Source organism: Zalophus californianus, chromosome 9 (assembly GCF_009762305.2).
Source record: "Zalophus californianus isolate mZalCal1 chromosome 9, mZalCal1.pri.v2, whole genome shotgun sequence".
NCBI lineage: Eukaryota > Metazoa > Chordata > Mammalia > Carnivora > Otariidae > Zalophus > Zalophus californianus.
Window position 1 is genome coordinate 16013650 of NC_045603.1, and position 288358 is coordinate 16302007.

The 288358-nt window shown below is 44.0% G+C and overlaps 4 protein-coding genes and 2 long non-coding RNA genes across 10 annotated transcripts in view; 3 read left to right on the top strand and 3 right to left on the bottom strand.

Annotated features, from left to right (window-relative positions):
* Positions 1 to 4608: 4608 nt before the first annotated feature.
* Positions 4609 to 115722, bottom strand: POLR3B (RNA polymerase III subunit B). Of its 2 annotated transcripts, none has more exons than XM_027594631.2 (28): positions 115314 to 115722; positions 111771 to 111803; positions 108855 to 108911; positions 108601 to 108665; positions 105807 to 105882; positions 103065 to 103165; positions 94409 to 94500; positions 92825 to 92942; positions 91058 to 91166; positions 83292 to 83414; positions 77599 to 77718; positions 75781 to 75915; positions 66166 to 66327; positions 62852 to 63052; positions 60808 to 60970; positions 59461 to 59614; positions 56569 to 56643; positions 55725 to 55823; positions 51424 to 51551; positions 42901 to 43110; positions 40418 to 40576; positions 38176 to 38293; positions 36393 to 36535; positions 17678 to 17781; positions 16904 to 17070; positions 12767 to 12880; positions 10704 to 10877; positions 4609 to 5319 (listed from the first exon to the last, which is right to left on the bottom strand). In XM_027594631.2, exons 1-28 carry the CDS (start codon positions 115383 to 115385, stop codon positions 5190 to 5192), a joined length of 3402 nt encoding a protein of 1133 aa, XP_027450432.1. In that variant the 5' UTR covers positions 115386 to 115722; the 3' UTR covers positions 4609 to 5189. The 2 variants fall into 2 exon arrangements, with proteins under 2 accessions (XP_027450432.1, XP_027450433.1); XM_027594632.2 differs by lacking the exon at positions 115314 to 115722 and adding an exon at positions 114587 to 115278 and having other exon boundaries at positions 4881 to 5319.
* LOC113922583 lies at positions 113261 to 121366 on the top strand. Its single transcript, XR_003519995.1, has 3 exons — positions 113261 to 113286; positions 118319 to 118374; positions 120796 to 121366. It is a non-coding gene; the product is annotated as an uncharacterized LOC113922583 (long non-coding RNA).
* Positions 121367 to 122661: 1295 nt separating this feature from the next.
* Positions 122662 to 168638, bottom strand: TCP11L2 (t-complex 11 like 2). Of its 4 annotated transcripts, none has more exons than XM_027594487.2 (11): positions 168458 to 168638; positions 160841 to 160975; positions 160124 to 160315; positions 157625 to 157760; positions 153676 to 153796; positions 145339 to 145559; positions 144391 to 144527; positions 133540 to 133727; positions 133143 to 133324; positions 130562 to 130734; positions 122662 to 125097 (listed from the first exon to the last, which is right to left on the bottom strand). In XM_027594487.2, exons 3-11 carry the CDS (start codon positions 160278 to 160280, stop codon positions 124856 to 124858), a joined length of 1557 nt encoding a protein of 518 aa, XP_027450288.1. In that variant the 5' UTR covers positions 160281 to 160315; positions 160841 to 160975; positions 168458 to 168638; the 3' UTR covers positions 122662 to 124855. The 4 variants fall into 4 exon arrangements, with proteins under 4 accessions (XP_027450288.1, XP_027450289.1, XP_027450287.1 ...); XM_027594488.2 differs by having other exon boundaries at positions 168565 to 168579; XM_027594486.2 differs by lacking the exon at positions 160841 to 160975 and having other exon boundaries at positions 168458 to 168637.
* Positions 168639 to 197713: 29075 nt separating this feature from the next.
* Positions 197714 to 202011, bottom strand: LOC113922692. Its single transcript, XR_003520039.2, has 3 exons — positions 201880 to 202011; positions 201041 to 201252; positions 197714 to 198125 (listed from the first exon to the last, which is right to left on the bottom strand). It is a non-coding gene; the product is annotated as an uncharacterized LOC113922692 (long non-coding RNA).
* Positions 202012 to 202138: 127 nt separating this feature from the next.
* On the top strand, positions 202139 to 211289 carry CKAP4 (cytoskeleton associated protein 4). The gene is made up of 2 exons (XM_027595336.2): positions 202139 to 202733; positions 208811 to 211289. The coding sequence occupies exons 1-2, from the start codon at positions 202281 to 202283 to the stop codon at positions 210131 to 210133; spliced, it is 1776 nt and encodes a 591-aa protein (XP_027451137.2). The 5' UTR covers positions 202139 to 202280; the 3' UTR covers positions 210134 to 211289.
* Positions 211290 to 282551: 71262 nt separating this feature from the next.
* NUAK1 (NUAK family kinase 1) overlaps positions 282552 to 288358 on the top strand; it is a 72357-nt gene continuing 66550 nt past the window's right edge. The window contains exon 1 of the mRNA XM_027593060.2: positions 282552 to 282865. Coding sequence (XP_027448861.1) covers positions 282587 to 282865 — 279 coding nt within the window. The 5' untranslated portion in view covers positions 282552 to 282586. The remainder of the gene's footprint in view (positions 282866 to 288358) is intronic.

Here is a 288358-nt window from a genome sequence, read left to right on the forward strand (position 1 = left end):
TAACTTTTAGGCTGCGTTGGACTTGTTAAAAGAGATGGCTGGGTTGCACCTGAATTTCTGAGAAGTTCCCAGGTGATGCTGATGCTGCCGGAACACGGACCACACTCTTTGAGAGCCACTGGCCTAGAATGCCCCTGTTGCCAGGCTACCTGGCCCTCCAAGATCTGTCATCATTCCTTAAACTGCAAAGGACATTCTTATTCCAGTTTCTTCAAAGACCGTGTTCATGGACGTCCCTGTTTCAAGTACGGCAAACACACCAAGCCTTCACTCTGGTTCTATTAAGAATGTGAATGTAAATTTCACCCCCACATCCAATACAAAAGATTTCGGATCCATCACCTGTTTTAATTTATTCAAACTGTTCCTTGCCTCCATTAACGTGAATGATTGGGAGTTAACCAGACTTAAAATTTATTGCGCATGGAATGAGAACTCTTACCTGGACTTGAAAAATACTTTAACTCCTCTGACCATGGTCTGAGATTTCAGACTCGTCAGTGAAAATGGGACTCTGGGTTGTTCTGAAACCTTCTGCCATGACATCCTGATCACAGTGAATCTGATTTGCTGAAGCAAATCTCTTCTTCACTCCTGGGGCCTACGTCTGAGATCCAAATTGGTAGCTTGATTTTGGCAACAAACAGTATATACTTCCGGATTGCCACCATTTTTTTTTTTCTCCCCCCATTTAAAAAAAAACTGCCTTAACTTAAAGCTTGACTCTACTTTCCCATCAGCCTTGGCCCTGTGGGGCTGATGAGTAAAAATCCAACTTCTGCTCAGCAAATGAAATAAACTGTTTTCAAGACACATATGGAGTAAATATGGATGGTAAAGAGGTGCTACCTTTACGGTCACTTTTCCGACCATCCGTTTCACAAATTATTTACAGGTCTCTCAGAAACTGGCTTCACTGTTACTCCGCGGCCGAGGGGCAGACGGGCCCAGCCACCAGTCCTAATGTGCTCATTCCCATGTGACTCATTACTGCAGACAAAGGTGTTGGCCCAAAATGCTCCGAAGCAGCTGAAAACTATCCCATTATGTAGCACCCAATCAAGGCCTTTTTCTTCTCTTTTCTTTCTTTAAGTCCTTTTCTTGACTCTCACCACATGGAAGCGTTTTGAGAACCAGTTCTGAGGGCTCCAGGAAGCTATTTCGGGACTCCCATGCCGACAACAGGCCTCACTTTGATGTCCGTAGTAAACGGCTGTTCTGGGGAAGTGCGTTCTCCAATCCTCCCACCCTCCTGCCTTCCTATCACTGCCGAACAAGGAAGCTTTCTCGGATAATAGCTTGTGCCAAACCCTACAGTTTCTACACTTGGTCCTAGTTTCCAAACTCCCTTCTTCCAAAGCAAGCTTAGCGTCTGCCTGTCCTCTTTCCCAATGAAGCGGCGCAGGGTAAGGCCCATCCCGGCAGCGCTGGTAAGAGAATATTATCAATGAAAACATGACAAACGTTTGTGATCACCTGTTGGGTGCCAGGCACTGTGCTGAGCCCTTTAGATGTATCATCTCACTAAATCGTAGAAACGGCCTAGATGTGGGTACTGTTATCATTCCCATTTCGATGATGAGAGAAATACAAGAACAATGTTCTATCTGGGTTGACAAAGCTACTCAGTGAAGAGAGAAACACAGGTTTAGAACCTGTGTCCTTTTTTTAAAACCTAAAGTATAACATACTCAGAAAAATGAAAAATCCTGAGTGTATATAGCTCAGGCAATTTTCATGAAATAAACACACCCTTGTAACCAACTCAAGCCCCACCCCCCAAAATACTAGCCACACCCTAGCAACCCCCTTCCTGCACCAGTCATTAGCCACCCACTCTGCACAGGGAACGGTTATCATGACTTCTTAGATTAGCTTTGCCTATTTTTCAACTTAAATGGAACCAATACAGTATGTGTTTTGTGTTTCACTTTTTTTACCCAATATTACAGTTGGGAGGTGGATTTATGATACTGTAAGTTTTTTCATTGCTGTCTAGTGTTCCATGGTGTGAACATAGCAAAATTTATCATACTGTTAATGGGTGGGGGTTATTTATAAACTGGGGCCATCACAAATAATGCTCTGAGAACCATTTTGGTACATGCCTACCAGTGACGTGTATGCATACACTTCTGCTGGGCATACGTACACCTAGGAGTGGAACTGCTGGGTACGGTCAGCTTGAACAGAAACAAAGCGTTTCAACCTGTGCATTATGAGTTGTCAAATGCCTTGAGGGGTATTACAATCCGAACTGTGTCCCCCCCCAAAACTCATACGTTGAAGCCCCAACTTCCAATGTGACTCTGTTTGGAGATGGGGCCTTTAAGGAGGTAATTACTATTAAATGAGGTCACGAGGAGCCCTAACTGGACAGGACAGGCATTCTTTCAGGGAGTGGAAGAGACACCAGCACTCGCTCGCTCGCTCTCCTCGCGCACACCAAGGCAAGGCTGTGTGAGGACACGCGGTGGGAAGGTGACCGTCTGCGGCCGGGAAGGAACAGAGTCCTCACCAGAAACCAAACCTGTCAGCACCTGGATCTTGGATGTCAAGCCTCCAGAACTGTGAGAAAATAAACTTCTGTTGTGTAAGCCACCCAGTCTGTGGTATTCTGTTTTGACAGCCTGAGAAGATGAATCAAGGGCAAAGGTGGAGAAGCTGGGCTCACCTCAATGAGCTTTCTTTCTCTTTGGGATCTTGGCCTTTCTCCTTCTGGTGTCTTGGCGACTCTGAGCTCACAGTTTTGTCTCTGCGGCTCTCTGACTCTGCCAAAGCTCAGGTCAGGGCTGTGGCCTCACACTGGCTTTGGTGTGGCTTTTCTGCCTCTCATCCTTGGGCCACTTCCAACATGGCAAATCCTTGAGGGAAAGACGGGCTTTGAGAGTGGCCTGAAAAAGTTTACTCTGTCATTAATGAAAATAGAAATGTAATTGGTAGTTGTTAAAACAAGGAACTTACAAATAACTTGAAAAAATAAAACTGTAGGACTAACTCGGCAATTCTGGCCACTTTCTATTACAGTATTTCGCAAACACCTCTTCAAATATAGTATCTGCTAGTTTTTGAAATATCGACCTGGCACAATTTCTTCCTCTCAGGATGTCGCAATTTGGAACCCACGCTTTCTAGATTAGATCTTTGTTAACTTAGAGAACTGAGAATTTCCTAGAAGGATAGACAACTCTCCTCAACAGGATCAGAATTGCCTGGAATGGTTTTTGAAAAAAAAGATGTTTAAGAAGCACAATCATTCAGGGGCACATGAGTTAAAAAAAAACAACTCACATTTGGCGAATGAAAAATAGAATCATGGATGAGCCCCAAACAAAGCACTCAGAATCGGGAAGCCTGATGTTGAGGCCCATGCTGTTCCCTCATTGGTGGTGTGGCACTGGGGGAGCCGGCCACACAGTGCCTCCGTTTCCTCAGCCGGAGAAAGGGGATATTCACATTTATGAAGTGTTTCCAAATCTCCAAAGTGCAGGTGACCATTCTGCCTCGGGAGCTCCCTCAGCACCTCTGGGGTGAATACCTAGCACTGACTGTGGGCCTCCTTCACTGGGTTCTGAGCTCCGGGTGCGGGCCTGTCCGGCTCTTTCTAGCCTCAGTACAGGGCAGATACAGAAAGACCAACGATGCATGGCTGTGCCCAGCACACACGCAGCTTCTTCCCACACTGGCCCTCCCAAGTGTGTACCGAAATGCTGTGAAACACGCTGCAGGCCGATGGTATCCCTGGCAAAGCTGGTCGGTGGAGTTGTCCTGTGATGGGAAATAGCCACAATCACCCTAGAAAACCCCTCTAATGACCCATGTCCCAAGGCACCAAGTTTAAAAACTAGAAAGGAAGTAAAAACTGGCATAACCAAAGATCCAGCATTCAAACCCCTCTGCCTCTGTAATACCTACCGAGCCCCTGACATGAATGGAGACAAGTGGTGCTGGCTGAGGAAGGCCTGTTCACCTACAGTATGTCTCTCATTCATTCTGCTTTTCCTGTTAAGTCTCTAGGACTTTCACTTCTGAACTAGAGTTTTTACTGTGAAGTAAATGCAGTGATGTTGAGGTTGGGTCCTCAAGTCAATGACTAGCCTGGCTCCTGGATCATCCCTCTTTTGGAGAGTCCCAGTATTGGAGCTTGGTAAATAAAGGCTTTGAAAAAGTTCCTGGTACGTTTAACTTGGTCACACCCAGTTTCTAAACCTTATTTGAAACTGGAACTTGCTTCTTGTTGGTGTATAATATCTACTAATATTCTGGGAAACACGCTCAATGTGACATGCTGGAAATGTAGCCTTAGACCATTATTCAAAGCTTTTCTGACTTATAGACAATCTTAATACAAATAGTCTCTGCCTTCAGCGTAGAGCAATTAAGAACAAATTAGAAATAAAAGTGAGGAAGGTTGTCAGAATAAAAAGAAAATGCACAGCTAACATCCTGGCAGGAATGGAAGGGACCAAAAAAAAAAAAAAAATTATAAAGCACCCATGGAATTATTTTCAGATATTCAACAAATATTATTGCATGGTCTGATTGTGGAGGTTCAAAAGAGCAGCAATCAAGTCTGTAAGAAAAGGGGACATCATTGGTAAACTTGCTTAAGATGGTAGGAATTTATTTATTGTATTTCACAGTACCAGGTAGGAAAGCCGTCCCTTTATCCGCTGCTCTCGGCTTCCCACAGATCTCTCCCTTCACACACTGTCCTCTCAGCCACCTCGACAAAGGCCACGCCAACCATTCAAAGAGACTCTTCCTACCCTTCAGGTGTCTTAAGAGTCTTTGTGTTTTGTTAGTCAGGAAGGTATCATGGGGAATTTAGCCCCAAATATTCTTTTAAAGGAGGAAGGTCTTTCTCATGAGTAGATTTCAAGATACCAGAACATAAATAAAAGTTTATTTATCTTTTAGGTCACAACCATTTGTGAATTGCATTCAGTCCAGGAACAGGGAGACTGCATCATGGTCCATGTGGGGGGGCATGTCCCCCATGGCCCGAGGCTCACTGATCAAGGCTGCATTGTCCATCCGCAGGGCAAGAAAGCCTCTCCATCCTCCTTTCTTGAAGGGGGACATTCAAGGGAATTATTCCCAGAAGCAGACACGGTCCTCGATCCCCTCTGCTTTCCATTGCGTTGGACTTATCGGTGGTTCTCTTTAAATAATGACCTTTTCCGTCCTTACTCATTGTATTTGGACAGTTTTAAGCGGGGAATGATGTTCATCGACTGCAGCTCCTGGAAGAGCAGTTTGCAGGCGTACGGGATGCGGAGGGAGGACACGTGGCATGACGACTTGCAGTAATGGCACCTGAAACGCAAGTCGGCACGTGTTAGAGGGATGGTCAGAAACCAAGGCCTGCGTGTGGACCCTGCTACCATCCTATCCGTTCCATTCTATTTGTCAGGGTTCAGTTCCACTATCAAATATGTACAGTCGTGCCCCCCCTCACCCCACCCCACAAAAAACAGTGTCCATGAAGGCAAAAGAAAAAACAAAACAACTATCACTCCTGCAAGTTTAAAAGCATGCAATTTTAATCAGTTACTACCATTTTCTAGACTTTTCTTTGTAAAATGCAAAACATCTTCCTGTTTACTTGCCTTGAGTGAGGCCCAGAAATCTGAGCCATCTTGAAGTTACTCAGATTTAGATTTTTTCATTGTTGAAAACTTTTAAAATCGATTCAATCTCCATGTATTTGATAGAATCTATTATACTCTTCAATGTAAGATGCTCAACAATTACGATATGGTCTGTCGCTGAGCCACCTGAAGTGTTGATGGGGAACACAGGACTTTCATAGAGAATGTGGTGGCCAACCAAATGCTATTTATTTTTCCAGTGCTCTTCAAGCTTGGCGATTTCTACTTGTGGGAGAAGCTACTGTACTTGACGTGCTCTCCCTGTGTGCATATATTCTCATTTAATCCCTACAACAGCCCATGCTCCTAACCAACACGCCTGCTATTCCAATTAGGATCTTCTTTTCTCTTTCTTCAGGAAGAGCCAGCTACCAAACCTAGGTCTTTTTTTTTTTTTTTTTAAGGATTTTATTTATTTGACAGAGAGAGAGAGAGAGAGTACAAGCAGGGACAGTGGCAGGCAGAGGGAGAAGCAGGCTCCCCGCTGAGCAGGGAGCCGGATGCGGGACTCGATCCCAGGACCCTGGGATCATGACCTGAGCTGAAGGCAGACACTTAACAACTGAGCCACCCAGGTGCCCCCAAACCTAGGTCTTAATCAATGGCTACAACTGATGAAGAGTCTCCCGGGAGAAAGCGAACTATCCTCTCAGGTTTCAAACCCAAATAGGACCCCACCCTACACCTTAAGAGTCTGGGGCAGCTGAGACTTGGGTGGAAAACCAGGTCCTCCCAGTCAAGAGCAGGGGTAAATGAGTGCAAGAGGAACAACGACCAAGGCTCAGAAGGTTCCGTGCTGACTGGGAACCGGAGGGGAAGGCTGCTGTGGAGAGCAGTGAGGCATTATGTGTAACAACGTAAATGTGCATATTATCTGATCAATCACAGAAGTGGCAAAGATGAGTGTATGAGAATGTTCACACTGTTTATAACAGCAGAAAGCAGGAGACTGCTCAGAAATCCAGGAGGGAACTGGCTCTGTGATTATACAGCATTTATACAGAAGAATGCTGTGCAGCCATTAAACGTGATGATGTACACCCATATTTATTGAAATAAGGTGTCTGGGACACTGCGGAGTGAAAAAAGTTTTCTTAACAGCCTGGTTTCAAGAAGGTCCTCAGATGGGTTTCAGTAAAATATATGAAGCCCCCAAAGTCATATCTAACAAGACTTTTTTTTGGTGAGTATGTATTTGCATTTTGCTATTATCAGAATCTCAAAGGGTTCATTATTTAAAAAAAAAAAAAACAACAACCCTGGGGGGTTGGGGGAGTATGTTACATAACTATTGGCAGAGAGGTCTCAAAAAGAGTCACTAAAATGTGAACAGTGGTCACCTCTGGGTGATGGGACAATTTATATTTCTTTTTTTTGTATAACTGAATACTTTATTAAGTGCAGGGATCATTTTTGAAATCAGCAAAATCAGGCTTTTATGATTTTATAAAAGAAAAGCACGAAGAATTTGAGCGTGGTGGTGAATGACGCTGTAGGTGTGAACTTCCTGAGAAGGGAATGGGGAAAGAGATGAGCCAGCACAGCCGTGTGTGAGCAGCGTGGTCCCCGTGAGGGGCTGCCTGCAGGGGCTGAGGACACACGGGGAGTGCTTGGTCCCATCAACAGTCATATCCACATGGTAAAGGACTTCCTCCAAAAAGACCGTCCCTAAAGACCTCTCTAATGCGTTATCATTTAAGAACTATGTTTTTAATGTGCTTGGCTGACCTAATTTATTCAGGAATCATGTTCATGCTTTAATTAAATTGGAGAAATGGGGGGCACCTGGGTGGCTCAGTCATTAAGCATGTGCCTTCGGCTCAGGTCATGATCCCAGAGTCCTAGGATCGAGCCCCGCATCGGGCTCTCTGCTCAGCGGGAAGCCTGCTTCTCCCTCTCCCGCTCCCCCTGCTTGTGTTCCCTCTCTCGCTGTGTCTCTCTCTGTCAATAAATAAATAAAATCTTAAAAAAATACATAAATTGGGGAAATGGTTTTAACGGAAGCAACTTCTTGCTGATTCTATGTTACTCTGTGACTTCAATCCAAGTTTATTTAAGATTTCCATATGTGCTGGTTCATAATCCAGAGAGCCCATTAACCTTCTCTATTATTAAACATTTCTCCATCATTTAAAATGTCCCACTGCATTATTATACATACATGCACACATATAAACATATATACGTATACACACATATATAAATTATAAGCTATTAAGTTACCTTACCCTATGTCTGAACAATTTCAAAAGGAAGAAACTTGACCCAACAACAATAAAATAAACTGACTTTTTAGGGCAAAGGCAGCAAAAGAAGGAGGCTGTGGCTTCACATGAGAAATGACTGTCCAGTAAGATGTCCTCTATGAGCTAATTATCTTAACAGGGATCTTCTTTTCTCTGCAGTTTTCCTTCCGGACCTCTTTTGTGACTTATGCCCTTCATGTCTTCGGCAGAGCAACAGTCTTGCTGTAAACATCCCCATAGCAATGCCTTACTAATGTGCAAATCACTGACAAAAGGCCAGTTTCAAGGTTCTGAACTGCTCTAATTACTCAGCCTCCATTGTGCCGTTCATTAAAGAGCGACTTCCTCCCACACACGCCCGTGCTCCCTCCCACAAGGCCCAGCACACACGCCCAGGTAATGATGGAAAACCACAGCATCATTATGCTCCTCTGCCAAAGAGCCGCACACGAGGAGGAGGCTGCTAGACTACCAGACTGGATTAGGATTTTTTTCTGTTGGCAACAAGGGTACAACAGGCCACTCAAAATCAGACACACAGTATATCCAGGTCTGTTTAATTACAGTAAAGACCCTTAAACCGTGTAACCTGATTTAGCCTTCTTTCAAAGGATTTCAAATACAATACACACGGAACACATGAGCTTCAAAATCAGGCACTGCCATCACAGGATCTCTAAATGAGACAGAAATGAAGCAGGGCAGAAGGTAAGAATTTAACAGAGTAATACTGAGATCGAATACTGCTTTCATTAGTTTCCCTGAATATTCAGCAAAACAGAGGGGAACGTTTCCAAAGTATGTGAGTGAATCTGGTCTACTGCTCTCGCTCTCTCTCTCTCTGGGGTGGGGGGGGGGGGGGGAGCACAGGAGAAAATGCAGGGAGGATGGACAAGAGAAGGAAATCCATTTTGAAGTTTCATGATCCCTACTTACAATAAAATGACTTTTCTGTACCATCTTTTCCAAGTGAATGACTTAAAAATCCTTGTGCCAAATTTGAAGATGTAAGCACAGTGGAACTGGTCCCAGGCACCTTCCCGTTACACTTGGTGGCTGTTGTGACACAGCCAGGACAATAAAAGGCAAACAGACATCTCAGAGTTGAAACCCCCTACCCAGGTCACCGATCTAAGAAAGAGCCAGGCTTACGCTTACAATCACATCACCCATCTCTGCAACCTTATGAAAGGAAGGAGCTGCAAATGGCCACCTCTTGTGTTCGTTTTTAAATGAAATGATTTCTTCACAGACAAGTCTCATCAAGTCTTCTACACTAAAACCCATAAAGTAATTGGCTCAAAGGTTTTGTCATTTACCAAGCAAGGTATACGCTCTATTCTAAGATGCCCACTCCCTCTGACTCTTGATTTGCCTTATTCAACCAAAGAACTGGAGGCTTAGGATGGCCGGAAGCCGGGACTCTCTCTGGAAAGAGGCTTTGAGGGGAGACTCAGTGGGGAAAGGGGGGCCCAGGTATCCCTCAAACTCTGGCAAAGATGGCTCATCTGGGCCTAATTCTATTCTCCAGGGGATGGTGCCTCCCTAGGGGAAGGGGCTCTGGGAGTGCAGGTGAAGGGTGACCAGGGAGTTCAGGTTGTTTCCTGTTCCTGCAGCACCCCATTCAGACCTGGCTAGACCTCGTCTCTGAGAGAAAATAAGTGGAGACTGGCCAGCTACAGGCCCTCCTGCCTCCAAGGTAAGTCGGGGCCCCGGGATGTGACTAACCCTAAGCAGAGGAGCCGTTCCTTGGTGGTAGAGTGGAACGCTTCCAGGGAAAAAAGGTGCTCCACCTACCCAAACAAAACCCACAAACATGTAGCTTCACCCTTTAAGCTGGCCTTTGTGTCATGAACTCTGCACAGAAACTGTAAACTTTATGATTTCCATAATTTACCTACTGGCAATCCTCCATACACAGGGTCAGTGTCGTCTAGCCATTGTTTTTTACTAACCATCTACCAGGTCCCAGGCTGGAGAAGCAGGGGGTAAACAAGACAGAATGTAGTTAGAATGGACTAGAAGAGAAGATCCCTGTGAACAGCCATTCATCTGTCTTGTTCACCATTGTATTCTGGAGCCTAAAACAGTGTCTGGCACTCAGCAGATTCTCACGAATTGTTTGTTGAGTGAATGACTGAGACAGACCTTGTCTCTGCCATGACGGAATTCACAGTCCCAAGTGTAAAGCAGCTTGCTATGCAGACAGAGTACAGACAAGGGGTCAGGGTACCAGGTCCTGGTCCTGGCTCTGTCACCAACTTGGTATATGACCTGGAGCAGCATATTAGGCTCTTTGGGTTCAAGGCTAAATAAGGGCATTCAACACAATGTTCTCTAAAAAGTTTCTAGTTACTAATGATGTACTATATGTTGGCTAATTGAACATAATAAAAAAAAATAAAATCAGACCTCTCTGTCAAAAAAAATAAATAAATTTGTATTTCTCTGATTATTATTGAGATTGAAAAAAATAAAGTCTCTAAGTTACAAAATGCTATACTTCTCATACTTAACAACGAAAAGGCTAGGAATTTTTTTACAGGTGAATAGTGATATAAAAGGTATTCGAGATAATATTAAAAAGAAGACAAAGTCCATGCTCCTTGGGTATTTAAACTCTAGTGGTATAGAAAGCAAAACATCAGGTAGACAAACGAAACAGGTACATATACTATCTCTAATTCTAGGAATGCACGGATGGGGAAGGTTGGAGAATATGTGGGTATGCTCCAGGGTCACTTCTTGAGCTGTGATTTAAGAGGCAAGGCATGTGTCTGAGAGACATATGGTATCCACTTACCAGCCAGAATACCCCAGAAGTCCACACTGCCCACAGACATCAACCTCAAAGGCATCACTCGAAATCATTAGTCTCTCCAGTAAAAGCATACTGGCTCCATAACCGATTAAACAGTCACGTTCCATTTCTCCAAGACGCAAACCGCCGTCACGAGATCGACCTTCAGTGGGCTGCCTTTGAAACAAATCATACCAATGTGTCATTATTAGATTAGACCAACAAAGGGGCGGCATCATGTGCTGGCTAAGAGCACAGGGCTGTGGGATAGGGCTCACCTGGATTCAAATCACTTACTGGACAGGGACCTGGAGTGGGCTGCCCAGCCTGCCCCTTGGCTGCACTTGCAAAATGTAAAATTTAAGGCTCCCAAAGAGCCTTAAATGAAAGGAGATGGAATACTAGTGGTTGCTCCTATTATTAAGTGATAATAATGAATGACTAAATAATATTATCTGATAAAATAATAAATCCTTCCCCTAAAACCTAACCCAAGTAGGGTCTCACTGTTAGGCTCACCGGTGCCTTGAGAATCTCAACTTCCCTTCCCCCTTCTGCAGTTTGGAGCACACGTATGTCTATCATTTCAATAGGCACCTGCATTTGCTCAGTTTTAAGTGGTCACTGGACTGAGTCATCTACACCTCTCCCTTGGTTTAAAAAAGTAAACTCAGATGCTGGCTGCTTCATCCCCTACCCTTCCCCTGTACTGGAACATCCAAACCGGGATCAGGGGAAGCAGGTAGGGAATGGATATTTCTGGAGCATCCCCCAGGGATCGGCACTATATATGTGCTATATCCAAACATCAGACATTCCCCAGCATGCTGTTAAGTGGCCATTGCTGTTGCCACTTCATGTCTGAGAAAGACCGAAGCTGCGAGAAGCTAAGTGATCTGTCCAAGGCCCACAGTAAAGCTATGAGGTGGGGGTGAGTTCACATCCCTGTCTATCTGGCTTCAAGGCCTGTGCTCCCTCTTCTGGCCCGTGGCTCCTCAACTGCAGCACCTCAACTGCAGCACGAAGCCCCTACAGAGCTGGGTAATTCTCTGGGGGGTGGGGGTGGGGCTGCCCAGTGCCCTGCAGGGTCTTTAGCAGCATTCCTGGGCTCCACCCACCAGATGCCAGTAGCCTCCCCCCACACCCCCAGCTGTGACATCCCAAGATGTCTTAGGACATTGTCAAATGTCCCCTGGGAGGCAAAACTGCTCGTGGTTGAGAACCACTGCCCTGAACTATGCTTCTCCAACTGGAAAATGTAGTACTAAGAACACGTGAAACTTAGCAGTTGTCATTTCCTTTCCAACAATTATACCCACCCATTCATCGACACGCAGACACTGTGCTTAGAGCTGAGAATACGCTGAAGACTGGGCCCGAGTGGACCTCTCAGAGCTTATTCAGATGAGCGTGCAAGTACAGGTGCCTTCTGCTCCAATAACAGAAGTTTTAGAAAATGACAGCTGTGGCTTGGGCTCGCAGATAACGTAAGTATGTGTTTTCTGTGTACACATGGGAGCACGCAGGTGTATCCACCCGTGTGTATGTAAGTGTGTCTACATTCTTACATATGAACCTTTTTTTTTTTAAAGATTTTATTTATTTATTCATGAGACACAGAGAGACAGAGAGAGAGAGAAAGAGAGAGAGAGAGAGGCAGGCTCCCCACAGAGCAGGGAGCCCGACGTGGGACTCAATCCCAGGACCCCGGGATCATGACCTGAGCCGAAGGCAGATGCCTAACTGACTGAGCCACCCAGGCACCCCATATGAACCTTTTTGAATAAGACCGCATTTGCACACAGGTACACAGTCAGGAACCATGTTAGGCGACTACTGGCAAGACCTGGGATGGGCTCACCCCTGTGCCTCTGGAATTATTTTTAATTGGCTGCTACTGTTTCATGCTAACCAGACACACAGGATTTCTGCAGATGCCTAACACTCCAAATTTTGACATCTCAGGGAAACAAAAACTTCGCTGAGTCTGCTTATTGCTGTATCCGGGGAATGCAAGGTAGACTCGACTGCATTAGGAATTCTTTCGGTAAATGCTTTTCTCTTACCTGGTAAGAACAGCTCGTGGTCCCCGGGCCCGGGCGTGCATCTTATCCAGTACCATGTGCTTCAGTTTCTGATAGTACACCGGGCCAAAATAGATGTATGCTTCCAAGGGTTCACTGAAAGAAAGGTCAGAATTTTGGGCTAAGAAAGCAGGTTTGGGCTAACAAGAGCCAGCCTTCTCCAAGACCCCTCACTGGCAGGGCCTTCTTTATTTCAGAACAGGCTTACGAATGAGTGAGAGAGGAGGATTTTCAGTCTGCACTGAATGAAAAGGCTAGATTTGAAAAAAGAAAAACACCACGGATACATCAGAAGACACGCCGTTTACTTAAGATATACAAACTTAAACAGGTGGTGAGAACATATGTACAGGACGGTCCCTCCTTCACTGCTCCCACCCTAGTTGGGCCACCACTCTTTCTTGCCTGGACCCCTGCAGACGCTCGTGTGGCGGCTCTCCCTGCTTCTGCTCCCAACCCTCAACAGTCTGTCACAGGACAAACCAGAGCAATTCCTTCTAAAATGTAAATCACAGCCCGTTATTCTTCTGCTCGGAATTCCCAATGGTTTCCTACCACACTCAGAATCTGACATCCAAATTTTGTATCATAGCCATAAGGTCTCACAGAATCTCGTTCTAGCCCGCCTCCAACTCACTCCTGTTCCCTTTCCCCATTGCTCATTCTACTCTAGTAACACCAGCCTCTTCATTGCTCCTCAAATGTAGCAAGTCTGTCTGCCTCAGGGCCTTTGCACTTCCTGGTTCTAAAACATTCTTCCACCAGGTATTCACACGGCTGTCAAACATTTCACCTCCTCAGAGGCCTCCCTCTCCCTCATGACCTTATCGCCTCCTCAGGGGCCTCCCTCTCCCTCATGACCTTATCGCCTCCTCAGGGGCCTCCCTCTCCCTCATGACCTTATCGCCTCCTCAGGGGCCTCCCTCTTCCTCGTTACCTTATCTGGAGGAGTCCTCCTCTCACCCCACCATCACCAAGCCCCCACACTGTCTCAATTCTTACCTGGGCTTTATTTTCTTCAGAGCACTTGCCACCACTTGATATTATCATACACATTTATTACTTCCCTGACTGTTGCCCATCTTCCCCACTTCCCCGAGACTCCTTGGGGTAAGCACTGTGATTCCTCTGTCACTGCGGCTCCAGCACCAGTGACCCTGCCTGGCACAGGACTGGCACTCCGTAAATGTCTGTTAAAACAGAGCTGACTCAACGAACCCTTAGAACGACTGCAGTAAGAGCGGTGGAAGGCAGTGAGTACTCCAGTGCTCTGACAGAAGAAACCCTTCTCCTTTAGTTCGGGGCAAGAGCAGGCAGGGGCTGACGCCTCTAAAAAATTTTACCTGCCCCAGAACTTCCTCAAAAGTAAGGAGGAACCCACCATGTGCCATTTAATCCATATGCCATCCAGGGAGGAGACACTGTCCTGCCTATTTTTTTAAGAGGTAGGAATAGGCACAGCGGGGCTGAGAGGCTAATCGGAGCGGGCAAGCCGTGCACGGGTCCAGCGCCCTCCCTGCCGTGCCGGTCTGGCTCACACGCACTGCGTTCGGGCCCTGGCACAGGCACACGGAAGCGCTCAGCCCCTGCTTGCCTGCCATCTCTTCTACCATGCTCAGCACCACCCGCACAGGCGTCTGTGGCCCTCGAGCCACCGAGCCGGCTTATGGAAGACACAGAGCGGAGTGCGAGGCACAACGGGCAGGACGTTGGGAGCCACGGCTCCTGCCCCAGCTCTGTCACACGGTCATGACATGATCTCTTTAACCCAGTTTTCCCAGTTGTACAACAAGGGGGTCAGGCCAACGTTCTTTCCAGCTCTGATCACCGAGGATTCCAATCCCTCTCAGTATGGCTGCTCAGGGTACAGTCTAGGAAGTCTGCCACCTAATGCCATCCCATCGTCCACTGAAGAGAGCCGTGTGCAATTTGCCCTCCTAGTTATGCTTGAGAATTTGGCAAGGGGTGAAGCTAGTGGGTGAACGTGTTGGCAAGCCCTTTGGGGAACTTTCGGCTGACAAGCTAAACTCGTGTTTCTCAAACTCTGCTACTGAGATAACTGGCAAAGACATGAAAACACTAGCTGGGGCATAGAGGAAGGTGGCGTAGACAGAACCTAAAACTATCTATGGGAAGCAGAGCATACTCCATTCAAATCTTTCAGTGAAATTATGCTCAGAAGGCCAACCAAATTCATTCACTGGTTCTGCACATTTTCTGGTCAACTTCTGTATTATTTCCGGATGAGGAGCGAAGACCGAGACCATCAGTTTCGCCACAACTGCAGTTTTTGAAGTGAACCTCAGCTACTTCAGTGAATCGCTTTTGAAATGGACCATTACTCTCTTCCTGTAATGTGATTTTCTAGAACATCTCAGGTATGATATACCTAAGGAAATCTATGTTACCATAGTTTAGATAGATCATTTTAGAAAGCACTCAATATTTTTAACAGATACCAATTCTGATCATTTTAATCCCATCAGGATAGTCTACGTGCAGCACCAAATCAAGCCCTGGGTCCTTACACACACGTTCACGCCTAGTACTACCTCAGAAAAACAGAAACACCATGTCCCAGAGTTTTATCTGGCACAAAATACAATGTGTGTCTTAACTTAAGCAACTGATTTGATCCTTTAAAACCGTGTGTGAGTCAAGTTTCAAAAGCCTGTCATTTACGAGAATTTCAGGCATCTCTGGTTCTCCCAGGTTAACGTTCTCTCTGCCTGCGAGAACGTTCTTTCCTTCTGCAGCCGCACCTCAGGTGAACTGAGGCCTGTCCGTGGGAAGGCGTCAAACCCAGCCCTGCCTCGGCATCAGTCTTCAAATGGCCTACTCTTCTCACCCTTCCCATCCCCGCGGAAACAGCCGCCACCTCACTAAGGTGTCCTAACCCGTTCTTTGCCTTCGTTTCAGTGAGAGCTGTTCGTACTGATTTGTTCTCATTTCCTTTATTGAATAAATATTTATGGAGCGCCTGCTGTGTGCAGACATTGGAAATAAAACAGTCAACAAAACAGACAAGTCAGGCTCTCACGGAGGAGACAGGTAACACTATTAGTATTATTACACAGGGTATTTGATAAGGATGAATGCTACTCAGAAAATGAGCGCTGTGAATTGTGCAAGACTGTTGAATCACAGATCTGTACTTCTGAAACAAATAACGCAACATATTTTAAGAAAAAAGAAAAAGAAGAAGATAACAGGAGAGGAAGAAAAGGGGAGTATGTCAGAGGGGAAGACGAACCATGAGAGATGATGGACTCTGAGAAACAAACTGAGGGTTCTAGAGGGGAGGGGGGTAGGGGGATGGGTTAGCCTGGTGATGGGTATTGAGGAGGGCACGTTCTGCATGGAGCACTGGGTGTTATGAACAAACAATGAATCATGGAACACTGCACCAAAAACTAATGATGTAATATATGGTGATTAACATAACAATAAAAAAATTAAAAAAAAAAAGAAAAATTAGGTAGGAAATGGGCAATATGGAGTTGTAGTTTCCAAATTAAGGAGTCAGGGTAAGCCCTGCTGAGAAGTTACTTTTTGTCTCATTTTTTTAATAAGTCTAGTAACAAATCTCATTGGTCAGCTGCACAGCTCAGGGACCCTGTCTGTTTTGTTTGCCGTTATATACTTAGTGAACGAATACACAAACGTCCGGCCTCAGGCTGTCAGAGCATGAATTATCTGACATCCATCCTCTTAACACGGAGAAAGTTCAATGGTTACGGAATTTTGCATTATATACAATTAAAGTTGTATAGGAATCCTATTTTGGTAAATTACCTTTTTTCCTTTTTTAAATGATAGCCTCATTGGTAAAACACCACTCCTTGATTTATCAGTTCTGTGAATTTGGATTTCCTTTCCCTCCCAGTTTTACTGAGATATAACTGGGCAAGTTTAAAGTGTGTGATGTGTTGATTTGACACACTTATGTATTCCAACATGATTACCGCCGTGACATCAGCTAGTACCTCCAAAGTTAGATTTTGTTTTGTCCGATTTCTTACAAGAGAAAAGCTCATCTTAAGGTATGCCTTAAGGACTCTTTCCTCTTACTCTAATAAAATCATACTTTTTCTTTAAAATGTCTACCAATGTACTTACCCTGTGATGCCAGATGTAACATAGTCTTTCCCCAAGTAGTTATAACCATGGCGAACGAGGTCTTCACACACATCCTTCACTTTGCTGCCTCCAAATGCAGTGCCATAGTGGAACCTGCCGTCCAACACGCCGGCCTTGCCGGCCAGCAGCTCAATCAGCTTCCCCACCTGTGGGATGGAACAACCCAAGTGAGCACCTTCTCGTGGTCCAGGAAGTCTGTTTCGTTAGCTATGGCCTACTCCCCCCAAAGACTGAGATGACTACTATTAATAAGAGTGATAAACTAATAGCAGCAAATATTTATCGCTCTCTTAATGTGGGGCCTTGGAAAAGCCTGCCATGTGGGATCCAAGTTCATGCCCCCAAAGCCCCACGGGATAGGCACTATTATTCCCCTCACTGCACACGAGGGAACTCAGGCACACACAGGTTAAGCAGCTTTCCCAAGTCGCAAGGCTGCTAAGTGGTGGGGCCAGGATGCCAAACAATAACCACGGGAAGGGAGGTACATGGGCGTCAATACAAGGGGTTCTTTTTGCTGAGGGGTACGTTCCTCCCTCAGAAGACTGCTCTCGAAGGGAAGCGCAGACCTCTGCACTCCCTCTGTATAGAAAAGTAACCTAGCACTGTTGGGGGCTGGGAACCTATTCGTGCGGCAAGAGGGTCAAAGGGCCCTTCCTAAAAATAAGTTTCAGGGTATCACAGCCAACGCTGCCTACAGACCCACTGCCCACTTTCTTCCTTACAAGCAGCACCTCTGAAAAACAGACTGACCGTCATTCGCGATGGGAAGCCGTGTGGGTTCATTATGATGTCCGGACAGATGCCAGAATCACAAAATGGCATGTCTTCCTGAGGGACAATCAGGCCACAAACACCTGGGGGAGAGAAACCTCACACCATGTTGAGCACGTCGGCAGAAAAGAAGACTACAAGACTCAATCGGGATCTGGCCCCTGCCCCCACCCCCTTCTGCATAGTCTACGAAGAGTAACAAAAGCAGCTTCCAACAATCCTGCCAGAGAAACCATTTGAAAACGGCGGTCCTTCCCGAGAGGACCGCAGCCTGTGGACTGGCCTGCTGGCATGCCTCACAACAGTGCTGTCAGGCCGCTCGCCCAACTTCTCCTGCCACAGAGACTGAAGAGCCGCGCCTTAGCTGGGCCCCGGCCCCGCCACCGTCCCCGAAGCTTCCAGTCCGCGCAGTTTTGCTCCTCACCAGGTCCCCTGTGATCTGCTACCTACGGTACCCAAGTCAGAGGGCTCTGACTCCTCTACCAGTCAAACACAGAACTACCTGGATGACAGGTGTGTTTCCACTGTAGTTTGAAACAACTGTGACAAGTCTTCGTGTGTGGCTGGGGTGCTAACCGGGTGACCAGAGTGCAGCCGGCTGCCTAGCTTTGGCCAGGGCTTCCCTGGCCGAGCCTAAACTGCCCTAAGGAATTCTAATTCCTATAGCTGACAACACATTAGAAAGGTGATCTTCGATGGAAGTTGTAGAGTTGAACAAGAAAATTCAATGCCAAATTATTTTTGGAAGAAAAGACTAGAATTAGAAGAATTCTAAGAATGGAAACTGAACAAAACAAAAACCTACCAGCTCTATGTACACTGCTGTCTCTTAAATTGACTATATTTCCTAACTCCCTTCGTATTGCTCCAATCTCCAGGGGATTTTGTTGCTTCAATTGTTTTAATTCCTCTGATTTTTCTTGGTAGGAGGGATAAGGGGTATAATTTAGACTGTTAACCCCAATCTACGTAATTTAAAATGGGGAAACCAATGTACAGCGGCACTGGACAAAGAAATAAGATCCTTTTATATCTACTAAGATAAAACTCTTTTTGCCTTGTATATAAAGTTATCAATCATCTGTACTGAGAAGAAACTGCTCTCCCAGAAAGTTTTCATTCCTCAGTTTGACTTCTACATAATCAAACTATTTTAAAATAAAATTTTTGTGATGTGTTATAATTGCCAAGAGCTAAAGTCTAAAGAAAAAGAAAGCCATTTGCTTATTTCAGTACTGGTTATTAATATTCTGATTTCTAGTGGCTGCCAATGAAATGGTAATTAGATTTGTGGTGTTGAATTCTAGAGCACATGGGTACTTTAATTGGCTTTTTGGTTGAGATTGTACTGTTTATTATAAAGAACGTATGCTTTCCTCCACGAGGCATAGAAACAATCACTCAGTTCAGTTTATTTCAAATTCAACTACAATTCTTAGAATTTAAATCAAGCCGAGTGTGTGACCCTTTCTTTCTTCCCTCCCAAAATCCATCTTGTCCGTACTGAAATTATCTGACAAACACTCGGGCTACTGGGAAATCTTCTCTGAAAGAGATCAAATTGTAAATCTAGGTGCACCGACAACAACATTGTATAGCAGTGAACAAAATGTTAAAAATGGCAATTCCTGCAGAGGCTGGTCCTGGAACATGCTCTGGACAGAATGTCACTTTGGCTGGTGAGGAGGTGGAGGGTTTGGCTAGATCCCTTAAAAACAAAACCAAAGGAAGACCTCGGCACCCTTCAGCAGTGGTTCACAGGGGAAAGCTGGCGTCCGCCCCTCAACTAGACAGGGTGGGAGTGAGGAGCAGGAGGTACAGAAGCTGGGGGTGGGGGGGAGCAGGGAATACTTCCATGGGGGGAGGGTAAGGAGAGAGGGGATTTGCATCTTGTATTTTTAGTTTTCGTTGACACATTTAATCAGGCCAATTTAACTTTGTTATTAAAATGAAAGCAATGTTCCTTCCCCTGAAATCTGAATCTCTAATAACTTTGCTTGAAATCTGATTAAAATGTAGTACCGGTTTCCTTTTTTGGGAAGTAATTCTATCAGTCCCCTTTTTGACACTGCATTTAAAAATACACACAAGTAACTTTGGGAATTTTTCATTCCATTATAGGAAATGCTTTGGCCACATCCGAATCAAGGGCACCTGTAAGCCAAAAATTAAATCTTAGCTAACTTAAAATTACTTTAGGCTCTGAAAACCCTTTTATATGCCAAGATGGTTCCCATAGCAGACAGCCCTGTGTTGTTTGTTTTGTGTGAAAGTGAATGATAAAAGATCCATGAAATCGACACAGAAAGCCAGAACAGCAGAAAGAACTGAGGGCTCTCCATCACTGGGGCTTCTACCCTCTGCTGACTCTCGGAACAATGGAAGCTACACATCCAACTGCAGATCTAACACAGCTGTGCATTTCATTAGATGAAGAGCACTAGTGACACAAGTAAATAATTAACTTATTCTGGTCCGCTGGCTGTGCTTATGAGACCAGTCATAGCTGACAGATTTTAATACAAGTTAACACAAAGAAGCCATAATGAGCTTAGAAGTTAAAACAAAATATTTAGACAGAATTTGATGATCTTGAATCTCAAATGAGACAGATGATTTTTAAAAAGTTTGTATTTTCCGGAATTCATTAGGGGGGAGAAGAGAGCTCTTGGTCTTCGATCCAGACTTTTCTTTTTTTAAAAAAGGTATCTCTCGGTTTCAGACATCCAGATCCTTCATCAAAGGAAGGTTTCTTATTTTCACATGAAAAATTAAAACTCTTTTCTCTAAGGAGGGAGGCGTAAAATCTCTCCCAAGATTTAGAACTCTTAAAAGTTATGGTCACTTTCCCTTAATGCTGGTTTAAAAATGTAAATGGTATGCAGTCCGCTCCAGTGTGTTAAACACTCCCCTGGACCCTTGAAAAGAGGATGGACTACAAATAAACCATATCTAATGGAAGCTGTTATTGAAACAATTACCGATTCATACCTTAAATGCTTACACAGCATTTCAGATTTTAAAATAAAATTTCATCCCCTGGCTCATGCTGGTGTCTCCACCCCATTGTTTATAGCACAACCTCCTGGCAGCAAAATGCAAATACCCCAGTTGAAGGGGCCCCAGAACATGTCAAGGACTCACAGGGGCTGACCGGGAAATCAGACCACAGGCTACACTACAGACCTTTTAAGAAATGAAAATAGGTAATAAGGAGACACCAGAACACAGAACGAGTTTGGATATCTGGTTCCAGATATCCAAATAGATAATATATTATTCCATTAACATCCACAACATTTCAGATTGTAAAAGGCGAAGAATTTAGGGAGTCTAAAGCCACAAGTCTGACAGCCAAGCCACGCAGGAAAGGCACATCTGGGGACCCACTGTCACAGTTCTCTCTGTGTCATGCTCTAGACACTGGAGGATCTTACGCCAATTTGTTATTTCTATTTCCATGGCCCCGCAGAACATATAAATCATTTTAAGAATAGGTTTGCCCAGTGAAAGTTCGGTTAATGTAATGAATCATTCTTAGAAAGTATTTCTTATTATAAACAGCAAATGACTTGTTCACAAGTCATTTTTGGCTTTTTTTTCCCCTTAACTAGCTTTAGTGTAATGGACCTATCTTAATTCAAACAGAAAAAATTAAAAGGAGGTTAAAAAAAAGAAGGAAAAACGAATGCATTCTAGTACCAAGTCAAGACAGGAAAAGGAGTAGTAACTGGCAGAAGAAAACTGTAATGAAATCTTTAATTCAAGAGCTATTTTTGATGTGACTTCAGTGTGCTGAGCACTGACCAGCGAAGGGTTTTCTATTTTCTCGATAGCCAGTCTCATCTGAATATCACACTCTGCTTCACTTTTTAATCGTTGTAATTTTTATTTAGCAAGTCTATCCTCTCTGTATAACTGCTTTTGGATTAAGTGCATTGCTCTGAGGCTGATCTGTGCTAGGCCTCCTCCTTTTCTGAGGGAGAAGAGAGTCCTTTCCCTCAGTTACCAAGCACCCACTGTGGGACAAGGATTGCCCTGGAGGTGGGGCAGGGAGTGGCTTGGGACCCAACTCCACTTGAGAGGTGTCCTGTGCAGATTAAAATGACTGAATATTGAAAACAAAAACACTGATACAATTCAGCGTGCCCCCTTCGAATGCTCTAAATGACGCAGAGCAGATTGGGCAGTGGGTTCTGCTGAAATAATACTAATCCGGGGGCTAAGTGATCTACTTTTACCTTCTGCAGGTACTTACCTCTGAGACAAGGCTTTTTATTCTGCACGGCAGAACAGTCTCTGCACTTAAGGAAGGGTGAAATACTGCTGGCAGTTTTCTCTATCAGTCACGGTAGAAGAAAAGTGTTGGTGTTTAATGAAGGAGTGACCACTTGGCCAGGCCCGGTGTTAATGAGGTTCATGGATGGGGGGGTCCCCATCTGCAAAGAGCTCATCATCCCCCTGGACTCTCAGATCTGAGTAAGGCAATCAGGTGACCTTAATTTGACTTTCTGCTGTTGAAGTGATATTGTGCTACTCTGGGTGGGGGAAAGCACCACTTTCTGGTGAGCCTTAGTCGTTTCGTCTTTGTAATGGGAATAATTAGCACCTATCTCATGAGGCAATTGTGTTAGAAGAACAGATGAGCTAAGGTCTGAGAGGTACTTTAAGGTCCTTAGAGAAAGGCAGCATCTAAATACAAGGAATTGTTATTATATAAGAAACCTAATTACTCTCAGCAGGAAGCAAACTAGCAGAGGAGACCAGCCTAATGAACAGAAGCAGCAGCACCAAGTGGATGAAGAGGCTGAAAAGAAGCTCACTCGGAGCCAGGCTGTTCAGATCATCTCACATTAGTGCGACGGTGTCCGAAACTTTACAACTCACAGGGCCTGGGCTGCAGACTTCTAGGGCAAAAGAGTTGACTAAGTGATGAAAGCCTGGATGAGTGGTGGAGGTAAGCAGTGCGAATGCTTTCCAGTTTGGCTGTCTCAAGGAAGAAATGTTTTTGCTGTGAATGAACTCATCTCGATAAGCCTTTCTATATTCAGAAATGTACATCTCTAAATCAAAACATGAAGGCTAACACAGGTGGCTCCTCCTTTCTTCCCCTCCCTCCTTCCCAGTTATTGAATTAACCTTCTTTTATTTTTCACACCAGCACCTTAAATAATCCCCAGGGGGAGGGGAGGAGACAAAAACTGTTGAATCATATGAGCTTTGTTTTGCCGTTGAATCACTTCCAGATCTATCACATCTCTTGCCATATCCCAGTTGACATAATTTTAATTCGGCTCTTCCTTACATGTTAACAGATAAATAATGCATAAGAAAACTTGATTAGCTTTCTTATTAAAACATCACTCTAAATGAGAGGAGGCGCTAGAAGACAATACAGTTTTTACACGGCTTTCCCATGAGCAGTTGAATGGTTTGATGTGATAAATTTGCATAGTCTGAAGCACACAAAGGGCTGATTAATTGAAACCCTTACAATGCTTCTGGAAGCAGCTATTGTAAAACAATAACCATAGGAACTTTACAAAATACACACGGCTGAATGTGTCAAGAGCTTAATAAAATGTGTTGAGGCTACACTATTTGGAAACAGAATTGGAGATTTTTATTCTGGGCCATAAAACACTAAACACCCTAATTTCAAAGCTTTAGTTGGGTATTTACTGAAAGGTCAGAGGGTTACTAGCTAGCTACCGAAGACCAAAATTTGTTCTTAAAAAAGTAAATAAAAATCTTCTTACGATTAAGGGGTCCATGTGGACAAAATAATCCTGATTTCTCACATTAAAGAGTTCCCAGAATTTGTTTTTGGACCAAAATTCTGAAGGGTCACTTGGCATCCTACCCCTCATCCCGGGGCTCCCACTGTTATAGCTCCATTGGCCCCCTTCCCCCTCCCACTTAGAATCTTTCATTCAAGCAGGATCAAGCAAAGTAGGGAGCCAAAGACACGCACACTTTGAAGCTTCAGGCTAGCAGAGCGGATTGCAGGCGCCTCAAGTACCACATGTGCACAAGGTGCTATTAAGGTATGATTATTATTTTTCAATCAGAGCCTTTTCATTCTCTCAATTTTAGAAAGCAGAATCCAGAAAAAGGAAGTACATGAACACCTGGAAAAAGCAGTTTTTAAAAAGCTGGTTGAACGAACAAACTTTCCTCTCAGCTTTTCTGCCACACAAGAATTGGCATTTTCTGATTTCCCACAGCCTCTTTATACCAACTGTGTAAGGATTCGGTAATGTGCTGGGAAGTCAGGGCCGGTTTCCTTTCCTTCTAATAAACACTCAATCAAAATCTTAATACATTAATTCAGCAACTTGTTTTGCTGACTAACTTAATACATTGATTCAGCAACTTGTTTTGCTTTGGAATAACTTTTATTAATGCAAAATAGAAGCAAGCCACCTTCTAACAAACTGCTGTTGACAGGACAGGGTCAAAGAAGAATCTTCCAAACCATTTTATCCGTAAATACGTGATCCTTATGAACCACAGATACTCAGAGCCGGTCCACGAAAACACGGTACTTTGACAAGACTATATTTCTATTCTAAAACGAAAGTCAGCTTCGCTCTGTTTAAACTGGCTGTCTGAGGATTTACGGGGAGACTCCGAGGAGCGTAGGCCTTTATCTCAGATTTGCAGTTATTAAAAAGCTTCTGTTTGCCAGGACAAACACTCTTGCTCAAATACAGTTTTTCCTCTCCTTAGGAGTACTATTTGGTATTGCTGCCCGATTCTGTGATCTACAGGACCTTTGTTGGAGGTGCTAATCCTTTTTCACATGAGAGACTGAGAAATGTTCTTTCAGGGAAGTGATATATTGCTTTTTTTCCCCCCACATCAAAGGAGTCCACTTTTTCCTCCCTCGTTGTGAATCGCAGCAAAAGTAGGAGGAAATCTGGAAATATAATAATTTGGTTTGTCTGCACACTGAAAGGAAACTTAACTTGGCCGGCAGATAATTTCTGTTAAAATTTTTTTTAAAAAAAGCAGGAAATCTGCTCACCCTTCTCATAAATGAAATAACCATCAGAAAAAACAAGGCTCAAGATAAAAATGTTTGCCTTTGATGAGTTCCCTTCATATAGTACTTACACCAAAGCTCAAGAGGCTTAAATATCTAATTTTGACTTCAATAAGAAGTCTTGTTTCAAACACGACTCCCATCACGTTATATGTGGATGTCTTTTTCTATCTTCAACTCTGTGTACAAAGTGATGAAGAAGAGGAAGATAAAACAAAGAATATTCCAGACCCACCTTCTGCTCTATTTTCCCCCATGCAGTGTCACTGTGCTATCACAGAAGTCCTTCTAAAGTACCTAGAGGTCTAGAACACTTGGAAAAGAGAACAAGACTTCAGGGTTATAATACTTCTTCCCAGCTGAGATTAAAACACACTAAACAAAAATTTTCTTCCTTTGTAAGCAAACACAACAAATCCACAACTTCGGTGTATGGAACTATTTTGTGTTCTACCAAAGGATGAACTGCTCTAGAGATTCTTGATTAAAGGCCCAGCTCTTCTGGGGGGGAGTGGATTCAGTGGCATTTAGGGATGAGATACATAACAGGCCCCACAAAGGCCCAAAGGGAGGGCTGTACTTCATTAAAATTCTTTGAATTTCTCATTAGAAGACGACTGGAATGCCCTTATCTAAAGAGTGTCCTGCATCCCGCTCAGGCTGGAGTCGGATTTGCGTTGTGATGCCCTCCTCTTCACGCAACAGCTCCTCCGTCCTCCACACCTGGCTCGCCGCTTCCCGCTCCTCCACTCCTGTGGCCACAGAAGGCGATGCTGCTTACAAGGCCATCACGTTTTACACAGCTCCTGCTCAAACACTTTGATTCTTCAGCGGTCCTTCTCTGATCCGTTAGCTCACTGCCTGCCTGTCGCCCAGCACGGATGTGGGCTCCCAACGACTTGGCGCTGAGGCTCCTCCTCCAGTTCCCACTCCCCCACTCTGTCCTCCTCCATCCGCCGCCTGAGCTGCCACGACCCCCAGCACACAGCCCGGCCGGGTAGCCTCTGCGGCACGTTTGTTCCCCTCAGCTACTCATGACCCTGCCACCTTTGAACTGATCAGGCTTGAGCAGGACAGACACTCATGGTCTGTGAAAGTAGATTTTGAAGTCTCCTCTAACCGCTGGACAGGATACTGTAAGAAGCTGTAGGGGCAGAAATGCAATCTACACACCCCATGCGTACCAAAAGAACCCTTGCTCACCACAGCTTCGTCACAGTAAACTATTAACAAAGGACGACAATCAGGTAATCTGCAGGGCTACACTGCGTTCTGAACACCGAAGATAACAAATACAATGCTCTCAGTGCAAGAGGAAAAAAGAGATGGGCATAAAGATACATTAATCAAAATGATCTTTGTATTTTCTCATAGAGCCTGCATATATGTCCACTTGCAGGTGACGCTATGAAGGACAAAATACTATTTCCACACGATCCTGCCTTCCGAGTGCAAACTGAAGTCCAGCTAACACTGCTCTTCCTCTGGCACATGTCTGGGCCAAAAGAGAACCAAATCACTGCAGGAATCATGGTGTGACCCATATACCCTGAAGACTCCCAGCACTAGGGAACTTTGTCAGCTCATTTCATGGCAACCACGGAGAGCATGGCTGAGGCTGGGGACTGCTTCTCCAACCCCTTCACGGCCCACTTGCCAACGTCCAGCTCTTCTAGGCCTGAAGCAGTTCCTCTTCGGGCCCCGCACCCAGGAGGCTGCATTGTATGGTTCCCTGCAGATGCCACCAGCTGTGCCTGCCAGACGCGAATGTTCTGTACCAGCTCACTGTCCTCACTGTCCCTCAGGGCCCTAACTATCCCAGCTAGCCAGAGGGATCAGGAGAATGGTCAAAGCTGAGGGCTCAATTTACTTCCTTTCAATATCTGCTCAAGTTCTTGACAGAATTTTAACCAAGGCACGAAAGCCTGGCCGGAGGACTGATTAAAGAAGGGAACGGGGACCGTGTTTTACAATGAGTTGATTCTAGAAGGGAAGGGATTCCTGACAAACACAGCTTTATATTAGGAGTATGTCTTAATATGGGGGTCTCGCAGGTATTTCTGGAACAAAACATGCAGGGATTAGTATTCACTCCAGACTGGTGGCAGAGGAGAGCCATGTAAACCTGCTTATCCAAGAGTGGGAATTTTGAGAAAATGACCACCTTAAGGAGGAGATACAGAAAAGACACAAGAAATATTAGGTTTTGGTATCCCCAAGGGGGGATTCCCAGGGAATATGCCCATCTGGGGGCAGAGTGACAATGGGATATAAGAGACAAGAGTCACCTTTAACCAGATTTAACAGAATGGGAAATGTACTCAGATCAGAGACCTGGATTCGCATCCTGGCTCTGCTAGCACTGAGCTGTATCAGGCAAGCTACTCATCACCTCTCTGAACCTCAACATTCAGGTTCTATAGAATAGGAGTAACAATACCAATTAGACTGTAAAGGTTAAGGATGGAATGAAATTGCTTTTAACTTACTAATAATGCAGAAGGTAAAAAATGCTATAAATTTACATGCACATGACGTCCACATTTTACCTGCAGCCTTAACCTCTCCCTGGAGTTCCAGACTCTATGTCCATGTGCCCACTGAACATCTTCACTTGGAGTCTCCGGGGGGGTTCTCAGACCTGAGGCCCCAGTCCTCAACCCCTGCCCCTGCCTAACTCCCAACACCTCCTCCCCAGTCCTCCACTGCTTGGTAAACAGCAGCAGCACTGCTCAGGCCTCATCCTCACCTTCAGTTCCTGCCCCTCCTTCCCCAAACCTCAGCCACCAGCAAGTCCTGCTGGCTGGGCCTCCTGAGCACACGCCACGTGCATCACTTCCCCCCATTCCTGCTGGGCTCCTTCTGAGCACATGCCGCCAGCCTCTCTGCCTGGACTGCAAGACAGTCACCCTGCTCCCCTCCTTGCTCCCCTCCAATCTGCTCTCCACTGGACTCCAGGGTGATCTCTCACACTGGAAGTTAGATCTCCACATGCTGGTCTTAGACTCATCACCCAACAGCCCTACGGGCTCCCAGCATATTAGGAACAAGTTCCTGTGGGATGTGCCCCTCCAACTTCTCTCACACCGAGCGCTCCTCCGCATGCTGCACCGGCCAGAATGGCCTTTATTCTGTCCCTTGAATATATCAAGCTCACTCATGCCTCAGGGCTCTTGGACATAATTGTTCCAGACTTCTGCTTGGCTGGCTCCTTCTCATCCTTCAAATGTCATTTCCTCCATGAGGCCGTTCTTGATCATCAATTTAAAGCGCATTCCCCTCACCCCCAAACCAGTCACTCTTCCACATCGTCTTCCATTCACAGCACTTAACACTACCTTAAATGATCATGTTCATATTTTCATTTACTTTCCTTCTGTTTCCTCCCCCAGGAGAACACCAATTCCAGGAGAGCAGAGACCCTGTCAGTCCTGTTTACCACTGTGTTTCCACTATCTAGAACGGGGCCTGCCTGGGACACAGTGAAGCTCGATAAACGAACGAGTCAATGACATCAGCGCTCGAGATGATCCTCTATCACCTCAAGTTCAGTGAGACAAAGCTGCTTTGCGACTGGTGCCATCACTTACCAAGCTTAACACCAGGCCTGGGGCCTCCTTCCTCTTTGTTCCTGTGGGTCAACAAGTCGTGCTGACTCACCCGCCCGTTTCACAGGACCCACCTGCAGCCAACTCACCCAGTCTCCGAGCCTTCCTTTCCTGCCTGGTCTGCAAGGGACCTGGGACGGACCTAACAGCGGCAGCTCACCTTTACTGGCTGCTGGCTGTGCACCAGACACTGGCTTCACTGCTTTGCACACATCAATTCCTTTAATCCCAGTGACAACTCCTAGGAAACTGTCCCCATTTCAAAGATGAGGAGACCAAGGCATACAGATAAAACAGCTCACTCTGTTAGGGCTCAAGACCTCTACCTTTTTGCCCTACTTTTTCCCAACTGGAAGGCCTTCTTTAAATGCTGAACAGAGAGGGCTGCTGTGAAGAAAAGGGGTAGGTGTCCATCCAGGACCCACACAGGACAGGGCAGGACAACGGGTGTACGCTTCGGAGGAGCGCACTCAGGCTCCACAGAACCATTGGAATGGCGCCACCACAGGCCAGGCTGCCTTGGAAAGCAGGAGGGACTTCCCTTCATAGGCCACACACAAAGTGGAAAACGACCTGCCAAAGATAAGCTAAAAGAATTCTTATTCCAGGAAGATGGACCTAGACTAGAATCTAAAAGGTCTTTCCAAACTCAAAGATTTTATTCTTACCCACAAATAACTCCCAACTGCTCTCTCACTACTGGCCTTTCTCATGTCCTTTAGCCTGTGACCATATGTAATCCTTTGTATTCACTTTTTGCTTCGGATACAGAGTCAACTCTTCATGGGCATTAGCAGAGGGGGGATGTCCTTCTAGCTCCTATGAGCCCAACAGAGTTTTGAGCCCACAGTAGTGACTTAAATATGAGCAAACAGATTTCTCTGGGGCTGTCAAGACACATTCCCATTGGTGCCCGGGGTGGGCATGCGTACTCAGTCACTCAGCTGGAAAAGCTGAAGGGGGCTTGTGATTTCAGTTATGCCTGGGGAGCTAGGAGCCTTGGGTGGTGATGCTCCTGTACCAGTCCAAAGATGACACATCCCATTTCTGATATTTACTAGGAAGAATAAATTGTACTAATTTGGGGAAGATGATTTTGGCTTATTATGTCTGTACATTTAAGAGGCTCTACTTAATAAATTATTCCACAGACACAGTCACGGGAAACCACATTATATGCAAAGTGCTGTGCCAAGTGCTTTGGAGGTGAAATAAATTTAGTAGGATGTGTTTCCTATCCTCAGTGAACCTAAAATGTACTTACCTAAGTTAGCCAACATGGTATTCTGGATATTTAACCACATATACAATTATTTTAACAGAACCATTGCTATTTTTCAAACTCACAATTTCATTTATAATTGAAAAGAACTTCAAAAACTAGACGTCTGCTAGTGCTGTGCCTCGTTTCAGACGGGTAGCATTCAGGGAAAGGAACAAAATGGTAGACCTTAGCTACAAAAATAACCCAGGTGAAAGATAAGCTCTTCTCAGATAATTAAGAATTGACCAGATGTAATACCCTTATGATGACTGTTACATTTAGGTCAAAATTCTCAGTGTGTGAGCTTTAAATATTTTTAAGTTAGTTTTCAATATCAGAAATGATTAAAATAGCCAATAAAACCAAGAAGACTTAGAGGCAAAGCTCTGGTCAGCAGACAAAAATCTGGTGCTCTAAATATTCCTCTCACCTTTTGTTAATTTAGAAATAATAATTTATTATAATTATAATAAATATAATAATTAATATATATAATAAATATATATAATAATATAGTAATATATAATAATATAATAATTTATTAATAAATTATTAAAATCATTTTAACGTCAGCTCTACAAACTGCAGTAAAAAACCCCAAGCACACGAAGCACTCTTGTGTTGAGCACTCTCAAATAGCAAACACAGGGGTTCCCAGTAAACATGACTGCTGAAACACCTATGTTTAGCTCCACTCCTTCTCCAAACCTAACACTAGAGTTGAAAAAACAAACCTATAAGAAAAAGAATAGGCAAGAGATAAAGATACAGCAGGGAAAGCTGAGGAGTAAAGAACAGTCAAGTGGCTTAACGGGAGAAAGGTAAACCCAAGTACCTGCAGAGAAGCATGAAGCCCTCTCCCCCTGCTCCGTGGAAGGCTCAGGAGACAGAGACACAAAGTATGATAAAAAGCGGGATGAGGTGTAGAGCTCAGTCACCCCAAGTCATCAGCAATCCCAGTGGGTGCTACCTTTAAAATGTGTCCAGATTGATCCCTTCCCACCATTTCCCCATCATCATGTTTTTCCCACTCATCACCAACTCCTGCCTGGGTTACCGTAAGAGCATCTGGCTGGGACCATGCTTCTCCCTTGCCTCCCCAGTCTGTTTTCATCACTGCAGCCTGAGTAAGTCACATCATCTCCCTTGTCTGCTCGGACTCCTTCAGCAGCTGTCCATCTTACTCAGAGTAAGAGCAAAAGTTCACGGAGAGGCTCTGACGACTCAGTGCTCGCTGGCTCTGCTCTGGCAAGCTTGGCCTCTAGCCCTCCCCGAGGGTCCTCCAGCTCCATCACTCTTGGCTGGGCCTCCGGCCCCCCAGGCCTTCCTTTTGCCTCCAGTGTTCGTTGGCCAGGGAGGGTCTGCTCCCTTACTTCTCTCAACGCCACCTTTTCAAGAAGGTGAAGTTCCTCCACCATTTGACTTGAAATTTCAACTACTGACCACATGCCTTTCCCCCACATGCTTCCTATTCTCCCCTTTTATCTCAAAACGTATCATTATCTCTCTTGCCCACAGGAATGTAAGCCTCACATGGACTGGAATTTTGTCTGTTTTGCTCACTGCTTATTACCAGGGCTTGGAAGAGTATCAGACACTTAGAAGGTACTTAATAAATACCTGTAGAAGTAAATGTTTGCATAAGAAATCACCGACCCCTGACTCTCTATTCCCTACCCCATACAGCCAGGAAACTACACTTGTCCCCCAACACTTTAGCCGAGAAACGGAACCACAGTGACCCGACCCTCAAGGGTAGCAAGCACAGCAGATGGTGGTACGAGGAACCAGCCTGGTAGAGAGGAATTAAATGAAAGCCTGTGCACTAAACACTGGGCCCCAGCCCCCTGCCCCTACCTGGGTCCCTGAAGGTCACCTTGTCTTCAAACTGTCCCTTAAATACTCCAAACTTCCAGTAAAAGTAAGAAAGATCCTACTGTGTAGAAACTGACTGGCAGCCTGATCCCCTACAGTCATGTCCGCCAGGGCCATAAAGCTTCCAGTTGCTTCTTAGGGTTCACAGGTATACCAGGTATTAGAGGAAAGCTCCCAACAATGACAATCAGACCCTAAAATACACAGAAGGGGAAGAAACTGCTCCAGGAATGTAGAAAATTAAGAACAGAAGAAAGCTGAAAGGAAAAAAAACCCAAGAAACTAAAAATGAAAATAATGCTAAAAATATACACTCATGTCTATAAAAAAGAAGACTCTAAATATAAAATTTTAACTAGAAATTAAAATATAATAGGTTAAAAAATCTGGAAAATAAAAATCAAATCTCCTACAAAGAAAATCAAGATAAGGAAATGGACAATGAGGGTACAAGGAACATGATGGAGACTGACAACAAAATAATATAAGAGAATGTCCGAAAATGGAAGGACCTTGAACTTCCAGAAGAGAAGGTACCTGATTTCCTAGGACGAGGGAAGAAAATTTCAGAATTCCAAGAACAGACGAAGGATAGTAAAAGCTTTGCAGGGAGGGGGAGGCAAGTGAGGAGGGAGGAAGGAAAGGAAAGAGAGTGAAACAGGTGCATGTGTGTACATACACACAGATCGAGAATAATGTAACACGGAATCTAGATGATAATGCAGCAATGTCATCAGAATCCTTAGAGAAAAGAATTTTTCAATCTAGAATTCTATAACCAACCAGAGTATAAATCAAGTATGAGGATAGAACATGTTCAGATATACACAATCTCACAAAATTTACTTCTCGTGCATCCTTTCTCAGCAATTGAATGAACAGACTATTCCACTGTGGCGGGGGGTAGGGAGTGGGGATGACATGGGACGAGCCAAGAAACAGGGGCTCAAATGGGAATTTCATAAATGACTCCCACTGAGCAGATCTAGAGTGTCTTATGGAATGTGTCCCCCACCCCAGATTCCTACGTTGAAGTCCTAACCCCCAGGAGACCTCAGAATGTGACCCTATTTGGAGGCAGGGTCTTTAAAGAGGATATTAAGGCTAAATGAGGTCATGGGGTGGGCCCTAATCCAATATGGCTGGTGTCCTTGTAAGAGGAGAGCCGTCAGGGTGCAGGAGCACAGAGAAAAGACTGTGTGAGGGCACAGGGACCACATGGCCACCTGCAAGCCACGGAAAGAGATCTGAGGAGAAGTCAAACCTGCCACGATCTTGACCTTGGACTTCAGCCTCCAGAACTGTGAGAAAATAAATTTCTGTTGTTTAAGCCCTCAGTCTGTGGTACTTGGTTAGAGCAAACTAACGCAGAGTACTTTCTAAACTTTCTGAAAACATTTCTGGGGCCCACAGGATGAGGCCGCTCGGGCCCCCACTGAGCCAGGCTCTGCCCAGTGCCCCTGTGGCCTATGGGGTTCCATTCTGAACACACTGGGCGGGAAGCGGGGCCTCAGAGGAAAACCACTGCAGTGAGAAGAACGGGGCCTGTAGAGGAGGCCTTTCGGGGGGGTGGGGGGAATGGTCCCAGGAGACCACTGATCACGTGGGGAATTGTGTGGAGAGGCTGCTGATGGTGTAGACGAATGGTAACAGGAATAAGAAAATTAAGCAAATTTTAAAAACGAGATAGTTAACTTCTGAAAAAAGTACAGTTATACAATAGAGAAAACGCACTCAACCACTTGGTTTGGGGGTGAACAATATTTATGTGGTCATAAATAATGCAATTTAAATAATTAAGTAACCCCAAATGATGATAAATCTGTGCCAGGAATGGAGGTGGGGAGTAAGAAAGGGAAGCAGCGAAGTGCTAGCTTCTCCTGTCTGTTGTAACAGAAAATCAGTAGGTAGGGCGCCTGGGTGGCTCAGATGGTTGAGCGTCTGCCTTCGGCTCGGGTCATGATCCCAGGGTCCTGGGATCGAGTCCCGCATCGGGCTCCCTGCTCCTTGGGAGCCTGCTTCTCCCTCTGCCTCTCTCTCTCTCTCTCTTTCTCTCTCGCTCTGTCTCTCATGAATAAATAAATAAAATCTTAAAAAAAAAAAAAAAGAAAATCAGTAGGTAATCTCTAAAATGGATGAGTGAATATAAAGCTGCTTAAAAATATTATTTTGAAATACAAAGGTAAAAACGAGAAGAAATTACTTTTGGGAAGCAGAACTGGAGAAAAGGCAGGGATTGATGTTTTTCAGTTCAAACCCCCCTTTTGTACTATTTGACCTTTTAAGCCATGTGCTTTTATTATTTGATTAAAAAAACAAAAAAAAAATTATGTTTAGGTACGGGTCCTACATCATTCCTTCCATCACTCTCTTAAGGCTTACACTACCTCTTTTTTGTTTGCCCATTTTCCCCCAATCTTTTCAATAAATCTGATGAAGCTGTAAGAGAAGGAGGTATCAAGGGAAATTGAGGCTAATCAGAAGGTTTTCATCCTTGGATCAAAAGCCGTCTGGAAAAGAGGACTAGTGAGATAAACTCCTCACCACAAGCGAGAGGTCACCTCACCCCAGGGGGGCTTCTTCCCGTTCCGCAGGGATGCACAAGTCAAGTCCCATTTAAGGTTGAACCGACCTCCAAAATCTGCAGTTTCTAGAAACCACTTTTGTCAATGAACATTGTCCCTATCATATTAATAGTCTGAAAAAATGTTAGAGCACAAAGACCACTGACATTCTACCTGTACCTGTAGAGTCTACGTTTACAGCAGCTTACTAACAAGTGTGTTTCTCATTTTCAAAAGTACTGTTTTGTCTAGACTATACACATACACACTCACATATTATGTATAGATGAAAACCTGAGTAAAATCAATCCATCAAGAGTACTGAATCTGTCCCCTTTCATTTCCCTACCTTCAATTTATTTATATATTCAACCATTATCAACTACCTATTAGGTATCCTCCATGAGAAAGGCTCTATCAGGCTTCATGAAAATGTGAGGTCATGACCCCTGTCTTCAAGTTCAGTGGAGTTAGAACGCAGTGGATCATCACTGAAACGTCTGCCTGCCTTCCACTCTGCACAATACTCCGGAGGAATGAGGATTTGGGATATTTGAAGTTTATAAATGGATTCAGAATGAAGACCTTCTCTTATAGTGTGCATTCTTGTAAAGCATCCAGTGCCAACATTTTATAAGAAGAGTATCAAGCTTTGCCCTTATCCAGGGAACAGGTCAAGTAAAATAGAGGCTGTGAACAAGATTATGGGGTTACCCCAGAATGACTTAGGAGTACACCTCAGAAACTGTCTAGACCAAGAGAAAGGGAGAAATAGTTTCAACACAGAGAATTTGTTTTTCACTGGTAAGTAGCAGAAAACACTAGAATCTCAAAAGATGTTTACGAACACTGAAAAGGTATTAAGAGTTAGCATCTTAGGGAATTGTATGAAGTAGAAGTGTCAAATTCACATGAATAAAATCAATTTTTTTTAAATAAGATACTGGCAGGCTAAAATAATCTTTTGTCTGTCAACTGAACTAAAAATGTTTTTGATGAAACAGTTATCTTAGTCTGGAACAGTTTCATTGATGGAAGGAATGACAACTAAGGCTGGATTCATTTGAGTAAACAAACTGTTGTATTTTATACACTTGCTTAGCAAATAAAAGTTGAAATCAGCAAGAACAGAAAATGCAATTATCTTCAGACCAATGAATTAAAAACAAGAAGACATCGCACTAGGAATTTATGAGTAAAGAGGAGACACAAAGTTGGAGAGCAGAAAGGCAGGAGAACCAACGTGAGCGATCCAGCGATCTCGGCTCTCTCTTCAGGAGCACCTACCATGTGCAGGCACAGCACTAACTGCTTGCCACTCAGGACGGCACCGCTGTCAGGCACGAGCGTGGGCTCTGGAGCCAGACTGCTGGGGTTCAAAAACCAGATCTACGACCCACGGCGGACACTGGGCAAGCTACTCATGTCACTGTGCCTCTGTTTCTTCATCTGTACGATGCCGATGAAAACAGTACCGACCTCCCAGGACCATGTGAGAAGCCAGTGAGTCAGTATATGGAACGTGCGGAGAACACTGCCAGGCACGCAGTCAGTGCCACGAAAGTTGTCAGCTGCTCTTGTGATTCTTAAACTAGTCACGTGGCAGTTCAAACCCCAGGGCCAACGTTCTACTCGGAAACGTGACGGATATACACTAAAAGGGACCCTCCTGAAAATGAGTTAATCAGTGACACAGTGCTGTTTCTTGAGGATGAAAAAACAAGACAAGACAAAGCCACGAATGCATGAGAACTCATCGGCAACCACCAGGGAGGAGTGGGGCTCGCCGGTGGGATCAGGTGGAGAAACCCAAACCCATCCAGGCGAGGGACCACTGGGCAGTGGGCAGGGCACTGCGAGGGTGACACGAGACCCAGGCTGCGACACAGCTCCAGCCGGTGCCTCAGCCTGGCTGCCTGACCCCTGGGGTCCGCACTTCCTCACGGCCCTGTACAGGGCCCGGACGCGCCTTCTCCTGCTGACATCCCACGATATTCCGGCCCAACAGACAGTACTGCAAATAGGCACCTTCCATAAAAAACAGGTGTTGCTATTAATTTTTTCAAACAGCTACCTGTACTTTAGTAGATACATCATCTAGAATGGACTCATAATTATAATCTGAGGGGGGAGCAGTTGCAAAAGAATGAAATAAATGGCAAAGAGAAGCAATCCTGTGGTACATTTTTTCAATGCCATTAAAATATAAACAGGTTAACCTAAGAGATAAAACAAGCATAATTTTAATACCAATATAATATTACATTTCTCATGTACGTGGTTATTAAATACTATTTTCAGTTTCAGAAACAAGTTGAGGAATGACACAATTTACCTTTTTGCCCATGACGGCTGCTGAATTTGTCTCCAATCTCTGGACGCCTGGTCTGTCTCAGCAGCATTTTGATCAGAAAAGCATCTTCAGCATTTGAAGAGATCATCACTTTTTCAATATATGAATCCGTTGCCCCTTTGTAGCTAATATTAAGAGGAAGTCAAAAAGTTTTCAAACTGCCCTTTGTGAACCTATCGCTCACAGGCCGTATTTTATTTAATATCAACCACAGAATGTTTTGACACTGCCATTCTGGACTCTGAAACGTGCCTTTCGTTTTTCAACATTAAATTCAAAGGTTACAATTTCCCTTTTACAGTCCTAGTCTGAAATGGCTAACATTAACTGAACACTTATTACGAGGCAGGCATAAGGCAATGTAAACCACACCACACGTATTATTCACACACGGCTACTCCCTTATTGCAAACAAGGAAATGGGATGCTTGGAGAGCGAGAGTGGCAGCTTGGAAGGATCACAGAGCCCCAAGGAAGGTTTCATTTTCTTTTAAGGATAAGAAATATGTGAGCACACTTTCTAACCTTGTTTTGTAGGATTGGGTGCAAGGGTCCTGACCCCTCCCCTAAGTGGAGGGCCTACTTTCTCCCCTGTGCTCCCACTCCATAGACAAATCCATGGCACCCAGTCAGTTCAAAGCCTGACTGCCACTTGTAGCTGTGTGACCTTGGTAAATTACTTAACCTCTCTGTTTCTGTGTCTTTCAAACAAGGCCATTAAGATAGCCTGGCTCGGGGTGGGGAGGGGGGTGACGGTAAGAACAAATGAGCTAACATGTCACATGTAAAATGCCCAGAACAGTAACTGGTACAGTGAATGTTCTCAACTAAGCCACGATGATCATGATATGCCCTGTACTTATTTCTTTGTGTAGGCCTTTGGTAACTAGATGCGGCTCCTTGCCGGCAAGGCTCGTGGTTTCTTTCAGCTCCCTGCGTCCAGTACAAGCGGCACCGTGGCTGGCCCAGAGCAGACCTCAGCTGGGTGCCGAATGGATCTGCTGGACTGCCTTCTGCTGTCCCGGAATCCACCTCTCCTAGGTCACGTCCTGGCCCACCTCATGAACTGAATTAACTCATATTCCTGGGCTAGATTAAGTATCTTGTTACTTCTTTCAGTTTTGTTTTTATGGTCACAGTGTGGCTGTTATCATTGGCCCATGGTTCATCTCACGAAGTCTTGTATTTCACTCCATTTGAGAGCCCAGAGGGCATCTGGAGATTAATAAGCACAACTCTTTCATTGCTCAGACGAAAAAACTGAGCCAGAGAGTTTGCATGCTTCATCCATGTGAGGTAACCCACAACACAACCAGTACTAAAACCCAGCTGTCATCCACTATCGTGTTGATGCCGCACTGTGGCCAGTACAGTTTTATTAATTTATTTATGTAACACAAATCTGATCACTATCACCCTCTACCGAATGAATTCCTGAGTAGTGCACAACCTTGTCCCAGCAGGGTACACTGGTCCTCCAGACCCAGGTGCTCTTCTGCTCATGGGGCCTTCACCTCACTGTTCCCTCTGCCTGGAACCCCTGCCTATCTGGCCCCCAACTCAAACCCAGGTGGGAAGGCCTACACGATTCCACAGCTGAGTTTTTTCTTCCATTCCCTGCTGTCTTCACACGGCAACTGTTAATACCCCAAACTGTAATTTCCACTCTCTAACCCTCCAAGAGGTAATCTCTAATTTCCCCTAGCCCTTCTCTCTCTCTTTTTTGAATCTTCCTATGTATTTCCGAGGTCCAACCAATACATACGTGATGGGCACATCCTTGTACTGTGGTTGCTGCGGCACATTACTTCCTTCCAGAGGAATCTGAGTTACTGTAGGCATGGACTTATTTACCAGCACTTGTTTGTTTTCTACCTTCTCACCTAAGAAAAAGAGAAGGGAATTATAGCCCAATCGTTATCATCTCTGCGGAATACAAGCATTACTGGGGCATACAATTATGTGATTAGATTGGTCCATGAAATGCACACAAGGAAAAAGCCGATGCAGTGTGAGCTATAGTTCAATAGGACTCGTCTATAATTGTGCCAGCCCATCTGAAAAATCAGATTAGCACACAGAGTATAAAAAAATCAAGAAACTGATTTAGGGGACTGTACTAACAATAGAAACTTCAGGTCAGTAAGTGGCAACTTATTTTTTAAAGACTTTATTCATTTATTTTAGAGGGAGAGCGCACATGCACATGTAAGTACGGGGAAGGGCAGAGAGAGGAAGACAGAGGATCTCAAGCAGACTCCGCGCTGAGCACAGAGCCCGACGTGGGCTCGATCTCACGACCCTGAGGTCATGACCTGAGCCGAAACCAAGAGTCAGACGCTCAACCGACTGAGCCGCCCAGGCGCCCCAGTGTGGTCCTTTTTGACGAATTTCCCTTCCAGTCTGTGCTTCTGTACATATATTTCTACATAGTAGTAATCCATCCTAGTTGTACTTTTCTACTTAAAATTTTGAATCGCAGAAGAGCCGCTTTAAGGAATTGTTTAGAATAAGGCCATGTCCCTACATTTACACTGGCATGTCATCGTTTGTGCGTTTAGCTCAGACTGACTTTATTAGAATCTTCTTCCCCTAAAAAGTGTGACTCCATTATAATTACAACCTTGTAATGAATTTTGCTGACGCAGCCCACAACAACTGCCCGTCTGAGCCTTAGAGGCCAGTGGAGGAGACTAACACTGACCAAAGGATCACAGGTGAACCTACGTCCAATCACAACCAGGTTGAGGAATCCTATAAAGAGCTATGAGGACGTCTGATAGCAAGAGGATCTGACCTTGGCAGGAAGCTTGGGGTAGCCTTCCCTCAGGAAGTGAGCTGAGATCTGGAGGATGAGTGGAGTTACCTAGTGAACAGGGGAGGGGAGTGTGTTCTGAGCAGTGGGGAAGGCTTGTGTAACTATTAAGCTGCAGGACTTGATAGTCAGAACTTCCTAAAGGAGGCCAGTGGGAGTGTGGCTCATGGGGAGAGTACAGGGGAGGGTGCTAAACGTGAATCTAGAGAGAGAAAGAGAGGAAGGGACAGGTCCCAGACACAAGGCCTTGCAGCCATGCTACTATTTTCATTACGATCAGATATCCATTTTGAAATGATCATTCTGATCACAGTGTGGAGAAGAGTAGAAAGGGGCCAAAGCAGGGGAGACCGTCGGAGAGTTCTGGCAGCAGAGCAGGTGATGGGAGCCACAGGGAGGTGGAGAGAGGGGCTGTGTCGGGGAGGATGCTGGGAGGGGAGATCCACGTGACTTGTCAGGATGGTGCACGGATGGTGAGCGCTGCATCTGCTGAGGTGCCCACAGCCCACGTGGTGCACAGCTTCTTCTCTGCCTTGCTGCGTTTGTTTCTTGCAGAATTTCTCTCACTCTTAACCTGGGTTATGTGGCTGGGAAGATAGTGCTGTGACAGTCCTGGAGTAGTTGGCCTTGAGCTTACCAGGAAAAGACGCAAAGACAGGTGAGAATAGCAAGAAAATCAAAGAAATGTTTTGACTTCCTCGTTGTCCAAGTTAAGTTGGCAGTGACTTAATATTGGTTGAAATAACTATTAATAAAAGTAAGTGGTCCAGACTCGTTCTAATACTCCATAAGAGATCCATAAAACTGTCACTTACTGGGGCACCTGGTGGCTCAGTCGGTTGAGTGTCTGACTCTTGGTTTCAGCTCAGGTCATGATCTCAGGGTCGCGAGATCAAGCCCGCGTCAGGCTCTGTGCTCGAGCCTGTGTCGGGCTCCATGCTCAGTGGGGAGTCTGCCTGAGATGCTTTCCCTCTCCCTCTGCTCCTCCCCCTGCTTGTGTGCTATCTCTCTAAAATTTAAAACAAACAAACAAACAAAAAAACACCTTAAAAAAATGACTACACTGAGTTAGGAAAGTGGTTTTGTAAGGTATCCTTTTTCTTCTGTTTACCAAATATTGAGAAATACTGCTGAGTAACTTTTATATTTCAAAAAGTATACATATAAATGGCTTTTTTAAAAAGGCCCTTACCTGGGGAACAAATACCATCCGCATCTAAAATTTCATGTCGCCAGATGGGTTTCCTCGTGGCAGCATCCAACATCGGCCCCATCACTTTATCAAAGGTTTGATTGGTATAGCGTTTCAACGTACATTTAGCATTTTTATATACAAGACAACGCCCAAAGCCTAAAATGAAACCCAAATGGGGATCAGAACCACCAATAGGACTATGAGAAAACACAGATTTGTGTCAGTCAACACGTGCACCCCCAAACATGTTCTACATTTGGATAATCGGGGATGGGCCGAATAAGGATCTGATAATCTGAAGAACTGGCTCAGAGCTCCCCCCGCCACCACTGTCCATAAAAACGCTGGCGTCTCTACAACGATGTGTCAGCATGGAATATACCGCCATGCTGAAGGAAGGCGAGAGAAATCAGAGTGTCACTGTGATTCTTTCGGAGAACAGAGCCACAGAATGCAGGAACTGGAAAGGGCCCCAGGGACTACCTGGCTTACCCCCTCTATCTACAGGTGCTATGAATGCTACAAAATGAGGTCCAGGGAAGTGATGTGGCCAAGGTCATCCAGCAAGTTGGTGGCACAGTTGAAACATGCCAAGTCCACCGATCAGCCACGATTTTCCTACACATTCTTCTGGTGCATCACTTCTGCTAACCTGCTCTGAAAAGTTTTCCTGTTTCTAATTTTGGCATATAGAGGAAGTCCCAAACAAGGAAACAAAAGATTATTTTTTCTCCACAGAGGAGACAGAATGAAAAGCAGCTGCAAACAAATGATTTTAAGGGGAGAAATCGTTTGCCTGTGCCCTAAAGATCAGAGTTTATTCTGATTATATTTTTAGATCACATTTGTCTAGTGGATGGGGGAAAAGTCCTGAGACCAACTAACAAGCTAAATAAACATTATGAAAGATCAGCAAAATGAACAGAATGAAAACTTTAGACGGAGCAAAAACTTCCAGCACTGAATCCCACAAGAAGATTCATCAGTTACAGAGTTGCCCAGAAGAGCTGTCAATGTTTCAGCACTAAATACCATTTCCCAAGATTCTTTGACCGCATGTCTTTCTTTTTTCCTTTTTCTCCCTTTGGCCAAGCCGTTATTCTAAGCTGGACTCTCTCTAATCTCCCCAGGATATACTGAGCCATGTCAGAGTTCGCTGCAATAGGAAAATGTCTCGGGATTAAACCCCAGCTATTACTGATGAGATAAATGCATGGTTGGAAAATCCTTCACTTACGGTTCTCCACCAAAGGCAGAACTCGTACAAGAAATCTAAGAATGTGAGTTTAGAAAATCAGGAAAAAGATTTCTAAATAAAATCCTGGTGCTCTAATGTAATTTTTAAAACACGAAGGTGACCGTAAGACGAAATAACCAATTTCTACAACTAGGTGTGGCTCCTAGTCAATTGCATATGACCATAATAAAGTCCGAGCCCAGAGCCAGCTGCTTTGGAAACGTTACATGATCTTGAAATTCTGTACAATGGCCATTAACTGCAGTGTGCTGGAGCGCAGGGAGAAACCAGACTGCCTGAAATCAAGAAGTGTTTTCCCCTAAGTGTAAATGGACATTGTATTTACAGGTGATAGTTGAAAAGCTGGAGGACGGTAAACTCAGATCATTAAACTGTGTTGTGCAGTTTCTGACAGATATCACAAAGTCTTCAGATTTCCACGTAAACGTTACCAGTTAATCAGAAAGGAAAACATCTAGTTTTAAGGCATGGCTGTTGTCATTTGGAGGAAAAAAAGAGGCATAAATTAAGTGCAGCCAACATTAATGCCAAAGACACATGTCTAGGAGTACTATTATGGCTGCCTAGCAACTACAAAGAGTGAAGGGGAAGGCAGAGTGGGCATGCCAGGGAGGAAAAAGAGAAACAGATTATGAAGAGAGGAGTCAGGCTTCAGGTCAGGTGACGGGTCCAAACCATGAAGTGGTGACTTGCAAAAGTAAACTGTCAAAAAACAGACAAAGGGTTGTGTAAAAACTCTAGGTGTTTGTGTGAGTTTTTAACTTTCAGCATTCTGCTAACAAAAAGGTATGAACGTTACGGGGCTGAGACATACAATTTTTAAAAATCCCCTTTAACACAGAAATACTGCTACTGCCTTCTCAGTTTGTTGCTGAATATATAACTAGCCAGATTCAAAGACCATATTTCATTTATTAGAATTCCTGCTAGGAGATAAATTCTTGCATGTTTTCTGTTGAGGAACTGTCTCACGTCACAAATAAAGTAAAATAACAAAGAAAAAAAAACCATTTAGTAATTCATTTAATAAATTACCTCTATGTAACATTCATAAAAAACGTCAACGCCAAAACCTAACCACCTCCTGTTTGTATGTTATAAAATTCAAATCACTTGAAACCAACGTTAACATTTTGACACCAGGTGATTTTTAGCTGATTGTCCTTGTACCTAATTCTGCACAGAGCGCCTTATGGTGTCAGAGGTCTGGAAACCCACTTACCCCTGTCCAAGGAGGCCTTGTTTAAAACCAGGGCATCTTCAATATCATAGCCGCTGTAACTCATCACGGCAACTGTTGCATTCTGTCCAGCCGGCAGTTTCTCAAATTCTATCAACTCGATGGTCTTTGTTTTAACCATGGGTTTTTGTGGGTATGCTAGCAGATACATGAGAGTATCGATTCTGTTCCGCTGGTTGTATCCAATGGTACCTTCGTTGATATTGGAGAAAGCAAAATGCAATATTCTATTATGTCAAATAATTAGGTAGCCACGACTACAGAGATGGGAAAAAAAAAACCCACATTATTTTCACTAATTAACATAAAGTAACCTTCAGGTTAAACATTTCAAAAGCAATACTCTCACAGTGCCTACCGACATTTAAAAGCATTTTTTTCTCGGTAACATTAAAAGTTCTATAAAGAAGAAAAATCACACCCAAGATATTCTAACCTAAGTTAACTTCAACCTACTGGATTTATACAATTGACCCCATTTCAGGAATTACCAGTCTCCCCTGGTTAACTTCACAGGTAAGCCAACAATTCTGTACTCCGTTCTACTATGTTGCGGACCCATTTCCAGCTGTTACAGGAAGGTAATCAGAAACCACACCCAGTGCTGACAGGCAAGAGCTTATACAGGACAGATACATTCCATAAAAAGAAATCAACCATTACAAAAGTTCTAAATAAAAAAGAAAGCAGGAGAAAAGGAAGGATAAGAAAGGAAGGAAGGAAAAGGAGGAAAGTGAAAGCAGAGAAGAGTGGATTTACTCATCTGCTTAACTTTTCATTTACGAAGTAGTGAATAAACACCTACTCTGTGCCCAACACCAGAGATAAAATGGGGAAGGGCATGGTCCTTTCCCGTAAGGAATCCAGGGTCCTGTTCAATCAGGTATAGGTTTTTAGGTCCTTAGCAATCAGGCTTTCCACCTCTTTGCACCTTGGAAGGCTGTTACCATCAACTGGAAGTGAAATCAGAATGTTATCCTTTCTCCCTTTTCCCCAAAGGGATTCACTAGGGTTCACAGACTTGCACCAAAAAAAGAGTTTCACTCTCCTGGTCCCGTGAAGACAATACACTCTCCTACTCAGAGACCTTAGAATGGGGACTCATGTTTGCCCTACTACTAAACTTACGTGTGGGCCACTGAACCTCTTTAACTTCTCCAGGGTATCTCTTCTTTTCCCTTCAGTGGCTAAGAAGGTAGCCTTTAGTCTCTTTTTCTCTTGCACATGCTTCCATAGTGATACACCCTCAATACCCACACACCCCAAGATGCCTTAGTGTTGTTTAATGGAGTTAAGCTCTAAGATGAGCAGATACCAAAACTCAATATTTATTTCCTTCATCTCTCATATTCATGTCATAATTTCAATTCAGGGATGAAAATAACCTATTCAGGCAGCAAAAATGATATGGTACTCCTTGACAATTACTACTCAAAGAAAAAATGAAATCTGTAGGGTATGAACACCTAGTACAGTGGGGGGCCCACTACAGATGCTCAGTAAATGTCAGTAAATGAAACTGAACTGCATTATACTTTTTATGACAGTATATGTTTGTACTTAAATCTCAGCAAATTTATCATGAACTTTTTCTTGAGTTTACACTATAATATACTGCCAATTAATTTATGTTATTTTGGTGCCAACTAATAAACTGGGCAGGACCACCTGGTAACAGATCACTTACTGTTTTAGAAAGAAAATCACTGTTGCCTGGATCGTGGTAAAGTTCACTGACAATAAGTTTGTCCTTCTATATGAAGTCATTTAAAATTTATGTCAAGATTTCAGTTCCAATTGTATACTTCACCCAGCTTGAGACAAGGGTTCAGGCAATGTCCCACCAGGCTGCCAAACACGGCTTCTGAAACCTGAGACAAGCATTATTATGCAGCAGGGAAGCATTCATGGCTGCACCTCTGAACAATGGTGAAAGAGACTGGATCCCGCTATAAATTGTGCTACCAGGCCCAGAACGCAATTCTCGGGCATCACAACTGAACTGACCACTGTATGGATGAACAGCAAAATGGCTCAGCAAATGTTTGGTGCTTATGATCTCATTAGAAATTTTCTTCAAAGACTTTTTAAAGAACTCGTAGGAGTACCTGTGGATATAGGTTTTTAGCAGTCTTGACAGGTGTGTTGGTGAAAACATGATTTATAAGCTATGACTTCTCTATTACAAAACTTCAAAATGCTATCACACCCCATAGTTTTTATAAAAATCCTGAATGACTATTTTGCCAATAAGCAAGCTTTTTTTGAGAAAATGTCATGAGTGACATTCACCTAGTCTGGGTGAAGCGCGTGCTCAAACTAGGATGCTTCTTACTATTTTCAGCTTCCTTAAAAAGGGCATTGCACATACGTAATAACTAATGTGATGAGAGTATCTGTAAGCAGGGCTCTCCCTCCACTGTCCAATTTTGCTCTAACTGCAGTCTTCAGTGTTGTAACTACTGACTCATTTCCTTACTACCCAGGACATGATCTTTCTTACAAAATCATATTTTCTTGATCATAACTTTCTTAAAAAGCCACAGGATGGCACAGCAAGGTATGTCCATGTAGGTTAAAAGAGTGAGGAAGTTTTTTATTTTAAGGTGGGATGAAAAAAGGTTAGTAAGCATACATACAGCTTAGGAATAGCTTAGGAAATATATACTGAAAAAAGAAGACGAAGTTCTATGCATTTAACTATTTTTTCTGTCTTCCTTTGCCCAATTTTTTAAAATTTAATAACATTATTAAATACAATAAACTTCACCCATTTAAAGTGTACGTATTGATGAGTTCTGACAGATTTATTCCTTCATAAAACCACCACCACAATCAAGATCCAGAACATTTCTGACACTCCCAAAAGATCCCTCCCTCTGTTCCTGACCCGAGGCAACCACAGCTCTGTTTATCATTACAGTTTGCATTTTCTAGCATTTTATATAAATGGAATCCTGCAGTATGGACTATCGTGCCACTTTTTTCATTCGGCATAATGCTTCTGAGATCCATCCAGGTGGTTGTATCGTAGTTCATTCTTTGCTGTTGCTGAGAACTATTGCACCACATGTTTATACGGTTTGTTTACCCATTCACCTGCTGATGGATATTTGAATTGTTTCGTTTGGGGCACTTGTGAATAAAGCTGCTATGAACGTTCACTCAGAAGACTTTGTGTGTTCACTTCTCTTGGGTAAATACACAGGATTGGAATTTCTGGGTGGTTTGGTAATGGTACGGTTGACCTAAAAAACTGCTTAAGAATTTTCCAAAGTAGTAGACCTTTTACGTTTGTGCCAGGAGTGAACACGCTTTTTACCTGCTCCATCTCCTCACTGACAGTTAGTATGTCTACCTTTTCCATTTCAGTTGTTCTGTCGAGCAGGTGGTGGTATCTCAGTTTTAATTTACATTTACCTGACAACTAATAACATTGAACAGAGTTTCTTGAGCTTACGGGTCATTCTTATTACTCTTTGTGAAGTGTCTGGTTTTGATTGCTGCTGTCTTTAAACGGAGTAGTCTTATCATGGAAGAGTTCTTTATATGTACCAGACTCAAATCCTTTATCAGATGTATATATTGCAAATACTTGCTCCCATTCTGTGGATTAAGGTCTTTCATATTCTTAATAGTGTCTTTTGAAGGATAAAAGTTTAATTTTGAGGAAGTCTATATTATTAATTTTTTTTTCCTTTTTCATAGCCTGTGCTTTTTGAGTTCTAAGACATCTTACTTAGGTCACTCAAGCTCATGAAGACTTTTGCCTATGTTTCTTTCTACACATTTTATGGGTTTAGCACTTACATTCTGAGTATGATTCATTTTGTGTTAGTTTTTCGTATGGTTATGACGTAGGAGTTGATGCTCATTTCTATACAGATACACATACATACATTTTATTTTGTTGAAGAGATTTTCCTTTCCCCTGGAAATGTCCTGACACACTCATTGAAAATATAATGCCCACAGAAATGTGGGTCTACTTCTGGATTCCTGATTCTGTTCCACTGATCTACGTATCTACCCTTATGTCAGTATCTTACTGTCTTCGTTACAGTCTTTATAGTAAATCTTAAAATCAAGTTGTATTATGATAGCAGCCGAGGAAGAATGAAGGGGAGTAAGTCAGAGGGGGAGACGAACCAGGAGAGATGATGGACTCTGAAAAACAAACTGAGGGTTCTAGAGGGGAGGAGGGTAGGGGGATGGGTTAGCCTGGTGATGGGTATTAAAGAGGGCACATTCTGCATGGAGCACTGGGTGTTATGAACAGACAATGAATCATGGAACACTACACCAAAACAAATGATGTAATATATGGTGATTAACATAACAATAAAAAATTTAAAAAAAAATCAAGTTGTATTAAGCTTTCCAACTTAGTTCTTTTCAAAGATTCTTTTCAAAAATATGCACCTGATTTCTTAACAACTTTAATGTGCCCAGAGATTGATTAATTTGTTGTTGAAACATTAAGTACTTTACTGAACCTACTGAGCTAACACTCTGCTAGGCACCAAGGACACAGTAATAAATAACACAGACCTAGCCCTGTCCTCAAAGTGCTTATATTCTACAGTCTAGCAGGGAAGGCACATGATTTTTAGCTGCTCCACATCCTCACTGACACTTAGTAGGTCTTGATCCACAGTGAGGGAGAAAAAGTGAGGAAAAAAGTTAGTTTCCATTGAGAAGAATTTTATAAGTTTTATAGATAGTCACATTATGCCTTGCCCAGAAGACAGAATGTAACCTTTTTTAAGTTACTCAACCAAAGTGGGATTCCGTCTCCTTGTCAGAAACAAAAAAGGTACGTATTCTATGACAGGGTTATTGTGATGATTAAAAGAAATGTGTATAAATCATTTGAGTAGTCAGTAAGTGGCAACATTAACAATACTATTAACGACACTAGTAGTAACAAACATACACCCCTTGGCCCTGCACTATAACCCATTCTGCCTCCAATTCAAACCCTATATACTGAACTACAGTGTAATTTTATCTCCATAAATATTCATTATTAACTTTCTAGACTCAGGAAATGTCATATCATCTTACATCTGAAATAGCTACAATGATTTTAATTTTTTTTTTTTTAACCAACAGTGAAATTCTAAAATATAATTGCCAGGGATAATTTGGCCAACACTTCTTTTCAATTTGTATCTACCAAAAGGATAAAGAATAAATCTTCTAAAAAAAAAATTCAAACAGAAAGTTGAATGAAATGGAAGATGTAGAGTGAAACAAAATTTTATGAGGATCTTTGTATATTATGTTTTTAAGATCTCAAAATCTTCTAGGCTATTTCTAGAACATCCCATCCTATTATAAAGTAGGGAGTATAAGAGAAGGAACTACCTGCTTTGACCAGAATCTATTGAAAACAAAAACAGAAACAGAAGCTGTATTACTTCCTGAGCTTAGAAAAAAAAAGTCCCAGCAATTTGGAGGTGAAGGCGGGTTGGGAAGAGGCCGTGGCTAGGAGAGGTATGTGATACATATTCATTAACTGAGCTGATAGTGACTGAAAGATCCTTTTAACCAGGAGAAAGTGTTCCACTAGAGGATTGCCAACTAATAAAATGGACAGGATATGAAAGCATGACTCATGCGGACTTGGCGTCTGGTGCCAGGGAGCACATACAATGCAGCTCCAATACACAGCTTTTACTTGCAGTACTGAGTGACCTGGAGACCCAGCCACTTCCATCCACGTCTACCTGGCTTCTTCCTCTGGACCTTGTCACAACAGAGCTGTATCCATCGAAGGTCAGGTGCTTCTCAGTAGCGCAGTAAGACAGAACGCAGAAACCTGCACTTTATTAATCAGATTTAAGAAACACCTCTGCTGGTGTTTTATGTTTACTAAAGTGCGCTCTCTCTTATGAAAGGTGAGGCTTATCAGTCTCTGCGCTTTCAGCTCATCTTGGTCTCCTTTGTAGGGATAGAAAAATGACTTGCTCTCATTTCGTCACTCTTGACTGGGGGTGGACGGTTGGTCGTGAAAAGTAGAGAGCAAATCTTCCAGGCTGGCAAGAATGTGTAGTGCTTTAACTCCACTTTCCACATGGACTAATGGATGAACAGCAACTAAAATATTACTTCAGGCCATTCATACAGAATCTCTGAGAGGTAGTCTTCAGCAATGGCTCATACTTAAAATGGGATAGCGTGCCTTTTAGTTACCAGCTGCCAAGACTGCAAGGAATTAAAATGACTCAGAGAAGTCCAACTCAAAGTGCTAGGTCTGCTTTACAGACCTGGGTTTCTGCTGTGGGTTTTCTCCCTCTGCCGGCCTTGTTCCTTTTGTGATTTTTCATATAGACCTTGCTTGGTACTTCTGCAGCTATTTGAGTGTCCAAAGAGAAACGTGGTCATGTAATGTGCCAACTTTGAATGTACTTTTATCTCGATGCTTTTCTTTCCAGTCAGGTGTTTTATAATAACAAACAGTAACAAAGCCTTTTTTTTATTACTTAAGATATTCAGTGGCTTTTGTCTTCCTAGCGTCAGCAGTAACGTCAGAGGATTGTATCCAAGGAGCTAAATGTGCAGGACCCAGGGTCAGAGCAGCTGAATACACCAACCTCAGAAAACACAGACAATGAATTGCAAATGACACTCAAAACAAAACGAGAAAAAAAACCTTCACACAGAAAACTACAAAAGAACTCTACAGACACTGAATTGGCTTTCTGTACACACTGATCCTGCTTAACTGTGTGTGGTAACTAACCAAACGTTTCAGATACTCATAGTCACAAAATAAAGGCTTTTTTTTTTTTTTTTTTTGGTAGGGAGAGGAATTACAAAAATAAAAATATGATTTCTTTCCTTCAAGTCACTTCTTTATTTAAAAAAAAAAAAGAAGAAGATTCACCAAGTGGAGATAGATTCGTAGCCCTTTCTGTTTTAATCTTCAAACACAACCAAAGAGTGGCGTTAGCGATGAAGTGATTAGTCTTCCGTTAATTCTGCTGGAGGTTCTACACAAAAGGTGTATTGTTTCAGCCAGGATTCACATCATGAAACAAAATGGTTTGGTAAACCCAATAGAAGTGATAGTCCTTTCATGACACACAGGATTCAGTACTGTATATTTCAACTTGTTAGCAAGTCACAAGCACATGCGGGAAATCAGCCTACACTGCTGCTGAGGATGAATGGGAAAGGCGAAATTGATGAGCCACTGTTTGGATTTTCCCACTGGGAATTATTCTGAACTGTCCAGGCATTACATCATTCAGGTAAATGGTTGCAGGACATGTTTTGCCAACCAAAAGGGCAATATAAAAACTCGAAAAGAAATTGTCAAGCTATGGTCAATTACACCTGATCGCTGGTAACGGAGAAGCTAAATGCATTCTGGACGTTACCCAAACGCAACTCAAAAACCTTTTGGTTTCTTCATGAAGCTCCCTGTAGCATACTTTAAACCAGAAATGACAAGTCATACTGATATCATAGACATATATGAAAATAAATTAAACTTACTAGGACTTAAATGATTTTTAACATTTCAAAAAAAGTTTATAAGCAAAACTTTTTTGGGGGGGGCTGGTATCCTCTCTGTATCACCTTCCAGATAAAACCCAAATTCCTTAATCTACGGCACCTCTCCAGTACACACTATTCCTATATTATGTTAAACAGCCAGACCAAAGCACCAAGATCCCCATGCAATCCTCGCTTCTATTTCTACGCCTGTGAAAAATACTCAGGGTCTTTCAAGAAGTCGTTCAGTTCTATTCTTCAGAAACAACCTACTCTCTAATCTCAAGTGACCTCTCTGCTCTCCTTCCCTAAGATTCTAGCTGTCGGTCCACGACAGCATTTATCAAACACATTCAGTTACGGTTGTACTTGTTGGGCTCTCCCACTAGACTGTGAACTCCTTGAGGACAGGGCTCTTTCTCTCCCCTCCATTTTCAGGGGCCAGCCCACCGTCTGGTCTATCTGTGATGCTCCGCAAGTGCTAGGGATGGATAAAAGCTAAAAGAGAAGGAAGGAAGGAAAAGGAATTCGGAAACTGGCTGACATGTTTCAGAAGCTACAGGAGCAACTGCAAGGATGTGATGTGTTCAATGACTGTCACCCAGACCGTCACGATCACGTTCTAATACACACTGTGCATCTGCAGCTCTATTCCTTTTTCCACTCTTCCCTCAAACTTGTGTTTTTCCGTGCTTTCTTCCATTTCTCCTGGTTCACAACTTATACTTTATAGAGCTTTTCTCCATTTACCCCCTCATCATTCTGTGACATTTATTATATATCCCCTTGTTTGGTCAAAGAAATAAGTTCAGAGAGGTTTTCTCTATTTTTGTTGACACCGTAGACATGGCAGGGGCACCCGCAAGCCCTCTGAGGTTAGTAACACTCAGGTACCAGCAATGCCTGACTTAGCCAAACATTCAATACTAGTGAAGTAAGAATAAAGATTGAAGTCTTTTATCCAAGAATTGAGAACCAAGTTCAAGAAGGAAATCTTACCCATGGCTTGTTTCCCCATGGCACACTGATATGTGTTTCTTGGGGACTGGTTATGATGAGGGTATGGGATGAGGCCAGCACAAACACCAAGAAGAGTGAAGGGCTCAATCTCCAAGTGGGTGGTATCTCTGTCAATTAAGAACAGACATCTTAGACACCAAGGACTAGAATAAATCCCTCTTAAAGGTAGTAAAAAAATATCATCACAAAGGTCCCCAAAGGACGTAAATAAAATATATAATTTTATATAAAAATTTATATATAAAATATAATTCATACAAAACCTCAAGAATAAAATTTGATGCTAGTAAAACTGATTAAAAAAACCTACTTAAATAAAATATAGTAAAACAAATTGTTTCCTTCAGTAATAGAAACTTATTACTTATAGAAATACAAGAGAAGGGAGATGGTATAGAATGCCCAGGTAAAAAAATAAAACATTATTACATACTAACAACAATAACTAATAATTGTAAAGAAATTACTGGGCTATATCCAAATGCAGTACCAGTGGATGAGTGGGCTTTTTCCTCACTTCTCCAAATTGTATCAATGACAAAGTTGCATTACCATTTTAGAGAAGAATACACCCCATTTAAGAATAGTTACCATAGACCTAAGGGGACCAATACCATAGCCACCAGCTAAATGTGGCTGTTCAGCACTTTCCACTTAGATTAGCATGCCTGAGGAACTGAATTTTTAATTTTACTTAATTATATTTTAAAACTCAAATAACTCAGTTCAGTTATTCAAAACCTTTATGTTTGTAACAACTTATACTTGTGAATCTACTTTTTCAACTGTAAATGTTACGATCAGATCAGGTATTTCCAGTAAACATTTAGCCTTCAAACTGAGATGTGCTTTGAAGCCGTATAGGAAAAAAAAAAAAAATCTCAGTATTTTTATATTGATTGCATAATGACATGACAATATTTTAGATAGAGTGGGTTAAATAAAATTATTAAGATTAACTTCATCTGGTTCTTTTTTCTTTTTTCAGTTGGCTACTGGGAAACTTAGATATATGGGTTTGCATGGTATTTTTCTTGGACAGCTCAGCTGTAGGAACCGGATATAAAGTAAGACTTTATCTAGTAGGTGTTAGAATCTTGGCTGCTTTTGTAATATATTTTTGTAAAAATCCCTGTTTTGGCTAACTGATACAGCAACTCAGGTATTTTAAAGGGAAAGAGAAGCCAGACTGTTTCTGGATCTTGCTGGAAGGAAGACATTACATGCAGGGTCTGTGGACTCTGCTGACCCTCTATTCCGTCCTCAAGTAGTTGTGAGGCATAGATTCAGTAATTTCAATGGTTTACAGTACTGTGAAGACAAGTGATTTCCAAGATAACCCAAACCACCGAGGAAAATTAGTTGCAATACACATGGCAAAAGATCTCCCACTAATCCATCGGACTTTTTTTTTTTTCCTTCAATACACACGTGAATTATGTCCCTAGTTTGGTTAAAAAGGATGCTTTCCATGCAGCTCTTGGTTTGAAGAACATAGTTTTGACCTCATAACCTAGCAGAACCCCAACTCTCTCAGACATGTTAAGTCTTTGTCAGCAGAGAGGGAACGGGAACGGGCCCTAGGTTTTTTTATTTTTTTTTAAAGAGAAACAGCTTATAGTGACATTTTATGTCCTAGAGTAAAACAGATTTTTAAAATGTACTGTTTTGTTCAAATATTGGCCAATTTGATAATATGGGCCAATTTCCCCATGTAAATAAAAACTACTTTTTCAGATATACAGGTTGAAGCAAGCTGAAAAATGAAGGTACAGACCTAAGTTTCTTCTTTTTTTGTAACAAAAATATACAGAAGATCATGTGTTATCTAATAATTATTCAAAGTCTAAATGCTCTGGATTTTGATTTTTATGAAACAAAAAGGAATACTATTATTCAAAATTATAACCACCATAATCTTTTGTCCTGCAGGAAATAGAAGACTTTCTATTCAACGTGTATAGGGGTGTTAAATTTAGCTCAAATTAAGACTCAGTAACCTGTTGTTTGCAACAGTGGAAAAACTGGAAAACACCCTAAATATTCATCAACAGGTTAAATCAACTATGTGTAGTCAATGTAATATAAAGAAATTAAAGTAATATATTTATATAAACATACAAGCATACACTAATATAGAAAAGTGCCTAGAATGATAAAATTGATAATGATGCTAAGTTTCAAAATGAAGATAATTTAAATATGTTGCCTTGAGACCACGTATGTATGCTTGTATTCACTTAGAAAAAAATCTAAAAGAGTATACATTAAACCACTGGCAATGACTATATCTGGAGGCTGGTTTGGTGGGATGGGGAAAGAAGGGGATTGAGTCTTTTTACTTCATACATGTCTACGCTGAAAAAAAAATGTCACAAGTATGAATTACAGAATACCAAATTTTTCCTATTTTTAAAATAAGCCAAAACGATATATGGGTCAGCTTGGTGACTGGGTGCTACTGATACTAATGGTTGCATTCCTATATTACAGTGAACAAGACAGAGAAAAATCCCTGCTTTTGTGAAGCTTCTAGTGGAGAAATAATACAGATAAATCAATAAGAGACATTTTATAGATTTTATTGTAAGGTAGAAAAATAAAGCAGTGAAGAGGAGTGAGTGCCCAGAGGAGGGCTATCTATTTTTTTTTTTTAAGATTTTATTTATTTATTTGACAGAGAGACACAGTGAGAGAGGGAACACAAGCAGGGGGAGTGGGAGAGGGAGAAGCAGGCTTCCCGCCGAGCAGGGAGGCCGATGCGGGGCTTGATCCCAGGACCCTGGGATCATGACCTGAGCCGAAGGCAGACGCTTAACGACTGAGCCACCCAGGCGCCCCAAGAGGAGGGGTATCTATTCTAAATGGGGTCATCAGGAAGAGGCACTGAGAAGGTGACAACTAAGGAAGACCTGGAGGAGGTGAAGGAGTGCGTGATGACGGAGCTGAGTGTCCCAGGCGAGCAAACAGCCAGGGCAAAGGAGGTGAGTGTCCCAGGCGAGCAAAAAGTCAGGGCAAAGGTGCTGAGGCGGAAGCAGGCTTGAGGTGTGAGGAAGAGGCCAGTGTGCTTAAGGAGAGTGAGGGAGGAGAGGAGGATGATGCTGCAGGCACCAGGAGGGGTGGGCGGATTGTGCAGGACCTTCAGGCCTCTGTAAGGACTTCCAGGGGAGAGGGAAAGCCCTGGGGGTTTGAGAAGAGAAGGGAAAAGACCACTTTCACCTATGAAGAAAACACTGTACAGGAACAAGGGCAAAAGAGTCAGGAGCCTTTTGCAAGTCCCCAGGCAAGCTATGGAAGCAGCCTAGACTAGGGCGGTAGGTGGAGGCAGGGAAAGAGATCAGACCCCAGGTATACCCTGAGGGTCTACATGATAGGCTAAGGGACCAGCTGTGGGCGAACAGGAGGAGAGGCGTCAAGTCTGAGACTGGTTTCTGGCTAAGAAACAAGCAGGACAGATTGCTATTCACAGGGTTACTACCTAAGCGGTCTCCTTTGTATTCACTCAATCTTCAAATCAGGAGTATAAAAATAGCACTTTGAGAGAGTCCCACCTTTAAGGAATAAAGATTTTGACTGAAAAGCATTGTTTACTAAATTATAATAAGACAACAATGAAGCAGTACATTTCATCTGGTAGCAGGAAACAGAAAAGTGCTTTCTTGATTCAAGACCTAAATAGTTATCAGATGGTAGTATTAAGCTCCTTAATTATTTCACGATAAAAGTACAAAAATTCCAGTTTCAGGTAAGCAGTACCACCAGCCACACGCATCAGACAGAAAGTTATATAAATGTCTTCTAATGTATTCCAAATAGAACAGATGCTTCTAAAAATATTACTATTCTTGAAACACTGTGAGCATATTACCATTTCTTATTTATATTGCACATAAGTTTAGAGACATCCTTGTAACACAGAATATATGGAATTCCTATATCAACAAGAATTCAGATGTCCTCCTCTCCAGAAGAGAGAAATACATCTTTACATAGTCTGATCCGTTAGTTCAATTTTGACAGTAATCAAATATGAGAACCAGAGAAGCAATTCCTTTCAAAAAATATACACTAAGTGTAACATGAATAGAAAAGATAATTAAGTCTACATATTATTAGTTTTGTGATAATCCTACACTGGGATAAATGATGGGTTATGCTTTATTATAGGACAGTAAACTTCTAACAGCTCCTACTAAGAGGCAACACAACAGAAGAGATGAAATGAAAAGGTGATTTAATCAGAACAGGTTTTAATCATGGTTGTTATGGATCCTACTTACTTATTAATGGTATGTTCATAGAGTGCGATGTTACAGTCATTTTCTTCATTTACATCTAAATATTCAACCAGACTCTCATGTAAGAAATCTTCAAAATTCCTGGGAAAATATTGGTGAAATGTACATTACTAATAAGCATTTTTACTGCAATGTTTTACATGGGATAATGGAGGATACTGGCTTTCATTTGCACCCAAAGAACCTTTCTCCCCACAAAGTATCAAAACACTGGGATGCTTGAAACATGTTACTCTTGGATCACAGAGTAATCGCAAATCATTGAAATAAAAACATCTGTGATACTCGTCAATCTGGCCCCCCCCCTCTCCTTGGAGAGAGAGAGAGAGAGAAAGTGTTAGCCGGGGCGGGGTGGGGAGGGGCAGAGGGAGAGAGAGAATCTTAGGCAGGCTCCATGCCCAGCACAGAGCCCAATGCAGGGCTTGATCTCATAACCCTGAGATCATGACCCAAGCAGAAATCAAGACCAGATGCTTAACTGGCGCCCTAGTCTGGTCCCCACTTCTGAAAATATCTTCTATGACTTTTAAGAGCCCCTATGATGAGAGGCCCAGCATCCACATCAACATAGCCCTTTGTTACTTCACAGTGCGCTCATTTACACCAACACTCTGTGATCCGCATGATACAAACCGGTAAGTATTTTACAAAGTCTGGGCAAGTTCACATAGAGAGGAGAGGCTGATACACTGGGTAGGGAGGAATTAAGAGACTAAAAATGAAAATATACTTTTCTTAAAAGCTCAGATCAAATAATGTCATTGCTGATTAAATCCTATATATGACTCTTAAAGGAGACTGAGAAGTTTTGCTTTTGGCCAACTACCTGTATCCTTGAGCCAGTTCTTCCATATGCTTATTTGTGACCGCAGGCTTCTGTTTCTTAACAATTATGTAGGGTCTGAAAAAAAAAAACAAACAAATTCACAGTAGCTCAAAAGAAGTCAGCAAGTAAGTTTACTGTAGTGAAATGAGGGAAACTGGGATGTGATCAAACCGATTCCTGGACTGCCTGAGGACCCCAGGTATTCTCTGCATGTGTGAGCGTGGAGGGTCCTATCTGCTCTCTCTCACACACACATTCACAGGCGTGCGCACACCAGCGCACGCGTGTATGTGCGCACATGCACATGGATGCACACACATATATCCAAGTATCTTAGGAAATACCTGGTTTTAAATGGAAAGGCCACACAAAAATGATACTCGGTAAGATCTAGAAACAAAATCTTTACTGTCCTATTTCTTAAAACAGATGTTGTAAATGCATAATACCAAAGACATTTCGTAGGATTTCACATAGGAATACGTGGTCTATGACCCAGGAAGCCAGCAGGCAGAGAACGGTTCCTGAGGAGGACAACGGCGTCCTGCAGTGAAGGTCTGATGGACATCTGCTGTTTAGAGTGGCTTCTTTTTGGACAGACATCACTAGGCTACGCTGGCAGGTTACCTAAAGCTACACATTTTCAGAGAATAAAACTTTTTTACATTGTGATTTTGAGTGAGCTAATGGGTGTGAGGTAGAGAGAGCTTTTGGTCTCCCCACTCTGGTAGATTAACCTGTAACTGTCAGCGGTGATCCGCCGCTGAAGGCCTCGCCACCACGAGGAAACACCGACACAAAGGATGGCATGCGGCCCCGAAACGTCAAGGGCTGTTGCTATTTGGATAAGCAGCTCTTAGAGAGAGGAGCGAGCAACCACCAGACACTTGTGCACTCTACCCTCAAGTCCAAATAACTATTTGAGGACTAATGAGCACTTTTAAACAGTTAAGAAGAAGAGCTGCACAATTACAAAAGGGGAACACAAGTTGCTGAAAAATGAACTGAGTGAACTTTTCATGGAAATCCACATTACCTCGAAATCCTGGCTTCTTCTGGGGAGGGAGGCAGAGAGCACTGCTCCCTCGTTCATGGGCCAAGAGACCCATAAGCGGGGACAAAGACGGACGCAGGAGAGGGGGCAGTCCCACTCAGCTACCTCACTCCCCTCTACTCACTCAGTAAACTACCTGTTCGTCCTGCTGGATCTATGTCAGGCCATTACAAAACGACTTCTAAAAAAGAATTCATTTCTTTTAGACTATTCCGTAATACTGAATGTAATGAAAGAGAAAAATCCCCAGAAAGAGTAACCTAAGAAAATGCTACTGTTTCCCCCCCCCAACTGATTATGTTAACAGCTATAAATAAGCACCTAATAGGTGCCTGGCACCTACAAGGCACTTTCCACACCTTCTACCAGTTAGTTCTCAGGACAACCCCACGGAGGTATTGCTGTCATTTACATTTTTTCAGCCATGGAAAGTAATAAAGTCAGAGCCACACAAGTCAGTACGTGGCAAGGCAGGGATCAAACAGAGGTACGTCATCACCCAGGGTCCTTTGGTTGTAAAGAACAGAAACCAATTCTGGCTAATTTAAGCAAAAATGGAATTTACTAATAAAAAATTAAAAAAACATTTTTTTAAGGAATTTACTGAAAGCATAAGAATTTACTAGAAGGATAAGAATCCAAAAACAACAACAACAACAAAGGTAAAATGCCCAGCCTCACAAAGAAAAGGATCCCAAGGATCCAGAAGGGGAGGAATAACGGGCAGTCTCCTGCATGTGTTGCTGTCAGGATGAATCAGCTCCAACCACTTCTTCCTTGAGTTATTCTATTTGGGATTCAAATTCTCTGAGGAGAGACTGTGACTGGCCTAGCTAGGGTCATGGCTCTGACCTTTGGCTGAGCAGGAGAGGGCACCTGACTGTCCCAAGAAGACTGCCAATGGGGAGGCGCAGTTCCCAAAGGAAAGTGAGGAGGCTAACTGGAAGGAGACGCTGAATGCCGGACAGACAAGGGCAGTCCGCTCTCAGCTCTGACAGACTTCCAAGCCCCAGCTCTGCCCACCACTCCAACCACTGCTAGCTCACCAACTTGGGCCCTAGCCCTACCTGAGGTCCACAAGGAACGGCCACAGTAAAACCACAGAAGCTTATGAAACAAGCTGATATCCCTGGATGTCCCCCAAAGACGAGGTACCCTGTCATATTCATCTCTGTGCCCCACCTGTCGGCCAGTACCTGCGAATAAGACCTTAAGATGTGCTGAATGACAAGAAGGCGCCCATCCACTGGGTCTAACATGACTGGCTCATGCCTCCGTGTTTTTTATTCTTGCCACCCCAGCCTCTTTCCTTTCCTCCTTCATCCAGGTAACACGATCCCACTCATCCTTTAAAGTTCAGCTCACAGCAACAGAATACAGTGGGTAAGATCATGATTGTTGGAGTCAAATGAACTGTAAGGACTGTCAAGTAAAGAACAGACCCCACCACTATCTAGCTTTCGGTAAGTTATTCACGCCTGGTTCCTCATTTGTTAAACAAAAATAGTAATCCTCCCTTACACAGCTGAATGTAGTTAAAGCCTTACACATGGTATATCTACTGAAATAATAAATAACGGCTAGCAAGCATTATTACGAGCATGGTTGGCTGTTATTAGTAATTATCTCTGCCTTTGCCCATGGACTGAGCTCTCTGAGGGCAGAGACTGATTCCCATTCATCTTTGAATCCTCAGCACCCAGATGCATATCCATGAGGTGTCTGCTAACTGAATTAAACTTCTCTCGACAACGAAAGAGGTGGAAGTGGATTCAAAGACAAAAACAAGCATATTTCTTTCAGAAGTAAACCTAAGAACTCTCTTCAGCAACTTGTACCTGCACAGCCTTCCTCCATCAGAGGAAATATAGACACATCGATCTGTGAGATTTGTTGAGATGGAAACGAACTCATTGATATATCCTGCTCTTCGCATCAGGCGAAACGTATTCACCAGCTTCCTGTGGTCTCGAATGACACCCAGGATGTTACCTGAGCAGAGAGAAGAACATGATAAGAGCAACAAAGAATGGATTGCTTCGACTGAAAATATCCACGCAATAAAGCTGAGCAGCAGCCCCGAGTCGTCCTCTGAAAGCTCTGTTACTCGGCGGGGCAGCCAGGCCACGGGCTGCAGGAAAGAAACACAGGAGAGTGGCCATGGCACCCGACGACCTGAGTCTACGGGCAGTCCTACCACATGCTGGGTGGAGTCACAAAAACTAGCCTCACGTTCCTCACCGGTCAGCACAAGGCTGGGGGCAGAAACTCGAGGTCCAGATCCCCCAGGTTCGAACACTGGTTCAATCACTTCCACAGGGCTGATGGGAGGATGAAATGAGTTGACCCTCCGCAGCACCCAGTAATGGCTACTCTTCAACTGCTCTTCGTGTCATCGTCATCTGAGAAATGAGGAAGACGGACTTTGGCCCCCAGGGTCAGCGTGAGGACTCAGAGGGGTCCCGGGTGACAGTGCAGAGTAAGGGCTCTGTCAGCGCTAGCTGCTGGGATATACTGAAGGAGGTGGCCAGGGAACAGCCCTATTTGCTGGTCAGCGGCCTGTGCAGGGAAGGACTTGGGCCCCCAGAGCGGGAGGAAAGGGAAGAAGAGCATGGGAGCTGAGTGGTCAGGACGAGCTCCTGGAGGACATGCAAAGGCACAGGCACCCAGACCACCAAATCCCAAGTACAAAGGATGAGGCACACTCGCTGCCGAGGCTCCGGAGGACTCTGAAGGGGGTGAAAGAAGCAACTGAAGCATGAGCTGAAAGAGAGGGACCTCTTGCTACAGCCTGTTGACAATCCCTCACTGAGTGGCTGAATATAAGTCAACTCGCTGTCAGGGCTGATCTGACTGTTTTTGCAGAATGTCTCACATATTTAGCTTGAACTTAACGATAACGCATTGAGCCTTTTCTGCTGTGGATCAGCTGGAGCTGTGAAAGGGCAGAAGGCAGCCAGTCTCTGCAATGCGATCTTGGGCTCTGACAGTGGGATCCTCTCAGACCCTGAGGACCTGGTCAGTGGGATAACGGTTTCTGTCACCATTTTTCTACCTTTAACTTAAGGCCCTCTGGGCCCAGAATTGAAGTTTATTTGTCCGTAAACACCTGGATGATAACGGCTTCCCTCTACCTTCCCACCCAAAGACTGATCAGGCTCCACAGGTCTCCATAACACACTCACCATTGAGGAAGACGAGAAACACATTTGGATAAGAGAGCTCTTCCCCACATAATAAATTCACATCTTCTACCCCCAGGTTACTGGCTAATTTAACAATGGGTCCATCTTCCATGTCAGTTGTGATGTGTGTCATAAGGGCCAAGTTTTTCACCAAACCACAAGCCTAAAAGACAAAAGATACTCATTTCTAAGAACGGCCATTAGTAATACAAAGTACGGGGTTTGTATCTGAAAAAAGCTCACCGCTTTGCTGGTGGCAATGAAAAACAGTACAGCCTTGTAGGGGACACTCTGGAGATTCATACCAGAGACTTAAAAACGTATACACAGAAGAATTTATCCTAAGGTAATAAACAAGGATATAAACATAGATTTCGCCATAGAAATGCTCAGCAAAGTGCTATTTGAAATGGCAAATAAGAACGGCATCATGAACGCTCCCTCAAAAAAAGAAATTGATTACATAAGCTGCTACTCCCCGACAACGGAACGCCATGGTCATTAAGATGACACTGTATAGAAACAGTAAAGGAAAACACTGATAGATCTGGGTACCTAAAAATATACAACTGGCCAGAAATGAGTCAACAATTAGTCAATGCCCAGTACTCTATAAAGCTTCTTGGTCAGAAAAGGCAAAGAAAAGACCGAAGAACTGCTCCAATTCAGAGACTAAGGAGATGTGGCAACTGGAAACAATGTGTAATCCTGGGCCAGAAAAGAGACACTGGTGGGGTAACTGGCAAGATTTGAGTAAGGTATAGATTCTATAATCTATAGATTATAACCCTGTTATCAATGTGAATTTCATAAGGTTGATAACTGAGTGACGGTCGTGTAAGATGTTCATATTTGGGGAATCTAGATGAGGGACTATGGAAATTCTTTTTACTATTTTTGCAACTTTTGTGTACATCTGAAATTACTTCAAAGTGAAAAAGAAAATATTTTTAAATTTTTATACAACCAAAGAACAATCTAAGACAAAACATGAACAAGGATTTAACACAGCAAGTAGAAAACAAAACAGTTGAGACACGTAACGTGTAGGATTTTATCTTTGATTCTTTGAAACCATCTGCTGTGGTGATGCACAAAATAGGTACTTCAAGGAGGTTAGCTGAAACAAACTCTGGGAAATTCAGTGTTCCAAAGCCCAAGGGGTGTAAGTTATGCAAATCTGACAAGCTGCATACTTCTAGTGTGAACTTCCATATGGTTTAAGATAAATTAGGAGAAGAATGATAATTTTCTAAAAATCTTAACTCTGTATGGACTTCTATTTTCACCTCCCCCGAGTCATAACAAATTCCCACACTCTGGAACTTACATCTTTCACATGTCATAACAAACGTACTGCTTCATTCAGCAGAGATCTGTGGGGCCTCTACTGTGAACAAGGCTCTGTGCTAGGAGCTCGCGACAGAATGGGAACCTAACAAGGTTCCTTCCTCCGGAAGTTTACAGCTGACAACGAACACCAACAACGGTCAGCATGAAGGAGAAAGGGCCGTGATGCAGAACCTCTGTCAGCTGCCTGGTTTTGTGCTCCCTGTTGGCTGCCACTACAACTCTGGTGCCCTCTAAGTACACCCAAGGAAAATAAGGAGTCGCTTAAAAGGAAATCCCAGTGAACACCATACAGTTGCTGCAGCAGTAATCTGCATATAGCACCACTTTTAGAAATATAGCCAGCATTTTGTGGGGAAAAAAAAAAGAGAGAGATCCCCATGAACAAAGGTGAGGAGTCTATCAATGTTCCCTCACATGCTTACGGTTGTATGGTTTGATTCTTGGGGACAGGCTAAACAAGCAAGAACACGGGGACCATATTTCTATTTAGGTGCGATACTAAATCGAAGGCCTCTGTCGGTACTGGTTTTCGAATGACACGGATGTTGTCCTGACAGGCTGCATCAATTATTTCTCTGCCAGAGAAGTGGCTGACCCAAATACGGATATGGCCTGGAGGAATGGGGGCAGAAGGAGAACATCAGCAATAGGCATCACCTCTGACATAGCTGAGGCTCTGCGGCTACCTTACCTCTCCTTCAGGAGTGTCCGAAGGACAGAGCATTCCCCACTGAGACGGCTGCAGGGAACGAGGACCACTCACTTTCCTTGTTTTTTCAAACTGAGAAGAGATTCTTGTCATCATGCCCAGTGCGGATATATAAGACAAGCGAGAGAGAACTTGAGTCACACCCTGGCGGTCCATTTTAAATCTCTTTAGAGACCAATTTCCCTGTAGAATGGGGAAAAAAAAAGACATAAGACCACCCCTGATCTGCTCATATATTGCCTGATACTTTGCAGTCACTCTGAGAGGTTCATCACAGGAACTATTTCTTTGTGAAATTAAAGCCGTGATGTATATTCAGAAATCAAAATATCACAATTAAAATGAAAATTGAGCCAGGTCACTCACTGGGGTTTTCTAGCACTTTCATGAATATCACCTGTGTCTAGCAACCAGGTCAGAACGTTTTGATGTATCAACATTATCACATCACACTGTTTACTTTCTGAAGAACTAATTATATCCTGAACAAGCCAGTTCAACCAGAGATTTCCACTGGAAGCAGTAAGCTAATTAATAGAACACTAGCAATTTCTACACACATTTTAAGGTAAAAGTAGCTCGAAGCTCAAAGAGATAATTTCATAATATGCTATTATTTGGATGTCTTCCAAAATCTGTCTTTATTAGAGGAAAATATAATAGAAAATGACCCCAAAAATGATTCCAATAGCAGGTATCAGGGATAATGAATAAACTGTGTGCTTTTTTTTTTTTAAAGATTTTATTTATTTGATAGAGAGAGACACAGCGAGAGGGGGAACACAAGCAGAGGGAGGGGGAGAGGGAGTAGCAGGCTTCCTGCCAAGCAGGGAGCCCGATGCGGGGCTCAATCCCAGGACCCTGGGATCATGACCTGAGCCGAAGGCAGACGCTTAACGACTGAGCCACCCAGGCGCCCCTAAACTGTAGGCTTCTTAATCAAGGTTAAAAATTGTATATATATTATATGAAGAAATACTATATATTCTCTGTGGCTATCATGTCAATCTTAAAATAGATTCATAGGAAATAAATCTTGAACATTTATTTTATCGCCTATGCACCGAGTATACTGTTTTAAATATACACATTAAATACTCTGAAAGATAATTTAAAGATGAATGTTAGGAATGGTTAAATTTTCAATTCATGGCAACATGAACAGTAGAAAACAGTATGCATATAAAAGTGAAGTAGAAAATGTCCAAAAAAATTACTGATTCAATAATCTCTCTGATTCAAAAGAAAAAATTACATCTTCTAAATGGTGGGTCTTCATTTTTCTTTTGAGACTCTGATGAAAGCTATGTCTGTTCTCTTGGGAAAAATGCACGTAGGCCCTTGAACACAAGATTTTACATCCCACTTCCAGGGAGGACTCACGGATCCCAGGCTAAAAACTGTAATAGGAGAAAAATTGCTTGAGTTTCAGAAGGAGATAAGGTGATCTGCTTGAATTAAAATATGGGACTCTGGGGGAGTTCCCTCACAAACTAAAGTTTAATCATTATTATTTAATATCTATCACTGCAGAAACTTGAGGTTTCCGATAACATGGAAGAGAGTCAAATCTAGGAAGAAACTGTCTATTACACAGCAAAGAAACAGAGCGAACGCATTTATTTCACGAGTTAACATCTTCTGTTGCTTTTTCAGTTAACTCCTTTTCTGCTCTGAAAGGGAGTAAGCTTGGTAAACCGACTGGTGCCCAGAGAGTAGGCGCGAGGAAGGTAAATAAATATTCTGCACAGAGCTAAAATAAGGCTGCAGCTGCTGGCAAATAGGAAGTAGGTGGGGAGTAAAGCCAAGATGTCCAACAAGAGGATCTGTTCTTGTATTCTGCGCGAGTCTTACAAAAGGGAGAGAAGAGGAACAGACAAGGAGTCTAAAACTGCTCTTCCAAGAAAACGTTATTTGTTGAAAATATGCTACTAATGGTAACACAGAATTTTAGAAGCTGATCCTCTCCCGGATGCCGACGCACTGGGGTCCACCAGCAACAAGGTCTACTGCAGACTTTTTGAGAAAGCAGTTTTCTCCAGGAGGTAAAGCAGTGTCACTAAGGGGCAAAAGAACTACTCTAAAAAGCTATCATGACCTGAAAACCATGGGTCGGGAAGCAAGGAAAAGTCATTTTACCAGACGTGTGTTCAAGCGCCCTTTGGAGGCTTCTCTCAAATATCCGGGGATCTACTTTCACACACGTTTGGGTCACAAGAGTTGAATGTGCCTAGAACGGGCACAAAGGCCCCAGGTCAGTTCCAGTTAGAGGGGGCTGTCACTGCAGGGGCTGTCCGCACAGACCCACCGGCTAGTTTCTAAAGACTCTCACTGCAGCAAGTCTGCCATTAATTCTTTCATTGTTATATTCCATACCATTTTGTGGGGGTGAAATCCCATCTGTAAAATCAATTTTATGTCTGGCATACAAAACACGACTAGACTTCATCAGATAGACCTATAGTCGTGATGCTTTAAGAAAGGGAGCCAAAACCCATCTGATAACCCTTTATGAACAGCCAGGGGCCCTGCACAGACAGCAGCTGCCCAGGCCTGAATTCATCACTCACGTGAGGAACAGCTGATAGCCCTTTGAGGAAAATAAACCTACAATGAAATGAAACACTTTGTATTGTTTTGGACAAAAGTTATTAATAAACCTACTTGCACCATGTCAGTTTTATTACAGAAAAAAATGGGAAGTATCCATTAAAAGAATGGTTTAACTATTACTAGTTAAACAAAAAGATCTTTCCTCTATGTAAGAGGATCTGTTTTCTTTTTTTTTCTTTTTTAAAAGATTTTATTTGTCTATTTGACAGAGAGAGAGACAGCGAGAGAGGGGACACAAGTAGGGGGAGTGGGAGAGGGAGAAGCAGGCTTCCCGCGGAGCAGGGAGCCCGATGTAGGGCTCGATCCCAGAACGCTGGGATCATGACCTTGAGCCAAAGGCAGACGCTTAACAACTGAGCCACCCAGGCGCCCCGAGGATCTGTTTTCTTATCGCCTTATAGAACAAGGACTATAATTTGGCAATAAAGCTACATAGCAGCAAAATTCGTAGTGATTAACATTTAAACTGTATTAAACATTAAACATTAAATTGTATTACATTAAACATGTAAACATTAACATTTAAACATTTAAACTGTCTTTCAAAGTAGAAAATTTATGATTTGTAAACAATCTTTAAATATATATTTCCATCTAGAGTCCCCAAGTCCTTTAAACTTCCATTCCACAGAATAGATATATAACTAAGTCACAAAACCCTAAACAAATGACTGAAGACTTACTGTAGAAATGGCATTCACCATGCCGTTGGTAATCTGGTCCTGACGCATGTGCTTCACAACATCAAACTGAGCTGCTCTTTGCTTAGGAATCACCTGGTCTGCAATCTTCTTCATTTCAGAATTAAATTTTTTGAATAAATCTTCAAAAAGTAGTGATAAAAGCTATAAAAAAAATATGGTGAACTTTCAGAATGCATTACTAGTCTATTTAATAAACTTTAGGTGTTTACTAAACTGTTTTTAAAAAAAGATGGGGAAACTGCTTAATAATGAAGAAATATTTTAAAATTCAATTTGATAAGTATGTACTTTTCTTTGTGCTTATCACCATACTAGGCATTGGGAATAAGAGCAAAAAAAATGATGACACAATTTCTGCACTCAAAGACATTTAATTTAGACCAGTCACTTCCAGACTTTTAGATTTCACTGACCAGTGACCTAAGTTTTAATCTTACAAATAAAAATAACTAAAACCCCAAAAAGGGGGTGGGGGAGAATTACCACTAAAAGAAAGTCTGACAACACGGAAGATGTGGTGCCATTTGGACCTCTCCTACATCCCTGGTAAAAATGTAAATTGGCACAACTACTTGGAGGACAGTTCGCCATTAATCTAGTCTTCCCTAAGCCCCCTCATTTCCTCCCCTAGGTACATCCCCACAGCAGAGCTCCTCAAACTTCAGCATGCATGTTAATCACGATCAAGGATTGTTAAAACCAAATTGCTGGCCCCACCCCTACAGTTTCTAATTCAATAGGTCCAAGAATTTGCATTTCTAACAAGTTCCCAGGAGATGCCAGAGCTGCTGGTGGGGGAAGGGCACCTTGAGAATCACTGCCCTCCAGAAATGTGCATCTGTATACAGATACAAGATGTTCACAGCAGCATTATTTGTATGAGCTAAAAACTGAAAGCCATACAAATAATATTTAGTTAGACAAATTGTGGCATACTCTGAAATGATGGAACACTATAAAGCAATGAAAATGAACAAAAATAAAATGAAATGAACAAGATCATGGCTGGATCTTTAAAAGCATAATATTGAGTGAAAGAAGCCACACACAAAAGCATATGTATGGTATGATTCCATTTACATAAGGCTCAAAACCAGCAAAACTGAACTTGAATTCTATGGCAACACTCTAGTGAAAAGCAAGGACATGAATACCATAAAAATCAGGCTGGGGGAGGATTTTGATCAGTCTGGAGCGTGTTGTGGGGGGGGACTTCTACTAAAGTGTTCAAATGATTTCATTTTTCGATCTGAGGGCTATTTACAAAGGTATTTGTTTTGTAACAACTTGGTAAGCTGAAATTTATGTTTCAGGCACTTTTCTGTGTGTAATATTTCCTTATAAAAAGGAAATATTAATACAAGGTTATAATACGATACCCACCAATTACTCTGACATCATATCTCATTTTTCAAAAGGACATTTTAACACCAAAAAATGGCAGAGCAAATAATCTCAGAAGAAAACCACAAAAAAGTAAATACAATTTGCTTGATAAAACTCATACCAGCCATCCTTGCTCATTCTTCTCCAGACCAGTGAAAACTGGACCACGGACTCACACCAATCCTCAGACCAGTGGTCTGGGCACAAGTCTACATAAGCAGAGAACGATGTAAGGGCAACAGAGACCAAAGTAAAGTTTGAAACAAGACAGTTCAGCCTACGCTAGAAAAAAAATAAAGTATTTAAGCCCTCACGCTAAGATTATTGGATGACAGTATTAATGGCTGATTTCATGAAACAGATGAACAGCAGAGGTGGAAAGAAGGCTAGGATCTGAAGGGAGTGGCGGGCTTAAGAAAGATTTGCAAATTCCACATCCAGTAGGAAGCAGAAAGCCAGAAAACAATATCCCTTCCACTCTAATAATAAAAAAAGATAAATCAACTACGAAAATCATACATTTCTGGAGTCCAGCTGAGAGGTAAGATTGAAAGGCACCCAGGGGAACTGAATACAAGGGGTGACAGTCCGTCTAGGGAGAGAGAGGACACATGACAGAGATGACGTCTGCCGCAGAAGAAGAAATAGGACAAAATTTTAAGGACTTCTCAAATGCCAAATGTGAGCTACCATGGAAGCTTAGAACCCTTCAGAACCTCACACACAAGAGGATCTGCACTCACAAGCTCTTTTCCGTGGAGTGCTCCCAAAAGACTGGAGTCAAACAAAAGACCGAAAAAGGTTCTTTCATTGGAACAAGCAAAAAAACCTATTTCCCTGGACTTTTGCTCAGATGAACCGTCAGGAAACCCTCCTGCCGACATAGTTCCAGGGAAAGGGGACATGCACTGAGAGAGGGATAGAAGCCTTCTGTCCCTGAGGCTGGAAAGCCCCCCTGCTCCCACCATAAGCCTTGCATCCAGTAATAAGCAACGGCAAACCTACCGCTGGAGGAAGGCCAGCAAACCCTTTGGCCACCAATTCCAGGAAAAAGTACAAGGCCAGATGGAGGAGGAAGAGAAGCCAAACTGCATCTTTCCCTGGGAGAGGAGCAGGAAACACTCTTGGGTCAAGGATCCTGCACTGGTACATAGCAGGGACCGGAAACCAGAGGGAAGGGCAGGAAACTGAAAGCTTTGCTTTATAAAATTGGGGAACAGGACAGAATGCCCATTCTTACCACTTCTATTCAACATGGTATTGGGGGTACCATTCAGCGAACTATGGCAAGAAAAAGAAAATATATAAATGTTGGAAAGGAAGAAGTAAAAGTGTCATTACTCGCAGATAAACTGTATGTCCATATAAGAAAACCCAAAGAGTCTTAAAAAAAAAAAATTACTAGAACCAGTGAGTTTATTAGCAAGCCTGCAAGATACAAGGTTAGTATACAAAAAGAAATTGTATTTAAATTTTTTATAAAGATTTATTTGAGAGAGAGAGAGAGGGGGCGCGACAGAGGGAGATGGAGAAAGAAGAGAATCTCAAGCAGACTCAATGAGGAGCACGGGGCCCAATGCAGGGCTCTATCTCGTGACCCTGAGATCATGACCTGAGCCAAAACCAAGAGTTAGGCGCTTAACTGACTGAGCCACCCAGGTGCCCCCCAAAATAAATTATATTTAAAACATTACTGAGAGACATTAAAGAGAATCTCAACAGCAGAGATATACTATGTTCACGGATTAGAAGACTCAGTATTATTTAGATGTCAATTCTAACCCAAATTATTCTACAAATTTAATCAAAATCTCAATAAAAACACTAGCAGGCTTTTTTTCTTTAATGGAGATGCTTATTCTAACATTTAAATAAAAACGTTAAAACTCCTCAGCTTATGTTGATAGAAAGGAAAAAAAAAACCCTTCATCTGTGGAAGAAACGAGCGAGCTAAATCAGTATTCCGTAACCTGGTTTAAAAAAAAAAAAAAATCTAACAAGCATTTACCCTTCCTTTCCCATATAAATTATGTCTCAGAGTAACCAAAGAGATGATAATGAAAAATATTCTTTATTGAAAATTCTAGCTAAAAAGAGCAGAAAGTAAATTAAAGTATCACTATTTTGCATGCCCTAATCAAACAATGGATAATGGAATAATCATCGTCAGCTGTTAAAACCATCAGAAGAACAGCTGATGGGGAACTTTACAATAGATGAATCAGGGCCCCAAACACCTAAACCCAGTGATCAATTCCAATGACACAAAGTGTAGATACAACCAGTCATATTCCTCCATCTAGGATAGAACAGCCAACTGTACAATGCAACCCATGAAGCGGTCTAGCCAAAAAAAACAGATCTTGAATATGATCTAGCCTCTGAATTTAATTCCTGGTTTACAAGAAATTCAGAGAGAGAAATATAGAATATATATATATATATACACACACACACATAAAGACACCATGAGGATACCATCAGCAAAACCCAGAATTAAAAAAAAACAAACTTTAAATCAATAAGAAAAATGCAAATCAATACCGCAAGGAGATGCCACTTTACACCCACTAGGCAAAAGTGTTCAAAGTTTGATACTAAGGCATAGGATGGAGATCACGGGGAACTCTTATATAGTACAACATACAAATATTTGGGGGGGCGGAGCAAGATGGCAGAGGAGTAGGAGACCTAGATTTTGTCTGGTCTCAGGAATTCGGCTGAATAGGGATCAAACCATTCTGAACACCTATGAACTCAACAGGAGATCGAACAGGAGAGTAGCAACAACTCTCTGAACAGAGAAGCGACCACTTACTGGAAGAAAAAAGAAAAAGAAGAAGATAACAGGAGAGGAAGAAAAGGGGAGTATGTCAGAGGGGGAGACGAACCGTGAGAGATGATGGACTCTGAAAAACAAACTGAGGGTTCTAGAGGGGAGGGGGGTGGGGGGATGGGTTAGCCTGGTGATGGGTATTGAGGAGGGCACGTTCTGCATGGAGCACTGGGTGTTATGAACAAACAATGAATCATGGAACACTGCACCAAAAACTAATGATGTAATATATGGTGATTAACATAACAATAAAAAAATTAAAAAAAAATAAATTAAAACATACAAATATTTGGGAAACTAGTTTGACATTCTCCAGTTAAACTGAAGATTTAACTTGACTCCAGGACTAGGCATTCCTATTTGTAGAAATTCTTGCATGTGGGCACCAGAAAATATAAATAAGAATGTTAATATTTTTTTAAAAGGGAAATCATACAAAGGGATGATCAGTAGAATAATCTTTATTTATCATAAATATATCTTTATATATTTATTAAATATTTATATTATAAATATATTTATCATAAATATATTATAAATATTTTATTTATAAATATAAAAAGATTTATCATAAATGTTACTCATCATAAAAACATTTATGTTGTTTATCATAAATTATAAATATATTTGTTTTTATCATAAATATATCTATATCTTCTATATCACATCATATTCCATATATACAACAGAATATAAAACTGGAAGTACAGTGACATGCAACAATATAGATATTAAAAACAATGCTGAGCGAAGAAAAATGTTACAGAAAAATGTGTATGGTATGAATCTATTTTTACAAGACTCAAAAATAAGCAAAACTTATATTGCAATAAAATATTTAAATATTTTAAATTTTTTTAATTAAAAATTTAATGATGTAATAAAAAAAGTGCAAAAATTCAGGATGGGGGAAAAAAGAGGAACAGAGTAAGGAAGAAATACACTGGTAAATGGAATGGTATTAATAACGGTTGATTATTAAGAATTACTTGACAGCGGCTCTGAGGGTGATTTTGTTCATACCCTTTGTAACTGACATATGTAACATTTTAATTTTTATTTTCACATTAAAATTACATAATAAAAATTAAATGATAGTAAACCATGGTGACTGAAACAGTGTAAGCACAGAAGCCAAATCAACGAAATGGAATAGGAAGTCTTAAAAACAGACGAGGATGGTTCTTTTTCCAGAACTGGTAGAGTAGCTCCTATCAGATGGACTCACCTGCTGATAATAGTTATGAACTCCGGACAAACTATTAAAACTACCTGAAGTCACCAGAGACTGTCCAAAAGCAGGCAGAAACTGGAGTAAAGCCAACGTTTCTCAGAAGTGACTGGCACTGGGTGCATTTCCTGTTTTTAAGGCTTTTCAATTAAGGGGAGGCCACATTGGCAAGAAGGGTCCAAGCTACGTTGAGAAGCTAAACCTCGGAGAGAGACCTGCCATCTTACTGGATTGAAGACCCAGAAGAGAAAGATCTGAGCTACGGGAGAAAACCCCCAAATTATGTGTGTCAACTTAGCCCAAATCTCTGACTGACCCCTGAGGTGTGGCCCAAGTCTGGGTGGAGGTTGTAACTGCTTCTTCCAATACAGTAGAAATAAAGCTGATAAATAATTAGGTCATTAAGGCCACATGGGTTCTGTCTCATTCATGGGAAGCATTCGTGCGGAGCCCGGAGCCACCCCGACAGCACAGCACTGGACAGATCAGGTCCTAGCCAAGAGCCTTCCAGCCCTCCCCACAGCCGTTAGTGGAACACTACCAACTGACCTCCATCAACACCATCTGAAACAGAAGAATCAAACAGCCAAATCCTGCCTGAATTCCTGACCCACAAAACTGTGAGATAGCATGCAACGTAGCAACAGATAACCAAAACACGATTTATAAAAAGTTCTTGAAACTAAAGAGGTGGCTCACTACTAATAAATAGCAGGTACGCTTCTTCAAATATAATGGATATTACAAGTATTTAAGTTCCTCTGTAAAACTGATTCTTTTTTTTTTTTCCTTTGTAGGCATTTTTTTTCCCTTTAAAAGAGGAAGAAAAAAGCTTGACATATCTGTAATGTAAGTTACCTAACAAAGCCTTAAAGTAACATCACGGGGGTGTGACACATACACTGTTTACAGGAATTCCGAAACTCAGTGAAACCATGTAAGCTAAAGATTTCCAAGTTCCATACTGACTATATTCTTGAATGTTTATAACCCGTACGTAGTTTTTGGCCTCACAAGGAAGAAGATACTGAAAGCAAATGAGTCTTCTCCTCGAGCACCTTACTACCGAAGTAAGAATTTCCAAAGTGGAATGTGATTTTAAGTTAGGCACGTCCTTCCACTTTTCTACTAAAGTCAGCTTTGCAGAGAGGAAAGCCAGGATCCTCGACTTGCACGTACCATGTCAGAAGTGTTCTAAAAAAGAAAACTTCCTCCTCGGAGAGCTTAATCCTTTCTCCCACTCAGACCCAGCAGCTTCACTCATGGGAAGGAAGGATATGGGAATGGAAGCAGGGGCGGAGGGGTGAGTGGGATGGAGATGCCCCCACTGCAGCAACTTCCTGTGCAAACTGGCAGAAGGGGACTTGAGTAAGCGTCCTGGATAGAAGCAAGTGCCCTTCACCTAAACCACAGAAGCTCGGCTCCATTTCAATTAGCCCCTTACACTTAGACTTTTGTTGTCTCAAAGTATGACAGAGATTTTTGGACTCCAGCTGAATTCATTGTGGCCCCCTGCTTCAAACACGAGGAAACACACCTCATCCTAAATTAAGTAAAACACAAGGGCACGCTCCACAGAACGACTGCCTCATTAGATTTCTTTCTCCACCTCTAGATTTTTGGTTCAAGAGAAATTCCGTTCTCCAGTTCACAGGGCAGTGGGAGACTACAGGGCCACGCTGCACCATAAGCCACATTATTTAGGTCAAGAGTAAAATGATTAAAAGAGATGAAGCGCTGGTGGTAATATTCAACACCTTTCCTTGCCGGTACGAGGCCTTCCAGCCTGTTTCCGACAGGAACACTGAAGAGCAAATTATATTTAAAGGGAAAAAAAAAATGCTGACAGCTCATCAATTGATTTGCAATGAAAATGCTAAAAAAAATTAATAAAGAAGTTAAGCTGCTGAAATACAGTTTCACCAATTAGCTTAATGTCAGAGAATTCTAATTAGGCGCCTTGAGATTGCTATTTAGTGTTAAGCCTTCAGAGTGCCAAATTCTCCTTTTCACACAAACTGGTTGCAAAATTAAAGACATTAGGCAGCCTTAATTACATTATCAGAACAGCTGGGATTAGGCAATCTCTGAAGTCAAGACGGCAGTCTTTTGTCACAGGGTGAAAATCCCTGGCTTTCCTGGGTGCCGGATTTTTGGTGCCGTTCCATATCTCACCCATACAAAGCAAGCTGCATTAGAAACAAAAAATTCGCAGACAAAGAATAGAGTAATGCTCAGCAAATAATGAACACATTACCGAAAAAGAAAAGGTAGGTGAAAAGATTAAGCCTGAAATCGGTAGGTTTTGCTCACACCTCTACTGGCGGCCGGCCTGCCAGCCCTCTGGTGGCAGAAAGACTGAGGGAAAGCTCTGTGAACCCACTTGGCCAGTGGAGACAGCGCTGTTATCTAAAGCTGAAGCACATTTATCCTTCCTCGTCCCATGGGGTGTGAAATTAGCAGCTATTGTTTTTACACATTTTTGCCAACACAATGCCTTTTATGTCTTTACATTGTTTATAAAGCAATGTTTTCTTGCACATGGGAACCCTCTTTTTAATTCTAATTTTTTAAGCAACAGGATAGTCTCTCCTCTCCTGACTCCATTCCTTATTCCTCTAAACAATCAGTATTTTTTTTTAATGGCCTCATTTAACAGCATGGTTTTTTCCAATTAAGAAACTGTAAATATTGGGATTGATGGTGGTGGGGATACCATAATACCCTGAACAGAAGTCAATCTGAAGGTGGTGGAAAAACCCACCTGCTAGCACCGACCATTAACCACACAGAACTTCTCCAGTAGTCCAGACAGTAACCCTTTTCTAAAACCTAAAATTGCTATCATTTTTTAATCCTAGTTTTTAAATTTTAGTTGTATTATCTGTTACCCTAGCCATCATCATCTGCCATCTGGAATACTGCCACAGCCTTCTAACTGGGTCACTTCCTGGCCTGTTCGTCTCCAAATCTGATCTTCCTAAACTGAAAATCAGATCCTCTCACCTCCCTGGTTAAAACTCTTGAATGGTTTTCCACTGCATGGAAAACTCAATCCAAACCCCCCTTCCATGGCCCACGGGCTAGTTCTCCAATGTCCTCCTCACCCCCACACCTCATGCAGTCCAGCCAGGTGATCCTCTCCCAGCTCCCCAGGCCGGAACTGTGCGGGGATGGACACACTCGCAAGGGTCTCTTGCTGGAATGCAGTTCCCAAGGTTGTGTGAGACGAGCATCTTCTCATCCAAGTCTAGGCAGGAATGTCTGAGGGCTCAGCTTAAAATATATCACTTTTTTCAAAGAGATCTTTCCTGATCATCCTGATGAAGTAACATCCCTTTCCCCCACCAACACCCCAGCTCTCAACATTAGCCTGTTTGGGGTTTTCTTTAAACACATAAGACTGTTTCCTATTATCTCATTTCTTTCCTGTTCACTTGTTCACTGTCTCTCTCTCCTACCAAAATGCACGTTTGAAAGCAGGTGCCTCACAGAGTGTCGCTCACTGACACATCCTCTGGTGCCTAGTAGCTTTACATGGGGATTCGAGAGATGAATATCAATGATTCCTGTCCTCGATGAGCTTACTGTCTAAGAGGGGGAAGAAGCTTGCAGGTGAAGAATCATGTATACTTGAGCATGTAAATAAAGACCTGAACCAAGTGCCACTGGCATTTGGAAGACAGAGCAACTAACTTCTCCTGGGGTTCACAGAAGTTTTCAGAGAGGGTGACTCCAAGAATGAAGAATGGGCGGGAGCTCCTCACTAGGGGGAGGGAAGAGGGAGATGAGGCAGGGACCACTGAGACAGAAGGCCTGACTCGAAGGCAGGGAGGATAAAAGAGCATCCTGGTGTGCTTGGGAAGGTCGAAGTGGCCTGCCTGGGCAGAAGCAAGGCTGGGAAGGTGCACTGATGCAAGATTACCAGGGATCCTGGGAGCCCTATTCAAGAGGCTACACTCGGTTCTGTAGAGCCGTCAAACTTCCGTAATTCCACAGAGGAGCTGCAGGGGAAGGAAAAGTAGTCAGGGAGGCTCCCCTTTGATTTAATACTGGGATTCTGAGGAAGCGTGCATGCTTTGAAAAACCTTGAACCCCACGCCCGAAGCTCAGGCGGGCTGACATAAAGTAATTGAATCACCTGTCCTGCCAACTCCAATCGTTTGTTACCATAGTAGTCTCGGTCATCCACTTTATTATCTCCTTGGGCCAGAATTACTCTTCGCACCATCACAGCAGTGTAGATACACTTCGCTCGGAAATTGAATTCTTTAACCTGTAATTCAGGAGTAGAAAAAATTTCAGAGACAATGCGTGTTAGCTACTATCAACTCCTTCCTTCCCTGTACATTTCATGTCACTCCTTCAAAGAGGTGGTGCCCACCAACTCTCCTTGGGCTGGTCTGCGAACTTGTACTTGCCACTTCCTTTCTCTGGGTCCCAAGGCACCAGGGCAGAAGGCCAGGACACTCTGCTGGGGACAGAGAGGCTGCTTGGAAAGGCACTGGGGAGCCAGAGACACTCACTGTTGCTATTTGACTTTTAAATGGTCTTTCCAGTCATCCAGAGGAGTTTAAAATTCTGTTGAGTCCCAGATTTCATATTAAGAATTTTCTAATTCTTTGAATTAGCTCAAAACACCTATAATTGGCAGCCAAAGGGCAGAATCAGAGATCTGTATGCTTTTTAGCCAGCAAGATGTTTTAAAATAAGAAATTCCTGTGTGTAGGTGGTCACTGTCCACTTCCACAGCCCTTGACATTCCTTTATGATCAGCTCCTGAAGGCAGAGTATGTAACTCCCGAATTAGATCATTCATGAAAAACACACACGTGGTAACTCATTATAAACCAGACTATGTGGTTAGCAAGATTGGCTAACAAATAATTCTATCACTTAGAAAGAGTAACATTATATTAGAGAGGAATGATTACTCTCGCCCACACCCCACATGCCAACATGACCAACCTCTATTTAATGATAAATGAATAAGAACTAAATACAATTGACCTTTGAACAACACAGGTTAGGGGCACTGACCCCTCACACATTCAAAAATCTGTGTATAACTTTTAACTCCGCCAAAACTTAATTACTACTAGCCTACTGTTGACCAGAAGCCTTACTGAGAACATAAACAGTAAATTAACACATACTTTGATTGTTATATACTATTTTCTTATAATAAAGTAACGTACAAAAAAGAAAATTTTATTAAGAAAATCATAAAATACATTTACAGTGCTGTACTATACTTACTGTAAGAAAAAAACAACACATTTCTAAGTGGACCCATGGAATTCAAACCCTTGTTATTCGAGGGTCAACTATATCAAGGGTCAGAAGATGGATTCTAGCTCTCTCTCTGACCAGTAACCAGCTGGGGGACAAGACAAACCATCCAGCTTGTCTGGACCCGAGCATCTTCACTGTAAGTAAAGGAGGCTGGACAGTGTGACCTCTAAAATTCAAAGTCTAAGAAATGAACCATCCAGGATTTTAAAAAGTATCTATGGTGGTAATGGTAGCACAATAGTGAGAATGTACTCGAGGCCATAGAACCGTACACTTAAAGATGGTAAATTTTATGTTATGTATTTTACAATAAAAGAGAGTATATGAGCAAGGCACTGTAAGCTTGTTTCATTTAAAAACATCTAACACCATCTCTGTCCTTCAAAACCATGAAATCAAGTAGCAGCACTCATATATGTCTGAATATAGGAAACCAATTTTAGATTGAAACAAGAGAAAATAAACATGATGCTAATGACAGCATACGGCTAACATTCCCTAAGTTCAAATAAACTACTGATAATGGAAGGTGATTTCCAGGGGGCAGCCCAGCTTTAGAGTCTCTCTCTTTTCTTATGGAACTAAATAATGTAAACCTGCACTCAAAGTTCTTTAGCAGACGGGCCCGAGGACCACAGTTCTGAACTGCACAGGTGCTACTCACCGGCACGTGTGTCAGGATGGTAGAAGCCAGGAGCTCTCTTGCCTCTTCTATCTTTGTCTTCTTTGGTCCACCTCCCCACATCCTTTGCCTCCTTACTTTGTTCCCTATATATTTTAATGCCTATAAAAACAGAATATCATGATGTTTGAATGACACCCATTGGAGGGAATTTATTAAACACCTACACACAAAACACTATAAACAAAAAGATGAGGATCCTAGCTACCGAGAATGCTGCATGAGGCTGAGTCAAAAATCAACATTCCTCTTGAATTAATAACAAAGTAGCATTATATGCTATACCCTTAAACTAGTTCCCTTTTTATAATTTGTTTTCTTACTACAAAACTGATACATGATCACTGTAGGAAAGTTAGAATATACAAATGAAAAGATGTGAATATACACACACACATATATACACATTATGTATACAAAGCCACCAACCCTCCACCCAGAGAGAACCACAGTCCACAGTTAATATTCTGGAGCTGTACTTTTTTCCCCTCAAAAAGGAATCACACCATGTGAAGACCTCTATCCTGAAAGCTGCAGAGCACTGCTGAGGGAAAATAAAACCTAAGTAAATCAAGGGTTATGCTGTTTTCATGGACTGGAAGCTTTAATAGTATTAAATGGCTTACTGTTAAAATTCTCTCCAAACTCACCAACAGACACATCGTAATTGTTCCTGGAAATTAATACTCCTGGCAGGTTTTTTAAAAAACAAAAATAAGGGATGCCTGGGTGGCTCAGTCAGTTAAGCGTCTGCCTTCAGCTCAGGTCAAGATCCCAGGGTCCTGGGATCGAGTCCCACATTGGGCTCCCTACTCCACAGGGAGCCTGCTTCTCCCTCTGCCTGCCGTTCCCCCTGCTTGTGCACGCTCTCTCTTTCTCTCTGACAAATAAATAAAATCTTTAAAAAAGAGAGATTAAACAAAAAACAAAAATCGATTGATTCTAAAATTGACATGCAGATGCAAAAGACCTAGAAGAGCTGAAACACTCCTGAAAAAGTAAAGTTGAAGGATTTATATTACATGCTTTCGATTAGAAAGCTATGGTAATCAAGACAGTGTGAGAATGGCATAAGGGCAGACAAATAGATCAATGGAACAAAATATGTCCAGAAATAAACCCATGCTTTTATGGTCCGAGGATTTTTGTCAAAGGTGCTAAAGCAATTAAACAGGCAGGGGAAAATCTTTTCAACAAATGTTGAAATATCTACATCTAAATATCCACAAAGTAAAAAATTAACTTTGACCCCTACCTCACACCAAATAAAAAAAATTAGTTTAAGTGGATTTTAGACATAAGTATAAAACTAAAACTATAAAGCTTCTAGAAAAAAAACCAGAATATATTCTTGCCCTTAGGGTAGGTGAAATTTCTTTACACAGGACAAAGAAATTGATAACCATAAGATAAACAACAAAAACCTCTTGATAATTAGATTTAATCAAAATTAAAACTACTCATCAAAAGACACAGTTACAATAATGAACAGGGAAGCAACGGACAAAGAGAAAATAGTTACAATAATAAATCTGACAAGGGACTTATATCCAGGACACTTTTTTTAAAGTATCAGAAATTCAGTACTAAACAGACAACTCAGGGCGCCTGGGTGGCTCAGTCGGTTAGACGTCTGCCTTTGGCTCAGGTCATGATCCCAGGGTCCTGGGATCGAGCCCCGCATCAGGCTCCCTGCTCTGTGGGGAAGCCTACTTCTCCCTCTCCCAGTCCCCCTGCTTGTGTTCCCTTTCTCGCTGTGTCTCTCTCTGTCAAATAAATAAATAAAATCTTTAAAAAAAAAATAAAAACTCAGTTAGGAAAACAAGCAAAAGATTTGGATACTTCATGAACAAAGTCAGTAGTAAGTCCATGAAAAGTGTCCAACATCATTAGCCATCAGGGAAATACGTATTAAAACCATAGCGGTATAGACACCACCCAATACCTAGTAGAATGGCTAAAGTTGAAAAGACAGACAAGACCAAATGCCGGTGAGGACATGACGCAATCAGAACTCTCACACATTGCGGGGTGGGGGGGGCGGTGAGGGGAGAACGGACTGCAAAATGATACAATTACTTTGGGAAAAGGTTTAGCAGTTACAAAAATTACATACGTAACCGCTCTTTGATCCAGCAATCCTATTTGTAGGTATTTATCCAAGAGACATTCTGACCTGTTCAGGCAAAGACTTGTACAGGAATGTTTACAGTAACTTTAGTCATAAGACCCAGACCCATCAACAGGAAACGATAAACTGTGGGTCAGTCGTACGATGGAATACTACTCAGCAACAACGGACAAATGACGTAAAATATCAGACAGGACACTCAGCAGAAGAAGCTGGATGCAAAAGAGCATATTCTTCATAATTCCAAATACATAAAGTTCTAAAACGGGCACCATTAACCTGTGGTGAAAAACCAGAACAGTGGGGAAGAAAATCAGAGGATGGAGGTGAAAAGGACTAAGAAGGGACATGAGGGAACTTCCCGAGGTCATGGAAAAATATTCTACATCTTATGCAAAATTGTGTACATTTGCACATTTCAGCACACATAAATTCTACCTAAAAAATGAAGTATTAAAAACTAATCAAAGAGTGGGTGTGAGGAGTAGGTGGAGATTTAGATGAAACAAAAATGGCAGAGTGTTGGTAATTATTGACGCTGGGTAATGCGCACAGGAGGGTTCATGATGCTCTTGTGTATATTTTGTGTATGTTGAAGTTCTTCCACGATAAAAAGTTTTTAAAGAAGAGGACAATTGTCTAACAACAATGAATGCATTTTTTTTTTTTTTTAAACTGGCTTTCAGTTAGTCAGAAGAAAGGTCTGGGATTCCTGATTCTTTATCTTGGAATTCCTGTCCACAATTATGTACCTGGGAAATTTCTGTGCTTCAAAACCTAGCTCAGGTATCATTTCCTCACCCCACTCCTTTTTCTCTGCTTTGTGAATTCCCTATGTAGAGAGAACTAAGTGCTTTCATTCCGCTTCAGACCACACTATATTTTAACTATTTACAGGTATGTCACTCCTACTAGATGTTGTGTCATCTTTCTCTTTGATTCCTGATGACTAGCTCAGGGCCGGGAAAGGAATGGAACTCCTCTGTAGTAAGATCGGGACATCAGACCTAGGGTCCTCTCCATTTAGCGTCCTTTAGAGCGTAAGATAAACTCAGACGTGCCAACCCTTGCTGCGGCGACCTAGCAGTAAGTAGGGACCAGTACCGGATAAAGCAAGCCCACAGTCAGTGGGAATTGCCAAGAGACAGGCAGTTCGGTCTTCCCTCAACTGAGCTGTCCTCATGAAATTTTGGTCTTCCAGTTCCCTTGGGAAAAGAGCCTAAAGATTCTTCACTTTGAGCAAAGAAATAGGGGAACACAGGAGCCTAGTACCCCTTCTGAGTTAGCAGGAAGTCAGCTTTTTCCTGGAGTGACTAATAATGTTGCCAGGGTTTCACAGTGTGAGGGTTGGGGTGAGAGCCCAATCTGGGCATGAACAAGTCAACATGACACCCCTCGTCCATCCTATCCTCCAAAAAGGTAATAAATAATTTCTTCTCTCTATGCCACAGCCCTTGATGAGGATGATAGAAAATGTCTATGAGCAAGACCCAGCAAAACGTTTTGTAGGCAGAAGGAATGGAGGAGAGATAACAAGGGAAGCATTAAACACAAACGACGCAGGTATTAAGAAATCCACTAAGTGCCATGTTGCCAGAAGTTCTATTATGTAAGACACCGTGCACCTGCTACTCGCTCACTTAGAAAAACATACAATATCCACATTGCCCTAACTCATATGTTCCACTTATCAGTCATTTTGGATTACGCATGCCTAGAAAGCCTCTTCTTAGTTGCAAATTATTAATCTGTGCTCTAATCCAGCATACAGTACGAGCCATGTCAATCTTACACCCCCGTCTGCATATTCCCATCTCTGAACTGAACTTCTCTCATTCAGTTAGCTAACATTTTCTGTCAGCACCTATTTAGGAGAAATAAGTGATTTGTAACCCAGTATTTAGCCCTGCTCACCCAGCTTTACAATGCTAGGGTTATAGGGCTATCTGAGCAACAATGATGCTGTTTGTTTTAAAAGGAAAAACGGATCTCACTGAATCCACTGAGGGATCATGAAGGTAAACTGCTCTTCCCGAGCATTACATGGCTTTAAAGGAGAGAGTGTATCTCCCCAAATTGAGCCAACTCCTGGGTATTTCTTTACATTTCCTCTTCAGGTTCTTGGAACCCTTGGACAATATAATTCTAGTTCATAACAAAGACTCATGCTCACTAAATATTTCATCTTCAATAAAGACCAAAAATAGAAGCTCCTAAATCCCAACAACTCCTGATGTTGCCCTGCCCAAGAACTTGAGTTGACTCTTACTCAACTGCATCAAAACAAGGCGGCAGGGATAAGAATAATCCCTACTGCTTTGTGCTTTGGAATTATACACACTTACATGTGATGATTAACTTTAAATGTTTGTCTGGCTCAGTCCATGAAAATATCAATAGTGGTGTGATTTTCAGAACACACACTAACAGATGTAAGTGGGAAAATGCTAATTCTACAAGCATCCCGAGTAACAAGAAAAAAGCAGCCTGGAATTTATACCTCGTTGTACGTAACCCACAGACTAGACAATGTATATATGGGTAAGTAAGAACTGTCTATTGGGCTTCTATAGCAGGACTCCCTACCTCCCAGGATGGCTATGAGGCGTGCCGCCACTGATTGATACTTAGCAAAGTACTTTACAAATGTGGGACTAAGCATCCGAAGTGTGGCTGTGAGAGCTCCCTGTCACAAGGGCAGGGAAGTACAATTATTACTATTATTATTATTTATTTTTATTATGTTTAGCATATATATGACAGTGGGGAACTAATCTTGTCCTAAAATGCCCAAATTCCAGCTAGGAGTTCTTTAGCAGGTCGATGAAAGCTCTGTTCTGGTAAAGGGTTTCTGAGCCTGGCTTTTCTTGCTGATGACACTGGGAATTCAGAAAAAGGGGCTGAGACCACATACAACTGGACGCTGAAAGCAACTGGAAGTAGGGAATAAAAAGAGAAATTGAGGAAAAATGCAGGAAAAGAAATCTACACTAGACTTGCTGTTGTTCAAAAGCATATATTGGGGCAACTGGGTGGTACAGGAGGTTAAGTGTCTGTTGGTTTCAGCTCAGGTCATGATCTCAGGGTCGTGAGAGGGAGCCCCACATCAGGCTCTGCACTCAGTGCTGAGTCTGCTTGGGATTCTCTCTCTCCCCTCTGCCCTTCCTGCTGTGTGCTTGCGGGGCGCGTACTCGCTCTCTCTAATAAATAAATAAATCTTAAAAAAAAAAACCCAAAAAACAAAAACATATATCACTCAGGCGAATAAGTGAAAAAAGAGTACTTGCTATTATATCAGAACAAAAGCCTCTTGGACACATATCCCCCTTCAAAGTTAGACACCATAGGCCGATAATTTATCAAGACAAACTCCTTCCTCCAATTCCTAAAACACAAGTCAAAGAAGCTTCTCTACTGTTCCTCCCAACTCCCCAACTCCTCCCACACCTACACCCCAAGAAGTCACTGCATCGATGCTTTATGCATGAGCAGCACTAAATCTCCAATTCCCTTTCACAGCAAAGGACGACATGAAAAGACACACCTGCATCTGTGTGAAAATCTGAGCTTTCTGGCACTCTTCCAAACTGGGTCCAAATGCAGCCATCACGTGCTCCTCTGTTCCAATCATCTGTACAATTTCCTGGTCACTCTCAACACCCATGGCCTAGGAAGGAAAGAAAAGATAGAAAGAGTGTTGGCTTTGTGTTAACGCACTGACATTTGCTTATGCTAATTTGGCATTGTTTGTGGGTATTACTTCTAAGCAAAAGCTAGCTCTTTTCTCAGAAACGGTGCCATCTGGCATTGGCAGCCCCAGCCCAAGCTGCAGAAGAACCTGAAACAGAAATTTTGATTGGGAAGAGGAAAACAAACATTCTGAAGCACTTTTTTGCATGTGTGCAATCTTCTAAAATGTTTAAATATCCTGTGAGTGTCGTCGTGAAAAAGGAGGTAGGAAGGTATAGCGGAGACACTGGTCACAACTACAAAAGCAAACTGAAGAATTAAAACAAAACAGCCAAAGAGTAGTAAATCAGAAAATAGGCATTGCTGAAAATAAACAGAACTCCAATTAGTTTTGTCACAAGACTAATTTTTCTGAGAACTGTCAACTCATTCTCATTTAGGCTAGAAGAGTTTTTCCTAAAGGATGTTTTACCTCACCATTCCAGAGATATCAAGCTACTTTATGCAGTTTTTAAGAAGAAATTTAAAAAAAAAAACTAAAAACACACTTAGGAGGTTTAGGAAACCCACTTATCTTAAGTGTTTCAAGGTGGCAGCCGGCAACGCAGGTCTTTGTAGATTCCATATGGCACTATGGCTCACTACTTCACACATTTGCCTGGAATTCTGCCATATCAAGAAATAGAGCACAATCTCACTAAACCTTTCTTGGCAGAGAAAGAATCTGTTTCTTAGAAGTTACGGGAAAAGTTATGTTTGCATTAAAATTCTTCCTTCAGCTATGCAGAGAAAATGGAACCCGGGGATAACTGTCTAGTTACGCTTCGAGGCTCTGGTGCCCACTTCTCCACACACGAGGGAGAGGGAGGAAAACTGCATCTCAAGTTCCAGGGAGGAACATCGAGAACATAAGCCAGAGTACAGTGGAAAGGGCACCTCTCAAAGTCAAGGGATCTGAGGTGTCTGTCCTAAAACAAGGTCAGCGACAGGCTTCACAACCACTACTGTCAAACAACCTTGTCCACCTGTTTCTTCATTTCTGGGAACAAGAGGAAAATTCTACAATTCTACATTTGAATTTGAGTAATCTGTGATCCAGAAATTCAATTTGAATACTTCAGGATCAGACGTAAACTGAAAGTTTTGAAACTTTTGAGGCGGGGGGAAGGTAAATATCTGCTATGTCCCCTTTAGGCCAACTGTGGTGGTTTAAAAAACATTCAACAATTCTTTGACACCCTCTTCAAAAGGTAAAGACTAATTCTCCTCCTCTAGAGTGTAGGCTAAACTTAATGACTCACTTCCATAGAAAAAAGGTGCAAGCCACAGAATACAACTGTGGAGCCCTGATTATGAATAGCTCCAGCTTTCTGCTTGCTCTTTCTCTTACAGTACAGAGCTCCTCTGCAGGAAGCTAGCAGCCATGTCCTGAAGACACTCACGCAGCCTATGGAAAGGTCCGATGGTGAGGAGCCAAATGCCACTGTGGGGGGGAGCCACGATGGAAGCAGACCCCGCCGTGCTCCAGTCCAGCCTTCAGGTGACTTCGGCGCTGGCTGACATCTTGACTCATCAAAGACCCTGAGACAGAACCACCCAGCCAAGCAACTTCCACATCTCTGACCAACAGAAACTGTGCTATAATATGTTACACAGCACGGATAACTAACAGACCAACTTTTGAAATTAAATTTGCTATTTGAACTTAACAAAAAATTCATAAATGTAGAACTTTTGTTCAAAACTGTATTTAGTAAACAAATAAAGATGTTCTCACAACACAAATCTCTTTTCTATACTGTAATTTTCATCTTTTTTCTCTAATTTGATATGATGCATTTGTTCAAATGGACACTAGACAAACTCCACTATTCAAAAATATTAAAAATATAATTAAAAATTTAAAGTTCACTAAAATACTTAGCATTTCACGGATTAAGAGAGAGCAATCCTAAAAAAATTATCAGTTCTAATTTTTAAACAAGTGAAGAAAAAAGCCCTAGATTATCCCTTGACAGTAGTGCATCTACTCTGACAGTGATGGCATGTATGTAGGCCCGTCTACATTTTCTCCTTGGCCTGCAAGCCAGCGAGAAGAGAGTATTTCTCTGTGAAAAGCTAATCAGAATATAAATTAACTTTTGCCTGTCAATCCCCCAAAAGAGTGTTATATGGGTTTCAACGGAATCAAAATATACGAAAAACAACACCAAGGCAGGTAATTTGCAGTAGAATATAGTCACCCTTCTCTCAAACCATTGATGATAAAACTTTGTAAGCAATGTGCTTCCCTCCTTAGGGGGAAAGTACAAACACTAAAGGAGATCTACATGGGGCAGATGCCAATCCGAGCATGCAAAACGGTAAAGCAGGAGAAGGTCTTGCTGCAACAGAAAGGAAATACTAGAGCTGGATGGGCAGTAGCTTTCCGGATCAGCCCCCTTTCTTGAGGCAGATCAACCTCTAAATCTGAACCAAAGCCACTTGGAATATTTTAATAATTAATTTTTAGTTCAGCAATTTCCAAGTGAAAAAGACTATGTATATTTGGTGTTTAATAGCAGTGAAAAAGTCCTTCCTCATTTGACATATGGATTGCTGCTTCAAGTTGTCTCGAAGCTGGATCTGAGCAGTAATTTTATAACTGCATAAAATTTTCAAGTGTTCTAACATGGATCTAAACAGACTGCTTAGGCCTTCCAAATATTTCTAAGCCATGAAGCAAAGATATGCCAAGTACATGGTAAATGACACCATATGTGCAGAAAGAATGATCAGTGGCAAAGCTCTGCTCTACAAGGACTAAACTCCTCCTATATCGGGTCACTGAACTACAGGGTGATAACTCAGGTTATCATCAAAAGCACTCTAGCTCCAAAGACCAAACTGATTTTATGACTATTTAGCCTTGGGAAGTCACAGCTACAAATAAATGACATATTGCTATGGAAACGACAGCAAAATGCCCAACCATTTTGCTTTACAGACATAATTTAGACATCTGAAAACTAGCTTTATATGGAACTCTTTGTCCTCCAGATATCTGAAATCATTTCCCCTAACTAATAAGTCAGAAACAAATGCTATAGAATAACCTTATGAAAAAACAGCAGAGATAATACCTTTCAGAAGGTCACCCAGTCTGGCCATCAGCACTAAGAACAAAAATAAGGGCGTACGCTCTTTAAGAAGCAGCACGAAGTCTTCTCTTCCAATACCCACTAAGTGTGACTACAAGTGTGACTTTTAAAGGCAGAATACTAATGAGAGAAGAGAAGAGAAGAACATGCCCACTGGCGGTGATATGCTGAAATATACTATGTGAAGGGGGGAAAAGGAGTAAGTTCTTAAAATACCTAATATTTAGAAATCTCTTATCTTTCTTCAGACAGGAATCAATCTATTATGACTAAAAGTAGTCTTAGCAGATAATAAAAGAACTGTGATGACCCTCTTTAACTCTGCAATTTTTTCTCTTTAAAGATCAAAAATTTCAATGTATGTTCATTTCTGAGGAACAATGCCCAGCTCCCTTGAAATCTGATCTTCTTTTCTGTAAAAACTTTCAGACTACAGAGGCCATCACAGAGCATCTGCTGAATACTTGGGAATACAAAATGTAAAGTGGGTAAGATTCATGGGCAAGAGAACCTTTGTAGTGATTCAAGTCCATAAATAAGGCTGATCTAGGTCTTAAAAAGCTTTAGCCATCATATTCAGACCCAGCATGGAACCTGGAAACCCTGCTGCTTCTGTCACTTTTAGCCAATTGTTGGTTACAATCGACAACCATCAAGTCCTAATGACTGTCAAGGTCTGTGTTAGGGCCACACAACACAAAAAGAGAAATGATGTGACTTTCCTGATTCCCCCAGTTTATTTTCCCCAGCTCCTGACACCGAATGTGGAGGCAGAGCAAAGGCGAAAGAAACAGAATCTTCCTTCTAGGCCGTCCACTTTTCAAAAAATACACTATCCCTTCCTTTGCTCTTCAGGACAACCCTCTCAGGTGAAAATTTTCACTTTACAGGGGAGTTATCCGAGATGGAGGGAGACTGGGAAATCTGCCTGAGGTCACACAGCTAACAAGTGGAGAAACTGGAATTTGGCCTAGATTTGCCTGATGCTAATAAGAGCTCCCATATTCTGTGCTGCTCCCCAGATGGAAAAGTCTTCATAGAAGTTATCAGACAAGGTTCCATCAGGCTAGAAAAACATCCCTCTAGCGGGAGACTGCAAAACGGGACTATCTCTGACCAATGCACTTTGTTTATTTAAACTGAAAAAATTCAAATAGTTGTTTTCATTCTTATACACTGCTGACCAGCATGCAATGGTTAGGTTTCATGAGGAAATTTAGAATTTAGGCAACATGCCCAAGTTTTTTAAAAAAACGTCTAATTCCACTCCCAGGAATTAAGTCTCACAAAATACTCAGCAATATGCACAAATATGTATGTAGAAGATGATCCAGGGTTGTGTATCAGAGTGAAAACTTGGGGGAAAAAGGACACCTAAATGTCCCCCTACAAGAAATTGGTTAACCAGATTACACCACCCACGGGTAATTCCTGTACGACACCTGCTAAAAATAGTGATGAAGATCTGTATTTATAGATATGGAAAGCTATTCACAATTCACTGTTCAGTGGGGAAAAAAAAATATCGATGTGCATATTACCAAAGCAAAAAGGGTCTGGAAAAAACAGGCCCAAAAATCTAGTTCTACTTCTCAGTGGCTTTCTAAATTTGTACAATTCAAGGACTGTTTTATAACCAGAAAAGGAAAAATCTGAAATCTCAACTACAGGTTATATAAAAGTGCATATTGTTAATCGATAACCCCATTCTAAAAAGGATTTAAGCTGGCTATAAACACATGTGTACATATGCAACATAATATTAAATTTGACAGAAAAAACTGTTATCAAAATTTTGTTACCTAGCCAAAAAAGTATTTGAGAGAGGTTTTCTGATCTTAATGTGTCCATGTGTCTAGTGATGTATTTTCCATGTTAAGTGATGTAAGACTATGTGCATTATAATTAATTTATAATTTCTGGTCTAAGGAAAGCAGTCCTAAGCTTCTTTAAGCCTCTAAAACATCCATGGAAGTCTTTTGGATGCATGGGAACCCACTGCCCTCTACTGGAGATGTAATTTTACACAGTTAGATGAAATTCTCTTTATCTGCAAAACAACACTAAAGGTACTGCATTGGGGTCTGTGGGATCCCAACAAGAAAAGCAAAAATTACTTCTGTGATTTAAAAATATAAACCCTGAAGGGAGGTAATAAAAAGTACATTTAAGAATTCTCTCCAGCTTCCCATCCCCCAGCTGATATAAATGGTACTGCTATTATGCTCATCTTCATCATCCTAAAAAGAAAATGACAACATCTCATTTAGAGAACTTAAAAGTATATTAATTTGCACTAAACATGAAAAAAATCTGCTACAGGGATGCTTGCATGGCTCAGTTAAGCGTCTGACTTTGGCTCACGTCATGATCCCAGGGTCCTGGTATCAAGGCCGCATCCCCTGTATTGTGCTCTCTCTCAAATAAATAAATAATCTTAAAAAAAAAAAATCTCCTACAACCTTCTTTGTGTAATTGCATTCAGAATGCAGTTGATTCCTGAGTTAAAGAACTACCTATGAACAACCCACAACCCCCTTCCTGGGCCCAACACTAGCCTGACACGAAGAGGCCTGTCTCCCCCACTCCTGTCCTGTCGCCAGGTCACAACTCCTACAGGACAAGTTCAAGTCCTTCTCTCTTACTCCTCTGACGCGTATACCAAATGTCTTTACTTTCTAACCACCTTAGTTACCTCCACCCCAGATGCTTCAACGATCCTAACAACCGCTGAGCAGGAATATTTAACTCTGAAGTGAAACTAAATGAGAAAAGAGTGTTAACCTCTAACATTGTCCCAAGTCCCCACTCTCTTCAGTATTGACCCAAATAAACTGAGCTCTTTGTTTCAATCAGTCTCATCGGCAAGATTGACTCCTGACCCATACACAGTCAGGTGTGGGCATCCTCAGTTGTGTTTTCCAGAGCTGCCACAAACTGGGAGAACATGGAAGTGTTGCTCACAGGAAATACAGTTATGTCCTGTGGGCCTCTGGTTACATTTCCTTCAACCCATCCATACAGAACCTTGTTTGACGTGTGTTTCTGCTTACAGACACCTTAGGTGATAAACTCATGGACAACAGCCGTGTAACTCATGCCTGAACGGAGCTTATCTGACACATGTATTTTCTCCAAAAGGCACATCACTGTCTTCCTGCACTTAGAAACACTAGCCAGCACTTCAGCCTCGGCGTGGGGGCCATTTTACACAGCAAAATCCTGCCAAAAAAGCACAAAAATGTGAAAGAACATGGCCCTACGCAGATCGCAGAAAGGGCACCTGTTAACAGCATGAGGGCAGAAACATGAAGGTAGAGTGTGGCCTTCTTCGACCTTAGCTGGGAACGCAGAGTTTGGGGACTCAAATTTTTCCCTGCTCTGAGCCTACGCGGGTCCGTGAATAACAGCAAAACCACCACAGGTGATGATCTCAGGGTCACAAATAAATTTTAGCAAGTAGGAGAACTGGCAAATACAGAATTCACAAATACTGAGGATCCACTGTATCATATAATGCTATTTTAAAATTTTGCTCAATGACTAATACTACAACTCAAGTGCTCCTAAAACATGTGTAACCTTTAAGTCTCAGAGCAGAATAGGTGAGCCACTATGCAATTATCTAAGAAGACTGAACCATTTAAACATAATTTCTAAGGGAAAATGTCTTTTGGGTTCTAAGTCACCAGTTTACAAACAAGCTGAAAAAAAAAAATCAGTTTTAAAGATTCATGTTTGTGTAGAAATACACCAGACTCCCGAAGTCCACAAAAAATAACAAACTTGGTTCATATTCTTTGACCTGGAAAATTCTACTCCTAGGAATTTAATTTGCCTACAGATACCCTTGCCCCTGTGTAACGTGATAGATATTACTTATAGCAGTTCTGTAACAGCAAGAGACGTGTCTCTATCCCCAGTGGAGGAACGATTAAGTAAACTATAGTACACCCATAATAGGACAGTTTGTCAAAAAGACTGTGGTAGCTCTGTATGAACTAACAATATAACACGATCTCCAAGATGAAAGTTACAAAAAAGAAAACAAGCCGAGTGCAAAATGGTGTGCAATGTATGTAAGTAAAACACAAAACAGAATAAAACCTGCTACAGACTCATGTGCTTGTACAGGCGCAGACTATCTTTAGGAAGATGCACCAGGAACCAGGAGCAGTGGGGTCCTTGGGTAGGATAACTATGTGGTCAGGTCCTGGTGAGTGGAAGGCTTATTTCTCACTATATATCCTTTTGTACCTTAGGATTTTTTATTGCATAGCTGTTAAAAACAGTATTTTTGAAAACATGTGAACCCTGATCTTAGTAGCTTTCAATTTAAAATATATTACGTACCTGACAACCTATGTATGCCACAAATCTTTCTATTCCTAGAGATCTTTATCCTCCAAATTTCTAATGACATATGAAAATAAAGCAGACAAGACTTCTTATAATTTTCAGTAGGTACCTGCAGCCTTACCTTAAATATGATGACAATGGGAATATCTTCTGACAAAGTGTTATGCCTCAAATAAAACCGTCCCTGTTTCACAGCCATATTGGTTCTGCTTTTTTTCTCATGGGTGGAGCTACAAGGAAACATAAGTTGGTTAAACTTCGTCCCCGCTTGGTTTCAAGCCAGTAGCATGCAACAGCAATGATCATCGATCAATAAGGTTCAGCAACTGATAATGATCAGTAAGGTCCTTCCTAACAGATGCCTTTTAAAGGTGCCCAACTCCTTTCCTAGCTTCCCTGCCACTTCCATGAGTATTTAAAAACACGACACATGTTTCTTTAGCTTTGAGAATACGGTGGAAATTTTGTGGGTGAATGAGTGACACTCACCAATTTATTTTGACCTACTTCACTTTGATTCCACCTGAATTGCTTTGATTCGGTGTGAGGTATATTCATGATCAATTTTATGCACTTCAAAAGAAAAACCTCACAATGAGTCTACACCATAATGAAAAAATGATGAAGAAATGAATTTATATACTGTTTAAATTAATAACCCAATAAAACACATCATCATTCTTACTATACAGTGAAGCCAAAAGAAACTACGGAATCTCCTTTTATTGGTACCTTATCAGCTATGAAGTTCCTAATAGATTTAAAAACATTTCCAGGCATAGCCAGCCTCAACAGGAACACACACTGATCACCTCTAGACACCACGTGCACTCTGCTACATGATCTTATACTGGCTCTGATCGTCTACACACTAACGCTTACTCGAAGCAGGGTCTCCAGATCACACAGGAGGAAACCAGTGCTTAGAGAAGGTAACTGCCCATCCAAGTGCCTCGTAACTACCGAACAACTACTCTGGGATTCAAAGCCCAATTCCCTGGCTCTGAAAGTTGTGTACAGTAGGAAGACAGGAGTCACAGAATTATTAGCTCTGGGTCCAAATGCTGGCCACCTCTTCTGATCAGTAGGACCCTGAGCCCACGGCCTGTTACTCAGCAGTGAAACAGAGATAACACCACTTATCTTGGAGGGCTGAGGTGCCAAATAATGCAGAGCACCTGATATACTGCCTGGCTCCTAGTAACTGCTCAATAAATGGCCATTATTGTTAGCCACCTACCCCCCCCATCAGAAAGAAAAATTTAAGAAGTCTGAGTTGTACAATTTATTAGAGGTCAGAAGACAAACTCTACTGCATATTGACATCTTCATTATTCTACGATTGTCTTATTGCCAGAACTTATTAATTTATAAATTTCAAATTATGTATGATAATAAATCAGAGAAAAGAAATTACAGGAGACAAGAGATGCTGTTGGAGAAAAATGAGTGTACTGTGAAAGAGACTGGTCAAGAAAACTAACAATTAGACGTTAAGGCCATGAGAGAATTCATTAAATATTGAGTAAAAAATAATCTCTGATCATATCAATGTAGGAATACATGGTTAAAATGGTCAAAGCCTAAAAACAAACACAAAAAAGTAAGGAGTGGTCTCATTTTTTTTTTCAACATTCCTTTAATGCAACAAAATTCAACTTGAATAAAACAGCTAGTGGCCTTGCAACCAATGTCTCACACTTTCATTGCTAAATATTGTAGATCAATACTCTATGCTTCCAGTGTTACACAATAAACTGAATCGTTAAACAGATCAATATTTTGCTGCCTGTTATCAGAAATAACTCGCTACCTCTGTATTGAAAGACAGTCATCTGATATTAATAGAATTATCAATGTTTCTTAACACCATCTCTGCTTTCCGTACCTGGTAACCGAAGCACCAACCGCCCCTTTCCTGTCAGCCTCCACGATGATCCTGTTCTTAGACAGCTGCTCTTGGATAAGAATAACTTTTTCTACTCCTTTGACAATGAAGTAGCCACCTGCCCAAAGGAAGCAAGAAAAGGTTCACCGCCTGTTCTTCTGACAGTGTGACTTAGTAATGACAGTGACCTCCTGATTTAGAGACCTCTCTTCCATTGCTCCACGGTGCTGACCAACACTCAATTAGAAGGGGTTTGCTGATACTGTTTCATGAATTGATGACAGTCAGCACATGATTTTATACAAATGAGCCACAAGAAACTAAACTTCCAGGGAACAGATCTTACTGGTGTACATATGACCAGCACCTGACATACACAAGAGGCAAATGAAAAAAATATATTAACTAAATTAGTCTTCAAATTTCTTAAGCATAGAAATAACCAACAATCTTCAATATAAACTCAAAATTGCCCTAAGTTTTCTAACAAATCAGGGACGATGGTAGACTAAGATTAGGTTTCGTAAGTATGCCATACTGAACAAAACCCTTAAATATTATCATATAATCTTTTTTTGCACACAATTCAGAGTGAGATAAAGTGAGACTTCATTTTACTTTTACAATATAAACAAGAACAAGCAATATATTTGACTTATGGAACATTTTGTTACAGTCTAACAAAGTCATGTCCTTTGTGAACCTCTTTCCAAAACCTTCTGTGATTCTCTATCAATGCAACTTTAGAGGAATAGATGAAAACAACTACAAATTAACTGAATCTTTACAAAATAAACTGCCTAGAACTAGGTACAAACATATAATTTTTAAAAATTTAAATGAAAGACTTTTGGTTTTTGCCCCTTTACTGCATTTAAAACAGCCTGAAGTGAGCTACTTGAATTTCTTCTGACCAGCTAACCAAGTAGCTTTGTAAGATATTCTTGAGCTTCTAAGCATAGCAAAAGAAACCACTGAGCAAAGAGACAGAGAGAAGTCTGACAAAACATAACAATAAATCACATCTTGGAGTGTTAAAGTTTTAAACCCTAAATAAGAGAGGGAACAATACATCTTTTAGAAATAGAGACTAAAAGAATAAAGTTGGAGCCAAATTTCTGGATGTTCTGTGAACTTTTTTTTTTTTCTTAGAGAGTGCACAGGTGTGAGCCAGCTGGGCAGGGGCAGAAGGGGAGTAGAGAGGGAGAGGGAAAGGGGCGGGGGGGAGGGGGAGGGGGAGAGGGAGAAAGGGAGGGAGAGAGAGAGAGAGAGAGAGAGAGAGAGAGAGAGAGAGAGAGAGAGAGAGAGAATCTTAAGCAGAGTCTTCGCTGAGGGTGGAGCCCAACGCAGGACTTAATCTCATGACCCGGAGATCACGAACTGAGCTGAAGCTGAAATCAAGAATCAGAGGCATAACTGACTGTACCATCCACGAGCCCCATGTTCTGTGAACAGTTTTATCCAAGTTCATTATAAAGCAGAAAGGCTGGTATTGTTTTTGAGAATTAAAGCAACAGCAACAGCAAAAGAAAGGCCCAAAAAGGGCAAGAGGTGGGGGGCGAAAATCTTAGGAATCACACATACCTGGATCTAAAGGACATTCGTTCAGTTTGGCAAATTCTGCTGGCGTCTTCCCCGTAAGAACACAGTTTGAACTACGCAGCATTATGGGCATTCTGTTGAAAAAAAAAAAAAAAAAAAGAAAAGAATTACATAAAGATGGTCACTGAGCAAAAGAGGTGAAAAGAGGAGGAAATGTGCCCTGTACACATTACCAAGGAGTCTGCATTCCTCTTGGACATTTTATTTTTATTTATTTTTTAAAGATTTTATTTATTTGACAGAAAGAGACACAGTGAGAGAGGGAACACAAGCAGGGGGAGTGGGAGAGAGAGAAGCAGCCTTCCCGTGAAGCAGGGAGCCCGAAGCGGGGCTCGATCCCAGGACCCTGGGACTATGACCTGAGCCGTAGGCAGACGCTTAACGACTGAGCCACGCAGGCGCCCCCCTCAGGCAGACAAGTGGCAGTTACGTTGAGAGCCAAGTGAAATGAAGCACTTCCTTAGGTACGTGGCTCTTCTAGTTCAGAGAATAAAAACTCAAATGTTTCCTTAAACTTTGGAGACAGACTTTGGCAATAATCAGAAATTGCAGGGAAGGGGCGGAGCAAGATGGCAGAGGAGTAGGAGACCTGGATTTCGTCTGGTCTCTGGAATTCAGCTGAATAGGGATCAAGCCATTCTGAACACCTACGAACTCAACAGGAGATCAAAGAGGAGAGTAGCAACAACTCTCTGAACAGAGAAGCGACCACTTACTGGAAGGTCTTTTCTGATTTGTATAGAGTATATTTGCTGGGGACGTTGTTAACCTGTTAGCATTCTGTTCTCTCATTCATCTGTTCTCCTCTGCACAAAATGACAAGACGAAAAAAATCACCTCAGCAAAAAGAACAAGAGATAGTACCGTCAGCCAGGGACCTACTCAATACAGACATTAGTACGATGTCGGACCTAGGGTTCGGAATCATGACTTTAAAGATACTAGCTGGGCTTGAAAAAAGCGTGGAAGTTATTAGAGAAACACTTTCTGGAGAAATAAAAGAACTAACATCTAACCAAGTCGAAATCAAAAAGGCTATTAATGAGGTGCAATCAAAAATGGGGGCACTAACTGCTAGGATAAATGAGGCAGAAGAGAGAATCAGTGATATAGAAGACCAAATGATGGAAAATAAAGAGGCTGAGAAAAAGAGAGAGAAACAACTACAGGATCACAAGGGCAGATTTCGAGAGATAAGCGACATGATAAGACGAAACAACATTAGAATAATTGGGATCCCAGAAGAAGAAGAAAGAGAGAGAGGAGCAGAAGGTATATTGGAGCAAATAATAGCAGGGAACTTCCCTAATGTGAGGAAGGAAACAGGCATCAAAATCCAGGAGGCACAGAGAACCCCTCTCAAAATCAATAAAAATAGGTCAACACCCTTACATCTAAGAGTAAAACTTACGAGTCTCAGAGACAAAGAGAAAATCCTGAAAGCAGCTCGGGAGAAGAGATATGTAACCTACAATGGTAGAAATATTAGATTGGCAACAGACCTATCCACAGAGACCTGGCAGGCCAGAAAGGACTGGCATGATATCTTCAGAGCACTAAACGAGAAAAATATGCAGCCAAGAATATTATATCCAGCTAGGCTCTCACTGAAAATTGAAGGAGAGATAAAAAGCTTCCAGGACCAACAAAAACTAAAGGAATTTGCAAACACGAAACCAGCCCTCCAAGAAATATTGCAAGGGGTCCTCTAAGCAAAGAGAGAGACAAAAAGCAGCACAGATCAGAAAGGAACAGAGACAATATATAGTAACAGTCACCTTACAGGCAATACAATGGCACTAAATTCATACCTTTCAATAGTTACCCTGAATGTAAATGGGCTAAATGCCCCAATCAAAAGACACAGGGTATCAGACTGGATTAAAAAACAAGACCCATCAATATGCTGTCTGCAAGAGACTCATTTTAGACCCAAAGACACCCCCACATTGAAAGTGAGGGGGTGGAAAACCATTTACCATACTAATGGACACCAAGAGAAAGCTGGGGTGGCAATCCTTATATCAGACAAATTAGATTTTAAACCAAAGACTGTAATAAGAGATGAGGAAGGACACTATATCCTACTTAAAGGGTCTATCCAACAAGAAGATCTAACAATTGTAAATATCTATGCCCCGAACATGGGAGCAGCCAATTATATAAGGCAAATAATAACAAAAGCAAAGAAACACATTGACAGCAATACAATAATAGTGGGGGACTTTAACACCCCCCTGACTGAAATGGACAGATCGTCTAAGCAAAAGATCAACAAGGAAATAAAGATTTTAAATGACACACTGGACCAAATGGACTTCACAGCCATATTCAGAACATTCCATCCCAAAGCAACGGAATACACATTCTTCTCTAGTGCCCATGGAACATTCTCCAGAATCGATCACATCCTAGGTCACAAATCAGGTCTCAACCGGTACCAAAAGATTGGGATTATTCCCTGCATATTTTCAGACCACAATGCTTTGAAACTAGAACTCAATCACAGGAGGAAAGTTGGAAAGAACTCAAATACACAGAGGCTAAAGAGCATCCTACTAAAGAATGAATGGGTCAACCAGGAAGTTAAAGAAGAATTAAAAAAATTCATGGAAACCAATGAAAATGAAAACACAACTGTCCAAAATCTTTGGGATGCAGCAAAGGCAGTCCTAAGAGGAAAATATATAGCAATACAAGCCTTTCTCAAGAAACAAGAAAGGTCTCAAATACACAACCTAACCCTACACCTAAAGGAGCTGGAGAGAGAACAGCAAATAAAGCATAAACCCAGCAGGAGAAGAGAAATAATAAAGATCAGAGCAGAAATCAATGAACTAGAAACCAAAACAACAGTAGAACAGATCAACGAAACTAAGAGCTGGTTCTTTGAAAGAATTAACAAGATTGATAAACCCCTGGCCAGCCTTATCAAAAAGAAAAGAGAAATGACCCAAATCAACAAAATCATGAATGAAAGAGGAGAGATCACAACTAACACCAAAGAAATACAAACAATTATAAGAACATATTATGAACAACTCTATGCCAGCAAATTAGATAACCTGGAAGAAATGGGTGCATTCCTAGAGATGTCTCAACTACCAAAATTGAATCAGGAAGAAATAGAAAACCTGAACAGACCTATAACCACTAAGGAAATTGAAGCAGTCATCAAAAATCTCCCAACAAACAAAAGCCCAGGGCCAGATGGCTTCCCAGGGGAATTGTATCAGACATTTAAAGAAGAATTAATACCTATTCTCCTGAAACTGTTCCAAAAAATAGAAATGGAAGGAAAACTTCCAAACTCGTTTTATGAGGCTACCATTACCTTGATCCCAAAACCAGACAAAGACCCCATCAAAAAGGAGAACTACAGACCAATATCCTTGATGAACATGGATACAAAAATTCTCACCAAAATACTAGCCAATAGGGTCCAACAGTACATATAAAAGGATTATTCACCACGACCAACTGGGATTTATCCCTGGGCTGCAAGGCTGGTTCAACATCCGCAAATCAATCAACGTGATACAATACATTAACAAAAGAAAGAACAAGAATGATATGATCCTCTCAATAGATGCAGAAAAAGCATTTGACAAAGTACAGCATCCTTTCTTGATCAAAACTCTTCAGAGTATAGGGATAGAGAGTACATACCTCAATATCATAAAAGCCATCTATGAAAAACCTACAGCCAATATCATTCTCAATGGGGAAAAGCTGAGAGATTTTCCCCTAAGGTCAGGAACGCGGCAGGGATGTCCACTCCCACCACTGCTATTCAACATAGTATTAGAAGTCCTGGCCACAGCGGGGCGCCTGGGTGGCTCAGTTGGTTAAGCGACCGCCTTCGGCTCAGGTCATGATCCTGGAGTCCCGGGATCGGGTCCCACATCGGGCTCCCTGCTCGGCAGGGAGTCTGCTTCTCTCTCTGACCCTCCCCCCTCTCATGTGCTCTCTCTCTCTTTCTCGTTCTCTCAAATAAATAAATAAATAAATAAATAAATCTTAAAAAAAAAAAAAAGTTTGAGAAGTCCTGGCCACAGCAATCAGACAACAAAAAGAAATCAAAGGCATCCAAATCGGCAAAGAGGAAGTCAAACTCTCACTCTTTGCAGATGATATGATACTGTATGTGGAAAACCCAAAAGACTCCACCCCAAAACTGCTAGAACTCATACAGGAATTCAGTAAAGTAGCAGGATATAAAATCAATGCACAGAAATCAGTGGCATTCCTATACACCAACAACAAGACAGAAGAGAGACAAATCAAGGAGTCGATCCCATTCACAATTGCACCCAAAACCATAAGATACCTAGGAATAAATTTAACCAAAGAGGCAAAGGATCTGTACTCAGAAAACTATAAAATACTCATGAAAGAAACTGAAGAAGACACAAAGAAATGGAAAAACATTCCATGCTCATGGATTGGAAGAACAAACATTGTGAAGATGTCAATGCTACCTAGAGCAATCTATGCATTCAATGCAATCCCCATCAAAATACCATCCGCTTTTTTCAAAGAAATGGAACAAATAATCCTAAAATTTGTATGGAACCAGAAGAGAGCCCGAATAGCCAGAGGAATGTTGAAAAAGAAAAGCAAAGCTGGTGGCATCACAATTCCAGACTTCCAGCTCTATTACAAAGCTGTCATCATCAAGACAGTATGGTAGTGGCACAAAAACAGACACAAAGATCAATGGAACAGAACAGAGAGCCCAGAAATGGACCCTCAACTCTATGGTCAACTCATCTTTCACAAAGCAGGAACGTATGTCCAATGGAAAAAAGACAGTCTCTTCAACAAATGGTGTTGGGAAAACTGGACAGCCACATGCAGAAGAATGAAACTGGACCATTTCCTTACACCACACACAAAAATAGACTCAAAATGGTTGAAAGACCTAAACATGAGACAGGAGTCCATCAAAATCCTAAAGGAGAACACAGGTAGCAACCTCTTCGACCTCAGCCACAGCAACTTCTTCCTAGAAACATCGCCAAAGGCAAGGGAAGCAAGGGCAAAAATGAACTATTGGACTTCATCAAGATAAAAAGCTTTTGCACAGCAAAAGAAACAGTCCACAAAACCAAAAGACAACCGACAGAATGGGAGAAAATATTTGCAAATGACACATCAGATAAAGGGCTAGTATCCAAAATCTACAAAGAACTTATCAAACTCAACACCCAAAGAATAATCCAATCAAGAAATGGGCAGAAGACATGAACAGACATTTTTCCAAAGAAGACACCCAAATGGCCAACAGACACATGAAAAAGTGCTCAACATCGCTCGGCATCAGGGAAATCCAAATCAAAACCTCAATGAGATACCACCTCACACCAGTCAGAATGGCTAAAATGAACAAGTCAGGAAACGACAGATGTCGGCGCGGATGTGGAGAAAGGGGAACCCTCCTACACTGTTGGTGGGAATGCAAGCTGGTGCAGCCACTCTGGAAAACAGTATGGAGGTTCCTCAAACAGTTGAAAATAGAGCTACCATACGATCCAGCAATTGCACTACTGGGTATTTACCACAAAGATACAAATGTAGGGATCCGAAGGGGTACGTGCACCCCGATGTTTATAGCAGCAATGTCCACAATAGCCAAACTCTGGAAAGAGCCAAGATGTCCATCGACAGATCAATGGATAAAGAAGATGTGGTATATATACACAATGGAATATTATGCAGCCATCAAAAGGAATGAGATCTTGCCATTTGCAACGACGTGGATGGAACCGGAGGGTGTTATGCTGAGTGAAATAAGTCAATCAGAGAAAGACATGTATCATATGACCTCACTGATAATGAGGAATTCTTAATCTCAGGAAACAAACTGAGGGTTGCTGGAGTGGTGGGGGGTGGGAGGGATGGGGTGGTTGGGTGATAGACATTGGGTAGGGTATGTGCTATGGTGAGCGCTGTGAATTGTGCAAGACTGTTGAATCACAGATCTGTACTTCTGAAACAAATAATGCAATATACGTTGAGAAAAAAGAAAAAGAAGAAGATAGCAGGAGGGGAAGAATGAAGGGGAGTAAGTCGGAGGGGGAGATGAACCATGAGAGACGATGGACTCTGAAAAACAAACTGAGGGTTCTAGAGGGGAGGGGGGTGGGGGGATGGGTTAGCCTGGTGATGGGTATTAAGGAGGGCACGTTCTGCGTGGAGCACTGGGTGTTATGCACAAACAAAGAATCATGGAACACTACATCAAGAACTAATGATGTAATGTATGGTGAGTAACATAACAATAAAAAAGTTAAAAAAAAAAAGAAATTGCAGCAATTCTGCACCCACGGTAAGCAAAGGGACTGCCATTCGGTATGTAGAAATACCACGATGAACAAAGTGTGAGGAACAGAGACTGTCAAGACTTACCAGGCAATTTTAAGAACTATGCAAAACTACATGTGAAAATAATTTAAAAATCTATGAATAGGCTGAATAATAGATTTGCCCCTGGGTGCAGACGGAATTATTGAGCTGTAAAGGAAAGCGGAAAAAACTGTTGAGACTGTATGTCAGAAAGACAAAGAGAAGGAAATATATGACAAAGTTTAAGAGACATGGAAAAGACAGAGTGAAAAGGTCTCATATTCATCTAATCAGATTCTAGATGGAAAAAAATACAAGCGGCAAGGAGTCCTATTCAAAAAGATGGTGGCCGTGGATTTCCAAAAATGTAGGAAAGCCATTAACCCACACATATCTAATCCACGCATATCCAATCATATCTACACAGAATAAATAAAAAGAAAGCCACTTCAAAATACACCATAGTCCAGATACAATCATCGAAGACAAAGAGAAGATTTAAAACCCAGAGAGAAGAGCAGGCCGCTTACCAAACAGGGAAGGATGACTGGACAGACAGGGGCCCACCTGCAATGAAGGAGGGATGGCGGGGGGGGAGGGCAGTGCAAATTGCGGAGAGAGAACTGGCACCTAAATGGTGCATTCTGTTAGGGCATCATGCAGAATGAGGTCCACATGGGGAGATTTTCAGACAAAACCAGAAATTCAGAGTTTTTAATAAATAGTGTCTAAAGTTGATATACCAAGAAATAGAGGTATATACATAGCACTTTAAAGTCACAGATGCAATAACCACCAGAGTAAGAGACATGGTCACAAGATCCCAACGGGACTGGGGTGAGGAGCAGGGGAGGCTGTTGCTTTGTATCTCAAGTGCTCTCATGTACTATTTGATTTGTTACCAAGCAGGAATATTACCTGGACTAAACTGAAATCTTTCTCGCTCAAAAAACAAAAACAAAAACAAAAAAAACCCACAACCCACAACCTTTACATGAGGTCATGTATAATGTGGCTAGTGCGTGGTACGTGCAAGCACTCTGATCCACAAAGGTCACCTGCATGAGTGCAGTGAATGCAATCACCTCTCCCAGAGTCCGGCACACAGCGGGTATTCCCCAGTTACTGGTTACGTGCACGCCCTTCCTGCCTCCTCTGAACCAGGATGTAAACCCTAAATTGTACTGTGATGCTTTGTGCCTGTCTTTCCAGTCTGCCCTTCACAAAATTCAATGTGGGAAATTATTAACGATCCAAGATTTAACTGGACACGACTATGGTCCATATGTGAGAAAGAAAGATCTGAACACTGATAAAACAGTCCTGCTAAAACAAAGATTAATATTCTAATATCTATCCCAACTTACTTTCCTGACTGAAGAGTGAGGACAGGAGCGATACACAGAGCCCCCTCCTTCGGGAGACTGTAGGGAAGGATCTGTTAACCCCGTGTGTTTCCACGTCACTCTGGACCTCTCCATCACAGCACTTACCAAGTGGTACCATAGTTACTTAAGCCTGCCTTCCCTGGCAGCTGGGGATGAACACAGCCAACTTAGTTGTGTCTAAATATCTTCTGGGGACCCGAGTACCCAGCATAGTGCAGGACAAGTGACAGGCAACTGGTGCATATTTGCTGAACCAATGGGTATTTGTTAAGCTCTTAGCACTTTTGAAGGGAGGGTAAAAACACTTGGGCAGGAACTGTTCGCACTAAGTTTAAAGTCCAACACCATTAGCAGATTCACAATATTGTGGGTTTTGTCCATTTTGACAGGCAAGTCAGTATATTTTCCTAACTAGGAAAAGCAGACTGCAACAATGCGCGCTGATGCGATCTATCATTTCCAAACCTGTTCCAGGCAAATAAGTAACTTCTCCCTTACATATCGCTACACTGGAAACAGTTCAACTTCCAAGAAAAGTCAAACTTAAAATACACAGGAATCCACCAAGAAGACTAGCCCAGGAGAGTTCACTGAAATGCTATCTTACCTAATGTTTCCCTAACAGCTGGGATTTCGGGAAGAAACGGCAGCATTTTCCTTAGCTTTACAGAAAAGATTTCACAAGGAAAAAGCAGCACCACCGCCGCGGTGTGCTGGCCACTGCTCTGAGCGCTTCCTGGGCCAACTCACGGGGTCCCCAGAAAGACTCCCATGAAGTAGGCACCGTTTCCCACATTTTTTGGGTGAGGAAATGGGGCAAAGGGGACTGTAGTGCTTGCTCAAGTCACCCCACAAGACTAGGATGCAGGCAGTGTGGCTCCAGCTCGGACATCATTTCCCACCTGCCAATGGGTAAGGCGTTCCGGATGATCCTCTGGCTGCCTCGGGTATATTCAATATCCACTGTGATGGGGGCAGAGTACGTCATGTCCCGCAAACGGCACTGAAAGACAACCAGACAGTCACTGCTCCTCCTGCCTGGGAAAGAAAGGGTCCTGAAGCCTCCAAGAGCTCCATTCCTGGTAGAAGTATAGTCCACACTGAACTGAGCTGTTCCAGCTGCTGCTGTAAGGGCCCCGGGAGTGACAAGCCTGCCTTCTCCATGTGGGGAATGCCAGCCACTGACCCAGACACCCCCAGGCCATCTCTGCCCCGGCCAGTCCAGAAACGACACAGTAACTCTGGTACTGACTATCTTCTCGCTACCTGATGCCATCCCCGGTCTGCTCCCATCTTCGAAGCAATTAGATTGTTCCTTGAAAACTGGGTCCATGGAAAGTAATCAATGTGGTTACCTTATTGGAAAAGCTAACAGCCAGTATAATACCTAAAGTATACACATACACAAACTAAAAAATTTAAACTATACTTCCTTTTATTCTCCAAATAAACTAACTCTATCACAAAGTTCCCTCACAAGCGGTATCCTATAGCACAAATCATTCAACACATCCTATTAACAATTTATGCATCAGTTGGGGAACTTTAGAAACTACTGGTGTGTGCTTTAGTGAGGCGATGACTCGCTAAGGGATGCCCTTACTTGAGTCATGATCAAACACGGCAAACCCCACCAAAATCTTGATGACCTCCTGTTTTATTGATGGTCATCAGGTGGCTTGCATTCTCAAAAAGAGAATTTCTCTGAACATTGACCATGCAATTCATGGGACGGAATCCTCTGCCTTCAACTGAACCAAAGACAGATTTAAACTTTTTCTTTCTTTCCCAGTGCCTGGGATCTTAAAATATTAGATATCTCTATTAATGATGAATGAAAATTGCTTATTTTATACTTAATTAGATTGAGCCTCCACCTTCTGGCCACACCAAAGGTGACGTGGCATGGAGGTTCAGAGCGTGCACCCTGCCGCCTGGGCTCAAATCCTGGCTCTACCGCTTAAGTTTTGAATAACTCTTCTGCACCTTGGTCTCATCGTATGTAAAGAGGGAATGAGAATAATTTTAATTCCTAAGAGTATAAATATGTATTTTTAGAATAGTGCCTGGTACAGAGTATTTATCTCATTTTTATTAAAAAAAACTAATGTAATGCCCATGATGGGCAAATATTTGTGTGTTTCAACAAACTCCTCTCCTTCAAATGGAAATGAAATTTGACAGAGGTGGTAAAAGTGGGGACCCTTTTCATAGGCCCCAAACTACCCCATAAGGGCCCCTGGTCCCCCTCCGCCTCTCTGTCATCACAGGAGTGGGGCTGTGCTGGGGGATCTGCAGGGCCAGCACCTGCCACTCCTACCATGGGTCCCCTGACTGCCCACCCACCTGCTCTCCCACTCTCCCTGTCTCTCCAAGGATCAAAATCCCTCCAAGAAATCTTCGTGCCCTCTCTCCCTAACTGAAATAATGCCCATGTATTTTCTCCAACATCAGGAAGAATGATTATGACAACTGTGGCCTCAGGCTTCTCGAACTACCTCAAAATACTTTGTCTTCTCTCTACTCTACACTTGGTAAGATAATTCAGAAGATGACTTGGAAATTGCTAATTGGTGCCTAGTTCTTAAAAAATTGGAAAACTCCAGCAAAACGGACTGGGGAAGTGGCAAAAGTGAAAGTGGTGCATACACTTTCCAACATTCCAAACCTCGCCACTTCCTACTCAACACAACTTCCCTTCCCGGGCCTACCTCACCCTTCCAGGCATTTCAGCGAGCAACCCCTGGTGTCTGTTTCATGTGCTCTGTTATTTTACTCTCACCACAGAGTATGAACTCCTTGAGGAAGGAAAGGGTCTCATTTGTCTCTCTCAATGCTGAGGCACAAAATACATGTTCAACTGACACTCGATGCTCCGTGATTAAGTAACACCAACATTTAGCTGAGTGAAATGTTTGGTTCCATGATCATGCTTCCCATCTAACATCGCTCAGACAACAACCCTAACATTCTAACAACTTATTGTTTAGTAAAGAAAGGTTCCTCTGCCATTTTCCCTAACTGCTTAACATTTCAGCTTTACGTTAACACAAACTACATAAATCTACAAAAATCATTTTTTTCCTAAATCAATTCCAAATTATGGACACTAAGTGGAAGAATTTTCAGAGGAATCTAGAATGTGTTAAAAGCCAATAAACAAGCCTGTTCTATAACCCTTTGTCTGCAGCTCTGCTAAAATCCTGGTATTCAAATTTTCTTCCCATCCATCTCTTCTAACAGACTCTGAGCCCTGCCCTTGGTCTCCTCTGCCTAAAACAATGCCTGCTGACCCTCAAAAAATGTGCTCAGTAACCTCTGCAAAAGCACAGCACACGGTCCTAGGCACAAGTGGCTGGCTGGGGCAAGGGTGAGGGGAGGGCTGCTCGAAAGCTCAGAAGCAAGGACGCAGACAGGACACAGTTATGTAACAGCACACATTAACTAGGATTCAATGACAAACTAAATCGTGCTGAACTGTTTCTCTATACAGTTATTATATAAATGCTAATTTATTTTGGTTATCTTTGCCTCATAGGAGATATTCTTCCCCTGTTTTTAAATCATTCTAAGAGCATATATTAAGGGCAAAGACTCTTTGAGTTAAGGCAAACAAATTCAATTATGGTAAGGCAGATAATTACCTCATGAGGCGATACTGGTCTAGTTACATTGAAGCTTTCTTCAACATCAGGAAGCCCCACATAGATATTAAGATACCTGAAAAACAAATTATTCCATGACCAATTATACCATTTCAAAGAACATATAAACAAACAAGCTATTTTCCTCCCAAATACAAGGATTATACTTTGACAAATACTTACCTTGCTAAGAATGACAAACAAGTTAAAAATTGTAATTTGAGATCTTCTTGACGTGATAGTACACAGAGCTCTGCCAAGGAGGAAAAATACTATCAAAGTCTTTTTTAAGAAATTACTATAAATCTCTTTTTAAAAATACTGGAAAGATAGCTCTCTAAAGGTAATATTTAATGAAAAGAGCTATTATTCGTGTAAGAAAGAAGAGGTTGTAAGGGGGAAAAAATACAGCTCTTCCTTGACTTACAGCGGGGCTACAGCCCAGTAAACCCATTGTCAGTTGAAAAGACTATTAAGTCAAAAATTCATTTAATATACCTAACCTACCAACCATCAGAGCTTAGCCCGGCCTACTGTAAATGTGCTCAGAATAATTACATTAGCTTATAGTTGGGGAAAATCATTTAACACAGAGCCTACTTGAAAATACAGTATTAACTACCTCATGCAATTCATTGAATACTGTACAGAAAGTGGAAAACAGAATGATTAGGTGTCAGCTGTTGACCCTCGTGACCGCGGGGCGGGCGGGAGCTGTGGCCACACTGCCCAGGATCACAAGAGGATTGTGCTGCATATTGCTAGCCTGGGAAAAATTCAAAATTCAAAATTCAAAGTACAGCTTCTACCGAATTGGGTCTAGTTTTCACACCATCGTAAAGTTGAAAACTTGTTAAGTTGAACCACTGTAAATCAGGGACCATCTCTATGTGCTCATTATGGCAAAAGAAACAGGAAGAAAGCAGAAACTAATGAGACTGGTGACCTACTGGGAGTGTCTGGCAACAGGGTGGAAAGACTCCGGAGGGGAGTGACAACTTCCTGAAAATACTTTTTTCTATAGGTCTAACTCTTACAATCACGTTTCACACACTCAAAAAGCAAATGCATAACTAAAATCGACCAGGACGCAGAAGGGGACCCAAAATGGAATACAAACACCACAGCCTTACAAATGAGTAATGTGACTGCACTCAGAAGGTGGGAAAGGAAACGAGTCTGAGTAACTGTGGAAACGGTATTTTGCTCGGATGCTGTAGAGATAAAGACAAAAAAAGCAATATACAGATATTGTACCCTATTTAGTAAATTTTATTCTCACAGAGGTTATCAATTAGCAATTCTGAAACTATGTATACTCTAGGACTGAATAAATAGGTACAAATAGTATGGATAATGAGAGCCAGGTTTCTCATTTTAGGGATAGAACTTACAAATAAGGAAAGAGGTCAGTTAGAATGAGTCCTGTGGAGCTGGCCTGAAATAGGAGGTATCAGTATGCTGGTTTTTTATATAAAAATGGATAGCATATGGAAATCCCGATGTATGCATGCATGTTAGTATATAGAAACACATGTTTCCTTGCTCCATCTACCAAGGCTTTAGTATCCCTATCTTGGTTTTTAAACACTATTGTCCAGAAAAGGGGACTAGGGCTCCCTGGGAAATGGCTGATTCCAGGCTGACGCAGGGAAAAAAAACAGATCAACCACATCCCATGACACCAGAAAGTAGTGCTTGAAAATTAACTGGGGTGTGCTGAAAGGACACAGCAGTCAACTCGAAGACTCTCCAATGGCCAAAGCAAGGACAATTTGACCAGTTAAATGACACTATTGGATTATGACCCATAGATTAAAATATACAAGTTTACAATATAAATAAAATCAAAGAGATAAAGGGAAGAAAAAGTTCTTCCTTCCAATAGAATTCCAGTACTAACGTATAAGGAATGATGGCAAGAAAGCCTCACCAAGTGGTAAACACACAGCAGTAATTGTTATAAGAACCATCCTTGATGCTAAAATTAGTGGGTAAGCTATGTGCATAGTATCAAAGGATCTCCCCGGAAGACACTTATTACAAGAAGAAAAATAGTAAATTACACTGGACAAAACCTGCATATACCACCTTAATCAAGTGAACAAAGGTAAAACCACCAAGAGTAGAATATACTGACACCTGTAACCCCCGACACAATGCAGGGAAAATGGCACAAAACATTCTGTGCCAAAAATGCGTAAGCCAACTGAATCATGAGCAAACCTCATACAAACCCAAATCAAAGGACGTCCTACAAAACAATGGATCAGAATTCTTCAAAAGTGTCAAGGTGATAAAAGACGAAGAAAGTATGAGGAACTGTCACAGGCTGGGGGAAGCTAAAGAGACATGAGAACTAATCATCATGTCGGGCTCTGGATTGAATCCTGGGCCAGAAAAAAAGACGTGAGTGGGAAAGCTTGAAACGAGACATGCTGAGTAGTTGACAGTATTGTATCAGTGCTAACTGCCTGGGTCTGCTAATTGTAGTTTGGTTATGTAAGATGTTAATATTAGCACAGGCTGGGTGAAGGATAATATGGAACTCTCCATACTATTTTGGTAATTTTTCTCTAAGTTTAAAATTGTTCTAAAAAATGTTTTAACCTAATAGTTTCAGTACTTCTCACGCATAGCTCGTTATAATTAGTTTACCAATTAAAAAGTGAATAATTTTCTTATGAACCAGATAAAGACAGTTATTTTGATAGAGTTTTGGTAACAACCACATTCACTTTAAAAAACGTTAGACGTAATCAAAGCAGCAAATCAATAGTAGCTGATTCCTTACTTCAGGTACCACATGGGGTCGGCATCGCTTGTGACCTTTTCGTTGGCTTTCATTATCTTCTTTATCTGCAGGGGAAAGAGGACCATTAGGAACATCTCTGGCTTCCATCAGTTCTCGTCTCTCTACTTTTTTATTTTTTAAGTAGGCTCCACACTCAACGTGGGGCTCAAACTCACGACCCCAAGATCAAATCACCTGCTCTACTCACTGAGCCCGCCAGGCGCCCCTCTCTGCTTCCAAGCCCTGCTGCTTACCTCCACGTTAATGAAATAGTTGAATGAATCTATATGCTGTTTCACAAGGCCTTTCACCTAAACAGACAAAAAATAGAAAGTAGGTTAGCAACAACACAGCATACTATGTCATAGACTCTAACCACAGGGAACCTTCATATTTTTCTCAAAACCAAAGTGAGAAAAAAAAAATCCACAATATCACTTAGTAGAACTTTACATTTATGTGTCCTCATTCCACTTCTACTCCATCCTAATACACCCTCAAATTTTCCTCCTTGAGAATCAATCCGACCCTTGGAATTCAAGATAGGGGTATTTGAACATACCTAATGACTCCCCATAAGCTAACAAATGAGGCAAGATTTTCTCTGCATACTTTCAATTTACAAAAATCCAAGAAACAAAATACAGCAATTAAGCATTGTTTCTTCAACCCTCAAAAACGCCTGTTTTCTTTTCTGTCTTTCCCTATCCGGGCAATTTCGAAACTCAGATCACTTATAGAAGACCAAGGGGGGAAAAATGAGGATCTTTATTAAGAAAATTGAAAATCACTGCATTTGAAATTGAAAGGCAGGTGAAACTCATGGAACCTAAGAGCAGATACCAGCCAGCAGAGACTTCCCTTTCATCTCAGAAGTCAAAGACAACCGTGCACATAGTGTGCTGTGCTATGGAAAACACTGAAACAGTAACACAGACTCCAAAGTGTTAGAATTTAGGAGGGCTGTATGTGTTCTTTTTTTAAATATTAATTTTCAAGCACAATGGGTTCAGCACTACTAGAACATTCCTAACACATAATCAGAGCCTTTGCTTTAATTACACTTCCTTATTTGGATCTCACTGGCTTACAAAACAACCATCCATTTAGAAGCAGTCCTAATTACAGGGGAAAAAAAAATTCAACCTTATATACTGATCTGATGTCTACCTTCCTCCAGTTTCCACCTCTTGGACTTAACTGTCCTTCTGGAGAGAAAGGCCTGCTCTTAGTCCGTTTATTTATAACTCTCCTTCATGTTGTCACATTCAGGATGACCTATTCAACTATGTCTCACATGCATGCCTTCCAGACCCTTCCTTCAGCAGCAGATGGCCTGCTCCTGGGCGTGCTTCAGTTGGCCAATGTTCCTCCTATTACGGGCACCCTGAACTCACTGCCAAGGTTCTCGACAGTCTGACCAGCATACAATGGGGCTACTGCCTCCCTCATTCTGGATACCACACCACCACCATTTATTAAAAAAAAAAAAAAAAAAATCAAGGCCATGTTACTGACTTATCAACTAAAACTCAAAAGGTCATGCTTATCTTCACAAAACAATGCTATTAAGTCAAACACAGCCAATTTGGTATTTGTACAAAAGCAAGTACAGGGATTTACATTTGTCCCTCTTCACTGTTGTCATCCCAGCCTAAGAACTGAGTCTTGAGTCTGTTGGCCAACAGCGGTGGCAGCCTCATAAGCTTTACGTTTCCGTCTTCAGTTATGTATTAAAATCTTTATACGTTTATTCTTAGGCAAATATATTTCAAGGTGGTCTGAGTAAAGGAGAATCCCAACTTTGAGTGAATGAACGAATGAATGAATGAATGAAATGACCAAAGTCTTAGGTCTCTACTGAATTCTCACTCTCTTCTTGGACCATGTGCCATCATTTGTCTCCTCTTTCTTGAATCATAAATACCACCCTTTCTCCTCTGCTTTTATACACTTCCTTAAAAAACAAAACAAAACAAAACCCTTCCCTTCCCTTGACCTTATTACCATTTTATTTCTTTCTTGGTCACTCTTCTTAAAACCTCTTTAACAGCTTCCTATTGCTGTTAGAAGAAAAGCCAACATCCTTAACATGGCTTTCAAATCTGGCCAGCAATCTGGCCCAGCCTCCCCAGAACCACACCCAGCATTCTCCCTTCTGCCTACAACACAAAACTAAGTCAGATAAGCCTCTACTGATTTTTCAAAGTCTCCATGCTTTCACTTAGCATGCTTTCAACATCCATACACATTGTAGTATGCATCAGCACTTGATTTCTTCTTATTGCCAAATAATAATCCACTGCAGAACCACTGTATGGATATCCCAGATTTTATTCATCCATCTGCCAGTTGATGGCCATTTGGGTTGTTTTTACTTTTTGGCTATTATGAACATGTGTGTACAAGTTTTGTGGGACATGTGTTTTCATTTCTCTTGAGTAAGTAGGAGCAGAATTGCTGGATTATATGGTAACTCTGTTTAGCCATCTGAGGAACTGCCAGGCTGCTATCCAAAGCAGTTGCAGTATTTTACATTCCCACCAGTAGGGTTCTAGTTTCCCCACATCCTCATCAACATTTGTTTATTACCTTTCTCTTTGATTACTGCCATCCTAATGGGTGTCAAGTGATCGATCACTGTGGTTCCCCCTACGTCTCAGCTTATGCTCTTTAAAAGTGAACTGAAGCCCTCTACTAATCTTATATTCAGCAGTTCCTGTGACGATCCACTCATCCATTCCAGCCAGACTGGTCACCGTTCTTACAGATGCTGTGGAGGCTCCCCTTAAGTGCTTCTATCATGGCGAGCTCTCTGCATTAGACCTTTCAGCCTACTTAAATCCTGTCCTCCCAAGATGGGGTTTACATCTCACCTCGTCTGGGAGACCTTCTCTGACCACCTGTGGCATCACTCTTTTGCCAACCCCACTTCGTTACTGCGTATACTACATCCTATCTCTAAAATTAGATGACCACTCTCCCAACCAGCACTTTACATGTGGTCAGGGAAACTGCCTTATAATTCCTTCTATTTCTAAAATATAGCAAATTACAGAGTTGTGCAAAGTCAAAAATTATTAGTTGGTGATAAACACTTAATCTTTAAGAAAGATGAATTTAACTTTTTTCATTTGAAAAATAACTATTATTAAATGTTAAACAATTACCTTTAAAAATGCTGGAAGCAGCCTCCATTTTTCCTGCGAACCAAAGCAACAGGAGTATCAGCACTCTGTGCCAGCAACCACAATATTTTTATAAGAAGTTATTTTAATTTACCAAAAATGACTTACTTTATCACAGAAAGCAAAAGAAAATAAATCAAAATGAAAAGAACAATTTTAAAATTGTAACCACTTTTATGGAAATCCTAGATGTGTGTGTATGCATTCAAATTTATATATACACACATATACCACCTATTTCTTAAACAGAATATACTTTAATCTTTTGATGAGTTAAGGTTCCAAGCACTTTTCATACATTATTTTATTGTCATGACACCTCCTGAGCAAGCTGGGTTTGCCAGTTTGAGACAGGGAGAGTTAGTTTCAGAGTCCTGGGAAGCTGGATCTCTTGGCCCAAAAAGAGTTCTTTCTCCTTCCCATTCTTTCCCAGCTAGTGTCTGGTCGAAGCTCATCTCATCAAAGGATCTGCTTTGATGAGGACTGCATACATGATGTTCATCTCCTACCTTAAATACCTGCAAACTCACATACTGCTCGAGTTCTTAGGTATGGCATCTACTCTGCTAATGAGAAATCTAACAAGTGGTTAGAAACAAGTCTAAAGTAAGGATACACAGTTTCTGAATAAGGGCCTAAGGACCACACAGGACCCCGCAGCCGCTATAAAAACCCTTGACTTTCACTCTGAGTGACATAAGAAGCATCAGAAGGTTCTGAGCAGAAGAGTGATGGGATGTTGACTCATCTTAACTGGATCACTCTAGCTGCTGGGTTCAGAACAGACAAGGTTAGAAGCAGAGAAATGACTCAGGAGTTTATGGAAATACTCCAGGCCAATGGTTAACAGTACAGATAGTGAGAAACTGTAGTTAGGAGACACAATCAAAGCCAATAGGACTTGATCAAAGATTAGATACTGTGAAAAAGAGGAGTCAGGACCAACCCCCCAGAGTTGCCATTTATGGAGAGAATGCAGGGATACTGCTGAGCAGCAGGGTTAGGTGTGGACGGGCTATCAGGAATTTGGCTGGGAGCATGTTAAGTTTGATATATCCATTAGACAGTCAGGGGGAGATGGCAAAGAGACAACAAACAGGGGTCTGGTGCTTGGGAAGAGAGTGGCCTAAAGATACAAATTAGGGAGAGGTCCGCGGATGGAGGACAATTAAAGCCACATAATGGATGAGATCACCTAAGGAGTGTGGACGGGGAAGAGTTCCGTGCAGTGAGATCACAAACACTCCAATATATAGAGGGGAGCAGCAGAAGGCAGATCCAGCAAGAGGAGTGACAGGAGGGGTCAGGGAGGGAAGCGAAAACCTGGAGAAAGGAAAACACATTTTTCAAGAAGGAAGAGAGGTGGGGTACACATACATCTGTATCTTCCTCTCAATGTTGCTGTGGCCCTGAAACTGCTCTAAAAAAGTCAGTCTGCCAAAAAAAAAAAAAAAAAGGAGGGAGTCAGGCAAAACTAATCTATGATGATAGAAATCAAGTAAGTTCAAAAGGGTTCATAAGGGAACTTTCTGGGGTGATGGAAATGTTCTAGATCTTGTACCGAGTGGCAGTTGTTTGGGTATACGTAACTGTCGAAACGAATGTAACTGAACACTTCAGATCTGTGCATTTTATTATATGTAAATCTACAAAGAGGAATGAGAGAAAAATCCAGAAGGAACTGTGTGAATAGAGAAGATCTCAGAGCAGAACGGGGAAGGAGGTGGGAATGGTGGGAAAAGACTGAAGAAGTAAACAGTGGCCAGACCGAGGAGAACCTTATAAATGTGGTTACGATGTTAGATTTTGCTCTAAGAGCACAGGGCAGCGGTTGAAGAATTTTACTCATGGGAGCAACACGATCATAGTTGTGTACTTAAACTGATGGTAAAGTAAAATGAAACTGACGGCTCTGGCTACAGAGCGGAGAACAGGTGGGAGTGAGACGAGTCAGCAGCCTAGGAAGTAAGAGAACAGCGGTTCCAACTTGGAGAATCGCGGGAAGTCTCAGATCTGAGCGTACTTAGTAGGCAGGATCCTAAGATGTGATGGTGGATGGGACACGAGAGGGCCAGGAAGAGGAATTGTTATTCCTGATTCAGAAGCCTGGGACTGTGGTTCTGGTTCCTTTACAACTGTGCAAATTCAAGCAAGATATATATAAATCCTTCAGGCTTATCTCTCAGGTCTTCGGAGAAGCAGTCAGTCTGTAGTTAAGAACGAAAACTAAAATCCGACAGCCAAAGTCCAAAATCCAGATCAGCCACTTAACAGCTTTCTGGCACTGGATTAATTAAATAACCTCTCTGCGCCTCAAAAATCTTCATTGGCAAAATGCCGTGAAAATAGTACTTATTTCAGAGAATTAAATAATGCAATGCACTTTAGGCTTAGACAGAGCCTGTCACATAGCAAGTGCTCGGTAAATGCTGGCTCTTAACTCTTCGAAGAGTTAAAAAAAAAAAATCCAGTATTGCCCGATGATCACCAGTGTACTGCAAAGCACTCATGGATTAAATCTTTTGGACTAATCATAATGGACCTCACTAATCTGCCAAATAATTATAAAGAAATTCTTATAATCCAATAGATTCACAGATCATGTCACTCTCCTGCTTAAACCCTTCAATAGCATCTCATCACTCCTTTGGAGGTCTTCGGACGTCTATGGGAGATCAAAACCGTCCCTAGGACTAGGACCCTCAACTACCCCTTTCTCACCTCTGTTCCTCCGCTTTTCCTCACTCTAGTACTACCGGACTGCAATTCCTGAAAAACAGAGGGTCTGACAATCTTACCTACAGCGGTGCTCAAGTGTCTTGTTCCTCTACTTCAAAGTTCTCCCTGGACAATTTCTCCACTTCCCCCGTTCCATGCCAATAAAGACTGAGGCCCAGAGGGGTTATGTGTGCCTTTCCAGAAAGTAAAATTATGTCCACAGCTGAACATTATTCATTAGGGAGCTCACGGGAGGGCACACTTCTGATTACCTGATGAAAGGTATGGGGCTACTCCCCAAAATACAGATTTTTTTTTTTCCTAAAAACTCAAAAGATATTGAGTAAATGTTCAGGGCGTTTAAAATACTCCTGCAGCCCAAACTTGGATGGTTAAAAGGATTACTGGCCCGGGATTCGGAGGATGTGGTTTCACCGCCACGGGCAAATGTGGGGCATGACGAAAGCGTCCTCTCTAAACCCGCGGGGATGCACTACGTGCCCCCAGGTGGGTGCGAGGACCAATCGTGCCCCGACACACACGAGCACCGAAGGAGCCCCCAGCCCCGAGCAGCGAGCGCGCGGGACTGCCCCGCCCGCCCACCGCCGGCTGAGCGTTCCTCCGAGCTCGACCCCTCCACGTGCACCCGGCAGCCCGCTCCGGAAGAGACCCGCTCCGGAAGAGACCCGCTCCGGCGCCGTGAGCATGCGCAGAGCTGCCCCCCCCCCCCCTCGCCACGAGAGCTCTCGGGGCAACGCCTCCTGCGGACGCTCCTGGCCCTTTCCGCTCCCCGCCGGCTGTCCTCACCTCTACAGTGGGGATGGGCGCTGCCAGTTGCTCCGGGCTCAGGTTCCCAAACTCTTCCGCAAGCACGTCCATGCTGCGCTGCTCACGACGAAGGTAGAAACAAGGAGAATCCGCCCCCCCCGCCCGCTTGCGCTGCCCCCAAGTAAACTGCAGCACCCGCGAGGAGCGGTGCGCGGAGGCCTAAACCGTCCCCGCCGCGCAGGTTAATTGGTGGTGGGACAGAAACGTTCTGCCTGCTCCCGGCCCCAACCTGCGGTGGAACCCGGATGTGGCTGAGGCGAAGCTGGGAAACTGCGCCCCCTGCTGTCGCTTGGAGGTGTCTGCCGGCTAATCTTAACCAGCGGACAGGTTTAGTGCCAATTACAACATAATTGAGACCAGTAAAGCGTATTGGTTGTAATTTTTTAAATAATTCAAAGAAAAGGGTAAACGGATAATTTGCGCAACTTGAGCCACCGAGGCAGATGATTCGTTCAATCCAGTCCAAAACTACACAGTGTAGAGTATGGAAAAATAGGAAACTTAAATGCTTAGTAGTAGGGAATTGGTTAAAAAAAATTATGGTACCTATGTGTGATGGAATATTATGCAGTCATCAAAATGACCTAAAGTGAGGAGGGATTAACTCCCTAGAGAGTAGAGCAAACAGGACATTAATAAGATAATGTTATATTCTCAAAGGACTGGAGAAAAGATCCGGGAATAAATACCAGGATGTAGAGAAATTTAATATGAAAATCTGATGATATTTTAAATCAGGCAAAGACGGGTTATGCAGGGCGCCTGGGTGGCTCAGTCGTTAAGCGTCTGCCTTCGGCTCAGGTCATGATCCCAGGGTCCTGGGATCGAGTCCCACATCGGGCTCCCTGCTCAGCGGGAAGCCTGCTTCTCCCTCTCCCACTCCCCCTGTGTTCCTGCTCTCACTGTCTCTCTCTGTCAAATAAAAATCTTAAAAAAAAATAAAAGACGGGTTATCCAATAAATGATACTGGAACAGCTGATTAGCCATTTAGAAAAAAGTCTAAGTAAATCCTTTATGGCTTATGTATTTAAATGTTAAAACTTAAAAAAAATATATGTTGAGTATGTTCGTAAGATTGAGATTGTGAAAGTCTTCAAGGACAGCAACACAGAAATCCTAAAGGGAAATATTCATAGATTTGGTAATATAATTGTAATCATAGTTTTATGATTCCATGAAAATGTAAAATTTTCTGAACAGGTTTTTTAAAAGATTTTATTTACTTGAGAGAGCGAGCACAAGCAGGGGAGAGGCAGAGGGAGAAGCAGACTCCCCATTTAGCAAGGACCCCGACATTGGGGCTTGATCCCAGGACCCCAGGATCTTGACCTGAGCCAAAGGCAGACACTTAACCAACTGAGCCTCGTGCAGGCTCCCTTTCTGAACAGATTTTTTAAATTCACTGTGAATAGAGTTCTTTAAAAACACAAGTTGTTAGAAAACAAAGTATTGGATTGGTAGCCCTAATTTAAAATGAACTACAGATCAATAGGAAAAACTCCCACTGGAAGAAAACAGGGCAAAAGATACCAGCGATTGTTTAACTGGTACACAGTTTCCGTTTGGGAAGATGCAAAAATTGTGGAATTGGCAGTGGTGAGGATTGCACAACAGTGTGAATGTACTTAAGGCCACTGAACTGCATGCTCCAAAATGGTTATAATGGTAAATTTTCTGTATATTTTGCCATAGTAAGTTCTGAAAATTTGTAAATATACATTTACCATTTTCTCATCATGAACATATAACCCTTGCCTGCTGTTTAATTTCTGCATTAGCAATTCTTAGGAGATACAGGCACTGAAATTTACTTGAAGTAGCTAATTAAAAGAAGAATCTTAACCCTGTGCTTGAAGATCTTACAGTTTACTTAAAGAGACACATATACTTTTGTATCATCCTTGTGAATTACCGGAGAGCAGCCTATTTAGAATCTAGCATGGAAGGGACTGTGAGGTGATTTTTAGATGGCAGAGGTCTCAAGTTTGGCCCAGATGTGTTGGCTTACTGCTCCAGAGTCCTCTTGGCTTTCCACGCTCAAAGTGCTTCTCCAATTTTAGCATCTGAATCACCTGGAGAACTTAAAACAACCTCAATTTTCGTATTAGACAGGTTTGAGCTGGGGCCTATAGATTTGTAGTTCCAGGAAGTTCCCAAGTGTTGCTGATGCTGCTGGCCCAGGGATCACACTTTGGGAATCACTGTCCAACATAAGACATATCGCTGGATACCGTATCCTCAGTTTATGCATCTAGCTCTTCTTCAGACCCAGAGCTCCTGGAACAGGAACTCTCTCGTTTGTCTTTGCATTCCCAGGTTCTAACCCATGTTTGCTCCTGCATAAATTTTTGTTGAATAAGTAATTTGAAAGAAAATAATGCAGTGAGTATTAATAAATTTGATATTTCATGTTTAAAAATACTTATTTTTTGTTTTGTTTTGTTTTTTTAGTTTCTCTTGAAAAGAGATGGATCAGGTAGCAGGGGTCCCAGAATCCTGCATGGGAACAATTAGCTGACGCTGAGTGGTGTCGGGGCCCTTAGACCACAGCTGCCACGATCTGTGCAATCCTTCCCTTGCTGCACCTGCCTCCCCCCTCCCGCCCTCTCTGCCAGGTATTGGCATTTGCCCCCAGGTCAACCCATGACTTCTTTCTTATGCCCTAAGGAACTGAATTTTAAAAACCAATAAGCCAGAAGCAGTCTCCTGAGTTCTCTGTTTTCTGCTGTCACATCCTTTTCCTGAGATATTAGTGCAAAAAGACTCATGGTTTGAGTAGAAGGCCGGGCATTTTGGGAAGGGAAATCTTGGAGGGAAAGATGGCTGACATCTTGGAATACAGTGCTATCATTTAAGTATAAAGTGCTGCAATAGTCAGATGAGAAGGTGACCATGGGGAGGTGGGTAGGGGAAATAGGGGCAAAAGAGGAAAAACAGGTGTCCAAGTTGGACTTTCATTTACTGATCATTTACTCTATGCCAGGCATTGGAATAACCACTTTGTGTGCATTCTCTGATGTAATGATCAACTGCTGGGAGGTAAGTATGATTATCTCCACTTGACAGGGGAAAAGACTAAGGTTCACAGGGATTAAGAAATTTGCCAAGCAGAGCTGGAATTTAAATCCATAATTATCTGACCCCAGAGCTCATGTTTTCAACCACTCTATCATAATACCACACTGAATGGATGGGGTGGCAGAAGACATTTCAAGCAGAGAAAAACAGCGTGAGCAATGGCATGAGAGCTTTACACAGTACCACATCCTGACAATTGAGTGTGGCTCTCCATAGGGCTTGTCTATAGGGAAGTGTCTGTCGATGACACTGGAAAGATCTATCGGGGCTGGGCCATTATTGGCCTTTATGCCATGTTAAAGAAATCAGACCTTACTTTGAGAGGCTTCAACATGAAGACACTAGAAACAAAAGAAAAAGGATTGTCCTCTCTTCTTCAAAACCTTGATGCATCCAGACTGGGAGAACACATGCATGATCCTGACTTCTAAACCTGAATAAATTCATAATAGAACTAGCAAAGACTAGAACAATGTTGGGGAAAGAACATGGGCTCTTCAGTCTGGACAGGCAAGGGCAAAGAGGGAGTCCATGAAGCCTATCATTTCACAAACAGCAAGGTGAGGCTGAACATGGACAGAAGCCTCTAATCAGAGAACAACCGGCATTTTGAGCAAGGGGGGATGGTCCAAAAACCTCTTGCTGCTTGACACGCCCACAAACCCCTTTTCTGAAAAGCCTTGCATTGTGTCATGAGATCGGGCCGTCCTGGGAGAACCGATAGGGCCAGGAACCTGTCAAAGACAGCCAGGTAGGGGAGCCGAGGTGGCTTGTCAGGCATGAGACCCCTACCCAATGCAGGATAGTGGGGGAGAGGAGTGACCATACTGACCAATGGCAAGTAGACGCAATCATTTCTCTCTGGGATGTTATTAAGAAGGACCAGAAGGGAGGGCAGCCACAGAAAGAAGCAGAGAAGTAAAACGCCAAGGAAGCTTTTGGAAGCAGTGAAAAATACTTTTGATTGGATGACCTTAGGAAACCTATATAGCAAGTAGTTTAAGAGCACACTTTCCAGGGTAAGACTCTCTGGGTTCACAGACACTCACCAGCTCTGTAACCTTGGACAACTTCCTTGGCCAATCTGGAGTCTCATTTTGCCTATATGGAAATAGTGATAAAGCCTGCCTCCCAGGGTGTTGTGCAGTTATAGGAGATCAGGTGTATGAAGTGCTTAGAGTATTCCTTGCCTGCCAGTGTGGCTGCTGAAGACAGAATCTGGGTTTTCTTCTTTATAAAACCTTGCAATAAATCCCTCGGCCCCTTTCCCTTGAAATCTGAAAGAGGCTGACATAGTAAGCTCAGAAATGAGAAAGAGAAAGCTTCACCCCAAAAACAGAGAACAAGAGGACACAAGTTAGTAATACAAGCATACTTTCTAAAAGATCAAATCAGGGGCGCTGGGTGGCTCAGTCGGTTAAGCGTCTGCCTTCAGCTCAGGTCATGATCCCAGCGTCCTGGAATCAAGCCCCGCATCGGGCTCCCTGCTCCGCAGGGAAGCCTGCTTCTCCTTCTCCCACTCCTCCTGCTCGTGTTCCCTCTCTGGCTGTGTCTCTTTCTGTTAAATAAATAAAATCCTAAAAATAAAAGATCAAATCATAAGTGATTACTAGATACAACTAGAACATGTTGGGTTTGTCACTTTCCTTTGCAGCTGTCACCAAGGACAATTACTGCTGCCTTCTGCATACCCTTGAGCTCTGCCAATGACAATACTGGGCTTAATGAACCATGGTTCTGATGGGATATGACCATTTCTGTTCTGATGTATTTAAGTACTTGACCATCACAGCTCACAGTACTAAAACCTCCTGAAGCTTGAAGGAGATTTAGGACTAATAAATTACAGTTATTTTAATGTATTCTGATGACATTATGCTTTGGAGTTTGCAGACAATTTTGAATACATTATCTCATTTGATTCTCACAGCATCTCTGTGAGGTAGGGTAGGAAACTGGTAAGGAAATTAAGGAAACTGGCTTGAGTTCATATAGCTATTAAGTAGAGGAAGTGAATTCAAACTCAGGTCTTGTGACTCTCAGTCCCATGCTACTTTCACTAAACAATGAGTGGAAAATTTTGGAACTTACCATCCCCAGAGGTGGAACAGGCTGAACTTCAGTTTCAAGAAGGGTTCGAGTTATGGGTGCCTGGGTGGCTCAGTTGGTTAAGCAACTGCCTTCGGCTCGGGTCATGATCCCAGAGTCCTGGGATCGAGTCCCACATCAGGCTCCCGGCTCAGCGGGGAGGCTGCTTCTCCCTCTGACCTTCTCCCCTCTCATGCTGTTTCTCTCTCTCTCTCTCTCTCAAATAAATAAAAATAAAATCTTTAGAAAAAAAAAAAGGGTTCGAGTTAGAAATAAAAATACGTTGCACAACAGGTGGTGCACCCCGCACAGGTGGCATACTACGCCAAGCAGACACAGCGCTCTCTACTGCTTATCCTGGACCTGGCTTCAAAATCCTCTCAACACAGTGCTCTGGAGAACTACTAGTCAAAGATCAGAGCAGGCATGGCTTTAAACCTTTCTTCAGGAAGAGAAGATTCATGGGGCTTATTGAAGGAAGCTAGAAGAACCCAAGGTAGAGACTGCTAATACTGACCAATATATCCAAATCAGCCTCTTCCTCGGCATCTTGTCCTGCCTCCCTTGCAGTTAGATGAGGCCACATGATTGAGTTCTGGCCGATGAACCATCAGTGGAAGTGGGCAATCCTTTTCTTTCCCTATCTTCTGAGTGACTGGAGACTTTGAAGAGCTAGGGGGACATCAGTCACAGGATGGATGGAAGTTGGCCTTCTGAAGGGCTGAATGGAGTAGCACCTCCCCGAGAGCCCACCAACCTACCCCCTGCTTTGAAGTATAATTTGAGAAATGTGGGTCTATGAGGCCACTGAGATGGGGAGCTATTTGTTCAACAGTTCATCTGCACACACCAATAAAGGCTGACTTCGCATGCCTATACCCTTCCTTGAATCATCTTACGGTGTTATTCTCAGAGGCAATGCTATATTGGGTGAGCTCACACATTTCTCACATTCAAATTTTAAAGACCTCACAAATGTACATGATGGTGGGTTTTTTTTTTCTTCTTCTCTTTCTGTTCCTCAACAAAGCTTGTCCATTTGGAAGACATCTCTAGTTGGGTGACTTTGATGGGACCATGGGAGTCTAAGGGTCAGCTACTCCCTCATTCACTCCCCTGCAAATCAGAGCCCGGGCACTTGTTCTAGATTCTTCTGCTTGTTGATATCTGGGACTTTAAATCTTGAGCAAATGAAGCGAAGCAAGGACAGTTGAGAAATCAGTCTCCGAAGCCATAAGACTGAATCCAGCTTGGCCAGAGTCCTGTAGCTTGCATTGCCCTGGTTCCTACCCATTTTCCAAGCCTGATTCCCCAGATTAAGAAGATTCTGTGAGGTACTTAATAGCTAAGCAATAAGCTCCCTTTCTGCTTCAGTTGGTGTGGGTCCATTTCTGTTCCTTAAAACATGTGTTCATGTGTGAGTGCATGTATGTGTACACACTCCATGCAGAGGAATATTCCAGCACCAACAGCAACTGTTCTTTGCCAGGGTAATCTTTCCAAAACACAATTTCCAAATACATAATTTCTAAAACATAACTCTCTCCTGTTTCAAAAGATTCAAATTCTTCATCTATTTCAGGACAAAACCCACAAATTTTAGCATAACATCCCAGAACCTTTTTACCTCTCTCGTTTTGCCTCCCCTCACTTTTACTTTTCTACTGGGTGCTGGCCCTGGGCTTGCCATTTCTCCACACCACTGTACTCACCATGCCCTTGGCCTATTGTGCCTTCCCCTTTCTTAGCCCCTTGGCAATTCCTGCCTATCCTTTCTGTTGTAGCTCAAAAACAATCTCCATGAAATAGAATTTGATGGTATTACCTCTAGCACTATGTGTACTTGTTTTATGGCCCATATTACACTTTGTTGTGATTGTTCACAAGTTTGTCCTTGTTACTAGGCTATAAGCTTCTTGAGGACAGTGTCTTGTCTAGTCACTCTGTATCACAACACGTAGGATACCCCTGGGCGTATAGTATATGCTTAGTAGGTATTTGTTGACTGACCGACTGACTGAGTGACCATGACCTGATCTCTTTAAGGCTCTGACAATCACCAGAAGAATCATTCTAGAACAACTACAATAAAGACTGTACAATATCCAGCCCTGAGCTACCCAAAGGTGGTTTAGAAAACAAAGAGACACTGGCTATCTTGAAATAATTTTTAATGTTTTAAAATTTAACTAGTGCACACAATACATGTTTTAGCAGAAGAATGAAAATGTGTGTATGGTGTTTAATAGAACTGACATTACAAAACAAGACCACGTTAAGAAAACTTCAAAAGTAGAAGTAAACACTTAAGTAAAACAAAACAAAAAAACCACAAAACACAAAACAACATGCTAAGGGATATGCTTTTAAAATCCTAATAAATGTAGTTGCTTAAATCCAGACTTGAGACATTGAGATTTACTTTGGGACTTAAAAAAGGAAAAATAAAGCAGCAGAATGCCCTTCATTTAAAATGCATTTAAAAAAAAATGTCTGCACATTGTTTTCCTGCTGGCAATTGCGATATAATCAAGTATATAAGAATACCAGCTGGATTCCAATCTGATGATAAAAAAAGCACACCACCTGGTCTCCCTGTTAAGTATACAGTTTACCTCAGAAAGCAACAAGAAGTCACACTACCTATTACTTTTCCATGTCAGACCCTCCCTGCCACCCATACTCCAAAGTGAACAGAGTTGAAAACTACTTCAACTTAAGTGAAAATGAAAACAAAAATCTTCAGCACCTTATAGTTTCTAAGCACAGGGCAACACGGGCGGAAGGGAAATACAGGAACAGGGGGCGGAAAACGGGTAAGACCAGTGATGTGCTCTTCAGGAAAAGTTACTTATACACAGCTGCTCAGATGGTTAGAATGGCTGATTTATATATTGGTCATTGTGAGGAAAAAAAAAAAGACTTTCAAAATTTCCTCAAATTTTGTCAGATCCCTCCAAAATGTAAAGTTCGGAGGTAATTTATCCACACAATCATTTCCTAGAACTTTATCAAATAATTAAGTAGCACCATAATGGTGGAAGTCATAGTGAGGAGAAGGAGGTAAGAAAGGAATGCTCCTTTTTACGTCCTACCCACTCTTCCCCACCAGACTATGAAGATTCAATGAGTCCTTAGAGAACAAAATAACCAAAATGTGTTTGATGGGAATAAAGTACTTTCTAGATGGAGTCTGCCCAGACGGGAGTGTTTCCCTTAACATTTCAAAAGAAGTATTCAACTCCAGGACAAGCCGATTTCTCTAAAGTCCCGATGACAGCCAGTGCCGACTTGGCCAAGTTTTGCTTTAATGCTTGAGAATGTCAAATGATAATGAGACTTAGAAGAGCATCTTGGTCACAGCGGGGTAAGAATTTAATCAGCACAAGGGGCATTTGCTAGCAAGTTATATGGTTAAAAAAAATCCAAAGTTTGGACTATTTCTTTTTCAGATGTGAACTTCACTGAGAACAGTGATCTCCCTGGGGATCTGGTTTTATTGTTAACTTCCCTTCTTATTATAAATAAATCAATTCAAACCACTCCTGCCTTATGTAAAAATATGAAAATCTTATATAAACCTTACCTATGGCCTGAGACATGCAAGGACATTCACTAAGATATTTGTGCAAAAGTTGTTTCTCTCAGAGGGCAGGATAAGTTGCAGGCAGAAAAACCAACCTCTAGAATAAAATTTTGGAAGGGATTTTTTTTCTATTTTCACTAAATGAACAAGTTTTATCTAAAATTTGTACACAGCTTTAAAATATTTTTAACAAATTTAAGTTCTAGACAAATACTGACAATTGGTAATATGTGATTTGGTACATTTGTGGAATTTGAAGACTTACTATGTAAGTTTCTGTTACACATTAATAATATTTAATTGTACATTTCAAATACAATTATGCTTACTTCACATCATTTATTCAGAACATCAGTCCCCTTGGTGATTCTCACGTCTTCCAATCCTTTAAGAAGTTGTACCAAAATTAAAAATCATTAGATTTGATAGTGACAAGTGAGGAAATACAACTCCTTAAGGTTGAATGAATAAGCCATATATGAATACTTAAGAAAACATTTACAAGTATTATATAGGTAATATAATTAATTACAAATTGCTTTCTGTCCATTAAAAACATCTCTTTTGAACTTGAAAATGATGCATGAATAGGGTCTATATGATGTGCATGTTTTCTGCAACACTAATATTACCGGATTTCACAAATTCAGGCTAACACTGCACCATGAAAAGGACTGAGAATGTGTCGCATCTGTAATGCCACTGGTGGAAAGAGACTGGGTACCAAAGTGCTGGATTTCCAACCTCACATCCAATGTCAGTTCCTCCTTAGTTAGAAGATGAGGCATCCGCCTTTCCCATGGCTTCCTCACCGAAGAGCAGCTTTCGAAGTATATTTGCATAAAATGGTCCGTACACTTGTTTGTTGAGATTCACAATGTTTGCATATTGAGAGCCTAGCACTTCTAGCTCCTGTTGAATGACAGCAAGGCCTCCTGGCACGGGAGGCATGCATTTTTGAGGACTCGGAAGACAAAGTAGGCTTTTCATGTATAGTTGGATTCGTTTATCTGGGGAAAAAGAAGATATCTTTATCTGTCCCATTATTAAAGAACATGATTTTTAAAAAGAAATGAGAATAGTAATTATGGGGGCGCCTGGGTGGCTCAGTCAGTTAAGCGGCTGCCTTCAGCTCAGGTCATGATCCCAGGGTCCTGAGATCGAGCCCCACGTCGGGCTCCCTGCTCAGCGGGGAGCCTGCTTCTCCCTCTCCCTCTGCCTGCTGCTCTGCCTACTTGTGCTCTCTATCTCTCTGTCAAATAAATAAAATCTTTAAAAAGAATAGTAATTATGGTAGGTGAATTGCAATAATATTCTCAATTCTTTGCCCTCCCTGTATCCACGCTCTTTATGAGGTAGCTTTGCAGCTCTTCAAATCGAAGGCTGGAGACTGTTTCCCCATGTCTTGAACTGGGGCTGGCCTTATGGCTTGTTTTGGCTGATAGAGAATGTGGCAGAAGTGCTGGGATGCTAGTTGCATGCAGAGGCTCCAAGTGCCATGGTTCACATCTGCTTTCTCTACCCACCACTGCACGTGAACAAACCTGGGCTGGATGAGAGACCACATCGTGGGAAGCCCAGCTGTTCCATCTGAGGCCATCCTAGACCAACCTAGAGACAACAAGCTTGCAAACACTTGAGAGAGTCCAGGCAAGATCAGCAGAGCTACCTACCCAAGCCACAGCTGACTGCATAAGCAAGACCAGATGAACTACCCAGGTGCCCCGCAGACCTGTGAACAACACTATATTTGTGGGGTTTTTTTAAGCTCTGGAGTTTGCCTTGTTACACAGCAATGTAGACAAAAAAATGTAGAGCACTTCTGGAGTAGGACAGGGACTCTTCTACAAAAAACTTAATACTTAATGTACATGATTTTAGTCATGTACATGAAAGCTGAGTTTGTAAACTGGCACTGCTAGTTCAGCCCCACACAATGGTTTTTTTTGGGGGGGTGGGGGGCTTAGAAATAGAAACTTTAAAATCAGGGGATTTCACATAGAAATCCAAATTTCTGGTTCCTCTTGAAAAATGTAGAGATGCAAACTTGGGGGCCCAAATTACCACATGACCAGGGTGACCACACATCCAGGTTTTCCCAGGACACTCAGAGTTTACACCTGTTGTGCTGGCATAATTAACAAGAATGCTCTAAAAAGTGTCTTGGTTTGGACAATAAATTATACAGCTGCCCCACCTATGGCCAACCGTCTGGAGGCAAGGAGGGGCTGCCCCAACTGGCACTCCAGTTGTCCATCTTCGCCATCCTCCTACTTCCCTGCTTCAACGCATCTGCATGGGAGGCGACTTTACAAAAGGATGAAATGCATAAGTAAATGAGGCTGCAATAGTATCAGACAAACAGTACCAGACAGACCAGACCCACTACAGGCCACAGTGCCCCAAGGACTTCTTTTGGCTTTGGAAATGGAAACCTCACAAAGGAAAGCTTACTAAAGAGAACACAGTTCATAGGATATGGACCATGATGACATTAATGAAACTCTTGTCTCCAAACACTTCTCCCAAAAGTCACACATTGCAGCTAGGTCTGACCTAGAATTCTAAGTTCCCAATGTCGCATGTCTTGTCTTAGCCAGAACTGTTTTCTCTTACTAGACGACCCTTCCCTGTCATCTCATCTCATCTCTGCCCAAAGTCCAAAACATCCTTCAATGCCAAGCCTAAAGTTACTTCCTTTCTGTGGCTTTCCCTAACACCCGTCAGACAATCATGCCGTATTACAGTTACTTGAGAACGTATGTCTCTCTCTCTCTCTCTCTCTTCTTACACGTAGAGCTGCCTGAGGGTGAGGGCTGTGTCTTTTTTATCTTTATATCACTGGTCTGACACGTGGCAGGCACATCACAGATGCTGACTGAACTGAGAATGGAATGAAAAAGCTCTGTAAAGGTGAATACATCCAACAGAGTCAGCGAGAAATGGGGTGGGCCGTCAAAGAGGACTTGGCATCACTCATAATTCGTCAACAAGAAGAAATCATGTAACTATCACTTATACAACTGAAAATTACTTTTAAAAAACAGAGATAGCTACAAACATGCAAATAATCTACATAGCAGGTAATCTATAAATAATTTTTCCCTAGTTTTCATATGCATCTGAAAAAAGCTGATTTGAAAGAAACCTTTTCTAGTTATCTTTTTAAAAGGCTAAGAACACAGTGGGAGTTGTAATCCCATTCTAAATAAACAGCACATCAAGAACAAAAGAAGGCAGGGGCACCTGGGTGGCTCAGTTGGTTAAGTGTCTGCCTTTGGCTCAGGTCATGATCCTGGGGTCCTGGGATCAAGCCCAGCATCAGGCTCCCTGCTCAGCACAAAGTCTGTTTCTCCCTCTCCCCACCTCCCTACCCCGCTTTGTGCCCTCTCCCTTTCTCTCTCAAATAAACAAAATCTTGGGGAAAAAAAAAAAAAAGAACAAAAGAAGGCAGACTATGGGTACCACAAACAGGGAAGGAAAACCAAGGCTAACTGGTCCTTCTTAAGTCCCCGGGGTTCCTCTGAGTGCTTAACTCCAACCCTTCTGCAAGCAGAAAATTAGTCAATTGTGTACTAAATTTCCCGTTAGACTGGTTGCCTGACTCTCAGGAGACCAGGTCTGTTTTCATCACAGATATGGTCCAAACACCTTCCTGCAAGCTTGTTTAAAGAAAGAAACTCTTTCAGGGGCGCCTGGGTGGCTCAGTTGTAAAGCGTCTGCCTTCGGCTTGGTTCATGATCCCAGAGTCCTGGGATCAAGCCCTACATCGGGCTCCTTGCTCTGTGGAAAGCCTGCTTCTCCCTCTCCCTCTGCCCCTGCTTGTGTTCCCTTTCTCGCTGTGTTTCTCTCTCTGTCAAATAAATAAAAAAATAAAATCTTTAAAAAAAAAAAGAAGGAAAGAAACTCTTTCAAAACTGTTATTATGCTGACAAGAAGTTCTGTCTCCTCCGTGGATGAGTCAGTTTTTAGGCCAAGACTAAAATGACAGAAGTGTTTGTCCAGTTAGGAGCAGCCAAACTGAGACCCTGCCAAAGGCGTGCCCTTGGCTTCCAGAGTCGAAGGAGAGCTGCTCAAATGAGTCATTCGAGTTTCTAGGCAACGATACTTTGAATTAGGTTAAAAATGCATCCAGTTTGCAAAACAGCAGGGAAGTTGGACTGGGGATAGCTGGGTGGAAAAAAAAAAAGATGCTTTACCAAATTTTAAGACGCCACCTTGGGGTGGGGCATCTAGCTAGGGCATCCCAGCTCCCTTCCTTCTGAAATTGCAAGTGCTTCCCTTATCTAAAGCAAGGGCACAGAGGACACCTGGATGCTCCGGCCACCATGCCAACCAACAGCAGGGCTCCAGTTCTGACTAGAGTGCCCACCAGGAGTGGTTAAGAATATGAGCTCTGGAGTCAGACTGGCTCATTGAGAGTCCCTTGTCTGTAGCCAGTTGGTTATGTGAGGTACGTACCCAGTCTAAGTCTCTGATGCACTGCCCCCTTGCTCAAATACAGTTGATCCTTGAACAACATGGCGGTGAGGAGCACTGACCCCTCCCACGCAGTCAAAAACTTGCATATAACTTTTGACTCCCCAAAAGCCTAACTACTAATAGCCTACTGTTGACCAGAAGCCTTACTAATAACATAGTTGATTAATACATATTTTATACATGTATCATATACTTTACTCTTAAAATAAGCTAGAGAATAGAAAATGTTATTAAGAAAATTATAAGGAAGAGAAAATACATTTACAGTACTGTATCAAAGTAAATCTGCATATAAGGGAACCTGTGCAGTACAAACGCGTGTTGTTCAAGGGTCAACTGTACTTATTAAATGTCATCTGTGGGTCCAGCCTGGTACAGGGACACAGAAGACAAGAGACATGCATTCCATGCTCACAAGGCCTGCACACTAGTGGGGGCCAGTGGTATGTGGCAGAGACTGCAGACAGTCTGCCCCTCCTCCTCCCAGGTATGGGCTGTTCTGCTGGAGATGAAGGGCCAGGAGGACACACAGGGGTCAGCAGTGAAGGCATGCACAGAAGGCCTCAGCCCCGAGTCACTGCAGCTATGCTGTGCTTGTCACTGTTGTCCAGAGTGATCTCTTGGTAACCCACAGTGCTGCAACCAGCACTAATCCTTTCTGGGGAGGGGTTAAAGCCTTGAGCTTTTAGTGGCCTAGATCTCCAGCATTCCATGTCCCCAGGGGTAAGGATGAGAGAAACTATGTGAGAGCCTCAAAAATAATAATGACAAGTATTTATACTCTTAGGAAAGTCAGTGTTGTACTTTGAGAACTTGCAGATTAGTCCATAGTTCCAATTCTATGCTCTTTTCCTCCTTCCGGTCTTTATTCCTCACTCTCTATAGCAGACACTTGCTTTGTGCCCCACATCACCTTCTCCCCCTCCTTCTGGCCGTAGCACCCTGATTTGGTCTGGGGCAAATCCTCTCTTCCCTACTCTCAGACCAGGTGTTGCAGGGAAAGTGGACTCACCCTGGCTCCAGGAACTGAACACACATCTCAAGCTCCAGTTCCTTCCTCTCTGGCCACCAAGACTGATTCAAGAATGTGACTTGATCTACAGTCATGCCAACGGGAGCCAATGAGACTCAATTCTGGGGTCATTATTTGGGCTAACAGTGAAGCCAACACCTTGCTTTCCGCTTGACTGCAATACGGAAAGGTACAGGCTGGAGCTGAAGCAGTCTTGCCATGATGGAAAGAGTCAATCCGTGAAGATAGCCAGCCTGAAGGGAGGCAGTGCTGAAGGCAGGAGCTGGGGAGACTAGCACCAGTGACACAGTCTGAGCTCTGACTATGCCGCGTAGGAGCCAGCCCTGCTCTGCTCTGCTCTGGTTGGTTACAGGAGCAAAGGCACTTCCTTTTTGCTTAAGCTAGTTCAGTTCTGTCACAGGTCACAGAGAGTCCCAAATGATGCATTCTCCACTTTTCCAACTCACCAACACAACGTGACACAGAGAGGGTCACTTGCCTTGGAATCAATTACCAGAAAAGCCCACCACCATGCCCCCCAGTTCCACAGCCTCTTTACTCATTGTCTCTTTAAACCTGGCTGAGAAAGAGGCCTCAGCTCACTTAGCCTCGCTCACAGCAGAACTGGCATCTACTTTCTTGAGCATATTGCCAGCTGGTTTGGATTGTCACACTGATCTAGGATTTTAACATACTGGTAGCATTATGGTATTTTCTTCATAAAAATCTCTTGGATGGATAGTAAGACAGAAGGCCCTGGAACATTCCCCCACTCTGTTACATATATACACAGAAGAAGCAGTGAGTCCCAGACCTTTGAAAGTACAATTTCTTTCTTTATGTTTTTAATATTTATTCTCCAAAAGGAACAGGTCATCTATTTAAGACTAAAATGTAACTGACACTTGACATTAGTCAAAACCAGCAAGTTAAAGCAAATTTGAATTGAAGTGGAAACCATTGAAAACACGAGGACCCACCAATCAAGGACCAGATAGGATTGTCCTCCTCTTCGATGCTTGAAAATTGACCTATGAGATTAGCTTGGGCCTCCGCATTTAAAATGGATAAATCTCTCTCCACCAGGGCCTTGTTAACCTCAACACAAGTCTGAACACCGATAGAATTCAGGACTTCCTTCAAGTTAAAGGTCCTAAAAAAAAGGCATAAAACAAAATCGCATCAGGAATAGTTTTCTTGTTCAGCAGTTTTTAAATATTTTTTAATATACCAACTTTTTTCAAATGTCTGTCACTTTTCATTTACACACAGTAAGTACTTCCATTAGCATGAACTTAGACTATAGTAACTCCTCACAAGCACCAAACCTATGTGTAGCAGATTTTTAAATGCTTAAAACCATTCAATTATGTAGGTACTGTTTAGTTAGGAAGGCAGAGTCAGAAGAGTGTGGTCCCTGAAAATAAGTCTGCAACACCATTTTCATGCAGGACCATCAGAAAATACCTATTTACTTCTTAAAATAAACCTTTTTGAGCAGATTCATTCATAGATTTTGTTGTTGTTAAATCTATGCTTATAAAATGAAGAATCGATTCCTTTACCCATGCCTGAACAGTGAATCTATAAAACCAATCAAAAACAAGAAATGAAGGGACGCCTGGGTGCCTCAATCAGTTAAGCAGCCAACTCTTGATTTTGGCTCAGGTCATGATCCCCAGATCCTGGGACCAAGCCTTGTATTGGGCTCTGCACTCAGCCGGAGTCTGCTTGAGGTTCTCTTTCTCGCTCTTGTTCTGCCCCTCCCACTGCTTGGGATCTCTCTCTCTCTCTCTCTCTCTCTCCCCCTAAAATAAACAAATAAATCTTAAAAAAAAAGCCCATAAGAAATGAAGATATTTAGAAGTTTATACCACAATAACAAAGTACCTAAAATTCTTGGCCTATCATGATCAAAGGTAAGAAGCTCCTTCCTATTGTTACTTTCAAGTAACCAATCAAAAATCCCAGAAAACCATAAAAAGTAATTGGCAGTGGGTTACTTAAGAGGTAAGAAAAAAGAGGTAATTAGAAAGGGCATGTGTTGGGTCCACGCTATTGGGGAACGATGATTGAAAATGGTCTCTCACTATCCAGAAATGGTCTTTAAGATAACTTTGTGCAGAATGGAAATCAGAGGATAAGAGAACAGGGGTGGGCGTGGGGGATTAAAACAATGAAGCAATCGGAGAGGCAGAGCATCTATAAAGAGATGATTTAACAACTAACTAGTTATTAAAAGTGAACATTTATCGCGCACCATGTGCCAGACACCTCACTAAGTGCTTCACAATGAATCATCTTAAGTTCCCACATTTGTAAGTAGGCACAATTATCCCTTTTTGCAAGTGAGAAAATGAGGCTCAGAGTGATTCGGGAACTTGTTCAAGGGTACCTAACAAGTCAATAGCACAGCTGGGACTTAAACCGTGGTCTGTCTGACCTGAAGCTTGACTTCTCAGTAACCACTTTGCTATATGCTTTATATGAATACTTAAGCAGCACTGTGGGTTCTCTAAAGGCTTAATAAAAATTTCTGGAAAGTAATAGTTACCCTGTGTAGGGAAATGCTAAGGTAAGACCAGCTGCAAACCTAGAGAAGCTTTCTTTTCATTATAGGTCTTAGGTCCTGGAATGCGAAGTAAATGAGCTTGGCTGATTAGCACAGAAACAGTAGAAAGGCCTTGACACAGTTGGACCAGGCCTTAGGCCTTGATTTGCCTTTTTTCTCGCTATGCAGCCCAAGGCAAATCCTATCCTCTCTCTGACAACTTTGGATGCTATAATCACTCAGGGTACTGTTGGCTCTTAATATGCTAGGATTTTATCAAGTAGTCTTACGTGCTTTTGAGTAATGAGCAGGAGGATGGAGGGATTCCTTCAAAGACAGGAATGAACAATGTAAGGCCTTGAAAGCCCCTGAAAGGGGAACCAGCAGGAGGAGCTGACCCATATAAGACCCATGAAAACTTCTGGTCATTGACTAAGACTAGAAATTTTCTGACTTGGACAGGATTTGCAACAGGACGATCTAAATGAAATCCAAGGTCTGATACTGGGCAATGAATTTAGCAAAAACAAGAGCTTCCCTGGACTTGTGCGACATCTCTGAAGGACACGATGTCACTACTTCTACTGAAGAGTTCATAGCAGGCTGGATCAGTCAAATTGGTAAACATTCCATTGCAGAAAAATGATGGAGTCAGAACAACTGAGTAGGAAAGCCTCCCTGATAGGGCTTTCTAAACCCTCAGCTTGGAATTGTGATTTTTGTTTGTTCCACAGCACCAGCAAAGAAGAGCTCTTGCACATGCCCAACCTAAGCAGAAATAGGACACTCACCCTGGCATTTGTCATGGAAAAGATCTCTCCCTTCTTATGAAAGGACATCTAAACCTCCAGAGATATTAAAAGAAATTCTAGAAAAAGAAGGTGTAAGATAAGCTTCTCTGAAGTACAGTCCTAAATACCACACCCAGACATCCAGGATTATTCACGATCTCTGAAACACATGTAGATCCTTAATATGAAGATGAGCAGATAAAAACACTTGGAACTTACTCTTTGTTCATGCCTTCGAGTAGAACAGCTGAAATCCTTTTTAACCTGTTTGCAAGCTCAGGGAGGCCTTCTGTAAGAGCACCCACCATGTTGTTGGTAATTAGGGACAGGCAGGCAATAATTTTCAATTGATTCAGCTTTTCTGTCAGTTCCTGAAGACGTGCTCCATCTGTCATGAGTGTCTAGCATATTTATTTTAAATGTAAAAATAGAAAGGGAAGCTCAATACCATGAAAATATAAAACAAGCAATGTCACATCCAAACTCCCATTTCTATCTGATTTCAGGAAAGTCATTAAACCACATGCAACACTAGACAGACTAGCTGATGCACAGATCGAACTTGAGAATTAAAATATTGGAGAACTTGAGGGAAGAAAAAAAAAACCCCACTCACCTCTGGTAATTCTTTTTTCTGATAATCCCAATGTAACAGTTTTAAATAACTGTTATTTAGCACCAGTGTAGGGCTCAGGCTTGGCTTAGAGCTGTTTTCAGCCCCAGGAGTTAAAGCAGTCTCAGAAAGAGAAAGTAGTTCTTCATTTACAGATTCTTTTATCCATTCTGTAGTTTGATCAAGAGCACCTGAAAGTGAAAAGGCCACATATTTGTCCTATAGCTATTAGATCCCTTGTGTGCATTCTACATGACAGATGTTAAGTTAGGAGCTGGGCATGAATGCCAAGACTGGCACACCCTTAAAGGAGCTATCGTCCAGATGGGGAGACAGCTGTAAACCAACAATTACAGCAGAATACAATAAATGCAAGAAGGCACAGTGGGAGTGGAGGGAGCAGACATTGTCCAGGACAGAGTCTAAGAAGAAGAGCTCTATAAGTGACACCTAACCATACAAAGCAAACAGAGGACAGGACTGTCACTCCAGGCCAGGCAAATGGCCCATACAAAAACCCAGAACAGTGAGAGAATACGGCACATTCTGGATGCTACAAGCATATCTGTATTGCTGGTCCATAGAAAACAAGGGAGGGCGGTAGCAGATGGCATTGGGTGCGTAGGCAGGAGCCAGCTCACACATGACCTTGAATTTTGTGCAGAGAAGGTATTTAGACTAAAAGCATTGATTATTAAACAATTTTGGATCTGGACCCCCGAGTGTCTGATTAGAGCTATGCCTTTCCCAAAATGCACATTCATGCTAGTGTGCACACCTTATTTTACTTTTGACTCAGTTCTAAGGCTTCCCATTAGAAACAATTTGCTTTTTATACCACATTTCTTACAAAACTGTATTTGGTAGAATTTATAAGGTGGAAATTGCTAAAAAAAAAAAAAATATGCAGACTGAACACAGGTGCAGATTTTTTAAGAAGCACCAGAGAATGAAATAAAGAATAGTGACCCTGAAATTCTTCTTCAGACCCAGCGCTTGAACAGGGGTAATTTGTGAGCAGCAATACACTAGAGCAACACCACCCCAGAATTTCACTTCGCTTCTCCTCAGTTGGCAAATGTTGTTCTTGGTTTTTCTAATTCTGTTCATAAAGATGTAAAAGACTTGTAGTCTTTTGTTTAAAGGACATCCAACAGAGGGAGAGAGTGGAAATCTTGGTGGATATAATTACAATGTGGCATTAATAAACATTTATACTGCAAGTTTAGTCATTTACAGCTGACACCCTTAAAAGCCCATTTAGTTATCTCAAACAAAAGCAACAGTGTACCATAGTGGTTCTCAATCCTGGATGATTTTAGGATTACCTGGGGAGCTTTAAAAAGAAAGATCTTGGGCACAGCTTCTGGAGATTCTGATTTAATCAGTCTGAGATGGGGCTCAGGCATCTGTGTTTAAACACCCCAGGTGATCCTAGCAGGAAGCCAGAATTGAGTATGACCGGTAAAGCAGAAAGAGCACAAGTTCAGAGTGAAACATCAGCTTTCCTCTAAGGGATCTATCTGCTGAGATGTTACTCCCACAAGCTAGTACATTGACTGCTCTATGTGGTTCCAAAGCCAAGGTCAACCCCATGAGACACTTGTACCCTTGATTTTTCACGTAGGCAGTAATTCTCTTCATCCACTCATTTATTCAATGACAACTGAGCACCTAATGTACACTAGGTTCTGTACCAAGTGCTAGGGATTCATAGATGAGTAAACATGTTCCGTGCACTCAAGAAGCTCTTAGTCTACTAGGAGGGAGAAACACAAGAACAGGCAATGGTTTTACAGGTGCATTTACCTAAGATTTCCCAGGAGCTATGGAGGCCCAGGAGCACTGCACCTTAATTCACTCTTCACCCAATACATGCTTCTGGTTTCTTGCCAGGGAGGCTTGGCCTAACCCCCCTGATACTATCTTTGGTTCTCTCTTTACTGACCTCATCTAAATCTCTCTTCCTGTGGGAAGCCTTTCTTGAACGTATGGACCCATCCTTCGCTCACCCTTCTCAGAGCACCCGTCTTTGAATTTTTGATCTGGCTGTCATTTCTCTTAAACAGCTGAACTAAAAAAAACAGCTTCTCTCCTTTTTAAAAAATTGTTATTAAATACTTCATGTGCATTCATCTCAATTTCATCTCATTAATGAGATCACTAAAGAGTCCAATCTATGATCTTTATTTTTTATTTCTCTTTCCCTTGACTTAATTCATACCACAACTTGATAGGTATGTGAAATGTGGCTTTATTTTGGCAGACACATTTGCTTTGGAAAATACTCAGATTATCTTTCCAGTGGTACTTGTCACATCGTGGGTGCTCTAAAAGCCTCTGCTCTCTGTGTCTGGCATTAGAGACCTGGTAGGTTTACAATTTAATTCACCATCTCTGGAAGTAACCATGGGCTTAAAGAATGGCTCAAATAGTCTTGTTCAGACTGACAAACTGATTGGTCCTGCAGCTATCTTTCCCTCCCCACTGTCATCCAGTAAAATGTTTACTAATACACACAGTACATGCAAATCAAGACAAATTGTTTTTTTGTAAACTCTTTCACAAAGCAGAGATGGGAATACTTCTCAATTCATTATTTTATGAGGCCAGCTTTGCCCTGATACTAAACCCAGACAAAGGCATTAGAAGAAAATTACAAAAGTGATCTCTTTCCAAAAATACAGATGCAAAAATCCTTAAGAAAGCATTAGCAAGATAAAGTATTAGCAAGATAAAATAATACACTATGACCAAGGGGGTGGGATAAGCATTTCAGGATTGCAAGGTTGGTTTAATTAGAAAAACATCAGTCACTGTAATTCAGCACATTAACAGAATAAAGGAGAAAAAAGATCTCTTCAGTAGATACAGAAAAAGTATGTGACCAAACTTAACATGTGACTTATTTAGATAAAAACTCTCCACAAACTAGAAATAGAACTTCCTCAACACAGAAAAGGACATCTATGAGAAGCTGCAGCTAACACCATACTTAATGGTCAATGAACATTCTTCCCCTAGGAAGGCAAGGATACCCTCTCTCATGACTACTACTGAACATCTGATTGGATGTCCTAGTCAGTGCAATAAGGCAAGAAAAAGAAATAAAAGGCACACAGATTTAAAAAAAAAAGAAGAGGAAGAACTAAAACTGTCTTTATTTGCAGACAAAATGATTGTATATGTAGAAAAACCTAAGGAATATTCCAAAAACCTATTAGCATTAATAAGTTAATTTAGCAAGTTCTCAGGATGCAAAGTCAATATTCAAAAATCAATTATATTTCTACATACTAGAAAATAAAAATTTTACAAAATACTATTTATAACAGCATCAAAGAACATGAAATAAATGAGATTAAATTGAACAAAATAAGTACAGGACTTGGGGGGGCACCTAGGTGACACAGCTGGCTGAGCATCTGACTCCTGGTTTTGGCTCAGGTCATGATCTCAGGGTTGTGAGATCAAGCTTCACGTCAGGCTCCCAGCTCAGCATAGAGTCTGCTTAAGTTTCTCTCTCCCTCTCCTTTGTCCCCTCCCCCCTCAAATAAATAAATCTTAAAAAAAAAATAAGTATAAGACTTGTACACTAAAACTAAAATATATTGCTGAAATAAATTAGACTTAAGTAGAGATATCCAATTCACAAATTAGTAGACCCATTATTGTGAAGATGTCAATTCAATATAATTCCAATCATCATCCTAGCTGGCTCTTTTGCAGAAACTGATAAACTAATTAAAAGTGCATATGGAAATTCAAAGGACCTAAAATAGGCAAAACAATTTTGAAAAAGAAGAACAAAGATGGAAGACTAACATTACCTGATTTCAAGACTTAGCCTCAATAATCAGGACTGTGTGGTATTTAGTGAAGAGAAGACATAGATCGTAGGATGGAATAGAATCCAATAAAAAAAATTGAAGTAGTGATATGTGCTACAATATGGGTAAATCTTGAAAATATTATACTAAGTGAAAGAAGCCAGACACAAAAAGCCACACATTGTATGATTTGATTTATATGGAACGCCTGTAATTGACAAATCCATAGAGACAGAAAGTAGACCAGGGGTTGTCAAAGGCTAGGGGAAGGGAGGAATGGGGAGATATTGGTAGTGGGTGTGGAGTTTCTTTCTGAGGTGATGAAAATCTTCTGTAATTAAATACTGACAATGGTTGTATAACCTTATGAATATACTAAAAACCACTGAATTATACACTTTTAAAAATTAATGTTATGGCATGTAAATTATACTTCAATTACAAAAAAAATAATCAAGAGGTTAGAAATAGACTCACAAATGTATCGTCAATTGATTTTCAACAAAGATGCCAAAGCAGTTCAATAGAGAAAAGGTAGTCTTTTTCAAGAAATGGTGCTAGAATTGGATATACAGATGGAAAAATGGAGCTTTGAAATATATTACCTTGAAGTGCTTCCTAAGCCTAAAACTATAAAAACTTCTAGAAGAAAACATTCAAAAAAGTCTTCATGACCTTGGGATATGCAAAGATTTTGTAGACACACCACTAAATGCATGAATAAAAGAAAAATTTTATAATTTGGTCTTCATCAAAATTAAAAATTTCTCTTCTTCAAAGGGTAGTGTTAAGAAAATGAAAAATGCAAGCCACAGATGGGAAATTTTCATAACATATAAATCTGACAAAGGATTTATTTCCAGAATATATTGAGAGCTCTTCAATTCAATAATAAGTCAACCCGGTTTAAAAACAGGCAAAAGATTTGAATAGACACTTCACATTAGAAGATAAATGGCTATTTTACATATGAAAAGATGCTCAACATCATTCATCGTCAAGGAAATGTATATTAAAACCCAATGAGATACTACTTTCACACCCTCTATAAAAGGTAAAATTTAAAAGACCAGTAATACGTAGCGTTGGTGAAAATGTAAAGCAGTTGGAACTCCCATACACTAACGGTGAGTATAAAACAGTACAACCACTTTGGAAAATAACTGCTAGTTTCTTATAAAGTTAACCATATATTTAACATAATGACCCAGCCATTCCACTCCTAGGTGTTTATCCAAGGGAAAAGAAAACACATGCCCACATAAATACTGGTACACAAGTGTTCACAGCAGCTTTATCCATAGTAGACTAGAACCAGAAACAACGCAAATGTCCATCAACAGGTAAATGGATAAAGTGTGGTATAATCATATAACAGGATGCTTCTCACTAATACAGACTGTTGATAAATACACAACTTGGTTGAATCTCAAAAACTCTATGTTGAGTAAAAGAAATTGGACAAATAAGCGACACACAGTGTGATTCCATTTAATACGAAGTTCTACAGGAGGCAAAGCTAATCTACAATGATGATAATTATATCAGCATTTACCACGATGGAGGAGGTTGACTGCAAAGGGCAAGAAGGTTCTTTCTGGTGTGACAGAAACGCTTTATTTCTTGTTTGTAGTGGCAGTTACAGGATTCTTTTGTCAAAACTCACAGAACCATACACTTAAAGTGGGCACATTTTATTGCACATATAGCATATTTCAATGAAGGTTAAAAAAAGGTTACAGGTTGGCCAACTAAGTCACTGAATCTAAACCTAGTAAATACAGGTTGAAATCACATAAAGCTTCATCAACACTAAACACACATGCAAATTATTTACATTATGTAAAAGCCTTGATTGTGCTATTTAGTGCTACAAATACCAGACAGGGGAATGTCCTGTAAAATCTGCCAGTTTAGTGTGAATGAGTTTAGTATTTGAGCCTTCTAAGATGGCTGCATCAAGGGTATCCCCATATGGATTCTTCAAGGAACCCAATTACCATCTCTGCTGACTTCTAATAGGGTACCTAAGCATGAAATCTGGTATGTAAGCATGAACTCTGAGTGACCCCTAAAAAGGCAACAACTCCACATCCTGGATCTGGGGGATGGCCTGTATAATTCTAAGCAGAGAGTATTCACATAAACCAAGAGAATGCTGCAGAATTATGTGAATGGAAGACCCTGAGGTTGTGCAAAGCTTTAGATGGCTCCCATTTTTCAATATTCTGGAAAATATTCAGACTAAGTACTTCAATTTCCAGTTAGAAGAATATAGTTCCCTTTATCCATGACACCTGCTCTATTATGCCTAGCAATACCTCACCTCCCTTCCTTCTTTTGATACTGATTTCTTTCTTTTTTTAAAGTAGGCTCTACACCCAACTTGGGGTTTGAACTCATGACACTGAAATCAAGAGTCACATGCTCTACTGACTGAGCCAGTCAGGCACCCCTTGGTACTGCTTTCTTTGAGAAATCATTTTCCCTCCTTCCATGGTTTCTTTATTAATATCAATTAGGAGGCCCCTGACCAGGCAACACCCCTTACCATGGGTTGGCCTAGCTGAATCATATGCCCATCAAACTTTCTTGGGATCTGAATGGTGACTACAGCATTCAAGGATGGACCATTTTAAAGTACACATTAACTGTTCTGATGACGGAGCTAGGAACTTTCCCTTATTTTTCCTGCCCAGATTCCTGATGCTCTCCTGGTTTCTGGCCTTGTTCAGGCTCAGGTATTTTGGCTTTTTTTGTGAACTGCCCCCGTCCTTCCATTCTCTTCCTTTTTTGCTAAATCAGCCAGAGTTGGTTTCTGTTGCTTGCAGTATAACCCAGCTGATATAACACAAAAGTGAAAAATCCAAAGAAAGTAGCCAAAGCAGCAGCTTGGTTTAGTCTTGGCTTGGATGTAGGAGACCTGGCTTCCAGTCCTAGCTTTACTACTTATTAGCTATGTGACTCTCGGTGTTTGGGCAGGCCATTGTTGAGCGTCAGTTTGCTCATCTTCAGAATGTTCCATTAGTAGTTCTTAAATGCCTTGTGTGCCAGGCAAAGAAAATCAAAATGCAGTTTGATGTGTTTTTGAAAAGTGTTTATGTCCCACAGGATTTTTGAAAGAATCACATGAAATGACGTTCCATGAGAACGTTTTATCATATATAAGGATATTACCTAAGTAAATAAAAACCTTCTCTTTCTGAGCATCTTATAAATTACTTTTGCTCTGGTCCCTGAGGGGTAATCGGTTACTCTTTCCACAGGTAATTTAGTTGTTGGACCTGATGTGGTTATCTTGTTGATGATTAGTACATGCATCCAATGACTGCTTAAGCCTTTCTTGGCTGTACTTTAAATCAGGCAATTATATAAAATCTCTCTGTTGGCAAAATAAAGTATTTTCTGGAGTCAATTCAGAAATCTGGAGTGCTTCTCTGTATTAATTTTCCAATAATTATTTTATAAAAAATCATGTACACACAAAAATCCAACCCTTTTGTCCTTCTGCATGTTACTAGGAGGCTCTTATTTTGATATTAGGGCACAGTGACCAACTTTTGGCAGAGCGACTTGAGGATATAATTAACAGCTGACATACACTCTGCTTCCTGGACTCCTGATTTCTCTGGGAACACATTTAGAGCTGGGCAATAATGACCTATATGCACAACTGGATTTATTCTATTCTTAAATCTCTTAAAATATCCAAGTCAATGTGAAAAGTACAAATGAACTGCAGATCACTAAGCCTGAGTTTTAAGGACAGAAACAAATCATTTAAGATGAAAAAAATTGTAATTCAAACCAATATTAAGGAATTTGCTCCAGATGACAAGCTATCTTGACTCAAGAAATGGACACATTTGCACACACATGTATACACATGTACACAGGCGTACAAATGAAACCAACCAATAAAACACTGGAAAGGAAAACACTGCTACAAACATATTACTGTAGTTCAGGTTTCAGATTCAGGTTCTATGTAGGGTTCTATTTCCATTAATCCCTCTCTCCCTTTGGAGCTAAAACAATACAGCCCTGAAGTCACAGAATTTTGGTTGTGGAAGGATCCTTAGAAGTCATTTAATCTTATCTGCCACTTAGGGCTAGCGCTCCCTCTGCCGATGCCCCAAAGAAAGTCAGTAACTCATTTGAAGACAGGTAGTGTTGTGTAGCGGTTCAACATACATGCTTTGGGGCAGAGACATGTCTGGTTTACTCAGGCTTTAGCAGTCACCTAGGGTAAGTACCTTAACCCCAATTTCTTCATGTATATGTTTTTAAAGATTTTTTATTTATTTACTTGAGAGAGAGAGCACAAGCAGGGGGAGTGGCAGAGGGAGCGGGAGAAGCAGGCTCCCTGGAGCCCGACGACGTGGGGCTCGATCCCAGGACCCTGGGATCATGACCTGAGCTGAAGGCAGACGCTTAATGACTGAGCCACCCAGGCACCCCCATTTCTTCATTTATAAATAGTGAGTGATAACAGTGCCAGATTCATAGGGCTTTGTGAGGCCTGAAAGGGCTAATAAAGGTAAAACATCTGGCACATAGTAAGGACTTGGTATATAAAAAGTGTTCAACAAAATGATAGCTGGCTATTACAATAGTAATAGAGAGGCCCATTCCAAGCTTAAAATAGCTCCAGCTGCTAAAAACGTCAAAACTGGCTGCCTGTGATTTCCCTCCATGGATCCTAGTCTGCCCTACGGAGCTTAACTCAAAGTCCCTGAATCAATAACAACAGGAAGGCAGTGCTCCTGGTCCACATGCATCTCCTTGTTACCAAACAGAATGTGCACAGCTTCATGGACTGTTCCTGCTATGACCCTCCACGACCCAGGTCCTCTTCCCTGGACATGCTCCAGACTCTTGGAGCCCCTTTAAAAGCGGCACCTGTTTGGCTTTGTTTACATAAGGCTACCATATTGACTAGCTTGACAGAAAAGCTCAGTCCACGAGGGGTGGGGGTGAAGTGGGTGGATCATCTAACAGCCTTATAGTGTAGTGAATTAAAGCCCAGAAGCTAGTGTTAAGAGTTTGCCCATGAGGGAATCTGATAAGCCAGTCTTTTGCCAGCTGTGCAACATCTGGCATCTCAATTCCCTCGCCTGTGAAATAAAGGGTATGGCAGTACCTACTTAACTAAGTAACTGTGAGGTTTCATTGAGGTACCACGTTCTCTACTCCCAGGCTTTCCTGACCCCTCTTCCAGTCCAGTTTTAATGCCCACTAGTTCACGAACCTGCTTCATCAGGGTTACCAAGGATCCTCATGCAGTCATATCCAGTGGTCAAGCCTTGGCCTCCATTTTTCTTGACCACTTAGCAGACTGATTATGTCTTCATTCTCCAAACACTTTGTTCACTTGTCTTACAGAACATCACCAGCTCCTGGCTTCCCTCACCTCTCTGGCTACTCTTTCACGGTCACCTTTGCTGGATCCTTCTCTGTTTGAGCTCTAGATGCTCTAGAGTCCCAAATCAGCCCTCTTCAGTGTCGACACTCACTCCCCACGTAATTTCATCTAGTGTAATATTGTGGCTAAGAGCATGAACAGTGTAGCCAGACCACCTGGGTGAGTCCCAGTTCCATAGCTTACAAGTTGTGTCATGGATGCAAGAGATCTAACCTTTCTATCCCTCAGTTTCCTCATCCATAAAATGGGAGTAATTTCCTAAAGTTGTTGCAAAGATCAAATTAGTTAATACAGGTAAAGTGCTTAGCATGTGGTAAACACATGCTAGCTATTACTCAGTTTCGTGGCTTTATCTATCATAAATATACTGGTGAGTCCTGAATGTATACCCCCAGTATCCACCATTCCCCTGAACTCTCGTCTCTTATATCCACATGCCTACCTGACGTGTCCATGTTGATGCCAAACAAGATCTCAAAGTTCATATATCTAAAACTGAACCCTGATTCCATACCACCTCCCTCCCTGCCTTCCCCTAGTTGTCCCACCTCACAAATAGCCATCACAATTCACCCTGCTGCTCAGGTGAAAACCTTAGCATCATCTTCAACTCCTCCCTTTTCTCCTTCATCCAACTTTCAGCAAATCATTTTGTTCAACTTTCAAAATACATCCAGAATCCGACTTGTTTGTAATTCTTCCGCCACTGCCACCTGGACCATTAGTTCTCGCTGGAGCAACTGCAATACCACCTACTTGGTGGCCCTGTTTCCCTTCCCTCATTGCTCCGGTATGATCTATTCTCTACCCAGAAGCCAGAGTAGTCTTTAAAAATGAAAATCACATGTTGCCCTCCTACTCAAAACTCTCCAATGACTTCCCATCACACTTGGAATCAACTCTCAACTCTCATTTCCTAGCAAGGCTCTATAGGACCTGCCTTTGTCTACCTCTCGGCCTCGTCTCCTCCCACTCTCTCTCTGCCTACTTTACTCCAGCCACACTGTCTGCTCTTGTCTGTCCAACTTCACGTGCAAGCTTCACACCTTTGCACTTGCAGCTCCCTCTGGCTGGAATGTTCTTCTCTCACATTTTCACATGCCCCTTCCTCTTTCCTTTGCAAACTCTGCTCAAATGTTACTTCTTAGAGAGGTCTTCCCAGTCTACCTTATCTTAAAAAACACCACCTCTCCAACTCCTGCCCCTTGCTCTCTGCCCTTTTTTCCTACCTTTCTTCATAGCACTTAACACATCTGACAATATACGTTATGTGTTTGTTTGCCATGCCTACTAGAATGTCAGCTCCTCGGGGATCACAACATTGTTTTGTTCACTACAGTACTCACAGCAACTAAGCAGTGTCTTGGATACAGCAGGTGCTCAATAAATATATATTTTTTAATGCATGAAGAAATGACTATGCTTGGCACAGTTCTTGGGACATGGGCAGACAGCTATAAATTTGTGATGTCGATTTTAGAAGTTAAAAAAATGTTTAACAGAAAAGCCAAAATTCTTTAGTGATACTCAAGACATCAAAAATATAAACACATCATATTTCCACCCAATTTCAATATATACACATTATATTATACTTACTTGGAGTTTCTTCTAAAATTTCTTGGAACTTGGTTCTCTCATAATCCACCAACTGGCGTTGAAGATGTGGTCTGAGACTCCTAATTGTAAAATTGACCATGTCCATTTTCATGAGGTCCAGGACATGAAATATTTGTCTAAAAATTTTAGAGTTAAAATAATTAGAGAGGTGATTAAGAAATTAAGCTGAAATTCATTAACTGTGATCTATTTTACAGACTGGAAAAGATAAACATCCCCAAATAGTTTTGAAATTCCCATTGCCATTGGCAAGGTCACTTTTCATAGAAGGCATTACACTTGCATTCCAAATGTAATCTTCACAGATCTCAAGAGTATTTGCTTTAGCAAACACAATACTTCCAGCTGATCCATTACACCTGGCCGTAAACTGATAGACACTAAGAAGCATAAACAATGAGTCTTAATAAGACAAAGAACATTCAAGAAGGAATTTTCATTGGAAAGCCCTGAAATTTTAAGGAGTCTGAACGAAGTGTACATGGTTTCTATTCCTACTGGAATTGGGGGCGGTAGAGAGAAAAGAAAAAAAAAAAGGACAGGGCAGGGAGGCACAAAAATACTTAGCTTTGCTTATCTGGTTTTCTTCTAAGATCAAGGATTCCTTTGGGAGACCAGTTATTATTCTGTGTTGCTCAATTCCCACATTCCCTTTTCTTTTGTTTTGTTTTTTTTAATATTTATTTATTTGAGTGAGAGAGAGCACGAGCAGGAGGGGCAGAGGGAGAGAGAATCTCAAGCAGTCACTGCACCGAGGGTGGGGACCAATTCAGGGCTTGATCTCATGACCCTGAGGTCATGACCTGAGCCAAAAACAAGGGTCAAACACTTAACCAACTGCACCATATAGGTACCTGCTGCCCCACACTTCCCTTTTGAATGAACTCAAAGGTACTCTCAGAAAATGCAAGCAGCAAAAGTGCTAACCTCAGCACCTCCACGATGTTGCTGGTAGCCTTGAGCTCTCTGATATCGTCATCTCGCACGGGAGCACACAGCTTTCCCATTGTAGTGATGACATAGTTGGCCAGGCCTTGGATGTCAACAGCACTGTGCTCAGCCTGTTGCCTAATGAGGTCTGTGTCCAAAACTTCACAGATTTGGTTGCGAAGTCGGTTGCCGCCAGGAGTCAAAAAAGAGAGGAGAATCTACATAGGGAAAGGAAAGTTAACAGCATTGTTACATGAATAAGGGTTGTCATTTTTTACTTCAGTGTCTAGATGACTAAGCTCCTTGTCCATATTTTAATGCCCTGGATGCCAAGAAGCTTATACTGACTGGTGGTGAGTCAGAGGAGCACTCTAGTGTCTCAACTCTAAAAAGAAAGCTCTACCTTCTGAATTAAAGTGCCCCCACCCCTGCCTCCAACCCATGGAAGTTATTGAAACTATGAGAATAAGAGCAACTGGCAAGGAAGGAGTATTACTGAAATAACTTCAAAAAGTTTACATTGGGGTAGGAGCCAGATGGCAGGGGAGTAGACCTAAATTTCCACTCCTCCCAGGAATTCAGCTACATAGGGATCAAACCATTCTGAACACCTACGAACTCAACAAGAGATCGAAGAAAAGAATAACAGCAACTCTCTGAACAGAAAAGCAACCACTTTCTGGAAGGTAGGACGCGTGGAGAAGTGAATCCGAGGCAATATTCGGGAGGATAGACAGCGGGGGAGGAGGCCTCCATCAGGTGCTTCTGGCAAGTGATAGAGCAGCGGAGCACAAAATTGGAATTTTTAGAAGTTGGCTCCGCTGAGGGACCTTGCTCCAGTGGCTAAGTGGGGGATGGAACCCTGCTGGGACAGTGTGGTCTCAGGACCCTTGGGGTACAGAAAGACCGGGGGTGCCTGAGTGCGGCAGAGCTCCCAGGTATCGGGGCAGGGAAGCCGGCTGCAGAGACAGAGCCGAGGTGCGGGCTCTCAGCTCGGGGTTGCCATAAACTGTGATCTGCGGCACAGTCAGGCCACTGCTCTTCCAGCAGGGACCCAACAAGCAGCAGAGCTGGGGAGACTCCCCTTCCTCCCCTGGGAGGAGTGGTGCGGGAGCACACTGCAGGGATCTGCTGGGTTTGGAGACTCCAAACGGGGGCGGGTGCCAGAGATAGAAATGTTCGGTCACAGGCCAGGTGAGCACGGTGTGCAGCCGAAGACCGGGGAGACGGGAGTGATTGACTGCTTTTTTCTAGGGGCGCACTGAGGAGTGGGGCCCCTAGTTCTCGGCTCCTCTGGGGCGGAGATTGGGAGGCCGCCATTTTCACTCTGGACCTCCAAAGCTGAATGGAAAGCTTGCAGGGAACGAAAGCTCCCCAAAGCAAACCCGAGCAGATCACTTAGCCCAGACCTCCAAGGGCGGGGCAATTCCGCCTCCAGACATTTGGGAACCACTGCAACAGGCCCCTCCCCCAGAAGATCAGCAAGAACAGCCAGCCAAGACCAAGTTTACAGATCAATGAGAACGGCAAAACTCCAGCGCCAGGGGAATACAGCACAGAGAATTCATGGCTTTTTTCCCATGATTCTTTAGTCTTTCAAAGTTAATTTTTTTAACTTTCTTTTTCTTTTTTTAACTTTCTTTTTCTTTTCTTTTTTTTTTGAATTTTTCTTTTTCTCTTTTTCAACCAACATCTTATCAATCCCTTTTTTAAAAAATCTTTTTTATTTCTCATTTTTAGAGTCATATTCTATCCCTTCATAGTAGTTAACCTTATTTCTCGTATATATATATATATGTTGTTCTCTCCTTAAAATTTTGGGATACAGTTTCTTCTAGCAGGCCAAAATATACCCTAAATCTCTAGTGTATGGCTTTGTTCTAGTCTCCTGCTGGATCACATTCTCTCCCCCCCTTTTTTTTTTAAATCCTCTTCTTTCTTTTTTTCAACCAACTTCTTATCTTATCAATTCCTTTTATAAAATCTTTTATAATTTTCATCTTTACAGTCATATTCCATCCCTTCATAGCATTAACCCTTATTTTTGTACATATATAAGATTTTCCTTCTTTAAAATTTTGCAAGGCACTTTCTTCTAACAGACCAAAATACACCCAAAATCTAGTGTGTGGCACTGATTTATGCACCAGCCTGATCATATTTGATCATATTCTTTGTTGTTGTTTGTTGTTGTTGTTTGTCTGTTTGTTTTTATCTTTTCCTTTTTTCTTTCTTTCCCTTTCTTTTCCCCTGGTTTCAGGTCTCTTCTGATTTGTTTAGTGTATATTTTTCTGGGGACTTTGTTACTCTGTTAGCATTTTGTTCTCTCATTCATCTATTCTCCTCTGGACAAAATGACAAGGTGGAAAAAATCACCTCAACAAAAAGAACAAGAGGCAGTACCGACTGCCAGGGACCTACTCATTACGGACATTAGTATGATGCCGGAACTAGAGTTCAGAATGATGATTTTAAAGATACTAGCTGGGCTTGAAAAAAAGCATGGAAGTTATTAGAGAAACCCTTTCTGGAGAAATAAAAGAACTAACATCTAACCAAGCCGAAATCAAAAAGGCTATTAATGAGGTGCAATAAAAAATGGGGGCGCTAACTGCTAGGATAAATGAGTCAGAAGAGAGAATTAGTGATATAGAAGACCAAATGATGGAAAATAAAGAAGCTGAGAAAAAGAGAGATAAACAACTACTGGATCATGAGGGCGGAATTCAAGAGAGAAGTGATACCATAAGACGAAACAACATTAGAATAATTGGGATCCCAGAAGAAGAAGAAAGAGAGAGAGGGGCAGAAGGTATATTGGAGCAAATTATAGCAGAGAACTTACCTAATTTGGGGAAGGAAACAGGCATCAAAATCCAGGAGGCACAGAAATCAAAATCAATAAAAATAGGTCAATATCCCGACATCTAATAGTAAAACTTACAAGTCTCAGAGACAAAGAAAAAATCCTGAAAGCAGCTCGGGAGAAGAGAAATGTAATCTATAATGGTAGAAACATTGGATTGACAACAGACCTATCCACAGAGACCTGGCAGGCCAGAAAGGACTGGCATGATATATTCAGAGCACAAAATGAGAAAAATATGCAGCCAAGAACACTATATCCAGCTAGGTTGTCGTTGAAAATAGAAGGAGAGATAAAAACCTTCCAGGACAAACAAAAACTAAAGGAATTTGCAAACATGAAACCAGCCCTACAAGAAATATTGAAGGGGGTCCTCTAAGCAAAGAGAGAGCCTAAAAGTAACATAGATCAGAAAGGAACACAGACAATATACAGTAACAGTCACCTTACAGGCAATACAATGGCACTAAATTCATATCTTTCAATAGTTACCCTTTATGTAAATGGGATAAATGCCCCAATCAAAAGACACAGGGTATCAGACTGGATAAAGAAACAAGACCCATCGATATGCTGTTTGCAAGAGACTCATTTTAGACCCAAAGACACCCCCATATTGAAAGTGAGGGGGGTGGAAAACCATTTACCATGCTAATGGACATCAAAAGAAAGCTGGGGTGGCAATCCTTATATCAGAACAATTAGATTTTAAACCAAAGACTGTAATAAGAGATGAGGAAGGACACTACATCATACTTAAAGGGTCTATCCAAAAAGAAAATCTAACAATTGTAAATATCTATGCCCCTAATATGGGAGCAGCCAATTATATAAGCCAATTAATGACAAAAGCAAAGAAACACATCAACAACAATACAGTAATAGTGGGAGACTTTAACACCCCCCTCACAGAAATGGACAGATCATCTAAGCAAAAGATCAACAAGGAAATAAAGACTTTAAATGACACACTGGACCAAATGGACTTCACAGATATATTCAGAACATTCCATCCCAACACAATAGAATACACATTCTTCTCTAGTGCCCATGGAACATTCTCCAGAATAGATCACATCCTAGGTCACAATCAGGTCTCAACTGGTACCAAAAGATTGGGATCATTCCCTGCATATTTTCAGACCACAATGCTTTGAAACTAGAACTCAATCACAAGAGGAAAGTTGGAAAGAACTCAAATATGTGGAGGCTAAAGAGCATCCTACTAAAGAATGAATGGGTCAACCAGGAAATTAAAGAAGAATTAAAAAAATTCATGGAAACCAATGAAAATGAAAACACAACTGTTCAAAATCTTTGGGATGCAGCAAAGGCAGTCCTGAGAGGAAAGTATATAGCAATACAAGCCTTTCTCAAGAAACAAGAAAGGTCTCAAATACACAACCTAACCCTATACCTAAAGGAACTAGAGAAAACAGCAAATAAAGCCTAAACCCAGCAGGAGAAGAGAAATAATAAAGATCAGAGCAGAAATCAATGAAATAGAAACCAAAAGAACAGTAGAACAGATCAACAAAACTAGGAGCTGGTTCTTTGAAAGAATTAACAAGATTGATAAACCCCTGTCCAGACTTAGCAAAAAGAAAAGAGAAAGGACCCAAATAAATAAAATCATGAATGAAAGAGGAGAGATCACAACCAACACCAAAGAAATACAAACAATTATAAAAACATATTATAAGGAACTATATGCCAGCAAATTAGATAATCTGGAAGAAATGGATACATTCCTAGAGATGTATCAACTACCAAAACTGAACCAGGAAGAAATAGAACACCAGAACAGACCTATAACCACTAAGGAAATTGAAACAGTCATCAAAAATCTCCCAACAAACAAAAGCCCAGAGACAGATGGCTTCCCAGGGGAATTCTACCAAACATTTAAAGAAGAATTAATACCTATTCTTCTGAAACTGTTCCAAAAAATGGAAATGGAAGGAAAACTTCCAAACTTGTTTTATGAGGCCAACATTACCTTGATCGCCAAACCAAAGACCCCATCAAAAAAGGAGAATTACAGACCAATATCCTTGATGAACATGGATGCAAAAATTCTCACCAAAATACTAGCCAATAGGATCCAACAGCACATTAAAAGGATTATTCACCACGACCAACTGGGAATTATCCCTGGGATGCAAGGTTGGTTCAACATCCGCAAATCAATGTTGATACAATACATTAATAAAAGAAAGAACAAGAACCATATGATCCTCTTAATAGATGCAGAAAAAACATTTGACAAAGTACAGCGTCCTTTCTTGATCAAAACTCTTCAGAGTATAGGGATAGAGGGTACATACCTTAATATCGTAAAAGCCATCTATGAAAAACCCACAGCAAATAGCATTCTCAATGGGGAAAAATTGAGAGATTTCCCCCTATGGTCAGGAACACAGCAGGGATGTCCACTATCATCACTGCTATTCAACATAGTATTAGAAGTCCTGGCCACAGCAATCAGACAACAAAAAGAAATCAAAGGCATCCAAATCGGCAAAGAAGAAGTCAAACTCTCACTGTTTGCAGATGACATGATACTTTATGTGGAAAACCCAAAAGACTCCACCCCAAAACTACTAGAACTCATACAGGAATTCAGTAAAGTAGCAGGATATAAAATCAATGCGCAGAAATCAGTGACCTTCCTATACACCAACAACAAGAGAGAAGAAAGAGAAATTAAGGAGTTGACCCCATTTACAATTGCACCCAAAACCATAAGATACCTAGGAATAAATCTAACCAAAGAGGCAAAGAATCTGTACTCAGAAAACTATAAAATACTCATGAAAGAAATCGAGGAAGACACAAAGAATTGGAAAAACGTTCCATGCTCATGGATTGGAAGAACAAATATTGTGAAGATGTCAATGCTACCTAGAGCAATCTACACATTCAATGCAATCCTTATGAAAATACCAACAACTTTTTTCAAAGAAATGGAGCAAATAATCCTAAAGTTTGTATGGAACCAGAAAAGACCCCGAGTAGCCAGAAGAATGTTGAAAAAGAAAAGCAAAGCTGGTGGCATCACAATTCCAGACTTCCAGCTCTATTACAAAGCTGTCATCATCAAGACAGTATGGTACTGGCACAAAAACAGACACGTAGATCAGTGGAACAGAATAGAGAGCCCAGAAGTGGACCCTCAACTCTATGGTCAACTAATCTTCGACAAAGCAAGAAAGAATGTCCAATGGAAAAAAGACAGTCTCTTCAACAAATGGTGTTGGGAAAATTGGACAGCCACATGCAGAAGAATAAAACTGGACTATTTCCTTACACCACACACAAAAAAAGACTCCAAATGGTTGAAAGACCTAAATGTGAGACAGAAGTCCATCAAAATCCTATAGTAGAACACAGGCAGCAACCTCTTCGACCTCAGCCGCAGCAACTTCTTCCTAGAAATATCGCCAAAGGCAAGGCAAGCAAGGGCAAAAATGAACTATTGGGACTTCATCAAGATAAAAAGCTTTTGCACAGCAAAAGAAACCGTCAACAAAACCAAAAGACAACCGACAGAATGGGAGAAGATATTTGCAAATGACACATCAGATAAAGGGCTCGTATTGAAAATCTATAAAGAACTTATGAAACTCAACACCCAAAGAACAAATGATCCAATCAAGAAATGGGCAGAAGACATGAACAGACATTTTTCAAAGAAGACATCCAAATGGCCAACAGACCATGAAAAAGTGCTCAACATCACTCGGCATCAGGGAAATCCAAATCAAAACCTCAATGAGATACCACCTCACACGAGTCAGAATGGCTAAAATTAATAAGTCAAGAAATGACAGATGTTGGCGGGGATGTGGAGAAAGGGGAACCCACCTACACTGTTGGTGGGAATGCAAGCTGGTGCAGCCACTCTGGAAAACAGTATGGAGGTTCCCCAAACAGTTGAAAATAGAGCTACCCTACGATCCAGCAATTGCACTACTGGGTATTTACCCCAAAGATACAAATGCAGGGATCCGAAGGGGTACGTGCACCCCGATGTTTATAGCAGCAATGTCCACAATAGCCAAACTCTGGAAAGAGCCAAGATGTCCATCGACAGATGAATGGATAAAGAAGATGTGGTATATATAAAGAATGGAATATTTTGCAGCCATCAAAAGGAATGAAAACTTGCCATTTGCAATGACGTGGATGGAACTGGATGATATTATGCTGAGCAAATTAAGTCAATCAGAGAAAGACATATATCATATGACCTCACTGATATGAGGAATTCTTCATCTCAGGAAACAAACTGAGGGTTGCTGGAGTGGTGGGGGTGGGAGGGATGTGGTGGCTGGGTGATAGACATTGGGGGGGGTATATACTATGGTGAGCGCTGTGAATTGTGTAAGACTGTTGAATCATAGACCTGTACCTCTGAAACAAATAATACATTATATGTTAAAAAAAAAAAAAGAAGAAGAAGATAGCAGGAAGGGAAGAATGAACGGGGGGAAATCAGAGGGGGAGACGAACCATGAGAGACTATGGACTCTGAGAAACAAACTGAGGGTTCTAGAGGGGAAGGGCGATGGGTTAGCCAGGTGATGGGTATTAAAGAGGGCATGTACTGCATGGAGCACTGGGTGTTATATGCAAACAATGAATCATGGAACACTACATCAAGAACTAATGATGTAATGTATGGTGATTAACATAAAAAAAAAGTTTACATTTAAACCATGCAAAGAAAGAACAAGTTGCAGATCATAGCTCCACAAGAACCCTTTAAAGAAGAACAAATGGAAATACCCCATGGGCTCCATTAGTATATTTTACATATAAAATATTTATTATGTATTATACAAGCAACCTATCCTGAGTATTCACCACACAGCAGGCACTGCGCTTACATACACAGCACATGGTTAGAAGTATGGGCTCTAAGCCAGAGCACCTCAGCTCAAGTCCCTTTCTACCCCTCAAAGCTGTGTGACCCTGGGTGAGTAAGGGAACTTGGTTTCTTTTTATTTAGTAAGAATAACAGGAATAACTACTTCATTGTGGTAATAATAAATGAATAATCTAGTGTTTGGCATAGAGCAAATGCTTTGTGAATGTTAGCTAAAACTATAACTGTCATATCATTTAATTCCTACAATTACCCTACAAGTACTCAGGACACTAGGATTCATGGAGGGAAAGCCTTTGCTAAACCCGTCACTAAACCAGGTTGTCTAGCTCCTGAGTCTGTGGTCTTAACTACTGTGTCCACTACTTTGTGTGCTAAGCGTTGCCCTGCGCTCCTTCCACTGCCCTATTTCCCTAGCCTCCACCCCATCCCGGAAAGTGCATTTCAGAAAACACCCTTCCAGTGATTGAACTTACTCAGTTTTCCAAAAAGAATCTCCAATACTCTTCAGAGGACAGGAAAACAGTCTTTAGGGAAAAAAAAACATTACTAATCAATACAGGCAACATCAACTTGCCTCTCTGATTTCTTCAAACAGTTTGATGGCATGTTCATACTCGGGAGGCTCAGCATTCAGTTCTGACTCCAGGACGTCCCAGAAGGCCTGGTGGACAATGTGCTTCACTCGACTGGCTAAGCTACAGAAAGGAAATGAATTGCTTTTAAAAATAAGCATTATTTTTCCTGATTATAAAAGAAATGTGCTCATTGTAGAAATCTTAGAAAATGCAGATTAAAAAAACCCAGAATAAAAATGGCCCATAATCTCATTTTTAATCTTTTGACATATTTCCCTGTTTCAAAGCATTGTTTTAATATAGTTGAGGATAACGAGTAGATATATTATATACTCATTTCATTTAATATTCTGTCCTGTTTCCCCTAGACTTTAAAAATGCTTTCTTGCTATAGCTTTCAATAAGTTCATAAAATTCTGTCTTAAGGAGATGCCATAATTTACCCAGCTACTCTTTAGATCTTTAAACTTGCTCTAGATTTTGGGAGTGAGATGGCAAAGTAGCTTTTTCCTCAACAGCTGAAGTTTCATTGCACAGAATAGAACAGATTAGCCCCAAGGAGACATGCATGTGAACTGCTGCCAACTGCAGTTGAAATGTCCCATTTAAAGTTAGCCGGATCAAACTGCTGAAATAGGAACCTTCCTAGGAAGAGCTCACAATAGAGTGTAGGTGGCCACTTTATTCACTGCTTATGTCAATGCCCTAAAATAGGTGCACATTTAAATACACATCCCTACTGACCTCCTACATTTGACAACAGTTTTAAGAAAAGCACATATTTCCCTGCACTGTACTTATGAGTCTCCATCCCCTAAAGGTCATACATCTCTCCCAGGCAGAGGCCATAACTACTTCTTCTTCTAAGTACCTGCCACTGTACCTAGCACACTACCTGGCATACAGTGAGTATTTGATGAATGCATGGTGAATGAATTAATAATTTGATAGTTAAGCACATCTCCTAATTTTTCTTTTTGGAATATAAATAGCTAAACATACAATAATGCTATGAGAAATTAAAATTAGTTTTCTAAGGGGTGTGAGTTAAAATTGTTTCTATAACTGCAAATGCTATATTCCACTCAGCAACTTTAAATGTTAAAACTTACTCTGGTTGCCTGACTAGTTTCATTCAACATAAATTCTATTTCTAAAGTTGACCCTCCTGAGCAACTACAGAACAATTAGAAAGGCAAACATTGCTGGCATGAACTTTCACTCTGGACTTTACAAGCCTCACATAGTTGGCTTGAATGGACCAACCAAGAAGGAGCTACAACAACTTTAGAGCTCCTGCAGGGATATCAGAGTTTAAATGTAAGTTTTCCTAAAGGCTGAAAGATATTTTTTAGCCTTTCAATCTTCTGGTGGATGGTAGGGAAGGATGAGATCAATCAAATCACTTACAAGCATTCCTACTGGCTATCAGAAATTGGACATATTTTGCCAAGTCTTTTCCCCCCAAAACAAGATTTGGTTAAATATGAGAGTCAGTGACATTTTTAAAAGTAACAACTTGGCCATTTGTGGACAGTCATCTGAAAAATCAACAGGTCATCATATGCCATTTCATTTTTAAATAAAGGTAATTGTCCTAAGTTTGCATTTTGCTTTCCTTGCTCACATTTTCCAGCTATGGCAGAAAATGAAAGAAGGAGGCATTCCTATTTCCCATGGTATCAAAATACTTATTATGTTCAAGGCACTCAGATGCCCATGAGCATGCATTTGAAGTGAGCATTTTAGTCCCCATCATATCCTTGGGGAACATGAGGCTCAGAAATGGTCTCAGCAGAGCCAGGATTCAAACCCAGAGCCTATCTGATCCTAAAGTGCCTTCACTAATGCCTGTATTTGCAACTTTTGAATTTAAAGTATAAATATTTTCAAACTATCTTTTGCTGTACTTCATAAAACACACTAATTTTAACTTCAAACATTCATTTTCATTAGTCAGTCAAAAGTATTTATAAGGCATCCAATATGGCCAGACCCTCTTTTAGGTAGTGTGGTTACTATAGCAAAAAGAAAGTGTTTGCTCTCAAAAAGCTTATTTGTTAACAGGGACAGGAAGACAAAAACAAAACACATTAAAAATAAGTAAGGCAGTTTCAGAAACATAAGGAAGACAGAATAAAACAATGTGGTAGATAGTGATGGAGAGGGTGCTAACTTCACTGGTGGCTGAAGAAAGCTTCTCTAACACACTGCCCTTTGAGTTGAGACTTGAAGGAGGAACAAAAAATCAGCCAGTGAAAATCTAGGGGAACAACACTGAAAAAGCAGAAAGAAGAAGGACAAAGTCCTTGAACAGGATTGAGCTGGTGTATTCCGGGGTCGGCAATGAAGCCAGGGTGGCTGAAGCATAGCAAGCAGGAGGGAAAGGAGTGAGAGACATGGTCTTGGAAGTAGGGCCTTGCTGCCATACTAAAGGGTTTGAGTTCTTAGTCTAAGTGTAATAGAAAAACCACTGAAGGATTTTAGGCAAAGAAATAGGGACCTATTCTGATTAACCCTTTAGAAAGATCACTCTGGCTACCGTGTGGATATGAAGGATGGATTATGGGGAGCTAAGGATGCTGAGACAGGGCAACTAGTTAGGACTTAAAGAGTCGAGGTCAGACATGACGGTGGCCTGGCCTAGGAGTGTAGCAGTAGAGCCGGTATAAAGGATTATGGTGAAATGCAGTTACCATAGACAACCAAACAGATATACCTATTTTGGCCAGTAATCTTAAAAAATATTGATTATTACGAATAATAACCCCAGGAGCAGGAGGATTCTGATCCACATTTCAAAGAAGGAAAATTATTGTTTGCTACTTTCCTGCTTTAAAACAAATAAACATAAAAGCTCTAAATAGAATCAAATATTATATTTTGTCTTACTTGATAAAGGAAATGCCTCTGGATTTATAAATGACACTGTGAGGTTGAAGATTCAATGCCATTATTCGTGAGCTAACTTTGCCTGTAAAGATGAGTTATCTGTAGTTACAGCTTCAAGCCTTTTCTCCCAGGGGATTTACGAGCCACCAAAGTTAGAGAGGCTGAGGTAGGATATAAGGGCATGGCTCTAACTAGAGGTCCTTGGGCTGGGGGTTTGGGGGGTGTGTGAGGTTAACCGGGGTGCCCATGTAGTTGTGATTCCTACCTCCAGATGCTTCTGAATCACCTCTTAGCACTTTGGCAGCTCCACTACATTTATTTATCTTTTACAACCTGAATATCAGTTTTTAAGAAGTCAAGCTGCAGGGGCGCCTGGGTGGCTCAGCCGTTAAGCATCTGCCTTCGGCTCAGGTCATGATCCCACGGTCCTGGGATCGAGCCCCGCATCAGGCTCCCTGCTCGGCGGGCAGCCTACTTCTCCCTTTCCCATTCCCCCTGCTTGTGTTCCCTCTCTGTCTCTCTCTCTCTCTCTCTCTCTCTCTCTCTCTCTCTGTCAAATAAATAAATAAATACAATCTTGAAAAAAAAAAGAAGTCAAGCTGCAAACATTTCTTGAGCATGTACTAAATGTCAGGTATTCTGTTAGGTAATGGGGATACAGCAGCAAACAATATAGACATAGTTCCTCTATTAATGGTGTTTTGGCCACAAAAGGCGAAGACAGACACTGAACATAAAATTATAAGGCTTACTAATAAAAAGGAGGTAGGGGGCAACAGGAGTCTTTAGGAAGGGGATTTAATGTAATCTAGTACTCTCAGGAATGTCAGGAAAAGCTTCCCTCAGGAAGTGACATATAAGCTGAGTTCTAAAGATTATGGGTAACAGGTACCCTTGAGGAATGGTTTTAAAAACAAGTATAAGACCTTGCTAGAGAACTAACCAATGTTTACCCCTGGTGGCTATTATACAAGACTTCTAGGAATCAGTGTGAATGTGTATGTATGTGTGAGACTCTGCAGCTCAGTTTACACATAACAAACACCTCTGGGTTACCTGTTCTCAGGGAGGGCTTCTTGTTTCAATTGAAAGTTCTCATTTACAGCAATTTCGTGAGCAAGTGTCATGTTTGATAAGTTCCTTGCTGCAGCCATCACTTCGTCAAATGTTACAACCCTGGGAGGGCTTGTTGCTGAAACAAAAACAAAACGCAGTTCATGTCATGGAGGAAAAGCTGTCATCCAATGAAGCCTCCTGATGCAGACTGAATTTAAGTTATTCTAACATATATATTCAGGGTTGTACAAGTAAGAAGAATATATACTAAATTAGGTAGATTTCCCTGCTTACTACTTAAGACTTCAAAAATTCAAGAACTCCTTTGGTAGCTTCGGTTACTGTATTGGTAATAAATTCTCAAATGTTTTAGAGACTATCTTATTAGTATAAGCTATTATAAGTTATTTTTCTTTTATTAAATCACCTCATATTTTAGTACCTATTGATATCTGCATTTATTATACATACTATGCAGGAACTTGATAAGATTACTTTTATTCTGTAATTCGTAACTCCTTAATTTAAGCAGACTCAAGATGAAATAATTGATTTTTTAAAACTATAACTTCTAAAAGTATACGCAGTGTAGCATAATGTTTAGGTTTGATTCCAATTTTTTCCAATTGGTAGATATTATTTGACTTCACTAAGGCATAACTTACCTCCTCAGGGCTGTCTTTAGGTGATTAAATAAGATAAGAAGAACAAAGTAAGAATTTCATAAATGTAGATAATTAAAATATAAGCTGGATAATCTACTCAGTAGGAAGTAGTATATAAAGAATTATTCTACTTACTTCTAAAGATTATTCTAAAAAATTATTCTAATAAACCATGTCTTTAAAAAATTACTATTGGAACTCTTAGGTTCAATTAATTAAAAATCATTACCTCAGACAACAGTACTGACTGGCATTATTTTGCTACCTAAAATAATTTCTCAAAGGAGGAGGAAGAGGAAGACCATGTGGAGGAGGAGGGGGAGGAAGAGGAAAAAACGGTGATACACGGAATTAGTAAAACCCCTCTTTAGGATGCCTGCCTACCCTGTTAGAGGAGCCTCATATATAATACAAACAGTGAGAAAAAGCACAGAAAGCCAGGTGGCTGCTAGTAAATTCTTTTCTCAATTCTCTGTCCCATTAAGATTCTTTTAAAAAAAGGCTGTACCCTTGGGTCCAATAATCCAATTATATCCAAAGGAATTCCTGGAAACCTTAATGCACCAAGATGTTCATAAAGCACTATTTGTAACAGCAAAAAAAAAAAAAAAAAAAGAGGAAATTAACTCAATGTCCAATGATAAATCAATGGTTAAATAAATTTATGGTATATTCATTTGATGAAGTAGCTTTAGTGTATTAAAAGTATGTTATATCATCAGTAAATGTTTTAGTTATAATTCTTTTTTTTAAGATCTGTTTATTTATTTGGGAGGGGGAAGGGCAGAGAGAGAGAGAGAATCCAGAAGCAGACTCCCTGCTGAGCATGGAGCCTAATGTGGGGCTCGATCCCAGGATCCTGAGATCATGACCTGCGCTGAAATCAACAGTTGGCCACTTAAATGACTGAGCCACCCAGGCACCCCATGTTTTAGTTATAATTCTAAGTGAAAAGAGTCTACACATATATACACACACATATGTCTATGTGAAGAATGAATATGACAAAGTGCCACCAGCTGTCATCTTTGGGTGATACTATGGGCAAAATTTTCTTTTCTTTATACTTATGTACTTTCCAAATTTTTAAAAATGAGACTGTATAAATTTAAAATAAACACAAATGAACAAACGTGTTTGAAGTGGACATTTGATATTTTAGACATTAGTTGCTTCTTTCTGCATTTGCTTTGTCTGTTTAAGGTGTTATATTTCCTATGCAAAATGTCAATTAAAAAGCTAAAAAAAGACAAACACACTTGCTTTACACACCTCTAGCTTCCACACACAAGGGAAAAGACATCTCCCTCACTGTGGCCACTTTTTTAACTTTCTCACACCCCTAGTGTAGTAATTCTCCTTGTGGGCACTTTTGTGCAGTGATTTGCACAACAGGTTTTGAAATCAGCAGGAAGCCCTTTACATTATTTCACTTCCTGCCCGTCCCTTAAATTGGGGCAAGTTTCCTTCCATGTTAATCGGCAATTATCAGAAAAGACCAATTTGAACTTATCCTTCAATGTTGCCCAAGAAGTGATCTCAAGAGGGAGTGGCTTTCCATTACTCAAGAGAAAAGACAGGTTGGGTTTGGGAACCTGATTTATAATCAAACCAAAACAGATCAGAGACAGTTACGAAAATAAAAATGGGCAGGTTGTATAACTTTAGCAGCTATTTACTCCTGCCTTTGCAATGCTATTACGGTACATCTAGAAAGGAGGGGGAGTCTCTACTCTGCTCTCATTCATTTATGAGTTTTCAAATCTAACACACGTCTAGAACGAACAGCCCCCCACCCCCCCACCCCCCAACACCTGCTCCCCCGTCAGCTTACAAGCAGGAGAGCTGGATTTGCTGGAAGAGTCGCTTGTAAAGCTCTGCCTGGAGCACTCAGAGTCACTGAGTGAAGCCATGCTTTCGGAAAACCGGGAAGAGTCTGAATCGCTTGGCTGGTCCTCGCCCACACACTGCTTCTCACCATTGAAGGGCATCTTGTGTCACTCAAGTGTGGGCAAAGAGATGGTGCCTGCATAGACAAATAGACCTGCATCAATGCTCTGTGGTACTTCCACCAGCATCGCAGATGCTTCTTCCAGTGTAGACAGTTTTGCCCACAGGAGTCACAGTGTTGAAAGGTCCCAGAAGATAACCTCATCTTTCCCATAGCAGCCAGGCTATTACCAGGCCTTCAAGACTGCCTTCCAGAAAAGAGACTCCAGAGCCCTAAGTGTGAACTTGCTCAGGACATACATAGTGTGAATGTGGAACAGCTCTCAGCAATAACAGATCCTTTCAAAATGAGCAGAAGACACAGTCTTTCTCTTCCTGGGTTTCTAAAACATGGAAGGTAAGAGTAAGAGGGTGGGGCCCTGAGGCTGGACTGCCTAGGTTAGAAGCTCATACTGTCTTTGCCATGTGACCTTGGGAAAGTCACTAACCCACCCACCTGGAGTAAAACTGGGCTGAAAGACTAAACTTACAGAGTTGCTTGAAGATTAAATAGGATTAATCTTATTAAAGTGCTTAGCACTCAAATGTTAGTTATTATTACCGTTCTTATGGCTTTGTTTTAAATGAACTATTTTCGAAATCAGCCTCTTCAGTTCCTTGTGAGCCTCTTGGGGAAAGGAGAAGACTAAAATCTCTCGCTGGCAAGTCTTCAGGTTCTTCTCCATTTTCCTGTGAACTGCCATGATATAATGAAATAAAGCCTGACCCTGGGTTTGCACTTGACAGATGACTTGGTACCCACTACTACCCGATGAACAGGCACCAAAGATCCTGATTCATGAGTGAAAGAGACAGACTCTGAGGGACGAGGGGACTTACCATGCCATAAAACCAGTCCCTTGACTCTATCTATGGCCAGTGCTCTATCTGGGACATCAGATTGCCTCCCAGGTAAGAGCAGGGCACTTGGGCCCAGTCACCCCCTTGAAAGGAGATCCTGGGCACATAGGATGCCCCAGCCTGAGCCCAGGAGCATCAGCCAAGGCCCAGGAGGGAGCTGGCTCTGATATGTATGGTGTTAGCTGACACTAAGGGAAACCTGGCCCCGAGGAGGAAGGTGCAAGTCCTGAATAGACAATAATGATAGTAAGGGTTCACTGAATCTCTTTAAACCTGAATGCAGCCGGTTCAATGAGGTATATAGAGCTTTTAAAGCTACAAAAACTTGAAAACACAGCCACGCATAGTATGTCTGGAAATCCTGCACAGTTTTTTCAATGATTCCTTTCATATTTATTGAGTACCTACTATGCAGCAGCACCAGGAAAGGTTAACAGTGAACAAAAGAGACAGGGCCCTACTCTCATGGGTCTCAAGTCTAGTTACCTACAACTGTGTGTGTTGGAGGCTAGAAGATGAGAAAAGGAGAAACAAGGCATTGCTGGGGAAGCACAAGAAAGGAGAGACCAGGTGAGACTATGGGGGAATCTAGCCTTTGTTGAGAGAAATGGTGCCATTTTTTATCCGTTGGTGGTAACAGAGACAAGGATGAACCTCAGAGGAACTTTAATTAAAGGTAAAGGCCTAAGGGCATTTGCCCCTGGCCTCACCTAAACAACCCTCTTCAGTCCTGCCAATTGTGCACCTTCCTGGGCCCACCACTTTCACAAACAGAAAACCAATAACTCAGAGGCTGCCTTTGCAAGGAATCCAGTGAAGCTGCCAGGAAGCTACTATGTAGAGAGGTCTGTCTGCCTTGTCCTAGACTCCCAAGGCCAACCACCACCAACACAGGCTATATATAAAATAGCCCTGAACCCCTGCAACCTCAGCGGGGAAATAACTTCCTTCACCACATGCAAACTAGTTTCTACTTGAGCTTTAACTCCCATCTGCTGGGGGGAAGGGAACAGAGGACAGAAGAAAAGGGTCTGCTTTAACTCTTTCACTTCCACCAAACCCCAGTCCTAAATGGAATACTTACTCTTCCGTCTAGATTTCTCTCTCTCTCTCTTTGCCAACATTTTACGTCTCACTGATGGCATTTCTTGAAAACGCTACCTTCCTCAGGAAGCCTTTACTCCCTGGCCAGAGGGAATGACACTCTTCTTTCTACATCTGCAGCACATGTCCTATATCCCCACCATAGAGCTGAGTCCCTTGTACACTTATTTTCTTCCCATGGCTACTTCTGACTCTCCTTAATAAGGCAGGGACTGTGTCTTGTCCACTGCCAGTGTCAAGTACGTGGCAAGTATTCATTTAGTGTCAGCTGAATCGGAATCACTGAATCCCATTTGGTACAGCTTCAACCAGAACATTCGCAAACTGATATCAGTGCACACTTACAGGCCTGTTACTGCCAAAGTTAATGCTCTGGAGCAGAGAACCTACCACTTAAACCTACTTTATTAGGTTTAAGACTCAATATTCCCTGGTCCTGATCACACTCTTATTTGCATATTTTAAACTTCATTTCCATGTTATTATTTTTTTTCCATCATTCCACCATAACAACTGTGCTCTGTATGCTCTGCTCTTATTTTTTTTTCACTTTGGCTGTTTTTCCAAGTAAAGGTGAATAAAAGCTTTCATCCATTGGAATTTATGAACTAGGTTAATAGTTGTAACTGTCCATTTCATTTTTCTACTCCAGCTGAACAGCACACTTTGTAGGTTCCTTAATTGTGTTTAACAAGGCAGCAAAGTACAAAGATTTAAAAATAAAAAGATGTAGGTTAGGAGTTAGAAGGCTAGAGTCTGAGGCCTGAATCTGTCATTAATTTGCTATGTGACTTTATGCACATCACATCGGCTAGCTTCATCTCATTTTTCTGAGCAGGTTGGGCAAGCTATAAGGTCCCTTTCAGCTAGGAATTGCTAAAATTCTATAAACCCAGAGTTCCATGAGGCTTCACTAGAAGTTGTGAGAAATTAAATGTGCTCATGGCAGACATACTTAATAATGTGCAACTATGCTTCCTTCCAAAAATTCACTGGAAGTAGAGTTTCTGGCACAGGGAATGCAACAGAAAATGTGAAAGCTTCAAAATGTTTAGACACTCTTGTTTGGATGGTAGAAGCCTCCATAGCACAACTGGGCTTTAGTGCATCCAAGGAGAAACTTTCCTTTGAAGCCCAAATGTCCATTATTATTCTATAAGGAAACTGCCTGTTTCCTCCTCTAGGCAAACTAATAATACCCAATGCATAGGGTTGGTGTGGGACTACATTTAGTCAATATGTGTAGAGTACTTGGAACAGTATCTGACAGAAAAAACAGGATATAGATTATTGCTATTATTAGTATTATTTGCATTTTTTCTTGTTATTATCATTTCAGGCATTAAAAACTCTAGAAGGGAGAACTGTTTTATCCCAAGATGATAAAAGCATATTCCCCTACAGATAAACAAGACTGCTAGTTAACCTACAGCAGAGCTCTTGCACTTGTCATAGATACTTGCACAGCTTTAGATGCTAAAGCTGAAAGCAAAAGGCCCATTCCAGTGCAAATGGTCTTCTGCAAGCTCGTTCACATCTGTTCTTACTTTTCTTGGTCTCGGGTTTCCATATAAGTCATCTGGGGACAAAGCTACTTGACTCAAAAGGCATTGAGGGTAATTAGACGGCTTTAAAAACTATTTTGGATTCTCTCTTAGAATAGTGATAATAAAACCAGTCTATTTCTTTAAGAAAGGTAATGCTTCTCATACTGACAAACTTAGACCTACTTAACTTTCACCACTGCCAATCACAAGCAAACCACACAACTTTTAAGAAACACCACATCTCATCCTACCTGGAGGATTTACTACTGGCCAAAGGTAAAGTCAAAGGTGAAAACAGTGGATAACTCCAAGCAAAGCCTCCAGCACTACATTGGGTCACCATCAAGGAGAATAATCACATTCTTACTACATTCTTTCTCATTTAATTAAGTTCAATATTATATAATTTCTTCCAAGACCAATGACTGGGATGCAGCTGACATTTAAACATTTATTGTTGAATGAATGGCAATATGATCATTGACATTTTAGAGAGGAGGAAATGGGTACAGGGATCCCAAAGGGGATAGTTCTGTGACCCATGACAGATAGAAGGGAAATGGGTTTTTTTAATTTGCTAGTTGACTCCTTAGCCTGTGCCCACACTACCAACTTTACTTCTTTATTTCCTTTTCATAGCAAACTCATCTGCAAATGGTCCAGCACAGATTCAGGATTAGAAAGATCCACCAGTGACAATGTACATGTCCAGAAAGCAGTAAGAACACTGGCGCTGGAGTCAAGTGGACTGGGTTCTTGATCCTGACTCTTGATATTTACTGACTAGAGAGAGGGAACTTAGCCATTTGTAAAATGGGGCTAATAATAGTATCTACCTCATAGAATTGTGAAGATTAACTGAAATAGTCTATGTAAAGTACTTAAGCTCCTAGTAAGTGCTTGACAGATTGTCAACTATTATTTTATTCTTACTAAAAGAAATTATGATTTCCAAACATGTCAATGTCATAAAAACAAAGAAAGGCTGAAGACATGTTCCAGATGAAAAGAGACTTGACAACTGAGTGAAACAGATGATCCCTGACTGAATCCCGTACCAGAGGGGAAAAAACGCTATTATTGGATCAATTAACAGCACCGTTACAAACTTTACTGTCTGTATTACAATGTTAAATTTACTAAAGTTGATAAATGTACTGTGACTACATATTAGGAATAAAGGGCCATGATGTATGCAACTTTCTCTCAACTAATTTAATGAGAAAAAGAAAAAACAATAAGGCATATGGAGCAAAATGTTAACAGATGAATATGAGTAAAAGGTAGACAATAAGGAGTTCTTTGTAGTGTTCTTACAACCCTTTCTGTAAGTTTGAAATTATTTCCAAGCGAAAAATTAAAAGAGAAGTACTAAACCAAAACTCCAAGTCTAATTCAGAACAGTCGGGCTCCTGTAATTTTTAGATTTTGATTGTTCCCACTGCTGGGATAGCTTAGATCCTGTTCTATTATAAAAGCTCTTCTAGACAGTCTGGCTTGTCCCAATGTCCTTCTTGAACAGTGTCTAGAGAATAAAACAGGAAATAGGCCAGAGCCCTTCAGAAGAGGCACAATATATCATCCCTTTTAAGAGTTCATCTCCCGGTGGTTTCCCTTTTCTTAAGAAGTTTCCTGGCAATGGTTTATATTCCTCTGTGATTTGGCCTCTGCCTACACCATCCCGTATCACTCTTCCCCTAACCCTTCCTGCTACAGACACAATGGCTTTCTTCAGGTTCCTCAGATATGCCAAACTTCCTACTTTGGAGCACTCGAACCTGCTATTCTCTCCCGTAGCATGTTCTCCTCCCTGATCTCCATGGGATGGGCCCCTTGTTGTCGTTCAGGTTTGAAATTAAACATTACAACTTCAAAGTGACATTCCCTGATAGCCTCACTCCATCTAAATTAGCCATCTAGAGCTGAGAACACTTCCTGGGATAGAGGGGGAGCTGGAGGAGTCTCACTGACAAACAAATTAAGCCACACTCGTATTCATATTACAATTTGGGGTTTCCTTCCCTCCTGCCTCACTCACATTGCTCATATTCCCATTATGCAGTCACTTAAAGTACTATAGTTGCTATTTACATATCTGCCTCCCCACTAAATTTTAAGTTGCTTGCAGGAAGGGCTATGTCTCTCTCCCCTTTCCAATTCCCAGTGCCTGCCTCTACACATTTCCCAGGCACCTAAAATTCAAACTAGCAAAGACTCAGAGTTCAGAGCTTAAAGAAATGTTTACATTGTGTCTTTCCCCTTTCTTAATGCTCACTGATAGTAAGTGATAACAATTAGAGCTAATAGTTACTGTGTGCTTATTATACCCCAGCCCCCATAAGTGCTGTGTTTTATCTCCTTGAATCTTTATCATAACCCTGTTAGCTGAGGTATTGCTATTATCCCCATTTTATAGATGAGAACCTGAGGCTCAGAGAGGTTAAATTACTTGCCCTAGGGTTCACAGCAGTGGCAGAAGCACAGCTGAAATCCAGGCCATGGATCCCTAATAGCCCATGCTTTCTACCACTCTAGGATGGCTGGAGAAAATTTGGTGTGCTGCTCATTCTTTCCACTCTCAGTCTGCCAAATCGATCTACCCAACACCACGTGGATACTTGCATATGTGGTAACAAGCTGACCTTACCCCGGGGTGGCAGCTCAAAGTGCTATACCGTGAAGGGCATCACTGAAAGAGTCTATTGTCCAAAATAATTCTCAACCACCCCACTAGAGTAAATGAAAATCCTCTATCAGGGAGCCATTCTTTAAGTACTGCAAAATCCCTAGTTAAAACGCACATATTATCAAAAGTCTTAACTTCTTACAACTAATATAAAAGACATATTGAGGTGACTTATTCAGATTTTCCAGCAGTGCTCTGGACAAGGAATGGAGCCCAACCAGTTAAGGTTAGGTTGTGGAAATGAGAAATTTCAAGAGCTATCTAGTGGGTGTCATCCTTGAAGACCAGGTCAAGGTCATATACAAAGACAAGCATTCACATACGTGTAGTAAAGGGCAAGGAGTCAGAAGAAAAAAATGGTAGATGGTGTGGAAAATTACCATCTTCTGCAAATGCTGCTTTAGAACCAGTCCCAAACAGCAGTGCTAAAAAGTTATTCATATGCAGCAAGGCATAAACCACAGAGCAGAGAGATAGGTTCCTGCTCCATTCAGCTAGAGAATACTGGTCTTCATCAATTAGAGCCAACAAAGAGCTAGATAAAAGCCAACAAGCCAGGCATTGTCTAAGAAAGCAGATGTTCATGCAACACATAACATTACAGCATCAGGGAGAAGGATTTCTAGGCACTTTTCACACTTGGAAACCCTTCTCCTCCCACCCCTGGCTGGCCAGTCTAATACCTGTATTTCCTCCTCTGGGGGCCTCAACCCCTCACAGAATGGCACCGAAGCTGCTTCCACACAGGACTGGCTATCTCCAGTCCTGGGCCACTTCAAGTGAGGCAACCCGCAGGCTCCCAGAGTGATGTATGAAATCCCTGGAGGCAAGAGGACAAGGCAGGCAGGGAGCCACCTAAAGTGGGAACCACTGCGATAACCTACCTCATTCTGATCGGCAGGTGGCAAAGAGCAGGGTCTCTGGCTGGGCTGGAGGCCATGAGACCACAGGGATCTTGGGGGCGGAGGGGCCCACTGGGGACGAGGACAACTTGCCTGGTTTCTCAAGGTTAAAGTAACAGGACAACCACCTAAGACAATTATTTCCCAAACTTCAGTCATTTGGCTACCACTGTTCACGCCTGTTGCCACATCTCCATCCTCATCTCTACTCTAATTTATCAATCACTTCTATCTTGACTAGATTTTTGCATTTAAATACATTTATTTTAAAAGGAAACTTTATATCATTGTGAAATTGCTTGTTTAATGGTTTTTTCCAATACTAACGAAAACGCAGAACCCTGTTCGTCCTCGTGCCACCTCCAATCTGCGCTGTTACCCCCAGTGGTGCCATCCAGCGGCGCGGCTTTGGGAAGCACTAGCAATCTCCGAGAGGCCAGAGGTTCGAACCCGGGGGCCTGACTGGCATCTCCCGCCTCGTCGCCTGACAGTCGGCTCGAGGGCAGGCACCGCGAGTCTGCACAGCCCCCCTCCGGCCGCCCCTCCCCTCCAGCAGCACGTTTCCTGTCAAAACAAACCCTTGGGGGAGGGGACGGCGGAGGCCGAGCCGAGTGCCAGGGAAACCCCGTAAACAAACCCCCAACACACGCGTCGGGCCGCGCCCGGCACCCACCGTGGCCCCGCTCGCCCACCCGCGCTGGGCTGGGAGTCGCAAGCGAGAGGGGCCCCCACCCGGAGCCCGGGTGGTGGGAAGCCGTTCGCAGCGCTGTCGCTGGCATGGGGCCAGTAGGATGTCAACAGTGGCCAAGCGGCCGCAACCCCGCCGCCTCCGGGGCCCGAAGCCCGCGGCTATGCTGACACCCGCGGCGGCCACTCGGTGCCCGCGCCCCGCTCCCACGCGGGACGCCGGTTCGAGGTCAAACAAGGGAATGGGGGGAGCAAGAAGCGGGGCTTTAACGCCCCTGGCACCGGAGTCCCAGGACAGAGTTCCGAGGTGGGTCGGGGGGAGGTGTCCGGGTCCACTGACCCGGGCCTGTCACTTCAGAGCCGGCGACCCCCTCCCCCGGATGGATACGCACCGGGTCCGGCGCAGACAGGCGGAGGAGTAAGGCGACTGAGTGAGTCTGGGTCAGGGGTCTCTGGGTGTCCCCTCACCGAGCACCGCACAAGCACCTCGAAAACTCACCAGTCCAACAACCCCGAACCTCCCGGTCTCCCTACCTCCTCCCCCCTCCGCCCCACGCGGTATTTAAAGGGCCGGGAGGGACTCTGAGGAGACAGCCACGGCGGAGCAGAGTAACCTGCGGGCGGGGGAAGACGGCCCGCGGGAGAGGAGGAAATCCAGGTAACTTCATGCTCCGATCGCAGAGCTCTGACAGATTTGACCTACTACAGAACAGTTTTCCTCATGTTTGATGAAAGAGGCCGAGAAGCGCTTGGATTGACGTTGTTCTGCATGCGAGAGGAAACTACCCCCCCCGTGGGTTTCGAGTAGTGCGGTCCGGGGACTGCTAGGGGCGGGGAGAAAAGTGTTTACGGAACTGGGGCAGCCGTGCCGCTGGGAGAGCCCGGCGTTGGAGGCGGGGCTGTCAGGCGCTGGGGGGCGGAGCCGAGTAAGGAGCGGGTGTTGGGGGGTCTGGGGCGGAGCGGGGGCGTTGGGGGCGGGGCGAGGCTGCGAGTGGATCGATTTGTGGTGGGGCTGGTGAAGCGCCGGCCTGGCTTGGGCTTCCGAGGCGCTGCACGGTGGATAATGGTACAAGCTCCCAGGCTGCAGGTGGACCTTCTACTACTGGAACACCCCTCATCTAGGCGGGGCGATCCAAATGGGGAGCCCACTATTACGCCGTCCGCACAGACACAACCCAACAGACAACAGACAACGGGGCAGGTGCGTTCCCACGTGCGCCAGCAACCAACCTTGTCACCTACGTTTCTGTCTGCACCTCCACAGAAACATCGGCCCAGATTTGCATATGGCTGGACTGAAAGATTAGCTCCTGGGAGTCACACCCTCCCAGGTTGTCTGAAGACGTCAACTGTAAACTTCGTGTGCATGCAAAAGATAAAACATCTCACTTCCTCTGAAGTTCTGGGCAGCACCTCTCTGCGGGAGAAGTTTCAACATTGGTTAATGTAAATAAGCAGCCCTAGGGTGGGTTCTGTTCAGCTCTTGTGGGTGTGTATCTTGCGGATGTACAGAAACACCATTCCCTAGCCGCACACATAAAAACCACTGTATCTTCTGTAAATTGGCATTGTTTGGGAGAAAATTTCATGCAGGAATGTTAAGTGAATTTTGTATAGGCTGAAGTATTTCTATTTCGTGCTGAAACCATGTCTGAATTGTGGAGGCAAAATTGGTTCTAGAATAAACCAGACAGGCAACATTTTAAAGGTGGATAGAAAGCCAGTCATCCTAGATGGAATAATTCAGACTTGTCTGGGGTTCAACCCTGGCTCTGACATTAACTACCCAGCAGATCTTGGTCAATGGATAACCAATGATAACTATCTCATTGGGTTATGGTGAGGATGGAATGAGATAAAGCATCTGAAGGGCTTACAGCTGTACACAGTAAACACTAGTCAGTGTTAGTTATTGAAACTATCAGGCAAATCACTCTGAACAAACTTGGCTGCTGAGCTCTATAAATTTGTATTTGTGTCTCCTTGTGCCACTCTCTCCTCCCTTCTAATATATACAACTTGATACAAACCAAGAGATTAAGGATAAAATGCTGTTGCCACCCAAAGGTTCTTTCCTGTGAGCCTGCCCTGGTTTCTATTGTTTGTTGGAATCAGCAGTCAGGGTAACAGAAGCCTCCAGTTTCAATTCTTGCCAAATAACAACCACCACTCAACTGTCATCACCACCCTAAAAACTCCACAATAGAAGGATTAACCAAAAATATCCCTCCAACTTTTGGACACTGTGACAATGACACATTGCAGCTTTGCTTCTTTTTGTTAGCTTTATACGCACTTGTTAAGTATTGTTTTTGTGTTATTACATAACTTGGAACAGGTGAGCATGACTCAGGAAAGTTGTCCAGTCTACCTGGGTGACCAGCGGCCTGACCCTAGGCATGGCACTTATTTCAAAGCTCAAATATGTAACTTTCAAAACCACAAGGAAGCAACTTTTTTTTTTTTTCAAAGCAGATGAGTCAAGTTTCAGCATGTGCTGGGGTGAGAACCTTAAGGTGGAGGCACAAGTGGGGTAACATCAGTGACCCATGCTGGGGAGAGAAAATATCCTGGAAACACCATCAACTGTTACTTTGACATTAAATAACTTGCTATCTGGAAACTTTTTGGTCAATTAACTGGCCAACCGCCCTCAGTCTGGCTTGTTTATAAAAAAACAATTTGAAAAATATAGTACCAAAGAAAATTAGGCAGTTCCCCTAAAAAATGAGCCTTGTATCGCATTCTTGCTCAGAGAGCTCAGGCAGTCATAGAATAAAACCTTCCTTGCTCAGACTGTGTTCATGACCTTTTGGGGAAAATGTCTAAAAGGCAAACTCTTTAGTAAGTAAGCTTTTTATTTATTTTCACACCTAATTTTTCTAACTTTCCTTTCTGAACCACTTAGAAAATTCACAGTAATGCAGTTTGCTTACTATAAATTATGCAGTAGTCTAAATTTGTTCTATTGCCTTTGGCACATGCATGACGAAGGGCTGATCAAAATTATTGCCAGGTGAAGAACTAGAAATACTTATTTTCTTTTTACACATCATAAATCTGAGTTTTAAATTATAATGAGCCCTTGAAAAAAATCAGAAGTTCCCCTAAAGTAATTTGCAACCTCTCAACCATTTAACTTATAGAATGGAGCTGCATCTCGTGCTGATTTAGCACAGTATAAATTCGACTATATGGCCTCAGATGGGACAGGGTGCAGGGAGCACAACAGAATAACTTAAATACTGGCAGTGATTTTGCCCCCTGTTCTCTTTATGGGAGTTGTGAGGCTTCTCTTCCTGAGTTGATCTCAGTTTCCAAGCTTCTGATTACATTCCAAGCTTCTTACCAAGGGCTGGCTCCATGGGTTTGCAAACTGAGCAGGTACACAAGGCCCTACCCTTGGAAGAGCCCTATACTCAGTTTAATGCTCTGCTGCTGCCATCTTGAAATTCTTCATAATTTTCAATGAAGAGCCCACATTTTCATTTTTCACTGGACCTTGCAAATTATGTAGCTGGTCTTGATCTCACCACACAGAACATCAGTCTAGAGTTTAAAGGTACTTATTTTCCCTTCACCTGTTCAAATCAATTATTTTATCTAGTGCTCAGTTGAAGAAACATACCTGTTTCAATGCCATAGGCAAAAACAAACAAACAAACAAACAAAACCAAAACATAAGTGGGTATATCCCAGGTCTTATGGCCCATCAAAGAACCTTTCAAAGATAATTTTGACTGCATGTGATTTTGACCTTATGTTCTTCCTTTGGAAATTAACCCCTCACATAAGATATGATTCCATTGTAGTGGAAAAATTGATTGCTTGGAATACCATCTCTTTTTCTCTCCCCTGTCCATCTTAAGGTGCTAGGAAGGGCTAAAAAGCAGCAAGGGTTGGGGGGAAAGGCAATAGAAAGTAGAAGGTAGAAAAAAAATTTGGCTAATATAAACTAGGTAATTGGTAACTAAATGTTCAAAATTTGACCACACCTTCTCATCAGCTTTTGCCATTCCTTTTCTTTTGGTCTTTAAGATAAAGGAGATTTAGATCACTGACCAGTTTTGACCATTTATCAAAATGTTGATGCTTGATCAAATTTCCAAAGCACAAGAAATAGTTTTCCCCTTGACTTCTCTGAACTGAATTAGCATAAAATTGGAGGTTACTTCTCACTTCAGTTGCCTATACCCTCACATCTGAACACAGACCCAGACCCACTCTCCTCACATACGAAAAAGAAAAATGTTTTTAGAACCCACCCATCCCCCTTTACCCTCCATGGGCCCCCTCCACTTACCTGGAAACCACTGTTGTCCCCTGGAAAGCAAAAAGAGTGATGACCAGGAGGGAAGACAAGGCTGGGCAGGAAGTGGGAGGGGCCAAGGAGAGGTGAAGCTCTAAGGAGCACCTATGAGAAACCAGAGACGTGTTGGCACAGAGCCCTGATCAAGACAGTCACTGTCTTTACCCCACCTCTGGGCCAGCAGATGGTCATGTTCTAAATGCCTGCCCAGTCCGTCCAACCACAGATGAATGTTTATGCCCTCACTTTAAAAATCCATTGGAATACCCAGTGGGGTACAGGAAGAACTTCTGAAATAAGAGGCAAAACCCAGAAGACATAAAGGAAAGGTTTAAGAAATGTGACTCCTCAGATAGACTGTTTAACACAAAAACATGAGTTATAGAACAATGATTGTGGGGTGACACCATTTCTGCTTAAGGGAGAGCTTGCATGAGAGAGAGCATATATGTATATTGTATTTATAAAATGCATAGAAATGGACTAAAAAGTGACCCTCCAAACTGTTTCAGAGGTAGATTGGTCGATGTTCCCGATTTATTTTATATACATACCACTGGCTTATTTCTTTTCCAGTGAGAATGTCTTCATTCATATATTACTCTGTAATTCACACTGCCACACAATGGTACTACTCTTATCATTGTATGCCCTCTTAAATATACCTTTGTGTTGGTGGGCTAACACTACACAATAAATGGCTTTCCCATCTTCTTTTTATTCGTATTTTTAAAAGTCATGGTAACAAATGGAACTTTTCATATAAACTATAGAAAGGAATAGATTTGCAAAAGATCCCTCACTACAGTATTTCAAAATTATTTCTGCTGTAAAAGTAAAAATGATCACTTTTTAGATTGTTCCTTTCAAGTCTAACTCTTGGACAACCCAGGTGCATGGAGTTTACTTTCATTTTAAAATACACGTTGTGCCCCAACATGTGACCTCTAAGGGTTTTCTTCATTTGATGATAAACTAGACAGGCATTCTTTCCCAAAGTGGTATGAGTCTTAAATAACTATACTACCTTTTGAGGATGAAAAATTGAGAGCCCTGAACATTCAGATGTCTGCACAGTAGCTTTTACCTGAGTTCCTGTGTGTTCTAGTGGAAGGTATTATATCAGGGCACTGAGGGTTTATGACTGATCAAAGTGATATTCAGTGACTCACTGAATTGGCAGGTCAAGAATAGAAACCAGAACTCATTTCATGACTTACTCTATAAACACACATGCACGTGTACACACACACACACACACATACGCACGTGGTGTCACATGCAATGTATTACCCATTGGTGGCACAATTATCTAATTTCCATAAGAACTTGTCAACATGCATACCAGTGCTATATCAACTAAGTGCTCAAAGTATAAGCACATTCCATTCCATTACTCTATAAGGGGCTCATGTCTTCCAGAAAGCAAGGAAAATGGATTGCTGCCAGCTCCCCTAAAATATGAAGCTGTTTATGTTTCTCTCATATATATAAATATATGAAGCAGTCAGAGAAACTAAAAGAAAAGTAAATTCTGCTGCAAGAAAATCTGGAGTAAAGAACAATTATAATGGGGTGCCTGGGTGGCTCAGTCATTAAGCGTCTGTCTGCCTTGGGCTCGGGTCATGATCCCAGGGTCCCAGGATGGAGCCCTGCACTGGGCTCCCTGCTCTGCCGGAAGCCTGCTTCTCCTTCTCCCTCTCCCCCTGCTTGTGTTCCCTCTCTCGCTGTGTCTCTCTCTGTCAAATAAATAAATTAAATCTTTAAAAAAAAGGAACAATTATAAGGCAGTTCTGGCCAATTCCCTAGAGGCAGTCCCAGCTGTGACATTGTTTATGTTACAAGTTCACCTGCGTGTATCTAATCAGCAAATCCTAAAAAGCTGAGTGCAACATAATTGTGTACACGTGAATACTAATGCTCAAACTGAATTCTTTATTTAAAGGAAGGCCACTGTGGTTCTACTGTAAGTTAAAATTTTTTTAAAAATTACAAGTTTATGTAGATCAAAACTTTCGAAGAGCAGATCAATTAAGGTACCAACTAACCATATATAAAAAGCAAATGTAGTATAGTGGAAAGATGTGCTTCAGATTCAGGTAGACCAGAGGGCTTATAGCCATGTTCTTCCACTCATTATACATATGCCTTTATCGTCACTGGTGTAAAATGGGGATAATGGTGTTGTGGGGGCCATTTGTCATTTTGGTGGCCCAGCTTCCCAAATCATCCCTGTGGCATGGTCTTAGCTATGGGTGACTTCCTTTAGTTCCTTCCCAAGCCTGATTTTTCAGCCTTCCTCTAAATTCCATGAACCCACCCAAGAGCAGTTGGTATGTCTATTCAGAGGAGGTGTCTATTATTTGCCACTAGGCAACTTGACTAGAACAAATACCCCACAGTTTGTTGGAGAATTAAAGATAATATGTATAAGGAGTTGAGTAGAGTGAGTGCTAGGTACATTGTATGGATCAATTAACTATAGCTACTAATATCACACTCTTATTATTTACTGATGTAATATTCATAGTTTCAATTGGTCCTGAGCAAGTTAGAGGTCTGTGACGTGATATTATGCCAAGGAACAAATTTGAATCCACAAAGTTGGTGGTACAGGAGCCATTTACTCAGCTAATGAGTGAGCCTAACAGATCACTCAATATTTACATGTCAGTGTGAATATTGTTATTCTCTCCTCATTAGACCAGTAAGTCAGGATCCATTCAGAAAAACGAGAGTCTGTTCCACTTAGTTCAGTTGAGGGAATTCAATGGGCAGAAGCTATTATACACAGGAAGAGCTCAAATCCTCTTATGGGATGGCAAAATAACCCAGATGATAGAATCAGTGGGTATCGACTTCCATCCCTAGAGCTAAAGGAACAAAGGGAGAAGCCTGGGAGTCAGGACTGTCCAGTGGGAGGTGAGACCACAGAAGGAGGGACTGAGAAGAAGAAGGTAGAACCCTAGGGGAGATAAGCCACCACTGGAGAGGTTTTTTTCAAGGTGTGGTGGTTGGGGGTTGAGGGGAGGAAAAGGAGGGACTGGAGTGGGGGCTTCTCCCCTCTTCCCATCTTCCTATCTCCTTCCAGAGCCCCCCATTAGCCAAACCCAGCCTGAAGCCAGTTAGCAAAGGAAGCTGGGAAATGTAGTATCCTGGGTTTAGTCCTCCCTGAACACACAGCAGAGCAGGGGAAGGGAAGAGAAAGGATCCCTGAGCAAGTGGAGAAAGAGCCAGATGACAAGTATGGTAAATTTCATTAAGGGTAAAAAAGGGTCATCTATATTTTTAAAAGTTAAATCTGATGGCATTTTATTAGGAGAACTATACTCTAGATTGATATTTGCTAATTGGGGCACTCAAGAAATACCCCAGGATTCTATTTCATAAAGCTACATTTAGCGGGGGAGCCATTCTTATAATGCCTAGTGCAAAGTCTTGCATGTGTGAGGCACTCAACAAATGTTTATTTTATAAACAATTCTATAAACGAGTAAAGACTATATTGGTTAAACGCTTCACCCCCACCATTGTTCGGAACATTGTTACCAATGGGAATAAAAGGGGAAAATAAGGACCATAACTGGTATTTTCATTATAAGAGAAGGGTGAGAGAGCTAATAAAAAATGTATTTGAATTGTTATCTGATTCTCCGCTTTTACACGTTCAATTTAATTTTTCAAAATTTATTTGAAAATTGTGGAGGGGGGTGGAGGAGACAGAGCCTCAAGCAGACTCCGTGCTGAGTGCAGAGCCTGACCCAGGGCTCCATCTCACAACCCCAAGATCATGACCTGAGTTGAAACCAAGAGTCGGACGCTTGACTGAGCCACCCGTGTGCCCTGTGTTCAATTAAATTTTAAGAAATATTTCTTGACTGCCTGTTATGTGCTAGACATCAACAGATGCAAGGAAAATATCAATGAGCAAGAAACCATGATCTTCACCCTTTTGGAATTCACAGTCCAGGGAGAAGCCAGGCAAAGAAATGCGCTATTTTACTACTAAATGACAAATGCTCTTGAGTGGCTAAGAGCAGAGATACAGAGTCAAACAGGCAGATCAGGGGTCTAATGCCTGCGCTGTCATGAGTTGAGTGATTTGGGGCAGGTTAATTTGGCTAAGCTTCAGTTTCATCTGTAAAATGGGTGAGAAATGATACCTTCTTCTTAGTATTACACACATGGGAAAACAGCTGGTGCTCAGCAAAGCTTAGCAATTTTTTTATTATTATTATGTACATTATTATTATTTATATATAAACATAGTTAAATAAAACATATTTTTATGTTTTATTATTATGTACATTATTATTATTAGCTCATAATAATACACACTCTCTCTATATATATATAATAGTACACTCTATTATATTAAGAACAATTTCCCCCAAACTTGGGTATCCGCTAAATGTTGTCCAAAAACTTAGAAATAGGCAAAAGGGATTACTGGATGTCTTTTCAGTGTAGTGCTATGTAGTGCCTTATAGCGGCAGACACATTCAAGGATTAGCTGATTCGCTAGGACTCTGTACCCTTGTTGGACTTCCTATTTACTGCTGGTTCAGATATTTTACAATTTTGGAAAGGTAGATGTTCATTTATTGAAAACTGATAAGAACACAGATAATTCTTGTCTAGTACCAATACGAATGAAATGAATTCTATTCCATAGAAAAGATAACCCCAAAGGTTTATTGTTTATCGCCCTGTAAGACATTAGCCAATTTTGTAACTACCCAGTCATCTTATTCTGAGATTTTTTTTTAAATGCCTTCGTGATGGGCTATATAAACCTCTGGTGCTCAAATGTTCCTGAAATTGGCTTTATCATTTTATTGGCTACTCCCCTTTAATTAATAAAATGAATACTTTTTAAAACCTGAGTTTGTGCTATTTTATAGAGTCACATATTTCAGTTTTTGACAATCATCCCTTCATAAATAGAGGTCAATCCAAGCTGCTGAGGAAGAGCATGCAATGCAGACCCGAGGACCTGCTGTGCTACCCAGAGACAGTGTTATCTAAGGAGAGAGAGGGATAAAAAGTTAACTCAGTTGATTAGATGCAAGTTCATAGATATAGTATTTGGGTTAAATTTATTGTAGAAAACTATGGTTAAGTTTAGCCTAATGGACGTGGAAGAAACTTGGCACCGCTTAGCCAAGAATCTGGATTGGTTTGAACTATTTGGTGGTATTTTTACAGTTTTCAAAAATGGCAGGAAATGGCCCACTTTGGTGCCACCTGCAGACTGGGAGGTTCATCATTCTTGCTATATGAGCTGAAAAGGTCACTGCATTTTCTAGATCTAGGCGGACAGCGCTGAGAGATTTCCTCAGGGGCCCAGAACTGAAAAAATAAGCTTGGTGTAGAGGGCATTGCCATGAGTGGGTTTTAGCCACAGATAAATTATGCCAGAATTTGCATGCCACCGACCCTGGGTCTCTTATCTGTGACCTACTCTATTCATTTGCATGATTCACAGGCCCTTTGGGCATTTATGCTACCTCCATGAAGAAAATAAGGGCCTTGAGCAATATTTTCACCCGAGGATTCCCACTAAACATCACTAGATAGAAAAACAGACTTCAGGCAAGCTTTTAAAGCATATATCCATCACACATGCCCTGTAATGATTTGATTCCATAAAAGTCCCTCATTTTAGACTGCGAGTTCCTTGTGTTTAAGGACCATATCCAATTCATCTTCACAACTACGGAGACAAGCAGTCTGAAGGTCCGGGTGCAGAACTAGGATGCTCATCCCACATGGCCTGGCTGAACTGACTGGGATTTGAAGTATTCTTGTCCACCAGCAGGAGAGGTTGGGCCCAAATTCACGAGCACCATAGGTCTAGCTGGGCTGCTAGTGTTTTTTTGGTGTTCTTCTCACCAGCCACCTCCGACTCGCAGAGTGCCTGGTGGCCATGGCCAAGACCACCGTGTTTCTTCTGGGCAAGGTCATTGCCATGCTTGCTCCATAAGAACCAGGGGCGCGGGTTCTTCTTCTAGAGCAAAACTCTGCGTCCTCATCAAGCTGTGTCTTCATCCAAGCGCACCTCTCTGCAGATGCCAAGAGAACAGGAGGTACTGCTGCTGTGCACTGGAGCCCACAGTAAGTGATGCTGACGTTTGCCCCAAACCCTCTGTCAGACCATAATCTATCTTTACATCAGTCTATATTCTTTTACATGGTGCCCATCACATAGCATGCACTCGGCGCATGCAGACTGATCGATAACATGACCTTAGAGGCAAAACTTCTAAATATCAGTTGGGAGGGCAGAAAGCTAGTTGATGAGAGATCAGTGATCAGGAGGAGAATTAGCTCTGATAAACGTTAAATGTAACTGTTCTTTTCTTTCTTTTTGCTTGCTTGAAAACCAGGAAATATTCAAGTTAATCAGAGGGATCAGAATGCTAATTGTGAAATTGAAGAAGGAAGCATATTCCATTATGTCTGTTTAAATTGGAAACAGATCTGGTTGTCCTGAGGAAGAGCAGAAGATATGTGAGAGCTGAATGTAGAGGTTCTTGAGGAAAATCTAGATGGGTTTTCTGGAGCTAGGATAAGCTGAAACAAATCCTTGGCAAACCATGAAAGATTAAGAATTGGTTACAACTACCCAGAACTTTGTGAAAACCCATGTTTGATCAAGCAGTGTTTCAAACAATTGTAACTATTTATAAAGACACATAACTATCTAAATATTTCCTTTGGGGGATAGGAGCGAGAGTGGGAGAAATTGGCATGAAAGAAATTAGCATAAAAGAGGGTGGGTTTATTAAAAAAACAAACAAACCTAGATTTGAATTGTAGTCTTATCACCTATCAGTTATATGATTTTAGGCAGGCTGCATAGTCTTTTAGAGTGTGAGCTATCCTATCTGTAAAATGGAAATAATAATGTCTAACTACTCAGAAATCCTGCAAAAATGAAATGTAGGTAATATGAATATGTGTCAGTGGGCGCCTGGGTGACTGTCATTTAAGCACCTGACTCTTGATCTCAGCTCAGGTCTTGATCTCAGGGCTGTGGGATCAAACCCTGCATTGGGCTCTACGCTGGGCGTGGAGCCTACCAAAAAAAAAAAATAATAATAAAAAATAATATGTCAGAGACTGATAAGCCATGCATATCCATTTTATTTTCTTTTCCCCCAGTGCACAGTCTCCCTTGTGGCTAGATATTGACATGTGACTGAGTTCTGGCCAACAGAATAGAGGGGAGAGATGGTTGCCACTTTCCAGACTGGCCTGAAAACACCACTCTCCCCATTCATGGACTGTGTGCAGACAATGTGGAGGCCTTGGAAGAGAGAATCACGAGATGGAAGGAACCTGGGTCCCTGGCTGCCTTCTGGTCAGAAATACTCACTTGGACTTTACGAGAATGAGATGTAAGCTGTTATTTAGATTTGGGACAGTTGGCTTTACCTTCATTTACTTTATATATATATATATAAATTATCTGAAATATACCTTCATGTATTATATCTAATATATAAAATAAATGATATATTTGTCTATCATTTCTATATTATTAATCATCTTATCATTAAAATAGAATATCACATATAGTATAATTATATACCTTCTTTTATTATATATAGTATATAAAATAAATATATAATATATTCATTTATTATGTAGTCTATAATAAAATATATAGACTACATAATAATATAGCTATATTATATACCCTCATTTTTACACTAAATATAATGACATACAGCATATACAATATATAATATATAACATGCATAGACCCACCCTTTGTGGGAGGGGCTTCAAAGAATTTGTAGACATATTTTATTTTATTTTTTTAAGATTTTTAATTTATTTATCTGACACAGAGAGAGAGAGCATAAGCAAGGGGAGTGGCAGGCAGAGGGAGAGGGAGAAGCGGGCTCTCCACTGAGCAGGGAGCCAGATGCGGTACTTGATCCCAGGACCCTGGGATCATGACCTGAGCCGAAGGCAGACACTTAACCATATGAGCCACCCAGGTGCCCAGACATATTTTAAAACTACCATGAACCCCTCTTATGCTTTAGGGACACTAAACCCCATCGATCCCCGAATTTGCGGCCATGCTTCTACACACTGCCCTCTTCTTGCAATGCCACTGAGACCACAAATTTACCTCCCAAATTTCTACTCACCATTTAAGATTCAGCTTAGATGCCATGTGCATTATAACGTTTTACAGGCCCACATTTGGAAGTCAGTACACCTTCTCTGTTCTGCCCATGGGTCTCTGTTTCAGTTTCTCTTAGGTGACCTGAATACATAGTTGTTGACGGACAAATAGAAGAGGATAATAAAATCTCAGGCGTGAAAGTGACCTTACGTGTTACTTAGAGCATTCTTTTCGAGTTTGTTTCTATTCATGTTCTTTTCCCCTCTGAATTTTTACTGTTTTGAAAGTAGGGACCAGGTTTGACTTACCTTCATAACCACTCCCCCCCTGCACCCTCCCACCGCCAGCCCTCGCCAGGGCTCTGGCGCAGCAGGCTTTCAGGGAGGATGAGCGAAGTGCACAGGTCTGCCTTCCTCAACACGTCCACCCCCCCAGCCCCCAACGCCACACATCACCACACACACACGCCACACATCACACACACCACACATCACACACACACACACATGCCACACATCACACACACACCAAACACACACATCACACACACGCCACACATCACACACACACCACACATCACACACACATGCCACACACACACATGCCACACACGCCACACATCACACACACACATCGCACACACACACGCCACACATCACACACACATGCCACACACACCACACATCACACACACACCACACATCACACACCACACATCACACACACACCAAACACACACATCACACACGCCACACACATCACACATCAAACACACACACATCACACACACACCACACATCACACACACATCACACACACGCCACACATCACACACACACACCACATCACACACACACACACGCCACATATCACACACAAACACACCACACATCACACACACACACGCCACACATCACACACACACACGCCACACATCACACACACACCACACATCACACACACACACACACGCCACACATCACACACACACACATCACACACACATGCCACACACACCACACATCAGACACACACACGCCACACATCACACACACACATGCCACACATCACACACACACACCACACATCACACACACATGCCACACACGCCACACATCACACACACACACCACACATCACACACACATGCCACACACACCACACATCACACACACACACGCCACACACACCACACATCACACATGCATGCCACACATCACACACACATCACACCACACACACATACACACCCACACACCACACACACACTCACATACACACACACACCACAGACACATACCACACACCACACACACACACCACACATCACACACACACCACATACAGACACCACACACACATACACACACACCACACACACACAACACACATACACACACCACACATCACACACACACCACACACACATACACACACACCCCACACACCACACACACACCACACTTCACACACACATACACACCCACACACCACACACCACACACACACACACCACACTTCACACACACCCGCCACACATCACACACACCACACCCCACACATCACACACACACGCCACACATCATACACACACACCACACACACACATCACACACACATACACACACACCACACCACACACACCACACATCACACAACATACCACACACACAATACATAACACACGCATACATACACACACACCCCACACACACATCCCACACACACCCCACACACACAACACACAACACACCACACACACCACACACACACACCACACACACACATAACCACACACACAATACACACAGAACCCCCCCACACACACACCAAACACCACACATACACACAACACGCACATGCACCCCTCCGCATATTTTGCTAATATGATACTTTTCTATTAACCAGGTGATATATGGTTTGAGGCAGGTTGGAGGTGTTGGAAGAGATATCTCCAAATACTGAAAGAGCATGAAATGCTCTTAATTCACCAGATACCATCAGTCAGAATTAATCGTCTTTTTCATGGCTACCGTCCAACTAACAACCACTTTCTGGGAGAAGATCGATGCTGTTGTTCCAAACAGACAGGGTCACCCTTCTGCCCATCCTTTCAAACTCCTCCCTTCCCTGACTTTCTCTTCTCCAAAAGCAGAACTTTCTGGGCCACAGCAAATGGATCAGCCAAGATCATTCTGCTCATAGTAAACATAAGTGATCAAACAAACACACAACTCACTGTTGAGCAGCTTTGATTTACAAACAAATGATGTTCCAAAAATTTTCAGTGGATACTTTGCAAGAATACCTAGTTGCACACAGGGAACTTCAAGTTCCCTAGGTGACTCACAAAACACTGTTTAAGCAATAGTCTTCAAAATGCCAAATTGTTATAATGAAAAAAAAAAGATACAATGCCAGCAATTAAATACAACTGAAAAAAGTGAATATAGTTTTTGAAACAACTTATTCAGCATGCTGATGTTTGAAGGTAAAAGCTAATTTAAGGAAGGAAAAATGAGGAAGTAGTAGCAAAATTTTGGGGTATGTTTACTAAAGATTTCTTGACCCTTTCCATGACTTTGAAGATTGATTTACCTGGTTCATTTTTATAACTAAATCTGATTTCCAACTCTGCACTTTTTTTTTTTTTAAGGTACAGCCCTAGAATCCCAGCCCTCATGAGCTTGGGAGTAGAAAATGATGTCACACTTCCTTCTTGTATTTAAATTATGACACCATGGGTGCCTACCAACCGTGTTGCTGGAAATGAATCTCCTTTAAAGCATCCCCAAGTGATTCCTGAGAAGCCACATGTGCCTCTGAGGTAACAAACACTGCATGGCATTAGCCCTGCTTGTCCCCTCCCCTCCTACTCAGATTCCCAAATGTCATGTTCATTGCTCACAGAGATGGTTGGACACCTCTACCTGTAAGCCATAGGACAGCCAAGGTCCATGCCAAACAGATAGCCTCTGGATGCTTCCAAACCTTCCAAACCTTGTGCTGGGCTCCATGATGAGGTGAAAGCCAACCCCCCTCCCTGACCTTGTAGACACTCTTGGTTGCTCATGCTTGGGGCCTCACGAGGTTTTCTTTATCAGTTCCAGCACACCTTGGTCTCCAGGAGACAGTTTTGTGAGTGTGCAGCCCAAGAACTGTAGCACTAATCAGACTACTAATCAGATATGACTCTTCAAAGGATTATAATTTTTTTTTCTTCAAGGAAATGAAAAGAGAAGATGGAAGGCAAAATTCCCTCAAGATATTATGAGTCAGAAGAGGAGTGGAGAGGAAGAAAAGGAATACGTGTCTTTGTGTGAATGTCCTACTCAGCCATAGAGTGAGGTAGAGTCAGGCAAGTTACTATTAATACATTCAGCAAATTTTTATTGAGCACCTACTCTGTGCCAGGCACTGTTCGTATCTGGAGAGCCAAGCAGTGAACAAAGTATGCAAAGTCCTTGTCCTCAAGGGGCTCACATTTTTGTAGGGGGAGGCAGGGAGCACAGAAATAAATGGAGGAACGCCTAGGTGCCTCAGTCAATTATCATGTTACTTATCATGTTTGTTAGTATTGTCTTTCTTCTTCCATTAGAGTTAAGCTCCAAGAGGGCAGAGATCATTGTTTTGTTCACTATGTAACCTAAAAGCCTAGAATGGTGCCTGGAACCGTAGAAGCACTTGATAAATATTTGTTGAATGAATGAGTAAAGGAAGGAAATATCTTCTTTTGGATTCCAAATGAGGCAAAGGGAGGGTCATGATGGCCCCATAGTTTCTCTCCTGGGGCCATAAGAAAAGAGTCAGGAAACTGCATTTACTAGGACAGTTTTCCTGTGGCCACCAAAGGTACAAGGCTGTAAACTGCAAACCATACCCCACTGTTTGTTCCCCAAGCACTGAAGGAGGAATGCCAGGTTCAAGATAGTTCCAGTGATCTTCAGGCTTAACCAGGTGGTAGATATCACTGAACAATGTATCTGGGAAAGATAAAAGAGTGTGTGGTCCCTCTGGTCTCAGACTCTGGGCTTTGTGCCTTGACCAGTAGCACCCTAACTTTGGCAGGCTCTATGTGCATGAGAAAAAGAAGCACTCAGCACCATTCCCTTTGGGCTGCAGATGTGGTCAGTTCATTTTACTACAATGTCTGCTTATTAAGGCTCCCTTCCCTTGTTCTGTGCACCGTGAAAGATGCTGGGGGAGGTGAGGGACACAATGACAGAGAGATAGTCTTAGCCCTCAGGTTTCGTGAGGGAGCCAGCTTAGTGCAGGAGACGAGCATATAAATGGGTAATTATAATCAAATGTTAAAGGTGTGGTATTGGATGTATTTACCAGGCACAGTTGGAAGAAGTGATCAACTCCACATGGGGGGAGAAGAAAAGACTACAGAGCCAGGGGATGCTTAAGTAGGATTTTGAAGGTGAATGGGAGTTTACCAGGCAGCCCTGGAATAGGAGAAGGCACAGTGACTCTCCAGGGAAAGCAAATAGCAGCGACAAAGATGTGGATGTAGAAAGCCACACCGCGTATTCACAGAACTATGCTTGTGTATTTCTGGAGCACCAAGTGCCGGAAGGGGACTTACCAAAATTGAGGCAGGAAAACTGGGTGGGGGAGCCAGGGTAGTAACACTTTGTATGCTCTGATAAGGAGCTCAGGACTAATTTTAGTTGACGAGTTTTCAAGAGGAGAGTGAGAGAATTAGAGTTAGCTGAACTGGAGTCAAAGAGAACCGCTCACAACAGGAGAAAAAAATCAAGCTTGGCCAGTTCCTTGACTGCCCACCAGGTGGAGCAAGGAAGCCGGAACAGCTTGGTTGCTGGCGGGGGGGGGGGGGGGGAAGGGGGGGAACGGGGGCGGGGTGAGGAGGACTGGGGGGGGTGAGGAGGGCGGGGGTCGGAGAAAGGGTGGAGCAGGAGAAACCACCAGCGAGGGACTGTTTTTTTAAGGACCAGGAAGCTTCTCAGTCAGGTGCTCCTAACTCTGGAAATAACTGTATTGATTAAAAAAAGTCTCTAGAAAAAACCGGAAGTCACCTAAACGTGCACGTTTAGAGGACCTGTGAAATATCACAAAACATTCACATACTGGATTACTGAGAAGCCATTTGAAGGAATGGGGTGGTTTCCTGCTTACCTGTGTGAAAAAAAGTGAAAAGAGCAAATTGTAGAATAGTGTATAATATGATGTCTTCTGTGCAGATGTCTAGAAAGAGGACAACAAATTGATATTAGTGGTAATTTCAAGAGAGGGTTTGGGGGCTATTGATTGTGAGTGTGTGTGTATGTGTGTGTATCTAACCATTTTATTGAGGTATAATCAACATACAATAAGCTGCACATATTTAATATGTACAATTTAGTAAGTTTTGGTGTACGTACACACCTATGAAGCCATCACCACAATTCCAATAGTGAATATATTCATCACCCTCAAAAGTTTCCACACATCCGTTTGTAATCCCTCCCTACCACCCTTCCCTGTCCCCCCATCCTAGGCAACGACTGATCTGCTTTCTGTTACTAAGGGTTTGCATTTTCCAGAATTTTACATAAATGGAATCATGCAATATGTCTTATTTTTGTCTTGCTTCTTTCATTGAGCAAAATACTCATCCGTGTTGCTGAGAATATCAATAATTAATTCCCTTTAATTGCTGAATAGCATTACATTGTAGGCATGTATCACAATTTGCTTATCATTCATCTGGTGAGGGACATTTATTTGGATTGTGAATAGTTTTGGGCTAGTCCCCAGAAAAACAAAACAAAGCTGCTAGGAACATTTGTGTACTAGTCTTTGTGTTTGCATATACTTTCATTTCCCTTGTGTAAATGCTTAGTGGAATGTCTAGATCATATGGTAGGTGTATGCTTTAACTTTCTAAGAACCTGCAAAATTGGGGCACCTGGGTGGCTCAGTCATTAAGCCTTCGGCTCAGGTCATGATCCCAGGGTCCTGGGGTCAAGCCCCGCATCGGGGTCCCTGATCGGCGGGAAGCCTGCTTCTCCCTCTCCCACTCCCCTTGCTTGTGTTCCTGCTCTCTGTCTCTCTCTCTGTCAAACAAATAAATAAAATCTTAAAAAAAAGAGAGAGAGAACCTGCAAAATTGGTTTCCAAAGTGGTTGTACCATCTTATATCCTGCCAGCACTGTATGAGCATTTCCATTTGTCTTTATCCTTGCCAGTATCTGGTATGATCAGACTTCTAAATTTTAGCCCTTCAAATGGGTGGCTTATATTTTCATTTCTTTAAGGATTAACAATGTACATTTTTCTTTTCTTTTTTTTAGATTTTATTTATTTATTTGACAGAGAAAGAGGGAACACAAGCAGGGGGAGTGGGAGTGGGAGAGGGAGAGGGAGAAGCAGGCTCCCCCACTGAGCAGGGAGCCCATTGCGGGGCTTGATCCCATGTCCCTGGGATCATGACCTGAGCCGAAGGCAGACACTTAACCGTATGAGCCACCGAGGTGCTCCAACAATGTACATTTTTCATACACTCATTTGCCATTTGTAGACCTCCTTTGGTGAAGTGTTTATTCAAATTTCTTTGGGCTATTGACATTTATATTTCACTTTATACTTCATAAAGTTTTAAATCTTAGAATGAGCATCTCTTTTTATAATAAAAAATTATTTAAAACATCTCAACCCAGAATACAATAATAATGACAATTTGGCAAGCAGTTTGAGTGTCTTGACAACCAGTTGTTCTATGCTCAGAATTCAAGCTAAGGCTAAAATAAAGCACAGTCACAGTATTTTGTAAAGGAACTGTTGAAACCAGTGTCAAGACAGGCAACATCCTTTGTGACAACAGAGATCCCCAGCCCCCGCTGGTCCCTATTTACTTTTAAAGAGTCTGAAAAAAGAGCTTTGGTTTGTATTTGGTTGTGGAAGGCGGGAAAACAGGAAACAGGAAACTTAGGTTGAAAATGGACTTGACTGAACATTTAGCATGTGTTGACTTTCTTTGGAGAACTTTCAGTATCCTCTGTTGTTCAACTCACCAAATGGTCTTATAGATGGTCTTGGTGCCCTGCAGCGCGGTGCAGAGCTAAAGGGCTGCACATTCCAAATTGGAGTTACAGTCAAGTTAGGATTATTGGGTTACTGTCAGTCATAAATTATTGTATATTGTGTAATGCAGTAGAAAGAATCTTGGCAGCCACAGCCGAAGAGAAGCTTTCAGAAGGGACATGTGAGGAATACCAGCTGAATCCATGGCTAGAGAAAGGAACTCAGAACTCGAGACTCCTGCGTGTCTGGCCTGTGCATCCCTAAGAGGCCCAAATTTACAGGCTGCTCCATCCCCTTGAGCCCCGTGGCCCTTTGCTTCTTCCTCTGTTAGAGCACCAGTGGTCTGCTATCGTGGTTACCCGCTCTGTAAGCTATGAGTTCTTAAGAAACTTAATGATTAAGTTCTTTAGGATTCTTGCTTGTGTATTTTTCCAATTTTGTATATCTTCAGCATCTGGTACAAAGCAGGTTCTCAATTCAATTTATATATTTAAGTGTAATCGAGGAAGATAAAATGTTTGCTGTCCACCAACACAGCAATCCAAGAAGAGTGGATTAGGTTTCAGTGAAAGGCCCTCTCAATCAGCTGGGCACCTGGAAGGGTCAGGAGCTGAGTCTGGAGGTTGGGGCCTGAGTAAACAGGATAGCTGTGCATTACAGACAGGGGATTTGGAGTTGGGTGTGGGGTGAGGGTGGGGTAGAAAAGCAATGGGGAGGGAGGGAGAGGATTAAGCGAGATACTCATAGAGCAAAGCAGCCAATAAATAATACTTCTCCAGGGCCTGGTAGCCAAAGGGTTTTGTTTTGTTTTGTTTTCACAGGGATGTTTAATATTCACACTGAAGTTGTTTGAGTTTCAACAGCATAAACCTCTCTTTGTCCTCTAATATCCTTCATAAACTCTATATGTTTGGATGGCCCTGTTGTGTGGGTTCACTGTAGAAGCCAAGCAAGGGGCTGAGTTTCCATCTGGGGCAGGCACAGAAAAGCGAGACCATTTCCTGAATGAACTGGGTCAGGGGAGCCAGGAGTTGGCGGTAACAGTAGCCATAACAAAGTAAGCTTAAGAAAGTACGCGGAAGTCTTGGGTAAGGCTTTCCAACTTCCCTTAGGATGTGAATTTGGGAGTCCTGGTTCGTTTTATCTTATGGTGCAGAGAGATCGAGGCTGAAGTGTGCAGTGCAAGATGGAGGAGAGGTGGAAAAGGGGAAAAGAACCAGAGTGAGGAGAAGGTGCCCTTCCTTCCCTCAGACGTTCTGATCTACCTGAGGGTGTACCGGCTGTCCAGGAAAAGACCGTCAATAGTGTAGGACCGTCTAAGAGTACTGGAGGGAGCAGACATCAGGGCAAGAGTTTAGGGGCAGGAAGCAGAAGGTTCTCGTAAAAGAGCTACGCCTTGAAGGATGGATCTCTGGCTTAAAAGAAAGTTTAATATCTATATTTCTGTATAGCTATATGTAAATTACTTATCTAGTGTCTTCTCTTATTGAGGAGAGTGGGGTGGATAAGATGCTCTGAGTTTGAAGTCAAACAGACCAGGCTCTTCACCCTGGCTATCAGCTGTGTGACTTTGGGCAAGACACTTAAGTTATCCGAGCCTCAGTTTCTCCATGTGTAAATTGGAAGTAATGAAAGTACCCACCTTGGAGGGTCGCAGGGAGATTCAAATAAAATAATCTAAGAAAAGTGCTTCGTCTAGGGCCTGGCACAATATAAATACTGAACGATGCTCACTAAGTGGTATCCATTTATTTATTTATTTAAAGATTTTATTTATTTATTTGACAGAGAGAGACAGCGAGAGAAGGGACACAAACAGGGGGAGAGGGAGAGGGAGAAGCAGGCCTCCTGCCGAGCAGGGAGCCTGATGCAGGGGCTCGATCCCAGGACCCTGGGATCATGACCTGAGCCGAAGGCAGACGCTGAACTACTGAGCCGCCCAGGTGCCCAAGTGGTATCCATTTTTATGTAAGATTATTGAACACGGCTTGGAAAATACAGAGAAAAGCGGAACTAAAAACCTTCAATAGTTTCACTACCCAAAGCAGAAAACCACAATTAACACTTGGGACGACACCCTTGCAGTTTTCAGTCAGTGCACACTTTAGTTTGACCTTTACTCTTTCTCTGATTGCCAGTCATTCTGAATATAAAATTTAAATCCAAATTTTTATTTAATTAAGGTATGATTTTTTCCCCATCTTATTATAATCCCTTCAAACCATTTTTAATGACTGTGATACATTAGAACGCTGTACTATAATTCACGTAGTCATTTGTGTAGGTTCCAGGCTTTTTTCCCCTCCCTATTCTAAATAATTCAGTAATAAACAGGTATCTACATAAACCCTTTCCTTTATTTTGTATTATTTCTTTAGAAATGATTCTTAGACATAAAATCACTGGTGTAGAAGGTATCAACAGTTGTAATCCTCCCATTTACTGTCCAAAGAATTCTGTGGGCATCTGGAGGTGGGTATAGTGTCTCTTTTTTCCGCCAATCTGTTGAATACAGTCTGAGAGAAAAAGCTGACTCAGAGCTTGAACTCCTAGAGGAGGTCTGAGCTTTTCTTTCTTTCTTCTTTTTTTTGTACTCTCTTTTCTTCCCAGTGGCAAGCAGGCTTGGGACCCTCCCTGCCTCCTGCCAGGGCTCCTTGCTAGGTTCAGAGGCAAATGCACTTTCTCTTGGGACCTCTTTCTCGGTGGCTGCATCTCATCCAGCATGGATGGATATGCGCTTTGTCACCTTTCCTTGCAAAATGACTTACCCAATATCCAGGTCAGCGGAGAAGGCTGCCCTCCTGAATGTCTAGTTGTGACGTTGCAGAAGAGCTTCATGCCTAGCTTAAAGCCCAGCTAAAAATAAAGCTCCCTGTGGCTTTTGCTTCCCTTGGGGACCACCTGGGGAGGGTTTTTCATTTATAAACTGGAGATAAAAGTCTCAGGTGGGATTTGGGTCTCAGCAACTCCAGCTGCATTGCCCAACATTCTCTGGATTGCTAGTGACAGAAATCCAGCCCAGGTACCTCAAGGAAAGTGATGTGCTCATACGTAAATGGTTAACAACTGGCTCTTGGGTGGGGATGGGAGTAGAAGCCCTGATTTGCAGTGTTTTCAGATTTCCATGGACTGGAAACACCCTGAGGCTGCTAGAATAAATACCTCTACCAGGGCTGATTGCAAGCTCCAGCTGGTTAACAACCAGTTCACAAAGTTCCTGAGAAGTGAACAATAGGCTCTTGCAAACCAGAAGGAGCCTAGTCTGGTACACTCAGCGGGGGAGAGATGATGGACTCAGGTCATCAACCTGTGGGAAGAGCCCAGACACAGAAAATGACCTCAGGAATGATGGGAACCAGGGATCTAATGCCAACAGGATTCTCTGCAAACCAACTTATTATTATTATTATTATTTCCACTACAGATAGCCTCTCTCCATGTTTCAAGAGATATGACTACTGGCAGCTTCCAGAATCATGTCCTCAAGTGATTCACAACCAGAGAAAAAAGAGGGCCTCTCTTCCAGACAGGGCTGGTTTGAAGAATCCTGGTGAAGGTTGACCAGGGTGGGGGCATTGTCTGAATTTGTGGGGTCTGTTAGAAGGGGGCAGTTCAGTTGCTGGTCAGACAAAACCAATAATTCCCATTCCATTAACCATCTGGATACCATCAGAACCTGGTTCCCATCTCTACTAGTCTTCAAAGTGGCTGATTCAATGACAGCATGAAGGAGCTGTTTCACCCTACCTGACTTAGCATTATATTTTATAGTTTTTTAAAAAATCTCAGCTAATTTCTTAGACACCAATAATAACCCATCAGTGTTTTAAATACTTCTATTTCTCGTATCACAAGGGAGACTTTCAACATGCTTCCGTGTGTTGAGAAATCGTATTTCCTCTTTTGTGAGTTATTTTCATGTCTTTTTTTCCTCACTTATCTCCTGGGGTTTTCAGGTTAAAAAAAAAAATCTCTTCATTCAACAAATATTACTATAGGCTAAGCATCTGTAAGCACAGGAATACAATACCAAACAAGATAAACAAGGTTCCCACTTTTAGAGCATTTATCCTATTTGTATGGTCTTTTTAGATAATAATATTACTAATTTTTGCTTGTCATATTTACAACATATTTTGCTTGTCATATTTACATATTTACAACAATATGCTTTCTTATTCTTTCATAGGCAGTTTTATATTTTCATGTAGTTAAATCAGATCTACTCCCCCCTCCTTTTTGGGGGGGACTTTCCCCTTTTAATTTAAACCTTTTTCTTCCATGCTTACAATTCCATTTCCCCACCAAAATTTTGAGATCATATTCTTTTTATTTCTTTCCTATTTTCCTAGGCTTGAAACTTTTGTATTAAATGATTTAATTTATTTGTAATTTATCATAGTGTGTGGGTGAGCTGAGCATCTAAATGGGTCATTTTCTGCCAACATGAAACAGAGTGAATTTTGATCGCTGGAGGGGCCAGGTATGGGTTGTTGGAAGGAAATTGGATTTGCTCAGTTTAGGGATTTGATGTGGGAAATGGTGAGGAAGGGGGAATAGTGAGCATAAATGGGGTAGGTAGAGTTCTTCTGGAATAAAGGGTCCATATATTGTAGTGATTCTTAACCAGGGCGGGACATACCTGTTGACTGGGCAGCTTTAACGAAGTACCCAAGCCTGCGCCCTTCCATTGGTAGGCTGATATGAGACCAGGGTTCATCTATTTTTAAAAAAGCTCCCTGGGGGCTACTGATGTGGGAAATTGTCGGGGATAAATCTAGTCAGAGCAGATCGAGAGAAGTGTCAATGCCAAGCTGAATGTAGGTCCAGGAAGCCCCTGAGAGGAGAGAAGAAGGAGCATGGACTTTGGACTCAGGCAGGTTTAAGTTTCAGTATCATTTTGACACCTGTAGGCTGTGTTATTGGGGCAGACCACTGGTCTTCTCTGAGTCTTTTTTTTTCTGTCCTATACAAACTTAATCATATTTATACCTCATAGGGTTGTGATGATTCAGTGGGAAATCAAGTACAAAATGCTTGGCTCAGCACCTGATATTTTAATTAATTCTTCCTTCTTCCTCTTGAATGAGGCTTTGGCCCATGCCAGGCCTGCTTCATAGCCTTTGGGATGAACTGATGCAAGACGTTTCCAGAAGAAACAGGCAAATACATGTCAGGATGAGAAACGAAAACAGGTCCAAGTGTCCGTTAGTCCCAGAGGTTTCAGAAGCCTTCAGAGAGGCTGTACGTGTTTGGAGAGGAATCCTCCTTCCTTAGAGAAATGGAAAGAAGCTTTGAACGTCACAAAGGCCTTGCCTTCATAAGCTTGGCAAAAGCAAAATCTGGCTTTACTATAGGCCACCTCGGCTCAGTAGCAGAGATAATTCCAGGTCTTGAGCAGCTTAGCTTATAAACCAAGAACAGCTGTTGTGAAAATAATGCAGGCATAGTCACTTTTATGAAAGAAAATTCTCACGTAAATCTGTTTACAGAGTGAAAGATCTCCTTTCTCCAGAATGGAAAATGCCATTACTTCTCAGAAGATCCACCTGACTTAATTTCGTATCATTAGTATTCATTCAGCGATTTGACAAATATTTACTGATATCACTTCTGTTTGACAAGTACTTTGGAAATGCTTCTACACAGTACTCATTTAAAACTGGTTTTCCATGTTGCCCTGCATACAAGTTGACGCCAAATATTTATTTTTGGGTGCTAATCAGTACTCCTTGGGGGAATGCTAATTAAAATGCTAATCTGTATTCTTTGGAGTCACCCATCCAAAAGACAGTTAGGATTGGTGGAAAGGGAGAGGAGTTTGGAATCAGAAGCACGTGTCTCCAACCTGGACCCTTGACTATGTGACTTTAAGCCGATGGCTAATACACGCCAGGCCCAGGTCTTACTTTTCTCTAAAATGAAAATGTCTTTCTTACTCTTAAGCCAGTACCCTCTCTCTCTCTCTCTCTTTTTTTAAAGATTTTATTTATTTGAGAGAGAGAGAATGAGAGATAGAGAGCATGAGAGGGGGGAGGGTCAGAAGAAGCAGACTCCCCGTTGAGCAGGGAGCCCAACGCGGGACTCGATCCTGGGACTCCAGGATCATGACCTGAGCCGAAGGCAGTCACTTAACCAACTGAGCCACCCAGACGCCCTTAAACCAGTACTCTCTTTGTGGAAGAGCAGATTGGCTGGGTGGAAGGGAGGAATGACCTTATTTTAGAAGACAAAAACTTACATGGTATCAGAGAGGAGAAAGAGGGGAGGGTGTGTTTGGGAATGAGAGGTATCCCTGGGACAGCGGAGGAAGGGTCCTTTTTCGTGGTACACTAGTCATACCCCATAAGCCCAGGCTTTAAGATGTGGTCTTAGAAGCGTCTATGATGGAGGGGCTTGAGCTGCTGGGTGGGAGATGCATGCACCAAGAGTCACGTTGCAACTGAATTGAAAGTTTTCGCTGAGTAGAGTGCTTCTCTACTTTGCCTTCGCTTCTGACAAATAGGTCAAAAGAAGGGTGGTATTTCTTTTACTTGAAGAACAACAGGACCTAGGCTTTATTTAAGCAAGAGGGCCTTAAATCATTAAGAGACTTGCAATCTCCTGGTTGACATCGGTGCAGAGGAGTTCATTAGTTCATTACTGACTCAATCTCTTCCACATCCTGGACAGGTCTCCTGAATTACTGTGAGGATCATTGTGTTTAAAAGCTTCCTGATGAGCACCTAGTGGCCTCACTGCCATCCACCCCCTTCTAGGTGAAATCTTTTCTGAGGCTCAGCTGGGTTGTAAACAGCAGGCGCCTAGTTCTGCCTGCTGGGTCCTAGGAGATAGCCTAAAGCTGATAAGCCCAGCACTTGGCTGCTTTCCTACAGGGTCCCTATAAAATGAAGGGGCCCGGACTTAGCAGAAGTCACAGAATCCGAACTGCTGGACTCCCCTCTCTACCTTTTTGAAGGTGGAGGGGGGAATCCAACCAAAGCAATATAATACTACATCTACATACAATTCTGGTACCATGTTGAGACCTAAGGATTTTCAGGGCAAAAGGCCAATGTAAGGAAACAGTAAGTCTCCAGGGCAGTTAAACATCAAGGGATAATCAAGTGTTAATGGTTAGGGACCCAGCCTACACGGACCATGAGATTCAGTTCATCAGGTGGTTACTGAGCTCTTACTACGCACCGGATCTTGGGCTGGATACTGGGTGGTGGTGGGAGAGATCCAGAGATAATGATGTTAATGACGGTGATGGAAAGAGTAGCATGTGCTGAGAGCGGACTGTGTGCCAGAAATTGTGCTCATTTCTTTATTCTCTAAAAAGTAGAGGCTCCATAAATACTTGTTGGTGAACTACTCACTTGCCCCAGCTATACTGGCCTCCTCTCTGCTCCTCAGATGCACCTCAGGGCCTTTGCATTCACTTTTTTCTCTACCTGGAAGACTCTTCTTCCAGATATTTGTGTGGCTGGCTCCCATGCCTCCTTGAAGTCTTTACTCCAATGTTACCCTCTCAGTGAGGACTCCTTGACCACCTAATCTAAAATAGCAATCCCAATCCCACAGCCTTCCTGTTTCCCTTTCTCCACTTTATTTTTCCCCCTTAGCACTACCTAGCGTCCTGTGTTTTACTGATGTGCTATTACCTGGTCTCCCTTGCTGCCATGAAAGCTCCACAAGGATAGGGATTTTGAGTTGCTTGTTCATGGCTGTAGCCCCCTTGCCTAGTCAGATGCTCACATCTTTGTGCAACACGTGAATCAGGTGCACTCATCTCATACTAAAATCAAACTTTCTGGGTCAGTTACCCATGCAACAATAAGCGTGAAGGATAGTGCAGTGAAATGAAGCCGACAAGGTTTTACCCTCTAGAGATCCATGGCCTGGTGGGGATAGGATATTACCCTAATTACATAATGCTCTCCATTCTGCTGAACAGAGCATGCTGGGTGCTTTACCGATATTCTTTCACTGAAATCTTACCACAATTCTAGGCCATAGGTGGTACTGTAAGCCACAGTTTATGGGTGCTATTTTAGTTTTTTCTAGCGCTGAAAATATCCATCTAGGTTCTGAATTATAGAGGGGCTGGCTTTATTTAGTTGGCACACATTAATGATCATTTTGTGTCTGAAGCTTACAGTGATCACGGTCTCTTTCATATTTGTTATCTCCCATGAATCTTACAAAGTATTCATCTTCCTCTATAAATGAGGAAACTGAGGACCAGAGAAGTTAGGTAACTTTCCAGAACCACACAGCCTTGTAAGTCTTCCAGATAGGATCAAACCCAACCCAATCCATATCCTTACCACTCTCCTTTATTCTGAGGAGGCCCTCAAATGGTGGAGGGACTGAGCCGGGGGGAGGGGACAGGTGTTTAGGGACTCGATGTTCCTGGAAGGAGGCTGCTGGGACTTCCACATTGGAAGGCTGGGGAGAAGAGCTTGAACAAAGAACAAGGGCTTGCAGGTGGTTATGAGTCAGGGGGAGTGGAAATCCTAGATGGGAAGGGATGCATAATTCCCGAACCCTCATTCTGCCCCCTTCCCCCTCCCCCTGCCCCACGCTCCTGGTCATTGTGCTCTGCCTGTGATAAGGAGATGTGGGAGACTTCTTGAGCAAGGTTGGGGGAGGGTTTTTTACAGCAACTTCTCTATCTCATTCACTAAGGAATCCATCATAGCCATGCACCTCTTATATCCATGTGGTTAAATTAGCAACACACATTTGTTACCTGCTGTCTGAACCTATCCTACAACATTGCATTTCTACATATTACCCACTTCTACTAAACTTTCAAAACTTGGAGACTTTCCCAACACCCCACCCCCTTGAGAGTGGGTGCTCTGACAGTGAGGGATGCTGAGAATCAGAAGGTGTCATACGTTATGTACAGTTATATCCATACAATTAGCCATCCATCATGTTTTGAGTGCCTCCTACAATCCGGGCAAACTGCCTGGCACTAGGGATAAGCAAAGGAATTGATCAGTCTCTGCCCCAAAAGCTCTAGTGGGGCGGACAGTATATAAACAGGCAATCACGATACATCCTGGTAGGGGCTGTGACCACCTGGGGGCTGGGGGGGTTGGGACACCAGGGAGGGATGTCTTATCCACGTTGGGGTGGGGGCACGAAAAGTTTCAAGGAAGCTGAGTTCCTTAGAGATTATGGCAAATTAGGGCAACTGAAGGGAAGCTCAGTCTGGCTACACAGAGTAGGAAGGGATTTGAGGGAGAAATGAGGCCAGGGAGAGAAACAGGGGTCAGATTGTCAAGAGTTTTTAAATATATACTATTTTATTATTTTATTTTATTTTATTTTTTATTTAATTTATTTTATTTTATTAATTTATTATTTTATTTTATTTATTTTATTTTATTTTATTTTATTATTTTATTTTATTTTATTTTATTTATTTTATTTTATTTTATTTATTTTATTTTATTTTATTTTATTTTATTTTATTTTATTTAATTTTTCCCCACAGCACACGTAAGGGGTAAATCGTGTCCACCAGCAGCCTGGTGAGAGGGCGCAGTTGCAGAGGTGAATTAGCTGTGTCAGGTTGAGATACAGCCCTGCCCTCTCCTTCCCAGTTTGAGATTCATGATGCTCATTAAGCATCTGGATTTTATCAGTAAGCCTTGGGTAAAGGACTCCATCAGACTAAGTTTGTTTTCTTAGCAGTCTGTCCACTCATGTGCTAATTGGGAGAGTGAGTTCTCAGATCAACTGCCAGATTCTAGCCTTGGTTCCTACCGTTCTCACGTTGTGTCACCTTGTACACGTTGTCCCCCCTGGGGGGGAACTGAATCAGTACTATTGCCACGCCTCCAGCGAAGGCTCACTCAGTCTGTAAGGAGGTAATGCATATTAAGCTCCTGGCATAATGCCTGGCGCACAGTAAGTGATCAGTAAATGGTGACGTTTGTGGTCCTCCAGGTCCCCTGCAGCCTACCCGTGTTAGCGATCACCCTCTTGGTCATTGCCATCACCATCATCATCACCCTTCCCGCCATCATTCCTGGTATCATTGTAATGATACTGAAACTCTAGAAGGTCATTCTTCACTGGGTTCCTCCCCTCCACTGTCCCTCCTTGTGGTCTTCTTATGAAAGGGAAGGACCTATGTAGACGGATTTGACTCACGTGAAATTCATTATGTTTATTGAGCTCCTACTATGTGCCAGATATTGTGTTCTAGGTACTAGGGAATGTAAGAGTGAGCTCAATGAAGTTTTCAGGCATGGAACTTACACTCTAATGAGAAGAGGCAGACAATAATAATTACATAAGCAGAGAAAAACAAATCCTCTAGAGAAACATGGAGCCGGGGAAGACGGACAGACAGTATCTTGGGGTTGGGCAGCTGTTATCATCTATCTTCCAAGAAAGAGTTCCCCTCCTGCACAGAGCTACAGCATTTGGAGTTGGGAATTTCTGGGGGTGGGAACTGCTGAGACCATGTCCTAACACTCCAGAGCCAGCTGCAAAGGAGGCCCCCACCTCGAACACACCCTGTTTGCAGGGCATTCAGGCCCACGTCTTGGCCTCTGGGGGTCTTGTCAACCTGGAACCGAGAAGAGGCAATCAACAGTAAGTAACAGGGGCTTTCTGCTTCGGCATTCCAACAGAAATACAGGAAACCAAGAGGGGGCTGTAGGCCTACAAATCTCTGCCTTATAATTTATGGTCCATGCACCCTGAGGATGTTCAGAAGTGTCTTCACACAAGCTGGGGGAAAGGAAAAGATGTCTCTAGCTCTTCCTCCTCTTCTCCACCCACATTCCTGACCATCTAATACGCTTTAGGGAGGAAGAAGATGACAAGGGGTAGAGGTGAAAGACTCTGGGGGGGGGGGGCGGAGCAGGGAAACCTCCTCCACATGCATGTTGTGCTGATTCAGAGGATGGGCTAGGAGAATGGAAACCGCCCAGCACCGCTGCTTTTTCCTGCCCCAGAAGATTCGACGAGGCACTCCTCTCCTCTGGGTGCAGCCAAACACCATGGCAGAACCTCGCTTCAGAGGAAAACATTGCCTGCTTTCTCAGGTCAAACACGTCGGAGCCTGTGGTCTATAGGCCACATGGGGTGCCAGGAGTGCCAAGAAGTAATGATGAAAGAAAATGGGTTGAAATCTAGACATAGAAGCTTTGTGTAGCTCTGCTTCGCTCAGTGACTCTGCAAGCTGTTATTAGCTACCCTCTAATTCCCTGAGTCCTGCTATGTGCCCCGCATCATACGCCATCTCTCAGCTACCCGGTGAGGTCGTTCTTACTACCCACCCCTCACAGATGAAGACACAGAGGTTCAGAGAGGTCATGCTCTCCAGTCAGTCATGGCAGCTGAATTTGAACCCACGTTAGTCTATTTGGGGGCCGGTGTCTTAACCATTATACTTCACTACCTCCCAGAGGAAAGGGTCAAGAGGGAAACATTGAAAATAGCAACACTCTCCTCCCCCACCTGCTATGCTTCCAGTGCTCAGCAGAGGCAGATAATTGAGAAACCTTCCATGCTTTCTGGCATAAGTTCTGCCTCAAGTTTAAAAAATGTAAATATTTAATTATTTCTGATACCAGATATGACTATTTTTCTCTAGGAAATAGATTAATAGAATGAGAAAGGTCTTTAGAGATGCCAAAGAGCTGACCTTGAAATCCACGGAGAAGGTTAAGTACACTTCTCAAGGTCAGAGAATTAGTTTGGTGGCAGAAGTAAGGTTAAAAGAGCAGTGCTCCTCTCTCCCAGGCCAGAGCCTGGCGGAGCCCCCAAAGCTGCTTTGCAGGTTATCACTGCCCTGACAGATGACTGCTTGAAGGAGGATGACTGCTTTGTTTGCACACTAGGGATTTTATTTTATTATTTTTTTAAAGGTTTTATTTATTTATTTGAGAGAGAGAATGAGAGAGAGCACGAGAGGGAAGAGGGTCAGAGGGAGAAGCAGACTCCCCGCTGAGCAGGGAGCCCAATGTGGGACTCGATCCCGAGACTCCAGGATCATGACCTGAGCCAAAGGCAGTCGCTTAACCAACTGAGCCACCCAGGCGCCCCGCACACTAGGGATTTTAAACACAAGCTGAACTCAGCTGAACAGTTGTTAAACAAGGCTCTTCTGGCCCCTTCTGATGAGTTAGTCTCTGCCATCTCCTTTCCTAGGTCATGTGCTCTTTTGAATTAGGAGATTCCTGCGATTTCTCTTTGTATTTAGCTGGAGTGGATGTTCCTCTCTCTCTGGGGCAGATGGTTGTATTTCTAGTTCAGAACCTGCTGTCATTTACTCTGACCTCCCACACTAATAGTGACTCTTCTGTCTGCCTGGCTGGCTTCTGCCGACCTCTGCAATCTGGACGTATTCCACCCAGCTCATCTTTTTCTTCCCTATGTCGTGACACACACCACTTCTTGCCAGATCGGAGTCCTGGGCTCACCCTATTTCTGCCACAGAAATATCCTCCCTGCTCTCCCCCTGTGCAAATCCATTCTTCAAGGCTTTGCTCAGACCCTCCTGCCCCAGATTTCCCCATGTACCTACAGCCCTGGATGAGCTCCCTTTACATTTATTTTCTCAAGCACATAATTTGGCCCTCAAAATGCTTCCGCACATTCCTCCAAATGTAATGCAGGCCCGTTGAGGGCAGGCCCACGTGTTCATTGGTTCCCTAGAGATTTTTTTAAAGCACCTCATATGGTGAGATACAAAGGGAAATATAAGTGATGGTTGCTTCTTGTCCTGGAGGGGAGACTAGTACTTTGCAGACATCTGTCTGGTGCATATTGTACCCTTCACAAAGGTTTGTTTTATTGAACTAACATATATGATGCCCCTTATTGCAACGAGAGGTGGTGTTATAGGGAAGGCATCATGAAAGAAGTGGCATTTGAACTGGGCCTTAAGGACAAGAAATGTTACTTTAAAAACAGAATTGGCAGAAGAAACATTTTCCAACAGCCGGCTGTCAGGCACACACACCGCCCGGCACAAAGCGCACCAGGTTCAGGGGAAAAGCAGTGGAGTTCTGTCCCTGCCCCAGCACCAACTAGCCTTAGTGAGAGTGGGCAGGTTGCTTAACTTCCCTGCCCCTTCCCCTTTCCTTCCCCCTCCAAAGCATGATGGGCTTTGGGAGAGGTCAAGGTTCAAATCATAGCTGTGTGACCTTCAGCCAATCATTTGGGGTGGGGGCTCAGTTTCCTTCCAATAAGACGGGTAAAATAATCTTGCCTTGCAAGGTTTTGTGAGGTTTTAAGAACATATTTAAGTTGATAAATGCAGAGCTTGGTGTTACTGTATTTCCTTCTACCAGAGTAGGGGTGACAGCCCCGATCTGCCTCCCTCTCCTGACGCCGCCCCAAGTTTCCCAGCACACAGCACACAACCTGTCCGTTGTAGGGGCTACGGATAGACTGCAGGACCCCTAAAGGGAAAATGGAGTTGAAAGAGCTTCAGGAAAAAAAAAAAGTAAACAGCATGGATAGTGGACTTACCAGGGAAGGGGGATGCTCAATAAATGCGTTTCCTTGAATAGACTTTATGCAGTCCAAAAATCTTTGCTAACTCTCTCTAAACGTGCCTCCGCGGAGCCAACTGGTTTCTCGAATCTCCTTCTGCCTCCGCCTTCAAACCCCCGTTGAGTCAAGGCCCAACACGGGTCGGGCTGGTAGGGTGGGATGGGGAGGGCCGGGATTTCCCCAAGTCCCTAGAGAAAAGATGGGGGGGCGTGGTCGGGGTCCCGCCTCCTTCCTCCCACTCCCGGGGGCAGGGCTCCTGGGCTCCCCCCCTTCATTTCCTATCTCTCAACAGGTCGGAGGGAAGGGACTCGAACTTGGCCCAAGGCAAAAGCTCAACCCCAGCTCTCCTCCCTCCGACCCGCCTGGCCACCCCCACTTCAGCCGCCTATCCCCGGGGCCCTCGTGGCCCCCGCTCAGTCGCCAGTCCCGGCCCCCCATAGACCTAGCCCTGCGCCCCTCCCTTTGGCCACCTCGACTCCCGGCCCCCGCCTCGGCAGACCCAGGCCAGCTGCCCTCCCTACTTCGGCGCCTCCTGCCCCCTCCCACTCGGCCACTTCAGTCGCCTGCCCCGGCCTCCGTAGACCCCGCTGGGACACCCCGCCCCCCACCCCGGCCGCCGCAGACCGCGCTCGGCCACCACCCTCCCCTCGGCTCCCCCCGCCCCCATCCCAGGCCTCGTGGACCCCGGGGGGACCACCCCCCACTGCCACCTCGGCCCCGTAGACCCCTCTGGGACACCCTCCCTCCAACCCGGCCGCCTCAGACCGTGCTCGGCCACCACCCTCCCCTCGGCTCCCCCGCCCCGGGCCTCGTACACCCGCCTGAGACACCTCCACCCCGGCCGCGTGGACCCCGCGGCGCCGCCCCCGCGCGGCCCCCCTCCTTGGGGTCGTGGCGGCAGGGGGAGGGGCCGCGCCGGCCCCCGCGTGCGTGGCAGGCTCTCCCAGCTCGGCTCTCCCGGCCTCCCTTCCCGGGAGGCGGGGTCGGCGCCGAGGCGGCGGCGGCGGCGGCGGCGGAGGCAGGCCCCCTCCTCCTTCCTCCCTCGTCCGGCCTCCTTCCTCGCGCGCCCGCCGCCCGCTCTCTCTCGGCCGCTCCGACGCCAGCAGCGCCCGCGTGCCGCTAGCCCAGCCCCGGCGGAGCCCGAGGAAGTTTCCCGGGCCGCGTGCCCCGCTTGCTCGCCTCGCAGTCCGCGGCCTCACCCGCCGCCGCGCCCGCCATGCCCTCGGCCAAACAAAGGGGCTCCAAGGGCGGCCACGGCGCCGCGAGCCCCTCGGAAAAGGGCGCCCACCCGTCGGGCGGCGCGGATGACGTGGCGAAGAAGCCGGCGCCGGCGCCGCAGCAGCCGCCGCCGCCCGCGCCGCACCCGCAGCAGCACCCGCCGCAGCATCCGCAGAACCAGTCGCACGGCAAGGGCGGCCACCGCGGCGGCAAGTCCTCCTCCTCCTCCACCGCCGCCGCCGCCGCCGCCTCGTCCTCGGCGTCCTGCTCGCGCAGACTCGGCCGGGCGCTCAACTTTCTCTTCTACCTCGCCCTGGTGGCGGCGGCCGCCTTCTCGGGCTGGTGTGTCCACCACGTCCTGGAGGAGGTCCAGCAGGTCCGGCGCGGCCACCAGGACTTCTCCCGGCAGAGGGAGGAGCTGGGCCAGGGCTTGCAGGGCGTCGAGCAGAAGGTGGGTACCCCGGCCCCCCGACCCGCGACCCCCCGCGCCACAGCAGGGCCGCTGGCTCTGCTCAGGCCCCGGGGGCCGGGACCAGAGCCGGGCCCCCTTCTCGGGCGGTCCGGGCTGGGGATGCCCCGTCCCCGGGCCCCTAGTCCCCGGGCGGTCCCCAGACCCTCTTTGTTAATGGCCGCGGAGGAATCGGCCCCGAGGGATGGGCCGCCGCGAGGATGGTCAGGCCAGCCGGCTAGGATGGGCCAAGGGCCTGTCACAGGGAATTAGCGGTGACCTGTAAGGAAGCCGCCAGGCTCTGGGGAGCCCATTCTCTTTGGATTAGAAACCGCTGAATGGGCAGAGTTGTCTGAAAAGGAGGTAGGAAGGGACGCCAGCGCATCCCTGGGAGCCTCGGGCAAGGCCGCACCTGGGCTCTCCCTGTGGAAGACATCTGAGCCAGGTTTTCATAAATCCCGATCCTGGGGAAGAAAAAGCAAGTAATTATACTCATTTGCGAAGTTCAAATGAAATATTACCTATCTTCAGATCCCTTGTCTTTTAGTGGACCAGTGTCCCCGTGTGGGCCTTTGAAGTAGCATAAACCAGCTTCAGAGGAAAGGAAAGGCCCCCAAATACTAGAGGGTACTGGTAATACCACGAGACACGTTTACATGATGTTAAGAGGGCTTACTCATTAATCATCATAGCCACCTTGGCGGGGAGGGAGGAGTAGCAGTTTTGACTCCATTTTCCAGACAAGAAGATTGAGGTTTGCAGAGATCAAGTGAATTGATAAAGACCCCAGCTGGTGAGTGGCAAACTGCCTGAGAATGTCTAGGCCACTGCCCGGTTTGGGGTCCACTGAGGCCTCTCTCAGGTGTGGATGGACCCAACTTCCACCACAGAGCCTCGGGTTCCACCGTGTCTGTGTTTTTCCACACCAGGTGCATCTCCCTCCGTCTGACCCCTTCTCTCATCCCTCCTCCGCTGTCCTCCACCAACGTCATTGCTCAATGAAAGTTGGTTGTATGATCGAAACAAAAAATCCCGCCACCACTTCTGAGCCCGGAACGGCTGCCTCCTTTTCCCAGCATGCTGCCTGCCCTGCCAAGTTTCTATCAACTTTTGTGGAGTATGCAGGACTAGGAATTTCCTCCTAAGACTGGCAGAGCAACTGGGATGAGTCAGCCTGCTCCATGCTGCAGGCCAAGGGAGGTGACTTTTCGGAGGCAATTAAGTAGGCAGTGCTGCTTTGCCAATCCTGAATGTCAACTCATTCTTAAGAAGTAGACATACTGCTGGAGCATAATCACTAGCCTCTCGTTTCCTCTCTCTCTTCCACCCAGTTACCAATCAATCACAGTATTTATTGAAGTCTGATAGTGATATGGAGGCCTGTTGGCCCTGTGGAAGGGGTACGAAGGTGCAAAAAGGCACAAATCCTGTTTGCAAAGCAGCACGTAAGTAGGTTTCAGGGGAGGGTCACTGCTGTGTGAGTTCAGAAGAGAGAGGGTGTGGAGTTTGCCTAGGCCTTTATCCCAGTGGCCAGGGCAGTGCCAGTGTAGACCTCGCTGGTGGTAACTGTTGAGAGAAGGAGTGGAGACACAGAGGCAGGGGGGCTGTCTTGAGCATGTTGAAGGGACAGCAGGCGGCTGTCCACCCTGTAGCAGAGTAACATTTAGGAAGTAGTGAGATGGGAAGTTGAACTTGAGGCCCAGATGGGGAAGGTCTTGGATCACGGTTGAAGAAATTGGGCTTTACTCTCTCTGCTTCTCTCCTGCCTCTCCCTTATTCCCTCCTCCCTGACTCCTACCTCTTTTCTATCAAAGCTGTGTGTAGATTACTTTCCGCTTTGGGGCCGAGTTTTCCCATCTACACAGAGAGGGGAGGGCTCTGTCCGGATTTTTAAGCATCCACCTGGCTGTCCACTGTTGAAACAGCGACCTTTCTTTTTAATTGAGCAGTGTAATCAAGCTGTATGTAATGCCTCGTATTTATGGTGCACTCATCTCTTTTGACTCTCGCAGCAGCCCCGAGAGGTGAGCACGAGTGGACTCCCCGCCTTTCACAGATGAGGAGAGTGAGACACAAGAAGGCAGAGTAAATGCAAGGTTACACAGCTAGTAAGGGGCGGGACTGGGATTCATACTGCGATTAGCTCCCACTCGGTGCGTAGTAGGTGTTCAATTAATGCTTAGTCCAGTGATGTGGAACTCAGAACGTGCCCAGAACAGTATTGAGATTTGTCACTGTGTGTGGCTACTTCTGTCTGCACCTCGGAGGTGGCCAGGAAATAAGAGATTTTGCTTTGAAGAGTGAGTCGTGCTGGCTCCTCAGACAGCCTAAGCTTGAGCCCCTTTTTAACTCTGTGATGCTTGGTGCAGGGTGGGGTTTGGTTCTTGGCAGGAACATATACTTATTATTATTCATAATTAGTATTCATTATGGGCTAGGCATCCTATTAAGTGCTTCCCAGCCACCCTCTGAGGCAGGATCCATTTATTAGCACTGTTTCACAGGTGGGCCAGCAGGGCCTGGAGCCTGCTCTGTTACTCATTCAGGGTCACACACGGACCCTAAGTAAGGGAACCGGGATCAGAGTCAAAAACAGTGTGACTTAAAGCACTCGACTTCACGGGGCCCTCGCCTGGTCTCATTCTGCAGATGCGTTTGGTGTGGGGAGATGGCCCAGGTCTGCTGAATGACCGCAGCCTGGGCAGAGAAGCTGGCCTGGCCTACATGGAAGGTTCAACGGGTACAGTGGGTGCGGGCTTCCGAAAACGTTGGCAGTTCAGTTGGAGGCTGGGAAGGGCCCGTGTTGCCCTGGTGGATCCAGGGTGGCATAAAGTGATGGTTAGGCTCAGGAGGGACAGGTGAACGAGATGAACAGCTATTTGTGGAAGAGTGAGTTCTCTGCTTGTGTTTCTTTGTTTTCTCATCTTGACTCTGGAGGAGTCAGGGCTTCTGAGGTAGGTAGTGTCTTCTCCAGGCACTCAGTGCACCTGAACAGGCTTCTGCTCAAGCTTATCACTAGAGGTTAAGAGCTCACGTTGGGACATGACACGTTCTGGGATTTTGGTGCTCAGCCTGATCATTTCCCAGTCTCCTGATTTGTAAACTGGAGATCAGTGGGAGTCACCCACTCATGAGATTATTACGAAGTACTTTGCATATTTTTTGGTAGACAGGAAGTGCCCCATTGAATGGCAGCCACCACTGTCTCCTCGCGTGCTATGAGCTCCTCGAGTGCAGGGCTTCTGTCCTAGCCATTGTTTTTCTCTGGTGTCCTGCCCTTCATTTGGTGGCCACCCCACATATGTTGGGGAAACAGATGCCTCCATTGCGTATTGATTATAATGAGGTCTTTGCGTGTAAATATGTCCAGCTCACAGCACCATCTGTGGGGGACGAATTCTGTATTTTCATAGTGCTGGGGGTTGGTGTGTTTGGTTTCATCCATAATTTCTGATCTACTCCCCTTCCTAGCCATTTGCCAAGAGCCAGCCCATGTTAGGGGTGACAGAGATCAGAGGGGAAATGGACCAGCTCCGTCTTCACCAGGCTTTGTACTATTAATTAATTCTTCCTGCTCCATTCAGAAATAGTGGATGAGCGCCTGCCACGTTGCAGGTACCATGCTCACCCGTCCGCGCCTCTGTTCTGAGTGCGGTGCACAACAGGCAGGTGCTGTGATTGAATAACTTCGTTTGGAGGTGAGTTCTCCTGGTACCTTCTCAGAGTACCCTTTACGACTCAGGTTATATTGAGTCGAACGGGGAAATTGTCTAGTATTCTGGAGTCCCTGAAAACCTGATTCTAATCTGTCTAAAACTCACAGACTGTTGGAAACCGAAAGGGAGTTTAGAAACTATTTGTTACTAGACGAGGATTTGGGACCTGGAAAGAGTGACTTATTTGCGCTCACAGACCTGGTTTTAGCTGGGGCTGGAGCCAGAGTCCAGGCATCCTGTTTTTGTTTCTGTAGCTTTTCCCCTCAGGCGCGGGGGCTAAGGATGGTCTCGGAATCTCCTGATTGCTGAGCTACTCCCAGAGGAAAGATTAAACAATAATGAAGGCCATGGCTGGCGTTTGTTGATCATTCACTATGTGTCAGGCACAACTGAAGCTTTAGATATATTCACTTGCTTAATCCTCGCAAGATGAGCCTGTGAGCAGGTACTATTTTGTTCCCATCCTGCAGCTGAGGCAACCAGGGCACAGACATGCTGAGTAACTTGCCCAAGATCACATAGCTAGGAAGTGTCCAAGCCAAGATTCGAACATAGGCAGTCTGGTTCCAGAGCCCATGCTATTTTATTTTTTACCTTGTTGCCATGGAAGTATTCAGGCGTAAACAGAAGAGATCAATACAATGAACCCCCATTTCAGTAGTGCTCTTTTTTTTTTTTTTTTTTTTTTTTTTTTTTGCTATTCTTGTTTCATTCCATCACCACCTCTTCCCTCCCATTTTGTTTTGCTCTTTTGGGGCTGGAGGGAGAGCTGGGTCTCTGAAACTTTCTATTCCACCCCTGGTCGGGTGCCCACCTGGTCTCTCTCATTCTCAGATGCTCTGGGTGTTGGGAAATAGCCCAGGTCTGCGGAATGGCTGCCGCCTGGGCGGGGAGGAGCATGGCCTGCCCTGAGTTGGGGGATTCAGCGGGCACAGGCGGGGGCAGACCCTCTGGCGGACCCAGTGGATATCGAGCCAGGATCTGATTTTGACTGATACATTAGTTCACCCCAAGTATTTCGAGATTTATTTCTAACAGGAGCTTCTCTTCCCTTTCCTTTTGGCAAAACACAGTTTATTATACCTAACAAAGTTAACAGTAATGCTTGCTTCTCACCTAATACCTAGTTCAAAATCAGATTTCCCCGACCCCCTTAAAAAATATCTCGTTTATAGTTGCTTTGTTTGAATCAGGATCCATATAAATCCACACATTACGTTTGGTTGATAAATCTCTTAAATTTCTTTTAATGTGTAATAGTTTCCTGGCTTGCCCCCTTTAAAGATGCCATTTAATTCTTGAAGATCCTCATTCTTTGTTGTGTAGAATTTTCCACATTGTGGGTTTGGCTGATTGCATCCTCAGAGCATGTTTTTCTCTTGCTGTGAATTGGTAGTTAGAGCTGGAGACTTGAGAGATTCAGATTCTTTTTTTGCAAGAAAGCATTTTGGGTGGCTCTGTGTGCCAATAGTCACCAGCCCGTCAGGCTCGACACATCAAACCAGCTCCCCGGAGAGGTTCCAGGTCAGACCTTGGTTAGGGGAGAATTTATTTAGAATGAGTGTGTCGTGGCAAAGAGAATCATAATGTGCTCACAAAGCCAGAGAACGCTAAGGGAACATCCGGCCCGCGGTCCTATTTTCGGCTGAGGACAGTGACTTGGTCAGGGCCGCCCAACTAGAAGTGACAAGGTAGACACCTAAACCTTTGTCTCTTGCCTCCCAGCCCAGTGTCTCCCATGTGCCTCAGCGTTTTTTCCTGTGAAAAGTTGTAAGACTTTTCAGTTGCAAGAGCTAGAAATTCAGCCTAACTGGCTTAAAGAGGGAGGGAGGGAGGGAGAGACAGAACTTACTGGCTTAAACTAAAGCGTTCAGGAGCAGTTTCCTTCAGGCATAGCTGTACCCAGAGATGCACATTGTGTCTTCAGAACTCGATCTTGCCATCTCTCAGTTCTGCTTCCCACTGTGCTGGCTTGATTCGTAGACTGGCCTTCTTCGTAGGCCAGTCTGAGCCTCTCCAGGCTTCCATCATCCTATAGCTAGCAATCCTAGTAGAAAAAGGTTTTCTTTACCAGTAGTTTTAACAGAAGTCTTGGAATTGACTGACTGGCCTTAGGCCTTAGGCCCATCCCCGGGCTAATCACTGTGGCTTCAGGAGGGAGGACCCCGGGAGCACTTGGAAAGGGCCTTTTGGTTGGTCCCCCAAACCACATGGACTGTGTATGGAGGGAAGGTTCTCCAAGGACAATCGTTTTCCTGTTCCAGAAGAGGGACCTGGAAGCTGGGCAGACAAATCGAAATATGGCTGTATTGCATAAAACTTAGCAGCTCTTCTCAGCAGTTAACATGTGGATTTTGGTTACAGGTGCAGTCTCTTCAAGCCACATTTGGGACTTTTGAGTCCATCTTGAGAAGCTCCCAGCATAAACAAGACCTCACGGAGAAAGCTGTGAAACAAGGGGAGAGTGAGATCAACCGGATCAGTGAAGTTCTGCAGAAGCTCCAGAATGAGATTCTCAAAGACCTCTCTGATGGCATCCACGTGGTGAAGGATGCCCGGGAGCGGGACTTCACGTCTCTTGAGAACACGGTAGAGGAAAGGCTGACGGAACTCACCAAGTCCATCAACGACAACATTGCTATCTTCACCGAAGTCCAGAAGAGGAGCCAGAAGGAAATCAGCGATGTGAAGGCGAAGGTTGCCTCTCTGGAAGACTCCGAGGGCTACAAGCAGGATTTGAAAGCCTTGACGGAAGCTGTGAAGGAAACACAGTTCTCTGTGAAGTCCAGAGAAAAGGACATCGAGGCCCTGAGAAGCACCCTCCAGACCTTGGAATCTGACGTCTACACCGAGGTCAAGGAGCTGGTGAGCCTCAAGCAGGAGCAGCTGAAGTTCAAGGAGGCAGCCAACTCAGAGCACCTCACCTTGCAGGCCCTCACAGAGAAGCTCCTGCAGTCCGAGGAGGTCACCCTCCGCCTTCCTGAGGAGATCAGGAGACTCAGGGAGGAGCTGCGCCACCTGGAAGCCGAGGCCCTCAGGCCGGAAGAAGATGGGGTTTACAAACACTCTGACTCCTTGGCGGCGCTCCAGGAGAAGAGTCAGGGATTGGACTCCAGGCTCCAAACTGTGGAAGACGGCATGGACGCCGTGCAGACGGCCTCCACCCGGCACAGCGAGAACCTGGAGGCCCTGCTGGCCAAGAGTGAGGAGCACGAGCGGCGCCTGGCCGCCCTGCAGGAGCGCGTGGTGGGCCTGGGCCCTTCGGGGGCCGATGCAGGCGGCCTGGCCAGCACGGTGGGGAGCCTGGGGGAGGCCCAGCTCTCGCTCTACAGCGACGTGGAGGAGCTGAAGAGAAGCGTGGGCGAGCTCCCCAGCACCGTGGAGGCTCTCCAGAAGGTGCAGGAGCAAGTCCATATGCTGCTGGGCCAGGACCCGGCCCGGGTGGCCCCCTTGCCTCAGGACTTCCTGGACAGACTCTCTTCTCTAGACAACCTCAAAGCCTCAGTCAGCCAAGTGGAGTCAGACTTGAGGATGCTCAGGACTGCCGTGGACAGTTTGGTCGCCTACTCGGTGAAAATAGAAACCAACGAGAACAACTTGGAATCAGCTAAGGGCTTGTTAGATGACCTGAGAAATGACCTGGATAGGTTGTTTTTGAAAGTGGAAAAGATTCACGAAAAAGTCTGAATGAATTGTGTGTGCAGGGTGCAGAGTTAAGTCGTTTCTCATGACCAAAAAATGTGTTGTTTTCTCCCGCCGTGTCCTACCCCCCACCACGTTCTTGTCCCCTCTTAAAAAGCAGTGGACACCCCCCCTCCCGAACAAGACATTTTATGTTTTTGTGCCCAGTTAATTTATTTACGAGTATTACCACACACCATTGGTTTCTCAAGTTTTCTGCTTCTGCTTTTGGTTTTCCTCAAGGCCGGGCCCCTGCCAATCAGAGGTGCCTTTTAGAAGGGATGTCTCTAGTGTCAGAGAAGAATGGCTTCAACTGAGGATTAGCAGAGGCAGATTAAGTGTAACCTCAGAAAACCTTGCCTGGCTGGCAGATTTCACATAAAAAAAGTGGGGGGAGGAGGCACTTTTCTTTCTAATTCTCTTTGAGGAAAATTAATTTTACCTTTATTTTTTTTAATTTTTAAATGCTTCTGGCTGAAGTTTTCATGAGCTGCCACTCACTTCTTGTCTTCCACTTTAAACTGGTTAAAACTCACAAGAGTCAGCTCTGATGTGGGAGGGAGACAAGTCCCTCGGTTTTTATTTGATAAGAACCAGCTGCTTGACTTGCTGGCCACATCCCGTGGTGTGGGGTGTCTTTTCCATTCCTGAATCATATTGTGATCTCAAAGGTAACTATGCAAAGAACCCAGATGGTTCTGAATGCGAAGGCACAACACCTCACAGAGTCCACTGTGGCTGACCTGCGTCACCTCTTGGTAGGGTCCCCAAATAATACACAGGTTTAGAATCCTGGAAAGGGGACTCCCTGGGTTCTTTCAGGAAATGTGTGATGATAGTGGTCCACAAAGGCATGGGCTTTCTCTCCCCGGAGAACGGAGGCCACTTGTTTTTATTTTCCCATTATGTCCATGAAGAGGTTTGCTGTCCGAGCAGACCCCCATCTGTCAGGAGGAATGTGTGCATTTTCTGTAGTTTTTTGCTGTTTTCCTTCGAGCTGTACTGTTCTTTAATGGCTGTCTTGCCCTTCAAAAAAGAAGAAAAAAAGAAAAAAAAAGAAAATTAAGAGAAAAAAAGGTTTGTTTAGTTTACTGTGAAATGAACTGTATGGCTTATTTACAGTATTTTTAATTCTTAATAAACACTTGAGCTTTGTTACGACTTTCCTAGAGTGGTGGCTTTCTGGGAATTTAGCAATTGCGCTGTATTTTGTTAATTAGATTAGGAAGATCGGGAAGTTTTCGATTTTAAGACTTTGTTTCAATTCTGAAAGCAGTGTGGCCTCATTCTTAGGCCTGGGGACGTATCTTTGATCGACTGTTTACAGGTTTGGTTATAGGTCTTCGCAGGACTCCCCACTCTTAGCTACAGCAGAATCTTCTGGGAACTTCAAACAATCCCTGGCCCTGCCCCCAGGGATTCCGATTCTGTGGGTGTAAAGAGGGCTTGCGTTAGCATTTCAAAGGCTCCCTGCTGATTGGAAAGTGCAGCCCAGTTTGAGAACTGTGGTCTTAGACCATCTTAGGGAGCTGCAGCCTCCAGTTTCCTTGGGGAAACTGACATCTGATGCTGTTTATTGAGTCCCTGTGTGCCAGGCCTTGTACTAAGCACTTAATAGGCCCCTGTATCTTCCTCCTAATATTCCCCAGAGCTAGGCGGCTTCATCCCCCATTTTCCCGAGGGGCCGCAGGCTGGCAAGCATCGTGTAAGATCATTATTAGCTAGGAAGTGGCAGGCCTGAGGTTTGAACCCAGTCCTGCGCAGAACTGTGACAGCACACTCCACCTTCCACCAGCACGAGTGCAGGGCCCCTGAGCCCTGTTCCAGAGCCTGAGGCTTCAGGAGCTCTTCTCTCCCGCCCAGGGTGGAGAGGGAGAGGAGGGCCTGCGTGCGGATGTGGTCTGCCCTCCTTTCTGGCTGGAGGGCCCCTCATCCCTGAACTTTTTGGTCAGTCATTCTGGGTCCCTGAGGCAGCATCCCCCCTAAGGTGTCACAACTCCTAGCTGATGTTTTTCCAAAGCAGTTTGCAACTCAGGATGGGCCCTTTGTTGGTGTTAGAAATAATTTGTAATTTTATCTTCAAGTGGACGAGTTGATAGATAAAACTAGTTTAGTGACAAGTTTTGCCCTCCTTTGTGGAGGGTGCTGGACAGCATAAACTTCCATGCTTGAGAAAATGAAATTTTGGTTTCTTTTCAGGTTGGTTGGTTGTATCAGGCATTTTCTTGATCTTCCTCTTGGCACCGTTTTCTGCAGTCTTTAATCTCAGATTATGGAGTAGTTTAATAGATCGTTATTTATTTTTTTAAAAGATTTTATTATTTATTTATTTGAGAGCACACTAGCGGTGGTGGGGGGGTGGCGGAGCAGAGGGCTCTATCCCACCACCATGAAATCCCGACGTGAGCCAGAATCAATAGTCCTACGCTCAACGACTGAGCCACCCAGGTGCCCCTAATACATTGTCATTTAATATTATAGTAGAAAACCTCTAAGGGTCAGAAAAATAACCAAATTTAAATTCAGATGGTGAAAATAAAAAGAATGCATTATGAATTCACATATTTCAGATGGTGGGTCAGTTACAGGTAGATCTTACCCCAGATAACACTCACAATTCAGTCTTGTTCCTGTGTCTGCTCATTCCTTCACTCAATGAACAGGACTGAGCCCACAGCCAGCCATTTTGCTAAGTGAATTCAGGATGCACGTGACCCGATCCTTGTCCTCAGGGGGCCTATAGCGCGGTAGGGGCGATGGTCACGTAAACTGGTAGATGTCCTAAGGAATTACAGGTGCTATAATCAGGTATAATGAGGCACAGAGTGGGGATTGGTCAGTTCTGCCTCACTTCAGCTGGGATGGTTAGAACAGGCTTGCAGAGGCCCCGGGGGGGGGGGGGGCGGTGTCTCTCAGAATGCCTCCACGGGGGATGGGAACCTTTAGGAAACCGGGCGCCTGCCGCTTGAACGGGGAATAGACACAAGTTACTGACGATATTGATTAGACCGCAGACGATCCAGCACCAGGATAAGAGACTGCAGCGAAATTCCCCAGGTAAGGCTGTCAGCACACGGATCACCCAGACTGGAGATGATGCCAGTGACCGCGGGGATGACTCCTCACGGGGTGGAATGAGGGCACGGGAGGGAGGAGAGGGTAGGGCTTAGCACAGCACCTGGTACATAGAGCTCCAGGGTCCTACCAGAGTTAAAAGATTGAAAATATCTCTGTGCTGCTTGGTAAAGAGCTGCAACCCTGAGCCCTCTCTTCCCTCCCCAGGGACCACCAGACTTGGGGTCCCACAATGAATAGGGCAACAGCCGGTTCAGCAGGGGCCTCCAGGCCCCTGCTCCAGCCCCATGGCCAGCATTTGTTCTGATGAGTGGGCACCCGGCTTTACCAAGCCGCAAGGAGTTTGAAATCAGTCTATGTCCCCCTCAAAGCATGCCTCTAATCCACCGATCTGTTTTTCCGGGAACATTTGGACACACCCCTACCAGACATCTCAGGTTCCACATTGAAGTCCTCATTTCCCCCAGGAGTAAGTGGGGCCACTGCTCCCCCCGTCGCTTGAGGCAGAAGCTCAGGTGAGCCCCGTGTCCCTGCCTTTCCACATCTGCTCCTGTTGAGGTCCTGACGCTGCAGCCGCCATCCCTCGCCTTCGCTCCATCACTGGCCAGTGTCTGAAATCCAGCAGTAGCCCCTCACGGCGCCCCTGTGTGTTACCTGGGAACAGAAACGTGGGGATGTGCACTCAGTATTTGTTCAACAATATTCAGAGAGCACGGCTCTGCCAGACACCAAGGAGATGACTAAGAACAAGACAGGCTTCCTCCTTTCAGGATTCTCGTGGTCCAGCTGGAGGAGACCAGCAGTAAAGATGGAAGGAAACATATTAAGTATGCAAATTGCAGTATCTGTCTTGAGAGACAGGAACAGCTCAAGTAGCCTTCCTGTCTCTAGCCTGGCTCCCACTCAAGGAATTCACCAGGGGTGACCAGGTGATCTTTCTCAAAAGCAAATCTGCCCATGACTCTTCCCCACTACATCGTTCAGTGTCTCCCCTTTGGCTTCAGGAGAAAATCGCAGCTTCATGGTGTGGCTGAGGGAGAGCTTTCTGACTTCTCCCTCCCTGCCATCCGGCCTCATCTGCCATGCACTCTGCTGGTAGGTGCACTGACCAACTGAACCACTCCTCACCTCAGTGCCTTTGCATACACTTCTTCCTTCTACTCAGAGTTTTCCACCTCCCTGAACCTGAACCACTGGCTGAATTTGGGAGATCCTCCTGCAAGCTCCTACATTCCAGGCTTCTTGCTATGAAAGGGCTCCTCCCTCTGCATTATGATCACTTTCTTGTCTGATGGTGCACTCCATGGATGACAGGGTTGTTTCTTCTGTATCCAGTGATATCACTGTGCTCGGCCCATGTCAGTAAAAATAAAAATAACATTTACTGAGTACTTACTACGTGCCAACCGCTGTTCTGAGGTGGTTGCACCATTCAATTGGTGCAGCAGTCAAGGGAGGGTCCTATTGCTAGGACCCCCATTTTCCAGGTGGAGAAACTGAGGCACAGAGAAGTAAAGTAATTTGTTCCAAGTACTTATTTGTCACAGCTGGTAAGTGGTAGAGGCAGATTTAGAGCCCAGTGGTCTTAAGTTAAAAACTGTGCTCTGAACTACTGTAGACTGGTTTCTTTTCCACTTAACACCTAGCATTTGGGAAGTGGGGAGGGTTACTTTTCACTGAAGTACGACTTGTGTGCTTTAAGGCATGCACATCGAATGTAGATGTAGCTGATTGGAGTTTTACATGTTACGTCACATACTAACCACCAGATCAAGATATATAACATTTCCAGCACTCCAGAGACTTCCTGTGCCTCGCAGTCAATAACCCCCAAAGATAACTACTGTCCTGGTTGCTATCACCATAGGCTATTTTTGCCCATTTTTGAATTTCATATACATGGAATCATGCCATGTAAGACCTGGTATTCCTTAAAAAAAAAAAGAGCTTTAATAGGATATAATTCACATACCATAAAGTCCACCCTGTTAAAATACACAACTGTTCTTAGTATATTCACAGAAGGCTGGACTCATTCTTATCCTGATCAGTCTTGCCCTTGTTACATATAAAAAAATATGCAGCACATAGGTGTTCAATAAATCGCAGATGTTCGAGTCCTTAGGAGTTTTGAACTGGACAGTGCGTTTTGGGCTCTCCATCTTGCTGCCCAGTGACTCAGAGAGAAAAGGGGAGGGTGCAGTGTCGTGGGGATGCTCTTCCTCTTGCTCCAGGCTGGTTCCACAGGAGAGGAGATGAAAGCCACAAAGGCAGAGGGTTCGGCTGCCCTTGCCCCTCCTCAGGCTGTGTTTGGTCGAGGGATTGATTCCACAAGTGGCTACTATGAAGGTGAGACCCCCAGTAGAACAGGGGACATGATGTGTAATCACACAGCATGACACATGCATGGGTAGCAGGGACTGGTGAGGTCTTGGACCTTGGAGAGGCCTGCCCAGCATCCAGTTCTCCTTTGGTTGGTAACAATTCCCCTAGTTTTCTCTAGAGAATCACCCCTTCCCTACCTACCCTCAGTCCATCTGGCTCTGACACTGACCACAATGAGCACATGACCCAGTTTGGGCCAATGAGAAATCTTGTTCTCCTGGTCTGATTTGTTCCGGATGAACACATGTCACCATCTGGTCCACTGACTACTGCTGGAACTTTCTAGAAAGGGGTGTCCTCCATCCATTCAGGCTACCAAGCTGGCAGGGCATAAGCCCAGGGCCACTAGGGGCTACCCTATGTGAAGAGACCACGGAGAATGAAGCCAGTGTAGAAGAAAGCAGTGCTTAGACGTGATAACAGACAGGTTCCTGATGACATACTTTGAACACCTGGAGCCATCTGTGCCTGAAGTTCCAGAGGCCATGTTCTTTCCCACACAGAATCTTACACACCTTTCATATGTATACAGGTGACATGGAGTCATGTAAAGAATAGGCATAACAGCACTGCTTATGACTAAAAAAATTGGAAAGCTAAAAAGTCTGGTATCCCGATCAATCCATAAACTACTTTTGTCATTTGTGTATACGATGGACCTCGAAACAGTAATAAAAACAAATCAGAATCCTATATATCAGTGCAGATAAATCTTTCAACTGAAATGCCGAGTGAAAAAAAAAGCTGTAGGAGAAAATACACAGTATGAAAACTTGCATATAATTAAGAAACCATGCAAAATAGTAATGCATGTTATAGTAAATGACCAGGAGAGAGAATATCCAAATTTGGGTTGTTTGATTTCTTAGGCTAAGTAGGGGCTACTTGGGCGTTCATGATATTACTCTTAGTGCCTTTCCTCTCAATATTTTGTTATGAAAATTCAACAGAAAAGTTGGAAGAATTGTCCAGTGAGCACTCATATATCTACTACTTAGCACAATGAACATTTTGCTATATTTATCATGTATATCTCCATCTCCCATTTTCTTGATACCTTTTTTGTATGCCAGAAATATTTTGTAATTAAAACTTTTTAAAAGGGGCGGGGCGCCTATGTGGCTCAGCAGGGAGTCTGCTTGTCCCTCTCCCTCTCCCTGCTTGTGCTCACTCTGTCTCGCAAATAAAATCTAAAAAACCCCACAAAACTTTTTTAAAAGGGGGGAAGAAACACAGGGAAAAACTCACGTTTTTTTAAAAAGGTTTTATTTGTTTTAGAGTGAGAAAGAGAGCACACACACGAGTGGGGGGAGGGGCAGAGGAAAAAGGAGAAAATCTCAAGCAGACTCTGAGCTGAGTGCGGAGTCCAACATGGGGCTGGATCCCATGACCCTGAGATCATGACCTCAGCTGACATCAAGAGTCACAATCCTAACCGACGGAGCCACACAGGCTCCCGGAGAAACTGACATTTTTATTGTTTAAAATATCATAGGGGTGCCTGGGTGGCTCAGATGGTTGGGGGTCTGCCTTCGGCTCAGGTCATAATCCCGGGGTACTGGGATCGAGTCCCACGTCAGGCTCCCAGCTCAGCGGGGAGCCTGCTTCTCCCTCTCCCTCTGCTGCTCCCCCTGTTTGTGCTCTCTCTCTCTCTGTCTCTCTCTCAAATGAATAAATAACATCTTTCAAAAAAAATTAAAAAAAATAGCATAGATCAGATCAGCGCTTTGTTCTAGCAGAATTAATTCCTTTCCATAACAGGGATAGCTCAATAGCCATGCGGCTGGTCTTAGAGACCTAAGGCTGAAAAGGGTTCCAATCTAACACTCTTATTTTACAAAATGGGGAGACGGACTCTCAGAGAGAGAGGACATCTCTCCCCACCCCAGCTCACAAACTGTGAAGGAAGCAGGGCTTACTTCCTTCTCTTTCCCCCACTTTGTCTTTAGGCTCCACCCCAGGCCAAAGCGCATTTCCGAAATGCCCGGAGCAAGCACACTATCAGGGCCGCTGAGCTCCTGCAGGCTGTGAGCTGCATTCTGAGCGAAGGCAGGTGGCACCTCCGCGGTGCTGAGCTTGTGGGTCGTGAACACCCAGGGGCAACACCTGTTGGGCAATGTGCTGTGGGGCAACCGCAGCCTCTCTGTGTTTAAATACCTGGTACTGTTCTGTTGAAATGCCTATTAGCAATCGGGCACATCGGCCCCCTATTCCGATACGGACTCTTACTAAGAGGCACCGAGTCCCTCTTAGAAACGCAGGAACATAGGTCTTTCTCATTTGCTGGCAGGGTCCTGGTTTGCTCTTGTTGGGGGGCGGGGAGGTGGTCCCCAGCTGTTGTAAGACAGCATGCAGGGTAGAAAAGTGCCTGGACTCCGGAAGCTGGTCCTAGTTCTGGTTAGTTTGCTGGGTTGCCCTCTCTGTCCAGGCCTCTGTCTGTCCTCCCATCTGTAAAGGGAGAGATGGGTGTGATCAAATGATCTCCAAATTCTCTTCCAGGAGGAACCGTCCTTGACTTTATCATCGTATGTGATTCTTTGGAGTCCCTCCGAGGGAAGGACTGGGGGGGGGGGGGGGCAGATCCCTTGGGGGGCAGGGACGATTTCTGTCTTAACCGAGGCTGTATTCATAGCTCCCATCAGTGTCTGGTGCATGCAGGATGCTCAAACCTTTTCTTTCTTATTGGGGTGGGGCAAGCGATTTGTTAGATTTGTTACTGAGGAGAATTGCCAGGCTGGGCTGACATCTCGTATAACCTCATATGAAAGTTTGTTTACTCTTGGAAGATGCCTGGATGCATCTTCCTGCCTGTTTACTCTTGGAAGATGCCTGGATGCACCAGCAAGGAATCGGAGGTAGTTCTTAAACTCTTGAACTTTCAGCTGGGGAGTAGCCCCAAGTCAGTTCTGGCGGGTGTGGGAACCAGAGATGCCACTTGAAGCGAGAATTTGGCACCATCTGGTGTCTGAGTTGGGAATCACAGGACCGCTTTCTTGCTTTTTTTTTTTTGTAGCTATTGTATTTCACATAAACTCAGTTGCGCCTTTGAAATATACCAAGAAAATCCACTATTTTTTTTTTAAGTAGGCTCCGTGCCCCATGTGGGGCCTGAACTCACGACCCTGAGATCAAGAGTTGCATCCTCTACTGACTGAGCCAGCCAGGCACCCTGAAAATCCACTATTTATGTATTTATGTATTTATTTATTTAGGTATTTATTTAAAATTTTATTTTATTATGTTATGTTAATCACCATACATTACATCATTATGTAGTTTTTGATGTAGTGTTCCATGATTCATGGTTTGTGTATAACACCCAGTGCTCCATTATTGAATGGAGCCCATCACCAGGCTAGACCATTCCCCCACCCCCCTCCCCTCTAAAACCCTCAGTATGTTTCTCAGAGTCCATGGTCTCTCATGGTTCGTCTCCCCCTCCAATTTCCCCCCCTTCATTTTTCCCTTCCTACTATCTTCTTCTTCTTTTTTTTTTATATATATAATGTATTATTTGTTTCAGAGGTACAGGTCTGTGATTCATCAGTCTTACACAATTCACAGCACTCACCACAGCACATACCCTCCCCAATGTCTATCACCCAGCCGCCCCATCCCTCCCACCCCTCACCACTCCAGCAACCCTCAGTTTGTTTCCTGAGATTAAGAATTCCTCTTATCAGTGAGGTCATATGAAGCTTGTCTTTCTCTGACTTATTTCGCTTAGCATAATACCATCCATGTCGTTGCAAATGGCAAGATTTCGGGTTTTTTGATGGCTGCATAATATTCCATTGTGTATATATACCACATCTTCTTTATCCATTCATCTGTCGATGGACATCTTGGCTCTTTCCAGAGTTTGGCTATTGTGGACATTGCTGCTATAAACAGTGGGGTGCACGTACCCCTTCGGATCCCTGCATTTGTATCTTTGGGGTAAATACCCAGTAGTGCAATTGCTGGATCGGATGGTAGCTCTATTTTCAACTGTTTGAGGAACCTCCATACTGTTTTCCGGAGTGGCTGCACCAGCTTGCATTCCCACCAGCAGTGTAGGAGGGTTCCCCTTTCTCCGCATCCTCGCCAACATCTGTTGTTTCCTGACTTAAGAAAATCCACTGTTTAAAAGACCAATGGGGGGCGCCTGGGTGGCTCAGTCGTTAAGTGTCTGCCTTTGGCTCAGGCCCTGATCCCAGGGTCCTGGGATCGAGCCCCACATCAGGCTCCCTGCTCCGCGGGAAGCCTGCTTCTCCCTCTCCCACTCCCCCTGCTTGTGTTCCCTCTCCGACTGTGTCTCTCTCGTCAAATAAATAATTAAAATCTTTTTTTTAAAATAAAAGACCAGTGGGTATATTATTAGGTGACATAAACACCTTTGTAATATGAATCCTCTCCCTCTGATTAGCTCCCCCTGAAAACTTAGACAACGATAAAGGGTTTTATTAAACGGAATCTTTGGTTAGTAGAAGCTTAGAGGGTCCTAAGGCCCTATATCCTTCCCATGTTCAGCTGGTTCCGAGAGGCAGGCACTGACCCTGGGAGCTCAGTCCAGTGTGGCATGCTCAGTGGTGCCCATGAGCTGCAACCACCCATAACTGTGTACCTGTTTTATATCATGAGGCAGGGCGGACACATATTATCTCACTTTACCCTGGCAATTATTTTAGGGGGTAAGAATGGCCATCTCTAATTTGCGGGTCGGTCAGTGCAGCTAAGAAAGCTTCATTAACTTGCCCTGGGGTCACAGAGCCAGTAGGACCAGGATTCAGACTCACATTTGTTTATCTCAAATGGCTCTTCTCTGTCCACTAAAAGTCATGCTCCCTTTCCTATAGAGATAAAACCAGCACCCCATAATGTCCAAGGAGACAACTCTGTATACTTCTGTGTCTGTGATACTGGAGGTGAAGAAATTGGGTTCTGGAGCCAGACTCCAAATCCCAGCCATCCCACGTTCGATCTGACACAGGGAAACTTACTGAAGCTCCCGTGCTTCAGTTTCCCTTTATAAATGGGGATGATGCTAATGATAATGCCTACCTCCTAGAGTTGGCAGAGGCTCGACTAGTTACTACACCCAAGGTGCTTAGAACAGTGCCCGCCACATAAGAAGGTGCTCGGTAAATAGGGCTTAAATTTTGACTCTAAGGCGGGCAGTTGAACGTAGGAGGCTGGCAAAGTGAGCCTGCCTGTGGCTGGCCAGCAAAATGCACGGTTAGGATTTGAGTCTGAGCACCCTCGGGCGGACCTGTGTCCTCTGGAGTCTCACACTTCCTGCCATGCACGTACTGCTGCTTCTGCCTCCATTCAGAACAGCTGTCTGGCTCTCAAAGGCATTTGGAGTTTTGACCCTGGCAGTGAATGAGATGAATTAATAGGAATCGTGACCCTGAGAAATGGACATTGTGGGCTCTTTGTGAGTCTCTTTTAAGGCCTGCCACGTCACAGTTTCTTATCAGAGGAGATCTTTGGGTTCTGTCATGGTGCAGTATGGTTTCTCCTGCCAAGAACGGGGGCTCTTCCAACCAAGAACCAAAGCCCAGGGTAGCCCGTCTCATCAGCCCAGCTCCAGCTCCATGGAGCTTCACGGTGCTTCCTTACCTCCTTGCACGGATGTCTACCTTCCTCCCACCCTTCCGTGGGAAGAACTGGGCTTCCTGAGGTAAGGAGGGCTTGCAAGGGAGAGTGAGCGAGATTTGCAAAGAGAGGCACAACCTAGAGCCTCAGGCCCTGGAGTCACTCTGCAGAGAAAACCTGCCCTGAGGAGGTGGGTCAGAGCCTCAGAACAGCCTGGAAAATGAGACAGAGACCAAAGGCAATTTCCCTCTACTGCCAGCAGAGGGCAGTGTAGTGCAGAGGACGGAGGAGGGACTGGTCTGGGGGGCTGGAGGTTCTGGTCCAGACTCTGCTTTGGAAGTAGCTGTGATCTGTGGAGTAAGGTTGGCCCGGTTTTTCCTGATGGCCTCTTCTCGCTCCAAGGTTCTGCGATCTTGTCAGGAGACAACTGGAGTGAATTAGCCAAGAACCCAAGTAGGTTTATGTAAGGAAGAAGCCAGAAGGGGGAGAGGGGTGTTGGGGCAGGGGGGAAGAGAGAAGGGAATGAAGGGATGGGAGGGTGGTGTGTGCAGCTGGGGATTTTCTTTTGTAGGGGCTCAAATCTCTCTTAGCGAATCCAGCAGGGTCGGGGCGGGAGGTGGCGAGGCTTTAAGTATCTCTTTTAGGTCACGAGCTTTGGACGGGCTGTATGTCGAACCATCCCAAATAGTTCGGAATCCAGCATTATAATCTGCTCCTGCCCTTGTTGGGGCAAATGTGTAATCCCAAAGAAGCAACTGAAGTCACAAACACCACACACTGGTGGTTTGCCCGTCTCTGCATTTTGTAATAGGAGAGTCTATTTGTTTCTTGATGGAAATCCCTTCCAGAAATGGCTTGCGGCAGAGCCTGTGGTGGCTTCAGGGTACCCCTTGGCAGAGATACAAAGTGAAGTCTGCAGGCAAAACCCTTTCTGGCTCAGCCCAGCTCCACTGAACCTGCCTTGTTATGCTTTAGAAACCCCATCAGAGTCCTGGCATTCCCCAGTAGCTTTGGGCAGGGTCTTTTTCTACTGGAGCCATTTGAGTGGGTGTCCTGGAAGTCAGGGACAGTGAGATGAAGAGAACACTAGGGGTCTAGCTTGGGAGTAAGAGATGAATGGGTATTTTGGGTGCTTTGGCTTTTATCTAGCTCCATTGGCCTCTAATGCTGCCAACCTCACCCAAAGCCAGCCATGAAAAGTATAAATCTGGCTAGGTGAGCCTTGTTCAGGAGCCTCCTATCATGCCTCCCATTTTCCAGCCTATTCCTGCACCTGTTGGGTTGTGGATGTCTCACTTCACTCTCTGTTACTACCCTGGGACTTCCTGGAGCTAGTGGGGGAAGGAGCTGGGCAGTGGCTAGGCACATGGGCTCTGGAGCGCTCGACTGTCTGGGTGTGTGACTTGGGGCAAGTTACCTCTTGTGGCCTCAGTTCCTCACCTGTAAAACAGGGGTGATTGTAATAGGACCTACCTCACAGAGCATTTGGGAGGATTAAAGTGCTTAGCACATTATAAGTAGGCACCTGATAAAGATTTGTTAAAAATATGCATTTGTGGGACGCCTGGGTGGCTCAGTCATTAAGCGTCTGCCTTCGGCTCAGGTCATGATCCCAGGGTCCTGGGATTGAGCCCTGCATCGGGCTCCTTGCTCAGTGAGGAGCCCGCTTCTCCCTCTCCCTCTGCTGCTCCCCCTGCTTGTGCTCTCTCTCTCTCTGACAAATAAATAAATAAAAATCTTAGAAAGAAAAGAAAAGTTGTTTAAAAAAATGCATTTGTGCCTATGTTACAGAGACTGATGTATCCAGAAGGGGAAAAAAAAAAAAAAATCCCAGAAGGAAAGTACCCCCTTCCTTGGTATCCACGTTTCTCCACACTTCTGGCCACTGCCTCTTGGGCTCTATGTTGTCTTCTCTTCCTTGACCAGACCCAAGGGTTTGGTCATGAGCAGTCCTCTCCCCTTGCTCTATCCTCTCTCCCGGGGTGATGCCATCTATCACCAAGGGTTTGTCTCCAGCCCAGACTTCTCTCCTGAGTTCTGGACCGATTCTGGTTAAAGGTGTACTTGACATTTCTACCTGTTGTCTAGATACCTCACAGCTGACTCCCCATCATTGGAATACCCTTTCTATTTGGGGGAGGAGAAATAGTCTCTCTTCTATTCGCAACCAGTCGTAAACTTTGTGTTTAGAGCTGTGAGTCTTGAGGTGCAGAGATAATCAGAGGTTATTTACAACAATGCTGAAGAAAACTGAGTGTCCAGGGTTGAGGTGATGAGTGTCCCACGGTGGTGATGCCCTGGCAGCATCCACCACTGGATGTTTTCACATGAATTTTGCTCCTCTCTTGTCAGAATATTTTCAGTGACTGGGTCTCGGGTCTTTCTGATGAACTGGTAGGCCACCTGATATCCTCCCAAGCCAGGGTTGTTTTGTGTTGATTGCAGCCAAGACCCACGGGAAGGTACAAGCTTATCAAATTCATTGTGCCTCAAATAAGCTCGTTATTTACTCCTCTGAAACCTTCTCCTCCAGTGTACTGTATCAGAGTGTGTGGCTTCTCCATCCATCCAGTTTCTCACGTCGGAAACATGAGTTCTCAAGTCGGAAACATGAGTTCTCACACCATTTCCCCCCTTATGGTCCACATCCAGTCACCAAGTCTGATTGACGCATCTTACTTAATATTTCTCAAGAACTGTTCCTGCGTTCCATCGCCATGGCTAGAGTCCAAACCGCCATCTTCTCTCACTCCAGACCCTTGGAATTGCCTCCTGACTGGTGTCTTTGCTTCTCCCAGTCTGTCCTTCACCTGGAAGCCACAGTGATGTCTTAACAAGACACATCTAATCACTCCTTTGCTTAAAACTTATGGTGTCTCGTGTTGTTTTGAGGGTCAAGTCCGAAATCCCACTGGAGTCCCTAAATTCACACTAGAAGCACATTGGCCTTTCACTTCCCTACCGGTGTTTTTCTTTTTGAGTGGTACGTAAAACAATGGTGCCACTTACGAGCAACGCCATCTTAGATCTGAGGAACCGTGGTCATCACGTAATTATTTCTTTGCCTGGTGTATCTCCTAGAATGTCAGCCATGTCTGTCTGGGTGCACACTGTATCCTCAATGCTCATGCAGTACGTGGCACCTGCTATGCATCAGGTAAAGATTTATTGAATATATACATACACGCCTATATTACAAAGGCTAAGGCATGTAAAGAAAAAAAAAATCCCACCTGGGAGACTGTGGGAAGTTAAAGATGTATGTTAAGAACCCTAGAGCATCTGCTAAAATTGCAACACAAAGAGTTATAGCGAATAAGCCCAAAGAGAAGATACAATGTGAAGGGATGGAAGGGGGTGGGGGTTGGGACAGGGCAGGACAAAACTTTGTGGGCTGACAAATATGATCATTGCATGATTGTGGTGGTGGTTTCATGGGTGTAGATGTCCAGAATCTACTAAATAGTACATTTCATTTTTTAAAAAAGATTTTATTTATTTTAGAGAGAGAGAGAGCACGTGTGAGCAGGTGGATGGGGGCAGATGGAGAGGGAAAGAATCTCAAGCAGACTCTGTGCGCAGCATGGAGACTGACGCAGGGCTCAATCTCATGACCTTGAGGTCATGACCTGAGCCAAAACCAAGAGTAGGATGCTTACCCGACTGCGCCACCCCGGTGCCCTGCAAATACTACATTTTAAGCATGCCCTTTATGTGTGTCGGTTATACTCTGTAAAGTTGTTTTAAAAGATATCTCTTAATGGCAGGATTATGGATCACTTTTATCTTGTTCATTTTCCTGCTCTATGTTTTCCAGAATGAAAATGGGATCGATAAAGCCGCGAAATCTGTTTTTATAAAGGCGCTATATCCAGCCCTTCCTTTGGTCATCCCTTTCTTCTCCTTATGGAACATCACAAAATTCTCCTCTTCTCCACATTTTCCTTTTTGCCTTTTCTGTAATCCACCCAGCTAAGAATCACCAGTTTCATTACCTTCAAATGTTTCTTTCAATCCTCTCTCCCCAGCGACTCCCCAGCTACCAACTAGCTGAGTCCTGAATCCTCCACTGGGCATTTAACACCTTCAACTGACCTAGTAGCTCGCTCTGTGGGGTCTGGCCAGCCTGTGCCAGAAGGTGGGCGTATCTTAGTAGTGAGAGGCAGAAGGCTGGGGAGCAGCTTCAAGGGGTCTCCCACCCGAGCTTGGCGTCTGCAAGAAAGGGTGAGCTTGGAAGGGGGACTGACTGCCCCCACCCCAGTATTCTAGAGAAGAGAAGACCTTAAGCTACACATCTCTGAATCTCTCAGAATATGTCAGAGTTTGGGGGTGGGGGTGAGTCTTTTTCCCAGCCATAAATTCTGAAAAACACTATGTATCCTCCCTACACTAATGGTTTCTCTCTCCTGCCTCCCTTCCTCCCTTCCTCCTGCTGTCCCTCTCTCTCTCACTCCTCTTTTCCCTTTTTCACCCACTTCCACCAACCCCCCCTCCCTTGTCCTCACACTAGACTCTTCTCTTTTTTATTAGCACTTTCTTGGTCCGTGTTTCTAAAGCACCTGGTCTTCCAGAAGTGCCTGGCTGACTGGAGGGCTCCCTCGTGAGGCTGTTGCCAACAGGTGTCCCATTAAGCCCGGGGCCGGCGGTCAGCCCCAGCCCCCAGCTCTCATTTCTGCCCTGCCCGCCTGCTAGGGCCCACCCCGCTTCCCTCGCCATGCAACCTTCTGCTGAGCACAAGAGGGGGCTGCCTTCAGCAGGGGTGCCCCCGGCCACCCGTCCAGCGGCCAAAGACAATGCTCCCTGTGCCAGGCGAGAGCCCTCTACATGGCAGAATGTCGATGGAATGTTTCCGCAGAAAAACCTGGAGCCCAGCAGTGTTAAACCATGAGGAGACATCCCAAAAAACAACCTTTTTTTGCCCTTCCTCCAAAGGACTTTCTCAAAATTACACTGTTTATGGAGAAAAAAAAGAAAAACACAGGAACCCAACAATAACACAGGATAATTGCAGAGGATGAGAGCAACGCTGTCAGTGATGGTTGAAAGGAAGCTGGTTGTTCGTTTTTTTTTTTCTTAGCACTTTCTCACGTTGGATGCGAAATAGCCAGGGCTGTGCTAAATTCCTGCAGGTGGTCTCATTTTCCGCGGGGCTGGGACACAATCTTTTGGTTCTGAGTAAGGGTGGAAAGCATAATGCATTGTTGGAGAGATCCTAAATTCCTTGACATTCTTCCGGCACCAGGCGTCCTGGGGAGCTGTGATCCTGAAGCTCCCAGTTCCGTTTCAGTGACGTGTGGCTCTGGTCTCCTGAAGTTTCGGTGACCCTTGGCCCCGGGTACAAAAGCCCTGTGTTTATACTTCTCCCCTCTGCTAGAGCTGGAACTACCTGCTGACCTGCCAGGTCACTCACCTTCAGGGCTAGAGGTAGGAGCGTGAGAGGCAGCAGGCAGAGAAGGGCTTTTAAAGCACCTGCTCAGAGGGGATTTGCATCGGTTTCTTCTGGGGCCGCGGTAACAGATGACCATGACCTTAGCACCCGAGGACAACGCCAACTTACTCTGTTAGGGTTCTGGCAGTCGGATTCTGAAATTGGTGTCACTGGGCGGAAATCATGGTATTGGCAGAGCTGTGATCCTTCTGGAGGCTCTGGAGGGGAATCTGCTTCCTGGGCTTTTCTGGCTTCTAGGGGCCGCTCACATTCCTTGGCTCATGGACCCTTCTTCCCCTTTCAGAGTCAGCAGTGAGGCTTCTGCCAACCCACAGAGCATCACGCTGGGACTTGGCTTTCTTCTTTACATCTCTTTTCTCTAACTCTTTTAAGGACCTGTAATCACATTGGACTCTACATAGATAATCTAGAATAATCTCCCCATCGCAGGTCTTTAATGTAATCACATTTGCTAAATCCTTTTTACTGTGGAAGGTGACCTATTCACAGGCTTCACGGATGAGGATGGGGACATCTTCGGGGAATCACACCTACTACCTGGGAGACCATGTCCGCCACAGGCCCTTTTGAAAAGCAGTTGCCTTCAGTCACATGGCGAGACCCAGAGGATAGAGGGGACTTGCTGTAAGTTGGAGAGCTGGTCACTGAGATGGGACTCCGTTCCTAGTTCCGGGCCCCCTCCCTGTTTTTCCACTGCACCAGAATTTGAGGGTGGCTGGGTCCTTGTGGTGCAAACTTTAGCCTCGTTAGAGGGGAAGCAGTGAGATGGGCCAAGCCCGCACAGGGTCAGGAGGATTGGTTAAAAAAACTATAGAAACTATAGGTGGAGCTTCACTTTGTGCAAAAGCTATGGTAAGTGATTAAAGACTTCACAAACTCATTCCCCAAACACTATGCAGTAGGGCCAAATATGAGCTGCATTCTACAGCGAAGAAGACCAAGGCTCACAGAGATTAAATAAATTGCTCAAGAAAGCAGTGAATCCAGATGCAACATCAGTTCTGTCTGGCTTTCAAAACTCAGATTCTTAATGACTGTGGTACAAAGGAAGGCCTCAAAAGACACTTTTTCTGGAGAAAAATCTTTTCCTGGAGAAAAAGTTTTTCTGGAGAGAAATTTACTGTTCTTCCTAATTAACCTGCAAAGTTGAGTTAATTCAATACCGCTCAGAGGAGAGAACAGAAATTTATGGAGACATTCTAGGCGTGGAGAGGTTGAATCACTTGTCTAAAGTCACACAGCCAGGTAGAGGTAAGGCCTTGACGGAGCGCCTAAAGCAATTGAACCGTTGGGACCTCTGTATCAAGGATTATTTGTACTATGAAAGGGGTGCTAGGAGAAGGGACCCCTCCTTCCCTCACCTTCTCCAGAGGATAGGGAGGGATGCACAGGGGTGCGTCACCTGAACTGAAGATGGTAGGGAAAAGTCCAGCACCATCCCTAGGGTCCATGATGACGGGGCCCCTGCCTTCCAAACACATCTCTTACTTCTCTCCCTTGGCTTGTATGCTTCACCACACTGGCCTTCTTTCAGTTATGCCAACACTCCAAATTCCCGCCTACCTCAGGGCCTTTGCACTTATTACCTCTCCGCCTAGAACACACTGCCTTTGTTCTTACATGGTTGACAATCTCTTGTCATTCAGACCAGCCACCTCAAATGTCACCTCCTCGAGAGGCCTCCCTGATCACTAAATCAAAATTGTCACAACACTTCCCACTTGGGATCATCACTCTGTGTCTTCTTTTTCTTCTTCTTCTTTTATTTATTTATTTTTTTGCTTCACTGCATTTACTGTTATTTGATTTTCTTATTCATATACTTTTTTTTTTATTATTGGTCTTTACCCCGCCTACCCCCATAAGCTTCACTGTGTATAGGAGGACCCATCTGATTATTTATAGCTTGCTTGGTGCATTCTATGACCTAAATGAAGCATTTGTTGAATGAATAAGAGTTGACCAGGTGAACAGAGTTAGAGGGGAGCCGCATTAGAACTCCAGGCAGAGGGAAGAGCATTTGCAAAGGCATTGGGCTTTGAGGGAACCAGGGCAGGGGGGGATGCTCAGCGGTCTGGTGTGGCTGTGGTACCAACGTTGAGATGGACAGTGGAGGAGAGGTGAGTTTTCGAGATGGGCAGGGCCAGCTCACACAGGGCCTTGTCTGCCTCCGCAATGAGCTCTGGGCTTATCCTGACAGAGACGGTAAACCACTGAGGGATTTTGGGCAGGGACGTGGCATTGTCAGCTTCTCGTGTTTTATAGGCCACTTTGGTTGAGTTTGCAGGATGGAGTCGACCACGGTGAGGCTGGAGGCAGGGATAACAGGTAGGAAGGGGTTGCATCATCCTGATAAGTGAAGAAGAGCCTGGAGAATTTGTTTAGTCTGGGGATGTTGCCTGTGGTTTTGGGGTGGTTCCTGTAATTTATCCTTGTGTACATGCATACGCTGGTTCTCCAGCCACACTGGTCTCCTCACTCTTTGTCACAGATACCGTTTGTGTCCTGCCCATTGCTCCTGTCACTTCTCATCCCACTTCATGCAGGCATGAGCACCTACGGCTCTGCCTGCTGGCTTGCCCAGGGATTGATGTTTGGGGACCAGCCTCTGCCATTGGCCAATGTTGACAAATAAGCACCTCAGCCTCCACATACCCCAGGGGAATGGCTCTGGGGCGTATTCTGCACCATCTCTCAGAGGTTCCCAGTGGCACTGAGCCCCAGGGGCAACCTACTCACGAAAGACCCCTCCCTATAATGGCTTCCTCTCCTCCATCTCACTTCCTCTCTCCTTTCTCGGTGTTTCTGGGATCAACCACCAAGTAAATCCCTTACATCCAAATTCTTGTCTCAAAGTTTTGCTTCCAGGGTGATTCCCTCCTGAGACACTGTTCCTCACTCCTCATACACACCCTGGTTTTAGCTTCTTTGAATTTGCCATCCCCAGCTTGCTCATCCCCCTGCTTCCTGAAGCCTGGCTCCTTTATCTCCTGAGATCCCCTCTGAGAGGTCACCTTCATTATCAGTCAGGATGGGTTCATTAGGCTGAGGTAACAAACAGGCCCCTGATCGCATTGGTTTACCCATTTGCCCAACAAAGATTTATTTGTCCTCACGCTGCCTGCCCACTGGGGGTTAGCAAGGTTAGCTAAAGAGTCCCTGGGAATCCAGGCTGATGGAGGCTCCATGGCAACTCGGACTCCTGGATCTCCACAGGGGCCATGGAGAAGCAACACTCGTCATTTCCGCTCCCATCACAGAGGCCAGAGCAAAGCCATGGCTGCACCTGACAGGGGGCAGAGAAGAATAATCTGACCTCATGTCCAGAAGGCGGAGAGCTGGAAATACTTGGTCCACGTCCCCACCAACTCCCACATCTCAGGGAAGTTGGTTCTGATGGCCGGGAGCCCATAGGTGCTGGTCGTGTTCTGTGTCTCGATCTGGATCCTTTTCTATCTATATTCACACCTCATCTTTCCCCATCACATGTGACACCAGAAGGTTTCACACCAAAGTTGCCTGGCTGGCCCCGGGTCTCATAAATAGTGGTCTAGAAGCAGTTATTCTTTCAACTCATTATTATTATCATTTTATTGAGGTAGTGGCTCGAGAATGCTAAGTCTGCTTTTTATGGGTTTGGCTTGCCTCAAGACCAGACCGCTGGGTCTGGCTTGGAAAATGGTTGTAGCATGAAGGCCACAGATGACATGTTCAGTTCCTCCTCGGTTTGCTCGCTGGACTCCCCGGGATATCAGGGGGTTGGTCTAAGAACTTGGCAGGGTTTGGGTTTGGTTAGGTTTTTCAAAATGATTTTTGGTGGTGATGACCCCAGAAAAGAACAGAGAGTTCAGAATCAAGAGTTGTGACAACTCTTGTCTAGGAGAATGATTTCATTTCTGAGTCCTGCCCCACCCCTCCCGCTGCCCCCCATCACCGGGCACAGAGCTGAAAAAGAACTTATTCAGTTGGTGAATCAACCAACAAATATTAGTGGTCATGTTCCCATGCTCTAGGGACCAGACCCAGAGCTGGGTACAGCACTACACAAGCAGAGATGATGTGTTTATGCCATCATTCATCCAGTGATCATTTATTGAGTCTACACTGAGGACCAGATCCTGTGCTGGGTGCAGAGAAAACAGAGAATGACATGTCATGATCTCTGCCTTATAACCTAGGGTTGAAGAATGTAAACTGGGGAGTCAGGTGGACATGGGTTTAAATCCCTGATCTGCCCTCCAGTACCTGGGTATCCTTGGGCAAGTTGGTCCAGCTCTACGTGTTTTAGTCTCCATGTCAGGAAAATAGGGATGATGGTAGTGCCTTTCTGATAGGGGTGTTATTAAATGACTTAAACATCAGTTCTTTGGAATAGAATCTAGTAAGTGCTCAGTGAATGGTAGCTATTGTTATTAGTAATTCTATTATGAATCTAGTCAGGGAGACAAAGAGGCCAAATCTCACAATGTGATAAAATCCATAACACATGAAGGGTTACGGAAACAGAGAGAACAATAAACCCTTCTCAGGGAATGAGGAAAAGCTTCATAGGAAAAGGATTTTCAGGAGTGTCAGGGGAAGGGCAAGAGGAACTGGGGGAGAACAATCAGCAAAAGGAACACCATGAGCAGCATCACAGGCGTTTGGGAACTCAAGATGTGTTAAGAAAACCCAGAAACCTTGAGAAGGAGCAATGAGATGGGAGATTGGACCAACTTCGCAGAAATAGCATGGACTCTGGAGCCAGGCAGATCTGAGTCTGAATCCCCGTTCTGCCACTTACACTTCAATTTCTTAAGTCATGGACTCTCTTTGAGTCCCTGCCAGATGGTGATCATTTTGCCTATGTCATCACAACCCATGTTTTCAAACCATTTTGGGGCACCTGGGTGGCTGAGTTTGTTGAACGACCAACTCTTGGTTTCAGCTCAGGTCATGGTCTCAGGGTCCTAGCATTGAGCCCTGTGTCAGACTCTGCACTCAGTGTGGTCTGCTGGAGATTACCTCCCTCTCCCTCTCCCTCTGCTCCTCCCCTGCTCACTCTCTCCCTCTCTCGCTCACAAATAAAAATAAATAAAATCTTTTTTAAAAAGTGCCATTTCACCACGGGAGAAAAATGGTGTCACCAAATAGTCCCCCCAAAATACCTCTACTCTTTCCCCCTTGTATTTTGTGACACCATAGACTAGTTCACGATTATCCCCAACTATTTCAGAGTAGCCCCATGAAAAATCAACCCTGTGTTCACAGAATGCTTTCAGGGATCTGGAGATGTTGACCACATGCTCCTCTTTTCTCTGGCTCTTGTTGACTTGTTTGCTTCTGCTCGAGCTGCCGTACAGTGCCACTTTGGACTGGGTCTCACTGTTATCTCAGTAAAGTAGCTCCTTTGTCCACTTTCAATGCAGCCTCCCTGTTTCTGGGGCTCAGACCGGAGTCAGAGACCGTTTGGGAATAGAGTCTTATGCCCCGACACATCCTTCTTCATGTAACACTGGCCCATTGCCCTGGGTCCTCGCTTGTGTGTTTCCAATCTTTCTTCTAGCATTCTCACACTGCGTGTGTGTGCGTGTGTACACACTCATGAGCCAATCATGAACCCGCTTGGCAGTGGGAAAAGCTTATGAATCCCTTCTCGGTGTCCAAGTCATAGAGGCAGTGAATGCTACTACAGTTTGCTGCCTACATTCTAAATAAAAAACGATGCTGTATTTGAGGTAGAGGTTGTGTAAGTAAAGATACAATTTTTTTCTTCTCCAAATTTATGGATTCCCTGAATTCTACCCATAGGCACTTTGGGGTAAGTGGACCCCAGATGTCCCACATATATCTTATGTTGCATAATAAACCACCTCAAAATTTAGTGGCTTAAAACAACGATATTTGATCTCATAAATCTGTGCACAGGAATTTGGCCAGGGCTCTGCTGGGCGATTCTGCTGCTCAGGTGGTATTAACTAGAATCACTAGGTGGCATTTGTCTGAAGGCTGGTCTGATCTGGAGGCTCCAAGAGACCAAAGAGGAAGTGGTGAGTCCTCTTCAAAGGCTAGATCTGGAGTTGGCACCGTCCCTTCCACCACACTCTATTTGTCAAAGCAGCCACAGGCCAATCCAGCTTCAGGGGGAGTGAAATAGATCCCACCTCTCAATGGGTAGAGTATCAAAGGATTTATGATCGTCTTTACTCAGCTAAACCAGGTTAAGGATTTCTGCTCCCTTAAGGAGGCATATTTCCTCGGTGTTCCCTGGTCCCTCATGCATGTGGACTTCTGGCAGGCTAGCCCTATCTGTCTGCGGACAAGCCACAGATGGCAAAATACTAGGTTGAACATGCCTCCCACACCTAGGCTGCAAGTCCTTTACACCCAGGACTGGGCAAAGATCAGCTGGGATAATACACGTCAAGTCCCCAGGATAGCGATTCGTGTTCAGATAACGTAAACTCCAACCCCATTCCCTTTCTGTTTTTTTAAAAACAATAGTGAATACTCTCAGCATTCAGAGAAGATAGGACTCATTTTATGTGGGACTTCAGGAAAGCTTTTGAGGAGTTTAACAATCATAACTTATTTATTCCTTATGCCAGTCTGTGTGCTGACTGCCTTATGGGCACCTTTAATCTCCTCGAAAGTCTATGAAGCGAGCATCATTGTTTCCTCACTTTTCAGATGAGGAAACTGAGGCTCAGTGACGTTGAAATATTTGTTCAAAATCACACAGTCATGATTAATACAGGTGAGATTTGAATGCCACACTGTAAATGCAGACCCAGGCTTTTTTTTTTTTTTTTTTTTTAAGATTTTATTTAATGGGGCGGGAGGGGAGGGGAAGAGCAGAGGCAGAGGGAGAGGGACACAAAGACTCCCTGTTGAAGGTGGAGCCTGACACGGGGCTCAATCTCATGACCCTAAGATCATGACCTGAGCTGAAACCAAGAGTTGGAGGCTTAATCAACTGAGCCACCCAGGCGCCTGGGGGCTTCTTTTTTTAAAATTTAAATTCAATTAGCCAACTTAATGCCCGTCACCCAGTTACCCCATCCCCCCACCCACCTCCCCTCCAGCAACCCTCAGCTCGTTTCGTACAGTTAAGAGTCTCTCATGGTTTGTCTCTCTCTCTGATGACTTCCCATTCTGTTTTCCCTCCCTTCCCCTACGGTCCTCTGCCCTGTTTCTTATATTCCACATATGAATGAAACAATATGATAATTGTCTTTCTCTAATTGACTTATTTCACTCAATACCCTCCAGTTCCATCCACATCGATGTAAATGGTAAGTAGTCATCATTTCTGATGGCTGAGTAATATTCCATTGTGTGTGTGTGTGTGTGTGTATATATATATATATATATATATACACACACCACATCTTCTTTATCCATTCATCTGTTGATGGACATCTCAGGTCTCTCCACAGTTTGGCTGTTGTGGACATTGCTGCTATGAACATTGGGGTACAATCTATGATTTTAAAGATAGGGTCAGAAGTACATAGAGTCCACACATGTATAGTTAAATATTTACTGTATTATGCAAAGATGCTGCTGTTTGGGTGGGGTGAGATGGGTGAATTGTGAGCTACAGCAAAGAGCTACTCACTTGCTCTCTGGAAGGGCTCTAGAAAAGCAGGGACTTGGTACTTTACCTCGGGACTGGGTAAAGTGGGCTGGTCCCACAAGCCTTTGCTATTATGTTCCCTTTGTACCCTGAATTTGTAATTTCTTGTGTAACAGGTTGTTAAGTTTGACTTTTGGTGTTTTGGCAAAGTACCTAAAGGTTGAGACCATCTTTGTAGTTTATGCTAAGAGATTGTGAAATCAGTTTTTCTTGAAAAAAGTTCTTAGCTCATCACCCACGTGGGGGACATACCACAGGGTGGGGGTGGGGAGGATTAATTGAGAGATGGAGAGTACACAGAGTGAGGGAAAGGAGGGGTGTGCTTCTCTCCCCTTCCTCCAAGCTAGATGAGGAGGACTTCCAAGAATCATTTGGAAAAAATCCCTGGCATTGAAGTCACATGACACAGTGGTGCACAACTCATGCCTGGAGGGTCTAGAGAGAGGGGCCGACTAGAGCTGCCTTGCTGAGAAAGATAGGAAGATGGACCACACACTGGTATGAATGGTCCTCCCAAGGGCAACGGGGGCCAGGATATGGTCCTAAGAAGGAGACCCAGACTTGAGTGATTTTGAAAGAGATCCCTTGTGAGGCACGAGGTGAGCCCCAAGAGAGAATATGTGAATAGGTTAGAGAGCTGGCAGCCAGGGCTTGAGAAGTCAGCTGAGGGAGGCATGGTCCACATTAGGGAATTGCAAGAGGCCAATTCCATCATTGGCAGAAGGGAGTGGGGAGGAAGCCCTCAGGGTGAGAAAGAACCACTGTTTGGACTGCGGCATTAATGAGGACATTTGACTAGCAGAGATGACCCTGGCTCCAAAAGACCTCGCCTTTTTACCTCTCCCATCTCTGCTTACTGATTCCCGAGCCCCTTGCCCCTGCCCTGGAGGTGCCTAAAAGAGCACAGCGAGCTGGGGAGAAGGGCAAGAACCAGCAAAGGAGCATGCACAATCCCCTTCTCCCCTGCAAGCTTCTGAGCCTGAGCCAGTCCCAAGTCCACAGTGCGGAGAAATTTTTTAACTGGATGAGAGGTTGGAGCTTTTGCATTGGACCAAATGGGACTTTACCAATTACCTGACATTGAGGCTGTCCTTTAATGCCGAAGAGTGACTGGAACAGCTACAGAATCCGTCCATGATGACTAAGATTTCCAGGGAATAGGAAGTCAGAGCAGGCCTGAAGGGACAATGGTGAGAAAATAAAATTGCTTTTGGCTGATTCCAGTTTATTCAGTTAAGTTGTTACATTTTTAAAGATGTTCTTTCTGTAAGCTCCATGAGGGCTTGTTACAGGTTTTGTTCACCATGCGATTCCTAGCACCGATACTGTGTGTAGCTCATAGTAGGTGCTCAGCAAAGCTTTGTTTAATGGCACTGAGTTCAGTTGAAGGGTGTAGGCAACAGTGGGGTGAAAGCAATGTTAAGTGTAGTGATTTGATGGGAGAGGAAGAAACTACCTTCTCCCCACTTAGGATCCCAGTGAGGAACATATAATATGTTGGCAAGAGTGCCATATTACAAACTCTGGGTTCTAGTCCTGACTCTCCTGCCTGCTGGCTGCTTATACTGGGCACGTCTCTAGAACACCCTGGGCTCCAATTTTCTAGTCTGGAAAACAAAGAAGTCACTTGGCTTGGTAGGTGGATTCCAGAGCAGGCTGTACATGAGACTCATGTGGGGTGCTCTGTAAACACAGATTCCTGGACCCACTCCTATCCCCATTCTGACTGGGGTTGGTGGTGTCTAGAATAGGGCCCCAGATGCTCTAGGGTTTCCTAGGTCATTCTGATGCACAAGTCAGCTTAGCAACCACTGGTTAAGATCATGGCTGAGACCTGCTCAATCTTTAAAGTGTGAGGATCGATTTCCTTATCTAAAAAAATGGGAATAATCTGAGTGTCTGCCCCCACAGAGTTGGTGTGAGGATGAGATGGAATGATACATGCACAAGGTTGACAGCGGTTCCTGGCACATGCTAGCTACTTGGTAAATAATACTATCGCATAAAGCATAGAAACAGATATTTGCCAGTAGAGTAGAATTGTCAACTTTAAAATTGGTTTTAAACCCACAAATATAATGCCAAATCTTTTCTTGTTTTCGTTTTCCTTTCCTGCACATTTCCAGCCTGGGCCATGCCCTTTCTCCCTCTCATGTGTTTGTAATTATTTTCTCCTTAAAATGTTTTCTTATCCCATCCCACCCACATCCCACGCTCGCAGTTGTGTTTCCCCTTATACTGAAATCATGGACATTTCTCACTTATTTTCTAGTTCTCAGGGCAAACTTCCACAAGTACCTCTGCCCCAGTGTCCCTGAAATGAAATGTTTTAGAAAGTCCCTGGCATTGCAAGGCAAGTTTTCTGTAAGTTGCAGAGCAAGCTGAACAAGGACTTAGGGCAGTGGGTAACTTAGCTTCACGGTCAAGGCCTGATGGACAGAGGGATTGCTGTTGTCCTGGTGAACGTTGATCTTGGTCATGCTCAGCCTCCCGGCGGGTTTTCATTGCATCCTGATTTGGCCAAAGCCAAACGTTTTGTGCTGGGCCAGCAGTTGTGAAATCTACAGCAGATCCAGTGGTATTGTGTGTCTATTTTTAGATGCCGTGTCCTGGGGACCATAGAGAATGGGGGTTCTGTGGTATTTCGCTGCTTCTCCGGGGCCTTGCTGTCAGGGGCTGACCTCATTTTTCACTCACCATCAGTAATTGACTGCAGAGCCAGCTCTGGACTGCTCCAGAACCATCTCAAGCTTTCTCCCAGCACCCTCTCATTACTGAGCTGCAAGTCTACAGCCTGGCTTCTTGCACAGAAATTGATTCTGGCTTAAGGCACTGCTCCAGTACGTTTCTTTCCAGCTGCGAAGAATAGGCCAAAGGCCAGTATATCCTAAATGCCTGCAGGTCCCTGCTTTTGATGAGCTATTAAGTAAGGAGATAATTAGATTTAGTGAGAGTGGGGTTGGGTAGGCTTATTCCAAGGTTTGTCAAACCCAGTACAAGACAAGTGGTAGAAACTGTGTCTCTCACTCATTCTCTGTTCTCCCCTAACCCTTATTCACCAGTCCTGTAGCACTTAGCAAATCACGCTGTTAGTTGCATGTGAATTTTTCTGCATTTACCAGTAGATTATAAACTACTACGGCCCAGGCGCATGGCGGGAGTTCTGACAATATTTGTTGAGTGAGTTTTGAATAAGCTACATGAGGGTTTGGTCTTCTTATCCACCATTTATTTCCAGTCTCATACAGGACCTGGACATGGTAGGTGCCCTATTGTATTTGGGAATGAATGAATTTCAGCATCTGTGACTTTGGAGTCTGGCAGATGTGGTTTCAAATGCTGGCTCAGATGAGATCGGGCGTGTTCAGGGTGGTATGGTCCTAGACTATGGACTCTGAGAAACAAACAGGGTGTTAGAGGGGAGGGGGGATGGGTTAGCCCGGTGATGGGTATTGAGGAGGGCACGTACTGCATGGAGCACTGGGTGCTATACGAAAATAATGGATCGTGGATCACCACATCAAAAACTACTGATGTATTGTATGGTGACTAACGTAACATAATAAAATTAAACAAACAAACAAACAAACAAACAAACGCCGGCTTGGCAACCATATGGCCGAAATGGATCATTTTCCTTTCTGAGAGTCACTTTCCTCATCTGCATAATGAAGATAATAACATCTGTCACACAGAGTTTATCTTGAGGGTTGGATAAGCTAACGCGCTAGTTAATGAGGAAATTGGGTGAAGAGAGCCCCTCGAAGAATCAATGGAGTGTCTGGGAGAAAGGAATATAGAGACAGTAAAGCCCCAGGGGCTAGGGTGGGAAGAAGAAGGGAGGGGAGAGGGTATGGTGAGGGCCAGGAAAGGGTATAGAGTTCATCCATTTCCTCAGTGGTAATAGTAACTATTCCTGGCAACCTAGTCCACCCTCTCTTTCCGGATCAGAGACTTAGCGGTCCAGCTAGGGAGCCTGGAGAAGCCGAGCACAAACCCAAATGCCCTGCCCAGATCTGGAAGCTCAGTCCCGGCTGCACTGAGGTGAATGGGTTTTCCAGACGGCGACTTCTCCAAAATTCTTGGCATCTGTAATCAGTTTATACACTTAGTGTTTGAAAAATATTTTATAGGGCGCCTGGGTGGCTCAGACGGTTAAGCGTCTGCCTTTGGCTCAAGTCATGATCCCAGGGTCCTGGGATCGAGCCCCGCATCGGGCTCCCTGCTCGGTGGGGAGCCCGCTTCTCCTTCTCCCTCTGCCTCTCCCCCTGCTCTTGCTCTCTCTCTCTCTCTGTATCTCTGTGTCTCAAATGAATAAATAAAATCTTTAAAAAAATATTTTATAGACTATTTGGCGGATCAAATATTGGTAGCGGTAACAGGGCTTCTTTCATATTTTGTGTATTCTCAGGAGTGTTATCAAAAGGGGATAGAAAGGGAAGAGAAGCATGTCACTTGAGAAATATTTTTTAAAAAATTCCAAGGGACCAGAGAGATTATAATGTAACAAAGGTTACATGTATATCAGATCTATCAGCGTCTGATACCTTCTAGATATTCAGTTCACTATTATTTGTTCTTTTATGTGGGATTAGAAGCTGATAAAAATCAGAATAAAAGGAAGGAACCCCAAATCCCCAATTTCAAATCTAAATCCATAAGTCCTTAAATATTGCAGAAGCATAATTTCTTCAATTTGCTTCCACGGTTCTGTTTGATCACCCTGAACCAGCTTTCTGTTCTTACTGGACGCCAGGGAGAAACAAACTCAAATTAAGATTCTGGAGAATTTTCCCTTTTGCCCTGCCTGTCATCCAGCTCCCTGTGCTGGGAAACGTAGCGTGTGAGGGAGTGGAGGCAGACAAACAGTGGACTGTGGACGATCTCTCCTCACTTGCCAAAGTGGAACTTCAGGGGAGCAGCTGGGGCCCAGCGAACAGCTCTAGTCTGGGAGCCAGGTCCTCATCCCTGCTTGGCCTCCGGCAAACCAAGTGACTGTGAGCGAGTTACTTAACTAATCCAGGCCTCAGTGTCCTCTCTGAGAAATGAGGTGCTTGAACCAAATCACCCCAAAGTTTTGGCAGTGGATCCTACTATTATTGTTCCAATTAGTCACTGCCTTTCTCGTAAGAGGATTATACATCCCCGCCCATTGCCACCCAGATTCCTGCTCTTCGTCCATTGATGTTGGAATTGGCCATAAACTTGTTTTGGCCAGTGGAGTCTGGGCAGACTTGACAGACATGACACACTAGGCAGCAGTGTTAAGAGCCCCTGTGTGGTTCAGTTACTGTTCTGTCCCTTTCTGCCATGACACGACATTAGGAGCTGCTCCCCGGCCTGGATCCTGGAATGGGGAAGACCTCTGGAGTGCAGCCACAGAGCCAGAGTCAGCCGGCAGCCAACAAACAATGTGAGTGAGGAGTAAGTTGTTGTTGTAGGCCATTGGAGGCTGGGGCTGTCTGTTACTGCAGCCTTCCCCAGGGAAAGTGGATTCCTAGTCTCCCACTGTGAAGTTCTGCATCCTCTGGCCTCCAAGGCAGGGTCACCTTGATCACTCCTCTCCCAGCCGATGGCATGCCCATTCTAAAATCAGATCTGCTTGGATCTGTTCGGGCTCTTTTGGTTGCAGTTTCCAGAAAACCCAACTCCATAGGCACAAGACCAAAACAAACAAACAAACAAACAAACAAACAAAAAAGGAGCCTATCAGTTTATTGAAATGAAAATTCCAGAAAGGATTTGGCCTGGCTTTATCCAGAGGTGCAGTGTTATCATCAGGATCTACCTCTCTCCATCTCCGGACTCTGCTCTCCCACCTTTGGCTTTGTTCTCAGGCTTTATATGGCAATAAGATAACTACTCTAGGCTTAAACCTTTCTAGGCCCAATGCAGCCGAATAAAGACACTCTTTTGCCAGTGGTGCTTATACTAATCCCAAGATTTACTCCAGTTGGACCATCTTGGGTAAGTATCCATCCCTGAAACAATCTCTATAAGGTTAGAGGGATGGAATTATTGTGATAGGCTTACATCTAAATCAATCACTGTGGCTTGGGGGATTCTGTGACCTGATTGGCCTGTTCTGGGTCACATGCACTGCTCCCTACCTCTAAGAGTCATAGAGGGGTGGTTCTCCAAAAGAAGTCTGAGCTACCATTGCAAGGGGAAAGGGGATGGGTGTTGGCAGGGAAGTCAGCAAATGAGTGGTATGCTGGTTATGTCACTCGCATGACATTAACAAGACAAAAACAAACAGAAACTTAAAAAAAAAAAATCCATAATTTTCAGGCTCAAATCCCAACTCTTTGATCTGGCCCTTGCTCACCTTGCTGACTTCATCTTCTTACCCACCTCCAGGAAATCCTTCCCGCTTGGCCAACTTCATTCCCTCAGAGGTTAAGAGAGGTGCCTCGAAGAAAAATGAAGTCATGTCAAAATAAGATTAGGAAAATTGTGGTATATTTTAGATGTTTTTGGTTAATTAACACTTTTTCAACACATGCATGAAAAGTTCAATAGTCATCCAATCTCATTGGATGATTAGGTTCAGGAGCCTGAATTGGGGGCCCTCTGTGATGTTGAGGCCCAAGCCAAAGGGCCTTCTTTTTTTTTTTTTTTTTAAAGATTTTATTTATTTATTTGAGAGAGAGAGAATGAGAGATAGAGAGCACGAGAGGGAAGAGGGTCAGAGGGAGAAGCAGACTCCCTGCCGAGCAGGGAGCCCGATATGGGACTCGATCCCGGGACTCCAGGATCATGACCTGAGCCGAGGGCAGTCGCTTAACCAACTGAGCCACCCAGGCACCCGCCAAAGGGCCTTCTGGTCACACTCTCAACTTCCCGACCCCGCAACTCTCCCCACCAAACAGATACAGTGTCTGAACAGCATGTACTTTTCCGAATGCTATTCCCTAGCCCCAGATGCCTTTCCCCGCCCCTGTCCTTTGCCTGCCCTTAAAATTCACGCCCTTTAAATTCAAGTAGCCGGGACTTCAAAAGACACACCTGCATCCTCTAGTTGAGGGCTATTCATCTTTTTGTGCCTGGGAGCCTACTGAGGAAAATGAATTAGTGATCTAGTCATATATATGTGCTTCTTTATTAATGCATTGCATAACAAGATCCTGCAGCAAGTTTTGATGGAATGATGCACATAGATGTTCTTCCAAGGTTCCTGCCACAAATGAAATGTGATATGGGAATATCTGTGATTACAATTTGGGGCAAGGGCACAGGTACTGCTAATACCGCTGTGGTTTGTTGCCTACATGCAAATAGAAAGGCATGCTTCTTTTCAGTTAGAGGTTAGTGAAAATCAAGGTAAGTTTTTTTTTTTTTTCTCGTCCAAGTTCAAGGAGCCCTTTAATTCGATCTATAGACCACAGGTTAGTCACTCTGCCCTAATCTGATTTAGATGCCGCTCTCCTCATAACTGGACCCTTTCTCCTCTTCTGCTCTCAAAACTGGACTGGGACATACGGGTCCTGTAAGGCAGCCCATCACCGGCCCTTCCAGCACCTACAGGATGCATGGTGGCAAAGGGGGAGTTGGAAAGGAGGCTGGCAGCCCTCAGCCTCAGCTCCAATCTCTAGCTTGATTCGGTGCCAGCCCAAACAGGCATACTTCACCTTATAAAATTCCCACCCTTCGTAAATAGCAACCCAGTGTTTCTACGTTGATGTTTCCCTGGCTTGACCCTTGGGGGAAGTGCTAGAAGCTTCTTTCTTCAGAGACAGTTTCTACTTTCCCAGTGTTCATGAAGTGTTCCCTGAGGAACCTAATGCCCATCTTTCTTTCCTGACCGAGGGATTGCACGGGGAGGGAGGGACTTAAATTTTCAAATTTTTCTTTATTCTCTTTGTTTTTACCATTTAGAATATGTGCTTAGCTGGGTCTCTCCTTTCATCTGGAGGAATGGAATCACCAACTGGCTGACTGGAAGGTATCTGAGGACAAGGCCGGGGCTGTGTATCCCACTTCCTAGTATACATTAGATATTCAATATTTTTGGAGGAAAAACTTCCACTGAAAAGCAATGGTTAAGGAGGGTTAAGATCTCCAGAATGAGAACCTAAAACACCCGATTCTTGCTCAGGCCTAAGGCTTTCATTCGAATTTTTATTCATCCCATCAGTCTTTCCTCTCTTTCTCCAGCGCCATGTCCTGATTAAGTGGTTTTGTTTTATAACCAGGCACCAGGAAATGACAGGAACCGCAGACCTCCCAAATGAACACCTGCTCCCTATATTTTTTGAATGGAAGGGTGAATGACCTCAATGCAGAGGCTGATCATACCTTAATTGGACAACCTCAGCGAGAAGAGAATATTGGCTTTCATATATTTTCTTTCTTTCTCTTTTTTTAACCACCAAAAGTTTAAAAAATTAAAAGAAAAAGTCTGTGCAGCTTGTGCACATTTTTATCACTGGGCCCTTTTATCCAGGCCCTGAGGGCCTCTAGCCCCATCGTGTAGCAATATGGTTCAGATTTCATTTGGCGACTCTTTTGATGTGCCACTCTTGTTCTAGGCAATCACTGATTTCTTTCTGGAGCCAGCTGGCTTGCCAGGTGATGTGGCTTTCATTAGAGACTTTGGTTTATTGAGGTTTGGGGACCTGCGGATTGTGGGTAGACCAGAGGTCCTAGCAGGTGGTTGGTTTGCCCCTCAAGACATTTAAAAATTTGGGAGTAAGGGACCTACTTTTAAAAAAGTTAGAAAATTTTACATACAAAAATCTGGATTTCCAGCCTCTTTTGGAAAATTGCCAGGTGCGGCAATATTGTCCTGCATTCCCATGCCTGGCTGGTGTTGAGATTAAGATGGGCTGTGATTCTTCACTGCCCACAGTTACCTTGTGCCCTCACTGTTTAAAACCTTTCAGGCTTCCCCTTACTTTTAGGTTACAGACCAACATTCTTCCCTTGGCCCACAAGGCCTGCATAGCCTGAGCCCTGCCTACCTCTCCCACCTCATCTTGTGCTGGGAATAATAATGGCAAACACACACACACACACACACACACACACACACACACACACACACACACACACACACACACACACACACACACACACACACACACACACACACACACACACACACACACACACACACACACACACACACGGTGCTGTGCCCGGCTCTTTCAATCCTCAGGACAACCCTTGGGAAGGAGGCACTATTATTTTTCTTGCTTTACAGGTGAGGAAAGTAAGGCACAGAGAAGTCAAGTAACTTGTCCCATGGCACAGAGCTAGGAAGACTTGGGGCTGGCATTCAAACCCAGGCAGCCAGCCCCTTGGAGACTCTGTTCTGAACCATTGCACTCCCTCTCTTTGCATTCTAGTCTCATTTTCCCCCCCGCGCCACCCAGCATAGGATTTGACAGATGCTGTTCCCTTCACCTAGCATGCTTTCCAGCCCTTCCCCCGCCTTCTTCAGCAGTGGATTTCCCCTCCTCCTTCTGTTCCAGCTCCAATGCCACTTCCTCGGGGAAGCCTCTCTGTGTCTGAACCCCCAGAGCTCACAGCGTTGGTCCCTTTCCTCTCACACAATGCTCTCTGATAGAGGATCCCATGAGGATGAAAAGCGTCTCTATTTGTCCTGACCAGGATGGTAGCCACTGGCTGTGTTGGTCGTTGGGCACTTGCCTCATGTGACCGAGGAACTGAATTCTTCATTTTGTTTCATCTTAATTAGTTCCAAGTTGAATTTCAGTAGCCACGTGGGGGCAAGAAATTCACCTTGGCTGGCTCAGCTTTGGAGCATTCGTCTCACGTTGGAATTCTACTCCCTTGCTCCTGTTGGTTCGATCTGTTTCTGTTTCAGTCACAGACCCTGTGCTCCACCAGGGTCGACACGACGTCGGTCCCTTCCCAGTGTATCCCTGACCCTGCGGTCAGTGCCCCGCGGTCAGTACCCCACGCATCGCAGATCTTGGCTGCACTGGCAGACTTTGCAGCTTGTGTGTGCAACCAGAGAAGGATGTGCACGGAGGGACAGTCTGACACCCCAGTGCGGGAGGGACATTGCAACATCACGGACTTTGGGGCCAGAGCTGCATATGAACCCAGCCTCCAGAGCTTATGAGCTCTGTGAACCTTGGTTTTCTCATTGGGAAGAAGATGGAAATAGTAATTCCAAGAGGATTGTTGTGAGGAATAAATGAGTGTTGATAATAAGTTAAGATTTATTGCCGGCTTACCATTCTTCTAAGAGTTTTCCATGTATCATTTCATTTTATCCTCTCAGTGAATGGAGGCACAGAAGGGCCAGGTGACATGGGACACGTAGGTGGCACAGGGGTGTGGCTTTGTTTGAGCTCACCTGTTTCTCTCCCCAGCGCTTGCACTTAATCAATTGTAAAGAGTCTGCTCGTGGCCGAAATCCTAGCATGTTTAACTGTTGCTTGCCCCTCACCTTTGCCCCTCCTCCCACTGCCGGCTCCTCCCTGGCCCAGAGGCAGCAAGGAACCCCCCCGTTGCTGTGAGCCCCTCCTGGGGGCAGCTCTGGGCAGCCAGGTGCTGTGGAGTCCCAGTGGCTGAGCCCAGCAGGAGGACTCTGCCCTTGCAATGGGCCCTGAGACCCCAAGGCTTGGGGGCTGGTGACCCGTTCAATCTCTCTGGTGACCCTGCTGCTGTCTCTGACCTTGTGTGGCTCAACGGGTCGCCGTGAGCCTGGTCCAGCTGTGGGAGGCTGGCCTCTCCATCCTCAGGCAGAGCAGCTTCCATTCAGGCTCCTCTGAGACCCCTCTTGGAGGGATTCAGACACGGAGTGGGGAGCTGGGGGTGGGGAGGAATGGAGAGGAGGAAGGGGGGAGAGAAGGGTAGGAGGGAATGAAACTTTTGGGCAAAAGGTCAGCTCCATCCAGGAACTGGGGCATTTGGGGATTTGTAACCTCTTGGGCATACTTTGCAACAAGGCTAAAGCTAATAATGATAACATTTATCAAGAACTTAAATGTGCCAAGCCTTGTTCTAATCGTTTTATCCTTCAGATCAGGTTCTATGATTTTAACCCTATTTGACAGATGAGGAAACTGAGGAACAGAGAGGTTAAGTGACCTGTCCAAGAGCACACAGTAAGGGGTTGAGCCTGAATTCCAATCCACGCAGTTAGACTTTAGAACCTAAATTTCTATGAAATAAACTTCAATTATCTCGTTGCCTAAGTGCTTGTTGGGATTGCCACAGATGAGCTATCTAGAATACTCTGTTTATTTCATAGCTGGCACATCAGAAGTCTAAAGAGGAGGAGTTTTGAGGATTTGCTCAAGGATGTACAGTATTCGTGACCAGAACTGTTTAAGAATCTGGTCCCTGACTTCAATTTCACTCACACAGTAAAGAAAAATCAAGACTCCACTCCGCTAAAACAACCAGAATTCCACCTACCCTGTGACTTCCGATGGAGATGCCAATGAAGCGTTTCCAGAAGCGCGTCCTATGAAATGCTTTGTGAAAGAAGGGTCTAGAGGCAGGTGTGGTCTGGACAGTGTCTTATAGAGCTCACAGTGTGTATTTGCTCACTAAAGACGAACTTTCTACATCAGCTTGATCGTGGAGTTTTGGTAAAATGTTTGAGTCAGTGGAATATGAGGAGAGAGAACTAGCTGCAACTCAGTTTGGGGAGAAGAGGGTAGAAATTAGATAAAAATTGGGAGGGCATATGGTTCTGGGGAAAGCTCACGGGCTGCAGGGTTGGGCAGGCTTGGGAACAGGCTGCCTTACTGCCTGTGGATGATGGGCAACTCCTCAGAGACCGCCACCTCATTCGGACAACAACGGCTCTTGAGTATGTGTGAGTGGAGACAACTCTACACGTAGGCATCAACTTGACCAGTGATAGCTATTAATACTCTTAAAATAATAAGCACCAGTTCCAAACGTGTGTTAAGAAAATGCTGACTCTTTGGGAATTATTAGGGATTACTTGTCAAAAGTAAGTTTAGAACATGCTTAGTTAAGCAAGGGATAGCGATTTCTTTCTGCAGGACTTCTCAGTGCTTTTAGCTGGACTCTTATCAAACTGCATTTCTGTTTGTGTTTCTTAGGATTACTAATTCTGCTTTCTTTTTGAGGGGAAACTTTACTTTTCCATTTATTTTTTGGTAACGATTTCCCCTTTGTGTGCTCTATGTCTTAAAGAACCTGGAATCTCTTGTGGTACTTTGAATGTTAACCAGGAAGTTTTCCCGAGCTAAAGGGATGATTGATATGTGTGTCACGCAAGCTGTCGTGTGGGATAACACTTGCATTTATTGAATGAGCGCTTACTATGTGTTAGTTATTTTACATGCATAGTTTTATTTCTTTCTTACAGAAGTCATGTATAATTTAATTATCCCCATTTTATAGACTGGGAAACAGAGGCTCAGAGAGCTCAAATTTCAGGGCTATCCAGGTAGTTTATGGCCCTGCTGGGTTTAAAACCCAAGTTCAGGCTGACTCTGGAGTTTCTGCCCTTGGAGTTGGGGGGTAGAAGTTGGACTTTAAGGATGTCAGAAAACGAAAAGTAAGCAAATAGAGAAATGAGTGGCTCCTTGGCAGAGATGTAAACGGAGGAGCCCCAGGGGGAGCAATTGAGTTAGCTGGGCCACCTGCTTTCCTCTGGCTGGAGAGCTGGGGATGGGGAGGTAACTGAATAAATGAACAGAGTCAAGTTTCCTAAAGGCTGGCAAGCCAATAAAATGACAGTCTTCATTTAAATTAGGGGATGGAAAATGGGGGTAATTCAAAGAAATTGGCTATTTCGGCCTCCTTTTGGCAGAGCCCTCAACCTTACATGTGTTTAGTTTGGATCAATTGTGTTATTCCTGCCCTCTTCTAGTCTTCATTTTGTTTTGTTTTTGTTTTTTTTTTTTTCTAATTTCTGAAAAATGACTTTGGAGCCAGTTTCTGAGAAGTGGCTTTTTCATTTTACTTGGGGTTGCTTTAATAACTTAATATTATTGTCGTTTGCAACAATCCCTTGAATATTGGAAATGAAATCTTTATGGAACAAAAAAAGCTTGCTTTCTCTGCCATGTGGGACTACTGATTCTCCTTGGAAGAATGAAGTGGAACTGGGGAGAATTTGGTGTAGAGAGGGAAAAACAGAAAGTGGGCTTGAAGCCGGAGCATTCAGGTTCTAGTTCTAGCAGAGCTAACACAGACTTGGGCTCATCTGTGTGACCTGGGCCAAGGCCCTTTACTTCCCTGGGTGTCAGTGTCTTCTTTCATCGAAGAGAGGGTTGAACTAAGTCATCTCTAAGATGTCTTCTGATTCTAATATTCCACAACCATGAGCTTATCGTGTGTGCACAGGATCCATAAACACACGATAAAAGCTCAGGACTGCTGGCGAGATCGGGCTTGGAGTGCTGGATCTGGGGATTATCGGGGGTGGGGGTCTCCATGATGGCAACTCAGAGGATCTGTGCTCCCGGCAGCTCTGGGTCCTCTGCCATACCTTGCAAAGACCACGTGGCACAGTGGTTACAAGAAGGTTTGCATCTCAGCCTGGCCACTTTGCTAAGCTGGGGCTCCTCCAGGGCCTGCCTGTTGGGCTGGCCATTTGGCGGGGCCAATGTTCCAATTTTCCCAGCAGGCTCCAGTTCTATGTCCTCATTGTCTGAGATGGGAATTCTGGAAGGCAGGTTTTCTTTGAGATAAGACAGTGTTTCTTCTTTATTATAAAAGTGATCCATACTTATAATTGAAACTCTGGAAAATAGGGAAAGAAGAAAAAAAATGAAATCTTCATTAGTGTGAAACTAAGAAGGCAAGTACAGAGACTGAAGCCCTATGTCATATTTTCCTGCATCCTTTTTGTCTACACAAAATGTGTTTGAATATAATTGGGATCCTAGAATACAAGTACTGTGTATCCTGATTTTTCCTATAACAAGCACTTAAGATATTGTCACAAACGCTTTAAGATTTCATTTATTGATTGATTGATTGATTGAATGCACGTGCGTGAGCAGGGGAAGGGGCAGAGGGAGAGGGAGAGAGAGAATCCCAAGCAGACTCTGGGGTGATAAGCACAGAGCCCAACATGGGGCTTGCCATGGGGCTCGAAACCCTGACATCATGACCTGAACTGAAACCAAGAGTTGGACGCTTAATAGATTGAGCCACCCAGGCGACCCTATCACAAACTCTTCTTAAGTGCACTTAGTAAAGGGCATTTAATACTCCATCAAGACTGGCAACTCATAATTTAATTATTTTCTTTTTGTTCATCTGGAAGATGGTTGTCGAGGGCCCAGGGTGGGCCAGGCACTATATGAACTGTTAGACACTTAGATTGTGTCCATTTTTGTAAGTTTACATAGCCCCGGGGTGAACCCTTTTATACATAATAAAGTTTTTTCCAAGTTTGAGATTATCTTCTTAGGCTAGGTTCCCAGAAGTTAGAGGCAGCTGCTTATGGTTAGTGGGAAAATCATAGGCTTCTGAGTCAGACAACCAGGGCCTGTATCCTTGCTCCATTTGTCAGTAGCTGGATGACCCTGGATAAGTCACATACCCTCTCAGAGTTTCAGTTTCTCATCTCTAAAAAACGGGTAGAAAGCCTCCCTGCCAAGAGAATGTAAGGGTCCCGTGGTAAGTGCTGAAATGAGGCCTGCTGCCTAGTATTGAACCACTACCACCACCACAATATATATCCTATTATTGAGTTTGAGTCTATGAACATTTCACACATTCTATAGCTTTTTATCAATAAAATGTCAAGGCCTCCTCTTGACTACTCTTCTCAGCTGTCACTCTTTTCAGCTCACTCTGGGCCTGGGAATGTCTTAATTAGACTCTTCGCTCTCCTCATTTACCCAGGCACACCTCTCTATGAGGCCATAGGGAAGGAAGCGGGCCACGGAGTATAGTCTAAAGAGAACCAGCTTATCTCTCCCCCTGAACTATCTCCCCGACTGGCCTCTCTTTGTGCCCAATATCTTGTCCGTTAGGGAGATTCCTCTGGTCTACAGAAGGGCTCTGGCTGGAGGCCTGGGGACCAGGGCCCTGGACTTATGATCAGGAAGTGCAGTTTGAATTCTGTCTCTGCCCTGACAGATCCTAGAACGGAGCCTCTCCGAATCAAGTCTCCCCTCCCTGGAGGAGCCAAGGTGCCCTTTCTCTCAAAGTTGTGAGAATCCAAAGGGGCGTGTGAAGGCCCTGGTGCAGACAGTGTCTACCTGCCTGACTCTCACACCTGTCCCTGAGTTATTGGAGGGGCGGCCACCTGGCCCGACTCATTCGTTTTCCTGGAGCCCAGCAGGGGACCAGGGGTGCAGAGGTGCACGACAGACATCTGGAATGAATCGATGGGTCAGTAAGTGATGATGAGCTAGAGCAGGAAGACGGTACGTTATGATGCAGAACTCACAAATTTAAGGACCAGGCTAGTAAAAACAACATCAAAACTCCTTGAGACTGCCTGCCCTTGAGACCATAGAACAATCAGGTGCCAGAACAGTCAGGTTCTCAGGTGTAATGTGAACAATAAGGTTTGTGCCCTTTTATGTGTGTTAAGCAAACTGCCCGACGAAACACGCCCCTGGGGCAGCATTGCTACTCTGCCATCCTTGCGGACCCCTAAGTGGAAATGGATTCTATATTGTGCTCTGTAAGATATCTATGCCCATGCATAAAGACAAGAAAAAACAGCACCAGGATATAAATGACATCAATTGTTAGGGTAGCCAGGATGCTGGTGAAGTTCTCTACACTAGAAATTTATTATGGTTATAACGGATAATTTGTTTAGCTGGAAGTGATTTTGATAGTGGAAAATACAGAAAGGTACAAAAATTATAACAAACCTCTGTGTACCCACCACCTTGAATTACTACTGTTAACATTTTATCTTATTTGTTTTGAATATTTTTATATGAATGAAATTTTAAAAATTACAGATGAAGTTGAGATTCTCTTTTCCCTTCTTTCTCAGTCCACTTCCCCTTCCTCCTCCCCACCTTTCCTGCCTCATGTGTTACAGTGGAAAATGTGTTACAATGGAAAAACACATGCTATTCAGTTGTGTTTTTAATAGCTACTTTCAGAAACAACACTCGGACACTCACATAAATTATTTCTTCTTTGTTAATTACCCCAAATGCCAGTATCGTGTGGGTTAGTGGGTTTCCTCCCCATCTTCCTTTTATATGTGGCAATGTTTTGTTTTTTTTTTAAGATTTTATTTGTTTATTTGAGAGAGAGTGAATGAGAGGGAGAAAGAATCTGAAGCAGACTCCGCTCTGAGCACAGAGCCCGACGCGGGGCTTGATCCCACAACCTTGAGGAGATCATGACCTGAACTGAAACCAAGAGTTTGGACGCTTAACCAACTGAGCCATCCGGGCGCCCCAATGTTGTTTTGAACAATAAAAACAAGAAAATGAATTTACCTTTCTATACCCAATCCCTGTTCTGTTAGAGACCAGGATGAGAGACCTAAAATCTCAGTTTCGGGGACTAGAATATTCTAGTAAGCGCCACTAGGAAGAGTGGGGTCTTTATACCTAGGAGGCGCTTTGCAGGCCAGTGTTCTTTGTTCACTGGGATTATACACCTTGGGAACCACTACAGAAATAGCGAAATATTCAGAGTTTACAACATGGTGGGTACTTTAAATATGAAACCTCATTTAATCGTTCCAGAAGCCTGTGAAGAAAGTACTTCATCCCCATTTTACAGACGAGGACACCAAGTCTTCGAGAGGTGATGAGATATCCCGGGCTACTCAGCTAACAGCAAGCACAGCTGGATTTGAACTCAGGTCTGTCTGACTTCAACGCTCCTGCCGATGAGAGACAGCTGATTGACACAGGCTGCGAATGGACTCAGACCTGCCAAGCAAGGCTCTTGTTCTCAGTAAACAGGCCTTCTATTTGGTGCTGTTCTCTTTTACTCAGAATTTTTCTGAAAAGCTCTCTCCCTAGGGCAACATTTTCCATCACAAAAGGTGATTTGCTTTGGAGAAGTCTGAGTAAAAACAGCTCTATATTTCTTGCTTTCCAGAGAATGGAAAAACACATGCTATTCGGTTGTGTTTTTAATAGCTACTTTAAGAAACAACACACAGACACTCACATAAATTATTTCTTCTTTGTTAATCACCCCAAATGCCATCCACAGTGTTTCCAAAGAAGAGCTGGGAACGTGAGTTAAGACGTTGAGTAATTTCTTAACATATTTATTTTCCTTGTGAAATCTGTATCCTCTGCATTAGGAAAATAAATATGTTTGTTATTTCTCAACTTGGAGTTATTTAACACTTTCCAAGGGCCAGCAGGCTTCCAAGTACTTTGGGGGGGCATTCAAGTAGACAAGACTCCTATCTCAAATCTAGTCTAATAAGGCAGGCAAAGATATAGAAAGATCTGTGAGTGAATAATGGCTAGGATGTGTACAGTACTTTGTTGTTTAAAAGTGAATTCACATATGGTATTGCATCTGTAACCCTGGAGGGCAGGGGAGGACACATCGTGATTTCCATTTTGCAAAACAGGCAGGCAGGAGGCTCAGTGACTGGGTGACCAGATTGGGTCACGTGGCTGGTGAGTGGCAGCACCACTCCTCCATCCAGTCTTCTGACTCCTGGATCCATGCTCATTCCTCAGGGAAGGACTGATGAAGGTTTGAGTCCTGACTCGGATGCTTACCAGACACGTGCCTTTGACAGGACACTGGAGCTCTCTACATCTCACGTTTTCATCTGTAGAAGGAGGAACCAGGATGCCCATAACCAGAGGGATGGGAGAGGAATCAGCGAGCTGAGGGGAGACAGGAAGGAATGGATGTCTTAGACTGGGCTCAGCAAGTCACTCAAGCACAAAGGGGATTCAGTGGGAGCATCCTAGCGTGTCTTGTGAAAAGCAAATATGTGCTCCCTCTCTCCCCCTTCTTTAATTCTCTCCAACTCGCACTCCCCTGGCGATAGCTTCTCATCTCTGCTTCTCATTCTGCCTCTCCGTTTTCTTCTTTCCCCCCTCCCACAGGCTTTCTGTGCTTCTCTGGACCCAGGACACAGAATGACCGCCTCAGCTCTTACCTGTCATCTTGGTTCAGGCACCGACAGAGAAGAACCAGAATTTCTTGTACCAGTTATACATTTGAGATGGACAAAACCCAATTGGCCCAGCGTGGGTCAGGGTTCTGAGAGAGGGGTCATGGGGGTATGGGCCGAAGGGCCAACAAGCACTTAATAGGACTTTAGGTACCAGGCAGTGTGCTTATTGACAAGACCTGATTAGTCCAGTGTTTCTGTAAGTGAGGCACTATGCCTTGATCCATGATTTCATTTCGTCCTTACAGCAACCCTTTGAGGGAGGCATTACTACCCCCATTTTTTTTTTTTAACATATGAAGAAACCGAGGCTCAGAAGATTATACCATTTGCCCAAGACACATAGGTAATAAGAGCCAGAGCCAGTGTTCCGACTCAGGTCTATCTGAGTCCAGAGTGGGCACAATGTTACCACTGGGCAGCATTGCGGTGAGGCAGCTGTGGCTCCTCAGGATGTGAAGAAACGAGTGACTCAATCACCATTATTTGAAAGACGCATGAGAACAGGGGAAGGTCATGTTTCCTTCCCAAGCTTCCGTGGAGGCTCCTATGTTCTGACACACAGGTCCCCCCCGGGTCCTAGCTTAAAGTATGTTTTGAGCCTGTTATGGTACTTTGTTGGCTCCCCAACTCCCTCCTACTTCAATCCTGGCCCCAACTCAAGTGACAGCCAGACCCCCTCCCAAAGGTACCCTGACCTCCAGCCTGCGCTGAATTTCCAACTGGTTTCTTTGCACCCCTCAACACAAGGTAACTGACAAAATAGGACTTTATCCAGAGCTCTGCCTTTGTCAGATCCTTGCGGGATGCGAAGTCTTGGAGGTGAGGAGAGATGTGTGTTTACTGACCACAGCGCAATCTAAATTGGCCGCTATGTTCGTGGTTTTGGCCACTGAACTATTTCCAGATCCCTTTAATAGAACTTTGCTTGAGGCAGTGGAGGCTACCTGGGTGAAGCAGTAAGTAAAACCCTAGAGAAAAGTGAGAGCTGCTATAGGAATTCCGTGTAGGGAGAGAACCATTGTGAAAACATTGATGAAACTGACTGGGGCGGACCCCTTGGAGTGCACACCAAGAGTGTTAGGAACTCACCAGAATCCAGGGTGCTTTCCTCATCTAGGCTGGGTACAACTTTGGAATCGTTTAAAATAAGCAACAAAGCAGAAGCTTCTGGACACTGGGAGATGTAGCAACCACTCCCAGATCGTTCTCCTGCCCTTTCACATCACCTCGGACCAACATCTGGCTATTGCCACACCGCTGTTGGTCCTCCGCTTGGGACATGAATTCCTTTTTGACCTGACTGACGAGAACTCCCAGCTTGGGTGGGGACAGACCACACATGGATACCTGCTTTGAAGGAGGAGGTGAAATTTTTATAAAGTACCCTGGGCAAACTATTATTAGAGGGATGATATTAGATCATAACTCCAAAATTTCAATTGAGGTGGCTTTAATGGGTCCCTCTTGGCAATTTAAAATTAATGTTAAACATCAAGAATGGCCCAGTTATTGAATGACTATTATTTGTAGTAATTTTCCAAGTACTATATGTTCCAGTTGTGTCAATAACCCAAAATATATATTTCTGAGAACATGCACACAGATCTTAGTGTGACTCCCTGGAGGCATAGGGAAATAGTCGAATATAATCTTCATTTTTCCCTAAAAATAGAAGGAAAAAGAATCTTAACATGTATGTTGAGTTTGAAGACAGTGGGTCAGGAAATAAAAAACACACTAGGTATTTTTAACAGAGGGAATTTAATTCAGGGTATTGTTATAAATATGTTAGAAGGGCTGGAAAAATAAAAACGAGGAGGAGGAGGGTGGGAAGAACAAATGGGAAGCCGCTCAGGCACCAGACCTTAGTGAGCCTGACAGGAGCCGCATCCTGTTGGGGGTGTTGTCGCAGTGAGGTCTGGGTCCGTTGAAGGGAGGCCTCCTCAGCCCCCGATGAAGAAGCTCCTTATGTCAGCGTGGCTGGCATCCAGCATCACCCAACTGCTGTTGTCTCTGTGGTGAGTCATTGCAGTCACCGGCCCCCCCCCCCCCCCCCCCCCCCCCGCCCCAGGGCCAGAGGTGGAAACTTCTCACTTCCTCCTACCTGCCCGCCCATCTCCCACCAACACCTCCCATTGGTGGAACCAACCAGGAAGCTCCTGGCAAGGGACCCTGGGAATGTAGTTTGCAGACACCTAGCCCCGGGTGTACAGAACAGAGCACAGAAAGGCAGCTGCAGGGGCTGAGCATCCGTAAGTAAATTATGGGCCAGGACCATCAATGGGGGATTTGAACAAGGGGTTCCTGGATCACCAGAGCTTCAAAGAAAGTGGTGGAACTTGAAGGAGAGCTGGGTGAGGAGGGTACTGGGGAGGGCCACAGGGAGCTGGGGGTCGGAATCAGGAAGTGGTCATGCAGGAGAACTGTGACCCTTCCCCACTACTTCTGCAGCTAAACATTTTACTTACTTATTTAGGAAACAGGTGAAGGGCTTAAATCCAGTGTGATGCCAGAATGGGCCAAGACAGCTTTTGAAGGCCCAGGACTCTGGAGGCAGAGAGAGGAGACCATGGGTGAATGAGTCCCTGGGAATGTGCCCACAGATTGGACAGGATTTGTGTCCCTAAATGTGTGCCTCCTGACAGCAGTCCCATATAGATCTCAAGGATGGGGGCCTCCAGTTCATATCTGGATTACAAATAGAACCTCTGTCTGGAATTAGAAGACCTAATTTGTGCCTTTGCCCTGCCTCTTACTAGTTCTGTGACCCTTGACAAGAAACCTGTCAAGGTAACTGAATCTCTCTACTTAGCTCAAATTCCTCCTCTGTGAGGTGGAGATTGGAGTGGCTACTCTGCAGGGTTGTCCTAAACACTAAACAAGATCATGGACGTACAGCTCCTTGTGTACTGCCCACTGAACACGCTTTGGGAATGTCTTCTCTGTCCCACAGGGACCAGCTCCTGTGTCACCTCCTCCCGGAAGCCTCCCCAACTCTCAGGCAGAATGAGACTGAATTTCTTTTCTGCTCTCACTATCCCTTATGCTTTCCTGCTTGGAGACCTCCTGGCAGGATACTAAGTGAAGTGGTTTTTTTTTTGTTTTTTGTTTTTTTAAAGATTTTATTTATTTATTTGACAGAGAGAGAGACACAGCGAGAGAGGGAACACAAGCAGGGGGAGTGGGAGAGGGAGAAGCAGGCTTCCCGCCGAGCAGCGGGAGCCCGATGCAGGACTTGATCCCAGGACCCTGGGACCATGACCTGAGCCGAAGGCAGGCGCTTAATGACTGAGCCACCCAGGCGCCCCGGTGAAGTGTTTGTTTTTATGTCTACGCCCCCAGTTCACTTGAGCTCCTTGAAGGGATTCACTTCATTTTATTCATGGTCTCATTCCTCTTTAGTAATAGAATTTTTCCCTAGTTGCATGGCTGTCCAGAATAAAGACTCCACTTCCCAGCCACCCTGGCAGCAAATGTGGCCATGTGATCAGGTTGTGTGACCAATGGGATGTGACTGTAGGTGAGGGAGGAGGTCTGTCTGCTTTCCCCTGTTTCTTTCTCCTTTCCCCGGGCTGGAATGCAGACATGGTGGTGAGCCATTTTGGACCATGTGGATGAAAGCCACATCTCCGTGTTAGTTTTCCAGAGGCTGCCACAACGAAGTACCATAGACTTAAGTGGTCTGAACAACAGAATTTATTGTCTCACAGTTCTGAAGGCCAGAAACCCAGGATCAAGGCGTGGAACAGAAGCTGTTCTGTGCCTCCTCCCTAGCTGCTGGTGGTTTGCTGGCAATCTCTGTCATTCCTTGGCTTGTGGAAGCATCACCCCAATCTTTGTTCTGCATGGAGTTCTCCCTGTGTGCACTTCTGTGTCTAAATTTCCCCTTTGGCACTATGACACCTGTCATATTGGATTAGGGGCCCACCCTATTCCAGTATTACTTCATCTAAACTTAACTAATTACATCTGCAATGACCCTATTTGCAAATAAGTTTACATTCTGAGGTACTGGGGGTTAGGACTTCAACATATGGATTTTTTGGGGGGCACAACTCAACACATTACAACCTTATAGTGGATGCTATGTTGTGCTGCTCAGATTACCTTTCAGGACCAAAGGGCTTATTCCCACAGCTGCCCGCCTTCGGCCATCAGCCCGTGCTGAGAATTGCTCTCAGCTGAAGAGAGTCTTCTGGCCCAAGGTCACACACCTTCCCAAGGGCAGCCAGTATCCAATGACTAGTCTCTGGCTCCCTCAACTCAGTTTGGACAACCCTGAAAAGACATCACAGCTTCAGGGGTCCCCAGGGGTTTGGCTGAGGCTTGGCTGTGACTAGATCACAGCCCAACTCCTCCCTCCACTCAGTCCAGCCCTTTTCCACAAGTGTGGATCCTGCATGCTAAACTCCAGAGTGGAGAATGCTTCCCGGGGGGCTGAAACTGCAATATGCCCTAAAAGTTCTAGCAGAGGAGTCCTGTGTCCCCAACCTAAGGAGCGGCCCTATCAGCCCCGGGGTGTTATGTGAGGAAGAAGCTGCTCCTTCATTCAAGCTGTGATTACAGCTGGTCTCTGTTACTGTGTCAGAACCTATGTCCTCAGCAGTTGTGGACGCTGCAGAGGGAGGATCTGCCCTGAGCAGGTGGTTGCACTCAGTGAGCTTGGCTGGTCCTTCTAGCCTGGAGTTTCCAGGATTCCCAGATTCTGTGCACATGGCATAGTGGGCAGTGGTCCCCAAAGCTGTCTGTGCATCACTAGGGACACTAAAGAATACAGGTTTAGGGTAACATCCAAGACCATCTAACATCATTGCTGGGCAGCCATCTGCAGATTGGGGATGTACTGGTGTGGGGAAACTCATTGAACATTGCTTAGGGGACTCTGTTCCTGCTCTGAATGTCTCTCTTTTCACCTCTGTTACTTCTTGGGCTCCAACTTCCTCATTTATAGTCCTGTGTTATAACACAGGACTAAGTTACTTGAAAGTCCCTTGCTTTGCCTACTTCGGAGAGTTTGTATGAGGCCAAATTGAGCCCAGATGAAGGGCTTTGAAGGGTCAGTACCACTGTCCAAATACACAAGATGCGATGATCATGATTGGTATTGACACCAAAAGGCTGTTCTGGTCACAGGTTGTGCGAGTGATGCTTGACAGATGGTGTTCCCAGAATGCTCCCGGAGGCCTTGTTACTGGGGGATTTTCCACTGAATGCAGTTTTCTTTCAAAGTTTTGTTTTGAAATTGGAGTCAGTGAGGAGCCTTGGTTAATCCTGGGCCCGGGCTGAGCAACTCAACTAGCTGAGCGTGGGGCAGGTCTTTTATCTAGGCCTGGACCTTTGGTTGACCTGGAAAGAGAAGCTCTTTCAGTCCCTAAGACAGTTGGCTACAGTTGGCCAAATGTGGGCTGCAGGCTTATTGCAGTTCCCAGAAGCCTGTGGACTGAGTTGACCCAAACTCTGGATGTGTTCTTTGGGACTGGGGTGTGTGTCTGTGTGTGTGGGAGCAGGAGGGGGAGGAAGAGGGAAGGGCAGGGGACATCATAGCATACTGGAGCTGGAGGAGACCCTGGAGCCCCCTAATCCAACTGCTTCATATTGCTAGCCATGATACAAGGCTCAGAGAGATTTAGTATTTTGCCTAAGATCACACAGCAGGTTGGGAGGCGGCTAGGTGCAGAACACAGGATGCTTAAACATCTGGGCTTGGGTCTGTTTACCACCCACAGAGGCTGTTGACTACAGTCACGTAGGTTCTGCAGGGCCGGGGAATAGGGCAGAAGGGCTGAACTCACTTACTTTAACCCAATTTCACATCTCAGTAACTGGTTCCTCCCTCTGGTGCTGCCAGATCCTTGTTAGATTAGCTTCTCCTCCGAGGCATCAGTGGGCAGTGACCTGGCTGACCTGTGTTGGTCCTACTTTGAAATGCAGTGCAAAGTTGGTTATGATCTGGTGCAAGGGTAGCATGACCCTCTCTGTTTCTCAGCAGACTGCCCCAACCACTGCCTGAAATGCCTCCATGAAAGGCCTTCTTGAGGCTTGCCTTTCTAGAATTCCTCTATTTAAAATGCTCGTAACCCTGGGAACGGCAACACGTGTCCATCTGACTTGCTCTTGTTGCCTGAGAGTGTCCTGGATCTCACAGCAGGTCCTGAGAGAGGACTGAACGAAGACCCCTTTGGGGGCAGGGGTGGGGTGATGGGGAGAATAAGGGAGTGAGGACCTGGTTCCTGGGACACACATTTTTCTCACTGCACGACTCCCATGAGGGCTTGTGGGCACTGCAAGCTTGGCCTCTGCCTACATAAGGGGTATTTGCCCTTCCTGTCCTGACTTGTACCTGCCTGGGAAGTCCAGGGTCTCCTCCCACAGATGGAAGGCAGGGGGCTGGGGAGGCTCCTGGGGAGCAAGGGCCCAGGCAGAGGGCTAGCTGACACTTCTGGTCATCTTGGAGGTATGGAAGGGCTCTTAAGGGCCTTTCCAAAGCTCATGGCCTCAAGGTAGCCTTGGTAAGAAAGCAGAAGTGGGCTCAGAGCTCCGTGATGGCCACAGGAGGGCTTGAGGAGGGGTCTTTGCAAAGGCAGGGGAGGCCCCCCTCCTCAGTGTGATTTCAGGGGAAATAAGAACTCTGCCCCCTAAATATATTCATAACTGTCTGCCCCACCTTTCGCTCTGCCTTCTCACCCATGGACCAGCATTTCTTTGAAAACAGAAAGAACACTAAAAAAATTTTAAAGTCATGAATATCATAGAAAATATAGAAATGCATTAATAAAAAATCACCTATAATCCTGTTGCCCAGAGCAAACCAGTGTGAGAATTTTGGCTGGCCCAGTATTTAAGGGTGTGTGTGTATGCACACATGTGCATATGCATGTGTGGATATGTGTTTACGTGTGCACATGTGTGTTTGCGTGTGTATATATGTATGTATCTGTGCACATGTTTGTAGGGGCCAACAAATACAGCAGAGGGATTTGATTTGGAAAAGCTATAGCCTTGGAGGGGGCTATAGAGCAGGATCCATGGCCATAGAAGGATGTAGAAACTGCCAGCAATAGGGCGCCCTCTGGCCCTTGCTGGTCCTTCCATTGCCTGTGCCCTCTGAGAGCCAGAGGTCAAGGGCACCCTGGTGGTATACCCCACAGGGGTCAGCTCTGGGGCTCCCTTTCCCTGAGAAAGAGCACAAGGGATTGGTGATGATGGGAGGTGCAAACAGACAACAGAAACTTCCTTTCCAAGGGAGGGGCTGGTGAGGAGCTGGAGGAGGCTGATTTTGATGGTGTAGCTATCTAGGAGTAAGTAAGTCAGTAATGGAGAAAAAGCCTCTCTCCTGCCCTCCCCAATTCCCCGTCTTTCTGTCTGTCTGTCTATCTATCCATCCATCCATCCATCCATCCATCCATCCATCCATCCATGTATCTGTCATGTATATCTGTCTCTAAATTCTTGTAAGAGAGTACAGTAGGCAAGGTGAAGGGGCTAAATGCAGGCTTAGGACCCAGAGCACATGAGCTGGAGTGCTGGCTGGATCACTTCACGGTGCCGGGAGTCTGAGCTGGTTATTTCCACCTCTCTGAAGCTCAGTTTCCCCGTCTCTCGATGGGCCCAGTGGTGGTTGGGAGGCTTAGATGAGTGAATCTGTGTAAGGTGTTTAGACAGTGCCAGGCACATAGTAGGTCCTCAGTTTGTAGCTATGCCAACAATTCATTATATTAAGAACTAGAGTGTAGTTGGGTCATATCTTCTTGTGGGAAAGGAAAAGAAACCAGTCACAGGGTTATGGGGTGGGGGCTGGAGTCAGCTTGCCCCCCCTTCTCTGGCCGGCTCACCCCAGGTTAGATTCCACTTTCCTAGTCAGGTCTCCAGGGGTGACTCTCCAGAGGATCTTTCGGGGGCATTTTCCTTCTACTTTATGCCTTTGAAAATGGAAATCCTCCTGTGAACGGAGCTATTCTCACCGAGGTGCTAAGAATTTATCAGATCTTGGCTGGCAGGCAGGAGACATTTAATGGCTCCAAATCAGAGAAGAGAGACAGGAGAAAGGAAGGAAGTAGAGGAGGGAAGTGTGACAAAGAAGCACATGGAGTGTGTGAGACACAAAGACCAGCGCTCCCAGGGCCAGGTGGGCACTAGCCCCCCTCCCCCCGACCTTCCCACAGGTCTCTGCCAGCTGCCGGAAATGCGGAAATACAGCTTGGCTCAGTGAGGTCAACCAGGCCTCCTCACATTGCTCTCTGCCACTTTGTAGGTGGTAGGTCTTAAAGAGAGCCTGTTTCCTCACCTGGAAAATGGGAATAATATTTCCAAATTTGCTTGTGTGAGGTTAAATGCAATACAATAATGCACCTGTTGAGGTTGCTAGACTGCCTGGCACAAAAAACATGGTCACGAAAGTAGCATATAGTCATGAAAAATAAAACCAAGGGCCCCGAATAGACATTTCTCCAAAGAAGATATACAAATGGCCAGTAAGCTCAACATCAATCATCATTGGGAAAATGCAAACCGAAACCACAGTGAGCTACCACCTCACACCCAGTTATTAAAAAAACACCAAACAAACCAAAAAATCAGTGTTGGTGAGGATGTGGAGAAAAGGGAACCCTCGTGCAGTGCTGATGGGAATGTACAATGATGCATTCGCTGTGGCTTCTCAAAAAATTCAACATAGAATTACCATGTGATCCAGCCATTCCATTTCTGGGTACGTGCCCCAAAGAAATGAAAGCAGAAACACATCGAGACGCAGTAGCATTACTCAGTCACCCAAAGTGGGAGCAACCAATTGTCCACTGATGGGTGAATGGATGAACAAGATGTGGTAGATACATACACTGGAGTTTTATTCAGCCTTAGGAATGGAATTCTGACAGGAGCTAGAACATGGATGAAGCGTGAAGACATTCTGCTAAGTGAAATAAGCCAGTCACAAAGGGACAAACTGTTTGGTTCCCCTAATATGAGGTACCTAGAAGAGTCAAATTCACAGAGACAGAAAGCAAAATGGTGGCTGCCAGAGGCTGAGGGGGAGACTGGAACCGGGAATTCGTGTTTGATGGGAACAGAGTTTCAGGTGGCGAAGATGAAAAAGTTCTGGAGACGGATGGTGGTGATGATTGCATAGCAGTGTGAATGTACTTCATGTCATTGAACAGTGCACTTTAAAATCATTAAAATGAGGGGCGCCTGGGTGGCTCAGTTGGTTAAGCGTCCGACTTTTGGTTTCATCTCAGGTCATGATCTCAGGGTCCTGGGATGGAGCCCCGAGTTGGCTCTGCGCTCAGTGGGGAGTCTACTTGGGATTCTCTCTCCTTCTGCCCTTCTCCCTGCTTGTGTGCACTCTCTCTCTCTCTCAAATAAATAAATAAATCTTCATAAAATGGTAAAAGTGGTAAATTTTAGATTATGTATATTTTGTTATAAAAAAGTAACAAAACAAAACCAAGGAAATTTTAATAATTATTAACAGCAATCACTATTAATTTTTTTAAAGATGTGTTCTATTTTATTTATTTATTTGTTTGTTTGCTTATTGGTAACAGCTTTATTGAGATAGAGTTCACATATAAAGTTCGCCTGTTTAAAGTGTTTGATTCAGTGGCTTTTAGTATATTTACAAAGTTGTGCAACCATCACTATACTCTAAATTTAGGACATTTCATCACTATTAATTTTATTTTATGTCCTCAACACTCTTGTCTTCCTTAGCCAGCCCAATGCTGGGCTCTGGATACATGAAAGCCTCAAACAAAATAAACCAAAAAACACTCACTGAAGAGACAAAAACCGTGGAAGTTATAAGATCTTCTCTCCCTTTCTGTCTTCCTTCTCCATTTCCTTCTTTTTCTGGAAGGCAGGTCCTACGTCTTCTCATTGGTTTACTTCCAGGGCCTCCCCCCAGTGCCAGTATACGAGGATTTTTTTTTTCTTTTTTAAATGAACAAATGACAAAGGCTATTCCTAGGAAAGGCTTGTCTCTGTCCTACTACTTACGCTCCTAGAAATGCATCTTTAGATGACTGGCGGGTTACATAAATGCAGCGGAGCAATGAAGAAGCTAATAAAGAAGACAGCTCCTCTTTCCCTGTGGGGTCAGAGCTATCTGAGTTTATTGAGATAGAGCCCAGTAGGTGAAAAATCAAAAAGCTTTGGGGCAGAGGAGCCAGGACTTTATGAGAGAACAGCAAAGTTCTCATCCTTTTCTACAGACGCTGAGTCCTTCATCACTAACCAGAAAAACAGATAAGTGTCCTCTCCAAGATCCAAGCCACTGGCTTCATTCCCTTTGAATGACATAAGAGGCTTTCCTGGCACTTTGGTTTATTCATTGAACATTCCTCTGAGATGTTCTAATTCTGGGGTACACAATAATCGCTTCTTGGTAGAGCAGGATTTATCATAGGGTTTGAGAGCTAGTGCAGTAAAATCCTGGGAGCCTGGAATGAAAGACCTGTTGGGCTGTTGGGCTTCTTTCCACAGAGCATTTGGAACCCTGTGGTCCTTTCTCGTCTTGAAGACCATGTGACTATCATTGGAGTGAGAGAAAAAAGGAGGAGGCAGAACTGGGGTCGTGGGCCTCATTGACAATGGGTCATTGCCCCATTTTATCCTTAATAGGGTCTGTGTGCAGTTACTGCACCTTTCATTACCCATCCTGTGCACATCAGGATTGCCAACTGTCTTAGTATAACAGTGACCCTAAAACTTAGCAGTTAAGAACAAGAGCCATTTTTTCAGCTCACGAGACTGTATGTGACTGGTGGTTTTGCTTCTCTGGGCAGGTGGGACTTAGGGCTGTTGGCTCACGCCTCTGTGGTCAGCTGCAAGATGGCCTGGGGGCTGACTGGTCTAAAACGGCGTCAGTTGGGTTGGCTCGTGTCTGTTCCATGTGGGCCTCCCATCCTCTAGCAGGCTGGCCCGGCCCAGGCTTGTCCCTGTGGCAGTGGCCCAAGGCCTCAAGAGAATAAAAGTGGACAAGGCCCCTAGGACAAGGTCCAAGCTTGGAACGAGCTGCCAACTGCATTTTATTGGCCAAAGCAAGTCTTAAGACCAGCCCAGATTCAAGGAAGGGAATGATTGAGGTCTTTTTTTTTTTTCTCCCCCAAACAGCTACCATTCTAACTGTACAAGTTTGCTATCATCTGGGCTATCATGTGAATGGGAGAAATAATGAGATAGCACTCATCACGGTGCTCGCCATTAGTCATGCTCAGAAAACGTTGAATAAATACATAGAAGCATCTTTAGCAGAGAATCCAGTAGTAAGAATAAGATATCATTCTTGCCCTGGAGAATCTCAGAGCCAAGAGGGAAGACAGACTCATAAAGAGGTCATTCTAATACAGTGTGGTCAGTGTGGTGATAACAGTTTGTGGAGGGTGTTGCAAACACCAATAAGACAAGGGCTCTCCTCATCCAGCCTGGGAGCAGTAAAGTGGAGTGGTTAAGGTCATGGTTTCCAGCCATTTTGCCCAGGTTGAAATCCAGCACAGACCTAGCTGTGTGACCTTGGGTAAGTCCCTTGGCCGCTCTATGCCTCGGTTTCTTCATCTCTAATATGTGGATGTTAAAAGTAGTGCCTACCTCATAGTGTTTGCATGAGTTTTAAATGAGCTGATGTTTGAAAAGCACTTATAATGGTGACTAGCACATAATAGACATTATATGAGTATAAGCTATGATTATTAATTATTTTTTATAATTAGTAGCTGTTAGTCAGATGGGGGCCTGGGAGAAGTCAGAGCATTCTTGGTGCTGGGGGCCTGGTGAGACCCTACCCAATTCTCCGCTTCGCATCATGCACCAGCTGAGAAATGAATACGGCAATCGGACAGAGGTGAGATCAGCTTCATACCAGGAAAGCCGAGCTGGAAATCTCAGCCTGGGCTTGAGGCTGGTGTGGTGGTCCTGTTCCTTTGCTTCACTAATACATTGGCTTCCTCACCCTTTTGCAGGGGTTAAGTCCTACTCTGGTGAGTTTATCACAGGGTGGGAGGAGAGGAGAAAATCGCCTTGGGTAGTATGCAAGCTAACAGGTTCCCTGGGAGGGACTCCACATGGGCCAGTCCCAATTTTCCTACCTCCCCACTCAGAGAGCTAGGGACTGTGGAGGGAGGGAGTGATTTTTTCAATGCTCTTCTTTCCCAAAGGATGAGGGAAAGCCCTCTTGATCACATGCAGACATGAGGTGTGGTGCAGATTGTATCTTGATCGATCAGATATTCACGGTCCCCCCTACTTCTCCATGGGAGGAGTGCATACCCTCGCCTCATGGATGTTTGCTCCCCAGCGTGACTTGCACCGGCCGACAGAAGGGACCAGAATGACATATATCACATCTGGTCCGAGGCTTGAAATGTGCTCCTGTTTGGCCTGGCCTCCTGAGCATCTGCCTCTGTCTTGAGGTTAACATACCTCTCGTACTTCTCTTTTAGCCTGGGGCCTGCGATGAAGAGACATGTGGGACAGACTTGCACCTGGCCCGCGGCCTGGGGCTGAGCCCAGCTGGGCCCAGCAGAGCCACAGAAGACAGGGAAGCCCAGACACAACAAATAAACATGTCTTATTGTAAGTGCCTGAGATTCTGGGGGGCTGTTTGTGACTGCAGGAAAAGCTGACTAGTAAAAGCATATAATTGGCCAGTGTCCCTCGATCACAAAATGGGAGGAAGAGCATGAGTAAGGACAAGAAGCCACAAGCAGCTCAGGGATGCTGGAGCCACATGATGGGATTCACGGCTGGAGAGCAGGCAGGGGACAGTCTAAGGAGGATAGGCCTCAGCGGTCAAGGTCTTTGGGGTTAAACTGCAGGAAATGGGAGCTATCGAAGGGCTAGTTAGGACAGTGATGTGAGTAAAATTTGAACTTTCACTCATCTGTCCGAATAATTACAAAAGGTCCTAAAATGCATCGGAGCCTCTGAAAAGTGAGAAAGCTGAGACCTAGCTCCTACTTTAAGTAGTGGAGGAACTTCGGCGGGCCAGGTTCAGATTGGAGTTTAGGTCCTGAACCCTGTCCTACCTGGATGTGTCCATTGGAAAGGAAAAGGGAGAAGTGAGAGCAGGTTTGCAAGTCAAGCTATGAAATAGGTTTGCTGTGGGAAGACCGCTGGACACAGAATTAGAGAAGGTGAGTCTCTGTTCTGCCACTTGCTTAATGTTACTGGTCTCGTGGCATTCTTTTTTTTTTTTTAAGATTTATTTATTTATTTATTTGAGAGAGAGAGAGAGAGAGAGAGAGCGCTGAGGGAGGGGCAGAGGGAGAAGGAGAGAAAGAATCCTCAAGCAGACTCCCCACTGAGTGTAGAGCCCGAGCTGGGGCTTGATCCCAGGGCCCCGAGATCATGACTTGAGCCAAAATCAAGAGTTGGATGCACTTGACTGCACCACCTAGGCACCCCGGGTCTCATGGCATTCTTTAGAATAATGTTGGCAAATAATAAAAACCCATTTGGACTATGGAAGCAAAAGGAGGAATTACTGTAAGGATCCAGAGATACTTTATAGAACTTGAGCAAGTGGTACAGCTGGGCCTTAGGAAGAGACTAGAACTAGAAGTGTGGAATTCATCTAGGACCACACAACTTGTCTCTGCCCATCTGTTTCATTCTTTTTCTACAGACTGACTTTCTGTGCTTTGGTCCTTATAACTTGCAGAAGATGGATACCCTATAGCTCTTGAATTTACATCTTCTCTGTTCAAGTAATCAGTCCAGACTGATCTGGAATCACTTAACATTCATTTCACATAACTAGAAGAGAGACTTTGATTGGCCCATCTGGGTTTATTGTCCACTCCCATGGCCATGAAGTCAGGGTCATTGAGCATAAACATAGTTAAGGAGAGATCATACTTTTGGGTGAAGTGTGAGGTCAAGAACATCGCTATAAGCAGGATAGTTATACCAAAATTCATCTAGGGACTATTTCAGAACCCAGATTCACTTGTTCAAGAGACCTCAAATAGCAGTGGCTTAAATAATATAGAAATAGATAAGAAATAGGGCAGAGAGACCACAGCTGCTGTATTAGTCGGCTGGGCTCCTCTTACTCGGTGTCTCCTTTCTGTAGAGTTTTACCCTCCATGTGGTTCATTATGGCTTATCATCAGATTCACTTCCAAGATGGTGGAAGGGTTAAGATTCCACTCTCTCTAAAAGCATGACCCCAAAGCTACCCATATGGCTTTTACTCATTCTCTAGAACCTACATAGATCCCATTCTCTGGAACCTACATGGCCCACTGGGCTGCAGAGAAGCCTGGAAAATACAGTCTGTGTTCTGGAGTGCCATGTATCCAGTTAAAGACCATGAGTTCTACCACCACAAATGTCAAGAGAAGTAGAATGGTGTGGAGCAACTAAACATCCTCCTACAGCATGATATTTCTTACCTTGACAAGTTATTCTGAGGATCAAATGACCTGGGATATAGGAAAGGTTTGTAAACCGTAAAGCATAATGTAACAGTATGAACCATGATAGGAAAACCTCCTTATGAGTTATCTGTGTAGTCCAGTGTTGAGATGAAGAGGCTTTACTTTTGAGTCAGGAGTTCATCATTTATAATTTGTGTGACTTGGGGTGAGTAATTTGAACTTTCTGGGCCTCTGTTTTGTCGAAGATAAAATGGGTCTAACACTAGTGGCCTCAAGGTCACTCAAGGGTGTTAAGAAGATTAGACAATGTACGCCAAGTACTTAATACTAAGCTGCTCTATAGTGTTCAACAGGTTATTAGTATGTATAGTCCCTCCTTCAAGTTAACCATTTGGTTCCCTGGGTTGGATTTTTTGATGTCTAATGGAAACCAAGTCTCTGAGAACCTTTGTTGGTTGCCTCCCTAGCAACCATTCCCACCCTCCTTTCTCCTTCTCTGCCTCCTAATATGGAGCCTGAATATGCCAGGTATTTGCTTCCCTAGCCTGCTTTGCAGCTAAGTGTAACTATGGGACCAAGTGTTGGTTGATGTGGTGTGCTGGGAAGTATTTTCATCGCTCATAAAGGTATAGAAAGACATATGAAGGGAGCTTCCCCTTTGCCCTGGCTGACCCCCTCACCCCACCTTTTCTTACTTCCTTTGAAAGCAGTAGTATGAGAATGTGATGTCTGGAACCATGGCAGCCATCTGTGTCCATGAGGTAGGTAATAACCCAAAGAATTTTTTTTAAATTTTTTTTAAAGATTTTATTTATTTATTTACTTGAGAAAGTGAGAATGAGAGAGAGAGAGAGAGAGAGAGCACATGAGGGGGGGAGGGTCAGAGGGAGAAGCAGATTCCCCACTGAGCAAGGAGCCCGATGCAGGACTTGATCCCAGGATCATGACCTGAGCCGAAGGCAGTTGCCGAACCAACTGAGCCACCCAGGCGCCCTAACCCAAAGAATTTTTAAAAAGCCAGTAAGCTAAAAATGGTAGAGAAGAATAGAAAGACCCTCTGTTCTTATTTTTTATTTTTAAGTTTTTATTTTAATTCCAGTTAGTTAACATACAGTGTTATATTAGTTTCAGGTATACAATATAGTGATTCAACACTTCCATACATCACCCTGTAAGAGCCTATGTGTGGGGAGGAGGGGCTAGATGGGTGATGGGTATTAAGGAGGGCACTTGTTGTGATGAGCACTGGGTGTTGTATGTCAGTGATGAACCACTGAATTCTACTCCTGAAACCAATATTGCACTTATGTTAACTAACTAGAATTTAAATAAAAATTTGAAAAAAGCAAATGAAAGAAAGAAAAGGAGACCCAGATCCTGCCTTCAAAGCGCTCACAGCCTAGGGAGAAGAACAAATTGATGAACAGATAATTCCACAAAATGGGAAGGACAGTGTTGGTATGGAATTACAAAGGAGGGGAGCCAGCTACATGGTTGTTGGCAGGGAGAGGGGAGCAAATCAAACCAGGAAAGAGAATACTTATTGAACCCCTACTATGGGGTGTGTAGCGTGTATGAGTATATAGGCTTTTAATTGGAAGTCCCAGTTCTGGATTCAGCATCAGCACATGAGGGCTGCTTCCTCCCAGCACGGACCAGCATCTTTCCAGCATCAGCATATTAATGTAGCCTAATTTATACATTCATGTAAGACAGAGAGATGGGTGGGGAAAGAAGAGCCAGCCTGAGCACTGCTAATCAACATATCTAGGATCAACATATTAGAGTTTGCTTATTTGCATATAGCCAATCAGAATGAGAGTGTGAATAGCAACACCCCAGGGAAACCAATCCTCACTACCAGGAACTGAGCTTTCACAGTTTGATGGCATTTGGTGGCCCTGCAGGGGCTGGTTGCTGGGCACCTCTGCACCCCTTCCCCACTGTCCTAAGTAACTCTGAAGGTCTGTGGCTAGACGTTCTGGGTCATGCCCTGACGAGAACTCTTGTACCAGATCCAGCCCACTGTGATGGCTGGGACAGCTGCTGAGGTGTGAGAGAGAACATCCATTCCTACAGGTGAGCAGTTCTGACTGGTAGTGTCCTGGACGTTGAGGCACTGATTAGGTCCTTTATCCCAAAGGAACATATGTATGACCTTTATAGAAAGGTTTAGTCTAGGCAGTTTAGATAATTTTATATCGGAAGATCTTTTAATGTTAAGTAATCCTAATTGTGTGTGTGTGTGTGTGTGTGTGTGTGTGTGTGTGTGTGTGTGTGTGTGTGTGATCTGAAAAGCAGCCTCTGATGGGTTTCTACTTATGACAAGGTCAGTGACATGAACAAACATAGCTTACTCTAGCCTTAGACCCCTGTGTCTCTGACAAGGTGCTTGTAAATGGGGACTAGGCCAGATGATTCTGTTAGAGGAATGAGCGTGGATTTTGTGGAGACCACTGTCTCTGCAATTCTGTCATCTGTGGGTTTCACTCAAGAGGCCACAGTCAAGCCTGGATCCTATGAATCCAGGAAAACACCCTCTGAGGACTAGGTCACCTTTGTCCTGGCCATCATTGCCGTAGGCCACTTATTTGCACAAATAATGGGCAGTTCTCCTTTACCGGCGTGGACACTTCTCAAGCTTATCGAATTCTATAATTAGAGTTTTATCCTTTTGGCTAAGTTGTGTCTTATTAAAGTACATTCCTTGGAGAGTGAACCGTTATGCTTAATAACCACAAATAGGAAGTTTTCACATTGCCTCCTCTCATTGGATGCCCTTGATGATCCAGCAAGATAGGCTTGGCAATTGCACCTGTTTAATTGATGAGGAAACCGAGGCCCCAACAGAAGCCAGCATTTAAAACTGTGGCTTAGATTACAAAGGTCTATGGATGATGTAGGCTCTTGGGCCCCACATTGTTCATCTGTAAATTGGATACAATAATGCGATAGTGCAACTCTCCTGGATGTTATCAACAGAACAGGATGAAGCATACTACTTTTCGTTGTTAGTTCATTCATTCACATTTAGCAAGTGGTTCACTGTATCCTGATCTGAGGGACAAAGGGCTCCCAAGATGCCTGAGGAGAACCTGGGGCCACAACAGTCAAAAATGACAATACTCCCCTTTATTTGAGCCCTTATTATGTGCCAGACATACCTTAATATAATCTTCTTTAAATTATATTTGTTAGGTATTATTCCAATTTTGTAGATACAGAGGAGACTGAGGCTCAGAGAAGTTAAGCAATTTGCCCAAGGTCACATAGCTAGCAATGGAGGGGCCTGGGACATGACCCATATCTGACTCAGGGGCTTTCATTCTCAATATACATAGCCACTCCTGCATTGGACTTTCTCTATGCTTTATTCCCTTTGACTTTGCCTGGGCCTATTTTGGATAGATGCAGCTGGATGCTAAGGAGCCACACAGTCCAATGGCGACCTGAGCCAGCAGGTGGGCCCATGACCCAAGCAACTTGGTGAGAGCTGCTGGGACATTTTAGGTAAAGGTCTTGGGGTCCAAACTCTGGACAGTTGCTGTATTCTTGCCCGGGGCCAGGTGTGGACGAAGTGGGCTGGTCACCATCTCCTGCCTCAGCAGCAGATCCTTGCTTCCCTTCCCCAACTATTCAGGTGGCTGCCATGGTCCTCTCTATCCATGTCGGGGTCTGGTCCCTTGGGCTGGCGTCTACTCATGACCTGCGGTATGCCTGCTATGAGCGGCTGGTACTGCAGCTGAGGAGAAAGCCTGCTGGTAGCCTGAGAAGGTCCAAGGGTCAGAAGCAGGTGTAAGGCTGGAGAGGACTGCGGAGTGGAAATACCCCAAGGCCACATTAATCTCCCTAAATGCCCTCCCGGCATAATGAACGTGCTGAGAATCCAATCAGCTCCTCTTTCAAATGAACACTGAGGTGGCTGCTCTTTTGGAAAGGGCAGGAGGCCAAGCTGAAGCCAGGCTGGGTGTTCTTGTCCGTCCTTTTCTCAGCTCTTCATTTTGGCTCCCAGTACTCTAATCTGGGTGCTGAAAACTCATGGCATTCCATTTCATTACAGACAGGAGGTAGAGACCCTGCAGCTAACCATATACAAAGTATTTTATGAGTGGCTTTCACAAACGTGCTCTTTTTTTTTTTTCATTTTGACTCTGCCTATATGACAAAAGGTATCATTATGCCCATTTAATAGATGGGGAAACCAAGGCCCAGAGAGACTATGTGATATAGTGGAAAGCGTACAGGACAAGGAGTTGGAAGATCGGGACCCTAAACTGGCTCTAATCTCATAAACAACAGTGGACACAAATGTGGAGCATTTTGCAGCGCAGAAAGTTTTTGCGTCTAGCTTTTTAGCTCATGCACATAACAAACCCCACAGGGAGTTTTATTATTAAACCCCACTTTTCAGATCACATAGTCAGTGACAGATTTGGTCCTCTAACTTCATATTCCATTTTTCCCCCATCATATCACTTCTTTTTTTGTTTTAAAGATTTTATTTATTTATTAGAGCAAGAACGAGAGAGAGAGAGAGAGAGAGAGAGAGAGCACGAGCAGGGGGGGAGGCAGGTAGAGAGAGAAGCAAATTCCCCACTGAGCAGGGAACCCAATGTAATGCGTGGCTGGATCCCAGGACCGTGGGTTCATGAACTTAGCCTAAGGCAGACGCTTAACTGACTGAGCCACCCAGGCACCTTTCCCAGGGTTCCTCAAGTTCTTTGAGTCTCTATCCCAGGAGCTGGTAATTTTTTTATTAAGTGCTGGATAGTAAATATTTTAGGTTTTGACAGTCAGACAGTCTCTGTCAAGACACTCACTTCTGTTCTTATAGCTTGAAAGCAGCCATAGATGTACATGGATACATGGGTGGGGCTGTGTTCCAATAACCCTTTATTTATGGCATTGAAATCTGAATTTCACATAATCTTCAGATATCATAAATATTGTTCTTATTTGATTTTTTTCCTGCTCTATCTTTATCCATAAAACTGGGGAGCAATAATACCTCTCTCTTAGACTTGCAGGGATGAAATAAGACCATACAGGTAATGAGCTTTGCACAGAGTACATCATCGCCCTCACGTCACCCTGTAAGAGCATGAACTTCCCTGGGCCTTAGTTTTCCCATCTATAAAAAGGGAAGGGTTGGCTACTTGCAGCCATAATTTCTGAATTTCTGCTAAATTGCTTCTTGATGAAGAGCTTTGACTGCTTGCCTTCTTCCTGTTATGAGGGCATCCACGTCTCCTGGATCTCTGCTGAATTTTTCCACCCCTCCTCGGTTTTGCCAACTTCTTTTTCTTGCTCCTGGTTGTTAGATATTTTGTGCCTTGGCTCATTGGAGCAAGCCTCTGTTGGATGGGGTTTTTAATGGGCAGAGACTCAGCTGTGGGAAGATGTGTTTTGCTCGTAAAGCCACCTGGATGTTTCTCCCAGAAGACCCCAGGAATAAAGGTAGGGGCACCAGAAATGGTGCTTCAGGGGGAAGGAGGTGTGGTTCATACCTGCGCATGTGTTTCCAGCATTTGTTCATACCATGTTAATTTGGGCAGTCGGGGTTCTGCGGTCAGAGGTTTCAGAAATCCCAGGCTGGGTGCTTGCATTGGAGGAGCAAGGGACAGACGGATCTGGTGAGGCTCCTGATCCATCCAAATTCCTGATGTCCCCTTCTATTGTGCTGAGGGAGGGAGCCATTCTCCCTCGGCCCCTTGTATAACATGCAATTTCTCTTTGGAGCCATTACATATACAATTAAATGGCCTTTATCTTTTAGTGAGCTGACTCTTTGTGACTTTTTTTGACAGAGAGAGAGAGAGAGCGCGAGAGAGTGTGAGCATGAGTAGGGGGAGCAGCTGAGGGAGAGGGAGAGGGAGAATCAGACTCTCCAATGAGCGGGGAGCCCGATGTGGGGCTCCATCCCAGGACCCTGGGATCACGACCAGAGCTGAAGGCAGATGCTTCACCGACTGAGCCACCCACATACCCCTTTTTTTGACTTTTATAGAACTGCTGTTTGTGAGATGCGATGTTGCTTGGGTACTACCTCTGGTGTCAGCACAAGACCTGAGTGTGGTTCCTGGCTCCTCCTTTGTGGACTGTGAGATCTTAGGTAATGCACTCCATCTCTTAGGACATCCAGTGAAATGTGTGTGTTGTCCAGGGATTGTGTGTGTAGGGGGGTAAAAACATCTAATCTCAAATAAAATATCATTATGAGATTTAAGAGAGACCACTCATGTGAGAGTGTCTTGTATACTGTAAAGCACCACATCAGTGGGGGGAGGTATTAGATGCTTTCTGAGGACAGAGGACTGTCTGATATTACCCTTTATCCCCAGCCCAGACTCAATGATTGCATCGTCAGGGACGCTCAAATACCGTGTGCTGGCTGGATGAATGAACAGGTGGACGCAGAGCGTCATGAAGGGCGCAGATTGGAGATGTGCCTGTTACATTAAGGATTTCAGAGGATGAGGCTGGAGAGGGAGCAGGAGAAGCAGGCCGTTGAGAGGAATTTGGGGTTTCTGGCTCCTCTGCCTGGAAGGCGGCTAATGCCTCCCTCACTAGCTGGCTGCCTGGGTAGCCTGGCTGCCAGGCCCCAGGCCATCTAAGGCCTGGGTGACTGCCCCAGAGCAGGTGGGCCAAGAGCTTCTGCCGTCATAGGCAGGCTGATGACTCGCGTGGAATGCCCTGCCTCTTGTGCCTGTTTTTCGAGCCTAAGTCCCTGGTGACAGTAAACAGAGTGGCCTGACACGGAGCTGCCCTGGCTCTTGGCAGGGCAGGGCTGAGAGACCTGTATCCCAGGGTTAGAAATACAAATACAAATACAAATACAAATACAAACAGGACAAGTAAATATAGGCAATTGTGTAGGAAATCTAGATCCTGAGACTATTTTTTCCTGACCTAGTTTTTTTGTTTGGGACAGAATTACTTGGGGGAATTGTGATTGCTTTACATGGTTGGTATAGACCTGAGAGAATGAATCTAATATTATTATTTAAACAGACTAAGAACAGCTACATTTTGCTAGTGCCAACATAGGTACTATGTTAAATGCTTCAGAGACATCATCTTAGTCCTATAGGATAAGTATTAACCCCTGTAGGATCCTATCAGACAACTCTGTAAGGTAAATATTACTATACATCTGTTTTACAGATGAAGGAACTGAGGTTTAATCTTTAATTACTTACTGGGATCATAGAACTAGCAGGTGAAACAGCTGGAACTCAAATTATTCATCTATCCGTTTATTCATTCCATGCATAATTATTGAGCACCTGTTATACGCCAGGTACTGGGGATTTATGAGAGAATCATATAGATGTAAATCCCTGCTTTGTCCAGACAAACACAACAAAGAAACAGATTGTGTAATATATTACATGCTGGTGAATGCAATGGTGAAGAAGAAAACAGGTAAAGGTGGATAAGGAGCCCCAGTGTTGGGATGGAGGAGGAGAGGATGGGCTGCAATTTTAAACAGGATGGTCAGTAAAGACGCCACTTTGCTTTGACATCTAAGCAAAGAGTTGAATATGCTGGGTTGCTGAGCTGCATGGATCAGAGAGAACTTTGATGCCTTTGAACTTTGTCCCATGGGACAAATTGAAAAATTGGAGTCCAAGGAAGATTTCTATGGATTCACCTTTCCCTTAATTTCATTCTCTCTTTCCTGGGCCCTACATTTCCAGAGTAAGAAATAGGAAGGTAAACTAGGGAAGGTGTGTAATTAGTAAAATTCATCCATCCATCCATCCATCCTTTCAGTATTTATATATTACAAGCCACATCTATACTTCTATTAGAATAAAGAATAAGGTCTAGATCTACACTGTTGGAAACAGTAGCCACTACTCACATATGGCTATTGGGTGCTTGAAATGAGGCTCTTTAACTAGGGAACTAAACATTTAATTTTATACAATTAACCAAAATTTAAGTTAAAAAACTCTGGAGCTGTGTAAAATATTTTTCTGTGAAATGCAACTTTATCTTTTCGCTAGGGTATATTTCAGTTGAAAATTTAGCTCTGAATTAGGGTTTCCTGTAAGTGTAAAATGTGACAATGGATTTCAAAAATTTCGTACAGAAGGAAGAATGTAAACTATCTTATTAATGGGCTTTTATATTGATTTCATATTGAAATGATCACATTTGGGGCATATTCGGTTAAATAAAATACATTAATAAGATTAATTGCTCTCTCTCTTTTTTAAAAACTTGTTTTTAATGTGGCTGCTAGAAAAGTTAAAATGCCATACGGGGCTCATATTATATTTCTGTTGGACAGTGCTGTTCTCGTGCTGACCATCCTGGAGTTCCCAGGCAACTGGGCAGAGCTGGACACATAGCCGAATAATTGTAATGCCATGAGGTAAGTGCTGTAAGAGACCCAGGGACTGAATGCCCTGGGGACAGAGAACTGAGCCTTTAGTTCTGTCTAGCACGGTGTCAGAGGGGAGGTGCCATCTTAAGCTAGGTCTCCAAGATGAGTAGCAGTTTGTTATCTGGAGGACAGGAAAGGGGCCTTCTCCGGCATTGGGCAGAGCGTGTGCAAAGGTGGAGCAGCGTGAAACAGAGGTGTCCCCAGAAAATATGGTGCTTGGGTGGGAGGAGGTGGTGTGGATAAGGATCAGGAGGGTACCGTTAGGGTTTGACCATTCGGGGAGAGGGCAATGAGCATGAGTCAGCAAGAGAAAGGCACAATGGCTGGGCACTAGCCACTCTGCGGATGCTCCTCTCCTACGTTATCAGCTCATTCGCTGACTCCACCCATATTTGTCGAGTGCCTACTAGGTGCTAGGCATTGTTCTGGGTGTTGAATATATAGCAAGGAACAAGACAAACAGAGTCCCAGCCCTCATGGAGCTGACATGCAGGTGATAACATCCAGGACAAGGAGGAAAGAGAACAAACTGAGGTCAGAGACCTCCGGCGACTCGGGCACGTCACACAGCTGGTGAGCCCTAAGGTCAGGACTCTAATCCGGGTCTTTTTGGTGCCAAGGCCAATGCCTTCTTACCCTGTGATGCTTTCCCCAGCCAGCGGCAGGCTAAGAGTTTGGACTTTGCCCTCAAGGCCACAGGAGATCAGCAGAATCTTAGGAGAGAGACACAAGAGTCAGATAGGTATGTGTTTTAGGAATGACCCACGGTGAGCACAAGGGGGAAGGCACTGAGGAAGGTGAGGTGCTGTATGTAGTTCTTGTCAGAGCCCCTTAGCCTTTTTCAGAGCCCCATGCCCCCATCACTTCCCTCCCTCCCCAAGTCTATTTTTAATACAATGGCTGGGGCAGACTTTTCAAATCCAAGTCTGAGGATGTCACTGTTTTAATCAGAATCGACCAATGGCTTCCTGCCTGCCTCAGTATAAAACCCAGAGTTCTTTCATCATTCCACAGAGCCGACAGGATCTGGTCTTCTGGTAACTCTCTGGCTTCAACGCCTACTACTCTCCCCTGTTTCACTCCACTTGCTGTTTCATGAACATGCCAAGCATATTCCTGCCTCAGGGTCTTTGCATTTATAAGTCTCTATGCCGGGGAGGCTCTTTCCCCAGATGTGCGTATTATCCCTCAGATATCCAGGCTGTACACACGCTCGCTTCCTTAGGGCCTTTGCTTACGTGTCACTTTGTCAGAAAGTCTTCTCCTTACCACTCTCAACATGTTCTGCCTCTTTAACTTGATCTATTCTCACCAGCCCTTACCATTACCTGACAGGTAATAGATTCATTTGTCCATGGCTCACTGTTTATCTGTAAACCTGATGAAGGCGGGGACTTTGTTTTTGTTCACTTCTGTATCCCCAGTACCTAGAATTGTGATGGGCCCATGGTAAGCACTTAGCTAATATGGTTGAGTGCATTCACCCATCCAGGGAGCAACATGTAGAAATGAGCTCTTTACATCCCCCCACCCCACCTGGACCCCCCCCCAATTTAACCTCCACAAAACCCAAAGTCTCTTCCATTGTAGCACCCCACCTTGGACCCCCCCCCCAATTTAACCTCCACAAAACCCAAAGTCTCTCCCATTGTAGCCAATTAGAGTTATTCTCTCACATGACCCCAGTGCATCCCTGCATGGGACATGTTTACTCTTGATTTTCTGGCAGTCACCCTTTCCAGGGGTGGGAAGGTGTTTCCCGCTCTGGGGGAGTCCTGCTGGTGCTTCTCCTGTGGATGGGGAATTGATCACATTTTGGTTTCTTTTCTCCATAAAAGAACCTTCCAATGCCTCCCCACTGTTTTATTGCCTCGGGACAAGCTATCTTATTTTTCAGTACAATGTTTAGGACAGAGAAAACAAAGCAAATGGAACTGCTGGAAGTCATCTGCTTGCCCACGTGGGAAAAGAAGGGAGAAGAAGACACGTGCAAGGAGTGTGAAACTGCCATCTCCAAAAGGAATCAGGAATTGTCAGCCCCAAGGGTCATCAGAGGGCGTCTTGCCTGGTGATGTCATTCCACAGACAGGTGAGGGCACCTGCCCTGGGTGGCATCCCCCAGGACAGCAGGGGCTAGAAACCCTGTCTTGTCCTGTTGGTTGTCCCCATACTATGGTGGATGCCCAGACTGATGCTCTTCCTTCCCAGCAGGGTCCTCTGCCCTCTCAGTCACCAAATAGATGAGACATGTTGCAAATGAAGGCTCAGTCTGGATTACTTTGGTTGAACACTTGTAAGAGCAACTGATTCTGCTCATGATTCTGTGCCTGGCCTTCCCTTGTACCCTTGCATGCACAAAAGAGAATATAATGTAGAATAGGGAAGGTGGCAAGTCATAATAACAGTTGACATTTATGGGGTGTCACCACTACCTCGTGCTGCTCTTGGTGCTTTTTATTGCATAAACTCAATCAATCCTTAACAAAAGCCCTTTGAGTGGGGCATTATTAATGTCCCCATCTGCAAGGTGAGACAACAGAGAAAAAGACCAAGTCGCCCAAGATCGCACACCTTGAATGTGGTAGAGCCAGGATTTGAACTGAGCTGGTTTTTATTCTGGAAACTAGGCTCTTAACCACCCTTCTGTTTCTCTAGCTGCTCAGCAGGGGAAGAAACATAGCTCTCTGTTTTGATCTCTGATACACGTAATCCAGGAAAAACTAAAAGAAAAATTCTGGCCCCAAATAATTTGCTTTCTCCTTAAGTCAGCAAGTAGACAGAAAACATACACGTGGCATTTTTGGTTCTAACTCTTCAGATGGTTGTGATCGTCTTCCATTTTGCTTTTCCTACGTAAATACAGACTTAGTGTAAGCTGTATGTATTAGGGCAGTATTAGCTGTTGTAACAAATAAACCCTCTAATTTCAGGGACTTCATAGAAGGTTATTTCTCACTCATGGGCCAGTCCCATGTCCTGCCCCGAGGGTGGCTTTATTCCTCAGTGAGATTCAGGGGCACGAGCTTCTTTTATCTAGTGGCTCCACCATCCTCCGGTGCCTTGGAGGCCTCGGTTTCCTGGTAGGCAATTTTTAAACACCCTGGCCTAGGAGGAAGTGAACATCATTTGGCTCATATTTCATTGGAGAGAACTAGTCATGTGGCCAGGCTTGGAGGCAAGGGAGGCTGGGAGATATATCCCCAGCTGAGCAGCTGTCTGTCAGCTCCCCTGCGGAAAGACAGGCATGGCTATTCGGAGGTTAGCTAGCAGTCTTCTGCCACAGTGAAGAATACGTACCTTCTCAGGTGGTTCTTTAGTGTAAGATGTCTAGCAGACAATATACTTACGTTAGAAATGACACAATCTGGGGCGTCTTGGTGACTGTCAGTTAAGCGTCTCTTAGTTTCGTTCTGCTCAGGTCATGATCTCAGGGTCCTGGGATTGAGTCCTGAATTGGGCTCTGTGCTGGGTGTGGAGCCTGCTTAAGATTCTTTGTCCCTCTCCCTCTGCCCCTCCCCCACCACTTACACGCATGCGTGCACGCTCTCTCCCTCTTAAAAAAAGTCACGATCTTAGGTAGTTTTCCAAAACCTCATCTAGAAAAATGGAAAACGATTGTCGACCAAAGCACGGGCATTCATTGATATGAACTAGGATGTCGGGCAGCTTAAAATAGGGGTCGGAGCAAAACCTGAGTCAGAGACTTGGGTTCTGATTCTGACTCGGGCAGTTACTTCCTGGTCATAGGCACCTTAACCTCTTTGAGCTCCCTGTTCTCAACAGCCAAATGGGGCTCATAACGTCCACCTCACGGTTTTATGATGGTGATTAGAGGCAACACATATGAAGGTCCTGGCAGACAGTAGATGGTGGACAAAGGATACCGGCATTACTATGTTTTCTGAACAAATATTTCTCCAGAAAGCAAGCACACTTTCTTTTAAATTGCTCTGAAAATAGAAAAGTATAATAAAGAACAAGTAATGAGCCTTATGTAAATATGAGCTGTAGGGCAGTGTGGATGTCATGTTTCTAACTTCAGATGTTATTACCTCTGTCCCGTAATGAGAATGAAGCCAGAAATCAGAGTCTAATCAAGTAAGTAATATGATTAAATGGCTTATAATTGCCTCAATGCCAGTAGGAGTCATGTAAGATAAAGAATAAGTGTAATAAAAACAAGTATGATATTAATAGCCATGATTTATTGAGTGCATATATTGTATCCCTTAATCCTCACACAAGCCCTCACACATATTATTGTTAGCACCCCTAATACCACCTGCCATTTTGAAGATGAGAGAAGGGGGGCATAGAGAGGGAAAAGAATTGTCCAAGGTGGTCAGTTACTAGTGGCAGAATAGGGATTTGAACTCAGGCAGTCTGACGCCAGATCTCAAGCTCTTAATCAAGCAGCCTGGGATCTTGTCGGAGGAAATGCTTTATCTATGTGAAAACACTTGAGCACAATGCACGATAATATTGTGCTAAAGTGTGGCTCCAATTATAAATGCTATAGGAATTCAGTCTGGAGAGGAACTCCCAGTGCTTGAGTACGACTGTGTGCCAGGCATTGTACTGGGTGTTTCCATCCTTCCCATTTAAGGAGATGTGGCATGGCAAGTGTAGAAGAGGAAGAGCATGAGGTTTGGAACTGCACAGGTAGGGTTTAAACCCTGGCCTTGCTATTTATGACCTGTGCGATTTCAGGCAAATTACTTAATTTTTCTGAGATGGTGTCCTTAATTGAAAATAGGGACCATCACAGCCACCTTACAGCAGAGGGTTTATTATTATCATTTAGTATCAGATACTATCATAAAATAGTATCAGAATAATATCAGAATAGTGTCAGAATGCTATTCATTCAACAAATACCGATGAAGTCCCAAGCATTTGGGAACAACACTGTTAGCCAGAATAAGCAATGTTACGCTGTTGTAACAAACAACCCCCAAATCTCACTGGTTTAACGCAACACAAGTGTAAAATCTGCTCACACTACTTTTCTAATGCATGCTAGTTGGGCTTGCTCAGTCATCTTTACAGAGCCCCACACTGGCTGGGGGAGGCTCTGTTGCTGCACTTCCATGGTTGACAATGTAAGATTGCCAAGATTGAACTTTTGGGATTGCCCATTGGCCCTTAGAAGTTTTTCCCTGAAAGCAATGCATACCACTTCTGCTCTCATTCCACTGGCCTAAGTAAGTCATATAGGGTAGTAGATTCCTACCACATCCCTCAGGAGGGAAAGAACAAGGAAATACTTGGTGAACAGTTTCAATTCCCACTACAGACACAGTCCGTTTACCTGTAAAACAGATCTGCTATTCCCTATTTTAAGGAGCAGAAACAGCGGTGCTGAAACGTTAAGTCATTTGGCCAAGGTCACACAGCCTGTCCACCGGGGAGCCAGAATCAACCCGCACTTTGCTCACCCCGACTCTTCAATTTACATGCACAATGTCTACAGACTTTATAAACAAAACAAAACAAAACAAAAAAGAATTCACTTTCAGAATGGGGGCAGGGAGGCCCTGCAACTGTGGAGGACAGCATAGGAGTTGAATAGACATGGCCTTTGTCTTTGTATTATGCAATAACCAGTGTGCTCTCGGAGAAGGCAGGAAGGGGCAGAGAGGGATTTATGTCGGCAACCGGAGGAGAGAGGTTAGCACAGATAAGGACAAGAGTATGGCCGAGGCACAGGTGTGGGGGATATGGTGATGGCAGCATTTTGGGCCATTTCTCTAGCAGCAGGGAGGGGGCTGACGGGCAGGACAAGCCGTTGCAGGAGTCCAGAATAAGGCGATAAGGGGGAGACCTGAGTGAAGACAGCAGGAATGCAGAAGGGACGGACCTGAGAGCTGCAGAGGAAGGTCGAGAGGGGCGCCCTGGTGAAAAAGTAAAGAGAACCAGGCACCAGACATTCTTCATACCTCACTCTTCCTATCCCAGTCTACAGCACCATTATATAAAAAAAAAAAATTCCCTAAGGCCTCTTTTTCTCTTGCCTTGAAGCTTCCGAGGAGAAGGTGTGTGTGTGGTGGTGGTGGTGGTGGAGGGGGCTGCTTCACCGCTGTCGGACGCCCTTCCTGCCTGACCCTCAACTTGTGGGGTACAGGCGCCGTTACCAACTCCGGGATCCGGGCCTTTCAGTTCAAGTAAAACTCCTAAGGCCCAAGGCGGCCAAAGAGGCCTGCGAGTCGCCTCTTGCTCAGAAGGCTCCGGGCCCTGCTCCCTCTGAGGTCCCCGGTTCGCCCACCTCCGAAGGCAGCCGTCGCGGACACGGTGGGCGCCCCACGTCGTCCACGCCCCCAACTGTTCTCCCTTCCCTGGCGGCCAGAGTCCTGGCTGGTGTCGGAGGTCCGGCAGTCGGCGGCGGGACCCCAGGTTCAGCCTCCGGGCCTCTCTTCCTCCCCGCCTCCGCCTTTCCTCGGCGAGGGCGCGGGGCCGGGGTCGAGGCGCCCCTCTTGGGGTCCTCCGCGGAGCGCAGCCGCCCCAGCCGGAGGAGGGGGCCTCGGAGGCGGGGTGCCAGCCCCGGCTGGGCGGGAGGGGTGCGCACTGCGGCGGAGGGGCCGTGACTCACCGCCTGTAACCCAACACCCGCCTTGGTCCCCTCCCCCAGCCTCTCCTCCGTCTCCGGCCTGGCGGCCGCGGCGACACCTAAAACAAAATGAAGGGGTGCCCGGGCCCGTGGCGCCCCCGGCCGGATCGCGAGCGGGTCCCGGCGGCCTCTGGCTCGGAGCGCTCCCGCTTCTCCAGCCCCGGGGCTCGGCGAGCCGCCGCGGCCGCCGCCGCCGCCGCGCGGGCGCCAGCAGGCGGGGAGGCCGAGCGGCCGGAGCAGGAGACGGCGGTGACGGCGGGCCCGCGGTAGCTGCGGCGGGCGAGCCCGGGGAGGGGGCGCCCCGGCTTGGAAGCCTCGGGTCCGGGTCCCGGCCGAGCGAGGACAAAGCCCCCCCCGGCCGCCACTGCGGCCTACCCCGCGCGGCACAAAGGGCGAGTCGCGACACGCACCCATCCCCCTCCCAGCTCGGGTGGCCCCGGGCCCCGGGTGGCGGCGGGGAGGTGGGGAAGCCCCGGCCACGCCGCCCCTCGCTCCCCTCCCCCGGGGGCCGGCCGAGCTTGGCGCCCCCGCCCCCGCCCCGTCTGCGCGTCCGCCCGGGGAGGGGTCGGGGGGCGCGGCGCCCCACATAACACTCCCCCGCCTGCGCTCGGAGCCACCCCTCTCCCCTCCCTCCTGCAAACACCGCCGCCTCCCCTGCCACCGCCGCCACCTCGCCCGACGCTCCGCAGCTCGCCGCGGCCGGGGGGCGGTGCGCGGACCGTGCGCGCCGGGGGCGCCAGATGTGCAGTCTGCGCCGCCGCCAGTGACCGAGCCGCAGCCCGAGCGGGATCGGGCTGCCTCCCCGATGCTGCGGGGGCGACCTTGAGCGCGCCCCGGCTTCCTCGGCGGGGACCCCGACACCGCGAACGCTGTGCCCAGTCCTGCCCTCTCCAGCCCGGCTCGCCCTGCGTTACGACATGGAGGGGGCCGCTGCTCCCGCGGCCGGGGACGGCCCCGACTTGCGGCCGGGGGCTCCGGGCTCTCCCCCGGAGGTGGTGGCGGGGGCCACCGCAGCCCCCGCGGCGGCGGCGGCGGCGGCGGCGGCGGCAGCGGCCCCGGAGCCCAGGAAGCCGCACGGGGTGAAGCGGCATCACCACAAGCACAACTTGAAGCACCGCTACGAGCTGCAGGAGACCCTGGGCAAAGGCACCTACGGCAAAGTCAAGAGGGCCACCGAGAGGTTTTCGGGTCGAGTGGTGAGTGGGGGAACCCCCTCCCCGCCCCCCAGGGCGAGGGCCAGACGGTGCTGCGAACCGAGGGCGCGCCGGCTGGGGGGCTGGGGCTCCGAGACTCTCTTGTCCGAGAGGGGCTTCCCGGGAACCCCCAGACAGACTCCTCACTCTCTCCCCAGCTCCCCGTGACTCAGGCGTGTCTCTCTCTCGGAACACTTGTTACATCCTGTCTGCGCATATTTTGGGGGTTTTTCTCCCAGCAGCAAAGTAGTGTTTATGATTTGCAAACACTTTGCAACGTTGGGACCGTGGAGGTCTCCCTCGCGGGCACGCATTCAGACCAAGCCCTGGAATGCTTTATTGCTCTAACTCCGAACAGACCCACATCCTCAGCGGGGAGCTGGTCCCCGGAGTCCCGTGTCCTGTACGTGAGGGCGACCCCCACCCTCCCACTCCTACTCCCCATCACCCCGGTGCTGCTGTAGCTGCAAGGGAGGGTGGACTCCCGCCTGTTTTTGAAGACAGAAGGTTAGGGAGCAAAAGTAAAGACTACTGCATGCCTGAGGGTTGTGACAGTTCACCTCCCGCTTCGGGGAGGACTGAAATGCCCAGGGCATGGGTAGCCACACAGATGCTGAATTGCAGCCGACCCCACTGCCCTTCAGGTCCTGGTTGCAGGGCTGCTGAATTGCTTTAGGGGACTGGGCCAGCTGCCCCACTCTTTGTGACAGCTGAAACCCTGCCAGGGTCCCAGCCCCATTTGGAAGCGGTTGGAGTACCTTGGGGTCTCTCCGTGTCCCCAACTTGGCTTGTTGTCCTTTTCCTTTCTGGGGAACAGGCCCTTGAAATCCACACTGCTTGTGGCCAGAGGGTTGGGTTCAAAGTGACTGACTGTTGCAGAAAGATTTTGTGTGGTGTGTGGCAGAAAATCAACATGGTTCTTTGATTTGAAGCATATCAGATGTATGTTAATCGATTTAGGGCCAAAGTCAGGAACTAATTATGGTATGCCTCGTGTGCACTTTTGGGGGTGTTTCGGGGCCCAGGGTTGCTTATAAACTTAACGAATGACCACAGGGTAAAAGCAAAATGAACTGTTGAATGAAGTGGTAGGTAGGTTGATGTTGGCATTTTTCTTTTCAATCTGTACAGGGACCGTTCTGTGGAGAAAATGGGGCCCCAATCAGAAGGTTTAGCCCCGAATTCTCAAATATTTGGATACCCGGATAACTCCCTCATCCTAAGCTTCATTGTTTGGGTTAATCCAGTTGTATTCTATAGCTTAAAAAAGAAGTCTGTCGTAGGTTAATTGGAAATTTGAGACATTGTACATTGTAGTTTTAAAGCTGTCTCGGATAAACAAATCTGATAGCAAGTAGTGAAGAATTCACTCTGGGCAGGTGCCATTTTTTCGTAGTCTGAGCGTTTTAAAGAGGAGATGGTTGTAGACATGTCCTTTGAGGAACAGACTTTCAGGTCTGCGGAAGAAGAGGCTGAGAAACGTGCACTTCATTCATGCTTTTCTTCTGAGGTGATATTCCCCAGGCTGGATGTCGAAAAAGCAAGAACTAAGCCTAGGTCCTTGCTTGTGTTGTCTTAATAGCTGTTGAAGAATCGCGCTGGGAAGTTGGAAAGCAGAATAATGAAAAACAGACGCGGTCGGAGCTGCAGGTTGAGGATGTGAGCTTGAGAGGTTGAGTGGCAAGGGTGTGTCTGGGATCTGCCAGGGGACACAGAAGCCTGAATGCTGGGGAGCTGCCGCCAACTGTTTGAAAGAATGAAATCTTGTCTATGGCAGACACCTTTTTGAGCTTCACTGGGGCTTCCTGTCAGGCATTCGTCTCGCTGTCTGGTCCACAGACGAGGTTAGAGTGAAAGGGATTGCATCAGTAGACGGGAGCCTGCCTTTCTCTTTTGGTGGGTGTCTTTCCCTTTATTTGCAGAAACTCTGAACATTCCGTCGGGATTTAGTCGAAGGACCACGAGGGGGCGCCCTGAGAACGGGAGAGGCTCATTTCTCCGCCGGGGGACTCCAGTCCTGCTCTGTTATTGTCCAGCCCTGGTCGTTTCCCATTGTGCTATTAATTTCAGCCAAATCTCTTGTTTTACTAAAAAATTATGTAAAGATTTTGAATCTGGTAGCAGATCCAGGCTCAGAAGCTGGCAATCCTCAAACTGCTTTCTATTCCATAGATAAGCTGAGAACCTTAGCAGAATCATCTGGTGAAAGGCTTGCATTAACCAGATGGGAAAACTGAGGTTTGGTGATGGGAAGCCCTCCTTGGCCTTGAGTCCTCCCCCTGCTGAGCACAGTGCTCACAGATGGTATAAGAACTTAAGTGAGAAGCAGGAATTGTCAGGTGGAAAATTCCCTGTGCCTGGCTGAACAGAAAATAAAACAAACCCACACAAAAAAATTGGTCAGCAAGTCGTTCTCCCCTGTACAACACTTGGTGACTCAGAATCTGTCAAGAGCAGCAAGACATGGTCATCTGAAGTCGGAACTTGGGAGTTTTCTTCTGGTTCTAAGGATGCAGTGAATAGCTACAACTTGCTTTCGGGGTGCGGTGGAGGAGAATCGAGAGAGCGCTCTCTCAGGTCTGACTTTTCGGGCTTTGGGTAGAATTCCAAAGTGACGTTTTCATGTCATTTGTCTTTTTCATTGCCATGTCTTATATGGCACCTCTCAAGAGGAGCAGGGGTTTTAAGCCGCTTTGCCAACGCTGGTGGCTGGTGTCCCGGGCAGGAGATGCTGTGGGATCAGCACTCCCGTTGAAAGCAACTCAGAGGCAGAGAAGTGTTTAAAAATGAAAATGTTGTGGCTTTTAATTGTACATCTGGAAGGGCCTTCTGAATCAAACAGAGCACCATGCAGCATCATCTTCTGTGTTCTGTGAAAGCCACTTCTGAAGAGAGTTGCAGGATCAGGAGCTTGGAGTGGCCCTCGGCCTGGCCTAGTCCAGGCACACTCCTCTCTGAATTCCCAAATGTGGTTTGTGGCCACTGCCGGAGGGTGTCCGTGACACAAGGACTCCAAGTGGCTTGTTCCAGAGATTAACACACCCCACAAGGAAGCACTCTTGCAGAAGGGCTAAGAGCCCTGGCAGACATTCAAATCCCAACCTTTCACTAGCTTCGTGAGCTGGTGCGTGCTCTGTAACTTTTTGAAACCTCAGCTTCCTCATCTGTAAAATGGGCTACCGATAGTACCAGTTTCGTGGACTTGTGTAACAATTAAATAAAATAATTGATGGAAAGCCTCAAGAGGCGAAATTAGCTGGTTTAGTTCCTTCTTTTAGCAGAATTTTTTTTCTCATCTCACGTAGACCTTCCCTTAGATTTTTAAGACCATCAGAGAGACATGGTGCATTGGAAAATCAGCATGCTATCACTCAGAGAATGGTAGGGAAAGAACCCACTTTTTAGGTTAATTAGGGAATGTGAGGTTCGCAGAAAAGTGCACCCATAAGAAGCCAAGACCATCAGCCAGATTCTGATAGGATCTGAATGCATTTCTAAAGCCTTGAATTTGGGCTTTGTTTCTTGCACAACTTTTGTTTTGATACAGTTTTGGGCCGGGCCGTTGTTGAGTGGAGCCCCTGTGGCATAACATGGCATGCATTTTCTTTGAGCCAAACTGCCTGGACCTTCAGGCTGTGCAAACTACTGCCATAAAACCCAAACCCAAAAACAAACAACATTTTGAGGAGCGGTGTCATGTGATCACCTCCCCACCAAGGGCCAAGTTCAACTTTCCCTCTGCACCAAGTATCTCTTGTGAGCAGTATGCTGTGCGATATGAACAGGAGGCGAGGTCTCTGGGAGGGGTCTGACATGGGAGGTGCAGGACCAGTGGGCAGAGTGTGCCCCCAGTTTGCCATTGGTGTGCCTGGGGGTACCAGAGCTCTAGCTTGGGTGATGGGGCGTCCTCACTCCGCAAATGAACTGATTTGACCAAAAATGGGTGTTTTAAGCACTGGCCCAAAGTTACTCCTTGCCTGGTGCTGGAAGACTGCAAATGAGGGGTGCTATCATATTGTAAGCTGGCCTGCTGAGCCAGATGGCTGTCATCTGCAGGGGCTCAGGTACCATGTTGCACTGAAGACCCAAACCCAGTTTCAGGGAGTAAGATGCGTTGGCCAACACATGGTGCAGACTTCTCATCCCGGAGATGGGAAAAATAAAGCATAGAAGCGTTAAGGGACTTCTCCGGGGTTGCCTGAAATGCCCCATATTTCAGTCTTCTGAAACCCAAATCAAGGATCATCTTCAACATCATCTGCCCTCCCTAATCCTCCAGAATAACCCAGTGACTGAGCTGGGTCTAAGCAACCTGATTCTCGGTTTGGTATTTTTTGCATCGCTCATTTAATCTTTACTAGTGCAAGACGTGATGCTAGCTCTTAAGGAGCTTGTAGTCTAGTAGCCAAGATAAAATGTACTTACAGATATTGAACTAGTTCTGTGTGGCTGCAAGATTTATTACCATCTCCTGTATGCTGCTCTCCACGTTAAAATGCTGGGACACAGGAGTGACCGAGGCCCACGGAACTACCCATCTGGTGGAAGATGCAGTAAGCAGTTACCTGGTCTGAGTGCCTGGTACAGGACTGGATTATATCAGGTGATTTTCCAGTTGGAATGTAGCTTACTAAAGCTTAGTTTGTTCGATCACATTCGATTCTGGACAGGGACACCCCCTCCTCATATGGCCACAGCTACTGTGATTACTACCAGCAGACACTTTTGAAAGCTTGGTGTGTGTTCCGCTGTGCTAACTGCTTTCCAGACATCTCTCATTTAACACTCACAACAACCCCGAGAGGTGTGCACTTGAGTTAAACCCATTGAACAGACGGGCAAAATGATGCATAGGGTCGTTAAGTAACTTGCCCAGGCTCATACAGCTGGAGGGTCAAGTGGTCTATTTCGAAACCCACTGCTGCTAGAGAAATGGAGAACCTTCCTTATGCTGCACAACCTCTGGATGTGACCTCTGGATTTGGGCGTGATACTTTGCTCGTGGTGTCAGAAGATCCGCCATGGGGGTGATTCTTTTCCTGGGGGAAAAGTGTTCTTTGCACTGTTCAGGAAAGGAATAGAGAGAAAGGGCTGTGGCATTCTGGAAGATTAGGGAGGGCTGATGATGTTGAAGATGATCCTTGATTTGGGTTTCAGAAGACTGAAATATGGGGCATTTCAGGCAAAGGGGATTCTAGGGTGAGCAGGCCAGATTACTTAGAATGCAGGGTTTGTGCTGGGATGCAGTAGGAAGCAAGATTGGCAAGGTAGGTTGGGGTAGTAATAATAATACTTAATAATAGTAATAGCAGCTAATACTTTCTGAGTGCTTATAACATGGGCCAGGTACACCGCCAGGCACATATTAACTGATTTAATTCTCATAATGTGCCTGTTATTATCCCATTTCCTGGATGAAGAAACTGAGTTGCAGACCGTGAAGGTCACACGCAGAAGCAGGGCCAGGGTTTGGATGCAGGCAGTGTGAATGCGGAG

Coding starts and splice junctions, on each gene's coding strand:
- POLR3B (XM_027594631.2), bottom strand. CDS start 115,385: ATGGACGTGCTTGCGGAAGAGTTTGGGAACCTGAGCCCGGAGCAACTG. Junction 108,912..111,770: donor TGCTTCCAGCATTTTTAAAG/GTAATTGTTTAA, acceptor TTGTCTGTTTAG/GTGAAAGGCCTTGTGAAACA. Junction 77,719..83,291: donor AGATTTTCACACAGATGCAG/GTGTGTCTTTTC, acceptor CTGTTTTTATAG/GCATTAAAATATATAGGGAA.
- TCP11L2 (XM_027594487.2), bottom strand. CDS start 160,280: ATGCCCTTCAATGGTGAGAAGCAGTGTGTGGGCGAGGACCAGCCAAGC. Junction 157,761..160,123: donor CAAATCCAGCTCTCCTGCTT/GTAAGCTGACGG, acceptor TTTTTGTTTCAG/CAACAAGCCCTCCCAGGGTT. Junction 133,325..133,539: donor AGAAAAAAGAATTACCAGAG/GTGAGTGGGGTT, acceptor TAAATATGCTAG/ACACTCATGACAGATGGAGC.
- CKAP4 (XM_027595336.2), top strand. CDS start 202,281: ATGCCCTCGGCCAAACAAAGGGGCTCCAAGGGCGGCCACGGCGCCGCG. Junction 202,734..208,810: donor TGCAGGGCGTCGAGCAGAAG/GTGGGTACCCCG, acceptor TTTTGGTTACAG/GTGCAGTCTCTTCAAGCCAC.